Below are 243062 nucleotides of genomic sequence, written 5' to 3' on the forward strand. Positions count from 1 at the left end.
GTTTGATGAACCTTAATCACAGAGGACTTGGAGTGATGAGCAGGGACTGCATAGCTTTGCGTGGCTAACGAAGTTGCAGTGGGGCATTTACCAAGTGATTTTTAAAGTAAACATCATTGATTTCCTTGCTGCGAAATGTAGCACTTAAATGATGAATTCGGAAGTGGCTCAGCTACCCGGTCCCAGGGGAGCAGGGATGCTGAGGACGGTAACCTTGTCAGTCACTTTGAGCATTGCCATCTCTGTTCTCCATCCAGCTGTTGCCCACAGCTGGATTTAAGGACCATTTCGGTGAAGCAAAGCAAGGACTTGAGGATGTCAGTCTTCCCTCCTGGGTGAGTGCTCTGACAGCCAGGCTTTTGAACCTACAAGGGTGCATCTCTTTCATGTTCAGAAGACTCATGCAATGAACCATCCTTAAAAGTTTTAAAGCCAATAGGCTACAAGAAGACATTTTTTCCTCATTTTGAGATGCCAGCATTTTCTAATATATAAAAAAAAAGTAACTGAAAAGTTCACAACCAGCTCCAGTTATTATTCTAAACTATTTATCCTATTCTTCTGGGCACCTTGGGGGAAAGTCATTTCATTGTGTTTTGCAAACATGCTCGAACAAACTTGCTCTACCCTTTTCTTCACTTGGTCGCTCTGCTTTTGTGCGGTCTCCTTAGCCAGCAGCAGCTCAGTTCCTCCACGGCAAAGGAGAGAACTGGCCACAATGCTAACTGTGGGAGGCAACACACACTCCCCTGCCTTGGGAGACCGGGCTGCTCTCGGCGACTGAAGACAGTCTGCAGCTCCCCAGCCACAGTAACTGTTTGCAGCCATTTACAATCTCACTCCCTTTTCCCCAAAGGAAACAAGCTACAGAACTGTTTTTCCCCCGCAACCACCGTGTGGTTCCCAGTCTCCTTACACAACTGGGCAACAAAGGCCAGCCTGCGTAGCAGTTTTTCAGTAGGGATTTCCATTACTTCTGGTCTCACCTGAAATTATTGCAAACTGGTCTCAGCTGAATTCTGTCAGTCACAAATGGGGCCAGTGGAAACAAAGAAACAAACAAGAGCCACACGGAAATCACACCCAAACCAGACCCACATCACAGGCTAAGGTTACAAAAGACAAATTGCTGCAGACCATTAGCTTAAAAACTAGAAGTTGCACAATAACAAAGTCAGTTAAGCCCCCGGAGAGTAAACCCACTGATGGAGAAGACCATAAAACACAGTGCCGAAATCTAACAGCTGCGTGAGCGGGTATTTCAATATATGAATACTCTATAGTATCTCAAAGATTTGTTACTGCTCGTCAGTAACCAACACACATTTAGTAATTGAAGCCAGTGATGCAGTTAGGAACAGGCACACAAGACGACTGTGCTGGCACTGCACAGCTCATTGTTTTAGGTCACAATCGACAAGACTCCACTGATGCAGATTAAATGCAGCTGCAAGACCCAAATGGACAAGATGGACAAAGTGCTGGGGAAAAGAAACAGAAGAATGCAAAACTCAGCAGTCATATGTTATCAATGAAAGGCTATTTAGTGAACATTTCAACATGCGTCTTTGGTTATTAAAGGAAAAACAGAACGTACATCTAAGATTTTAAATAAAAATTCATTAAAAAAATAAAGAAAATTTTGCAAAAGAGCTACTTATCTGCACTAATGGCTACTAAGAGATTCTCTGTATCAAGCGTTTGTATTAAGTAACAGCCGAAGTCATGATACTTTGACAGTAAACAAAGGATCACTGAAAACTCTTTGAGTCGCAGGGCTTCTCCTGGACAGATTTTGGAGTCTGCAGGCATTTATCTCAACTCACTAAAGCAAGTACAACTGTCTTTTGCTATATCAAAAACTGAAAAGCTGCCAGCAACACTTATGCACACTACAGAAAACATTCTGCATGACTTCCATCTGGTATTCATCAATCTAAGTGGATGTAAGGATGGCATATGTTAGTGTTCTCCCACAGCCTAGAGAAAGTAATCATCTTGCCCTCCTTGATGCAAACTTCACATTTTTTCTGCATCAAACAGATAGAAGTGTTTGGAGCATGTTAAAAACTACTAAATAAAACTATCTAGGAGAAGGCCGCCTGGGCATTCCCACTGGAAGCACCAGACCACTGGATGGTGTTATGTCTATTTTTTCCAAAGCAGAAGTCTATCAATAAGCGAACCAAAGAATCAGGCTATGAGAAAGCTCCAGGTGGTTTGCACCACTGAAGACATGTGGGGCTGTCACTTTGCCCACAGAATAGAAGTCCCCCTCTATCTGAACGAAAACCAAAATTCAAACACACTGTTTTCCATCATTAGTAATGTTAGATTTGCTGCAAGTCTTAAAACCACATGGACAAGCTAAATTTTTCCAAGATTAAGGTAATAAAATCCCAAACAGATTTTTATTTCTCATTGTTAACCAATATTTTCTACCATTACTGATAGTGCAGACCTTCCCGCCAGCTTTGTTACAGAAGGAAAATAGCTGTGTGAACTATGTGAAGTTAACGGCAGAGATGCGTGTGTTCGCTAAAATATGGACTGACGGTTTAAAGAATTAACACGGTTGCATTTCTAAGTGCAAAGCAAATGGATGAGATAGATGCAGTCTTAAAAAATAAAAAAATAATAATAATCCCACAAGAGTTCAAATTTCTGACTGATAAACCAGTGCTACAGACTCGGTGTGAAGTGAAGCCCAGTGAACTCATGGCAAGATTCTCTTCCACAGAAATGGAGAGCAGATCAGGTTCCAGGCTTGGAGGGTGAACACGGAGCCTGCTCGGGTTTCAGCCAGCAGATGTGTAGCAGAGCTCTCTCTGCCAAGGAGGCACAAGCTCGGGTTGGGGGGTTTGGTTTTTCTCATTTCTTATTGATTTTAAAACTATTGCTATTAAGTAAATTAAACAACAAGAAACCCCAGATAATGTTGGGGGAATAGACAAAGGAATTCATCAACTATTAAAAACCAAAACCAGCAAAAAGCTTCTCAGTATTTTAGATTCTATTGAAAACAGCCTTTTTTTTTTTTTCCTCTCGCTACTATTTGCTTTGAATCTAATGTCCCAATCCCGCTCTCCACATTCCATGGTATTAAACTCCTTGAAAATGAATGAGAAACACACAAACCCGAACAGCAAGCTGGCAGCAAAATTCTACCAACTACAGGGAAATATAATAAAGCTTTCAACATTGCCAGCCAAGAACAATCCAGTAAGGATTACTTCTAGTGCTTTGCATTTCACAAGGAAGAATAATTTTTGGCCAGCGTGGCCAGAAAGCCTGGTGTGGAGGGGTCACCAGTGTGGAAAACCTGATCCAGGTAGGCTTTTCTGGCCTTTCCTGCTTTCCCAGAGTTAGCAGTCTATTTATCACTGTAGGAGATGCTTCAGATGTTTAAACACAAATATTTGGTTTTGAGAAATACGGACTCTGCTGAGAGACTAGACTGGCGAGATAGAAAGCAATTTATCTCAGAGTATGCTTGCAGAGCATGAGGAAGGGACACAGAGCAGCCACCTGAGCTACCTCATCCTGTCTCTTGTTACCAGCTCTTCTTTCCCACATCACTCCTGCAGCCCTTCTCCCCCAGTCCCAGTGTGAATTCATCTGTCTCAAATGGCAGCTCAATTTTCTGACTACATTTTAGATAAAGTCCTGCCAACACAATGGACAATAGCGTTGTTACGACTGATCTTTGTCCAAGTTCTAAATAACATACAGGGAAAATGTCCCTTGAAAAGACTCTGACACTTAACTATACAATTGTTTAACAGAAAGTTCTCTTAACAGAAGAGGGAAGTTGCAGTCACCTCACTGTCGCGTTTGGACCGAACGAGCCTGCTATTGCCAGATGAAGGTGCAAGGGCCTCCCAGGAAGGAAAAGCAGAGAAAATTACCTTCAGGTTCCCACCCTCCAATCTACTCCTTGCTGAAAGCATTACGGTAACAGGAAAAAAAAAAAGTAGAGAGTCAGATTTTAAGGACATGAGAGAACATAAAGTCTTATCACTTAAAGCATGACACAGCTCCAGCGCTGTATTCCTGCATCAGGAGCATAATTCCTGGTTGAGCGTGACTATTTCTTTTAGAAATAAAACAGCTTAAACTCCTCAGTGAAGAATCCCTCTTGTCTAGAGGGACGCCACATTAACTACTTTCAGTGATGAAATTTCATACCGAATTCATAGTTTCAGTACAGTACGTTTCAGACTCTATGTCACGGAAAAACACAGACCAATGATAACAAGGTAACAGTGAAAGCCATTTTAGGGGCAGAACCATGGCCATATTTATTACCAGCACCCATATTTCCCTAGGAGGTTTTTTTGGTGTTTTTTGTTTTGTGGTGGTGTTTGTTATTTTTTAACAACAACAAAATCTTCAACCATGACAAGCATCTTCAAAAAATCAGTTATCACATCGCCGGTTCAGCTCAAAGCAATGCCTCTGAGGGAGGAACACAACCACCCACAGAGGTGGGGCTGCGCTGCTCGGGTCCAGAACATGGGCCATGCAGGTCCTCGCTCCTCACCTCTCTCAGGTCCCCAAGTTTTCCTACACATCCTCCTTTTCCACACTCTTAAAGACTTACATGCATATGAACTGGAGTCCATGTGAACCTGCTGGAGTCAAGTTCTGAAGAGAAAGATCTGGGGGTCCTGGTAGACAGAAAAATGACAATGAGCAAGCAGTGTGCTCTTGTGGCCAGGAAGGCCAATGGAATCCTGGGCTGCATAGGGAAGAGTGTGGCCAGTAGGTTGAGGGAAGTCATTCTCCCCCTCCACTCTGCACTGGTGAGGCCACAACTGGAATATGGCATCCACTTCTGGGCTCCCCAATTCAAGAGGGATAGGGAACTACTGGAAAGAGTCCAGTGAAGGGCAACGAGGATGATTCAAGGATTGGAGCATCTCCCTTATGAAGAAAGGCTGAGAGAGCTGGGACTCTTTAGCCTGGAGAAGAGAAGGCTGAGGGGAGACCTTATCAATGCTTCTAAGTATCTGAAGGGTGGGTTGAAGGAGGAGGGAGCCAGACTCTTTTCAGTGGTTGCCAGTGAGAGGACGAGGGGCAACGGGCACAAGCTGGAACATGGGAAGTCCCATTCAAATATGAGAAAAAACTTCTTTCCGGTGAGGGTGCCAGAGCCCTGGAACAGGCTGCCCAGGGAGGGTGTGGAGTCCCCGTCTCTGGAGATTTTCAAGACCCGCCTGGATGCAGTCCTGAGTAACATGCTCTGACATGCTCTGGGCAATCCTGCTTCGGCAGGGGAGTTGGACTAGATGATCTTTATGGTCCCTTCCAACTCTAAAAATTCAGTGAAATTCAGTGAACTTGAGAGGAGTCAAAAGGTAATTTTAATACAAAGGTGGGAGTCTTTCATACACAGATATCTTCTATAACCAACTTCTCTCCAAATTCTGAGAGGAAATCTATATTGCCTATGTTTAGTTTTACCATATTAATGCTTTGGAACAGAAGGAACAATAGCTATTGATTTCAGTTATAGCTGCCCATTATTCTGTTTTCAGCAGGACATAGTTCAGTAAAATGAATAGAAACAGGAGCAATGTTTTACAGCAGTATCATATTAATGATTTGGAGACTAATCATATCTTATCGAGCTGTGAGCATCAGCAAGCCAAAAACACAAAAATGGAAGCTATGTCCTCAAGCTGCATATTCAGTCAATCTATTTAACATGTACTTTATTTTTACATCATAGCACAGTACATGTTCAGTTGTGTACTCTCTAGAAGCAATTAAGTCTTAATAACTTGACACCTCGCCATGACTCTCTCCATTTTTGCCATCTACGTTTTACATCAAGCAAGTAATATAAAAGTGAGTAAAAATCTGTGAAGGTCCTTTTAACCTTGACAGTCTGTCTCATTGTGAAAATCAGAGTAGATCAAGAATTGCTCTTCTTTTTCCAGTCTTGCCTCTCATCCAAACACATGGATTTAAACATTTACATGCCTATTCATAATTTATTGGAGCATTTGCAGCTCATATCATAAATACAGGTCTAGCCTGCAGGAAAAACAATGACTAATAGTTGAAAGAAAGCATTCCAATTAGTCATCGTGAAGTACATCCATGCTCACTGCTTGGTCCTCAGGTACCTGTAAAGTCCAATAGGGAAGTCTGACATCAAATGTGTCATCCAGAAAAAAAATATCCCTTTCAAATAGCAGTTAGATCAGAGACTGTGATTTTTCTCTCCTGGTACGTACCAGTAGGAAGACTTATCTTTAAAGAAGTTCCCAAAGATCTGAACCCCTTAAGGAAGCTGATGGGCAAAAGCTGTGCTCCGAGTTGTGGTCCCACTGCTGGGACATGCTGCATTCTGCTTCAGAGGACCTGTGCCAGATTAGATTTTCTCTTTCCAATTTCAGTCTTAAGCATGGAGACAAACACCAGAGCCAGCAGATGCTGCCTCTCAGAGGAAAGTTGTTACTTATCTACCATCTCTTGCTTGTGTGTAAGATGGGGATCCCGCTCTGGCCGTGTTTGCAACTCAACTGGACATTGTCAGGAGAAGACTCTTTTTCTCTCGGCTATTCCTCCTGTTACCACATGGCAGCCTTGCTAAACGCCATTCAAAATTTGCCTGGGTGCCATCTCTGGCATCCCTGCCACAGAGTGTTGATCCTTAGATTATCAGCCTAGAAAACACAAGCATCTCCTCCCTCAATCAGGAAGCATTTGCATGGCTCCAAATCGGGCTTACTGAAACAGCCTTTTGCTCCAAGAAAGAGCTCCTTTTGCTCTGTTCATCTCCATAGTCCTCCTTCCAAGACATGGTGCACCTCCAGCCTAAATCCAGACTTTGGAGATAAATAAAAGACTACAGTTTGCTTATTCTCTGTAGACTTACAGCAACATAAAGCATTTTGCAAATAAAAAAAACTGAAAGACAAACCACAGTGGATGTAGATTTACCTGTGGGCTACAGGAGCCATGATGTCTTTTCTTTCCACTTTCTCCCCCTTATAACTAACAGCTGACTTAGCATGTGCTACATCCCATGCCACAGCCATGGTGGGAGGCTGTGGGATCACCCTGCTCAGAGGAGGACGGTTCCCAGTTGCACATGGTCACAATTAACAGCTTGCTTTGGAAAGGCACAGGGACCCTGGAAACAGCATGTCTGGAAGGGGTTCCCCATCTGAAACCTTCTTTCTGTTGCGTTGAATGAGTTTGATGGTAAGAGTTTCCAGCGTACTCTCTAATAGTGCAGGTGACATTTTTCTAGGATTTTAATACAGAATGTTTTTACCCTCTTCTGGAGAATCAGGAATTTATGGAATTTGAGAAACAGTCTGGTCAGTTTTTAAGTCAAGTCCCTTCTCTCTGGACAAGTGACTAGGAACGAGGTAAGAGCAGAGAGATTTGACAAATACCAACAGCCACCTCCATTCAAATAAAAAGCATGTTGTCTTCCTGAATACATTATGCTAAATTTGCATGTAAATGAGAAGTATATAAATAGAATTGGGCATTAACTGACATTAGAATTTTTTTTTTAATGGGGAGGAGGCGGGGGATGTTGTTATTAAAGGAGTTAAATTCTAACATCTGTTTTTAATTCTACCAGCTTATTTGTCTGTTTATACCTACAGGCTTTCAAGACATCATTCAACACTGCTAATTAAAGCTGACAAGTTTTGTTCACTGCGATGCTTTCTTGTATCCCTGCAAGCCACTTACTCATGTCAGCACTGTCACTGCAGGTGACACTGCTTCTTGATGGAGAGATGACAAGGGGCCAGAGTGCCCCCACAAGGGATAGGAAGAGGTTCACCTTGTCCCCTGTCAGAGGAGGGAAGAAGTGATGGATGGCAGCGCCCATTGCTCTGTCCTCGAGCCTTTGTCTCATCTCCACGCTGGGTCAGAATCCTCCAGTTTTCTGCCACAGCTGACTTAGAACACAAATCCATGGCAATAATCTCTAGCATATTTCTAAAATGCCACAGAAATGGGACTCCAATTTAATAATATGAAACCAATTATATCTGGAGAAGACACGCCATGTTATAGAGGCACAAACACATTCTGCTTTTTCTTAGCAGTAAGAACCCCATCTGCAGTCATGCCCTAAGGAAACTGCCTATTTATGCTTCAGTAAAAACAGCACAATGCTGATTCAAGAGAGTAGCAGTGCATATGCAAGTAGTCCATGCCTAGGAAAGCATTTGCAGGGTGGCTGATTTGGCTCAGATAAAATGATGCACCTTATGGAAAAAGCCAGAAGGGCAAATGCCAACAAGTTTATTCATTGCTTCATATTCTGGAATTCAGACTTCATAGATCCAGACATACATATTATTAGCTCGCAATCCATTTATATACATTTTTCTTTAAAATAGACCAACCCAATGCCACCGAGAGAATACTGGTGGAAGGTCAAGCAAGCAGGCTAGGGACAACCCATTAGAAAATCCCACCCTCTGAACTCATCATACGTGCTTTTCATCATCCTAAGCCCACTATCACTAACGCAAGAGGCATATGGGTGATGGCTGTGATCCACATCGGCTGAACAGGCTGCGAGACGTGCAAGGAGGAGAAAACCCAGAGAGGTAACGAGTCCACCAGTAGCTGTGCACATTGTGACTCATTCACTTTTTGCCACACAGAGATTTTTCTTATTTTTCCCCCACATAGGAGTTTCACAATGAGAATAGACTTTTTTTTTTTCCTCTCCTTTTTGGAGGAACCAACATGCTTTAAAGTGCATTTTTAAAGCTGTTTCAGTCTGGAAGCAGCCTTTTGTTCCATAGACATAGAGTGTTTAGTACCTGGGGGCCTGGCTCCCTGGGTGAGGTGTCTAGACGTCTCTGCAGTGGAAATAACAACTGCATAGCCCAGCACTGTATTCAATCCACTAGTTTTAGCATTAGGAGTAATTTCGTGCCCCAGGTTGCCATAATCAAACACATCTGTTGCATGAAAATTATCCACCGCCAACAGAAGCGCAAAGCACAATACGCCCAAATTATCTGTGTGCTCGAGATCAACTTTACCTCCTAAAAGACCGCATTAAATACCACACATTGTAACATCAACACTGCTTCAGTCACTCCAAAACACACATGAAATTCAAACAGATCTAAAAATCCACTTTGAGGAGAGATGGACTTAAATCAGGAATGGGAGCTTTGACAAGTAATATCCCAACAACTACTGCACTGGATGTGAGGAATATAAAAATTATGTATTCCTTAAAAAAAAAAAAAAGATTAAAGCACTTCTCTCAATCCTCTAAGAAGCAAAAAAAAAAAGTCAAAAGTCATAGAGAAAACAACTGTTAATTTAAGTCAGTTTTTAGCTTCATTCGTCTACAGCTACACTTTCATAGTTCAATACACAAAAACATTATGACAGATATGCAAATCTGATATTTTCAGGCAGGAAAGGTGAAATCCCTATATATGAAAGGTTGAAGCCTGATCTTTAAAAGCAGCCTGAAGCTGGTTTCTGTCATCTTTCTTTCTCTCCTTGATTCAACAAGCAGACCCACAGCTTAAGGAAAACGATGATTTTGTCCACACAAGGAAAAGAACAACAGACCTCCCCAGACTGAGCCAAGAATTCACCTTTTCTTTGTGGGAAAACACTCTGGCACTTCTCAAAGGGAAAAAAGGAGAAGGGGCGGAAATAAAAATCAGATTCTTCAGGTTTTTAGATAAAAAATTTTGCAAGCAAATGAGGAATAAAAGAAAAAGATTAATCATATACAAGTATTTCCCACTAATTCAAACACATTTCAATTTGTTTCTTGCTTTTTTTTCTCATCTAGTCTAGTACTGGTACTGCTTTCCCATAGTTCCACTGAAGTGGAAGATATTTTTGCAACTGCCACTTTTGCTCTGCAGAATAAAAGTACTTTTTTTTCCCCTCACACTCATAAGATGATTGTTGTGTGACTTTCTCTAGCCTCAGGTCTAAGAGATAACATTTACCTATTAATGCGACATTCTGCAGGGCCGATAGGCTAAAAACACATGAATCTTCCTTTAAAAATTTTTTTTCTTTATTTTTATATATATATATATATATATATATATATATGTATATATAACTCTACTGGTTTGGGATGCTGAGAGCCTCTGAATTACTCTTTCAAAGATAAAACTTTTGATGTCAGGACTCTAATACAATAACCTCTCCGAGCAACACCAACCAGCAGAGCACCATCAGGAAGCAGAAGCATGGACAAGTGCACCCACTAGCTAAATTTAAGCTCTCCAGCAACCTTGGAAACTCAAGTTATGAGGCTTGCACCACAACAAACCCAGATGAACAGGGTTTCAGATGAACCCAGTCCGTAACACAAAACCTCAGGAGCATTGAGAGCTTACACCTCTGCAGGTACACCACACATTCACATAAAAAAACCTCAGAGCAGGTTGCTATGAGTACATCCATTAAAAAGAGCTAACAGTTGCACGAAGTTCCTTAAAGAGATCTTCTTGCACATTTAAAATGCACCAAAATTAACAGTAGCTACATTTTTATCAAAAAAATCCTCGCACACAAAACATTCAGAAGGCAACAGAAAACCAGCAAAGCACTCCTTCATTTCAGCAGTGCTTTGGGGATGCGAATGCTCCGCATTTTCTTTTTAAATGTTGAGTTGCCTAATTGAAATGCAGCTCATACAGCACCCAGGCTTACTTCTGGATCACTAAGAAATTGGTCCGATTTGAAAATGTCAGGATCTGGTTAGCAATTCAAATGACCACAGTGGTAATTACGGCTTTTCATGTTCCAGCATGTTGCACTGCATCAAAACTGACACAAATGCCTGGTTTTATAATATCACAGCATGGAAATAAATGTCCAAAATGATATGAAAATGTACTAGTAAGAGATTAATAACTGTTCTTCTAGGAAGAAAGATGGCTCTTTTCAACCAGTATATTTTAAAAAAACCCTTCTCTGATAGCATCTCTCCTTGAGGGAAACTGAATTATATTATCACTCATAAGCTATAATCATTTCTGTCAGCACCAGTCAGAATATTTGAAGGAAAAGAGGAGGAGAAACAGGGAAGGGGTTGGGGGAAAAATAGTGCAATCTTATAAATAAGTCCAGAGAGATACTACTTAAAGGTTCCCCTCCAGCATTTTGTTCTCTCTCCCACCCAGAAGACTAGAACATATTTCAAATGTTTTATTTTGATCATAAAGTGGAGGAACTATGTGGATAGGGAGCAATGCATCATGAGCGATGCGCTCAGCTCTACAATCTCTGGTACCAATGTGTCATTTTGAAATATGGGCCTAAAGCAATATGCGTAAGGGAAACTTTTTTTTCAGGGAAGAAGGAGGAAGAAAGGTCTTTTGAAGTCTAATGTGCCTCCAGAAGTCTGTTTATGAAATAAAATAAATAAAGCAAGCATGTCTTTAGTAGTGCTCTTGTGCAGCAGCCAAAGCACGTGGCAGAGTCACTCAGCTGCCTTCTAGCTACGGAGCAGTTCAAACAGAGATCCACACTTGGTACTTCTGCCTTGTGCAGGAAGTGCATGGGGTGGAGATACCAGTCAGCACATCCCACCAGCAGCTTCAGTCCTGTTTGTAATCTGACAGATCACACAACACACTCTCTAATCATACCCATGACTGAGAGCGCAATGAAAAGCCTGGTGCAACATTCTCACGGGTCATCTCCAGCCTTAGAGGAAGGCCCGTGCTTTCCTTGAAGTCTCGTGTTTTCTTTCCACCTGGCTGAGAGGTTGGGTGTCCGTATGTCTGTCCATGAAGTGAGATATTCTGTTGGACAACACCCTCACCCTCGTTGCACCAACAGTGTTGCTGTTTGGTGGGGTTTGTTTGTTTTTAGCAGTATCTACAACTTTTCCTGTAATTCAGCAAATAACAGATGAATGATAACAGATCAGATGAAGCAGGAGGGGAGAGCAGGGGAGGCTGGGGGTTTGATCCATTTTTTGCTGTGGCTCGCAGGGGTAGAACACAGCTGGTCCAGGGAAAAGACAAAGCGCTCAGAAGCGGAACGTTTCCTCCAATAAGAGCACTAGCTTAGGCCAGAGTAAAAATGGAACAAAAGTAGTAATTGTTGGTTTGTCTGCTTCAGTCTCATGAGGTATCACAGCCACTTAGAAAAAAAAGCCTTAAACACAGAAGTTTCTGCCTTGCAGAGGGAAGAAACATTCTGCAAGAGATAATCATGTGCCCCATACCATAAGACACACAATCACACACCGATACACTTGGAGCCACAACGAGCATAGGAAAAACTATAAAGGAAAGCTAATGTCTAGGTTCCCACCTTATCATATGAGGCCCTTTAAGCACTGGATGCAGCATCAGAGAGATGTCCTCGCCTCTGCCACTACCTTTTGCACACCCTTTCTCAATTTCCCCAATTTTAAAACAACCGTATGCATACTTTAAGAGAAACAAGTGCCAAGTCTTCTCTTACAACAGCAGACTAAAGTATTTTCTCTATTGATCGCTGTAAAGTATAGCTGCCACTGAGACACAGTAGAAATCAAATGTAGTGGTTTGCCAACACACAGGCAAATCACAGCTAGAGACGCCCCTCCCATGTCACTTCTACTGGGCAAGTGTGCCAAGAACTTGGGTCCTTGGGTGAGCAGACAGGATTTTAACATAGAATCAAGTGACCAACAGATAGGAATGTGCCAGCCCTCCTACATCAGGCTACTGAGTTAATCCTACAACGTCTCATTTCCCTGACTCAAGTACTTCAAGGAATGCAAATTCCACTAAGGAGTTCAAAATTGTATCCTTACAGAAATACGGCTTTTGCTATTGGAGGTGCAATAAACATAAGCTTTCTGCTTAATTAAAGCAATGCATCTTAAGAAAGGTTTTGCAGGAACTAGCACTTCATCTAGCTCCTTTTCTGGTGAAATTTACTAGGCACATCTTAACTTTTAAACACACGTGCAGATTTTATCTGTATTTTCTGTAAAGTTTCACATGCACGTGAGGTGCAAACAATACGCACACTAATGACCTGATCAGAACTCCTGAACCATCGCTCTGTGGTTTGACTGGACCTTTGACTGGACTTCAAAGAGCTCTGAAGACATGAGGAAATGAATGGTATTTGCATGCTGGGGACAGACTGCAGCACATTTACGCAAGCCCAGATGCTAAAGGCTTCCCTGAGCTTCAAGTCCCCTGTCACTAGACGCTACACAAACCCAGCTGGCATCTTTTTTTCCCCTCAAACTTATTTACTGCAAATGCCACATCTTACAGTATTTTGAATCCAACTTCTATATCATTGAAAAAATAACCAAATTCAAACCTCTCATTTACATTTAATGAGAACATTACAAGAAATAAGAAACACCACATACTGAAAGCATTCAAGACCAAGTGCCTTACAAAGCACAAATCAATTTAGAGCAGCAGGAGAAATTGGCCGCCTACCTTGTTTCTCCCCAACTAAAGAGGTGTTAACACTCACTATCACCCCAAGAATGTTTTCCAACATTTCCAGAAGGGAGGTAAATTTTGCAGAGAACTGACTGTTAACTTTACAGCTCCTTCCAGACTTGGGAGGAAGAGAACTACAGCCAAGACTGCAAACTAAAGCCCCAGCCTAGCAAGGCACAGCCTTATTGCTACACTCAGCCAACCCTTTCATACCATCTCAGCGAGAAGATAACGTCTTACTGTGGCATGACACAAACTGCCATGACAACTTAACCTTCTTTGTCACTTAAAAATTCATCAAAAATATACTAACCAGTGACTACACAGGGGAACTAATGAACTATTAGTCCACCAGAATCAAAAAACCCCCCCAAGACATTCATCTATGTAAAAATCCTACCTTATACACCCTGCCAACATATTTCTTAATCTGCAAACAGGCTTTTTCAGTCCAAAAATAAAGTCCTTATTCTACAGCTGGGATATCATAACATACTGATTGAAGACAAAACCAAGGAACTCTGGGGAACCAATGGGACCATGCAGGAGGAGACATGCTCATCCGGCACAAGATTATACAAAGTATTTCTTGTCTTTAGAGCATGGGAAGTAATAAAAAAAAAAAAGCAGAGTCATTTGGAATCCTATCTTAAAAAATAAACAAACTTGTCCCTGCCTAACAGTGACTTAAATAAGTACAGATTTAGTAATGGATCCTTTTGGCTTTGTACGAACCTGAATATACACAGTACTACCTAATATTGTCATTCAGACCAACAAGGATGACATTAATGATTTAATTATGGAAAAAGAAACACATTGCTTATGTGGAAGATTCTCTTTCTATTGCAAAGAGCCAAAATCTGAGCTCCTTCATTCAAGCAAACTGCTACACTCAAGACAGGATCTCAAAGCTGACAGCTTTGTGCAGCAGGTGAACCCAGCACTCCCATTCTAATTCTTACCAATATACTGAGATGGCTGCCACTATTGTTTTGTCAACAGAACAGAAAAACAAAAAAATAAAAATTGTAATTGTAAATAAAAATACAATATCTCCTTTAAAGAAGTTAGTCTTGTGTAAGACAAAACCAAGGGAGAAATCCTGAGGCTTAAACTATAAACTGTTGGAGCAGAGACTTTTTCTGCACAGGTCTCGGCATAAAAAGGGCCCAACCACACGGCACAGGCTCCTAGGTGCGAGTTCCAAATAATAATAGCAGTAGTAATTAAAATAAAAAGAAGGCAAATAAGCAGATTGGATTCCCAGTAGATGAACACAGTCTAACAATTTACAATGAACACATGTTTGAAGTCAACTTCAAGTAATATGCTAACAAGAATTATGTGCATCTGTTTCATGCTCCCTGAGAATAACACCATCAAAACTAAATTCAAATGTTTCAAAGCTACAGAGAGCCTGAGCATGTCTTTGACTAATTAAAATTAACCACGTTACTGAGGTCACAAGCTTACCCCTTTGGACATTAGCAAATTCTGGCTAAGGTCACTTCATCAAGCAAAATAATGAATGTCTGTGTTCAAAAGGCATGAACAATACATTTTTTTTTAATTAACATATTACTGAATTGAGAGAGATTTATGGAGTTATTTGAATTTTGGAAGACCCACAATAGCACTCTTCAGTCATAATACTACAGAGACATAACAATATGCAATAAAATTAAAAAAAAAAAACAGGTCAACATTAGAACATTAGCTGAATTATTAATAAGGCTAAAATAGAGTTTCATATGAAAGCAGCCTATTTTTATTAAAGAGTATCAATTAGCTTTCATTTTCTTTAAAGTTAAAATAAAAAATAAAAAATGTAGATTTAACTCTGATTTGAATACTCAGTAATATACTGAGGCTGTTGCATCTTCCAAATTCCTTACTGATTTATGTAAATTATAGATATTCTTTTCCTAGGTCAAACGTAAAAGGGGAGCAGGGAATCAGAACTGGTCTCTAAACAGAAAGTTCAAGGTACTGCAACAAGTTACAAATTTTCTCCAGTCTTCATTTTTCTATAATACAATATAAAATGGGAAAATTAATATCACAATACAGAAAATAAAGATTAGGATTCTCAGACTGCAGAAAACCAGATTAGCATAGTGATAAGGGATTAAAATTCTGAATCTACCAGTAATGCTGAAGTACCAAACAGGAGGCACTGGGAAAGCTTCGCCAAGGTGTGCAATTATCGTCAATTGTCCCTGCACCAGCAGCACTGCTTCTCAGTGCAATCGGTTCCCTATCAGGAGGGGCCGCTGGGTATCACTGCGATATAAACAAACATTTAGGTGAGAAACTGACAGTTTTAAAGACCATTATTTCCTTTGCAAAGCATGGAAATCCATGCTAAAGCATTCCCCGTGGGATCCGTTCCCGTCTGAACACAGATTTACTCACTGTGTTCCAACTGTCCCACATGACTATAGGCAATTTATTTTTTTTTTTTAGCATATTGGCACTAACAAACTCTGAAACCTACTAAACGAAAATAATCTTCTTATGTCACAAAATAAAAAAGACCCTCATTTTGCCAGACAGTGATCTGATTATTGTATGAATAAAGCTAATCAGTGTAATTACACAGTTTAGAAGTGCGTGCTGTGGACCCACAGATCATCACAGACAATGCTCCTCTAGGTGCCAGCTGGGCTTCAGATTTGCTAAACTAGAGTTTTCTGTAAAGTTCTTTTTAAAAAAACACTCTGGTTTCAAATTATTCTTTCAAATTCAATTATATAAAAAGAATTGGAAGACGTTTCCTACCATTTGCTTTCCAATCAGAACACTTTGTCAAAAGCTTACAATTTTGAAGATGAAGCACAATAATTTCATGCTTCATGGTGCTACGTCAGCAAAGGGCTCCATTTAGAAATCCTGAGTCCTGCTCGACTGCCCTGAGAAAGGCAATCAGCAGTTTACTGGACTCCTACAACATGGACATTATCTCCACCACGTAATATTTTAGCAGTAATAGGTAAGGCTGCCAAAGGAGTTCTAACCACAGAAATACTGTTCAGGTTTTTTTTATAAAAAAAAAGTAACCCATGAGGTACCCAGCAGCTTTATCTAATTAACCAGAAAGAGATCAGGATGTACCACTGTCACTTTATAGAGAGCACTGTAAGAGAGAAAAACTGAAAGGTCAGGGTGATAGCCTTTTCCCTTTTATGCCCTGTGGCAGGCAAAATTTGATCTAAGACTTTCCAGAAACTCACTGGCTGTGATCTGGGAATTCCAGCTTTACCTTTACGCAGTTAATCCAGCTCTGAGCTGTACTATCAATGACATTCTCTCCCACACAGGTTCAGCAGCTCTGGGTTGAAAACCACTTTGACATTTCTGGCTTGGTACCCTGCCCTCAACAAATGCATTCGATGCTCATGTATAGCCTCTTGGCTGCTGGCTTCCTCAGCCATCTGTCCGGATGGCACACTGCCTGCTCGCGAGGTGATGTGCCAGTTTTACTGGGGCAGAGATGCCAAGAAGAGGTGGTTTTAAACGCACAGCCAGCACATTAATTCACTGCCATCTTGTCTTAATACTCCCCCTCCACCATATCAATGAAGGCAAGAGCAGCCATACAAGAAGAGGCCAGAAGTCCATCCAGAGTCCTCTCTGATTCCTGACACAGGTCATTAACACAGGCCTTAAAAAGAAACAAGAGCATCAAGAGCTGAATAATTACAAAATAACCTGCTCATCAAAAGCCTGGAAACATTTCAGTTGAAAACACGCATATGGGCTTCTCTGTAGAAAGTGCCATAAACCCTGGAGTGAACCCTCTCATTTAAAAATGAAAATGCCTCAATGCTGTTTAACATGTAAAGCAAATTAAAGCCACTCCAGCTCTGACACAGTGCCTGTATAGAGAGATTTAACACATTTAATTTAATACACACAGTTGAAATTAATTCGAAACGACTTTTCTGCATTGTCTTCTGTGTTTTCTTATCTTCACAATGGAGACAAGCTTTAAACAAAACTATGTTATTGCCTGAATATGATTAATAGGGATGTAAATACAACTAGTTCTTCTGTAGTGAGAGTTAAAATCCTGGAGAACAAACACTACTGCTTCATTTTCACGCCTCACCCTGTTAAGTCTTTACATGACTCCCTCATCCTAATACAAAACACTGACTAGAGAAACCATCTGCAGGAGTGAAAACTTTGCTAAATGTCATGGGCAGGGAACCTTTTGACACGGGAGGTGACGCAGCCCATGGTGAGGACCGGCACACACTCCCACAGCTCCCCCAGCCCGTGACAGAACTCCATTCCACTTGGTAAGAGGGTAGGTGAATTGGGAAGGACTGTAACTCACTTCCCACTCATGCTTAAGGAATCAGTGATGAATAGAGCAGTGAAGAGGTCACAGACTGTAGGAACTGGAGGAGAAGACTTGCCCTTGTGCCAGGTTCCATCTCACCACTGCAGCTGAAGCAGTGAGCGAGCAGGTAGAGCGTGTTACCCATCGCGCCTGCCCAGCTTAGAGCCCTCTGACAGACAGGCTCTATATTGCTGGCACAGGCAGAGCACATATTAAAAATTAGCCTCAAGGCTAACGGCAACAACACAGGACAGATCAAATCACACAACATTAAAAAGCAAAGCTGATGGAGTTCCAATACACACATGGGGTTCCTCTGAGGAGGTGAGCTCCAGCCAGCACACATAAATAAGACTGACCTTTTTTGGCAGACGAAGAGATTTTTGTAAATACATTTGATTTCCCCAGTTATATGGCACACAAAAGGTGCCAATTTTGAAACACATTTGAACACTGAGTATAAAACAAATGCTTTCCAGGCCTGAATTAGGAGTTCTATCCTATTTGGACAAAGCCCACTTGGAAAAAAAAAAAAAGCACCAAGAAAACAACATTTGGAAAACAAAACAAGAAAACCAAACACCTCATCCTTATTTTGCTCAGACACCAAAATTTCTTACCTTCTCAGCACTTTTCCTTATGACTTCGTCTTTGTTTCTCTCTCTCCAGATCCTTCCTCCACCCTTCCCACCCCAAACTCCTGTCCAGCTCTCAGATAACCTAAGGCCAGAATTCCCAAATACAGTCACTTACATTTGTCAAGTGAGGTAGAGCAAGCTCCCACCCAGACCTCTGTTTGCTGCACCGGAAAGAAATGCTGCTTCAAGCCCAGGAATCAGAGATACCAGCTTAGTACAACTGCACTGACCTCCAGCAAACTCTAAGAGGCTTTACCACGAGAACAGAACAACACTGATTTCCGGCATCTGAGCCCATCTTCTAACAAGAGCGGTTGACATTTCAAATCAGAGGATTTCATGTTAAATAATAAATGCAAATGCTAAGTAGTCAGAATTAGGTGCATTAACAAACTATATGCACAGGAAAATTCCCTGTTTGTTCCATGCAGTAGTTGCCATTACTTTATGGATGCATTTCAGCTCCTTGCTACGTGTAACTGTGCATTATTAACTAACACCACTCAAATGTTTCAATAGAAAGGCAATTCCTATCATAATTTATTTGTGAAAGATATAAGAGCTGTGAAGAATGCCTTTATATTTGTAGTTCTAGTCATGAAAAAACATTTAAAGTCTTGCCACAATTGTTTATGCCTTTGGGCAGCAGGCCAAGTACATGAACTTACACCAGCCACTTTTAACACCCTCACACTTCCATAGCAGCACCAAGACTCTCCCCTTCATGCAGCCAGATGCGGACCCTCCACAAGATGCCTCGCAATCGGCAGAAAAGGGATGTACATGTACCCTTACTGAGCAATTAAGTTCTGGAACAGAGCAGAGGAAGGAGAGGACTCCACAAGGCACGGTAATTCCCTTCACCTGCTTCTGATTGGGGCATTAGAGCAGAGTCCCAGACACCCCAATAACTAACCAGTGCCATTTAGCAGCTAGCTTAAAACCAGTGAGGCTCATCTAATGTGCAGCCAGTACTAAACTGTGCTCCTGAACCCTAGGATAAGGAAAGCAAAACATGGCTTTCCCCCAGCCTTCCCTCTTAGCTCTGCTCCCAGTTGATGGGACAAACAGAGCTGACCTCGACGCACCTCTGACAGTAAAGTCACTCATGGGATCTTCACTCACCTCTTAAAAAGAGGCAGCAAAACTCCAATGCATTCCCTCCAGTGCTGCCTGCTCAGGAGGAACCAGCACACTCTCTGGACCAGGGTACGTTTTTCATTCAGCGTATGTGTTGCTCAATTTGTGCATAGTTTCCTGCAATATCTGTATTTATCTCCCATTTGAAAACTTGCTGCACATTAAGCTAAATTCCTTCCATTCTTGCTATTTCTACACTATAATTACATTACGGATTTCATAAGCTGAAGCTGTGCAAAGCAACAATCCACTCTATTTGAATGGAAGCAGATTACACTTGCTCAAAATTCTATACAATTTGTTTATGTTTGCATGATTTGCAACCCGTTGTGGGGAAAGAGGATTACTGTAACCACCATGTTTGTTTGGTTTTTAAAGTGCTTGTTTTTCCATCACGTAGCAGATAACATCTGTAGTCATCATGCCTTGGTACACAGAGCCTCTAAAATAATTATAGCAGAGACAGACAAGATAAGGCTTGTTGGAATATCTCAGCTGATGCATTCCCCTGCAAGCACAAGAGTCTCCAAAGCTACTGTTTCTTGGTACCATGGCTCAACTTAGTTTCTCAAGTCCCAGAAACACAACCTCCCACTGTTTTCCTTCGAGAGCTTTTAAGTTTTCAGAAAATTCCTCTCCCTGCCCCCCAGCAAAAAAAAAACAAACAAAAAAACAAAACACACAAAAAAAAAACCCCAAAACCAACCACAAACCAAAAGTTTCAATGACACATTCCTTCTTTTATGCCCTTATGAGAAGGAAGCATCCCTATTCCAGGAACAACGGCAGAATCCCAGGTCAGGCAGGGACTGAGTTGTGTGTGTTCCTGAATTCCACTTTCTTGCTTGCTGAGGACTTTACAGTCTTCCTCCACATGAGGGAGATGCTTTTTCCCCGTCACCTGAGGCACAGCGATCTTTAGGTGATCCTCTTACTTTTAAAGAAAAGCTTCAGGAACCCTGCCTGGCATTCTCCCCTCACAGCACCATACCCCGCTGCAGAGCTTGGCAAGGTGGCTGCTAGAAGGCTCTCTCTGAAAACGAAATTATATGCAGGTACTTAGGATGGGAAAAACATCTCAACTCCCAGTAGCACAACCCCTTGCAAAGCACCTGTAATCACGCTACCCAAACTAGAGAGCTAAATGAACATCAACAAAAAAGCCCACCAGGAACAAATTCCAGAATACTGGATCATTTCTAAACACCTGTTTTCTTGTAGGAAAAAAGGTCAGACTTGTTCTGTCTTTCATATCCTTCAAAAGGGTTAGCACTAGGCACACAAAAAAACCCAAGCAACTTTGACAAGCAGAGTTACCAGAACAAAGTCCCAGTGGTGCTGCAAAGTACACAGAGCTGCAAGTCATAGCCTGATGTGACAGCAACCAAACTCAGAGTGCAGAATACTCCACCACGCTACACAAAGCCAGACATTAATCCAGGGTACCCACTAACCACAGAAGGGCGAGAGGAAAAAAGTCACTCAAAAGGATGTATAAAGCTTCTCTGTTCAAAAGGTTTAATAAAGCAATTATTGAAGTATGAACTAAACCCACTGAGTATTAAGGTGGCAAGTGAGTCACTTTAAAAATTACTTGCATTCAGTTAAAAAGCTCTGCAAAGCAGGAGCTGGCTGCAAGAAGCTTATTATTGAGTCTATCTCAGTAAGTCTCTAAACATGACACCCAGCTAAAAAAATGGAACAACAGATTCCTGGTAGTAGTAGAAATGTGTGTTTCATCTCCCTCAAGAAAAAAAAAAAAAAAAAAAAACAACAGAAAAAACTGTAAAAGTGAACAGCTCAGTTGCTGTTGAGACCTGTTTGCAACGGTGTTGCAAATAGGACTGTCAAGAGGCAGTGTGACATAAGGCATTTTGCTGCAGATATGTATTTTGAGATCCCAGAAAGGACCCCAAACCACTGCACTGCGGTGGTGGCTGTCACACAGAGGGGGCAGCGGTTTCCTACCGCCCCTGGAGTACCTGCAGGGCCGTGACCACAGCAAACCCGTGCTAACAACATCTTTTCAGTCAGGTATGAGATTTCTGTCCTCTGCTTTTAAACACCTCTGTTCTTACTTGTACTCCTTAGAAATTAGAAACAACGATTTGCACCTTCCTGGACATAACTGAAAGCATAAAATGTAATAAAAATACAATCAAATCTAAAACTTCCACCCAGCATTAATGGGAGCAGGCCAGGAGAAAGCTCTGTCACTTCGCAGGGTAACCTGCTGCAGCTCCTACCTTTTATTCTGTTTGTGGCTTATTATGATGATTTGGATTTTGCAGTCTTTTCTCCAAGGAAATTCTTAATATGAAGGGTAGAAAGCTAGTGAAAATAAAGATTAATGTATAACACACAGAGAAAGTGTACCTTCTAAGTAATATCTCCGAGGACTACATTTTCACTTAGACACCTCATTCTTTCCTGTAGAGAACCTGAAAACTTTGACTAAATATATCCAACCTCATTGGATACATTTGGGCTTTGAAATATCATTTCAGTAATCGTAAAACCATTAATAGATGAGAAGAACTGGTATTACTACAGTAATACCGTGCTGCCAGAAGTAATTGCACATTAGTTAGCATATAGCCCTTGTAAGAAATGTCCACATTACTGTACAAATTGCCTTTTTAAAATAAAAATTAAGCTTTTATTCCTCTTTCTAATACCAACAGTACAGCTCCTTGGTGCATTTCAAATGGTTTAAAAATCAACTTGAATTTCCCAGAGTTTTGAATTACTTCAAGCTTGACCCAGCAGCAGGGCAAGAAAGTGGAACTTTAGCAGCTATAATTGCAAGCAACTTCGTTAAAACATGTGGCTGGAAAAATCTAGTATCTATTTTACGAAACATCAGCTTAGATGAGTCATTAGTCCAACTGCCCCCAACGCCCAGCAATGGCCAAAAAGGCCAGAATCAAGAGCAATTTATTGCTCTAAAGTATCTCCTAAAAAAAGTAATCCCCAAATCATTCTGCATATAAAAAAAGCAGCACTGGGAAAAAAAACCACAAACCACCACACACCAACAACAAAACAACCATGAATGGATAGGATGAAAATTAGCTTGTTTTCTAAAAAGAAATTAAGGAAGATAGATGACTATTAGGATTGAAGGTAGGACGAAAGTATAATAACTATCACCAAAGGCAGCATATTTTCAAATCATAGCTAATATATAAGCTATTTTGTGGGCAAAAGCAAATGATAAAATACCTATCTAGAACACATTTACTCCCAGATCCAGGTCTGCTACGTCCAAGATAGCCGCTGCTGGACAGGCGTCAACTATGAAAGTAAATATGTTAATTTTTATCACTTCCGTATTCTCAACTCACTTCAAAACAACTTTTCCAAACTACCCAAACATCAATCAGCGCAGAAATGAACAACTCCTTCCATCCGACTGACAGCCAGCCAGCTCTGCCATACAAGTCTGAACTTGTTCCTCTTTCTGCAGTAGTCACGATTTTCAAAATTAAAATCCTGTAAGAAGGAAACGACATTTCTGGTCAACAGAACAAACTAAGGGGATGCAGGGTGGATAAATCCTTAACCAAACAGTGGAAGGTGAGACGGGGAAGGAAGGAAAGCTGGCTGGCTAGGGGGTTGTTTGCACTGTTCTCTTGGTGAAACAAAATGCCAAAAAAAGCCACAATGTTAAGGTGAAAAAAAAAAAATAAATTTCAGGCGCTAGCTTACATTTATAACACACACCTAAATTAGGGCAACATTCAAGATAGAAAAAAGTTTCAATCCTCTTATTCTTTCAGCTGACACAATTCATGGAAGTTGGCACAAATTTTTCCAGACTTTGGTCTAAAGTTATACTATTATGGAAAATAATCTTTGTTCTGCCACTGCTACAGTTTCTTAGCTGTGTAAATATCCTTCCCAACATTACCTCCACTTAAAATACATCCCTTTAACTGGCTTTGTTCCCAAAATGATGACCCAATAGTCGCTAAGAATTCTGAATTAGTGTGACAGGGATTAACACCTACATATGATGAAAATGAATTTGTTTATTCTGTGAGACAGGGCACCAATTTACTGCACACATTGACTTTCTAAATTCAAAGGAAATGTTCTAATTTATATGACAGAAGTAGAAAAACCTATCCAACCAGAAATTACCAGCTGAGTTATCTTAAATAAACAAAATCCCTTACTGTTTCTGCCGTGGCCTCTCTCCAATTGTCCACCAGTTCAGTTTCTTGTTTTAACCAGGCCAGTTTTCAAAGTTGAGGTTTGGGGTGGTGGGGTTTTTTTTGCCCACCTCCATGTTTACCATAAGTAAACTTAATATATGCTACCGGTTAACGACAGCAGCCTCCTCAAATGACAGTCTCATTTATCAATAGAACTCAGGGATCCTTGAATCAATCTGGACAGGATAAATCTTTCCTACTATTTTAGAGTACTTTCCTACTCTAAAGGAGCTAAACAAAGCCATTCTCAGCTCAGAGAACAGGAGCCACCCATGAGGGCTACTGTGGATATTCAGGATGTTGGCAGGAATGGCCCAAAAATTGAGCAGATCTCCAGGTTGCCAGGGTCCGCATCACCGGTTGTGCTGGGGAATCAAAGCCTGTCTCTCATCACAGGAAACACTCAGTGACCCATCAGACACTGGTCGCACATGGTTATAACCTTTTTTGCACACACAGCTCCGTTCCTCATCTTCCTCATTTCTGCATCTCAGACTCTCCTCCTTTAAGGATGTTGAGCTCCTCCAAGTAGAACACGGTTTAGCTCTTTTAAAGCAGGGTGAGTATTTCATACCTATGTACCTGAACAGATTCCTTAATAATTCTGTACAGATAAAGGAAAGTCAAAATGCCAGAAGATATTCAGCATTTGTGACAAAAATTCTCATGCTACATTCAGCCTAACTCATATTGGGGTACAAGCCAGCACATAGAATCATAGAATGGTTAGAGCTGGAAGGGACCTTAAAGATAACTGGCTTTAACGTCTTTTAGTTACAAATCAAACACCACAGCTATTGCAGCAATCCACTACCGAGTTTTCAGGGCTTCGTGCTCAGGCTGCAAAAGTTGCAGAGGGGCAGACAAAGTATAACGATAAAAGCTTTTAATCCAGCTGAACAAACACCAAACCCCACAATCCCCATGGGCTCTTCATATCTAGCATTTCACATAAAAATAGAAATTTAAATATAGAACAAGAACTTTCAACATTATAAAGGTGAGAAAAGTCATTCTTCAAGGAACAAAAATCAGTCCCTAACTGTAAGCAATTAGGGAAATAAATTTATTTTATACCTTAATATTGTAAGGATAGCCACACACTCTTTTGTGAGCAGGCCCCACGTTTGCTCTGGCCATGCTCCAAGCAAGCTGGAAAGCACGTAACAATATTAGCCCAGCACTGGGCACAATCTAATGGTCCTTGTCTTTGAGCGAAAATTATCAGCTCAGTTTCAACGTGAGCTAACTCAGTAAGACAGTTTCCAACTCCAGAGTTCATCCACCTATGGTTGGCCCAGTCTCATCTGTCCCTGGACAGAGCTCTGATCCAGATGACAGGTAGGAATTCCTGGAGAGAATCTTTTGACAGGAGCCAAAATTGCTGCCAACATACATATTGGTGATGGACAGGAATCATCTCAGCAGCTCCAGGTGCCCAGTGCCTACTGCTCGGTGCTGCCAGGATCTAGACATATAGGATAAATGCATTGCAACAGGGGATACTCCTGGATGGCAAATGTCTCCTCAGCCTCTCCAGTAAAAGTATGCCTGAAACATGTAGCCAGGGTAGAAGCCATTAGGAACTGCCCACAGGTCTAATTCTACGGTCACTCCCACTCCCCTTTAAATCTGAACACTCTCTCTCAACTTATACAACAAGATAAAATTGCGAGCTCCAGGAAAGCACATTCCAGACTATTGGCTGCAATGCCAGGAAAGGTCATTCTGCACTTCAGAGAAAGGGCTTGGAGCATTTTGATAGAGTCTCCCACACCCTGCAGGGTGGATAGAAATGAAGGCTGCTCCCTTTTTACAGTTATTTTTTACTCTATTAGGATACCTTCTTGGCACTTTTTTTCTTTTCACATACAGTTTTCTTTTCAGGAAGAAACAGGTACCTGAAAGACACACAAAGGCTCCTAAGTTTAAGGTATCATTCTTTTGTATCCACATCACCACTAAGGCAAGTGGTTTTCTGTACCATAAGCTTCACACCATCAGGAAAGCAGTTATCAGAGATGTCAGTGCAAGGGAACGCCAGCTGGTCTTCATAGCCCGGATACGATGCAATGCATAGTTCAATAGTGTAGTTTAAGAGGCAGGCTCCTGTATTTTGATTAAAAATCATGGATAGTTGACTGACAGACTTAGAAAAAGAATACAGGATGGATTCAAGGTTGAACTCTTCTTCTTGCCAGGGTCATGTAGGGCTTCCACACAACAGCTGAGAATGTGGAAGAGTTGTGAGCTGCACAACACTTCAAGAGAACAATACGGCAATGGAGACACCACCACCTCAGATTCAAAGATATGTCAAAGTGCCCTGTAGAAAACTGGGCAGTTCCTAAAGAGCCCCAACAGGAAACCTGCTGGGAGGACGTACGTTTAACTCCTTCCATGATGCAGATTTTGCAGCCCTAAAAAAACAGTAGGGTTTGCAAATGTACTCCATTCAAACAATTAACAGTAGTCATTTCCGGCATAACATCGTTACTCAAACAACTGAAAGCATGAGCTTGCTAGATGTATTTATTTCCTGAGCTATATGGAAACGCCAATCAAAATTTCTTTCTCCTACCTGCAGCGAGCTGTTATCTATGTTCAGTTATTTTTTTTGCTCATTGGAATAAAAGCCCTGCTTCCAAACCCCAGTTTCTAACAGTTACGCTCACTGTAAGCAACGGTTCCTATCCTCTTAACACCAGGATCGAGACTGAGATAGTGCTAGTCCACACACACAAATGCAGGCAGACTATAAAGGAGCCACACTTACCACTAGCACATGGCAGAGCATGGAAATAGTAAATGACATCAAAGACAGCTTCCCAGCTGTAAAAGATTCTCCTTTTTAATTCATCAGCTCATTCAACTGCCACATTACTTCGTTACAGTTCATATTCAATACAAAGTAATCACCAGTGTTTTACTGAACTAAATATGGAATAATTTGTAGCAATTTGATCCAGAAGACAATAATACAGGCCTTAATATCGCCTTTTCTGTTATTAGAAAGCACTTTTATGATAAAAAAAACAGTTTCTTGACTTTCAGTAATTCACCATTTGGTCCTAATGTACTTAAATGGAAAAAATCCTTAGAGGTTTCAAAAAGCCTAAAATAGAGAAACATCTGCTAAAATTTAGGTGCAGCTGTTTAGTGAAGAGGTCCAATGCTAGAAAAGCCAGTATTTAAAGCTCCCTCTGCAATCAATAAAACTTCCATTAAAAATGTCATGGAATAGGGTGAAGCATTTGACCAGGTTCAAAGTGATATTTGTTTTGGTTTTTTAAAGCACTGACATCTTTCAGTCATCAAAACTTGGAGGGGTTTTTTAATTTAGTGTCACACAGCTGTTCCAGCCAAAGTCCAGCCAGGCCAAATCCCAACCAGGCTGAGGCTCGCTGCTTTTCCAAAGCAGAGTTGTTTTAGTTATAAGAATAAAGATCACCAAAGCAGTTCAATTTTTGGTACAGGAGGCCTGCTGTATTTCCCGCTTAGTAACTGCACGTCAGTGGTGAACAAAATGACTTTGTGTTAAGCCTATTACAAGCTTTAGGCTCTTTTTAATAACTCTACATAGATTTGTGTGCAAAGCATCTTACATGGTATCACGACATTGTTTCCCTAGTTAGGGAAAACCTGAGTGATGTTTATGTAACAGACTAACCCATACGACACCAGCATAATTTTGGGCCAGGGACTGCGTATGTAGACTATTATAATCCTTAGCCATGTTGAAAGGGGTGTTGTCCCTCTAAGTTGATAATTTAATTTTTTAATTCAAATTCAAATGAAAGGGACAGACAAATTCCAGTTTTTCAGCAATAACATTAATCACTAAATCCATACCAGGTAGGTAACATTCCTCTTGAAAAGAACATGGACTGTTAAAATGAGAAAGTTCTATTTGTTACTGTACCCCAGAGCAATCTGAGCATACAAAAAAAAGCAAAACCCACAGTAAAAACAAAATATGACACTCAAACATGAAGCTCACATCTGCCTGCCTAATGCTGTCTAGTGCCTGTGAAAACAAAGCATATGATAAACTACCTTATATAAATTGGAGAATAGAGTTAAAGGGTTGATTTAACAAGGAAAAAGAAGAGATATTACACCCTTTGCCAGTTACCCAAATCAACAGATCTAGAGCAAAGTTAAAGACTGTCACGTTTCAGACACTATAACCTCAGTATTTCCTGTAGAGTTTGTACAGCCCAAAACACTTCATCAACATAATTTAGATAATGACAATAATGCAGTAATACTATTTTTTAAGAACATAATAAAACTTGAGTAGTCCTAAATTTATGTTTCTGCGGGAAGAGGGAACAGGAAGGATTAGAAATGTAATTCACAACCATGATGATGGTACACAGAACCACAAGCTGCTCAAAAGATTTAGGTGGTTCTTGATTCATGATAACTATTGGGTTTGACATCCTGGTTGTATCACATCAAAAAAACCTAAAAAACGTGCTTTCATGCTTCTCAGTTAGGAAACTAGATTCGTGCACAACAAGTCTACTAAGAATAAATAAAATAATGCATAACAAAGCCAGCTGCAAGCTAGCTGTTGAGAAACTGCTTCTGAGTTGACAGTGACTTATATTTTCTGATCAGTCCCTGTGCCTTCCTTGACAGAGGCACGGACACAGCCTCTCTCTTCCGTCTTCTTTGGACATGGGTTAGAAGCAGTTTGTAATATTAAGAAATATTTATGTTGCCTTCCAGTATTTTAGAAAAAACATTGACCAGAGTTAACTGTGCTTAGGGAACAGGCATGTACTTTTTATTGATCCTTCATAAAATATTTGTGCTTCCTATCAGATCCCCTCAAAGAAACTGTTCAAGCATTAAAGAGCTAACTGAACTTTGAAACATGTTCCCTCCCACAAAAAAGACCCAAAACCAAGAACAAATCCCACACTCTGAGCTTTTAGGGAATTTACTAGTGTGTCCGTCAGAGCACAATCAGTTCCTTTGATCAAAATAGATTTTTTCCAAAAGATAAAATGTTTGTCAAAGATGTATAGGTATCAATACCTTTTGTTTTATATAGTCACTTGAAACATAGGCCCTCCTGGTTAATGCTGGTGAAGAACAAGAGTTTTCTCATCTCAAGAGCTATACCCAGCAGTAACAGAGTTAACAGAACAACTTATGCATGAGGAACAACTTAAGCAGATGAGGACCACCTCTGAGATATCAGGGGAGGATGGGAGACTTGAAATCCCATGAGGCATAAAGGGGAGGGTCAGCTCCCATGAATTCCACAGCATAAGAACTAGGAAACATCAGGTGAAACTTCAGGGGAAGCACTAAACACAACACAGAAATGGTAATTAACTACACACATGTAATTGATTTCTAGATCTTATTGCTGCAAGGCCCTGTGGGTGCTTGTAGTTTACATAAATTCAAAAACCAAGTAGATAAATTCATGTGGCTCAGGAAGGCTGCGAGCCACAGCTGATAGCGACGTTCCTCAGAATCCTCTCTGTGTGCTTGCTCTGTCCCTGTGCTCACCCAGGTCTCCATCACTGGCCTGCGCTGGAGACAGCACACAAGCTCAAGGGACCTTTCCTCTCTTCTAGTGCAGTCCCATCCTGATGGTTCTCCTTTAGGGAAAACCAGTGGAAAATGAAGAGAGCTGAAGATATTCAGGATAAAATATGTATTCCTTTGCTGACTATTCAGATTAACAGCAATAGACTGAGGTAACAATTTTATTTTTATTTTATAATTAGTTGGGTCAAAAGAAAATGGCTTGTTACAGTTAACCTTACTACTGCACAATGCATGTCTGCGAGCGCAAACACTACCCAGAATATCCAAGTGACTTTTAAAAGACTTTTATGGATATTCCACTCTCAAAGGATGCTGGACGAGATCAATGGACGCCAACTGAGATCATTATGTATGACTTACCTTGCCCATTTCCTTCCCTTTCTGCCTTTGAGGCTCTTTTAGTGCACTGAATGTCTTTCTGGGGAATTTCATTTAATATCTTGGCAGCATACTCAATTCCTCCTGTCAGATCCTTGAGGCAGTCCTATAAATAAAGGGCAGAATGCTTTATTACTAGAGTCAGCAAAAGAATTGTGCACAATGATGTCCTTACTCATACCACAACGTTATTAAAATGTGCATACTGTTTCTGCAGTTCAGAGGCAAAGGGAGTCAAGCAATTGTAACTGAAGGGCTTCAGTTCCCTCTTCTCCTGGATACATGTGTAACACTTTGTATTTTGAATTCTGCTCCACATGAGCTGCCATCCCTGCCTCCTCTACCTCTGTTCACTCACACTGGCCCACGTCTTGCATGAACACACACTTCATTTGTGTTTAATACAGATACATAATTAGTATCAACTGCAAACCGTGCACTTCAAGTCTGAGCAAGTGGCAGCCTGCTGGGACAGACAGCGCGATGTTGAAGGCTGGAGCTCAGGACTCTTGATCCACCTTTGTATTTCCAGCCACCCCTACCATGCACGAGATGTGCAGGAAGTCACAGTGTCCCCATTCCACATCCACCAAAATTTCTACAGCCTCTTGCTGCAGGACAGTGGCCTCAAAACTTTGATCCAAAGTAGAATGGGAAGCAGCACATTGATAAATATACTAATTTAAAACTATTCTACTTCAAAAAGACTTCAAAGTACTTACTAGTGTTACAGAACAATCCATCCAGGGATGACCTACAAACACACATTGCAGCCAGACTCATGATTTTATCATGACGCTCATCCTATTTGTGTAGCATCCTATTTGCACTGTACTCATGGGCTTACATGACAAGGAAGAGTTTTACTATTTGCTTCTTAAAAAAAGAAGATATTTCTAACATGAGGAAAGCAATGAAATGGGACCAAAACCTACCATTTCACCATTCAGGAGCTGTAATCCTATGGACAGTAACACCATAAACAGCTTTGAAGCGGGCAAAGTTGCTTAATGTATTTGCAGCATGATTCTCCCTGAGTATTATAAGTACTTTCATTTTCCTATTTTAAGTGATTAAATAGTGTTTATTAAAAACATAGTATTTGATGTTGTCTGGTAACAAATCTGCAAGAAAGCGGAGAGTCCAAAAAGTATCAGCAGCATCTTATTTCGGGTGCAGCAGCTTTAAGGCAAACACATTTACCCTATGAGCAGCTCATCACTTTTCCAACATACTGATCTCCCATGGGGAAAAAAAATAGCTAGAAGGAAGAGTATCCTCAATACTCTGGGGAAGGGCATTGAAGTAAGAAATTAATTTCAAAATAGTTTATATTTATTTAAGGCTTATAAAACTTCAGCAAAACATTATGTCTTGACCGCAATACCATGCAGCAAAATGCTCCAGATCCATCATTAGCAGCCTCTTCTGGGAGAGAGAGAAGGAAAGGAGACTTGCTCCACTCCAATGAGATTTTGTGAAGTTAATCCTTGCTACATGCAAGGAATACAGCAACTGTCAAATTTGGTTTATTTTATAACAAACATTTCACCCAAAGTGCAGCCTTTTAGAATGGGCAGAAATTTCACTAGGCCACCTTCTTCTGATGGAAAATACCTACAAAGGAACGAACTATCACTACATACACAGCCTGCATGCACCTCTCCCCTTCTCGCCCATTCCAGTTCCAGTTGCAAGTAAACTGCGTGTCAAGAGTTACTCTTACCCTTGCCTCCTCACTGAAATTGTTAAACCGATGCCCTACAACTGGATTTTGTGGGAGAAAAACCAGATTCAACCGAGAATAATTTCTGATTGTCAACTTGGGCTTCTGCTCACAGTAACTCTTAACCATGGAGCACTGGGAATGCCTGCTGGTGGGGAGGGAAGGGAAAAACAAGTCGTCTTAAAAAAAATATGGACCTTCCAAAAGTCCGAAACCATCTTTTTTTAGAGCTACCCTGCATTACTATAGCAGCATTTCTATTTAAAAGGAAAATGAATGATCTCTCCTCCATTTACACCCAGTGTTTCTCTGGATTTTAGTATAACTGCTCCTCTGAGATGACTCAGTTCCACATACCTTCCACGCAAGGAGGCCATGAAAGACAAAACATTAGTATGACTTTCACTTTGGTCCACCTCCAGCAATAGTACCAGTCAGCTCTTACTGCAAATCTAACAAACAAAACTTATTTCTCAAATCTGATATTAAAGTAGACTTACTGTATTATTAAAATGCTTATGTAAGGAAGAACATAGGTGTCAAGTAGCAAAAATATTGCTGTGCAAGGGTCTAGTGACGCACATCAGTATGACTCCACTAGGCCTTACTCACTGTTTGCTCAAGAAAGCACATCCTGTTCAGATCAGTCATTGATTTTCTCAGTACACACCACAACATTCAAACCCTGAATTTTTAATAGTACATTTCCATGAGGACTGCAGTTTTAATAGAACTTCACTGAAGTGTAGTAACACAGTTTAAGTAGCTTCACTTAGACACAGGGGCAGGTTTTGTCACACAGAGCTACGGGAAACACTAACGTAGTAAGCGCTGTGACCAGTAATACGCTTTCATCACACCAACCTCAGAATCAAAAGAATTCGTGATTATTTTAGGAATGCAAATAGCAGCTGCCATCCATTAACACAAATCAAAATGTGGGAAAATAAAAAGTACCATTACACATGGTTTCTAATTATTACAAGTCACACAGTAAACCTGCATGAAAGTGACATCATTATTTGAACTGCATCCAGATTAGTTTCATGTCTCTTATGTAGCTCTGTGGCAAAAAAAAAAAAAAAGGGGGGGGAATGAACTGTAAACTTCAGAGCAAAAAGAAAGATCTTTTGACTGGCCATCTGTTGATGGCACATAGAAACTCTGATTTCCATTTATCTTGATAACAGCAACAGAAAGAGTGTCTAAGGTCTCAAGAAAAAAAAAGTTTGTAAAATGACTTCTTAGATTTCTCTGAAACGCCAGAAAATAACATAGCTGCATCAAAATAAATTTTGTATCAAAACCAATTCAAAGATTCATTTAGCAACTGACAAATGCAAATGTTAAACATGAAAAAGTAGGGTGTTCACACAGTTCTAATATGTATTTTTTCTTATATACAAACACAATTCATATATAGAGAGAGATATACATTCATAGTGAAGAATTAAACCAGCAGGGTGGGGTGGGCTGCCTTTCAGACATATTAAGTGAAAAAGAAAACCCTTTAAAATCATATGCATGTATTTTTAAACACAAGAATGCAAAATATTCCTCACTGCCTTTGGAACAGGTATCAATGTCAAACTCGGGGCTGGAATGTCATCGCTGCTGGCAGGGCACTACTGCGAGGACACTCATGGATGCAGTGGTCCCACTGACACCGTCAGGTGTTGTTTATGCATGATCCAAGTCTAGATGTCAAGGCAAAACAGAAGGAGCCAGCAGGGAATATACCACAGAAGAAAGCGGTAAGAGGAGAAGGATTAGCTACAGAGATACCAATAAAAAAGAAAAGATTTTTTCCCTTCTCTTTCAAAGGGGAAGTTAATCACAAAACTAGCTCCTATCATAAACAGGAATGATCCTGATATGAAAGAGTTGACATTTAGGCCTTAAACACACTTAAGAGAAACTTAAAATTAGACACACTTTCCTACAATACTCATATTTAGAATCTGAAAAAAAAAATTTAACCCCGGTCTTTAAACCAAATGTTGCTATTTTCTTTTAAAACATGGGCCTTTTTGCAAGAGAAAGCCAACACAAAAAAAATGCATTGAAATAATTCTCATTTTTTAAAAATGAGCTTATCTGCACATTACTTTTACTTTCAAAATTTGTACCTGCTTTTGATTTGAACCAGTTTTCTCCTTAAAGCTGCTCTAACTCATTAAAAAAAGACTAGCTATCTCTGAAACCCTTCTCAGAAAGCATTCCAGTACTTTCCCAGAGGCTTATTCTTTCACCGCACAAAGCACCTAAACCCGCAGTGCCAAAACACTCTCTTGCTTTCTGCACTAGATGCATCAATGTGCAAAGCAGTTCCACTGCTGAGGAATCAGACCACATTTTAGGAGATCTCGATTCCAACCTCTTATTTTCCCTAGACTTGCCCTCCCAAGGGAGCTGCAGTAAATTACTAGATTTCTCCTGGAAAGCTTCCCATGCGTGGATAACAAATGTATTTATTTGCTTCCCTGCTGTACCTGCTGTTTTGGATTTCAAGGTGTGCAGATATTAAAACTACATTTGTGCAGCACTCTCAGATCCGGATCCTGTTTGATTCCCACTTATATATGCTAATAACAAAGTGTGTAAAAAGCCCTATCAGTTAAAAGAAAATTGTGTTAGACACGCATCTGGGTTTACACCTGCAGCAGAACCGTAACTTTTTAGATCCGGATGCAAAACCGGAGCATGGCATGCGATAGCTAAAACAACAGGTCATACCGCAGGCATGGCTTTCCTCTCCTCTGAGTGTGTAGGATATAAAACAAGGAAGCAGAGCGCTGGACCTCTACAAAAAGGTTACAAAATTGTTTAATCCTAAAAGTTATTCTACTAGATTACCCCAAACAATAAATATACATTCACTGGTCTAGTGGAGGACACCACATCACATTTCCATGAAGATTCAAGTCACAAGACTGCTGTAAACATTCTTCACTCTTAGGTAAAACACAGCAATACATTTCACTTGACTAATTTCCACTTACCAAGACCATATTAACCTTCCATAATTATGAAATATACATTGACAAACAGAAGAGACGAAACCAGCCTCAGTGCAGGGCACACGTTCACTGGAATAAAGTACCATCAGCCATTGAATCTGGCCAGAGAACAACTGGTTGAATTATTTGTACAAAACCAGTGCCATCTTGGGACACTTTCAGCTCCCCCTTTGTTAAAATTCACAAGAGTCCTCATTAAAGAGATGAAGGTGCATTAAATGAAGGCAGAAATTAGAGCTAATTTTAAATATGCACCGGTTTAACGGAACCTTGTAATCTGCTCAGGTGCATTACACTTGTGATTTCCTTAATGTTTCTTTAATGATTTTGGAAGGTAATTCTCTGTTGCATTGCAAACCAGTTTTGTTCAGACACATTCAAGTTTTCCCACAGTGGAGTAAGCAAGTTGTCAAGAGAACTAATTAGCTTGACCTTCTGTTTGCCCAGTAATGAGAAATGCATCAAACAGGTCTCTCTTTTCATGTCTGAGTCTGTCAATTAAAGCTCAGGCTTTCTATTCATCGCACTGTCCTCAGGAATATTTACCACAAGCACAGGCAATATAAGCAGTGCCCTTACCCACTCACCTCTTCACACTACCAGGTAATAGCTTTGAGTTTTCTTCAGTGGAGGAAAACAACAGCCATAAATGAAACTTCCTTTGCAAAAGGCAGATAAAATCCTTCTGGAGTCAGAGTTCCTCAGGCAAATTAAAAGCTACAGACTCAGACACTAATGGACCCTACAAGCAAGAACCATTCTCAGAAGACTAACCGTATCTTGATTTTTTTAGGAAATTCAGGAATTGCTACATTCAAATAAACTCTAGCTCCTGATTTCTCTAGCACTCTAATAGCACATTTTTGCACATATAAGCCTTTACATCCAATCTCCTTTCACAAATAAAGGAAGTCAGGAGATAAACCAACAAAACCAAAGGCAAAGACCTGAGGACTTACAGGAGCAGGGACTCCGATGTAAATTATCCCTCAGGTTACTCAGACAAGCTCATAACAGTCAAGGTTACAGGGGAATGACAGAGAACGACTTGAGAAAGGTTATTTTGGAGAGGAAATAAGGTGCTGTCTGCCTTTTTTCTACTTTAGGATAACCCAAAAGTCACATATGTGACATTTCAGCAATTTTCACAAGAACCCTATATGATCACAGAAAATGGATTTTAAGACCTAATATAAGGCCTTAGCTTTCCAATCAACAGCCTCAGATCTATATCTTCATGACATCTTCCAGACATACTTTTGCAAAAAACCCAAAAAGACTTGTAACGTAACAGACCTTGGCAGTTCCTCTGCTTAAGGAGACTTCTAGGTCTGCTGGGTTCAAAATTCTCTTCCCATTTCACACTGGGTATGCAACACACTCCAGTTCCGCAACCCTGATTACTCTCTCCATAAGTGTGCAGTTGAACTGCAGAGAAGCCAAGGACCAGCTCTCCAAAGAGACTGGCTTCTTGCAACGAAGAGCACCACAGACTCCTAACCCATTTTCACCAGTGCCATCCATCGCTGTCAATGAGGCTCACTGAGGGCTCCACGGAGAAAGTCAGCACATCCAAGTGGTGTTGACAACAACCCTCTCGCTGAGCTAAATGCCATCTCAATCCCCTGTTCCAGGAGGTGTATCTTGCTTCTCCTGCAGGGTTCCATCTTCATCTTGATGTTCACACACCTGACAATATATCTGTGAGCTCTCCACTTGAGTATCTTTCTCCTGAAAGCCAGTCAGCTGTCATTTTCTCCTCTGGAACATGGCTGGCATGGGATGTAGTGACACTCCTCTTTCACTCAACGCTCTAGTGATCGGAGTATGCGGTCAAGACATAGGAAGTCCCATTTCAGTTTCCTCCTCTGTTTGAGGGAGGTTCAAACTCACACCTTTCACTGCCCTACCAGCCAGGACACCTCAGAGCCTGGGATCTCAGTCAGTCCCGGGCAGAAAACGATTCCCAGGCAGATTCAAGGTGGAGGCAGGCAGGTGGGGGAAATGAATTTTGGAGTTTTCCATATGCAAGAGATTTCCCTAAATGCCATGCCACACAAAAGACTATCACCCTCTTTTCATCCCTCATTTTTCTACAGTTTTGAGCTGACTTTTGACTGATCTTGTAGTATGCATTAATATGTTTTAAACATGTCCCACGAGATGTCCCGTGGAAATAGAAAGGCTGCAAGCAGCTTAGTGGCAGACTCATGAGGCCGAGAAGAAAGGCACTGTGCTATTCCCAAGGCAGGCCTGAGCACATGCCCAAGCCCCAGATGAGAACAGACGCCCACAGGCTGACAGAGTGGATGTTAAGGACTGCACTTCCAGGCTTAGATACCTGAATTCCGCCTACACTCCAGTGTCAGCACCTTAAAGCTTTTGGGGACCGCTTCTCAAGCCATTTCTAATGTTCTCAGTCCCAACCCTGATCCTATTCTACCTGACAAAACTAGCCCACTTTTATAACTTTGCACTCACTTTACTTCCTGAAAAAAACAAGGTTGATCATAAATCACTTCAGTTCCAAGCAGCTTTTGACGGGAGTCAGTCTTAGCTGATCAGAGATTATTTGCTGAGCAGTAAGAATACACCAGACTTCGGACAGTAACATCAGGCATCAGAATTCAACTGGTGTTCAACCAGCTGAATTAGGAGCGACGCCTTGTGGGTAGAGCACTGCCTGCAAACTGAGTCTCCTTCCTCATTCTGCCTTAGAACATGCTTTTAAACCTCAGGGAGGCCATCAGCTCCTCTATTTGACCATTTCTCCAGCTGATAAATGGAGATAAATATAATCTCTGTTAGAGCATGCTTTGAGAACTACAAAATAGTAAGATTATGTTAGTACTTAGGGGCAATCAGGCATCTCACAGTAGATGACACTCCTTCAAAGCACTGGCAAAGAACCACTGCACTTCAATTTCAAAACAAAACAGTGACAGGTAATTAGCAAAGAGAGTAGCTGCCAGCCAGGCACTTGTTTTCTCAGTCACTTTTATATACCCATCATGAAATCTGTTGGTCCAAGTTCCCTGTTCTCTTAATTTTCAAAATGAGAGCAATCTCTATTGTTTGCTCTCTTGGGCATTGTGCCACCCAAGAGCTGCTGCTGCTGCTCAGGGTCCACAGCAGAACATACTACATAGTCAGAAGCAACCTTGAGCCCTTAAATATACTTTTTTTTTCTCATGTCAAAATATGAAAACCAGAATTCCTTTACCTTACAAAAGAAAAAAAGTCACTAAATGAGGAAAAACACAACTCGGAAGAATGTTCTAGTTTTATAATTAGACTATCTTAGAGAAACATGTTACAAGGGCACCTGTCAACATGAAGCAGCCTTCTCCCTCATGGACATTATCCACATCATCTAATGAGAGCAGACAAGCAGGACGGGTAGGTCAGCAGGGTGGTAGCCGCCGTGTTTGATAGGCAACTGCATTCACGTGGCATCATGCAAGTTAGCGTGAGACAGACCAAAGGGAACTGCGCCTTTCACAGTACTCACCCATTTTAAACTAGAAACTACTTTGCAGTATTTATATGATGTGGAAAGGAAACAAAATAGAAACTGGAAACAATTTTAAGATTATAGTACCCATAACGTTAGCTGCATAATCGAATGGCAAAACTAACTCATTTATTACATCAGTATTTCTTTCTTAGTGCCATAAATTAAGCATATTTTTTGGCAGTTCTCCCTTGCCAGGAACAATTCTTTTATTCATGAACCCACTCATTTTAAGGGCTGAGTCTTTAGAGCCCATTAGAAAAACATCATCAACACATTTGGGTTTTTTTAATGCAAGGAAAGAAACGTTAAGCAAGCTGCCATTCCCATTTTTCAAAATAAATCTGTTCTTCTCTCCCACAGTTATATACCAGTACATAAAACATTGATTTCAGCAGAGTTACTTCTGATTTACATGGCTGTGGAAGCAGAGTCACAAACCACAGCATACGTAAAGATATTTCTGTAGAGCCTCCTTATGCTGCTGAGTCGGCATGCATCTAACCTAGGACAGCAGAGGAATTTAAAATGCTATTATGCTGCTAAAAGAGAACGTGCCTTGCTTCCTAGGCTAAGGATTATTATTCATATTGCCACAGTGCCCCGAGAGCAAGACCTTAGGTGCTAGTTGCTGTACATATCTCAAGACAGAGCATTTTCTGAATATTTACTACCTAAACAGATAACAACAAAACTAGAGCTAGGAAGCTGAGAGAGAAACCTCCACCAGGGTTTCCTCAAGTACCTGTGACAGGCGTAAGTGCAGCTTGGGGCCACCACACCTTATTTCTTCTCCACTTGGACCCCCTCTGAACAGGACAGTGCTTTCTCCTACAACTTGGTATCATCCTTCTGAACTACAACGCTGATACAGCCTTATTTTTTTTAGCATAATACATTAAACATCTCGTATTTTAATCTTTTCACATATTTATGGGGACATGACCTTAATGAAAAAATAGTTCTTTACCTTTGGAAGCACATACATGTGAGTACTTGCTGGTATTTTAGCTCTCTTCTTCTAATACAAACGGGGAAGGGTGGTGGAAATCAAAGACACATGCTATCATTTGAAGGTCTGGATCAAAAAAAAACCCAAAAAGGTGGCTTTCTCCATGGCATTTCACAATCTTTCTGTATGTAAGCAGCTTTCCTGCAAACAGGAATTCTTCATCTGCAAGTCCTTGGGTCAAACGAATTCAATGAGGCATTGCAATTTATCAGATATGTTTAAAAAGCAATTTTCTAGGTATTCGTGGAGCTCCTACCCAAAAAACACACACACTCCAGTTGGTTAGGCACATTATTAAAACATCTAGCTCCAGTGCTTCGCTTAGTTATTGACTTTACACCAACCAAAATTTATTATCACTATTTGTTCATGACTTATGTGTCTTTACCAAAAAAATACAAGCATAAATAATTCAGTTCTCATTTCATGCTAACAGTACATTAGTTTATTCATCAATTAGTCACAGACGAAAAGCAGAAGAAAAATATTCCTTAGCACTCCCAGTGCCAGATTTCAACCTGAAATAAAACAGTTCTCAGACATCTCAGAGGCTACATATTTTAACAGATGCCATCATGTTTGGCAGCAGCCTTAGCATCAAAGGTGGCACTTACATTCACACTATCCAGCACAATCCAAATTTCCACTTCCAATAATACAATAAAGATATACCCTCTCACCTCCTCCTCTCTCCCTCTTTATTGTGCAGGCAGAGTCTGGTTTGTCTTGCATAAAGCTAGGAGCAAAGCGAGTGTGGAAATGCCAGCCGGCTGAGCGCTTGCACCAAGAACACAGGTTGCTTAAAAATAGACCTTCCTTTCAAGTCTAGCAAATACCCAGCATCAGGGCACTGGCAACCTATTGCATTCTCTTTGTATGACAGATTTTTCATGTGTCAATGGCTGTATTAAACACAAATATTTCAATTGGGAGGTAATGCACTCCACCCCGTGAGATGATGGAGTTGGGAGTCTGTGTCCAGCTGGACATTGGACCAGCTACAGGCTCCAGTCCCTTGCTTAGGTTGGACACTGAACTGCAGTTCTTTAGTGGCAGTGGATCTCTGTATGTATTCTGTGCAGTGCCCAGAGCAATGAATGTCCAAGTTCCATTGGAATCTCAAAGTACCAAAAGTACCAGTGTCACACAAATAACAAACTAGACTTTAAGATGGGAACAGTCTACTAAACCATGAATTTTATGTAGCAGTTTGTAGCTCGGAGACTGCCTTTTCTAATACAGTTAGCTGATGTGTAAAACACTTCAGCTTTGTGTTTCACAACTTTTATTCTGGACAAAGGCTATTGTTTCATTATCTCCTGCCTGATTTATGTTTACATATATGTACAACAGAAACCCATGTTACCCTTTTGTAATTAGACACTGTGCAGCCACCTGCCAGATTGTCTGTGCTCCAGCAACTCAGCATGTGCTTGTATAACCAAGGCACAGAAATCACTGGAATGCTGCACGGGGTGACAAACTGCAGTAAATATCTTACAGGGAGGCAGTCTGTTTGCTTACATCTAGGATATAAAACTCTACATGCAACTCAAAAAACAATACCTAGTGGCAGAGAAGAGGAGATGAACAGACGGGCAATGTTCTTCTCCTTCCTTGGTATTTTCCAGACTTGTTTTCTACCATATTTTACCTAGGCTATAACTTCTGAAAAATGTATTTTTCAGTCTGCGGGCACTGTGAATCTATCATCACTCTGTGTGGGTGTTTACATCCATATTTTATAAATAATAAACAGTGAAACCAAATACAATTTTCCAAACTGATCTTTGATATGGAAGTGCTCAGCTTGAGGAGCATTAGAGAGGTCTCATTTTCAGCAGCCCACCTAAATCTCTTATCAGACTAGAGACCATTTAGCTTTAACATTACCACCGTGTTCAAGTAACAGTCACACCCCATATGCAAACACATACTCGCTACACCCCTCCAACTATCGCACTTCCACATGAGGGATCTTATCAGCCCTGTAGCAAAAAGGGCATTGTCCTTTGTCACATCCATTTTTATTATTTATCTATCAATCCATTCAAAGACCGAGTTCCTTTTATAGATGAAAGTAACCCCTTTTTTCTGGCTGAAGAGTGGATGGCCTATCTAGGACACTAACAGAAAAACTTCAACTCATCTATCATACACCAGTGGTTTGTCTTCATACAACAGTCCCAGTGCAATGGATGGCCCCAACATTCATTTTCTCTACCCTGCTTCTAACTAGTCAAGTCAGAGGGTGCAAAGCACATCCGAACATGGCAAGAACAAAGCTCGAAGAGGAGAAGAGGCTAAGACAGACTGCACACTTAAAAGAAAAATAAATACCAAATAGCTATTTACAATACCTCCTGTACAATAATTGCAACTACAGTGCATTGACTAAAAAAGGGAACCTGCAACAACTGCCAGTCACATACACATTCCCTTAAGTAACTGCTGTTTCCCGATGCAGCTTCAACAGCTTTCAGTACTGGCTGGTAAGCCCCTGGCATCTCCCTCCCTAGCTAAGGCAAACCCTAACCCAAATAGCTCTTCAGCTCTTCCGTGTGGATCCAATGATTTCCCCTCATCAACAGTATTTCCATGTTCTTTAGCACAGAAAAATATGGATAAATATTGAACTGGAAAAAAACAGTTCCAGAAAACAGATAGACCTGTATATAACCTCACTGACAAGTGCTTGGATCATACACAGTTTGGAAATGATGTGCCACTCCAACACAGCCTTTGTAATAAAATACATGCAAGACAAAAGCAAAAGCTCTCTCCCGTGACAAGGTTCACGAAGGCTCTCACCCGCCCCTTTGAAAACACAACTAAATAGGCATGGAAGGTGGTGATCAGCACCTCATCCAGCACATGTAAAGACTTGGTTTCTGTATGCTTACATAAACCCTGAAGGACTGCAAGTACAGCCAGTGTCACCACAGGCAACGGAACATTCCCAGGGCTTTAAAAGACAACCAGACAGGCAGGACACCAGTTACAGGGTATTGTTAAAACTTGAGTAATAAGCTCCAGGAAGACGACAAGCTCAAAGGTATTAAGATGACAGTTTTAGACACAGCCATTATTCAAATAGCTTTCTGCCACTGAGGGAAATTTATTAGAACTTCCAGTGTGATGGTAGCAATATGTAAATTGGACTGCTCGAATGAGGATAGACGGTGTCGATGTGCAGTACGAGTCACCAACTGAAAATTGGAAGTAGGGATGAAAAAGTGATGCGATTACTGTGGTCAAGCGATCTGAAGGCCTGAAGGTTTAACAGATTGAGCAAGATGTACTACATCAAAAAAACCCTCTAGAATATAGTTGCTCAATAATAATAATAAAGGGTCTGTCTTAAATACTGAACTATGGAATACAGTACATCAAAACCAGGTTATTATAGAGACAGATACACAAAAAGTCAGGAAAAACAGATGAGTCTTATGGTCAACATAATACAGATTCTGCAAGCAGTAAAACGTAGACAGAAAAATTTATGAAACTATCAGATTCATGTTCCTAAATGGTGACTGTTTCAACAATATTGCTGCTCAAATGTATATAGTCATTAAAAAAGAGCAAGTGATCATTTGAGAAAAACAGGCAGGCGATGTTAGCCAGACATTGAGCTCCTCTTTTAAAATAGCTTTTTTTTTTTAATATTCTATAAGGAAAAAGAGCAGAGTTCTCTTACAAAGCAAGCCCACTTTCATTTTAGTAAGAGTTAAGATCTACAGCGTGGGAAAGCTCTGTTTAATGTCTTTCAAATTTTAATGGGGATGAAATACATGGACTCATACCCATCAGGGACTATCAGATCCTCTCGTGGTATTAGTCAGACACCTTAACAAACCTCTAGTTTCATAAAGCGCCAAAAATTCTTGCCTTCAAAACAGCCTCAAAAATCACCTCTGATATCTTGTCCCTGCATCAGCATCTGACCTCACACACAAGACGAGCACTGACCACCACTGTTATGCCTGTAGGTGAACAGGAATCACACTGAACACAAGCTGCCACGAAGCTACGTGCTGAACTGGGCAGATCCTTAACTGCACAGGTAGTTAAAGACACCCAAGAGCCAGGCAACTGTAACCACAAGGAAAATGCATTGCAATAATTCAGTGGCAGGAGCTAAACAGATATTGTACAGATTACAAAAGACAGTGTCACTTTACCAGCAAAAATAAAACTTAAAGTGGAAGAGGCATGCTATCAAGTCACCTCAGTCAACAAAAGAACCACCAGATTTTAAGGTACAGTGAGAAAATAGACACATCTCAGCAGTTACTCCATGACCATGGCCATTTCTGCTGGACGCTTCTCTTATCCTCTAGGTTACATTTCAGCTGGCCACTTTCAATCCATGTATATGTGTCAACAGCACATGGATCCAGCAAAACAAATGGAGGTTTACAGCATCCAAATACGCTTCTGTTCAGATCACTTGACAGCCTTGAGCAACAGGGATGCCAACACAGGTTTCTATCCCACCACAGGAGAGTCAACCCTCAAGGCAGATGAGCAATCACATAGAAACTTTCAAGTTCTCAAAGAATGAAAAACAGAGACTCTTGAGGGCATCCAACCTATCCTTGCCAGCACCCAACAGACAAATCACTTTCCTGTCACTGGCACCAAGATCAAGGCTGCAGGCTGAGAGTCAGCATGGACACCTGGTCTGTGTCCACAGCAGACACAGGCATATGCACCACAAACCTCCCTGGCATGCTTAGCATCCACCTGGATCCACTACAGGCAGGGAGGAACTTGAATAATATTCCTGCAGTGGTTCACTAAACAGCTAATCATGATAACTGCAGCGACAATGACTGTTGTGTAGTAAATAACATCTTTCCTTAAGATGAGAAGGACAAGATATCTTTTGGAGTAAAGCTGGCGCTGCACTTTAAAATGCTGTGTCCAAACATAGAAAGCTATCGAGACTTTTGAATTATTGTGTCATAAAAAAAAAAATCCTATGTAACAGGGAAGTATTCATTTCAGTCTAACATCGTAAGCTGGAAAATAGGGGATATAGTTATAGCATCTGTGTATTCTTTGAACTGCAACTAGCAAATTCTGAAAGCTGGTACCCAGTTATCTGGTATCTTGCTCCACCTTGCAGTAAGAGCAGAGGGTTTATTCTGGATATATACCAGATTCAGTCCTCAATGGCTTTACACTCACAGAAGCATGAAAGAGCAGTAATAATATGGAAGGACTCCCAAGAAAGACCAGGCAGGATCAGGCCCAGAAAGAGAGAAACTGCTGTCTTGGGAGAAAAAAAAATAAATACCAACACCAGAGTATCTGTTGGTATCCCTACAAAAAGACAAAGACTTCAAGATGTAAAAAAACCACACTTTTGCAAATGGCTTGCAACCCTGTTTTCCTGCCTTAACAAGAACAGGTGTTTTTAAGGTACCTCCCACAAAGCTGACTAAAAGAAAAGAAACTTTGCAGTATCTTCTGCTGAAAACTGAAAGTAGACAAAACGTCCTGGTGACTGGCACAAGCCAGAAAAAAATAAATTGCAGCAGTTAACTACCTTCCAGATCTTCTTCAGACAGGCGTAAGAGAATTTAATTCAGACTAGGATATTGTGATTCAAGAAAGCTATTCCTGGAGTTCGTATTTCATAGTAACATTTGGCACAGTGAACCTCAGCATGATGCAGATCGAGAAAGTAACTTGTTCTGTGGATAGGTTCCTGTGAGGGCCATATTCACACAGCCAAAATTATGCTGAAGTCCCTATACTTTGTATTTTCTAAAAAGCAGACTGTGGTTTAATAACACATCTCAGTCCCATGAGTTGTTCTTATCAGTGGTTGCTCCATCAGTGGCTCTGTCACTACCAACAAAACACAAGGAACTTGAAGTGATTTTAATCCATCTTTTAATGAAGTTACATGATAGGACTTCTGGGATCATCTTCTAAACACAATGGGCAATGACTACTGTATTACTGCCTACCTGCCCTTCTCCAGGCTTCAACAAATGCCTTTTTTTCTTTTTTTAATGATTTCTCTGAATCCCTGTCATCAAAAAAAGAGAAGCATCAATGTATATTCCCTTTAGAGCACAATTAAGCAGAGCCTGTACCCTCCCAATGCTGAGATCTCAGCAGTGAATCTCCAGAAACATCACAGTAGAGTCTTATCTGTTGCATCCCAGGGCTGAATAGGGGAAAAATAGTAATAATAAGCAGCACCTTCAGCTTCAATCAGCAGCACATTCCACGATCGCAAATTGCTACTGTGTACGAAGAAAGATCTGAAATGCAAATGATCAAGAGGCCATTAGAGACATTAAAGATTTAGCAGACGTATGTTCATCCTGTTTTTACTAGGGGGGGGGAAGAGGGGAGGCATTAATTCCAAAGAAATAGATAATGAAATACAGTTACCATATTCAGCCTTTCACAGAATAGTTATGTGTGTCATTAAAAGCACACTGACTGTCCAATCTTTAATGTTTCATGTGGGGAAAAAAATATTTAAAATAAATATTCCCCATTCAGCTGTAATGACTTATTGACATCAATAACATTGCTTATAGGATAGAAAGCTACCCCAGAGCTGTCTCACTGCAGGCTAACCTTCAAATGACCTTCCATTCAATTTGGACCAGCCACACACTCTCCTCAGAGGGAAAGAGCCTCCAAGATTCTTTTGCTGCCTACACTAGCATAGCATCAGGATGGAACAGGTGATCTTGCAATTTGAATTCTCCAAAGCCAAAAAAGGATTTAAACCTATTCTTCTTCAAAGGGCATTCCTGACATTTACTGCTGCAAAGACATAAAAATAATCCTTATTCATAAAGCCATCCAACAAATATCTATTCATATGTGTGAACAACTGGAAGAATTTTCTTGCGATTCCTTTTATTTCCATATCTAGTTATCTTCATCATCAGTGTCATAAAGGTTAAAACCCCTACTTTTCAACTAAAATTGGACCTAGAAGCTTCCATTTTCAGTCTGCAGGCTTTGGGACTGTATTATTGTCACAGTCACATCACGTTATTTCCACCAAAACAGTTGGAGGTTTCCAGTGTAGGAAGCAATTATTATGAAAAGTGTCAATGTGTCATTCTCCCCAAGTCAAATGTTTAACTTCACGTTATAGCATTTGACAAGTATCCAGCTCTTAGTCTCCACCAAGAAAAAGGAAAAAGGAGAGAGAGCACACACACGAGTCACAGGAGAAAAGAACAGTTTACCCACTGCTACGCAAGCAGATTTTGACATTGCTGACTGATGCCACAGTTGTGGTGCGTTTCTAGAATTTAATTGCTTTGGCGGAAGGCAGGCTTAGGTCTGTATGCATGAATGAACACACCGTTTGCCTCGACCCAACAGTGCATATACAAAAGGTGTCAGTCTAAAACAACATGCTAAATAATTACACGGTCAATAAGTGGTGCAAGCATTTTAGGAGGCGATAGTCACAACCGGGAGGAAGGATGGGGGGATGACACACAAGAGAAAGCATCCTGCCTGTCAAATGCACAACAAAAACAGAGTTACTCTGTGATACCTTTCAGGCCTTAAAAAAAAGGCTTAACTTAACCACAGTCCTAGGTACAAAGGACCACACATGCCTGAAGCTTCCTGGCACAGTGTCTTCCCACGGTATGTCCAACGTTGTGGTTGTAACCTCAAGCAGATATCTGTAATAGCATAAGGTTTATCTACTAGCTTGATCCATCCAGTCTTAACAGTTGTATTAGTAAACAATAAAGCACAAAAAGGTAGTAACAAGCCAGCAACCTGGCTACACATTCCCAAGAGCAAGCAGAGGTGCCCTCCTCTCCATTCTCCCTACGTTTGCTGGCTAGTAGGCACCTTCAGCTCCTTGACCCTCCTTCAGAGGCACAGACATAACCCTGGTGGGTTTTCCTCCAGAGAAAGCGGGGCAGCCAGCACTGTGCGACCAGGGAAGCCTTGGCTCATACCGAAGCCAGTACATACCAATGAAGAGTCCTCTGCTTCACAGTCTCAAACTATCGATTCAGCCCTGGCCCAAAACACAAAGCTCTGTGGATGGCCATGCTTTCAGGAACACGCATAAATCACACTGATACCAAAGAACAAAGCCCATAGGTAGAAAAACCACTCCCAACAGCTTGGAGTGCCAGTATCTCTTTCTCATTACGCCTTGGCACCACAAGGATGCTGCTATTAATTTTGAAGCTAACAATTTGTGAAAATGGAGGGGAGGCAAAAAAAAAAAGAAAAAAGAAGGTGTGGGTGGGGAGGAACTTTACCAAAAAGCACTTCAATACTTTTAAGCTGGAGTCAAGACAAGGAAGTGATACAAAACATATGAGATCCCGAATCCCAATTCTGCTCAGAGCGGGAATCTCCTGTTTGTACAGTATATTCTCCAGCTACGCATGGTATATTAAATTAATGGAAACTCTGAGCTTTAGCATATGTTTAATAGCTACAGTCTGCTTTTTTGAGCAATGATACGACTTTCTTACTGTATACAAAAAAACACATATGGATGCATTTATGTATGTCAAAAATACCCACGCAGATTTTGATATTACTCAATACCACATATTGTCCATGGTCAAACAGTGCTTTAGGCTGTATTAAGCAACACAGAAATAAGCTGCTATAAGAAGTGGCCCAGTTTCTAAGAACCTAGCAAAATCTTAAAAAATAAAAAAAAAAATCTCTAGTCAGTCAGGAGAAAGCAAGAGAAAGGTGTTCTTCCACAATCAACCTGAGTCCAATAAGCCTTTGCTCCTCCCACAGTAGGGCCAAAATATCATCTTATAACCCAGACCCCTCACACAGCTCTAAAGGGCTGTGGGACACTGCAGGACAAGGGGCAATTTTTCAGTTGTGTTTCATTCTGCAAACTAAGTGTCACTAACTAGTCTCGGCATGTTTGACTACCCCTTGGTGACAAGACCCAAGGCACAAAACCCAAGGTCTAATCCTCAATATCTGTCACCTAGAAGGATGAGGGTGGCATCATTTTCACATTTGGAAGGTGCTACATATTGAAATACAGCAAGAACTTAATGTTGTTGCCAGTGCACCAAAATAACTGTGGAAATATAACTGCTTACTCAGAAAATTAATCAGACAGATACAGGCAAATCACAGATGCTTTTTAAGCCATGGCATGTTGTTGCATGGACACGGTGTGGGTGCCTCCGAAACAGCTATCTCAGACTGAACTAAATTTGTGTTCCCAAAAGCCGGTAACATTGGGCAGTTACATGTTGCACACACAACCACAGGAACACCATCCTCTTTTCCTCCCGTGACACACGCAGCTGAAGCAAAACCCTGTACCAGAACACAAGGTAGTGTCACAGCAGCATGCACAGGGAAAAGCAGCTCCGCAGACAGAATGGGGGAGTTCTTCAAACACAGCTTTCTCCCGCGAGCCAAGAGTGACATCTGCCGGGACCCGGACTGCTGCACATGGGGCTTTCTTCACCTCAAGGAATGAGATGAGCCCAGTGCAACACCCGATACCACACTGACTGCCAACACACCCAAGGCTTCTATCTGGACAGCCCTTTGTGCAAACGCACAACTAGAAACACTTCAGGGGAATCCACACACACTCAAGAGACTTCTAGAAAAGCTGTTGGCACACCATATCAAAACTGTGCAGCAGAAAAGCAGCAATTATGTGTGTGTCAGGAAGAAAGGATAACTGTGTCCGCTGCAGAGTGGTGAAGGAGACAAAAAGCAGGGACGTGAAATGGCAAAAGGATTCACTGCAATCCTTTCCAACTCTGTTCCACAAGACTTACAGAGACAGTGATACCACCCTAGAAGTGGAACAGAAAACATGGCCACAAGGGGAAAAAACAAAACAAAACCCCCTCAAACCCTAATACCTTCAAACATTGCTATCTTCCCAATGCAGACAAAGAAAGATGCCTCATAGCTGGGCTTTAGACGAATTGGATTGCAGCTTGGAAGGAAAGCAACAGGCAATGTTGTTGCAATCAGATACGTGCCACCTACCTGCCCAAATTTACCAAGAGGACATGAAATTGTCCCAAGATAAGGGCTTGTCCCATAGTGTCTAATGGCTGACTGTGAACAAGTTTCATCACTCTAGTACTTTTTTCCCCCCTTCTGCATATAACACCAGGATATTTTTAAAGTAAGTAATTCCAGATCAACTCACAAAAGGACTGCAAATAGTATCTTTGAATGAATGAAAGCCCAATTTCTGTGAAATTCTAATTTGCAATAGGTATTTTACAATATCGACAAATTCAGGAAGGGAGCCATAATGGAAATAATTGAGTCATTAGCAGGAAAGGCCCACGCAAGTCATCAGGTCAGGAGAGCAACTCCACAATGATACAGATCTGGCATTCACACACCAAACTAAACTTCTGGTCAGCTGAAACGATGGTGTTTATGGCCAGCACAGTGCCACTCGTGAGCAAAGCCTATGAGAGATCAATATCCAGATCTGATCTGAAGATCTCTACAGAGCTCAGCAGAGAAAAACACCTTTTTTTGTTCAGTAAGTAACAGAGAATCAGATCTGGGCCATAGCGTGACTGAGTGTTCCTTGCACCTAGATCTCGGCCTGTGCCACCACTACAGCGCTGCTCCTGTGCAGCTCTACGGGCCCTGTAGGTAGCACAGGTTTCCTAGTGACAGTAGGTAAGCACTTTTTAACTAATTCTAGGAACTCACTCCAAGCCATTTTCCTACAGCATCGACCTCAGGTGGATTCAGTTCTGTGTGCTTTTGAGGAAGAAGGCTCAGGACTGAGACTTGGTTCACATATATCTCCTGCTCAGTCCCACCACCCCCCTGACCTCAGGGAAAAAAAGGAAGAATGAATAGGGTGCCAAAGGGAAGATGAAGTAATCTCCAAGGAAATAAAAATCTCAGCTTTGCATTCTGCAGTTCTAACTGCATGCCTGTTCAACTGCAGGAGGGTGAATGCAAAATAGTAGAGCATTACTGCCACCTCGTGCTACATGAAATCTCTACAACCAAGGCTTTTCTTTTTGCCTTCCTATTTTTTTTAAACCACAAACCCAGAACCAATACTTGTATCAGCCTGTTCATAACAAAGGGTGAGCAGAACCCTCCCATCTCGCCCCACAAAGGGCCTGCCATTGCCTTTCAGCTAAGTGCCCAGGCCAGAGAGCGCAGCTGGCTGTGCTCTCCCCCACAGCCTGGGGCACAGCCTCCCACAGCCCCCCAGCAGCCTCTTCAGCCAAGCAGGGCCACAGACACAGCAGCTCAAGGTGCCAGCTCTCCCCACGCCCCTTTAACCAAAAGGCACCAGTGATTTGGCACCTTTATCATCACTATTCCATGGTGTAAATCCCCCATGCCTTTCATTTATGAAATGAAGCTCCTCACAAATACTTCAAACGTGGCAGGGCTTTCACTGTCCTGCCCGATGGGAGGCAAACAGCCTATATAATCACTTTTCATCGACAGTAATCAGAGGTTTTGATTCCGGCTAAAACTAAACCAACCCACTAAACACCAGAGCTTACTCTACAAGGACTGCTGGTCTGGCAAGGTTTGTGTTTGTTCCCATGCTCAAGCATAGTTTCAATAAAGCCATATTCTTACAGAGGGATTTTTGCTATGCCGATTTCCCAGAAAGGTGTTTAAAGGGGACTGCATGATACGCCAGATCTTTGGCACTCGCATACAGATCCTTTATGGACCAGACGCATACTGCCTATTACAGATGAAACCAAATAGTTTCTTCATAAATGACATACAAAAGCCTGTAAAATGATAATAGAAAATGACAGATATTCTACAGCATCTTTCAACAATCCGTGACAGCTTAAAAGAGGGAGATTTGAAAATTCTGAAGGAGAGAACAGTTTTGCACAAGAATGCAGTCCTGAAGAAAGGATCTCTGAACACTACATTAATGCATTTTAACGGAACCATTTGTCTCACTGATATTTTTGAAAATTTTTAATTTTTTCTTGTTATCTACTTTTATCCCTTGTTTCTGAGCTTAATCTCAACTAAAAATCAGTTTAAAAAATACATAATTGTAATTGTTCTCCCACAGCAGCTTAGCATTAACACAAAAGCTATACCTTCATCCAAAAAAATGCCAAAAAGTTTTCATATATTTTAAATCTTAGTTTAAACAAATGCTATCACAGAGATAGACAGGCAGGCAACTGGTGGACCAGAAAATAAAGGAAACTCTCATAGAGAGATGGACTTTCATTTCTCACGACCATACAGGCCTGCCACAGGAGGGTCTCCAGATTTTCTTGACTCCAAGCAGATATTGGAAAGCACCTTCAAAAGCAAGCTTTATGGCTATCCTCTATGGTTCTGGCATCAGAAAATCTTCCACTATCAGAAAAGAAACCCTGAAGGCTCCTCTGCCCATTGCCACAGGAAGCTTCACAGAATTGGAATTCTCCTCATGTAAGATTCTATTTTTCTTATTGACCAAAGGATTGGCTCTAACCAGATTTGTTCCTTATCCAAACCAGATCCTGGGCTGCTCTGCCACTTCTTCTTTCATAATAATATGAACAAATCCTAAATCTAGAAACTGTTAGAGAATTACTTGTTTGGTGTTTTCCTTCCCTCCATCCCCCTTCCTTGTTCTGTGCTAGACACTGACATTCAGCAAGACTTCATGTATATAACAAAAATCTGTACAAAACAGCAGTTTTACCTCAGTTTTGTTACTTCTAACTTTTCACCTGTTCTTTTAGTTCACCCTGATTTTTAGTATTCCTAGTTGTCCCGCTCCTTCCTGTCTTGCATCAGCACTGTCTTTTTTTCCTCCCCCATATATTGGCTCTATACTTCAGAAAAAGAGCGTTTCAGCACATCGAGTTGAACAAAATGAATTGGGCTGTACTGACCAGGGAGATTCTCATTCCAGCCTCTGCTCAGCCTCAATTGAAGTGATGCAGGATGAGAAAAACTCCATTCTGAATCAGTGAGAACAGTAACTAAACATGGAACATCCCACACCCAAGTCAGTCACACTGTGGCTACAAACTACAAGCAGAGGGACACAAGTGTTCATGCCTCTCTGCCTCTCCCCGCTGCAAATCCATTGTCATAATCTTTTCCAAAGCAGCACAAAAAATGTGAAGCTTCATTCTGCTCCAGCAAGACTCTGTCTCAAGTGACCAAGGTACCCAAAGGCTGTTAAAATGTTTCCAGTCATAGAAAACCTTTAATACTTTGTTAACAAATATAATTCTTTTTTTTTTTAAATCCTAATTGAGACTCGCACTAGGAGAAGGTTAGAGTTCAGGCGAGTTGTGCAAGGTAAGTGCCTAACTGTCGTGCCTTTCTTTTCTCTGTACGATGCTGCAGCTCTGCTGTAGAGAGAGGCAGCCATTTTGCATTCACTTCAATTAAAGGCAGTCACCAGCACGACTCTTCCACAGCACGCTCACTGACAAAGATCCCGCCGCTGTTTCCAATCCAGAAGAAGTAATTCTGACAGAGCCTACAGACAGCCTTTGTGTATGGAGAAAAACACAGCATTACTGTTCATGTCCATCCTCTAGTGAACACGCAAAGCATATGTGTTGTGACAGCCACCCACAACAGGAGCTTGGCTCTTTCGCTGAAGCTGTCGGCGCTCATTGTTTTAGCTCTGGAGTCCTCCAGTTCAGTCCTGGAGCGTGAGCCAAAACTGTGGCTCCGACAGACATTGTGGAAATACCAGCAGACAGTCAATGGTCTGAAAGACTAATGCCTAACTCAGACATATCCAGGGAAGACACAGCGGTTGGATGTCTCCAACATAACACCACAGTGCAACTTTTTTATTACAAATTTACAAAAATTACAAATTACAATTTTATCCCTGCCAGCTGCAGAGGAGCAGCTCTCTAACAAAGTGGTGACACCTCTGACACAGCTGCCTCCTATCTGACACATAATTTCGCTGTATTACAAGCTCCAGCTAATCATTCTCATTATGGACTTCAATTTTATAATGTGACTACATGGGTCCTATTCAGAAAGGTCATTCTCAGCTTAAATAAAACATTTGTCTCCTAAAACAGGATAGGAGTAATGAATATTATTTTAGTTATGGATTAAGTGTGTTAATAGAATACTTCACCCTAATCCTGTTTTTGGAGCACCGTGGCTACTTACAATCTCAAAATGAACTGTGTAATGAGAGCGATTTCATACAGCGTCAGGCTCCTACAGGTTTTATGCAAACGTCACAGATGTTGCGGTTAACATCCACAACTGATGATCTGATTAAGCCTGCAGTGAGCGGTACTGGAACACACTATGAATTCATTACTATCAGAAGGGTGAAGGGTTGAAGGTGGTTAGAATTTAAATTTGCCATGTTTATACAAATGAATCAGAGGTAAACAAATCTATTGAAATAGTTCAGTGTTTAAAAAAAAAAAAAAAAATCGATTTCACTGAATTTTTTAGAGTTGGAAGGGACCATAAAGATCATCTAGTCCAACTCCCCTGCTGAAGCAGGATTGCCCAGAGCATGTCAGAGCATGTTACTCAGGACTGCATCCAGGTGGGGCTTGAAAATCTCCAGAGACGGGGACTCCACACCCTCCCTGGGCAGCCTGTTCCAGGGCTCTGGCACCCTCACCGGAAAGAAGTTTCTTCTCATATTTGAGTGGAACCTCCTATGTTCCAGCTTGTGCCCGTTGCCCCTCGTCCTCTCACTGGCAACCACTGAAAAGAGTCTGGCTCCCTCCTCCTTCAGCCCACCCTTCAGATAATTATAAGCATTGATAAGGTCTCCCCTCAGCCTTCTCTTCTCCAGGCTAAAGAGTCCCAGCTCTCTCAGCCTTTCTTCATAAGGGAGATGCTCCAATCCTTGAATCATCATGATTTGTTTCTGTAGACAAGAAATTAAATTCTGGATACAAAGCAGTAAGCTCTAACATACACGATGCAGATTTTCTTTGCAAGAAAGACAACTTCCACTTTCCAGTTTCAGTTATTGTCATAAATTTATGAACAACTACTTGAATACAATCCTTAACTCCTGATTGGTGGTATTATGGGACACCGGAGCACACCCTGTACCAGTTGGTATTACTGGGTACAACTGGGGAAAGATGCTCAAGTCTGCACAGCCTTTGTTTCTATGAATTGCCCCCAAATGACATGGGTCACACTGTGATCCTTGTAACTGTAGACTCCATTTCTGTCACAGAGAAATGGTGAAAAATTGTTCATCCCAAAGCATATAGAGAAAGAAATGAATAAACTGTAACCTCTTAGGTGACACCAGCTGACATAGAGATTACAGGGTAGTCACACTTGCTCCTGTCAAGCTAGATTCGCTTGAGTTTCAGCCACCGTCACACAATGAAGGTGTGGAGGCAGTTTAGTGTGAGGATGGACCTTAGCCATAGACACTGGAAATCTTCCTGTCACAGGTGAAGAACAGAGTCCAGATTTTCTAACAGAAGTGCATTGAACTAAGAGGCCACCGTGCTTTTCTAGCAAATCTACTTTCTCCCATCATCAAACTTGGAACTGAAAGCCATAGTTTCTTCATGATTCTCTCTCGACCAGGGTATTGCATATTGTAGTTCAGGGAGAAGATCCACCAAGATCTGAGATTAGCCTACACTACACACTGCAACATTGCCTGGGAACCCTAGAGCTAGAACAGGTACTCAGGTCAGGGCAGTCCCGCTCAGATACCAGATCTGCTAAAGCCATTACAATGCGACACAGGACACACGCTGATGCGCTCTGCTTCTGCCCTGGCACCAGCGCAGACACCACCCAGGAACAGCTCTGTGCTGGGCGGGCACGGTGTGGTTGTTGAGAATAATGCAATCACGCGAGAGCTTTTTAGGCAAAATTTTTCTAAGGCATTGCTCGACCCAGACTTCCATCATCCATGCTGTACTCCACTGCAAGTCCCTTGCTATTTAATTCAGAGCAAAGAGAACCAGCTGCAGATAGATAACAACAAGGAATGATTTACTGTTCCCATTTTATATCTGGCCCAAGTTAACAGCAAATACACAAACACAGCAAGACTGTGCACTTAGGTGCCATTCTTCCCTGGACAAACTCTTCATTTCATAACTGAATTAATGTCCCACTGACCTCATCTAAACATGCAGAAACAGCCAGCAAGAGAGCTACAGTTTCCATGCAGTCTCCTAGCCCTACACTGAGGCTATCAAACAATCTGCTGGAAGAGGACAGAACCTGCAGAAAAATAGATTACATTCCAAAAGGAGAAAAACAAATATAACACACTCCGGAGCTGCTCCTTGCAGTACCAGCATGTATTTGCTTCAGCCAGAGCTTAAAAGCCTCACCTCAAAAGCTATTTTCATCTTTCAAAAACCTTATGTTTTTAAAAACCCACTAATAAAGCCTACAGAGCATTGTCCAGCCCTTCATTCCACAGCCCCACAGCTCTATACACAGGCTTAAATCCCTGCTCCCAATCCCACACACTGTCCCACAGCCTGTTTTCCTTTAAACCCCACATTCGTACTTGGCAGGCAGCTCTCTGTCAGCACTTCCACTGCTGTGATAATCCTAGCAATGGCCAAGTTTGCTAAAGCTGTTCCTGAACATAAGCTGCAAACTCCTATTGAAGTACCAGGACACTAAAGGGGTGTCTGCCTGTCACCATCTAAGTTCCTCCCAGTTTTGACTCCTGCAACAAGAACAGCTGCTCCACATGAAGACCCCCATCCCTGCCCCAACCTGCACCACTTGTGGTCACACAGGTGGCATCCACAAATAAAAGCTCAAAACCTTCCATTTCTGACCTACCCTGGAGTCAGACATATACAACAGAATTCCACTTAAGCTTTTCAGCTGCAGCTATCTGAGGAGCAAAGTAGAGCATTAATCTAACAAGTCCAGACCTGCTTTCAAACACATTTTCCTTCACACTTCAGTCCCTACAGCCTTGGCTAATAACACTCCTACACCAGCAATTCTCATCCTGTGGTTCACACTCTTCTGGGGGGCAGGGAGGGGGACCACAAACTATTTGTGAGAGATCCACAAAAGGTATCTAAGAAAATGAGGTTTGTGCACACCATATAGCAACCTGCACATGGACCCACAAAAAATTTCATGCAAGTTCCCTGACATCTGGAGGGGAGGCTTCAAGAGCTGAGACTGAAAACTCCTGTCCACCATGATATTCCAATGTCATTAGAGAAATCACTAATTTAAGACTCAAAAAAAATCCAGGTTCTTTTACCAGCTCTGTCCCTCCAGCGTAGTGATAGACAGGATTTGTCACCGTTCTGTGCCTCAGTTTCTCCACCTGTAAAATAAGGGGGAAATTACTGCATCTCTTTAAGATTTAAGACCTCTCTGGGAATAAAAATTATTTAAAAGGTATGTGTTGCTACTGTTCTGCCTCTTCAGTTCACCTCCATAAACCTCTCCTCAGTATGTCAGGTAGTCACCTTGAATTCCTGAGTCTCCTGTAATCAGACTCTGGGATTCAGCACTGGATGCCACAGACCTATGAACCATCCTGTTTGACTGCATACAAATAATGGTTGTTGAGTTGCTGTAGCGTTTACACATTGGGACACATACACACAATATACTATAAATATTAATGTAACTGGTGACAGTTACACTTTCCAAGTCATGTGTTTGCAAATAATTGACACACAAATCCCAGGAAACGGGATCACATCAAAACAGAACAGGGATAGAACGCAAAAAGCATTGATCGAAGCAGCAGGATAAGCCATGTTACCATTATAACACCATTATGACAAAACCTTCCTAGCAGAACTACCCAGTCAACACAGAGCCAGAAAGAGAAGATTGCATATAACCTGCATGTTAACAAACGCATTTCTGTTTCTCCCAGCTTGGTAATAATCTAAACTCTGCACATCTTCAAGGATGGCCTGATAGTTCAAACTTCGAATGATGTTCTTTCACCAAGTAAATTTGTTAATTTGTTATTAATCATGCACGAGGTCTTGTATAAGGACCAAGGAGTCTTGCGCTAACTGCTGTCCAAATACAAATTTGTTAACATCACCCCTGTTCCAGCAAGAGTACAATCACTGGTTTAATAATTATATGCCTATTTAAGATCTCATACACAATTCTCCCATGTTACATGACCTGACCTTTGCAGGGCTTTGTTTTAAAAACTTCATCTGTATTCCTACTGCTTCCTGGAGGAATCACACGGAAGAGCTTTTGTATATGCTTATCACATTTAAAAATGCATGACTTCATTAGAAGCCATCTCAGTTCTGCATGACCCAAAACCAGTTAAAAAATCAGTGGGAGCTTTCCAGTAGGTAGCCTGGGCCTTGAAAAGCACTTGTGCCTCACTGATGAATCATCTAACCTTCATTATTTTACACACTAATTCATAGAGCAAATGAATCCTGCTACTCTCCATTCCTTGTATTACGTTTCTTCAATTTCTACCTTCCTGGAAGCTTCTGTTGCTTTTAAGATATAAATGTAAAAATCCGTTTTGACCTCATTCTCCCTTGCTATCACAGCCTACCCAGTTTCCTTGATTTCTATCAGCACCAATCAGGACTATGTCCTTCCTCTACCCATTGCCTCAGCTGCTACTTCCCACAGTGCGAGGAGTTCATTCCCAGGCTTGCTCAAACACGCACAGTTTCAACGTAAAAAGTTCTACCTGAGCCTCTCAGAGGAAACAGGACACAGGTCACAAGTTGCCTCAGCTATGAAGAGCCCAACTCACTCACTGTCTGCCCAGGTTTACTGGGTGTATCTGTACACAGAGACAAACCCAGCAGGATTCTTTCAGCCAGAAACATGCATCCTTAGCAAAACACTGACCAGTGGAATAAAAAGAGGAAGCACACCAGGAAAATACTTTTAAAACAGTGAGACTACACTCTCATCCTAAACATGTAGGTTAACTTTGGCATGCTGAGCTATTGAGTAAGATCTAGTGTCCTAGCTTCAGATACAACACAGCTGTGCCACACACTTCCCACAGCTGTGAACAGGGCTAGAAAGGTGCTTACGCTGTTCTAACTAGTCTCTTAAGGGAACCAATTAGGAAAAATTTTACTATTTGAAAAACAGCAGGCCTGTTATACTGTTCCCAGGGAATGTTTGCACTTAAGTCTCACATTTGTTTTCATCCTGCAGCAGAATGGGTTTCAAGCACTTCATTCAGTACAGAAATTAGAAGCCAACTTCTTCCAAATGCATAATAGTCTGAAGGCCTTCACCTGGCTGTGGCACTGCAAAACCTACCGCACAATATAAAACCCACTGAAGCTTTAGGCAAAAGGGCTTGGCACCTGGGCAGCATGGTGCTAACTCAACATTATTTCTCCCACAATGATGTAGCCAGGTTTTCAGGGTCAGTGTATTTGAAACATAAGGTATTAACATCACCCTAGGAAAACTCTGTTCTGTCCCCTCTACCTGAACCAGACCCTTGGAAAGCTATACTGATTCAAGTCAGGAGTTGACCTGCAAGCACATCTCCCTTCTCCTCAGACTACCACCTTCCCAGGAATTCTGTATGCATACTCTACCAACAAATACAAACACCAAGCTAAACTACAGCTCAGTCAACCAGATGGGTCTTCTTGCCATTACTGAGAATTGCTTTCACATACAAATACCCTGAGTGTGAAATCCTAGTGGTAACTTGTGGGTGAAGTAACTACGACAGACTGCTTAGAACCATATACAGATCTTCAATTTAATACTAAAGTGCACAATGTTATCTTTTTGCCTCTGGACAAAGGAAAGAGAAGCAAGAAAGGAGGTGCCAAAATTGCTCCATTTTACTCATTTTGATCATTTGCACTTCATGGTAAATCAATTTGTGCTGCTCCCATAAGGGTTTAGGAGTTCACTTTTCCTTTCATCTAGCAACCAAATTCTTATCTAATTGTCCTGTACTGCCATCTCTCTGTAGCAGTGCTCCTCTGAGAGGGCTTCAGGATTCTGAGGCTGTAACTATCTAGGACAAGAGGTTTGCTTTGGATTTGATTATTTTTAAATGTCTCTTTGAAGGATTAAAGCTGTTTCACACAAAACACTATTATGAATTCTATCTTTAAAATAACCCCAATGAGTTAAACTTGGGCAGCCAAACATTCTTATTCAGCAAGCTTTCACCATGGGTTGGTAGGAAGCCAGAAAGAGGGAATGGATATCTGTGTTAGTAGCAAAATGACAACAATTAGCAGCATCAGCAACACCACACTACCAGTAACATTTACAGGACTGCCAATAGAAAACTTGAGAAGGATTAAAAAAATAGATATATACAGAAAGTGAAAAATGTTTTTAAATACCACATTGTTCTAACTTAATACCAAAAAACACAAGAAAGTGATACTGCTTTGGTTTTGAATTACAGCACAAAGGTCACAAAACAAATATTATGGTAACCTAAGGCTAATGAGGTACTGCCCATACACAGTGCTCCTGCCACACTGATGGTCTTACAAAATATTTCTTGACTCCATACATTTGCTGATCTTGCTGGCGGAAGAGGTATTTTTTTCTCAGAGGTTTCTCTATTGCTCCCCAATTCACTTGCTGTATAGCACATGCTATTCCATTTATAGATACAAGAACATACTGCTTCATTAATGCAGAAAAATCCTTGATCAGGGAAAAAACTTTTAAAGAAAAAAATCAATTCCAACCAGGAAAGCTTAATAAAGCACTGGAAATCTGTCAGATAGGCACAGAAATAAAGGTGAGCTAGGCCTTAAAAGGAATGTAACACTGCGAAATTCAGCACTACTAACTCATACTGTGTGGCAAAGAAATAGCTGTATTTGGGATTTATTTCCCAAACTTGTTCTGATTTCTTTTTAAGTCCCACTCTCCTGCTAAAGGTCATTTTTTTCCATCCACTCTTACTTACCTCAGGTTGAAACCCTTCTTACTTTGGCACAACAGATTGCAGGGAAGTCTCTTAAAACGCAGCAGGAAGTCATTAAAGAGGCTCCCACAGAGATTCCCCAAAGCCAAACCCTCTAAAGGGGTGTCTGGTGATATCCCTCAGGTAAAAGAGCCCCAGCCCTCACCACCTACCTCCTCACAGCCCTAGGAGAGCACCCAGGCTGACGTACCCAGAGGCAGTGCCACTTCTAGCACAGGTATAAGCACACCAGGCTGCCCAAAAGTTGTTCTGATTTAAGAAACAGCAACAAGTATAACAGGATGAAGCTAAAAACACTCAGGCCCCAACTGCACAACACCCCGGAGACTGGTCTCCCTCACGGCCTTTTCAGCAACAGCATCGAGCTCAGCCCTCCTCGCAGGAATCACCTATAACTCCCAGCACCTGAGTCTTCATGAGGTAATTTAACGAGAACTCACTGCAAATACATCTTCTCTGTGTCACATTGTGCATCTCGGCAGGGCAGGGGGGAGCTAGAAGTCATTCCTGCCGGCACCACCCTGCTTCTGATCTAGAGCCTTGGCCCAAGAAGGGAAAACAAAATGGCAGCCCCGGGACATTGGGGTGGGGCCATCGGCCTCATTGCCTGAGGGGAAACAGGGGAGAGAGGCGTGGCCTCAGCTGAGGGACCTGCCTCTTCCTCTCCCCACTAATTAAAACACCAAATCCTTAAAGTGAGTGTTTCTCTCACTTTCAGAAAGTTCCCTAAAGAAGTGGGTTGTATTGTCTTTTTGTGTCCTGTCAGCAGAGGCAGAGCAATAGATGCTGGAATGGCCGGCCTGGCCTGCTTCAGCAGGTGAGTCAGCTTTTAGTACCAACAAGGAAACATGAATCCCTAGCTAGAAAATCATTGTTAGCCCAAGATGATGTTAGCTATATAGATAAGTGTGTTGATTTTTTTTTTTTTTTTTTAATGCTGTAGGTGGCTTTGTGTTAATAAACTCCTAGGTAATCCTGCCTCGATAACCTCAGTAAAACAAAATGGCTGTCAGGGGAGGGAAAAGGTATAAGGCTGCCGTTGTTAGGCAGGAGTTTGCAAACGTTCAGAGATTAAAGCCTCACTCCAATAAGAAGCCTAAGGCAAACAAATTCCTTTGGCTCTGCCCTGCCTGTGCCTAGGCCTGGCTCGTGGGAGCGGGGCTCTGGGGGCTGTAGATAGTAGAGGATGCTGAGTTTGCCACTCGTGATTGGAAATGTTCTGTCCCTAAATCAAAGGGTTTGTGGATAAGGCTAATTTGTGATCGTTTCAGGCCAGATTCATCTAGCCCAAGGGACTTTTAATTTTCTTTTAGTAATTTCAATGAAATAGCACAGGCATTTTCTAAAATAAACAGCTCAGTTTCTTGATACTGCTTAGATGTAAATAAGGAAGAAATGAACTGGGGCTGATATTATTACTGGGTTTTTTCCCTCTCTAATTTTGTTACTTGAAATCCAATTATGTATAAAATTCTCAGCTTGGGGACTTTTTTTAAAAAAAAAAAAAATCAGTATTACAGGCGGTGTATGAAGCCAATCAACACTGTTGCTTATAGTAAAACAATTTTTTTTTCACATGGGACTGCTGCAAGCCCTGATACAACTCATGAGCTGTACAGCGAGCGCTAGTCTGAGGCCTAGAGCTTGCTGAGAAATCCTGCAACACCAATTAGACTGGTGTTCTGGAGGCTAGAAGCTGAAGGTCAGCTGTTCCTTTCATGATGGCCAGTAGTGCTTCTGTTGTGCACAGAGGAAGCATGCTAAATGGTGATGCTATTTTCCTGGCGTTTTTCCGTGGTAAGTACAAGGGAGAAGCAAAACTGAGTGCAGCACCCGGAATTACTCCAGATCTCCAGTGTGATTTTCTTATGTGTATTTTTTTTTGATCTTCTCATGCTGCTGTCTCCTGTGCCAATCATCTGATCTAATTCTATAGGGAAAACATACCTATCAATTTCTGTAATCCTTACTGCCATTAACACAGCCCTGGAGGGGATTTTTTCATTGCCCCTTAGCTATTGTCATATCACCAGGTATTAAACTTACTTTTCTGCTATAAAATACAAAATTAAAGTTAAAAGGTCGGTTTACACTAGTAAACACGACCAAGAAAATGGTTTGGCTAATATTTCAGTTATTTTAGGAACACTTACGTAATAGGGAAGGAGGTGCTGTGAAAATTACCTATTTCTCCAGTTGAGAATTCTGCTCCTACGTAATCTCTCTAATGTGCTGATTTTTTCCATGCCTACCATGACTCCAACAGTCTCTAGGCAGAAAATGCTGAACTGTGAATGACTTTCCGCCCCTTTAGGGATTCTGGCAAGTCTGAGTAATGATCGCTTCCATTCTGAAAACAGCTGCAGCAAAGAATGTATTGGATTGCTAAAGATTTTCCTGACTAATAATCCCTCTGCATTTCTTCTGTGTATGGCAGAGTGATGTTGTCATGTGTATAGTATAAAATGTTCTAGAGCTCGATATTCCAGCGAAGATATAAAGCAGGGTAGACTTTTATTGTCTGCGTATGAAACACCTGTATTTAACTTACAGAATTTAGAAGATAGTCCTGGGATTTCATACTAGCTATTAAAATAATAGCTTTCACTGGGGAAGCAATGTAAATCAATGCTGCTTGCATTGGTTGGCATCCTGCTAATTTGTTCTAAACTGAGCACTAATATTTCACTGTACTTGTGAAGCTCCGTGCAAGTGTCTTTTTAAAGCTGGGAGAAGACTCTGCGCCAGGAGTAGGCCAATCCCCAGTGTGCCTGTCTCTGTAATTAGCTGTCTGTAAACCAGTTAAACTGTGCAGCAGTTTCATAAGGGTGTTGGGAAAGGCTCATGCATTATTTGCTCAGTCTAGGACCAGGATGTTTAACTCCATTTTCAGGCATGCTTTAGAAAGAATTTCCACAGTGCTTATTAATATGACACACACTTCAATGCACAGCATGAGAACAATTCTCCCATTAAGAAATAGGGTAAAAATTCTTTAGTTTAGATTTAAACCTAGAAAAATGTAATGCATAAAGAAATCTCAAACGTATACAGGTTTTAACAGTAAAGCTTGCTCCCCTGTTGTTTTTCTATATTAGTAGAGAAGATTGTTCATCTCTTCCAATAAATTCTGCTAAATAAAACTGTCAGCATAATTCACCTATCTGAGAGTAATTCACCTTTCTCCCACAGACATAGTACGAACCACTGAGGTGACCTTTTATGAACATTATATACCTCTGATTGTATACCTTTAGGTAATCTTCATGTGTCTAAGAGCAGCTATCATGTTTTAAATTGTTGAATTGAAACTCCCATCCCTAAAGCCAGATGGCTGAATATGGTAAAATTTTTTGGTGGCCTAGTACAAAATGTTGGTCACTTTAGCGTAATACACCTTGAAAAAATTTCTGAATGCCTCCTCAGTGTCATTTCCAGGCAACATTAACTCATTTCATTGATTTGATGCTTGCTTTTTCCTTCATCAATTAGGAAGGCATTCTAGCTCCTTCTTTCCATAGACATAGCAGTGCCAGTCAAGAAGCTTTAAACTTGCTCTCCTTTACTAAAAGGATTTTGCATTGGGTTATTTTGTTTTCAGAGTGCAAGTGATACTTGTATAAAATTGCCGTGAGTCATGTTTTGTCATCGTTAAACAGGCTAGGGTGATACTGTTCCCCAGGAACAATCCTGATGGCATGTGAAATGCTGATTACCTTGATTATCAATAGAGGAATCTGAACTTTTGTTTGAGCTGAGTGTTCTACTCTTCATCCATGTTGAGTAGTAAAACTTTAGTCTTATTTTCCATGCATTATGTAGCCATTGAAAATTAGAAGTAGCATATATCAAGCCTAGGAAAGAGCTTGCAGGGTTACCTGATCTGTCATCTTCCAGAGAAGAATCATTGCTGCTCTAATCGCAAAACATGGAACATGGTCCAGGCTCTGCAAATACCTTCTACAGTCTGGATATCTATCAGAGACAGTTCTCTGAGATGGTTGTGGTATTTCTAGGTATGAATTCTCAGTTTGTTTTGCCCCAGTTTATTGTCACATATACTATGGCAATTGCTTCATGTTTCTTAAGATAAGTGTCTCTGCTATTCTGAGGCAAAGCTGTGAATCCTCTGGCAAGCAGTTACCCACTGACTCAGTGAACTGAAAGTAAGGAGCCTGCTTGCCAGCGTGAGTAGAGGGTTTGCAGTCTGGACATTTTATGAGTTGCACTGTTTGACCTTCCGTTTGGGTGGTCTGACCAATCTGCCTGACTCCTGTTTAGCGTGGGGGCTTTGTGCAGCACAGGATTATGCGTGTGTTTATCCCTGAAACCAAGGGAGTGCATTAGTGAAACTGCCTGCACAGCGTTGGCTAATAATGCCACTTCTGCTGGTGATGGAGTCAATGACTCGAAAGGGATTGTGTTTGTTGACAGAGAGCACATCTGGCTGCCATACAGCTGTGCACTCCAGAGGTCTCATTCTGTCCTGATTTACTCCCCATCTGGTTCATGGCTGTAACTCTTCCAAATGTGCCACATGTTGATAAATATAATTCTTTTATCAGTGACTAACTTGGGACACAGCTTGGTCATCTGTTTGTGTCTGTAGATTCTAATTTTAGTGATACATTTGGATTTAGGGGGCTGAATATAAGCAATTGCCGTATGCCTAGATCTCTAATGTCAGTGCTTCTGGACCAGAATACCTAACTGTTGGAATAAAGCTCTCCAAGTCCCTTGCTTTATTTAAAGGAGTGTTTTTCTCTTTTAAAAGTTTAAATTAAAGGATAGAACAGTCGCGCTGCAAAAATAAGTTTGTATGTCTATGTAAAGAATGATAATAGTGATAACCTTTTGGCCACTCAAAAACTTCATGGTTTTCCCCAGTGTTGAATGTCAGGATTTCTCAGTTTTGCAACGAGAACAGAACCAGAGTTTGGAACTTTCTCTTTTGTAGACAGGGTTTTTTGGAAGATTTTCCAGTATCTGTACTTATTCTTAGGAGTGATGCGACCCATTTGGGATTTGCTTATGCATATGATAGAGGGCAGCAGCATAAACTGTACTTAAAAAAAAAAAAAAGTAAATCATGGTGTGATAGCTTTAATAAACATGCATAAAATCCCTTTTTCTACCCTTAATGGTTCAGATTAGTATGGGCAGTTCTAGTACTAGAATTCTAATTAAAATAATCTGTCATCATTCATTCTATTTTTTATGATTACTTAAGTTGTTTCTTCTTTTTATGGGTGCTTGTCCAAGATAAAGAAGGAAATGTATCTAGCACATATTAAAGGAGCTACAACTAAAGTTGCACATCTACTTTTTACCACATTATGACTAATTTCTCTGCGCGTACTTAGTCACTTTTTTCTCAAGAAATCTTTTATAAGATCTTTTTTTTGCATATATGAACTCACAGCTTCTATCCCACCACTGTTACTCAGGAAGTCAGGTGAAAATCAGATGGAATTCTTCCAGGACAGCTTACAGCTAGATGCAGAAAATCTACTGGCTGTTGAATTTAGGAAAAATATTTACGTAAATGTATTATACCTACATATTTTCTATGGCAATGCTACTTTTGCACCCTTTTTGGCCCTCTGGTGAAGTAGAGAAGCTATCCCTTTTGCACGTGGGGAAGGTATTTATGACAAACTGGTGGATTTAGTCAATTGATCAGGCTTCCCTGCTCCCAGATGTACTTTTAATCTTTCATATTGTATTTTGATGGAATTCCTATTTATTTCACTTTAGTAACCACAGTGTGCTTTGTGTACTAACTGTACACAGTTAAGTAGCTTGTGTGCTTGCTGCCCTTCTCTGTGTGTGTCATGAGTGGAGAATAAATTTAATGGAACTGATCTAGTAAGCATGATCCAAAGGAATGAGGATGAAACTCGGAGTCATATACATCTGAGTTTATATTTAGGTGATGACAACGATTAACTTTCATATTCCTTTCCTGCCTGTAAAACGGGGATGGTTGTGTTTATACCTTTCTAACAAAAGCTTTGAGTTGCTTAATTACTACATTGAACATGACAGCTGCTAATATGGGTGTTTCATCATTAATTCTTTAATTGCAGCTTTCTTTAGAATTTCACAGGAATCCCAAATTTGATAAATCACCTTTTTGTTTCTTGTGGGGAAATATACCAGTAGGTCTGCAACGTTTGCTTTCCCTTTCTTTTTTGTTTGGTGTTTTTTTTAATGTCAGCAATTTACAAGTATGTTGTAGCTAATTTCTCCACTGTAATTTCCTTATGCTGAACAGACTCATTCTTCAAATACCAGACTAGGCTAACTCATGAAGTAGTTTAAAATACATAGTTTGCTACTTTGAATGAAACACAGTTTCTGGGTGTCTTAAGAAAAATAATAAAGACACATTGAAAGACTCTGAACTTGTTCTTTTACTTACTTTTTCCAGTGGCATTTTTGTGCCCTTTGTTGGTTTTCTCCCTTTAACCATCTTGTCATGCACACATCCTACTTTCTGAAGTCACGTAGGGAGGAAAAGGATAGTGACACATACCATAACAACACTGAGCAACCAAGGAGCACGCAAACCGAGTTCTGTTGCAGAAGACACAAGGACATTCACTGGCGGTACTTGAGATCATCCACTTTTTGCTCAGCCACACACCGGCAAACTCTCTGTTTAAAGAAAGTATAGCATGAAGATCTTGATTCAAATGAGAACCTAATGCCTTCAAAGATCTTTCTCATCAGTAAGTTGTAAAGGTATGAGCTATAGATGAGTGGTCAGATTGCTGCTCAAAACTATGAAGACAGTGGATCTAAATTTCCTTCCCACTACTCAATTGTTTTAACTCCCCTGACCTTGCTGGAGCTAACTGTGTGTGAAGTATTGTGATGCAGTAGAGAATCCTGTCGACACAAATTCTGCAGAAGTCTAAATGATGCTTAATTAAATGATAGCTGTGGGGTTCCCCAATAAGTGTATCAGATATTGGGTAATCCTATTCATCTTAACTTGGGTAATTAGAAATCTAACCAACCTTGTTTATTTGTAGAGTCATAATTCTGGTCATAATGACCAGAAACTCTTTCCATGCATACTGTGCTGAGCTTCTTTCAGCTGCCACCATTTCAAGTTCTCCCTTTGCTTCTCCACATACTTAATCAATACTGTGTTCGTGGAATCATGGAATTGTCAGAGTTGGAAGGGACCTCTAGAGATCATCTAGTCCAACTCCCCTGCTGAAGCAGGGTCGCGCAGAGCTCATTACTCAGGACTGCATCCAGGCGGGTCTTGAAAATCTCCAGAGAAGGGGACTCCACGACCTCCCTGGGCAGCCTGTTCCAGGGCTCTGTCACCCTCACCCTAAAGAAGTTTCTCCTCATGTTTTGTCCCGGTTTGAAGTAAAACCAAACCAATTTTCTGTTCTGTAACTTTACATCCTAGCTAGGCCTCCTCTAACTCTCTGAAATTAACAGCATATTGTGGAGAAAACTGCTCATTCTCAGAATGATAAGACCAATGTTTGTGCTCCATGCCAAGGAACTTCCTATGTTCCAGCTTGTGCGCCTCATCCTATCACTGGAAACCACTGAAAAGAGTCCAGCTCCATCATCCTTCAACCCACCCCTTAGGTACTTGTAAACATAGATGAGCTCTCCCCTTAGCCTTCTCTTCTCCAGGCTAAAGAGCCCCAGCTCTTTGAGCCTTTCCTCGTAAGGGAGGTGTTCCCTGTCTGATTCTTAGACATACATTTCACTTAACTGTTTTTTTCTTAACAAGCTGTCCCCTGCCATAAGCCATGATGCATTTTACAAGAGTAGATGTACTCAGGGTTACCAGAAAGGATAAGATCCTCTTTTTGCTTTGAGATTAGAATCTCCTTAAGAAATAGTACTATTTCCTACAGCTACCTATTGCGATAGGCCACAGCTGTATCTCTTCAAGGACAGAAGAGATTAAGAGGTTCCTTTCCTGTTCTGCTCTGACCTGCTCGTTTCCTTCCAGTGGTTAATAGTTTCTTAGATCTGAGAACTCCTTTGGAAAAATCAAAATGAATGGGGTAAATAGTTTAAATACTTGATTTCTAATGTCTTGGTTCATCTTGATCAAAAGTGCAGCCCCACCCAATATTTATGTGCTAATATAGTCTGTGTGGTTTTTTGGTTTTTGCAAAATACTAGTTAAATATAGTTATGATTATCTCTTTATTTGTGTTACTTATTGTATCCTCATGAAATAATACAGACGAATATACCTAATAAAAATTTAGTTGTAAAGAATTTGGTTGGTCACAGTCATACTGTTCAAAGAGACGATCATTTGGGCTTCTCTGTGTTTACAATGAGGATGAGCAACTTTCTTTCACGGATGCTATTTTGATCTGATCATTTTAATCTCTGAGGACAGCAGTGAACTGTGCTACTTTAGTTTGTGCAGGTCAAACTCGGAGCTAAGTTCTGGTTGCTGGATACTTTCTATCATTTTTAATAGACAAAAGACCATTACGCTTAGAGTAAGTGTATGCTCTCTGTAATGCATCTTTTGCCAGGAAATAATATGTTTGCAAGCGTCTTGTGTAATGAAAGTGACAGGTTGCTTTCAAGTAGGGCAGTTGGTAGGGGCTCATCAGCTCAGGGCAGTGCAGAAGGTGGTGTATTTTCTGCACAGATAACTAGAGAGGAGAATTGGCTGGGTGCACTGCAGTATGGATCTTTGCTTCCCTGCTTAGAGCAAAGATAAGTCTCCTGGCCTCTGCTGTGCCCAAATAAGCTGACAAACCTGATGAATGGCAAAGCCTGTATCTCAGAGTCATGAAAAGCACAGAGGTGAATTCAGCAAATGTTCTGTTCTGAATGCACTTGAATTATCAGCTGTAGCCTAACAGCAGCTGAGCAAATGGCTCACCCATCAGAATACAGCCTTCTGAATCACAGCCAATGATGTAGATGTGGATCTGTCACTCAGATGGGTTATCTTGCCTTAGAAAAGGGTTGTCCGTGGCAGGATGTATTTATGATACTTTGGGTTTGCATCTGTTTTTAAGGAGGAATGCAGCAAATGTCCGGCTCTAGCCCTGTTCTCATGAGAAGAATTAAACAACAGTGATTCTCCTCAAAGTAACTATACATTCTAGAAGAGCAACCTTGCTGAGTGTTGGTGTTTCTGCCAGCTTTCGTGTTCTCAGGTGCGCCGCTGGTTACTGCTCATGCAGAAGCAGTAATCTGGGGAGAAAATAGCAACGGGAGAAGAACTTGGAACTGCAAAATGCTCTCCCCACTTGCTCCACAGGATCCTCCAACAGGAAGTAGGAGAGAGAAGCTTGTGACGAGGAGTCAGAGTTACAGAGCTGACCATCAGAGATGCACATAAGGCCTCAAGGTTAAATATCTTTGTGTGTGCAGTGTTACAGGTCACCCATGACTCTTCTCCAGAAAGGGTAGGGGAAGGAAATATACCAGTAATTCCTGGGCTTTGCTGTATTTTTAGGGTTGTAACCTGGTGTAACTCTGGAATTTTTTCAACCTGAAAGCTAGAAGGTGGAGGGGGTTGGCTGATTTAATGCTACCGTTAAGAAATTAATAGCTGGGTTAAAGACCTTCGTAACTTTTATTTCAGGGTCTGTGTATGGTAAAATAGCCTGAAGCCTTTAAAGAGGACCTGAAAGAATGAGCCCTGTGTGAGTTCTGCAAAGACTGCAGAAGAAAGATGACATACTGTGCACGATTAGCTCCAAGGCTCACAGCTCTGCTACTTCAGGGGAATTGTGTCCGTGAAACCAAGGTATTGCATTTCATATCCAGCTGATCAGTATGTTGCATCGAATCCCTTGTCTGCTTTTTTCTACTCATAAATCTTACCTTCTGAACACATGTGAGTAATCCTTAAAATATTTAGAGCCATGTTAGTGTTCCCTTTATGGTTTTCTCATCCCTTTCCCTATCCCACTTTAAACACTTCCCTGTTCACATCTCACTGAAGTGTATGCTCTACTGTCCCGTTTCACTTACTTTGCACAGCCTTCTGCCCGTGGCCCCTGCATTAAGCCTGGTTACTCCTTGCAGTGGTGATAGTGTGAGGTGTTATTCCAAATGTGGAAGTGGGAGGATAAAACCGGGAGCTAGAGTTCGGCTTTGTGTTTCTGGCTATGCTGCTAACTGGCAGGTAGACTTCAATGTAATCACTTAACTCAAGAATACCGAAGCAAAGAGGGGTAAGCTCTTGAGTGGCTTCACCTCTCTCTGCTTCAACATTGCAATCTTTTTAAGGGAGGTGATTATTTTGTAGTTGTTCAGCCTTGTACAAACAAACTGGAGAAGACTGGAGGTCAGTTCATTTTGACTGATTAAAACTTACAGGTGGGAGAGGTCAAGCTGTTCTCTGAGATGGAGAGAGATGCTTTTTTGACCTTCTTGATTTCAGCTGCATTTGGCAAGAGAAGCTGGCTGATAACACAGGTGCCCAAGAGCATGCCTCTCTCAAAATGAGGATCTTCCTCTCGGTGAGATTGTCTTCATTTAGTAAATTAAAACCTACCATCCACAACCCAGGGCACGGGAGGAGATGGTCTCTTCTGTTAATGATTTTGTTGATTACAAGAACTTGTATTTAATTGCAATGTACATGACTGGTATGTTGTGGGGAAAGAGAGTTGTTTGTTCTGCCAATAGGTCAGGCATTTTTTCTTCATTCCTCCATGTGATCTGTTTTGGGTGTTCTATATGCATGCACATTAATCAATGTAGGCAGTCTGTAATTATAAGTAAATGGTACTTACTGCTTCCCAAATCAATGTGTCTTCTAAAGTAGGTGCCTGCATACAAGAAAAAAATCTATGAGCAAAATTGAAAAGTTCTGCTTTGCACTAGAAGTCATCTTCACTATCTGGCAAAGTTTCACCTGATCTTTCAAACAAGTAGCCTTCAAAGGAAAGAAAAAAATGTTCTCCTAACTCTGTAAAACAAAGAACTGATTACAGCCAAATGCTTTTTTTTTTTTTTTTAATTGGAGGAGACAAGTACCAAATATGTCATTGAAGTGTCTTTCAGAGGAGGGTTTTCAATATGCGTGTTCAGTGAATGCAATTAATTGTATTGCGCTTTGGCCAAATTCCTTTAACACTGGCTGTATGTCTGTGCAGAGGATCTGTAAGTGGGGGCTTGCACAATGGGGGTTCCTGGCTCTTCGTTCCACTGCTGTGCTTTTGGCTGCCCTGCAGCATCTGACTGTGGTCATGTAAAATAGTGTTAGTCTGGTGCAGCTCTCCCAGTTCTGGGCAAAGCTTGGTGCATTGAGGGGTATAGGATGTTAAAGTTGTGTGTGGATGCATCCTACATTATTTAAATGGAAAATTACACCCTAATCACCCTGAAAGAATTAAGTTTGGGCTGTAGCAAGGTCAGAAAGCAAAGTATAGGTAACGTGTGTTAATTAATATACAGTCTGCTATTTATAAATATGAAGGGGTGTGAGGGTTTTTTGGGGGATGTTATGGACGCTCTTTCTAAGTTCTTATTCCATGGGAATCCTTTCCCAAGAGCTGATAACTATTTTAAAATTCAGAGATGGCTTTCAATGGCTGAGATGTTTACTTTAGGTGAATGTTTCCTCTGTACATTGGAGTGTGAGCCTTAACAAATGAAATGCTCATTCTGAAAGCACAGATGTTTTCCAGTCTAGGTTTCCCACAGTGCTGTGTATAGGATGCTCTGCAACATGAAGATAAACACAGTGATAGTTTTGAATATACATCAAAATATGTCTAAGCTTGCCTGATATTTTTCACTTAAAAACTGGCATAGTTCAATATGGAAGTTTTTTGCAAAGAGATGGGAGAAAAAATGTCTTATCTGTATGTCTGGTTTTAAAAACTCTGAAATATGAGTAAGAAATTAATCCCAGCTTATTTAAACTCTATATTCCTCCTTTCAAATATTAGATGATTTTTAAGACGTGACTTCTGAATAAACCAGCTAGGTTTAAAAACAAACAAAAATAATGGGGGGGAGGAGGGGAAGAGAAGGTTGCCAGCAAATAAAATCCTTATCTGTTCTAGCTTTTAGTTTGTTATTCTGCTTTCAGCAATATCCAAAATTTAATTGAAACCTAGTTGTGTCCCCTGTTTAGGCTCAGTGCAGCATATGGGTGGTTTGTACTTAAAATCGGTAGTCCAGTTTCCTGTTCCTTTGCACTTTGGGCACTAATGTTTACCTAAAGAACTAATAGGTAAGATTTTGCCTTGCCAGGTCAATAGTGTCAGATCCCTTTATTGCGTTTCCCCTTGCACTGGGGAACAGACAGAGATAAAGGGTTTTGTTTGTCTTCTGGTGATACCCAATTGGCTGTATTCTCTTCATTGTGTATGATTCTACAGTGTTTTCTTGTTCTAGACCAGCTTCTCCAAAATAATGCTGGTTTCAAAGTATCATGTGAAATTGCCTAGATTATTAAAGGGCACATTGTGCAGACATAATTGCATAACCTCTTTCCAAAAATTAATTTATCTCCCTGCATTTTTCCTGACCAGCACTTCTTAAGAGCATAGAGTGGCAGTTGCATGTGAGGCTTTCTCTCCTCCAAAACACTCAGGGCAGCTGCAAAGAGTTAAATTACATGACAAAATACATATTTAATAGTGTGTTGTATGTGTGCATATATATGCATGTATATAAACAAAATACAGGCATGGGGAAAAAAAGGGGAGAAAGTGCTGAGGTTTTATGACCAAGACGAGAGGACGATGTTAACTGTTCTCCATTGTCCCCAGTGGCTGTAACATCCTCCCACTCTGCACTGCACGTATATTACACGTGGTGGGGGGTATCAGATACAGCTCTACACTTTTGTCCCTGTTCATCATGTCTGAGTCTAGCCCCAAGTTCTCTTCCTTCAGAGGAAGTTCTCTTCCTTTGGAATTAAAGCTCCTGAAATGCTTTACCTGGCACAACATAGGGCTGTAGTGCTGCCATCAAAATGATGGTAAGCGAGCAGGTAAGGTAACTTGCAGTGATGTTTTGCTGTGCTGACAGCTGATACGGCAATAAAAACACACTTTAGAAGTGTACTTAATCCTAGCAGAGAAGTATGTTGGGACAGCTCAGCTCAAACATTAAAAATGAGTACTTGTGGATTGTAGCGGCGGTGTGTTTTAAGGTTAGTGGTATGATTTTCGGGTGAGTAGTAAGAGGCCTTAATGTATGCAAGGAATCTGGCAAGCAGGCAAAAGGCAGAAAGGTGATTAAGTCATCCTCCCTGTAAGAAACACTAGCTGACCCCACTAATTGGATCCCAGATGCAGATTGACACAGCTAGATGTAAACGTTAGAGATTTCAGGAAAATCTTTGTCTTTTGTACAATGAGAGTTGAGCATTTCTCGAAGTCGGTCGTTAAATCACTTGATGCACAACTCAGGGGGATTTGGGTTGTACCTTTGAAAACATATGACCGTGTTCTGGACTGGCCTACCAGACAATGTTTTAGGCACGAAAACTGCAGGACTTGGCACTGAATAGACCTTTATCTATGTGCCAAACTTCTTCCTGCTGCTCTAGAATACTGTAGAGGGATTGGGATCTCTGGTCGAGCAGTTGTTTACAGCCATTTGTTCCTGCTACATTGTGGTTTAGTTCACTAGCAGGAGTTCATGATTCATATTAATGTGAACTACGTGCCTGCTAATGTAAGTCATCTAACTTGTACCAAACACGGGGTCAATACCATGACCATTATCGCTAATGCAATGAGGGAAAATGCTGCTAATGTGAATAATCTTATAATAAATAGTCTTTTTAATAGCCGCTGGTTCTGTATCTCATCCAAAAGGAAAGCACGTTCTGATAAATTAAAGGACTGCTTAGCTCTTGTGAAGGATGCATCACAGAAGCTTGTAAATTGCATATCCAACATTAAGCAGGCTTCCTTAAAAATTCTAGGTTAGTAGCCTTTGCTTTTGCATCTTCTGACACTAATCTGACTGCACAGGGCATTCTTTACTACTGCATCACTCATCTGTGATGTGGTGGTCATGATCTTTGTCACTGAAAGATCTGTAGAATTAAGAGCAAGAACCTTTATAGTTTGAAATGAAATAACATGTTCCCTAGCTGGAAGCTAACATGCATTCACATCGTCTGTGAATCAAGCACAGAGGGAGGCAGCAGTGCATCCTGAATCATGGGTTATATTGCTGCCCTCTCTTTAAAGCATTGAGAAAGTAGACATTTAAGCTAAAGAAAGTACGATGTGCCTTATTGCAAATTTTCTAGATAATGCTATGTTTGTATTTGATGAATTTGCTTATTAGCTTGCTTACAAAACTACTATACATTGATTATTCTGAGAAAGTCCCTCCAGATAAACTGAGAATTAATCTGCTACAGATACAATTTGGGCTGTTGCTGTTTTATGGTAATTTGCATCTAAAACATACTTTAAAAGTTTTTAATGTGTCTCTTAATAATAAAAATAATAGTAATAATAGGGTGTTAGAATCACTTTCTGGATTTTGCTCCTGGCTGGGTAACAGAAGTGAATTTGAGGTTTAAGGCTGGAATTTATCTGTCCTTTGGTATTTTCTGGGATTGGAACGACCTCCTCACATGAAGGTTATAGAGAAGAAGAAAAAAAAAAAAAAGTTGATCAGTGGCAGGAAGGGACTCATGAGTGAGATTGGCAATTTAAATAGAAGAGCTTCAGGTCTGTTTGTCTGCCTTTGTGAACCAACATTTTGCTGCATTAGTGCCACTGGACTTCATCTTCCCCCCTCTACAGAGAGATTCTGCTAGGCTTGGTTCTGGAATTCAGGACAAATATCAATGCATCACCCTCAGGCAGAGAGAAGATCTTCTCCAGGTTCCAGGAAGAAGTGAACAAAAACTTTACAAAACAAATTATTTACAGGAATTGTTCCTTAACAGGAAATGAGGCAAGTCCTGCTCTGAACTTTTTAACTTAATAAACCTTAAAGCAAGCAGCCAGGATGTTGTGGGCAGAAAAACACACGGCTTACCAAGAAAAACTTAGTGAGAAACACTAATCAAGAGTTATTCAAAATGTTAGTTTAGGAAGTTCCCTCAGCTGCAGGTCCCTGAAGGCTGGAATGATACTGGGGATAAACACTTAGGTTTCCCCTCTTCCTATGTTTCCCAGGCTACTGTCTGTGTCAGGGTCCCAGGACAGTCATAGAGGTTTTCAGAAGAGGTGTGATAGGTAGATGTAAAATCTCTACTCAAAATATTGTCTGACCTATATTGCCTAGCTTCACGTCAACCTATACAAGCTTGTACCTTTCCCTTGATGTTAGAACGTGCCAGTGTTTTTACAAGTTGGGTAACTTCTTGTCCGGGTGGATTTTTTTTCTCAGTTCTTTCAGAATCTGTAAAAGAGCCAAAGGAAACTTCACATCTTGCTGTCTGCCCCAGTAGGTCTATTGTTATGTTATTTAGAAATGAGACTAATTGAAATCTATGTCAATTTAGTTCTTAATGAGATGCCCTGTGTGACTGATTATTTTTAATAGTTGTTTTATGATCTTCTGGGAAAATTTAGTATCTTAACTACATTTATAGGAAAACATTTTCATGTGAGTACCAAGAATTTGTAGGATTTGAATCTTAGATCTGAAAATTAATTTTTTTAAACTAAAGTAATTTTATTATGGTGGTGATCTCATAGTTAATCTTAGTGGTTGTCTTCTGAACCCATAACAGTGTTTTTCTAAGATTCTGAGGTGGGTCTTGCTAAACACTAATCATTACGCAGCCTCTTTCCTTTCTGTTAGTGCCAAACAAAACCTAGCTCTGAGCTGGAGAGACTCATGGAATCGTCACTGCCTGGGCAGAGAGGCAATCGGTTTTTACCTTCTGCTCTGTGTATTTCTTAATGTCTGCACAAGCTTTGGCAAGCTAATTTGCCATGGGAGTTTTCATCTGAATTTACCTGAGGATCTCGCTGAAGTAGAACCAAAGTAGTGGGAACCAGGTGTATATCCAAGGGAGAAGTGCTAACAAATACACAGCACCTCAATTCAGCAAACCAACGCGGCTAGAAAACAATTTTCCCCTCACCCGTGAGATTATGCGTGTACCCCGTATCAAAATGGTAGCAGAGGCTGCCACGGCAATCTTACTATAGAATCAGAGTGGATGTAGAACAATATCCAACTCTTTTTCTGCTCAGTTAAGAAGGATTATGGACTAGGTTTGGATATTTTCCAGATCCCTTGAACTCTACCTTATTTTGTCAAGAGTCTCATTGATTTGAAGGCAAAGAGATTATTCCACATAATCCCTATGAAATGTGTTCTTTCACCCAAACAGCACATTCCTAGAGAAAGTTCAAGGGGTTCCTTTTTGGGCTAGTTTGCATGACACAGGAAACACATAAAATCTGCATAGGTGTGCTTAATGAATCATGATGTTTTGCATGTCAGCAGTAAAATAATGGGTAATAGCCATAATCTTTGCACATCATCAGAATCTCCGTGTCAGGATGGTTGTCAGGACTCTAGGATACCAATCCAGGATTTCCTCCTGCCTGCCATGGTAGTATGGCAGTAATTTACACGCTCCTGCGGAATTGACATAGAAGCACAGGAAACTTACCTTCTCCTTCACCCGGCCTTGCAGCTTGAGACAGTGTGAAACCCCTCCCTGACACGTGGATGTGGGGTGAGCACACCCTGACCTCTGTGCTTTGCGGGGCTCCTCTGCACACACCATTTTGTAAGATCTATCCTCAATTCCAAAGTTTAACACAGGCTTTAGCGCTTAGAAAAGACATACAAGAAAGTACTTGCTTGATTGGCAAATGTGCAAGGATTGGGAACAGCTTCCAATGGAAACTTTGTTATATGGAGAAAACCTATACCTACCTCTCTTTTTTTTTTTCATGCAACTTAGCAAAAAATATTTGCATCTACAGCAAATGTCTGTGCACTCAAGACACATGGCCAAGGTAGATTTTTTTTTTTCACTGTTATCATGCATGGGGGTAGATCTTGATCTAGATTCTGCTTTACCTCATCAACAGAAAATTCATTTTCTCAATAAAGAAGCATGTCTATATGAAACCATTCTTTGCACACTCTTGTCTTTCTGCAGATACGGCTTTTTTATTGTTGTTTTGCCTAATTAGTCATCTCTGAGGTTTTTTAAATAAAAAGAAAAATCTTGATTTGGTGCAAAATTTAATTGGTGAGCTGTTCAGTGACTGGTCTGTGTTTGTAAATTGTGTTGTCGTAGTATCTATTGATCCATTTTGCTTGGACACATGATGTTTATATTCCTGATTAAATTAAGAACAGGAATGACGGAAGGATGACTTCAGCTATTCTCTAAGGAAAAAGCCTGGTTTTGAGTTTATATTTGTTAGTGCACTGGTGTTCCATAAAATACACACTTTGTGTGACATATTTCAGGGCAGGGAAAAAAAGTGAAAAAGAAAATAGGGTTTGGGTTTTGTTTTGGGTTTTGTCCTGCAATCCATTGTTGTCCAGGACCATGAGATCCATGTGAAGTTTCATACATCATGTTTCTTGGAAGTTTATTTCCCTTTCAGAGTTAGAGCTGAAATTCAATTGACTTTCTGTGCATGTTGTTTACTGAGGATTTTAAGTGGTCACAGGTTGAACATGGTCGATGCTGCATGTGCAGGTTGTGTTTTTTTCAATAACGACCACTGTGGCGACCTTTATCTCTTTCTAAGCGATGTATGAGCTCTTTTTTGACAAACATTTTATACCAATTGGAGAAAGGGAAGCACTATCTCAGGGTTGAATATTGTCCAAAGTATTTTTGTAGCCTGTCCTTTCCATTAAGTGAAAAGGTATTGAAGGACTGTATTGCCCTTTTTTTGGAGTATGAATTAATCAAATTTCCTGTATGTGTGTATTCTGGCAAGATAACAATTTAAACGTGACGGTTTAGGCAAGTTTGTTCTCAGCTGGTTCTTGATTTGTTGGCCTCGTACAAGCAGGTGGGGAACTGGAGCTTGGCTTGGTTGAGTTGCATGTTTATACACAGCCGTGCTGCTTTTTGCTTTCTGATGCAGCACCAGCAGCAGCTTCCCTATCATCCTATTGCTGTCTGTAAGCACCTGATAAGGAGGAGGAAGCACTAGCAGATAAGAAGATGGAAGCTGCCACAGTTTTCAGCCTTGAGCATTTGAAGGGGCAGGCTGAAAATTGAGTGCTATTTTCTTGTAATATGCTTTTGGAGAGGGAGAGCCTTGGGAACATAACGCTTCTCTACTCTTCAGTACAAAATTCTAAAGTTAAAGTCTTGAGCCTTGTTAAATGTTATACTTAGGCCTCTTATGAACCAATTTATTGACTGAACACAATATAGTTTCATATAATTTCCTAAGAGATGAGGTTGTCTGTGTATTTAGCTTGCTAAAATTATTTTTAGAATAAGAGAGCACTTGGCCAAGTGGCAAGCAAATGGACAGTTTCCCAATAAAGTTTTGCTGTGTACAGTCAGGAATAGCAGATTTGGGCCCTGAAGCCCCAGTGTCTGCTTTGCTGTTAGCATTTCCTCACCACCAGAAGGAAGGTGTCAGGGCAGACCCTGGTTAAACAAGGTCCAGTGCAATGGACACACACACACACACACACACTGTGCTCCTGTGTATTGAAAGACAAAGAGCAAAGGAAAGTCAATAAGCAATCTGTCCTCTTGCTGTTTGCCAAATTCAGGAGAAATTGTTTGTTTTCCTTTTACATTCAGTCTATTAAGGGATATCCAATTAAACTTGGTGGAAGCTACAAGGCCCAAGTTCAGTATAACAAAATATTAAAATATCAGTGAGGACTGTGAACCTTCTCAGAAATGTCTGCTGATGTTCTTATTTGTAAGCTTCAAAAAAATTGTTAGGTCAGCAGATGTTGGTTGTATAGCCTGATTTTTTTTTTACTGCCAGCACTTACTAGAAGTCTGTCAATATGGATATGATCTAGTACCCCTGTACCAGCTCTGGGGTAATTGTTCTTCACGTCCCTGAGATGAACCATCAAACAAGTTGTTCTACTGCATAGCGCAAATACAAGATACTGAACATTCTTAATTCTTCCTTCTGTTTCCTCTGTGTTGTCTCCAACCCTCCAGTGGAGGAAGTAGAAGTGTAGGCCTTTCTCAGCTTGGACCAAGCGCTGCCAGTGTAAGACAAGCATTGCAGATAGCAAAAATAGTCTCAGGCTTCTGGAACTATGCCCGAGCTCTGATCGGCGTGGACAGGCGGTGATGTGTCTGGTTGGTACTTCTGGGATAGTCCCTGAGCTGAATAAATTTTCATCAATACACTGATTTCTTTACTCATGTCATGAAGAGAACATTTATCTGAGCTTCTGCTGCGGTTCGCTTAAACTGATGCAAGTGCCCATTTACTGTTTTTAAATTAAACAAATTAAAAATAAATTGAGGACAGGCCCATCAGAGGATGTTGAGGCTGTTTGTGTCCAGAAGCTGAGATAGTAGCGCTCCATTGCTTTATTGCATTGAAGTGTGAGAACAGGATTTCTCCTTCCCCTCATTTTGGACAGTATCGTGGTTTTGGCTGGGATGGAGTTGACTTTTTTACTAGCAGCTGGTATAATGCTGTGGTTTGGGTTTGGGATGGGAATACTGTTGATGGCACACTGATGTTTTAGGTTCTTGCTAAGCAGTCAAGCCCTTTTCTGCTCCTCACACCACCCCACCAGCGAGTAGGCAGAGAGTATACAAAAGGTTGGGAGGAGACACAGCTGGGGCAGCTGAAGCCAAGTGACCAAAGGGGTATTCCATACCATATGATGTCACAGTCGGTATATAAAGCTGGGGGAAGAAGGGAGGGGAGGACATTTGTAGTGACGGCATTTTTGTCTTCCCAAGTAACTGTTACATGTGATGGAGCGCAGCTTTCCTGGGGATGGCTGAACACCTGCCTACGATGGGCAGTAGTGAATCACGTAAGGGTAGGGGTTGGAAGGGACCTTTGGAGATCATCTAGTCCAACCCCCTACCAAAGCAGGGTCACCCAGAGCAGGTTGACAGGACTGTTTCCAGGCGTATTTGGAATATCTCCAGAGGAGACTCCACACCCTCTCTGGGCAGCCTGTTCCAGTGCTCCAGCACCCTCAAAGTAAAGTTTTTCCTCGTGTTGAGACAGAAATAACTGGAAACTGCTCTGTAAGTGCCTTACACTCTCTGAGTTTACTTGGAGAAGAAAGTGCAACACTAGTGTCAAAGATAAATAGTTATATCAAATGGTATAGAAAGCAATGAAGAAAAGAAGTAATTACTGTTTTGTCCCCGAAGCCAAGAGTAGTTTGGCAGATTCAAGGTCAGGCAGGAGTGCTGGCTGGAAGATGAGTGACTTGGTCAGTTGGGAAGAGGACATTTGCGCAGTGCCCAAGTTCTGACCATGTAGTTGGAGTCATCTGTCTTTTGGAGGCCTGCTGAACTGCCATAGTGACGCCAAGGTCACTGAAAACTGCTTGGATAATAGATGTTTTCCCCATAGTAAAGGGCAGGGAATTGCTGCATAAGACAATTAATGGACACTATTTGGGAGCAGGAAAGTGAGAGGGAAGGGTCAGGTGAGCTTTTCTCAACAGAAAGTTTAGCAGTGTCCTTTCACAGCACCTTTCAGCAATGCTGAACGGTACGGGGTACAGAAAGGAAAAAAAGTCTTTCAGACTAAACCAGGTGCATCAGACTAGGTGCAAATCTTCTGATACGTTGGCCGTGTGTGCTACATTTTTTCAGCCAGCCAGACTGGGAAACCACAAGTTCCATTGAAGCTGACATATGCTAGATGTATCTGATAAATTTTGAAAATCAAGCTAACACCTTCAAAAACAAACATAACTACTAACTTAGCTTCTGTGCAATAGGAAACAAACAATGAGGGTAGTTTCTGTGCCTACTTGTAATTACTACTGTCTTTAACTTCTAATTTATTCCATTTTTTAAATGTATTACCTTGAATATCTGCTATAAAGAAATTTGGGGTTTCCAAATAACAGAAACAAATGAGATCACAGGATGAAAACCTCCTTTAAAGAAAATGTTCATTACTGCATGATCACACAAAGTCTAATTTCTAAGAATTACAAAAACACTCAAATGAAACTGAGAATCCCAAATTTTCTGGGCATTGTGGAAAATATTATGGTTATTGCTTTGCTGAAGCCTGGTTCTTCAGTCCCAATATGCATCTGAAGGTTCGTGCAATGAAATCCTTGGAAGAGAGAGTGTAAAATACATCCTTGCTCTTCCCTAACATTGATTTTTGTGGCCATTTCACAACTGTTCCCTTAAAAAGTGAAGTTACAAAAATGGGTATACTTCTCTGCCAGGGAAAATTCTTTGTGGGTTAGCTGCTATTGCAGCATAGCTCTCCCATTTTCACTCCTTAATCTAAAATTTAAGTGACTTTTATTTTTGCAGGAGTATCTCTGGAGCTGCTCTGAATAACCGAGCACTGAAAGGAGTGTTGTGAAATAGTTATTTTCTAGTAACTATTATGTAGCTCAGTTTCCCCTAGGTATAGAAGGGCCTTAGTGCCTTCAGCATCGAAGGAGCTCTTTAAATAAATCAACATATTTCATTTTTGAAATTCTGCAAAACTGAATTTGAAAATCCAGCTGAGTTATGTATGTAAGTGTCGTGGTTTTGACCAGATTAACCAATCAGAGCGACAGATGGCCCCTCCCCCCCCCTCTAAGGAAAAGAGAGGAGAGGAAGAGATAAAAAAAAAAAATTATGAGTTTAGAAAAAACTAAACTACTTTAATGAAAATATTAATAAATAATGAAATAATAAATAATAAAAAAAAAAAAAGAAAAGAAAAAAAAAATATATATACAGTATATACAAAACCGTATCAAGCTCCCAGGGTGATGATCACGTCACCGGCAGGCACAAGGGAAAAGTCCCAGGCTGGACTCGGTGATGGACAGGAGCTGGATTCCGGATCTGGAGTCAGGATTGCTCGGATCGGGATCAAAGGCAGACGAACAGACAGGGTCCTCCTCAGATGTCGGCCATTGAAGGAAGAGAGATGACCCTTTGATCCCTCAGCTTTTATACTGAGCATGATGCAGATGGGATGGAATACCCTGTTGGTCAGTTTTGGGTCACCTGTCCTGTCCGCTCCTCCCTACAGGTGTGACCCCTCTACGCTTTTCCGCTTCCGACCCTCCAACGGGGCAAATAACAAATTTACCTGACCTTGGTTGTTATAGCAATAAGTATAAGCAAGGGCCTCTCTGCATACCATTCCTGGGTATTATCAGGTCTTACCACTATGAGAGCGAGCAGTTTCTGAACAATATGCCGTTAATTTCAGAGTTTAGTTAGTTAGAAGAGGCCCAGCTAACAAGGAAAAATTACTGAACAGAAAATTAGTTCTGTTTTACCTCAAACCAGGACAGTAAGAAATATTTTCCACCCTTAAGGAACTTAAATTAAGAAAAGACATATTAAAAAAACATTAACATAGGGGAAATTATAAGCAAACATTGAACAAAAATAAAAAGCCAAACAGTGATGAAGCATGCAATATAGAAATATTTTGTATTGGATACCAGAAAATACTCTTTAAGTTCTACAAACCCCTTTGCCATCTTTCCTTCCCAGCATGTACACACACTGATTTCTAATGAAATATGATCCCAGTAAATCCTGGGTTTATGGTATGTTGACAGTGACCCCAAGCATCCTATTTTTGAGGGTTTTATGTTAAGCCTTCTGGAAGGTATTTGTTGTCTTTCTTGCTGCCTTCAGAAATAACTTTTCAATCTATTGAGGCTGCATTTCGTCTGACCGCTTTTAAGCACATGCTTCAGTTCATGTGTTCAGCAGAGCCTTCAAGCACATGCCAAGCCCCTCTAATAGCAGGGAGACTTTAAGGAAGGGGTTAATGGTAAGCATATGCTTAAGCTCTCTGGTTGGTGAGCACGGATGACTCTTACTGTCACGGTTTGGGACATCACCTCTCTTAGCTGTATGGACCACTTCTTGGCCAGAAGCTTCTGCTAAATCCATTAGAATGGCAGGAGAACCGCTTGTGGCTCAGTCCTGAAGCCATAGCAAGGAACTAAGCAGTTTGTAACACCGGTGTGAGCTAAGATGTGGAGATGTGCAGCTGCTCCAGAGCAAGCACAGGGGGAATACCCCTGGCAAAGCTCCAGGGAGGACAGCAGGGTCACTCCCATCTTCCCTGGCCTTGGGCTGAGGGGCATTGCTCGCCCGCCCAAGCTCTTTGCACTTCTCGGCTTGTGCCTCTGGTGTCTCCTTGCTATTGTCTGCAGGAGAGCACAGGGTGAAGCTTGATGCCTGTGGTGTTGGTTTTGCTACGTTTGGGGAAGCTCATCCTACATGGAAAAAACCTGTTTGTTTAAAAGGGTCTGTAATGAAAGATGACTGCAATAATTGCAGGCTATTAAATTTGCACATTTGAAGGTTAATTCATGTACTGCACTCAGACACAGCCAAATATCCAGGACAGATGATTCTGTTTTTAAAAATAGGCTGGTTATTACAAAACAAACAAGTGAATAGAGATGAAACAGCATAAGTCCACCTGATTCCAGTACTATGAAAATGTCAATGACATACAGTAGGGAACCTCGTGCCAATTTAACTATTGCTCATGTAGAAAGTGACAGAAACAAGTGTGTGCAGCATAAGGCTTAAGACGAACAGCGTGCCAACACTAAAACAGGGGTCCAAGTCAGCTCCCTGTTTCTGAGGCCTCTTTTTTCTGGGTGTGAAATGTGTGTGTCAAAGCTTGATACAGTAGAATATGGACAAGTCAAACAATTATATCCGTGTCCGCGATGGTTGTTCCAACTGTACTTTCTCAATCAGAAAAGAGAGGGCTGCATGTACCAAACAACATGTAGCGCACCAGAGGGAGGGAACAAATTTCTTGCAAATGTATACACGTGTGTGTATATGCAGAACATATCTGTGAAATGCTGACCTTTACATTCCCCCTCCAAAGTACTGGCAGTACTAGCCTCTTCCATTTCCTTTCTCACTGTTGGCTGTGGGAGCTGCAGCAGTGTGGCCTGGCTGCTGCTTTGTAGTTTATGCTCTGAGCGCCAAATATTGGTCCCAGGGAAATTAAATGAGCTCTGCCCTGCGAGGGAGGGGTAACCTCACTGAGGAAGATTGCAACTTGGCCTTGATAGTACCCAGTAGATTTAGCCAGCAACATAAATATTGTGCCAGAGCTCTGTATTTCCTTCTAAATGCGGCTCTTGTGAGGATTAGTTGGTGTGACATGCATTTGGTTTTACGTTTCTTAGATTTCTATAATCTTGACAGAGGTTTTTTTTAAAACCAGATACTGCATTTAAACAGATCTTGTGTACATCATTTATAAAGATTGTATTACCCTTTGCAGCCAGCTGAAGTTGAGTGCAGAGATAAGGATGTGACCTGGCTGGCTCTTCACTGAGCAGAGTGTTTCCCTATGAATATTGGCTGTGGTCAACACTGGTTTCTGTTGATAGGAGTATGTGTGGGGGTATGTGATTTCTGCAGCAAGGAAAAGGAAGGGTATTTGGTCTGAGCTTTCCAATTAACTGTGTTTCTTTGTGTGTGATTTTTATTGTCTGTGTGTGTGTTACCCCCATGGTCTTTTCAACAGTAGAATTCACTCCCTTTGTCTCGATCTAGATTATTGCTCTTTTGTGTTTGATGAAAGGAGCCTCAGGCCCCAGGCAAATGAGGGAAGAGGCAAGATTGGACGCAGTGGATGAGTAATTAGTAAGTAGTCGTGGATTTATTGGGTCCAATCTTGCTTTATCTTTCTTGGAAGTATTCAGCAGCTTCTACTGAGCTTGGAGAAAAGTGCAGTGACTCTCTGTGGGCAAATGCTGTCCATCTGTCTTGGAAGAGAGATATTTATGCACAACTTTTAATACCAAAAAGACACCTAACCTGCGGTTCTTAGTCTTGGCAAAGTCCTCCAATGCTGCTAACATCTCTTAGAACAAGGCTGAGTGTTTGCTTTGCGTGGCATCTCCGCTGACCCTTCTGCATCTCTACTCACATCTTTCCAAAAGGGATCCACTTCATGGAGTGGTATGTTTGGACACAAAATAGTGATCTGCATTAATAGAAAAAACCATGCATGGTTATGCAGGAAAACACCTGCTTTTAACTTTTAACAGTATCTTGTACTGTTAGTTTGTTTTAGAAATCCCCACAAAGTTGAGTTTTGTTTAGGTTTTTGTTGGGTTTTGCCCAATAATTTTTTGGGGGGGGGGAAGGGGATCTGACATGCTCCGATTTGAGTGGTCTTAGAAACAGTGATTTCTTTTACTGTGGTTGGAGAAAGTAAATAGCTGTTTTTTCCATTGCTGCTTTATAAATTATATTGTCTTCAAGCCCTGACCCTAAGGAATGCTAAACTTCTGCATTCAATGTGAGTAGGCAAGTGACATTTTCTTAATAGTGTATTCCTAATGTGTTTTTTAGGACAAAACATAAGCAGATCACGGAAGCAAATGTATTCCTGCTGTTGTCTGTGGCCTTAGGTGTCTAATCTGTCCATTGTATGCACTCATGCATGCCTTCTTTTCTGCCCTTATCTTTTTAATGAACAGTAGCACAGCAGAATATAATGTGTAGCTCCTTGTCTGTTCTGAGGTATAGAGCTGAAAAGAATCTTATTAACAAGGTGTGCTGTCTGAGGAAGAGAGGAGAAAGATGCCTCTTCAGAGATGAATGAAGGTTATAAATACAAGGTTTGAAAGGTATCCTTGATGATACTTTTGACTGAATTATATCAGAGAAACTTTTAAATATGGTCAACTCATTGTCATCTGACTGTACAAACTTCTGTTCAACAGTGAGCTGCAGAGGTGACCCTTTGGAACCTATGTTCATATTCATCTGGCAAAGTTTTGGAATTTGGTAATCATGTAGTTGTTATCAACATGTTTTTCTTTCCCTTCTTTACTCGTATTTTAATGGCATTTGTATTCTGTGAAGATTTTTCAATATTATTTGCTTCTGCATAATAAGAAATGATAGAAGTCAGCAAGCCTGTCTTGAGAGAGAGAGTTTAAGCCATGCAGAGAGACTTCTGTCCACCTGCTTGGAGAAGGAACATCCGAGTGCAGGAGTGAGTAACAAGTTCTGTAATTGGGTCCTGGTTGCAGCATTGTTTCTTGTGGACTTGAAATTTGCAGGGGTGGGAAGGGAAGAAACTAAACAGCAGTGCTTATACTTGGAGGCTGCAATTAGGTCTGGCTTATTCTCTTGTACAAAATTTTACTATTTTACAATTTTCCAAGTCATTGGCATAAGCATGGAAAATAGAGAGTATAATGTATTGTTAAATCAGCTTTAGTGGAAACTTCTCATCATGAAAATGTAATTGAAGCTATCGTTTTCATGGCAGCTTAGTGTTATAATAGCAGCATACTCCAGTGATGAGTGGAATCTCAAGATTCAGAACATGCTCCGTGCTCACATCCTTGGGAAGAGAACATAATTTCAGATACAGCCATGCTCTAAAGAATGAATTTAACTCACTCAGCATATATTGTCAATACAGATGCAGAACAGGATAATGTGGAATGGGTAAAGCCACTTAATGCACTCCTCTTGTCTTCCTTGTTGAAGAGCGTGCAAAAGGATATTGGAGTGACAAGTGAAAATAAAGCAACCTACTTTGGCCTGATTCGTCAAGGGCATGGTGACAGCATTGTTCTGTCGCCGTTTGGAGAGGAACGCTTTCTCTCTGCTTCCTTTGAGGTTACCAGAGTGAGTCACCAAGGAGAAGTACCCAGGTGGCTTTGAGCACATACCTGCCTCTAGCACTCTTCAGCACACTTGCACAGTAATTCCAGGCTCGTAGATAGTAAAAGGATGTTCCTTCTTGAGAGGTTATTGGAGGGAATTAATCATGAATTTCTTATTGAAATGTCTGTGTTGTAAAACGATTATTCATTAAAATCAAATGGGTTTTTTCAGGAGAGGGCTTGTTCTGAGACTATCCCATCACATTTTGTCTTTTAAAATCATTTTTACAGGAAAGGTTTTGACATTGTTGAAACATCTGTTTTGAACAATTTCTTTCATAAACTGTTCTGTTTGAAACACATAAATGGAAGTTTAAATTGAAAAAGATAAGACAAAATTAATAGTTTCAATGAAAAAAAATGAAGCTGACTTTTTCATTCTAATTTAAATGAGGATAATATTTTAAAAACATCACATTCATATTGGCTGGAAGGGTGTTTCTCATTCTATTCTAGAAAATTAAGGGATGGGAAAATATCTAGTTGAGAATAAGTGAACAGTGCAAAACAACAGTTAATTTCTGCTCTTTGTAGAAGGACTTTTAACTTCTGGTATCCTAATGTTAGTGTATGATGTTATAGTTTACCATTCCTGGAGTACGCTGAGGAACACTAGAGTCCCTACTAGCATTTGCCCTCACTGTATTTCTTTTCATGTACGACCTTTAAAAGTGAATTCTGCATACCTCAGTGTTGAACAACGGTGTAATACCCTTCTTGCCTATTAGATGAAGTGTTCTGTGATCAGCCGTTTGATGCATATCTTCTAATTTGTCATGGATATTTCTGTGTTTTCAAGGAAATATTTACGCTGAAGGTTGGGAAGAAACAGACTTAAAAGGTGGTAAATATGCGTCAATGGAAAAGTGTACCAAAATCTGATTTTGAAGTGTGACTGAATAGAGGATTACGGGATTATGTATTGTATATTTCTCCTACCGTTAGTCAACAAGCTATAGCCAAGCCATACCTTCCTACAAAGCTTGGAAGTATTTCAACTGTGTTATCTAAGCAAGTGAGACGTGTTTATGAAACAAAAGGAAAAAAAAGTAATAAATCAGTGATTAGCATAAATCAGATACTCAATGTCTACATTTTAGGAACATAACGTTTTAATGGTATTTGGGGTGATAGATTTGTTATTCCTTATCTTGATGTAGCTTATGTCCATGATAGTACTAAAGGTGTAGGGATTGCTAATTGAATCGTGGCTGCCTTGTCAGTCAGATGCAGTTATGTGGGTGCTAGAAGTCAATATCCAAACAGGAGTTGTGACATGGGGGTAATCTTTGTATTACTGGATTGGTCACCACAGATTTCCATTGACCCATGCTTTGGCAAAGAGCCTCTCCCTCTCACCAAGTGGCTCTTGAATTTTCTTGGCCTTTTGTAACGCTTTAGTTTTACAGCTCAAAAACCCGATGGGCAAACACAGCCTGGGACCAAAGTGTCTCTGCTACCTTTTCTTTTGGTGATTGCTTGGGAAGGTTTGATGGCACAGCAGCATGCTTTAGCTCTTCTCAACCCTCTCGATGTGGCTAATGCATGGGTCATTGTTGCCTTCTCCCCGGGCAGTGCCCTCTGGAGTAGCTTATGGATCAGCAAACCCTGAAGTGCAAGGCATTATCACTTGTTGCTACAACAGTGATTGTCTACAGCAAATAAGGGACATAAAAATGTCGGTCGCTAATACTGATCCACAAATAAAGCTTCTTTTGGACCAGCAAAGAGACTTAAGATGTGATAATGCCATGGTTTTTGAACCATGTGTGTGTTCAGCTGTGGTTCAACTTTAATCCTAACTGCAGACTTGTTTTCATCCTGTTTTCATGGCTTGTGGCCTCAAAAAAAAAACAACAACAAAAAAAACCCCAAACTCAAAAACATTTTTAAATGGCATATAAATATTTCCAGAAGGTAATTCTTTCATTTGTTTTTGTCCAGGTTCGATAGTGACTTGCAGCTAGTTGATGACGCTGCCTTGGAAACACAGAATCAGGAGGAGGCACAATTCTCTTTGGACATCTTCAGAGAAACATGCACCACCTGCCTTTAGCAGAGACACCCCAGAGCAGCACACACCAAGCTCCTCAACCCTGAGCACATGCAGCAACAGTCCTTGTGCAGCCACCAGCACGGACAGACACACACCCAGGTTGAGCTAACCAAGAATTTGCCAAGTAGTTTAGCTGTTTTAAAAGTCCTTGGCATATATGGGCCCTGAAGTGTTTGGGAAGGGAGTTAAACAATGCAGTTGCTCGTGATAGCATAGAATGAGATTCAAGAACCAGAAAGAGCCTTTCTGTTTTCCATCTGAGCTGAAAAAACCCAACTTCCTGCAGTTTGATTCTTTCAAACAAAATCTTGCTGCAGCCGCATCATTTAAACAGAGGATCTGGCATTTTTGGACAGATTTTTAGGGCTTTTAAACATCATCAGGCTAAAGGGTAGAGAGCAAGGCAGGATTTCTTTAAGTTTAAGTCTTATGCTTAATCTTTCTAAATGTAGTGCTATCACATAGAGTTACAAGGTTTTGTTCTTGTTTGTTTAGTTTTCTCCAGCCAAAATAATTATCAAGTCCCTAGTGTGAGTGCAATGATATCATTTATGTTAAAACTAGAGAGTGGGAACAGAGTGCTGTTTCATGGAAAGTTTAATGGTTTTGTCTTTTTGTTTGTTCTCTTGAAAATGAAAACCAAAGGGCCTAAGCCTGTCTTTTAAAGAAAGACACTGAGACAGGAACCAGCCCCCTTCCCATATGGTAGTAGCCCAGTGGGAAAGGCCAGGTTCAAACCTCTCTTCTAAATCTGGCCTTCCACACTAAAGAGCTTGCCCTTTCTGGTTTGTGTTTGTATGTCTGTCTGCTCGTCTGTCTGACCCTGCAGTACACGGAAAATGCAGGAGAGCCCCAGAAGGAACGCCGTATCTGCCTAGTCTTGCCGAGCAAATGCACTGTGAGCACAAGAGCCTCATCTCAGATAATATTTCATTGAAGCTGATGTTTTTCCACAGAAAGCTTTGGTTTCAACAAATCAGCACTTTCGAACAGAGAAGTCTTTCGCCAAAGAAATTCCCCAAATACTTAGTTGTGGTTGTGGTAGCTCCTCAGTAGGGGGAGTTCTGGTATGCTTAGTTATAGGTTCATGTCCAAGAATTTGGAGAACAAAGTTAAGTGCTTCCATGAGTGTGGTTGGTATATGAGGAAGGAATAAAAGCCTCGAGGACTTCTGCTCATACTTAGGCTGCATTATCTCTTGCCCTTTTTTTTTTCCTTTTTTTTGGCATGTTCCTAAGTGAAACAGATACTGTATACTATTTTATTCCATTATCATTTTCCCTTGGGACAAATTATTCCATTGCAGACACCTTTCTGTCATTCAACCTGCTGGAGCAAAAGCAGTGAAACATCCTGGTGAATATATTGGCTTACCTTCAACTCATCTATTTGTTCTGCAAACATGTGGACACATTTAGTGTTATCTCTGCCTCAGAATTTGATCCCATTTGTAGCGCTGTCCAAGAAGCAGATCACAAAAGCACTGCCTATTCACTCCACTTAGAGTAAGAAGAGCAGAAATGAATTTGAGTTACGTGGGAAGAGAGGTAAAGTAGACTCCAGTTAAAGCCAGGAACTGAGAAGGCTTAGTCTTCAGGTAACAAGAAGATTAGGAAGCAGGTCTGGAGTCTCTCTTCTTGGTATAACTCCATTTTTTATTTTCCTTTTCTGTTTTTTGCTCGTCATGAATAGAAATTCCAAAAATCTAGGAGCAATTTACTGCAGGATTCTTTCTCTAGGACTACATTTCCGCCCTTGTAGAAACAGGCCACTACAAAAATATCAGCTGGCAGTTCAGAAAATGGCTTTCACTCTCCATCCACCTGATTGCCAGATCTTGCTCTCCCCTCTCAGCCAGAGCTGTCCTCCTGTTTGTTTGTCAGGCCTCATGTATAGTAAGAAGCATTGGTTTTCTGTGCGCGGAGTTTCCTGCATCTCCACTTCTCCCCACCCATCCCCCTCCGCACTCTCTACCCTCCCTCCTTGTTAGACATGATTACATGTTGTTTGGCCTCATTCCATTTAGGTTACTTTGCTGTATCATCCTGAATTTGCGTGTAGCATAACAGCTCCGAAGATCTCCTAGTTCGAACGAAATGATAGAGTAGGCAGAGTTCATTAAAATAAATAACAGCATAGTGTGAAACACAGCCCTGAAGTAATCAAAACTGAAATTTGAAAAAGTGACTCCGAGTGTAAAGAAGTCTGTTACATGCTGTCTGATACAGGCAGAAATGGGGTCTTGAAAACAGCCAGTTTTATATGCTCTATTTAAACCTGTCAGCTCTCCAGACAAAGACATGGGTGGTTATAACAGGGGGGGAGAGAAAGCGGTTAGGAGGGTATGTGTGACCATATTATAGAACTTGGTGCCTGAATTTCTCCCTTGATCCCCAAAGCTGGAACATTGTTCATGTTGTTGTTATTTGTTTTTTTTTATTGGGGCTGGTGGCAGAGGAAAGCTATGATTTAAGCCTAGAAGTGGAAATGTTTTATATAAAACAAACTTTCTGTGTGGTTAAATGCAGTTGACTCTCCTTCCTTCCACTTGCTCCCCTGTGTGTCTTGCTGTCCCATTTCTTTAGTCTGCTTGTTTTCAATGTTTGTAATGTTCCATTTTAAAATATCTCAGTGCTTTTTCCCCTGCTGTCTTAAAGACTCTTTGTTCCTCAATTCAGCTTTAGTTCCTCAGGGCACTCAGATTATTACAACTAAAATTTTGCTCTTAAAATAAAGGTTCAAGGTTTACAGAGTGGCTTAGAAGAATGTGAGTTTTTGTACCTGTTAGACACTAGACAGGGTGCAGCAGAAGAGGCTACAAAAATGTCTTATTCTTACATTCTGCCGCCAGCATTTGCTCCTGTCAGAAACAGGATTGAAGGCAAGATGGTCCAGTTCTGCAGCTCATTATGTTCATCACTGAATTTGTTTCAGCAACTCCTCCCTTGCAGCCTCTGAATCTACAAATATGGTGTATAAACCAAGTAAAAAGTATACCCTGGTCACCGTGGTGGAACACACAATCTGAAGATGTGAAAACACGTTTCTAGTTCTCTGCAGACGTGTACTGTTGATAGATACAACATTTCCATGATTTTTGCACTTGCAAATTGGAGCCTGAAGCAATTATACATGACTCCCAAGTGTTAGAGAAGCAGGCCTGATGTAGGCAAATGTGTGTACATTTCCTAACTGTGCAGTTATTTTTGTGTCTCTTTAGTACATCCTTCATTTTGGTTTTGCTCTATCTCTAGTATTAAACTCTCTGGAGTGCATGAGAGTAGCTGTTGTACATGCTGCTGTATCCTGTTTTCAAAGGATAACAATGGGTTAAAAGTCTTATCCTGGTATGAGAGGCAGGAGGAGGAGAGTATTTTCAAGTATTTGCTGGAATGTGCTGTCTGGAATCAAAAGGGCTGAGATACTTGAAGGAAGACCCCATGTTAGAGACTATGAGAACAACTGAGCTTTAGCTTCTAAATCACTCCAGGAGGGCTCATTTGTATCAAAGTAATCATGTAAAAAAAGACGCTTCTGAAGAAGACAAACAGGAGGGAATGGATGCTGACAATGTGCTGGAGGAAATGGAGGCTGTCAGAGAGACCAGCCTGCTTCCTTGTTGGAGCTCCTGCCAAGAGAGACCTGGACATGCCGGCTCAGGCCCTCCACCTCTTACAGACAAATGACCAACAGGCCCTGCTTTGTCTCAGCAGAGCCGCCTTGCCGAGCTGGGATTCCTGCCAGCTTGCCTCAGCTTCTCTTAAAGGGAGCAGGCGTTAGAGTGGATTTAAAATATTCACTGTTTCCTCTTCTTTGCTGAATTTCTGTCAGAGGAGCTCCCTGTCAGTCCTGTAGCTAGACAAAAGCTTTGACTAGCACAGCAAATGTGTAGGAATTAGTCCCTTAGGGCAGGCTGCAGCTTGAACAGCAATAAATGCGTTGCCACAGCCAAAAACTCCCTAGCATGGGAAAAGCATGGCGTTCACAGGCCCACGAAGTCAAAAAAGGCCCAGGACTTCTCCAGAGGTTATACTGACCAAGAGATTCCAGGGGTTCTCGAGTGGAAATGAAAAAGCCCCGTGAGCCCAACTTAGCTCCACCAGTTGTAAGAGAAGCATAGCGTGGTCAGAAGTGTACTGCCTTCTGTGTGCGTAAGGTTACTCTATAAAACATGGACAAAGAAGGCCTTCTCACCGTCAAGATACGGGATGTCATTTATTGAGAATGTGAGGGGTGATGCACAGGGAATTTTTTCATTTCATCTGAAGTTAAATCTTGTGAATACCTGAATCCTGTGGTCCAGCAGAGCATACAGGTGTTTGTCCTGTACAGGTGGAGCTTTCCAGTGTGTAGAAGACTGTTCTGGAAAATACGAATAGCTTATACTTTGCCCTGGTCTTTAGGAGTCCTTGGATTGCTGCAGAGTGCTGCCTAGTATTCCATGTACCCGGGAAGGACTGTGTGAGAGATGTGTTACATTCTTCAGTTGGAGGTGTGGCAAAGGACATTCAACAAAATACTGATCTATGCTTTCTAATGAAATCTTGTCGCCACCAGCAGGTGTCTTCATGCAGAAAACGCACTGTCTGCTGCCTCCTGCGCCATCAGGAACCAGCCTCTTTTATTGCACTGGGTTTCTAGTTTGTTTCACTCTAGTTTGTTTGATTCAGTGCAAAACGGTGAGGTTGAGGGGGAACTGTGGATAAATTTCACCTGAGTTTCTGATCCTTAATTTGCGGATCATTAACTTTGCACCGTAACCTTTGGGAGACAAGGTCACCTGCTTCATGGGCTTGGAAGGTGCTTTTGCAAATAAGGGTGTTTGTTCAACACTGCTGATCCCCGCTGATCCGTTATAAAAGCCACATTAGTTATTGTATCCCCACGTTATGTACAGTCATGTGATGCTTGAGGCCTGAAATACATTTAGCAAGTCAGAAGAGATAAGGCAGGCTACAATCTGGCTTTCTTCCCTTAGGTTTGCAGAATGTGTTTGCAGATGTGTTGATCTTTAGGAGGCTGGCGGGAGGAGGGGCAATATTTTCTTCAATTGCCTATTTCAGTATGAGAAGTAAATGAGAAGATGAGGTCATCTTTAACACCTCCTAGAAGCTGTGAAGACATCCTTCCCACATCCTGAGCCATACTGTCTCAGTTTTGCATCAACAATGATTTTGAGCCTTCATGAAGTGGCCGTGACTAGTTATTCCACCTGGCTTTGTGTAGAGCTAATGGGATGAACTGGGTCTGTTTCAATAATGCTTATTGCAACAAAAAGGTTCAAGTACCTCACTTGATCAGCAAACCAGTGTGATCAGCATCTTGGCTAGGAAACTTTCAGCTTCTATCTTGTGGTGTTTTCGTTCAGCAACACATGCACTACTTTCCTCTTCTTGTTAATAATAATTTTCACTCCCAGACTTCGATTGTTTCCAGTAAAGTCATAGGTGCAACTTAATATGCATCTAGGTGTTACTGAGAATGAGGGATTCACAGGAGTGGCCATAGCCTTTGGATCTCCAAGGTTGTGGACAAGCTTCGCCAGCCACTAGCTGAGAGAACAAGGAATTGGAGCAAAATACCAAAACCAAATATTTATGCTTGGCTCCTCACAGGCCAAGGTTGAGCAAATTTTGCTCACCTTAGATGGGGACGGTATTAGCCTGCCGCTGTGTGGTGTACTGAGATTTGGTGGGTTACTTGCAGATGGCTGACACTGCAGTTGGTAGTTGTTATGTCCAGCTGTACGTGACAGGTACATGATATTTCATCTCTTCTGGCCAGAGGCTCTGTAACATTGATAACAAGTGCTAAAGCTTCCTTTCCTCATCAGAGCCCTGAGAGTCCCATTGTTTTCTGTTCTTCTAGAACACTAGCTGTTTGGTGTCACCAAAGCATAGAACGTGGGGAACCAAGCAGGGAGGTTTTGTCCTTCCTGACCAAGGTATTCAGTTGTACCGTCTCCGTTTACAAGCTGGCTTGTGAATGTTTAATTGGAGCTCTTTGCTGCTATCCACGTTAAGGGTAACCTGGCTTACCCAGAGTGGGAGCTGCCTCTGCACATCCTCTTACTGGTTTGCCTCCCCCTCCCCAGCTCTCCTGCAGGACATCTGGGCCTCTCCGAGGAGCTGATACAACAGCAAAGTCTCATCCGCACCTCTGCTGCTCTGGGAGCATGAGATGTCCGACCTGCTCAGCCCACTCTGTACTTCAACACTAAATTAAAGGTCTTCATTAGCTTATTTGATAGTTGAATAAAATGCTTTGAAACACTGGCACATTAACTGCAATCAAGTTTTGAAAGGTCTCTGGTTGCTAGAAGGAAATTAGCCTGATAAATCGCTCTTTTCAATTAAACAAATGGGTAATTTTTCATAAGCAAGCCCAAAGCTATCATTTGGGAAGCTTTTTTTTCCTTTTTTTTTTATATATATTTTACACATGATTATTCTTAAAGAACTGGGTTTTTTTAGAAGAGATTTAATTGTCACTGAAGTGTTAAGATAGCAGCTTGTAAACCCATCCTCTCTGCCTCAGACAACTTCATAGAGGTCTCATGATCAAGCAGTGGCCTGTGAATTGTACTTCCAAAAATGATAATAACTGATGGTGTGACCTTGGTTCATTGCCTGCCTTTCTGTGCCTTTGTTTACCTGTTTGTCTAAAGAAGCATTACCCTCCCTGGGTCAAAAAGGCCTGTTTAACTTAAGCAAGGAGTTCCAGGATAATTATAGTTACTTAGTAACTTTCATCTCAGAATAAACTGGTTAAGGCTGTTAAGAAATGTGATGGCCTCACTTTTGGTCAAAACCAGTGACTGACCTGAAGATACCTCCAGTCCTCAAAGCTTTAAACACAGTCTGTGTTCAAAAAGTACTCTCTGAGCTTAGAAGCTGGAACAGATTGCTGTGTCCCTTGTGTACGGTGTCTGAAAGGGACCCCAGAAATGCACACTGACCCTGGTTTCACACAAGAGCTATAGACGTGCTAAGAACTTCATATGCTCTGTCTACTGCAGAAAAGCAAATGCTAGTATAAACAACTGCGACACTGGATTCATCTTGCCTTGGGCATATTTATCCAGGGTATTGCCATTACATCATTCACATTAGGACTTGTACTATCTGCTTTTTTAAATCTTAGAAGCTGCTACGAGCCCTGGTCAGAGGTCAAGATACTGTTGAACTTCAGATGTTTCTGAAAGAAGAACGTAGTTCTGCCAAAAGCAGAGCAATGTTAAATTTGCAGCAGTGCAATGTCATACAAATCACGTGAGAGAATTTAATCTAATTTTTTTTTTTTTTTGAAAATTAGGTTTTATCGCCAAAAATGTAGATACTGCATGTTAAAATCCATCAGTATAAGGCTACCATAGCTTCATCTTTGAGAACTAAACAGGGTAATTTGGGGCTTTTTTTATGGTGTCAGAAGAGACCACAAACGATTTAAGAATTTCCTTCCACCATCTAAATAAAATAATGCTTAAATATCCTGCTGTAGGTTGGAGTAACTGCATAAAACATGATGACTCACGTGATTAGAAATTCTCCTTTATTTTTCCTCTGTGTACAGTGGTGAACTTCATGAACTGTTCGTCACGGTGCGTAATTACATTTCTTTCACTTAAACCGTTTCTACATTTTTTTAAAAGTTCTTTTTCCTGAAACGCTGATTGTTGTTGAGTCTTTCGGTTTGGTTTGGAAGCAATCTGTACGCAGAGACTTGGACGTTGTGTGCTTTATGAGAAATTTTGCATTCAGACAAAATTCAGACTTAGAAGAGCTAGAGTTTCCCGAAGGACTGCTGGTGACCTGGACTTGGCTCTACCGTGATTGCTGCCGAGATAAATGTTCAAGGCAAAAATACACACCGTCGTCTTGAACTCAGGGTTTTTTCATAAACCGCTGCATTCCTTCTGAGGACCTCACTTCCAAACAGTGCCCCAGGGCAAACGGGAGATGGCTCTTGCCCTGCTTTGCCAGTATGAAGATCCTTGTGATCACGAGCAGAAGCTGAGGTACATGAAAACTGCCCATCAGTCCGTGGTGTTCTACTGGGGAAACCCCATGACCTCAAGGCTTCAAAATGCAAGTTCTGCTGAGCGTTATGGGTGGTATCTGACCCACAGCACTTAGAAATCTCATCTACTTGTGATGGTTCATAAGTGCTCTGCTCTCTGTCCAGGCAGGAGATGACTCATGGTGCCTGGTCCTCTTACTGAGATTTGTTTTGCTGCTATCTCATCTTCCTGTGTTCTTGTCCGTTCTCCCCGTTTCTTTGTTGTCTGCCCAGCATGTGCTGCGGTAACTGACACTGGAAGCTGTGTGGGCAGGGAATGGCTTTTGGTTTTAATAAAAAAATGTGGTTACATCATCTTGCACAACAGGTCCCTGCTCTGTGGCTGGGCCAAGCGAGTCCTTTCGAGCTGCAAAAATATGGAAAACTTGGAATTGCAATAGTCAAAAGATACTATAGCATGTTATATATAATAACAACACATTCTAGGCTGTTGTCTGCATGGAATCTCCCAGGTATACCTGGCAACAAGGGAGAGAGAGATGTGAATACTAATGACAGCTGGAGGAGGGGGCACTTAATAGTATTTTGGCTAATTGCCAGGTTTCCTGCTCTTGAAAAATTTGCCTGTGCTGAGCTAGGCATATTTTTCATGTGTAGAAAATTGGTCGGGTGTTGGTAGGGCTTTATATTTTCCTAATGCTTCCTACAGTCGACTATGTGAAGGTTCATGTAGCCATGAGGTCTGTGTTTCCAGCTCAGAGAGGCCTTCGGGCCTTCTTTGAAAGTCTTGGAAAACCATAGCAGCTGATCAGACCCAGGAAAGAAATTGCAATTTTGGAGAGCACCAGATGTAAACTTACAAAACTAAGAAATATTTTTGTGTTTTGTGGGTTTGGGGCGATTTTTTTTTTTTGCTTGTTTGCTCGATTCTTCTTTTTTTAGTAAATCCAGATGACTAACTCGGGGCCTCTTTTCTCCTTCCCTGCAGGCAGAACAAAGTCTCTCATGATTTGCTTGCTTCAAAAGGTCCCCGCTGATTTTACCTTTGGGTCTGTTCTACCATCTCTCATTGTTTCATGTAAGCATTTTCTGTGGTAATTAGACTGGTAATAGCATAATCCCTGGTGGCCTTCCTGGAGTGTCTGCCCTCTCTGGGTTGAGAAAGCTCTGCTTGGGGGCACCACATTTTTTCTCTAAGTGGGAAGGGGAAGAGTTGATGTTGTGAACGTTGCTGTGATTATGATGGGAAAATCTTTTAAAAGAGGAAAGTTTTGCAGCATTTCCTAGAAGTGATTCAGGCTACATTTGTCTGATTTCCTCTGGAAGCTCACAGCAACCTTGACGGTGCGTGTTTTGTCCCTGGCTGCTTCCTTCTGGACTCTGCGGTCTGCATTGTCCCAGAGGAACACAGATATCTCTGTGATTTGTAGATGCAGGTGCAGGCACTTTTTGTAGCCGGGCGCAGATGCTTTCAGAGCTTTGAAGACCAAGACCTTGAACTGGCAGTGGAAGCAGATTAAAAACTCTCTTCAGCTTCCTAGAATGCAACGCCTACAGTCGTCTGAACTTCTGTGTGAGGCAACGAAGGAAAACAACTCCTCAGGCTTTAAAGGCTTTTAAAAAATTGAGTAGAGAATTGGCATTTTTATCTTTGTTCCCTTCTTCCGAATGATTTTGACTAACTTGATATGAGTGCTTCTAATTTCAAGTTTTTCCTTTTGGGATATAACAAAAATAAGACAGCCTTTCAGAAGTATGGCCACAGGCAGAGGAAGAACAGACACATCCAGGGGAGAAATACAGCCATCCAGTGGGAGCTCACAGAACAGAAAGAGTTTGTAAATGCTAGTTTTGGAAGCTTGTCTCTGGAGCTGGGTTCAAGGATTTCTGCCACAAGAACACAGGCCTTAAAAGCTTAATGTACAACTGCAGGAGCTCTTCCTTCTCTGCAGGGAAGAGGAATGGCCTGGGGTGGGGGTTGGCTAACTGAGCTCGGATCTTGCACCCTTGGACACATCCTGTGCCTCAGTTTCCCCGTGTGTAGGACAGAAGGGTTGCTATTGATGGTCTTTATAAAGCTTATTTGAGATCTATTAATGGAAAGTGCCACAGTGATCTAGGTCATATTTTTGTTGTTGATGGCAGAAGCAGCGTAGTCTGAAGTCAGAGGGAGCCCTGCATAGAAGCTAAAATCAGATTTATGGCTCAAGTCCTGTTTTAAGAATACCCCAAGCCTGAATTTAATTCTTGTTTCAGTCGGCGTGGTGTCAGTGGGGCTCTGTGCAGAGGAGCTGGTGCTCACAAACAGCGTGGCTGGGGTCAGTGTCTTGATGCCAGCCCAGTGGCACCCCGGGGGGCAGAGCAGCTCCCATTTCCGGGGTGCTGGTTTGAAGGTCTGTCGGTTCCAACCTCCCTTCAACCTCCTTGTTGAGGAGTGGGGTTGAGGACTGGAACTCTGAGCAGCCTGCTCTAGTGGGAGTTGTCCCTGCCCATGACGGGGGGTTGGAATGAGATGATCTTTAAGGTCCCTTCCAACCCAAACCATTCTGTGAGCAGGCCATTCACCCTTCAAACATCATATGTGTGAGGCTGTTTTTATGTTTGTAACAACTGAGATTTTACTTCTGTAATACTTTCATGCAAATTGTTTTTGTTTTTGTTTTTCTACATTTTGCTGCACAGGGAAATAAATGAGGACTCCCATCTGCCACATAGGGTAAGGTTTGAGTATTTCCCTATTGTTAATGACAACTTCTGAAGTTCTATCTGCTGTTTTTTTGGGGGGTGAAGGATTTGCAGGTGCCTTGTGTGCTTCCCCGGAACGAGTCCAATGATAGGTGCAATGAGAATCATGGAATCATGGAATTGTCAGAGTTGGAAGGGCCTCTAGAGATCATCTAGTCCAACTCCCCTGCTGAAGCAGGGTTGCCCAGAGCACATCACTCAGGACTGCATCCAGGTGGGGCTTGAAAATCTCCAGAGAAGGGGCCTCCACGACCTCCCTGGGCAGCCTGTTCCAGGGCTCTGGCACCCTCACCGTGAAGAAGTTTATTTTCATATCTGAATGGAACTTCCTGTGTTCCAGCTTGTGCCCGTTGCCCCTCGTCCTGTCACTGGGAACCTCTGAGAAGGGTCCGGCTCCATCATCCTTCAACCCACCCTTTAGGTACTTGTAAGCATTAATAAGGTCTCTCCTCAGCCTTCTCTTCTCCAGGCTAAAGAGCCCCAGCTCTCTCAGCCTTTCCTCATCAGGGAGACGCTCCAATGCCTCCATCATCTTAGCTGCCCTACGTTGGACTCTCTCCAGCAGTTCCCTGTCTCTCTTGAACTGGGGAGCCCAGAACTGGACACAATATTCCAGTTGTGGCCTCACCAGTGCAGAGCAGAGGGGGAGAATGACCTCCTTCCACCTACTGGCCACACTCTTCCCTACGCAGCCCAGGATTCCATTGGCCCTCTTGGCCACAAGGGCACATTGCTGGCTCCTGGAGAATTTACTATCTACCGGGACCCCCACATCCTTCTCCTCACAACTGCTTTCGGGTAGGGCTGCCCTTAATGTGTATTAAACAAAAAAACACCAAAAAACAAACAAACAAACAAAAAAAAAAAGAGAGAAAAAAAAAAAGGCAAAAAAGGCTGGTCGCTTACAAGTATTTGTAATAAATTGCCTTTTCATTTTTTTAAGTGACCGGTCCAAATCGCACCTGGAGGCTGGAGGGGGGGGTGTGTGTGTGAGCCCGGTCTCTCTCCCCCAGGGCTCCGTCCCGTCCCGCCCCGTCCCGTCCCGTCCCGCGGACTCCAAGGCCCGGCATGCGGCGGGGCTCCGCGCATGCGCGCCGGGCCGGGGTTGAGTGGCAAGTTGTTTGTTCCAGCGAGCACCAGCTGCTCGCCACTCCGGGCTCCGCTGCCTCCCTGCCCGGCGCCGCTCGCCGCCCCGCCGGCCTCCCCCGCCGCTACAACTTCTGCACCCTCTGCTCCTTCATCCTTCCCCCCCCGCCCGCCCCCGGAGCCGGGAAAGGGGAGAAGGAGGCAAGGGATTAAAAAAAAAATTAAAAAAAAAAAAAAAGGAAGAAAAAAAAAAAAAAGGCACCGACAATAACAGCCCCCCTCCCCCTCCCCATTCAAAAACCACAAAATAAACCCCAGGGATAGATGAACTACAAATGAGAAAGAGGAAAAGATGGAACTGCACATCCTAGAGCACAGGCTCAGAGTGGCCAGCATAGCCAAGGAGAGCATCCAGTTGTTTACCTATGGATTAATCAAACTTGCTTTCCTGTCCTCCAAGACGAGGTAGGTGCTGGGGATGGGGCAGCGGGGCTGGGGGCGCCCCGCTTGCGAGGGGACGGGGTGTTGGGGAGGGGGGGGCACCCTGCTTGCGAGGGGACGGGGTGTTTGGGGGGCACCCTGCTTGCGAGGGGACGGGGTGTTGGGGGCGTATCCTCCTTGGTAGAAGGGGGCCGGGTGCTTGGGAGGGCACCCTCCTTCCTGCGGAGGGGCAGGGTGCCGGAGCGGGGGGTACCCTCTGTCCCTGCGGAGGGGCTGGGGTGGGGGGTACCTCCCTGGCAAGGGGGCAGGGCAGCCTCCTTCTTGCAAAGGGGTGGGTGGGGGGCGCCCTCCTTGGAAAAAAAGCAGGGTCCTGGGATGGAGGACACCTCTCCTTGCGAGGGGGGGAGGGTCCCGCGGTGAGGGGCACCCTCCTTGCAAGGGGGTAGGGTGTTGGGGTGGGGGGCACCCTCTTTGCCGAGGGGGTAGGGTAACCCCCTTCCTACGGAGGGTCAGGGTGCTGGACCGGGGGGGACACCCTCCTTGTAAAGGGGCAGGGTGCTGGCGTCGGGGGGACACCCTCCTTGCAAGAAGTCAGGGTGCTGGAGTGAGGGGGGGCACCCTCCTCGCCAGAGGACGGGGGCTTTTGGGAGGTGAGAGGGGACACCTGGGTCTTCCCTACGCACACCCGCACCCCCCATCCCAAGCCTGGGAGACGGTGATGGGGCTCAGCGCTGGAGTTTGGGGGTCCCCCCGTGCGGCGCCCGCCTCCCGCTGCCCTTCCCGGGCCACCTCGCCCGGGAGCCGCGCTCCGCGCCGGGCGGATGAATGAAAACAGGTGGGGGCCGGGGGGGCCCGGCCGGGGCCGGCTGCAGGCTCGGGGCGACCGCCGGACAACAAAGGCAACAACAGCAACCAGAGGAGAAGGAGGAGGAGGAGTGGTTTTTTTTTTTTTTTTTTTTTTTCTCCTCTCGCTCTTTTTTCCCCCCCCGGTTGTTGTTCCTTGCAGCACTTACTGGGAGAGCGGCTCGTCCACACGCGTGTTTGTTTTAAAAGGTGCTTTTTTTTCAGCGCTGCCAAATTGGAGGAGGAGGAGGAGGAGGAGGGGGGCGGCAGTGCATGCCTCGCACTTGGCTCTCTTTAAAAACTGTGGTATTGAGTAATATGGATTGTGATAGCTTTCGGGGAAAAAGAAAAAAAAAAAAGAAAAAGAAAAACATAGTGGAAAGCTCTGTGAGAAATTTTTTTATTTTTTTTATTTTTTAGGGAGAGGAAAAAAATACTCTGGCCGGTTTGTGGAATGTGTGTAAGCTGCCTAGGCCTTTCGCAGCAAAACAACTTGAATTGCAATTGCATATTCTTGTGTCTTCACTTAGCTTGTTGACTTTGTTGCTCTATTCAGAAAGAGGAATGGGAATGTAAATAACACAACTCAAACTCTTCTTGTTTTTCCAGCCTGATAATTAGTATTTCAGTTTTCTCTCCAGATTCATCTCGGATAGCGTTCTTGTATGAAGGTGGGAAACTTTCTTTGGCAGTAGGAAAACAATAAATAGATAATAAATCTGCATTTTATTTCTTAAATTGTTTTTATTCCAAGCTGTAATTCAATCCTCTCTCCGCGATAATGCTTACGGATGAATGGACCTATTTGTGGTGTAATTTGATTACAGTCCCTTATCTTACAGTTAAACTTCATGCATTGAAATTTCACTCTGATTTGGGGCTCATTCCATTTGGCTCACCACTAACGTTGTTTGCAGTGTAAAGTATATCAGCACCTTGTTTACTGCTGTCCCTGAATACTCAACAGGGCATTAAAGGCTCTTCAGTCTTAAATTTCTGTTTTTAATGTGTTGTTTCATTATAATTGGAAGTGGTTGCTGATTTTTTTTGAAGGAGTTGTTGCTCCCCCTCCCATGCTTAAAATGTCACTGTTAACGTCAACAGTGAAATCTTTAAATCTGTCACGCCTAATGCATAGACTGGGTTTTGGTGGGGGTTTTTTTATTTATTTATTTTATTTTTTCTTTTTTTAAGTTCAGGGGTGGTCCCATTGTCTTTTTGTTTCCCACTACGCTTCATATCTTCAACATTAGAGACCCGGGAAAGGGTTAGAACAGTCAGATAAGCCCTTTGGGGTGTGATACCTTGTCCTGCGTTTGGGTGTAGCGCTTGACAGTTTGCTGTTACCTCTGGTTCCTGTGGTGTCTGGCCCTTCCTGTGCAGAGTGAGTATCAATAATCTTTCCCTAGCTTTCATGGAATCTCACTGGTCAGGAACAAAAAACTGTTTGTGGAAAGGTTTGTTGGCATGGGCAACTTCTATTTATTTCCCTTTTGTTTGTTTTGTTGTTTTTGCAGACAGTAGAGATGCAGGGGAGAGAAGGGGGAGCTTGTTTGTGTCATTCTTAAGATGACTGGCAGTACTGAAACATTGCTGCTTTCTCCTGTGTGGTTTTCACATGCCCTGAGCAAACAAGGTCCCTGCCCCGCTGACCTTCTGCTCTGATGAACACCGTGTGTATGAGGAAGGTGAGGGTCTCTGGGAGATCTGACTCCATAAATTGTTGGTCCCACTGTTTCTTTTTCCTCCTCCTTTAAGAAGTGAGTGTGCCCTGGGGATGACAGCTTGTTATATGGGTGCAAGACAAATCTCCCCTCCCAACCACCCCAACTGAAAAGCACCACTTGGGGGATGAAAGGGGAAGGTGGCCTACATCCCTGCTCATCTTTTCTGAGGAGATAGCGGAATCCAGTTACTCGTAGATAGAGATGCCAGTTACTTATGCCACCTACGTTTTTACCAGTGAGACCTTAAGCAGAGTTTTTACCTGTGCTGCAAGGCTGCCAGTAAGAAATAATGATTTGTGGGACAGATGTGATCCAAAGAGGTGGCAATGACATCATCAGTATCCTTATGTTAGTCATGCAAGAAACTCTAGTTTTTACACAGCCTCTTCTGAGAAGTGATCTGGAGGGAGTATTGGAGTTTCTTTGTCTTCTCGTACACCAGGAAAAAGGGCTGGAACAATTTTTTTAAATCTTGTACATTTTTCTTAATCCTCTTGGGAAGGAAAAGTAACAAATCTCCCTCTTTTTATTTGGCCTTTCGCCACTTTCAGTCTGCCCTTGTTCATGACATGAGTCTTTTAATTTAGCTTCTGTTACAATAGCAGTATTTTTTTGAACAAAGAACAGCAATTTTGGAACTATTCCAACGGCCAGAAGCAAGAAAGCAGTTAAAGAGGTGAAGAGGTGAGACCAGTAGTGAATAAAACGGTGGGCTGAACTGAGCTGAAAGGAAAATGCTATTAATCATAACTTTAAGTTAGGCATGAGGTATTTTACGTAAAGTTGCATTAGGACAGGTAGTCCAGAAATAAATAATAGTGAAACTCCTAAGCAGTCACACTGACCAATGTGCGCTTGATGCTCTGCTTGTGTAAGTGCAGAGCTATTGATTTCAGCTGAGCTGGGCCAGGCACCCTACTGGAGGATCAGATCTGTGTCATTTTTAGTTGCACGCTGAAGATTTGCACGTGTCTGATCTTTTTGCTATTGCCGTCATCATCATCCCTGTGTTTTACTGATTGCGGTGTGTCCGTGTTTGGCTTGAGAGCTCTTTGGTGCCAAGGATCTTCACCTATTCAGAAGGTGTGCTGCATTTTTATGTATGTAACATACTGTACATACATATGTTATGTACATACATACTGTTACATACATATGTATGTAACAACTGTGCCTGGTTTTAACGTTGCGTCCTTTTTCTCTTGTACGTGCCTCTGTAAATGTTAGTTCTGTGGGGCAGAGAACGGTGCTCATCTGTAAACTCCCACCTTCAGCTCCCTTTGTGCTGCAAAAAGAACAGCTTCCCTCCCACCCAAATGAAGCGTCTCTGCTTCCTTGGTCAGAGTTAAACCACCTCATGCTATTGGGTGCCGTACCACAGGTAACCTGCTTGAGGTCTTGATAGATGTGCTAATGGGCTGCTACGTTCCTGGCTTGATTTATTTTTTTTTTTTTCCTAATTGCAAAATATTTTTTAACTGCATCTCCTTTTACTGCATAGGAATTAAACCTGAATAGAGGGGGAGAAAGGACAGTCTTGAATAATGCTTGCACTGAGCCACCAGTGCATGCAATAGGGAGAAGGAAGGTGAGCCTGACCTTGTCTTTTGAGTGTATATAGAAATATATAGAGAGTTTAAGTCCTGGAGAATAAAGTGGGGTCAGGGTTCTTCCAAGCACTGTGTCTGTATAATATAATTAGCCTGATTTCTGGGGAATGCTTTTGTGGACCCTTGAACATCTGGAGTCAATGAGTTAACAAGTAGCCTTTCCTCTCTCTGTTCCGGTACCTAATATAAAGATTTGGTGGTGAACAGTGAAATAAAGTAGTTGAGGGAGAAAGGTATTACTTAAATTCTAATGCTGTGAAGTTATAACCAGGATGAAGTTGAGAGGTTAGTTTGTTCACAGGACTGGGTGGTTAAAATAATTGTAGAACGTGTGTCTAGCATCACAAATTTTAAAATCTCTGAGAGTTTTCTGATACTATTTAGTTTGAGATGGTCACTATTCCAGCGTGCTGAAAAGAAGGAACAAGTTCTGCATGTGTAAAGGATGAGACCTTGCTCACAGAAGTGTTTAAAGCAGCCATTTCAAAAGCATCTTTCAGTCTAGTTTCTTTTCCAAAAAGCTTCTTCTAGAGGTGCAGTTTGTGTGTACTGGTGACTTGAAGCAGAATTGCAGGCACTTTGCAAGCTTGCAGATTTGGCACTAAATACAGCAGAGCTGGCCGTGCGAGTGCGGTGCTTCCCGGAGACGCCGGGTCGGGTGGAAGAGCCAGGCTGGGCTCTGCCCCATCTTCCACCCTGCTTGTCATGAGCCTCTACCGTGGGATACTCGGGGGCAGGAGGTATTCTTAGTGTGGAGAGGTACTTAAAAATACTCATTCTAATAAAAATATAGCAAGAAGTAAACAATGATAAACTGTACGGAATAAGCTGGATTTTCTTTGGTCGTTGAGCAACAAATGGGACTAGGTTTGTTGTCTTTGTTAAGTTCATGGTGATATTTTTGGTAATCTATCCCTTTCGCTTAGTAATAATTGACACCTCTACTCAGGAACAGTGTGTTGTTGCTATTAATATAAGTGTTTTTCATTCCCTGATCACTTGTTTACTGTCTAGGTGTCCTGAAATTGGAGATACTGTAGTAAAAGGTCTATTTTGGATTTCAGAGCATAATAGGACAAACAAGGGCTTAAAATGTTTTCTGTGCATCATTTGAGGACATTCAGGAGTTCAGCAGTCTGTTTCCCTTGCTATGAGCTCAGACAAACAAATGTCATTTGTCCCTTTCCATGAAATACAGATTGGTCTGCAACATTGGGTGATCATCTGGCAAAGGCGAGTTACTCCTGTTGTTAAAACCTTCCTCCCCCCTCCTCCTCCCCCCCCCCCCCCCGCCTTGGCTTCTGCCATCCTGTATGTCCTGGGAAGATCACTGAATAAAAGGCTTTTGCAAGTACTAAGCCAGTGTTTCCTCATCTAAAATCGGTTGCCAGGTTGCTTGTGTTTTCTTTTGGTGTGTCAAAGACTCCCAAAGGTCTTATTTTTTTTATTTTTTTATTAATTTTTTTTTTTCCTGGGTATGTATGTGTGTGTGATACCTGAGGTTTGGGGACTCCTTTTTCAGTCTGACTTGGTGACCATCTGTTACAGAAGGACCAAGTGCTGGTGTCCAGACACCACAGGAGGCTGGAGTGATGGGAAGCCTCATAGCTAAAGCCTCCTGCCTGCCCTTCCCCAAAGCACTTTGCCTTCTGGTTTCCATCACCACGTGCGTGTATGGTGCTGAACTCACTGGTGGATATTCAGGATGAGTAAGAGCTAGTGAGAATCGGAGAAATGAGGAGGAGAGTGAATAGAAGTTACTTGTTTGGGCAAACGAAGGACATCAGCTCTTTAATTGTGAATGTCATCAATGTGAGTTCAGGGCTGCTGGGTGTTCAGCTGCTGCTGAGCTGTGAGAACATTCTGCAGTGTTTTAATACATTAAACCTTGGAAAGAGCAGGTTTCCTTCCTCATGGTCTCTTGTTGTTTATCTACAAACGTTGTTATTATTTCCCTTTCTTTTTTGCTTCTGGCACAGGGGCTGACCAGTGGGGCACCGTCTTATTTTCTGTCTTTGCCTGGCAGTCCTGTCGTGCGGCCCTCAACCTGCCATGGGGTCCCATCAGGCTAAGGCTGATGCCAAGTCAGATGCTGACAGGAGTGCTTAGAAACTAAATGAGATTCAAAAGGTGGAACAGAAGTACTAGATCAAACCCACGGTGTAATGCTGGGGAGCACGATGTGCTGGAGAAATGTTGGTTTAGATATTGGACGTTTTAACAGGGCCGTTCATTTTCTTTTAAGATTTGTTTTTCCTTCCTCTTGTCTGAACTTGGACATTTGCCTTTTAAATAAATAAATACCTGGCTGTAGTTTATAGTGGGCTGGTTGTTTTTCCTTATTTCCCGTGCTAAAGTGCTTCCATCCATTGGCAGAGCTGTTGCATAGATGTAATGCATCGTCTGGGGATAAGGTACAACATCAGTGATGTAAAGGAAACAACACTGGTGCCCACTGATGTTGAGCTGAGAAATAAAAAAGAGGGAAAATATTTATCTTTTGCCATGTCACTCATTAAAGATCCGTTCTGCTGAATATTTGTTTATTACTTTCAGATGAAAGTCAATATTTAAATGAAAAACGTGGCTTTTGTTAGCTCTAGATGGCTCTTCCCACAAGCTGGCTGCTCTCAGGCTTCGGCAGTAGAGCACGTGTATCGCAGGTCTGTTAAGGAAAAGTATGACTATTGTGCCTTCGTCATCAAGAAGTAACAGCTTAGTTGTTCATTAACACAATAGTTTGAATCCACGGGCTACTCCTTCCACCCAGTTATAACTTAAATTAGGCTCCATTTGATTGCTGCAACTATTTGACAATGCCTTGTTTGTGCTCCATAAATATGTAAATCTTTCCACTTAATTCTTCTCTTTTTTTTTTTTTAATCTGTTGAGCACACTACCTCATTTATCGAACACACAACTCCTTAATCGTCCTGCATGTTTCAATGTTTTAATATATTTGGACAAGGGCTACAATTTCTTTTTTCAGAGGAAACAGTGCAGATTTGTTCTTTTGTTTACTGCCAACTCCAGAGTAAACTCCGGCTCTGATCTGCTGATAGCTGAAGGCTGGTAAAGGAAGAATTATACAACAGGAATGTGAGGAAATAACTCCATTCATTGCAGTTCAGAATCAACAGAGCAAAGCCTGTAAGTTGCAGTTATCATTTCAAAATAAAAAGATCTCTCCTCCCCCTGAGCTCAGCTTGGTTTTGTGTAGCTAACTGGAAGATGTAGTTGTTAAGAGAGAAAACAACAGACAAAAATGTTTTATTATGGCTCAAAAGAAATAAAGATGGATTAAGCCTGTTTCATGGCTATGCAATCCCTTGTTAGTATCAGACGTACTGCACAAAGTTTTACTGTGCTGACCACGGAAACAGAGAATCTGATCTCATTTTTGTGGTCCGATGTATAATAAACATTTTGTACTGGTTGGTAAAGTTTTATTTTCACATCCAAAGAAAAGCAGTGAATGGCTAAACTTCCTCACCAGCCAGAACTGACTTCCGTACTTTGGTCTGTTAAATGTCCTTTACTAGAGATTAAAATAAAAAGCCTCCTTCTGAACTGCAGCCTGCTTTAGAAGGCTCACAGTGGTAATGCTGAGGTATCAGAGCTGCTCTTTAGCACGGAGTTGGCACATGGGAAGGAGAAGTGGGGAGTTTGCTTGGTGGCAGCAAACCCTTTGTTAATCTTTTGGGGACTTCTGAGGTACTTATTGGCCAGTAATTGTAGGGAGATGTTGGCTGCTATTGGTGGTAGGAAGGAGGAATAGGGAGGAGTAACCCCCTGCACCAGTACAGGTTGGGGCCTGACCTGCTGGAGAGCAGCTCTGAGGAAAAAGACCTGGGAATCCTGGTGGACAATAGGATGACCGTGAGCCAGCAATGTGTCCTTGTGGCCAAGAAGGCCAATGGCATCCTGGGGTGCATCAGGAAGAGTGTGACCAGCAGGTCGAGAGAGGTCATCCTCCCCCTCTACTCTGTCCTGGGGAGGCCCCATCTGGAGCACTGTGTCCAGTTCTGGGCTCCCCAGTTCAAGAAGGACAGGGAACTGCTGGAGAGGGTACAGCAGAGGGCTACAAAGATGATTAAGGGCCTGGAGCATCTCTCTTAACGAGGAAAGGCTGAGGGACTTGGGTCTTTGCAGTCTGGAGAAGAGAAGACTGAGGGGGGATCTGATCAACGCCTATAAATACTTAAAGGGAGGGTGTCAGGAGGATGGGGCCAGTCTTTTTTCAGTGGTGCCCAGTGACAGGACAAGAGGAAATGGGCACAAACTTGTACATAGGAAGTTCCACCTAAATATGAGGAGGAACTTCTTTCCTTTGAGGGTGGCAGAGCCCTGGAAGAGGCTGCCCGGAGAGGTGGTGGAGTCTCCTTCTCTGGAGACATTCAAATTTCGCCTGGACACGTTCCTGTGCCACCTGCTCTGGGTGGGCCTGCTTTGGCAGGGGGTTGGACTAGATGATCTCCAGAGGTCCCTTCCAACCCCATATCATTCTGTGATTCTGTAGGCTGTCCTTGACCCAAATTTGTTCAATATAAATTGTTTATAAAGTAGAAACCCAACCTTCTTGTAAGTGTGAATGTATTTGATCAAGATGTAACTGTAAAGGAAAAGTTGATTTTCTTTGCCTGCAAAGTTTTAGTGTCCTGGTTACAGAGGATAATAGAGATGTCATATTAAAAAAAAAGTTGATACTGGGGAAATTTTAAAGCTGGGAGGGGAAAATTTACACGTTTTGACATGGGTAGAACAGTTAAAATGTAGGTGTGACTCTCCCTGTCTTTTTGTGTTCAGGCTTTTTAGAAATGTTATGTGTCAGAGAATCCAGGTAATGATACGCACTGGTTTTAGTGATACCTGAATATTTATCCCAGTTCTGCGGTTAAAAAAAATCAGTATTCAGTCCTTTATTATGCCACACGTATCCTGTTTTACAGGGTGAGTTGGTTGAAGTTGACAAGTCAGAGACCTTGATTGAAATGGCCCATGTTAATCTTGTTTAACATTTGTAGCTTTTATTTCTTTTCCTAAAGAAAGATTGACTCTTCTCTCGATAACCTCTAAGGCACTCGCTTGCAAATAAATGTAGTCTTGGCAAAATGAAAAAAGGTTGTTCTTAATAATGAGAAGGATATACTCTGTATGCATCTAAGCAACTGTATACATTTACATAGATTTACTTAGTCTTTATTTTTATGCTTTTTTTGAAAATGATGGATGACTTATTACGTGATTAATCTTTCAGTTGTGATCTTTTTCAAGCTGCTTTTGGGTGGAAATTGGAGTTTGATTGTAACATGGAAAACAAACGTTTTCATTTGCTGTTTTTAAACTAATAAGCAATATTAAATGTGCTGAGTATTTAGGAAAAAAAAAATAAAATCTCAATTATAACCGAGCGGTGTAATGTGACCTGTGCTAAACAAATGAACGTGATGGTGAGTTGAGCCTGTGCTTGTCAAGCCATCGGAGCCAGTAGGTCTCAGCCTCCCACTCCTACTTCGTGTTTGCAGACTGGAAAGAAAAAAAAAAAAAAAAACAAGTTTACTTGCTTTTTCAGTTCCTAATTTGTTTCTCACCCTGGAACTAAACTGAGTAATTTGAAATGAGGAAAATATTCTCCTTTCTTGCAGAAGATGCTGTTGCTGTCAAAATCTGGCTTATTGCGTAAATGGACTGGTTCCAGTTGCTTTGTCACTGATTTCTCCTCAATTGACTTGTTTAATTTGCTTTGGAGTTTCAGCAGCGAATGTACTTCTTTTGATAGTTGTTGTTCAAATTATCTTATTTACACCTAGGATGCCATCAGTCCGAAAATGATTTCAGATATCTTTAAATGAGATTAGCTAATGTTAAAATAAAGTTGTGCTTTTAATTGTTTTCACGTTCACGCTACTTGGTTGCAAAAGGAGAAAGTTAGAATTAACCTGTCTCTCGCTGCTGTGGGGATAAACGTAGGGCAGCTTCTGATGTACTGAGATTAGGTGTTTTGAGTTGCATGTTATTGCCCATTTGGCATTTTCATAAGCCGAGCAGAGTTTTAATGCGTGTGGCTTGTTTGCATCTGCTGAGCTTGCAAGGTGTGAAACCAGACACTTGTGGCTCCTTCTCTCCGGAGCTCACCGCGGGTTTCAGACTGGCTGGTGAAGGGTTTTCTGCAGTGAATGAGGGGACTGTGTGCTTTGCAATATTTCCCTTTTACAGACTAAGGGGACACAGATTTAGATAGATTGTTGTTTTTGTTAAGACGTCTTTTTTTCAGGCAAAACTCAGCAGTGTAGACAATCTATAGCAATTTCTGTGTAAATGAAATTAATACATTATTCTGGGAAATGAAATGGGTTTGAGTTACCTGCGTTGGAGGCGAGGTAATGGTAGTTACAAACATACAAATGACTGGATTCCTAAAGAACATAATTTTTGACATAGAAAATTTTTTTAAATGGTTGCTTTCTTTTCAATGTTCCTGGCATACAGGTGTAGCTGTATTTTGATGACTGCCAGGAGCCACTTTGCTAGACCAGTCTAATTTTGGCTAAGCACAGAGGAGGTTAGCAAGAATTCAGCTCGACCAAAGAAGGCTCTATGGTTTTCTGGAGGGGGAGAGGAAGAGAAACAGAAGATGATGAAGCACAGGGTTGGCGTGGTGAATGAGCGTGGACATCTCATAATGACGTGGGAGCCTCGCGCAGGACTTGGACAGTTGATGCCATAGTGGAGCCTTAACCTCTTTGTGTTGTTTTCAGTTTAAGCCTGGTACCGTGCTGTCCTCGCAAAATTAGAAAACAGCAAACCCTCAGAGAACAGTTGAGGTCGAGAAGGATCTCTGAAGACCGTGTAGCCCAACCACCCGGCTCAAGGCGGAGTCAACGAGAGCGGGTTGCTCAGGATTTTGTCCAGTTGGATCTTGTACTTGGAGCCCTGCAGGGAGCTTTGCTCTCTTCTGTGTTAACATGTTGTTGACCTTGTTGACATTGTAACGCTTTGCTCCATTTGGCGTTACTTTCCGCATAGGGTTGTAATGTGTGATTTAATGTCTCATTTAAACAGGACAAAGTATTTTTTGGACTTTTAAGAGTGAGATTGTACAACCTCTCAGTTTTGGAGGGAGCCGTTGGTATGGAGGAGAAGCTGTCTACTACAGTAATCTATTGATCCTTTATGCTTCTTTGTGAGCAATTCGTGTGAAACTGCTTGTTGGCTGTAAACTGTGAAAAACTAGCTGAAGTTAGAGCAGCCTCGAGGCTGCTCTAACTTAAACAAACTAGAAGCCAAAAAAATCCGTACCTGGGTAAGAGCAAAGCTTGCCTTGGGAAAGGTCATGTACTCACTTCTGTACCAGTGCAGACAGCTGAGTTACAATTTGTAACGGTGTTGGATGGATGTACACGACTAACAAAGCTACTTCTACCCAAACCCTCTACACGGGAGCTTTATGTATGTCCTTGACGTAAGTAAGGGAAAGTATTAGAACGGCATGAAGTCCAAATATTACTTGGTTTGACTTTAATGTACAGTATTGTGTGGCAGATGCCCTGCGGTACAAGTTGTGCTTTGGTTATTGTACAGTTTCTGAAATCCTAGTGTGATAGTGGTCATGCGATGAAACCACACTGTCTGAGAGAGTTTTCTCTGTAGTCTCCGTATTGGTATCGAGCTACTCCAAGGCCCTGCATTTCTGGGTGGTTCTCATCATTCCTGTAGGTACAGTCATTTCGTTGGCTTTGTGCCTTGTCACATTATGGCTGGAGAGCAGCCCTGAGGACAAGGACTTGGGAGTGCTCGTGGATGAGAAGCTCAACATGAGCCGGCAGTGTGCGCTGGCAGCCCAGAAAGCCAACCACATCCTGGGCTGCATCAAGAGCAGTGTGGCCAGCAGACCGTGGGAGGTGATTCTGCCCCTCTACTCTGCGCTTGTGAGACCCCACCTGGAGCACTGTGTCCAGCTTTGGAGTCCTCAACACAGGAAGGACATGGACCTGTTGGAACGGGTCCAGCGGAGGGCCATGAAGATGATCAGAGGGATGGAGCACCTCCCCTATGAAGACAGGCTGAGAGAGCTGGGGTTGTTCAGCCTGGAGAAGAGAAGGCTCCGGGGAGACCTCATGGCAGCCTTCCAATATCTGAAGGGAGCCTACAGGAGAGCTGGAGAGGGACTCTTTGTCAGGAAGTGTAGTGACAGGACAAGGGTTAATGGTTTTAAATTGGAAGAGGGGAGATTTAGATTAGATATTAGGAGGAAATTCTTTACTGTGAGGGTGGTGAAGCACTGGAACAGGTTGCCCAGGGAAGTTGTGGCTGCCCCATCCCTGGAAGTGTTCAAGGCCAGGCTGGATGGGGCTTTGAGCAACCTGCTCTAGTGGAGGTGTCCCTGCCCATGGCAGGGGGGTTGGAACTCGATGATCTTTAAGGTCCTTTCCAACTCTAACCATTCTATGATTCTATGATTACCCATGGGCAGTGCTGCCATCAGGGGCTGCTGAGGCTTGACCCCAGGACAAGCGCTCTGGGTTGGTGTGTAGGGAAAGCCTTGTGTCCGAGGCGGGCTCAAAGTCTCCAAGGGAAGGGCTAGTGCTGAATCACTGGGCTGTTCCCTGGTAGCTCTTCTGCTGTGACAGGCCAGAAATACTTTTCATTTGCACAGGAGTGTGAAATCAGCCTGGAATGACTAATGTAAAAGGACTTTGTGTGTCCTGTACCCATTTGAATGGCTTTGTTCATTCAGATGGTGGTTGAATTTTAATCTTGGGCAATGATTTAAATATGAAATAGTCCCAAAACAATATGCTTATCTATTAGCTTTTAATGATCTTGTGAAGCAGTGTATTTTGAATGGGTATCTCATTGTAAAGGTGATAATGACCTAGTTATCGGTGGAAAAAAAATAAAACAGGAAAACAGTCAGAAATGACAAATAGTATGTGCGTGTATGTGTAAAATGCTTCATGTAAGATTTTTGTCCTTTTGAGATGTACATGAGCATATGCTTTAAATACATTTTCTTCTGTGTTTGTAGTATATCACTGAGGTTTTACACTGGTACGTCCTTGGCTGTTAATCCATGTTTGATAGCCTTCCGTGGCACGTTATTGCTGTTTATCTCCTTTTGAGTTCCCGCTGACTGGAACATAACCATTTCTCTTGGGGATTTGTAGATGGCCAGAGTTCTTAGACAGACACTGGCTCTGTCTTTAGGTGCAGTCTCCATTGGCTGGATAACTGAGGGTGTAGTTGGGGGATCATAGCAAAGCAGCTGATGGAATTCCCAGCCCCGATCCACATTTGGGAGGAGGACGGGAATCAAACAAAACCCCAGCCCCAAAACCTCACACCTGAAGCCAAATCCTTTTGGTTATGTTTACAGCACGGGCTCGGAGACAGTTGCAGTGGTGCAACTATGGGATGGTAATTTCAGAGTTGGAATAGAAATGCTTGACTTTTTAACCTTTCTTTACTGCCCAGGAGAATGGTCAGATGATCAGATCTTGTTGTAGGAATAGAAATAATTTATATGTAAAGGTATGAGGTGTTTGTGAATAGCAATGGTGTTAACTTTTTTTTCAAAACTGCAGGGAAGGCTTATCCTCTCTGTATTCCTAGTATCACGTTTTGAGTATTATGTTTGCTCATTTTGTGTTTTTAATTCCAACAGTAACAGGTTTTCCCTTTTACTTTGGTTTGAAAAAACTCAGTGACGGGAATAGAACAGTTCCTAGATTCAAAATAGAGTAGTACTTTTTCCTTGGCTTGTTTAAACATATTACTGATTATATATTCCTTGCAGGATCAGCACAGAGAAAAGGACAATGAAAGAATTTCATGGTGCTCCTTAAATGAGTCTTATATAAAACAAAGTTTAAAATGAATTAGGACCTAGCTTTTAAGCACTTGTCAAATGTTCTCAGTGTCAGGTTTTCTTCCCACTTAATGTTCACTTTATATCAAATCTAATGTGAGGTACATGATAATATTTTCAGAATCACCTAAGTCCCATTTAAATAAAAACTACTTAAGCACTTGGCACCCCAAGGCTCATTGGAAGCCAATGGGGCTTACACTCTGAAATGTCTGGTGCTCTCGGAGGCAAAGACACATAGGGGTTTTTAAAATTTTCCCTCCCGGACAGATGGGCTGACGGCATTCAGGACAAGAGCATGGTAAAAACGCACCAAAGGGAGGGGAGGCTTAGCCTGACTGTTGATGCAGGCGAGTGTGAAGATACATTTCTGATAATTAGTTTAGGGAATCAGAATGGGGGGTCTCTTTGTTCTCTCTCCACGTAACCAGGTGGGTCAGGGCTTTACGCCGTCTCTCCAGCAGTGCGGCATCGGGCCCCTGCTCTGCCCCGCTGTGCGGCAGGGGTCCCTGCACTCGCCAGCCCCGAGCGCTCGGGGGGTTCACCCAGTACAGGGGGTGCTGGCTGCACTGAGGGGTGGGGAGATGCTGCCTACTTGCTTTGCAGAGGAAGAAACTGAGGCACGTAGGAGGGCGAGTGGCTTATCCGTCCCACAAAGCAGGTCTGCAGTAGGACCTGGCTGTGTTTTTTTCAGGCCCTGCTTCTCTCTATCGCTAGAACTGCCTCTTTTCAGTAGGACAGACGAGGGCCCTGGTTTCAGTCCATGTTTGTATTAGCCACTTGAAATCCTTGTCGTCCAGCTGCTGCCTTCTTTTTCTTTTGCCTTTTCTGTTTGTAGTTTTTGTAGGTTTGTTAGTGGAGGTGTGCTCTGTCACCTTTGCTTATACCTTGAGAGAGAAATGTGAGGTGAAAGATGTCCATTTGAGCTTCCAGTAATAACATCCGTCTTCCTGAGGGTCATAAAGAGAGCAACCAGGAACGTACTTGTATGTATGTGTGGCTTTTTAATACACATCAACACACACATATATATATATGCATGTATATAATATATATGTAGGTATATATGTCATTCCAAAGTCAGAGCACTCTTGAAATGGAAATTGCCTCAGCTAGAAATGAGAGGTAGCTCGTGCTGACAAACAAAACCAGATGTTTTTAGGGGCTCTAATAGCTGTGCTTCAGGACAGAGAATGTCTCTCTTCCCGGTATCCTTCAGATGACAGCTGCCACAACGGAGGCTGAATATGAAGAATACATTTTCACGCGGCTGTATCCTGGGCACGGGGAAGCCTCCAGAGCTCAGAACAATAGCAGAATACGGAGCTGCCAGCAGGGAGTCTGAGTGGACAAGTATAATCATGCACTGCTCAGCTTTCAAGGAAATTACAGTTGGTGCACTGACTTGCTCATAATAGTGATGCATTGTTTAGCTTAATAACTTACCAGCTCTCCAGGAACCAGCTAGTGATCACTGTCATCATACACTGCTAATCATTCTGTTCCCAAATTGTCCCGAGATGAACTAAGGACCTGTCACATCACCTATTAAACTGGCAAACTGAGTGCACTATAATTTTATTTTTTTTTTTTTTAAGCTAGAAGGAACAATATTGCCCACCTTTTCTGTTCTCTTGTTTTGTCATTATCTTTATCATACATAATTGTGCATGTAGTTGTTTTAAGTGTCAGGTTGAAAGGACATTGTCAAATTGTGTTGGGATTTTTATTTTTTTTTTTTTTACATTTGTAGAGGTTTTGTTAAATTGCTGTTCTTTGTGATCACTACTAGGGAACTGAACCTGAAACCTGCTTTTTAAGGAACATTTGTTTTTCATACGGCGTTTGGGGTAGAGGGGTGATTTTTTTGGTGGTGCCTGTCTGTAGTACCCAGGCTCCTGTCAGTCACTAGTTAATGTAGCCTGACAATGGCCCTCTGTAGTAGCGAAGAGTGATTATCCCTCTTATACAAATGTGGAATTTAGGCACAGGAAGATTGAGTGATTTACCCACAGGCAGGCAGGGAGCTGTGGAAGGACAAGAAGGAGAAGCAAGCTGGTTTGAGTCCTGATCCCGCTAGGCCGTATATCCTTGCTGAATGCGTGCTGGCTGCTTGTCAAAGGGTTATTTGTGAGCTCTGAGCTGCTAGCGCTGAAGCAGCCCTGGAGCATTTCTTCTGAAGGAAAAAGCGGCCACTGATACACAGATTTTACTAGATAATATATCTGTATCTGTTCATTAAGAGGTAACATTTTAAACTCTTCTGACTCTTGCTGCTGCCATTGCTTAATTTTTCCTTACCAGCTGGAGAACCTGGGGACCAGGCATTGGGATCTTATTTTGGGCTTTGTTAGGTGCCTAATTTTGTGGCTGTGGCTGGAAAGGTAAAACTTCCTACCTTAAGACCAATCCACACAGCAGTAACATATCTATAGCTTTAAACTAGCTAGCGTGGATAAATCTGGTGCTGTGACTGGTAAAAGTCAGAACTTGGCATGGACTAAGTGACCAAGTGTTTACTCTGTCTTTAGATGGATTTTTATATAGTCTGTGCTGCTACATACATGAGAGCCCGTTCTTCATGTCTTGACAGCAACAATAGCCTGATTCCAAATAAAAACCATTCTTGTGGAGTACTGCAAAAGCAGCTTTGTTTGCTGACGTTTAGATGAAAGTTCCTAGAATAGTGCAAAGTACCAAAGCTGTAGGAACATCTTTTCCTGGCCAGTAGTGCAGAGGTACCCACGTCGCAGTGGGGAGATCTCCGTGCTTGGGGATGAAATGATGCGTCTATTAAAAGGGGAGGGGGAAACAGATGGATGTGCCCGACTGAAATAAGCCTCCTTGCTGTTCTGAATAGTGCAGGCAGCTGCAGGATAGTATCTACTGATCTTGGGAATTGTGCAAACAGTGGGGTGAGCTATTTTTATTAGACCAGAACGAGTATGCCAGGATTTAAATGAAAACCTGAGCATTTCTGTGTTTTTTCAGTTGTTAAAGGTGTTTGTTTTGGTTCTACCTCTCCTGTGTGTCTTGAGAAAGACAATTGTATCTCTCGATCGGTGACGACTTAAATTAAAATAGGAAGGAGCCTTCTGCTGCAAGATTTATTGCCTGGCACATCTACATTGTCTGATGAAGTGTCATCTTGCGTTATGTTTTGAGAAGATGCTGCCTGACTGTGATATCTCTGAACCGCAAGAGAAAACATTTGGCCGCACCTATTCTTGTCAATTATGGCAGTATTCTTCTAGCTCAAATTATATAGGCCTTTGTGTATAGCATTGAAAAATTTAGGTCCAGCCTCTGCTGATAAACAGAAGAAAACAGGTTATTGCAAAATTGTGGTCTCTACAGAGACTTAGCTTTGCGTATGCTTCAAATACATCACCTATTTCTGGCAGCAAGAAGTGAGAAAAATGCTGAGTAAATGTGTCTTGTCCCCTAGATCAATTTTCATAGTAAGGAAATACCTGAAGCTTACAGGTGTGTCTTTATCTTTTCCATGGGAATGTTTCCCATTTTTCCAGGAGTTTGCTGTCTTCCGTTGAAAACAATTGTTCAGGTGGTTTCCTGCTACAAATAAGCCCTGTTTTACTGGCTCCAGTTGCTGTAGGGCCAACACATGGCATCCAGCCCGAACTCCAACGTTGTACCAATTTGCTGTATTTTGCATTGTACTAAGTTGAAAAGCATTGCCAGGTGAAAAAAAAATAGAATAGAATTGAATTGGAAGGCATCAAACCTGATATGAAATAATGCCAATGTGTACTTTAATACAGCATAACCGCTGCGTAATGATTTACCTTACGGTTTGTATTGAAATACAGCTGACTTGGTAGTTAATGCTTGACCAGAGCTTCTTCTTTTGAGAAGTATTTCTTTCTTTACCGTGCCTACAGATACAAGAGTGGAAATGTCAATATTCAAGCCACTGATTTTGTTACAAATGTGCTTGGGATGCCCTGATAGCCCAGTCCTACACCGGGCAAAGTCAACAAGTTTCTCTTCATCCATGTCAGCAAGTTGGAGCCCAGTCTGAAAAATTCATGTGAGAGGGAATGTGTCTGCCATATCCCGTTCATGCAAATTGGACATCAGTACGCTTGAGGTTTCTGGGAAAATAACCCTTTTTGCTGGATGCAGCATGGATCAGGATACTTGGATTAATTCATGTTATATTAAAGCCATCTCTTGAGTATCTCTGGATGAATTGTGTAAATGGTGAAGCTCCTGTACTAAGGGGACAAAACATCCTGTCTGGATCTGGCTGAGCAGACCTGCAGGCAGCATGGCCTTTTGTTGTTGATTTCCCAGCTCGGGCAAACTCAGCAGGTGGCAGGGTTGCTGACGGTTCTTTTCCCAGTATCCCACTCCAGACTGATTTGTATGATTTCTGCTACTTAAAATTTTATTTTGCCAAGTCTCTCCTATCCCTTTGTTCTCCTGGATAACTGATGTTTACAGTGCTCCCATCCTGTTGCTCAGCAGCTCCACCACGGTTTGAAGCCATTGTGTGTTGTGGTGAGCATGAAGACTCAGATCCTCTGTGTGATGGTTGCCCAAGCCTTGCTCTTTTATCTCTTCCCCTTTTATTGCTGCCGTTGTGGCTGTGAGATTCTGTTCAATGCTAGTTTGTTGAAGAAAAAAATCTGTGGTGGCTCTGTGCCATCATTTCAAAGAATGGCTATTCACCAGGCTCTTGATGGAGAGGTTTAAGAAGAAATTATTTTGCTCCTTGGGCATGGAAATGCTGGTTAAGAGTGTGACTGGCACAGGACCACCTTTGCCTGGGAGTCTGGCCAGATAGATATTTTTTATTTCCACTTAAGACATGGGTCTGCACCCTCAGTAGTCTTTTTTGTAGATGTTTTGTTTACAGCTGTCAGTGCTGCTGTGGAGCAAGATGCGATGCTTCGCACTGAGAATAGCCCATGATGCCTCAGAACGTCTCTCAAACTGCTGGGCAGTGGTGGGCTGCCGTGGTGGGAGAGGGAGGATGCAGGGAAGAAAGGCTGTTAGACTTAATCAGGGGTCTAGGAAAACTTGCATGTGAGTTTCGGGGTTTTGTGTTGAGCTTTGTTTTTGAAATTGAGGGGAACATCTTCTCTACAGACCTATTGTGTAAGCTCAGGTGAAGAGACTCATCCGTTGGGTACAGGTCACAGTAGCGCTGACATCTTTACACCACCTTTGTTGAGATCAGGAAAGACTGAATTTTGCTAGTGCTCAAATAATTGCAGTAAAAACATCCAATCATTCTATCTTTGCCAAATCTTTGTCTGTATAATTTTGGAGCCTCATTTTGTCCTTTTTTTTCAGGTACCTTGTATGGCTGTATTACAGCTGGCAGTGATACAGGCTCGTTTCAGTGAGGGCAATACTCTCATTCGAGGAAGAAGTTAACAGGAACACGGCTCACCATTGTCTGGTTTTTGGTAGACAATGAGCAAACTAAGCCTGTGTAACAGGAGAAATCTGTATTTGATTGAAAGCAGTGGTCATACTGACATTAATATAATTGGAAGGGACAGAGTTTTTCCTTATCTGTGGATACATTTGAGTGTTACTTTCTTTTTCCAGCATACTTATGTTCAGTTCTTCGTGGTTCTTAAGTCAGAAATGCTGCCCGCTGCTCACACAGCTCTAGAATGAAGCCTTATGCGCCAACTAAAACTCCAGAGCGATTGTAGCTTTGCTTATTGCAGCCTCAGATGAAACTGAAGGTTATTTTACAGAAATCCAGTGAATTACGCTTCAGCTTTTCTTTGGAGAGGTGAGCGGTGACTGGCTCGGAAACCCTGATATGCTGTTGGTTTTCTGTTGTGGAGAAAGCTTGTCTGCAATTTGATCTAAAAGATTTCCCCCTGTCCCTCGTTTATTCATCTGAGCACAAAATTATTACTTTGACATTGTGTGAGCTGATTCCCATGAAGATAACTCCCTTCCCTGCAGAGAGAGTGACCTGGCACTGTGGCTTCCCAGGAAATCTATCAAAACTGCTTCACCTTGTCCTATGTACCTTCACTACCTGTAGCATTGCTATTAAAGTAGTAGTAGACTTCAGTACAGGCTTCCACACGGGCAGATTTGAAGCGACAAGCTCTTTAAAGCCATTTTTAGTATATTTTCCCATGCATTTGTATGGCCACATGGAACCTCCTCCTGAAATGTTTGCGTCTATGGAGGAGCCTTCCCGTTCTGCCGATGACAGGCTGGGAGCATGTTTCCTTCTTGATGCCATGTAGAAAATCAGCGTCATGTAGTTACGTGTCACCAAACTAGTGAATGTCACGGCTGCATCCAGAGTTGGGAAGTATCACTGTGGGAGACTGGCTTGAGTGGAATTATCTGGCTTTCTGGTTAGCTGCTTCATTGCTGGCTTTCTCAAAATCCCGTAATATGTTCCCTGGTCATTTTCTTCCATAATTAACCTGTTTTTCTTGGTCTGGATTGTTGGTCCTTAAATAATGACATCCCTCATGAAGACGGTTTTTCTGCTTTAGAAAAGATGCAGAGACTTTTATTCCCCGTGGGCGCGTATCAGGATTTATTCTCTTGGATTGTGCTTGTGTCTTAATAAGAGTCCGGAGTGCTTGGAGATTCAGGGACTGTGTTTATTCATTTTCAGAGAAGGATTTTGGTCCCCTCGCTGATGGTTTGTCTCCAGCTTGCCGCCTTTTGAAACCGTCTACAAATTCCGCGCTGACAATCCGTCAGTCTGTCACGCGAGGCGAGGAATGAGTGACACTGCTTGTTTCAACATATCATAACTGTTGTGCTTGTTCCCTCAAGTCCTGTAAAGTCTTGTTATGTCAGGGTGTGCGGGAGAGGGTTGTATATAGTTTGGTTGTTGGGGGATCTCTTTTTGAGTCCTTTATCTTCTACGTCTCAGGCCTTAGAGAGGTGTTTGGTTCTGCCCAAAATGTGCTGTTTGGAAGAAATGCCACTTGCTAAAGCCTTTGCTGCTGGAGCAGGGGGGTTTGTCTGATGCAGCACAGTGGGTTTCTTGGGGCAGGGACTGTACGAGCGAGAGGCCTCAATGCAGGCTGGAGGCTGTCGCAATACGTCGTGGGCAGGATGGATGCCACACGGAAGGCTTAGACAGAAGTTACGGGCTTGATACAGGAATTACTGAATCAGGTTTTTTCAGCCTGTGTTTTTCAGAAGGTTAGGCTATATAATTACAAAGCCTTTCATCCTCTCTCTCTCTCACACACACAAAACCATCTTTTCCCTTTACGTTTTTCATTCTTCTTTCTCTGGAGTCTTGCAGAAAGCAAATTCCTGCAGAATTCCTGGCATAAAGATGGAGACAGATAACCCTGGTGGTGTGTGATACTGAAGCAGGAGCTGAAGCTACAGCTGTTTCATAGTTTCCAGCACAGGGCTCTGGCGATGTAGCTGATGGAAGATTCCTGAGTGAAGCCTCGCAAGGGCACTGTATCCTCTTGCTACATCAAAGTCCGGTTGTGCGCCCGAGTGCCCGGCTTGGGAGACGGCAGCGGTTATAGAGGCTGAGCAGACGGCACTTGTGTGGTGAGTCCGGATCTATGGACCGGGATTCCCAGCTTCTATTCTTAGCTCAGGAACCAATTCATTGCAAAGCCTTTTGCCAATCGTTCAGGCCTCATCCTGCACATACAGGCAGCCCCCACTGAAGTCCTTTCAGTTTCTCACTGAGGACATAGGATCAGCTTCTTAACTGCTGTTTTTCTCTCAGACAGTAGGACTGGGGAAATAAAAACCAACATCTTTCTGCAGAAAGTGTGATAATTTGTTAATGTTTGCGAAGCAGTAACGTGGGCGTCACTGTGTGACGTGTGTGACTTGGCAACCATAAAGGGGGGTTGATTGGTTGCTGTTATCAGCTGGATCTTTGGAGCATGGGATTTTTGGCCTCTCTCATCAGAATACAATTTTACATCATTACAGAGGATAACGCTGGAAATGCCTCTGCACTGGGCTTGCCACATGTCCAGATGGCAAGGTCAATGTAGCGTGGACCTTGCTCAATTGCTTTGTATGCCAGGATAAGTGCTGCTGCTGCTTTCTCTCTTTATGCTACTGGCTCAGCTAGAAATTGAGGAGTTCTACGGCAGTCAATAAATTCAGAGAGTTGGAAATTAATACCTGCAGTGAATTCAGCTTTTATTGGCCTTAAATTAATTTCCCACCCTTTTGCAAAGGTGAATGGGAATGCTCATTTTTGTATGGTACTTTTGCTTTAAGATAATCTGAGCTGCAATCTTAAAATGAAATGGAGTTAAAAATGTTCTGGGCTAGAAGTTAATTTCTGGAGTATCTTGTAAGGTAAAAGGGCACAACAAAAAGGATACTATAATGTGCAAACCCCTTCTTTTTACCTTTGGCTGTGCTGCATTTTGTAGCATGTGCAGTTCTGGTATCTGCCGAGTGCAGCATCTTGCTCTGCTGGTTTGTGTGAGGCTTTATTTTCCTGGTGCAGGGACAGAGGTGGATTAATCTACAGATCTGCTGGCAAAAATCTGTTAGCAGGCTTTTCAGTGGGAGATCAGCTGGAAAAAAACATGTGATTTTTGTGTCAGTTGAGTTTTTGATAAGTGGTGGAGAAAGTATGATCTCGTTGTAAACTTAGTTCTGAAAACACGGAGCCTGATAGTGGATTTTTAATTTTTTTTTCTTTTAGGAAACGTTTGTTAGTCTAGTGGTGGCACTTCATGCTCTTGCCTGCAAAGGAGCAGGTCTGTCCCAGTGCTTACATATATTTGACTAACAGGGCTTCAAAGTGAGAAGGCCTTGCTGAATAAATTATTTAAGTAAAGAAAGAGGCAGAGGAGCAGAATTATTACAGAATCACAGAATCTTCATGGTTGGAAGGGACCTTTGAGATCATAGAGTCCAACCACAAAAAAAAAAAAACCCCGACAAAAAAAACCCACCCCACAAACAGACACAACCCAACAATCTCGGGCACTAGAGCATGCCCTGAAGGGCCATGTCTACACGTTTCTTAAATACCTCCAGGGATGGCGACTCCACCACCTCCCTGGGCAGGCTGTTCCAGTACCTGACCACTCTCTCAGTAAAGTAATTCTTCCTAATATCTAATCTAAACCTCCCCTGCCGCAACTTCAGACCATTTCCTCTGGTCCTGTCAGTATTCCCTTGGGAGAAGAGGCCAACACCCACCCCTCTACACCCTCCTTTCAGGTAGTTGTAGAGGGCAATGAGGTCCCCCCTCAGCCTCCTCTTCTCCAAACTAAACATGCCCAGTTCCCTCAGCCTCTCCTCCTATGACTTGTTCTCTAGACCCCTCACCAGCTTGGTGGCTCTCCTCTGGACACGCTCCAGCAGCTCAATGTCCTTCCTGTAGTGAGGGGCCCAGAACTGGACACAGCCCTCGAGGTGAGGCCTCACCAGTGCCCAGTGCAGAGGCACCATCACTGCCCTGCTCCTGCTGGCCACGCTGTTCCTGATACAGGCCAGGATGCCGCTGGCCTTCGTGGCCACCTGGGCACACTGCTGGCTCATGTTCAGCCGGCTGTCCACCAACACCCCCAGGTCCTTTTCTGCTGGGCAGCTTTCCAGCCGCTCTGCCCCAACCCTGTAGCGTTGCCTGGGGTTGTTGTGACCGAAATGCAGGACCCGGCACTTGGCCTTATTAAACCTCATCCCATTGGCCTTGGCCCATTGATCCAACCTGTCCAGATCCCTCTGTAGAGCCTTCCGACCCTCCAGCAGATCAACACTCCCACCTAGCTTGGTGTCATCTGCAAACTTACTGAGGGTGCACTCAATCCCCTTATCCAGATCATCAATAAAGATATTAAACAAGACTGGCCCCAAAACTGAGCCCTGAGGGACACCACTGGTGACCGGCCACCAACTGGATTTCACCCCATTAACTACAACTCTCTGGGCACAGCCATCCAGCCAGTTTTTTACCCAGTGGAGAGTGCACTTGTCCATGCCATGATTTGCCAGCTTCTCCAGGAGAACGCTGTGGGGGATGGTGTCAAAGGCCTTACCAAAGTCCAGGTAGACAATGTCCACAGCCTTCCCCGCATCAAAAAGGTGGGTCACATGGTCATAGAAAGAGATCAAGTTGGTTAAGCAGGACTTCCTTTTCATAAACCCATGCTGGCTGGGTTTATTATTATTACCTCCTGTGTGCCTCAGGCTGGGCCAGCATCTTCCCTTCCTCTCTGCCCAGTGAATGAAAATATTGTCCTGACTTGTACAGCGAGCCATTCCTGGGAGCCTGGGGGGGCAATGTTGCAAAGAGCACTGGTAGCCCATAGTCAGAAGCTTGAAGATGACTTTTAGTTTATTGGGAGCTACGTGTCTATACCTTTAAATACACATATAAATCTATTGGTGTCTCTCCAGCTTTACAGTTTATTTAATTTGTCTCTGACTGCATATAAAACCATGGACTGGACCTGCCACCAGAGCTGGTGACTCCTGGTCCTCGTGGTGTGTCCCTGAGTGCAGCTCCTACCAGTGCCCATGTCCTACCCCAGTGCTGGGGAAGCAGTCCGTATCCACAGAGAGCCTCTGAGATTGATGCACTAGGGCTGGATCTGTCCCCCCCAAATAATGATGATGATGATGATAATAATAATGTATGTCATACTGCTCCTGGCAGTCACCTTGCAGTTGTGCTTTGGAGCCCTTAAGTGTGCAGCAGCTCCCGTTCTTTAATGAGGTTCCCCTCATTTTATTCTAATGCTTATCTGAACGTATTTTCTCATCCTCAAGGTGCTGGAGTCTCTTACTTTCCTGGCTGCTCTCTCTCCTTCTATCAGTTGCTAGATCCCTCCTGCCTTGAAGGGGAAGGCTCTGAGAAGGAGTCCGTTTGCTGCTGTTCTGCCTGAGGGCACCAGTAGCCCCTGCGGGTAAAGCATGGGATGTTTTGGGGTAAGTTGGCTGGTTTGCTTGTCTCAAGAGGACTCAGAAGTAGATGTGAGCTTCCAGTATTCTTCCTCCCCACTTTGTAGAAAGGGTGGCAGCCCTGAGTGCTTCTCACCCCGGAAGAGCAGGAGGAATCGTCCCCAACAGAAAAAGGGCCAGGGAAAAACCCTTTGCTTCTCCAAGTGCTGCACTAGACAAGCACCTTAAGATGCACTTAAATGTAGCTCAGTGTTGACTAAGTTGTGCATTTGACGCTTTTAGTGTTTTGACTAAAGCCTACCCAAAAACTGACAGGGGCCCTTGGGCTCCTTTGTGCACTGATAATTTTTTTTCCATGATTTTTACTGTGTTTTCAGCCATAAAGTAATTTTTTTTTTTTCATTTTGTGTTCATTTCCTTTTGCTGACACTAGAGCATCATATGATTTAGGGCTTTGTTTTCAAGCTTGATATGAAGGCTAATTACTTCCTTCTTGCATCTGCTCAGTAAGAAAACATGGGACTTAATCTTTCACAAAAGAGAAAAGAGAGGAAAAATTTTTAAGTGCTTGGAAGTCTTTGGTAAGTCCCTGGATTTGAATTTATTTTTCATAGTATAATGACAACAAAACATTCGGAGCTAAGCTCCAAACTCCATACCTCTATCTGTGTGGACACAGTTTTCGGTTTGGTTGTTTGTCTTCACTGGGTCTAATTATGCAGTTACAATTCAGCCTGCAGCTGAGTACTTTTAGTAATTAGAGGTACACTGTGGATATTTATTGTTTATATAAAAGTCAGTGTATGTATTTGTCCTGTTTCAGCCCTGTGACTTGCTTTGATTATCCATAGTCTTCTAGGTAATTAAACTGTGTGGTTTTCTCCCTGTCGCTTTCTTCATATTCTCTCTTGCCTTAATTTGATAAGAGAGGGAGAAACTACATCGGGAAACTTGAGAGCATCAGTAAATTGTTTGAGTTGGGATGTGTGTGAGAGATGCCAACATGAGGGCAACCTGCTGTCTGGGCTCTTTGGGAAGAAAAAAGGTTATTGCTTCCTCATCAAGTGTTACTTTAATACAAGCAAGGGACCGCCAGCTCTTGGGATTGCTCGTGTAACGCACGATCAACAAAAGCTGACAGGAATCATATTTCACTTCTGATCAAAGTAGTTGTTGTTAAACTTTTACCTAAAATTTCTGTTAATGGACTAACCAGGAATGACTGAAGGCGTGCGTTAGAAAATGCTTATAAATACTTAAAGGGAGGGTGTCAAGAGGATGGGGCTGGTCTTTTTTCAGTGGTGGGCCTGCTTAGGCAGGGGGTTGGACTAGATGATCTCCAGAGGTCCCTTCCAACCCCATATCATTCCGTGATTCTCTGAAAATGCAGTGCTCCACAGTGCACCATAAATACCAGATAGTTGAGGGATGCCTCTCTGAAAGTGATGGCCTTAATAGGAAGGTGTGCTTTTATAAAAACTTGTTTTATATCAAATGGGTTGTTTTTTCTCCAGGGTCAGAATGCGTGGTTCCCAGTGTCCCTGGTTCATCAGGCTGCCTTAGGGCATGCTGAACTTCAAGCGCATGAATCACTCCATTTAAAATTTATTAGCTAGGTATGTGATTAAGTAACTTGATAAATTGGGAATGCAAGTTTTAAGTAGGGATTGGGGGACTGCTCCCCAACACTCGTCTGGCCGTAACCCCTCCTGTGGTGGTGTAATTGCAAGGTTTGTTTGCTTCCAAGATTTACTAATTAATGAACTTTTTTCAAAGTTTGGCAGAAGAAAAGTCAAGTGGTTCTTTTGAAGACAGGCTTGTGGGATTCAAAGGTGATAAACCCAGAAAACTTATTTTAAAAGCAAGTAAGTTCTGTAGATTATTGTTAAGAATAACTTTTTGTCCATGGCTGGCTGAACCATTTTAAGCATTTGATATAGAGGGATTACAATTCCTTAAATGCTTTACAGGACATACTAACTTTCTGTAAGTGCTTATGATAGTCTTCAAGATTTTTTAACAAGATACATAAAGGATATATTAAAAAATAATAAAACCAGTAATACTGTCTGCCCGCAAGCTCTGTAGCAAGGAGTTTTTACAACCTGCTCATGTCTGTGGCTGTTTTCATTGTTGGATTCTAGAGTTAAAAAAATGCACGATAGATGCGTATCACGACAGGATAGATGCCCGTCGTGAGAGGACGAGGGACAACGGGCACAAGTTGGAACATAGGAGGTTCCACTCCAATATGAGAAGAAACTTCTTTCTGGTGAGGGTGCCAGAGCCCTGGAACAGGCTGCCCAGGGAGGGTGTGGAGTCCCCGTCTCTGGAGATTTTCAAGACCCGCCTGGATGCAGTCCTGAGTAACATGCTCTGACATGCTCTGGGCAATCCTGCTTCGGCAGGGGAGTTGGACTAGATGATCTTTATGGTCCCTTCCAACTCTAAAAATTCAGTGAAATTCAGATGGCTTTAAACATTTTTCACTCATCAACTATACATACATTGTCAAAACAATGGAATTAATTTCAAACTCTTGATTTTTATTTCTTTTTAATAAAAATAGAGCTATTCTTACTTATGCTCTACTTGGAGCCTCTTTAGCTACACATGCATCATGTTTACCTTTCTCTTTCTGTTCAGGTGCCTAAAATACATATCCTCAAGCTTCACAGGATTTATTTTTATAAGCTGGAGTTTTAAGAAAAGCTCGTATCATGGGATCTGTGACAGTAAAACAGATCAGCAATGCTGAATTTTATTCCAAGTGGAATCCCAAATAGTGTCATAAATGTTTGACAGTTGAAAGTTGCAAAGCTGAAGAACAGATACAGAAATTATTATTTTTGTAAAGCTTGATGAGTGTCTAATTGTATCCTCAGCTGAAGAATAGGCTCAGATCTGACTTAGAGTGATTGAGCCTATTTAGGGCTTCTCAGGTGACTCTCAGCCAAGGTTTTGGGGTTGAGTTGTAGTTCAGAAGAGCGAGTCTGTCCACACATTGCCAGTAAAGGGCAGCTTTGTTCAACATCACCTCTTAGCACCGTTCTAACAGTGATACTGACTTGACACGTATAATTGTATAGTGTCAGTTGTGTTGGAGACAACATTTAAATGTAGGCTTGTGCTTAGGGATGTGGATGGGAAACTGCTCTGGTTTAATGTTCAGCCATCGTTTGCCATCAGGTGAACATTCTGGTTGTAAAAGCTGGTTTGTTCTTTTAAGCAGAAGAAGGGTGGAATAAGTAGAAAAAAACCAGCACAGCACAACGTGGACAAGTGCTGATGGCATCTGTTCAAACAGGCAGAGACTTGCCAGAGGCCAAATGGAAAGAATGTGATGTAGTGGGCTTGTTGGATTTGCTTCTCCAGGTTGCTACGGTAAAGGATCTTTTTTTGATTATTGCTGTGTGGAATACGAGCATAAGAGATGTGCAGAAAGCTGACTCTGCTGGCTGGGCTCTGCTGGCTTCTGCTTGGTTGCTTCTAGCCTGGGTGTGCAAGGTGAGTGCTGCACAGCAGCCGGGCAGAATCGGAGAAAACACTGCTCGGAGACCTCTTGTAGCTGGCCAGCTATTTTAGGAGTGGCGTTACCACAAACTCTGAATAGAAATAGCTGTCAAAGGACCAGCAGCATTTCATTAAGAGTGGTTAAGCCACAGAACACCTGCGTGAGGTTAGGTGTAGGCTGGACATTCCATTTTCAGCACTGACATACTCAGATATCCAAAAACCCCAGGAGGTTGGGCCCCAAGAAGTAGGAACACTGGCTTTAAAAGGTGAGTTTTATTTAAAAGTATTCAATGCGTGTGTGTTTCTCTGATTAGTAGCCAGGCTTTCAGTTTAGTTTTTTCTGCAAACAAACCTGAATCTATTTATTTATCTTTTTTTTATGTTTGGTCTTGCATCATCACGTCATTCTAGGTAGAGATTTGGAGAAAAGATACCTGCTTTCTTAACCGTGTTGCAATAAATGATGGCCCAGTGTTATGCAGGAGGCTAAAGGAGGGGAGTGTTTTGCTCCAGAGCTGCGGTAGCGCAGAGTTCCTGATCTCTCTAGGTTTATGGAGATCATTCATCTGAACGTGAGCCCATGCCTTTGACGAAGAAAAATCTCCCTTGTCTCAAGCTGCGTCCTACTCCCTTCCCCGCTGCCCCGAAGACCTTGATGTAAACTCTGGGTGGGAATATATTTCTAAAGAAAACTGATAGGGAGGCTTTGGATCCCAGAGGAGGATTGATTAATTGACTTGGAGATAGGAATAATGAACATGTGGCTCTCATGTGATAGGGATTTGAACGAAATACCCGTGGCTGTATAAATGATAGTGCTCGGAAGACTTATGTGACATCTGAACATGAAGAGCTTTTATTTCTTGTCTCCAGCCAAGTTTTGACAAAGCCTGGAATTTCCTGCAGGGGGGACTGCAGGGATGTGGCTTCTTGGTATGGGGTCAACATGTTGAGCAATAATGAGATCCAGTAACGAAGGGCATCTATTGGGAACTCTTCCTGGAAGAACATCAACCCTGGTTGATGAGCAGAAGGAACTAAAACTAGGAAGTAAATGGAGGAGAGAGGAGGTTCCTTTTTCCTCTTTTGCCTTTGAAATAGCCATCCTTGCAAGTTTTGAGCCTGTGCGGTTGAAGGATAATAAGTGCTCCCGTTGTATTGGCTGGTGCTTGCACGGATAAATGGCTGCACACCTCTGGATTGTGAACGATCAACAGTGTTCTCAACGAGTAACTTCCATGAAGTCCCTGTTTGAGGAGCTCCCAAGCGGAGCCTTGCAGGTGAACTTTGAGCGTGGCGGACAGGGTTGCCCGGTGCTCCTCTTCTGTAAGAACCATGTGCTGGGCTGGCTCCTCTGCTCTTCTGGCCAGCACCAGGGTCTTGCCTAGCCAGTGGGCATGTGCATCCGTGATACGTGTGCAGGTTTTTTTCAGGGAGCCTTTGGAGCTGCTGGGGGAACCTTCTCCCTTTTCCAACACTTACTTTCTTCTTCCTGACCTTGATCTTTACATTTCCTTCTTTCAGGAGGTTTCGTGCTGCAGTCACGGGAGGCTTGTCCTGCCTCAGCATCGGGAGAGCTGTAATTTGCATCTCTTTGTAGCGGAGTGACTGATCTTTTCACCATGCCTTCCTCCTCCAAGCTGCGGTGCCGCTGTGTTACAGCGCTACGAAGCTTGTGTTTGCCAGGGGGGGTGTGAGGAAATAGTGAGCAGGGGAAAAAATAGAACCGAAGAGCTGCAGGAGTCAGGGTGGTACTGAGATAAAATAAGCCATGTTATCTAACTTAATACTTGGGGATGTGGGGGGGCAGAATGTGGGCCATCCTTGTGTGCCGGTAGTGTTTGATCATTCATGAGGGTTCACTTCGTGGCCAAGTATTACTTGAGCAGACCCCCTGTGGCCAGGGAAAGCAGAGGGTGCATCTCAGCGTGAGGGCGGCTGATGGATGGCTGCGTGGCCAGGGCGGGCAGGATGGCTGGTTGATGAAGGCATTTTGTTTTGCAGTTGTTTTCCTTGTGACAGGCATTTATTTTAAAGTCGCACTCAATCCTTTTGGCAGCTTTGGCGTCACAGCCCAGACTTGTTGGCCAGCCAGCACGCAGGACCTGACTCCTCTCCCTTGTACCTCAGGGTCGTTTGGTTCCTCTTACAGGTGGGAAGCTCAAGACCCTGCCCCAGTATGACTGTAGGTCCCGCGTTTTCCATGTGATGCCTAGCTGAAACATAGTTTGGATATTAGAATGGCTGCCTGCCACAGTTTCACACCCTGTGGGAGAGATTTAAAATTGATTTGAATTTTTACTATGTTATTTGTGAGCATATAAGCCAAATATTTCTTCTTTCCCATATCCTGCACTGTACAAACTTCTTGTTGACCTGTCTGAGGCAGCTTTGTGGTGATGCCAGGGACTGAAAGTCCTTGTTTTCTGACGTCAGATATTTAAAAAATTCTGCATAGGTACAGAGAGCAGCTCTCATGTCTCAAAAACAGACTGTTGTGTGCATGCCCTCTTAGCCGTCAAACCCTGTGTACTGAAGCGGTGGCCCTGTAGCAAAGAACTGGGCTGTTTACTGAACTGTTCCAGTGTTTAATCAGCTTTCTATTTTGATGAGTATCTCATTGGCTCGTAAGATACCTTCTTTCCAGACACTTGCACTTGTGTGTTTTTGTTGTACCGCCCTCAAGTGTGATAAGGAACTTCCCAGACCTGTGTTGGGAGAGATGGTCCCAGCCCTAAGGTGCTTACACAGATCGCTGAGACCTGTCTTAGCATGCAGTTCTGATGCGGAGATAAATGTTATTTGGAAAGGCAGTTTCCAAGAAAGTCATATTTCCCAGAAAGTGTATTTGGACTGGTTTTGTGGCATGGGCAGATTTTGAGGAAAAATTGTTATTCCTCAAGCTTGTTCTGAGTTTTCCCTTGTTGGCTTATGCAAACAGGCCAGCGCAGAGAGAGGAATAGAATCATCGTTGCCCTTTACCTTGCTGAGCTGAGCTACAAAAAGGAGCTTAAAGAGCATTTTCATGTGCAATAATTTTCTTGTCCTTAATGTCTCAAGTAAGTTAAGCCCTCAGTTCCTGACAGAAGCACTTCTGACTTCCTGCGTTTGTTAGAACGGCTCCGCTGCGGGTGCAGGCAGGTACAGGCACCCGGCGAGTCAGGGCAGCAGAGCCACATCCTGCTCTCCGGTGGCTTCCCAGGGGCTGTGTCTGCACCTTCAGCAGCGTGAGTTTGCAGTTGGAAAAACCTGCAGATAAATGGCTGGTAAAATCCAGCAAAGCTGCAGGAAATCCACTGGCAAGTGAGCTTAAACAGAGCTGAACTTCTGCTTTGTTCCTGTCCTGAAAGCTGTACAGACAGTTTCCTACCAAAGCGCTTCCCAGGGCATATTGCATACGTAGATACATTAAGCAAATCCCCTAAGTTTTCAGCATTTTCAGAGTCGTGGAAGTCTGTTCTCAGCTTTCAGCAAGCTTTCTCACAGCTCAGGGTGGTGGCTCGGATAAGGAGTGGGGTTAACACCGGAATGTCCTTCCCCGTCCTGCAGCCCCGTGGTGGTCACTCGGCGCTTCAGCATGGTCCTCTGCTGCCTGGCTCCGTCCAGGCGGGGGCTGTTACTCTCATGAGCTGGTATCTGGGGACGAGGGTGGACTTTACAAGCAGAAGGCCCTGAGAAGTTCCCTCAAGCATCCCTGCAGCACAGGAGGGCTGGGGCCTCCGGTGGGTCAGGTCTCTGCTGTGCTTTACCGTGGACCTGTGCTGGTTTTGGCAGAGGGGGTGGGAATTTGTCAGTTCTTTTCTTTTTCTCCACCTTGTCAAATCAGAAGAGCTTTGACACCTACAAACCCTTCACAAAAGGACAGTTTTTAATCAATAAACTTAAGGACCTCTCCTCTCCAAAATAATTTTTGGCCAAGGAATTTCCTGCCTGCTGTAGTTTCTTTGAAGGCCCGATGTCAGTGTGATTCCTCACTCGTCAAGTCTACAGTCAGCCCAGCCTTCAGCGGGAGAACCAGGCGGAAAACTCTCTTGTTACCCGGTAGAACTAATCGATTAATTAACAGGGGACGAAGTGCACCAAACAATCTGTTATGCCAGATGGATGCTTCAGTGTTAATTTATGTTCTCAAAATAACTGGACATAGATATGCTCGGCACCGCAGCCCAGATCCTGCTTTCGTTGCATTCAGTGGTGAAAATGTTGTTGGCTTTAGTGATCCGAGTACATAATTCTTCAGGAAGAATGTATTTTGGCACCAAGCGGTAACAGTAAAAATGAAATGAATAAAAGCTGTCCAGAGCAATGGGCTTTACCTTCTTAAACAGAGAGACATTAGTGCAAAAACTGAAACTTTGCTTTTATCTCCCTAGAGCATTCCTATTATCTGAATGCCAAGAAATGAGTAATTTGGGGTTTTTTGCTTTTTCATTCTTTTAAATAACTTTTGATGTATTTTCCAAAGGAAGTGTGAACTGAAGCGTAGTGCTGGAAAAGTTAAGATGTACGTTGCTTTCCCTTTGAAGGCACCGTGAAGGAGATTGAAAGAAAAAAAACAATTAAGTTAAAAAAAGTCGTGGTGGTGACTTATACTACACACAATGAAGGAGGCTTGTTGCAAGTTTCCTTCCATATTTTTCTTCCTTTCTTTCTTTTGTATTTTTTTTTCCCCCTGCAGCTTTTCGTAGCCAAAAGTTGGTGTGCCAGAGAGATCCGTTTCTTATGAACTCCCTGTTGGAAAACCACAGAAATCACTGACAATCTGTGGTCAGACTTCGGTGGGAAACTGCAGGGTCTTACTGCTCACTGGGGGGAGAACATGCCCCACCACCTCTGTGACGCGGGGAGAGGCTGCAAGTTGGAGTTTAGAGGAGCTCTGTGTTGTATCGATAGTTCATCTGTGTTTTGTAAATGGCGGTGGATTTGTTCTGTCTTGCTCATGCAAGGAGCCAGGTATCTACTTAGGGTGTTATTTGTAAAGCTGGAGAAAAGACAGGCCCTGGAGCAGGGAAGAAATTTGAATTTTTCTGGGGTTTTGTGTTGGTTTTTTTTAAAATTGAAATTCAAAGTATTGATGATGCATCTTACCAATTTTTAACGTTGAAGAAAACCCACCTCTTTCTATCATGATCTTCACCTATGTCCAGATGCTGTTTGATAGTTATTTAGAGGATAAGTTGTGTGATTAAGAAGCCAATTCAAATCACTTTTCCTTTAGCTCCATTAGTATGCTTTAAAAATAAAGCACTACTTGGTATGCACAGAGTGATCTCACAGACTTAGGTTCTGTTTTCAGTGTTTAACCAAAACATTGAATTACTTTTACCTTTGTGATACTGTTAGGATTATTTTTAATTAAGTGAAGTGTTTTAACATGCTCTAATTTGTTTTTCAGCAAATGTGTCTAACACTTGATAGAGAGGGGCTGGTTCTGGGAACCAGACGTGCTCTGTCTTGCCTCATTTACCTGAGAGTTGGGTAAATACTCCTTGAGGACCTGGGAAGGAGAGGTTATTGATGAATTACCTCCTGTTATAGACGTGTACAGATCCCAGAATACTTGTGTGTGGACTGCAGGGAGGAGAGGATATGTACAGGTTAAATGCTCTGATACCGAGTTGTGCTGTAGGAGCAGCTTATTCCCTCAATAAACAGCGCAAAAAGCAGAGGCTGAATCTGAGCAAATCATTAGCTCAACTCATTCTTACTCCCTGATGTACTCCCAGCCTACTTTTAAGGTTATACTCAAGCCTGAATATATATTTCCCTGGAAAAACATCCCATAAATAATAAACTATTTCTTCACCAAAACAACATTGCACAAGCAGTTCTGTCCTTCTTAAAACAAGGCAACCGGTGAACTCGTGAGGGGTCAAATCCACTGCAGAACAACCTGTACCTGGCTCTTTCCGCCAGGCTTGTGAAGGCTGGCGTGGCACAGAAGACTGGCCCGGGCCATACGGTGACCAAGCACCCTAAACGGGGTAACGTTCCAGCGTAAGGATGTCAAACCAGAGAAACAGGACTTGGCCCTTTCATTAGCGTGAAGAGTGCATGTGACCCCATAGGGTGGGGAAGAATCATCAGATTTCTTAGGAAAATGAAGCTTTAGGGAGCTTTAAAGGGGCATCCATGACATTGTCTTGGCCTCTTGGCCCGAGTGTAGAAGATGGAGTAAAACTGTCTGCAGAGAGGCTTAATCTGAGGAGGTTTGAAGGTGCTGGAAAAAAATAAGTTACACAGAAATGGACAGAAGTGTGGCAAAATATGGGAAACTGCAACTGGACGTGTTACCCTAATCATAGAATCATAGAATTGTCTGGGTTGGAAGGACCTGTAAGATCATCGAGTCCAACCATCAACTTCACTGATAAAAACCGTCACTAAACCATGTCACTAAGCACTGTGTTAACCTGTCTTTTGAACACCTCCAGGGATGGTGCCTCAACCACTGCCCTGGGCAGCCCATTCCAAGGCTTAATAACCCTTTCAGTGTAAACATTTTTCCTAATCTCTAATCTGAACCTCCCCTGGTGCAACTTGAGGCCATTTCCTCTTGTCCCATCGCCTGTGACTTGGGAGAAGAGACCGACCCCCCCTGGCTACACCCTCCTTTCAGGGAGTTGTAGAGAGCGAGAAGGTCTCCCCTCAGCCTCCTTTTCTCCAGGCTGAACACCCCCAGCTCCCTCAGCCTGTGCCATTTATATAGCCTGTGGCATGATCTGTGCCATTGCAATGGGATTTCCTTCCCCTTCAGAGTGAGAGTTAAGATTTGCATCTGGAGCAGAGCTGAGCCGTAGCGAGACCCCTCGGTGCTGAGACTTTACTCTTTCTTCATTACTCTCAAACACCAGAGTTGGCTTTAGGTTAATCCTACCCCGTCTCCTGCTTGCTGCAGGGCTCGCCTTTTCTCCTGTCCTTGTTCCTGTTGGCTTTTAGTCCGTTGGCTGGTCCCATGGCGGTAAGGTATGGCTGAGATGTGCCTACCATTCTTGCATCCCTTGCATCACTACAGACGGGTGAGAATTGCTAAAATGGAAGCGGCGCATGATGATGGGTTTTCTAAAATAGATGCCCTCAGTTGTCTAGTTTACAAGCAACGTTTCAGGGGATGGGGAAAAGGGATAAGATCTGTCTCTGAACCAGAACTTGCCTTGTTGATCTGCTCCCACTTTGGTTGCAAGTAGGAATTTTACCCTTATTTACTTAAGCTGCGTTCAGGCACCCCTGAATGTGACTCCTCTCCCTCCATGTCAGCCAAAGGTATTTAAGCAGAGTACACAACTAGGTGGTATCTTAATTTTATGCTTGGTAGCTTCCAAAAACTCAAAAGGGGCTAAAGAAAGTTTGTGTTTGTTGTTTGTTTTGGAGGGCGGGGTGAAGGGTAGATGAGAGATGTTGACCTTGTAAGTAATATTTAGAGAGGTAGGGTTACAATTCATGTTTATAGCTACCCAATGCCAGCTTGCTCAATAAAAACCCTGTTAGGTTTCCAAAAGTATCAGGAAACCCAAGGTAGTGTTGGGAGAGGGAAGGGAAGCCGGCTGCTTTTTATAGATCAGGTTGCAAGCAAACTTGTGTTACCGTGCAGTTGTCTTTATTACTGGGGGACAGCGGGGGGGTGTCAGGTGTAAGCAGACCCATGCGTCGCGGATGATAGCTGGAAGTCTCCTCTAGTATGTGGGCTAAATGGATGAGTGGCAGCTTGATCATTTTAAGAAATGATCGCTTCCCTTTGCTATGGTGTTATGTTCTCTCTCCCCCAGCCCAAGCAGTCCATGGCACTTACTTCTAGCACTTACTTCTAGCAATGCCTGATGTGCAAAGCTTCAAAACAGCTCGTAGCCACCCCATCTGCTGCAATGCAAGACCCACGGGCTGCTCGGGATGAAAGCTGTCTGTGTCCATAAGGTCACAGAATAGTTTATGGTGTCCCTATCAGGGTATATTAGAGTGCAACTTCTGGAACTGCACCAATAAATACAAATACTGTATTTGAGCCGCAATTACTGCGCCGTAGCAGCACTGCTTAAATGTGTAACAACACATCTGTGGGGGGGAGCGTAGAATTACACAGTTCATTCACTACACAGGTAGGAAAAATTGCTCTCCTTGTGCGTCTCCTCTATGGCTCAGCTGGGATTTATTGTCATAACTAAATAATTTTGTACCAACAAGTAGCCATTTTCTCCCATTGTAACTTTAAACACTGATTTGGAGGTGGAAAGGCACCGAGATTCCTGTGGCTGTTTCTTGCCCATGTTTCCGTCCAGTGCAGCAGGCAGATTCCCCGGTGTAGTCTGGAATGCCGAGTCCCCTCTGCTCCCAGCAGCAGCCCAGGGGATGGTGGCAGCCTCCATCGCTGCTCTCCGAGACCTGCCCACCAGCAGACAGTGAGAAACTTCTCCTTTTCCCTGGGATGGGAACTTTGTCTCCTGCTATCTCCCTGTTTTCATTTTTCCTTCCACAATAGTAGATGTCCTTTGTGGAAACAAATCTGTGAGGGGTTGGAGGCATCTCGGCAGCCTTCCTGGAGGGAGCAGCCTTCTTGGCACAAAGAACGTGTCAGGACTGAATGGAGACGTAGCTGGTGCTGGCAGGAGCTGGGCTTTCTCCTTGGGCTACAAACAGGGACTTGCAAGTGCTTCTGTAGGCTGTAAAGGGAGGGCTTGGGTTAGTCTTTGGGCTGGGACTTGGGCTCTGCCGTTCAGTTTTGGTACTGCCACTGCAGCTGCTTCACGGCTTTCAAGAGCAACAGCCCACTTTTGGGCAGCAAAAAGCTTCTTGAAGCCAAGTATTGGCATTTCTTGCCTTAATTTCTCCGTCTCCTTTCCCTATCTGCAAAGCAGGACAAATGTCCTTCTGTCTTCACCCTTTCCTGCCGTGTCTGTCTGGTTGAGGAGATTGCTCGTGGGACACTCGTAGCTTTGTCCAGGGGACACGTGGGACGCATCCCCCGTTTTGCCAGGTTGTCATCCTCCAGCGCGGCTTCAGGGCATCACCGGCGAGCCAAGAACGCAGCTGACTTCAGGAGGGGGTTCTCGCAGCGCTGCTGTTGTCGCCCGGTCGGTTAGATTTGTTTGTGTGTTTTCCCCTTCTTTCTAATTATGCTGATATTTACTACTCAACAGCTGTAGTCTGGGAAGGAGAGTGGTGAGCGCCGGCTCTGCAGCTGACAACCGCCTTGTGCCTTGGCTGCTTGTCAGCAAAGGGCTGGTGCTGGCTGGGGTTGAGCCGTGCAGCCGTTGCCTCCAGTTGACCAAAAGGTTGTTTGGAGTTACCCACTGGATAGCCCCCTAAAAAAAAAAAAAATAAAATAAAATAAATGTATTTTCCTGGTTTCAGTAGCAGGAACTATCTGGCAAACAACTGAGAATTTGTGAGAAGGACTTCTCTGAGGAGTGAATGGGATCTGCTGTAGCGGCAACACTCCCCCCAGATGAACACTTAGGCAGTTTTTGGGTAGGTGATGCTATCCTGACTCCTGCTCCTGGATTGCCTCTTGTCTGTCGGTCTGTGTTCCATTGTTTTCGTACATCTGTTTCTGAGGATTCTGGATGTGCTGGTTTCACAGCAACCTTCCTGCCACGGGCCCAGTCTGGGGGAGCATCAGAAAATGGTCCTGGAAACATTTATTTTCCAGAGTCCTTCATCCTCCATTGCCTGAAGCCCAGCTCCGGTGTGATACTGGCACTAAAAAAGGCCTGGGTTGAGTGATGAAACAGTCTTTTGGGCCTTAAACTATAAATTTCAGAGTTCAATTAATGATTTGCTGCTCTTCTGATTCTGCAGTAAAGCCTGTTTTATCTTTTATAGCAGATCCATGCTCTCCTGACTCTGTTTTCAGGGGTCACTGTCCTAATTCAGGAGCTCTTAAATGTGCCTGATAGCTGCTTCCTATTTCCATTTCCAGCAGTGCAGAGGGATGGCAGGAGCATTGCACTCCCTACGGAGCGGATATGGGAGCGAAGGGGTGGGATGCCTGAGCTGAGCACAGACGTGGCATCTCGATTAATGTTAAACTTGGCTTTGGAAGTTGGTTTTATCCCTGCTCCCATGTGTGAAGATGAAAGTGATGAAGTTAATGACAATTTACACCTGTTTGCTTCAGGGAGATGTGAAGATCTATTTGTAAAAATACGTTTGCAGGCACCGCGTGTCCTGAATTGCTAAGTGTCGGGCAGTAATGTGGAACAGGCTGTTGAAAAACCCGGTGAGTGATGCTGGATGCTGCGTTGTTCCCGTGTGGGTGTTTGAGGTGTCAGCCTTCAGAGCCCCATTTTTCACTGGCAGCTTTAGACACAAATTATCCCCTGCTCTGGTGATTTCGGGCTATTTGCCAGCATAGAGCTTTGTACCGAAATCTTTGGGCCGGCATACAGTAATTGGTTGTTTTTTAATTTCTTCCTTTTCTTTAAACAGGACTTCAAATGCTGCAGCTTTGCCACAGGGGTATAATTACATAAGCCATAGAAATGTGCTTCAGTGACCAGTCAAATGACTTTGTTTTTGCCAGTAGTTTAAGCTTGCCATTTATTAAGCCGTTGAAGGAATATAATTGAAATTCATTGGGGAGTTTAATTTTATCAAGCCTTCTATAACTGCATGCTTTTGCTGTGTGTCTGTGTGCATTTGGGTTGCCTATAAATGGCTTGTTTGCTTTCATAAAGGAATTAGCACAAAAGCGCAGCTGTGTAAGGAACCAGCCCCTGATCTCTGCCCCGCGCTGGTTAGGGAGCAAAAGTATTGACATAAACACATGCAGAAGCGGCCTCGTTGGTAGAAGAGTTTTACATTGTTATTAATTTTGCTGCAGTCCTTTGCTTTATTCTATTTTTGAGCACGGAAAGACACTGGAGGTCTAACATAGTCAAGGTTTTAATGGCTGCTCTGGGGATGCTCCTGTGGCCCTGGCTGCTGGGTGGTGTTTGCTGCCCTGTGGCACTGTGCTACAGCCCCATCAGGCCTTATGGTCAGCAAGAAAATCTCTCGCTTGGGCTCCCTTTAGGAGTTTTTAGCTCTGTTCTGCACAGTTCCCAGACGAGGAGCTTTGCCTACTGGCTGTGCAGGGTGTCAGATTCTTCTGGGGGCTGCCCCCAGTTTGGTGCAGTGGGGCTCAGCAGAAAATCAGTGCTTTGCACTGCAGGGAGTCCTCTGCAATCGGTGCGTGGTCCCCCCACTGCAACCCCCTTTCCCGCAGCATCCTGTGTGTTCGTGTCTGCCCTGAGACCCTACGCCGTGTGTCCCCAGCCCCTGTTCTTCCCACATGTAAGTGGTGAGGTCCGATGCTGCTTTCTGGCACTCCAAAATTGGGAGGGAGGAGTCGTGGGACTTGCGCTTCTTTGGATGTGGCAGGCCTCCTCCGCCGGGATTTCTATAACGAGCAAATCCGGGGAGGAGTTAAAGCATCACTTGTCTGATCTCAAGACATGAAATAGCAGGAACCTTCTCTACCAGCTCCCGCTCTGCAGAAAATACTGCCTCAACATTAAAGCCTGAATGGAAATCTGCCGTCTGTCATTTTGTGGCTGTCCCAGCTTTTAGGTGTTGTGGCTGTTCTGCCGTCCAGGAAATTGGTGTGCTGATCATGCATGCTGCTTATCTGACTGCCGCTAAATACGTAATCACCGCCATCCCCATGGAAACGCATGAACTCATTTTTTTTTTCTGTGCATGATAGTGCTTAGTCTGGATTTTGATGCTTTTGGCACTGTTATTCCTTAAACCAGTGACTTTAGCTGTGAAAGGTGAGCATGTGGGCAAGTGCCTGGTTACGGAGACGTGGGCAGCAGCTCTTGCTTTGGGTTCTTTTGCTAATGGGGTGCAGATACTCAGTTTTCACCCCGCTCCCTTGCCAGCGGGGAGGGCAGAAGGATGAACACTGTGCGATGGGTTCAGTTCTGCTCCACAGCGGGAGTCGCGGGCTGGGGGAAGGGTTGCTGTGTTTCCACGTTAGGTTTTTTGCTTAAGTTGGACTTTTGAGCAATTATAAAGATTTTTCCCTGGTCTGACTGAATTGGTTCTTGCTGCTCTCCTCATCTGTCTGGCATCCCTGCAATTCTTCACTTGGAAAAACCAGGCTGATAAGGGGCTGTTAACATGGGCTGAGCCCAGCAGTACATATGTGCTTCTCTGTAGTGTGGTCTCCCTGCCTTTGATTTTAATCAAACTTCAGTGTCTTCTAATTGCTTTGTAGTGATTGTGCTCCACTCTGTTGACTCCGTCCTTGAAAGGGCTCAGCCCACTGAGTTTGCACCAGAGCTCCTGGGCTTTTTGGCAGTGTCGCAATGCCAGACTTTCTCAAACTTTTATTCTGAGGTAGATGTGAAAGGGAGCTCACAGAGCACAGAGACTGGCCTAAGAGCACATAAGAAACCCAGAATGGTAGCGCAGGCAGCTTTGAATTCTCAAATTTGATCTGTAAAACATGGGGGGTGTGAAATTCCCTTACTTCAGTCTTGTTAAGGGTAAATGCATCAAGGACCGTTCAGAAAATAAGAAACTACAGTTCTGATGACCATATAAATACATTGTATTTCAGGCTTGGGGTTGCTGCTGTAAGAGAAACAGGCTCCCTGGATCCTTGTCACCTCAAAACATCCAAATGTTGTGTGTCGACTGTAGCTGCGGTTACAGGGAGTAAGGTTGGTTTTTATGAATGCCTTTTGTTTGAGAATAGTGCCGTAAGCACACTAGAAAAACTGTCTTCTGAGCGCAGAGCAAAGAGGAAATTTGGGGGGGGAATATGCCATACCTTGAAGTTTTCTGCTTACTTAGTAACTATAGTTTGATTTCCACATCTGAGATGTTGAAAAACACGGAGTGCGATACTCGGATGTAATTGGGGGCGGAGGGGGGAGGGCTTGTTAAGCAGCCCTTTCCTCTGTAAAGCATCAGTTATAGGGGGATCTATTGCACTGGGTAGAACAGTGCTACCACTAAATCATGCTTATAAGAAGCTTTGGAAGGCCAGGAGCGTGAACACAGTTAGTGTAATTGTTAATCTGTTCTGTTCTATGTACAGGGGTATTTGGGAACATTGATAACCAAGGGGATCCCTGGCCACCCGTGGCTGGTTTTGCAATGGCCGTGTGCTCTTTCACCTTTACTTACTGGGATGTTTAAAGTCGGGAACAAAATTTTCACATGGGAGTGTTCAAATCTGCACTTAAAACACTGAGTAGGTTGTTCCCTACAGAGGTGCTGAGCCACTGCAGCTCCAGCTGATGGCAAATTATCGGTAGCTGAGCACTTCGGAAGCTGCTGAAGGACTTGCAGGCAGATGTAGGTGCCTGCCTCTAGGCAGTGAAGTTGAAAATGCCGGCCTGAGTTCCCGTGGCAGAGGAACATGAATCAAGCAAGAAATCAAGCAGGGCAGAGAGGGGAAGAAGTTCCTGATAGATGTAAATTTTATGGGAAATTAACACTTTCTCCATAGCTGTTCTTAGGGTGGCAAGTCAGCAGATGTGAGCTCCTGTGGCGTTAAACCAGTAATGGTGATTTGATGCTCAGGAGTTAAGAGCGTGGCTGGCTCGTAGCTGGGCACTGCATTGATCTTATTTGATGGGCTTGTTCCAGCCCAGTGGATCACAAGCTTTTGCTTCTGCTTTCCCCCCACCTCCACAATGGCCTAATCCTCCTCTCATTTAAGTTGGTGACAAAACTCTTGCTCTCTTTGTGCACAGTAAAATTACTGAAGATGTACCCTTTCCTACCATCGTGTTATCCTGCCAGGACTGTTCTGATTGAGTTTGCAACAGGGGACAGGGAGAGACTCCAACTTTTGCTTCCTGTTGAATCACCTGCAGCACAAATCTGCGGAAAAACTCTTGTTAACCAGGAACGGAGCAGTTACGGTCTTGCAGGAGAGTGAACCTTTCTCACTGTTTCATCAAACAAAAAGTGTGCCTAAAAAGGAGCAAAGTTCCTTACACCGAGGCTGCCTTGATGCTGCCCTGCTGGGACTGCCACGTCTGCCAGCACGGTGACAAATGCTGGTGAGATGGGGCCACCAGGAAATGCTGAATTGCGGAGACCTGCAAGTCTGTCTTATCCGGTAGCAGGAGAGATCTCTGAGAGAGAAAGTGTATAGGTGAGCACTTGATAATGTAATAGGCTTTGTGAAGCAGCAGGATCCTCGGAAATGGCCTGGTACATGCCTTCATTAGTTCCCTCCTTTGTAAACTAGGAGGTGAACAGTGGGATGTATTGGGAGCACAAGGTGTTGGTGCTTAGCGTGGGGGCTAAGTCCGGCACTACTCTGAAGTAGAATACAGCATTATTATTTCTATGCAAAAATATGCAGTAGTTAAATTTTAAAGCCATAACTGAATGTACTTGGAAATCCTTATTCCATCTATTGCTTCTTCCTCTTCTCCCTGTCTTGTTTATTTTTTGCCAGTTGCTCTCCTCTATGCGTACAGCTGCTTAATTCTCTCTACAGGCTTCTCTTCAGCACATATCTCTCTTGACATCAGACTTCTCTTACTTAGGGAAATACTTTGGCTCATGAAGATCTGTTGCTCCCATCAATATAGTCTCCCTCTTCAAACATCCTCAGGTTGTTTAAAAGGAAGAGATATCTTCAAGTGCTTTTCCAAGTCTCCACTGCTGATTGAATACTCACTCAAGGAATTACTTGGTAAATGAAAAAAGCAGTGCTGTGGGCTGGTCGGGCACAGGGAATGGGTTAGTTGTTCTGTGGGGACAGGGTAGTGTTTGCTCTCTTCCCTCCTTGCTCTTCTGTGTGAGATGAGAATTAAAGCTGTTCAGCTACAGACTTGAATCGTGTTGAACATGAACAAGAAACAATTACTGACGGAAGATAAGCATTTTGATGTGTTTGATATGTTCCAATGATACTGTTCCTCTGTAGCTGACCTTTAACTCCATTAGTAGTTTTGGATGTTCCCTGGATATCGGTCCAGTTATATGCCTTTTTTTTTTTTTTTTTTGTTGCTGATATCCGACTTCTTACCTGGAAATCTGTGAATTTATGCTAATGTCAACCTGCAGCATTCGAGGTGCATCAAATCTCCACATGCGCATGTAATTTGGCATCCTGATTTTGAGCTGTGGGTTGATGCTCCAGGACCTCTCTCCACACCTGTGAAGTCTAGCTTAGCTGCTTCATTTTAAAGGGGCTTATTTTTTTTTTTTTTTTTTTTTTGAAATGGCATGTGATTACATGAAAATTTCATCTGTTTCTAGATATATCAGCAACAAGGCAGTCATAAGGTTTGACAATCAAAAAACCATGCAAATTTGATAGCATGGTGCAACAACAAATTGCTGCAGTTTGGTAAAAGTATTGCGGGGAGCGTTGCTTTCTCTGATTTTTCCCTCGCTTTTATGCCGGGGTGTCAGCAATTTCTGAGTTTCTGGTACAAGATGGAGACTGTCTGGACACACAGGGACAATAAAGTACCAGCAGTCTCTGGGATTAACTGGATTTCTTTGTACTTGGTTCTCGTTTAGTAATACACCAAGGCTTTGCTTCTCTTGCCTCCATGCTTGTTGAAATTGTCTGATGCCTAAAATATGACCCTTTATGTGTAATCCTGCCTTTGGTTTTGTAACAAAAGGAGTTAACCTGGTGACTTGGTCCAAACTGTGGACTTCTGACCTACGTCTCACCTTTTATTTTTTTTTTTCTCGCAGCAAAGGCAGCTGATATTATTTAAGTTGGTAATCATATCTGAAGCATGCCTGGAAATATCTGATAAGTCGCTTCATTCTTTTGATAAGGGAGCGAGGCAGAGAAAAACAGAGCTTAGTGTAAAGTTTATTAAATGGCAGAGCACGTTTAATCTTCCCACCCCACACATTCAAGCCAGAATTCAGCATTTGTCATCAACAGTGTCCCCGGCAGCATTTCTAAAAACTGATTTGTCTTTGCCACAGCAGGTTGTTTTTTTCTTTCTCAGATGGACACAATGGGTTGTTTGTTCTTGCTCCTTGGGCAGCTGAATAATACGTGCACAAACCCACCTACCTCTGTGCTTCAAAATCGGGAAAATCAGCAAGTTTTACAGCTCCCCGTTTTGACAGTATGGTAGCGTGCTGTCAGCGCTAATATTCATTAATATGCATTGGCAACTGCTTGTGTTTTGAAATGAAGTATTGTACAATTCCCAATAAAATGACAGCTGAACGTAAAGAAGTTGCATCTTGAGGGACAGGTATATGAACACTTAGAGCATGTACGTAAGCTCTCATATGCCCACTGTCGAATACTTCTCTCCTTATCTCTTCCCCGTGCTTTGGCACTTCAGTGCACTTTATTTAAATGAATTTTAAGCATGATTGCAAACTTCATGAGAGCTGAATTAAAGTCCTGAATAGATAGGTTGTCATAAACCCCTACCCAAGTTGCAGTAGCAGTAGCAGAAGCCATAATGTGTTACCCCCAACTGCATACATTTAATATTTTCTGGCTTTTCTCCATGATTTTAGTGTTTTACCACATCTACTGAAACTGTCTCATGAAAAGTAAAATAAATTGGCTCCTTTACCGATGCTGAGTGAAAGACTTGCCTATGAAATGTAGTGTTTCACCACAGCTGGTAATGGCAGAGGATACCCGAGAGGTTGGTGTGATTTTTTTTATTTTTTTATTTTTTTTTTTTTCTACTCTGGTTTTCACTGGAAAAAATTTGGAAGAGGATTTTTCAGCAGCCAGCCCAAAATACTGCAGTGAATTTGTGTTGAAGCCGTGAGCTGTACCTGAGAGCCCCAAGTCCCAGTGCTGCCACTTCCACTGGATTTCTTCCCTGTTACTTGCAGGTAAAGATCCAGGCTCATCCTGGCAGCTGGAACAACCGTGTGCACTCACATACGCATTTCTACTCGTGGGGCTGTTTCAGTTTTCACTCCTGCTTTCTCGGACGTGTTCTTTTTATCTAGGCAGAAATTGAAGGCAGTAATTTTCCTGCTCCTGTGCTTGAGAGAAAAAAGCCTTTTCAGTCGCAGACATAAAGCCAGGGAGGAATGCAGGAGTGAGTGCTGCATTCTTATTTTGCAGGGACGTTTTCTTAGAGTAGAGGAGCTGGCCTTTTCCCAAGGGAACAAGGCTGCCCTTCGCATTCACCCCTTGAGAACAAGAGCTCTCACACACACCAAAGCATCTTAAAATGGAAAAATATCTTTTTTGGCTTTCTTTTCTTTACTAAAACCACAGGACTTTGTTCCAGAGAGCTCAGCACCTGTATGTGCAGTTGTTTTTCCCACACTCGAGGTTCTGCTTTATATGCAAGTTTTGGACTTGATGTCAAAATCTGGGGCGTGTGCTGGGACAAAGGTCGGTCAGGACAATGGCTTCTTTTGGCCCTCAAAACCCATCTTTGGAGGGCTGGTGTTCGTGAAACTGTGTTGTGAGGCTGGTTTTGGCTTTGAGGTGCGTAGCTTGGAAGATAAAGCCACCCTAAGTGAAACCCAGAATAAATCTGCTTCGTTGCATCAGGTACCAGGAGTTAGATGCTGGCTTGTGTTAAACAAAGCAGATTATTCTTGTAGCACCTGCGTGAAGCATGTCCCACACTAAGCAAAAATATTTTCTGTTGTTCCCTGGAGTTTCCTTGTCTCCGGTGAGCACTCCTTTTATTGCGGTGTTTTTCTCTACAAAAGGGGTATCTTTGTATGCCCTAAGCAGAATAAGTTCTGTCTTCCCCAAATCCAGCGGAGTAAAGATAAGCTAGCAGGGCTGATTTGGCTGATTCCTCATCATCAATTGCACAAGTAATTCTATAGGCTTGAATTTGCACTACTGCCCATGAGCGGGTGAGAGGAGAGTGCACTTTCTTGGGAACGGAGTTTTCTGGGTTTTACTAAAGGGCTGATTGGATCCACAGATTGTTAGACTAGTAAAAACAGAGAAAGATTATAAATCCTTTCTGTATTCATTAGCATGACTGCTATATTTATGTGTAGTGATGCAGATGTGAATTTATATAGGAGGATGTAAACGGTATCTGAGGTAGAAGTAACTTCTTATGAAGATGAGTGAAATTTCCCTTCTCTCTCTTACCTGCTGTGGAGGGGAATTTCTCATGACGAACACGGGTGCTGACAGAAAACTAGCAATACTAGATTCAGTCATGTCTTTTATTTAAAGACAAAAATAAAGCTGTCAGTCAGCTCCACAGCTTATATTTAGCATGTCCATTTAAAGATCTGCAGCTCGAGTGTATCTGAAACCGATGCAGAGGAATGAATAAGAAACCATAGCACAAATTAGTGCAGGATGACATTCTGTTCCATGTGTAGCATGAAAGCGTTTGGCACCACGAGCTCGTTTTGATCTCACTTGTTGTGTCTTCTGCCTCCTACCAGCCTGGGAGAGAGCTGGAGCTGTGCCGTCGCCAGATTAACTCAACATGAATGATCTCTGGTTTCCTGGGAGTTGATCTAACTTAGTTAACTTTTGTGACAGCAAGGATTGCTTAGATGGGGTTTCCCCCAGCCTGCTGTCAGTGCTCAGTGATTCACAGGGTCTAGAAATGATCACAGCTCCCGGTGGGTGAAGTCACTTCTCATCTTACTGGGAAGGAGACCCTATGGTAGAGCAGCACCTGGGGTGGGAAGTGGAGGTTCCCCACATTTACAGGGTGAGACTCGGTACCGCGTCTGCAAAGGGATTACACGTTGAGATGTGGTTACTCATATGGGTTTTCAGAGATACTGAAGCGACTGACTCCTTTTCCATGGCTCCTGAAGGGGCGGATGCTTTGGAAACCTCACTGTTAGCAACCCTGCCTACCTTTGAAAGCCTGGCTGCTGGGTCTTAGTTTGGAAGTTGGCTGGCTGGCAAGTAACTGTGGAAAAGTGCTGCTGTCAGTGAGGCAGAAGCGGCTCAAGGTTGATTTTCCCCTTGTATCAATGACTAAACCAGACCTTCCCCCAGTGTAATTTCTGGGAGGTTCTCCTCAAGCCTTGTTTGCTCGGTGGCTTATGGCTAATACACAACGCTGAAACCTGAAGTCAATTCAACCGTGTCAGGGCAAACAGATGGCAATTTCCAAGTAGAAGATACTTAGCACTCTGCACAGGTTTTGCAGCACGGCGAAAATCCAGGTAACGGAAACAGCCAAAAGTGAAGGCTGAATTACATTGGATTCCTGAGTCATCAGCTATTGATGCAGAAGATCCTGCTACCTACGCTTTTGTGGCGATGCTGCTAAGTAGCATTTCCAGCCCTCTGGGCAATGACATCAAAGGATAGCGAAGATAAAAACAGACCACTGTTGACTTTGAGAGAAATGTTATATTTATACAGGCAGATGTTGAGGTAACTGAAAACTTCAAGACTGCTTTAATGAAAGTTTGCCAATCCTCAATCTTCAAAAACTCATACTCAGTCTTGCCTTCTCTCCTCCAAAATCACAGAGGTTTCTTTGGGTACTCCTGCTTCTTAGCAGAGGAGAGCTTCTTCCAAACTGGATGAGGAGCTCCAGGAGGGAAGCAAGGCCTGCTGTGACCTGGCAGGACAGGAGGCTTGGCCGAGCTCTGTCCTTTGCCAGAGGTGCCCCTCAGTCATGGCAACCTCCCCAGAGCAAGCACAGAGATAGACCCTATTTCTTACGTGGACATCCAGGTGTATAGGCAGCCGGGTTTGGGTGAGCTCTGGTGCCATCTGGGGTGGTGGCATTACTGTATTTGGGTCCCCAGCTCAGGCACTGGAACAGCTCTCTCCCACCACTGCAGCAATCCGTGTGCTTGTCCCTCAGCTGGAGATACCACTGTGTTTTCCAGCCCCTTCAGGCGCTTGGTGTGAAGAAACACCACAGCTTTATGGGGGGTTTCTAAAACGACTAGGACTCTGCCTCGCAAAGCATGCCCGGGCTGCACATCGCTGATGAAAACAAGCAACCAGACTAGCAAAGCTGGTTTCCTCTTGCTTTCTCTTGCAGCGAGACTCCCCGGAGTCTAGCATGGAGTGAGCTCTGGGGTTTCCTGTGGTCGGGACATACCCCTTGTGGATTCTTTGCTGTCTAATAAGGTTTGCGCTTGCGGTACGGCTTTTCCCTCAGTGCTGCTGCAGACAGTCTTTCCTCTTCTATCTAACACCCATTTTAATGAAACATATATCAATTTAGTACCTTTGAAATCTCCAACTCTGACATGTAACAGAAATTAGCCAATAGGTCAAGAACTTACGTGGAGGGGACAAGTAGCATAGTGTGTTTGCATTAAAACTGCCTTTCTCTTTAAAAGATAGGGGATCTATCAGTGCTTCTTTCCCAGATCTTCCCTGCCCTGTCTCTGGGAAGAGAGCGATCACTCCTTCCATGCTCCAGTGGTTGCTGAGCAATTGAACAGCGAGGGCAAAAAAGCAGAACTTCTCATCTTAATAAGATCTTAGTTCCTTCAGTAGGTCCCCGCTCCCCTTCCGTGCCGGGCAACTTCAGCGACTCATGGCTTGGCCCCGTCTACCTGCACGGCAGCTCCCTGGCCCGCGGCCAGGTCACCGCTCTCGGCGGCTGCCACGGAACTGGAGGAACCATCAAGGTGCGTGACCCTGGATCATGCTTCATCTGCCAGAGCGCATGCACAATTTCTCCAAACACCTCCTGGGCATCTCAACCCTCCACTGAGGTTAAGCAGTGAAATGTAGTTATAGGGAAGGCGGCAATTGAACATGCACGTTGGTGTGCCGGATCTGCAGGAGACAGCAGTGCACAGACGTTCCTACCAGCCTTCTCACAGCTCCATCGTGGTCCAGACTCTTGATCCCACACTACCAGTGACTAGCACCTAAATCCACGGGTGAAATTGCTGTTTATGGTGCAAAATGCTCTTGGGACTCCTTGATGTGATAGGAATTGACTGCTTTGTATGTCAGAGGGTCATTCTGCCATTCATGGAAGCACTCATTTTAGCAGAGGAGCAAAAGACAAAATGGCAAAGAACTTGCTGGCAAATAAATGAATGGTAACTTCCCCCTGTTGGATTTATTCAGTTCTTTGAGATATAAATGTATTCTTGATGGCCAGCGAGATCAGTCATTCTGCATTAGGAAACTTGATTGATGTCTTTAGCAGGCCTCTATGAAGGGCTGTGTAAGTGGATCTGAAATAACCTACAAGGAAAAATATGATGTGGTCTAGTTCATTTAATACACAGGTACTCAATTACAGTTTTGTTAGTTTTTCTTTTGTTGCTACTTAAGGAAATTTTAATTGTACAGATACATGAAAATAAGTTACTCCATCCCTCCAAAACACCCCTTGTGTGACATTCCTCCCCCCCAAACTACTGTGACTTGCACCACATCTGAATTTTAATCATTGTATTGTTATGTTTCAAGTTGATATCTCTCTTACTGTGACAAGATCAGATGTGTTTAATTATGGAACGGGATCCTGCTGAGGTTTAGAGATAGTGCTTGCCCCAGGGACATTGCCTCTGAAGTGCGTGGCTGCTCATCTTCCTTAGCAGCCTCCATCCCCATGATGAAGGTGGTGGGGAAGGAAGGGCTGCTCAGGGCTTAAGCAGTGGGAGAGGATACATCAGGATGGGGCGGAATAGACCAGAATTGTGTATTGAGATATTCCTGATTGAGAATAGTAGCAAAAGCTCTAGATCTGGACTAACATGGAGATAATGGAGTCTGAGGTCTTATCTATGGTAATGTAGGTACATTAACAGTATCTTGAACTGGAATAACAAAGAAGACTCTCAGCTTGGCAACTGGACACGCTGTCATAGCCGTGGAGGAGGCTGTTTTGTTCCTAACCTTCCAGTGGGATTTGAATCTTGGCACTGAGTGAGGAAAAGCTTGTGCAATAACCAGTGGGTTTCCTAGCACCTTCTCTGTTGCTCCCCCTCTTGATTTATAACAGCCTCTAAGATCAGAGGTTTATTTATGATTGTTTTCTGTTCTTTGAGCAGCTTCCACCCCCTCACTCTTTGTCTGATCAAAAACCCCATGTTGTTTACTTACTGACATAGGTCAACGACAGCAGGAAAAAAAATGGTGACTAAGCCAATTAATTGCTGCCAGAACAAAGCCTGCAGAGACTGTATCTCAAAGTATGAGCTTGACAGTAAAGCCTTGGGCTCAGCAAAACAGAAGTTGTCCATATTGAAAGAGAGATCTACCCTTCCCAGACTGTCCTGCACCCTCTCTTCCCCCCAGCAGTGAAGTCCTGGTTTCAGACAGTTTTCTTATAAATCCTCCAAGTGGTGTCTGGGACAGGAGCACAGGCAGCCTGTGTTCACAGAAACCTCCTGAAACTACTGCTGGAGACATCTGGTTACTGGAGGCCAGATCCTCCTGGAGACCTGTGCATCACGTCAGAGCAAACCAAGTGTAGATCCCTAGCCGTGCTCAAAAAAAATCTTACTCCTATTCATCCTCTGCGCAGGACCAAGTTCTATTTTTCAGGTCATGACTTCCTTTTGCAGGTTTTATGCCATTGCTTGGATTAATCTGTGGGTGAGAGGAAGTCAGGGTGCTGGTGGTTTGGTCAGATCCTGCTGTCCTGTGGGATCAGGCTTGTTTTCTCACCTCCTCGCTGCTTTCTCGCTGCGTGGAGCGTGCAGGCAGCGATACCTGGTGGCTTTGTTCCTGGTTCTTTCTGCTGTGAAAAAAAGCAAAGTCTTGGCTTGAAAACAAAGTCTTGTATATTGCCAAAGGCCACGCTCCCTTTATCCTCAGCATAGGTTAAAAATGTTCTTTAAGCGTTACGAACTGTTTATTCTTCTGGAGGACTTGCTGGAAGAACACTAAATGTTCAGACCTGTCCGGGCTGTGTGAGGCCAGAAAGAATTAGTACTTTTGTGCTTTGTCCTGTGAAGCTGAGATGCAATAAAACCTGATATTGATACCGACTTTCTTTAGGAGGTGCTTTGAGATCTACTTGTGAAAAGCAGCAAAACGGAGCCAGGTGGAATTGTGCCTTTCTAAGAGTCTTTTCTTCTTTTGTGTCCCGAGAACAGTAATTTAGCGAGTCCCTATCGGGTCCACTCACAGCCTAGCAATGACGTGTGCTCTCTAGTTCTTATTCCACCTGTGAATGTCTTAGTTCAACATTGTACTTAGTTCTGTATCTTCTTCAAGGATATTCAAGTGTTTTCTGTGACCTGAATTTCTTTTTGAGAGGGACCTTTCTGATGGTGCTAATCACAGGTGTTTGCTGGCTCTGGGGGAGGGAGAATTGTATTACGTGAGTCAGGCTATAAGCTTTCATTGATATCTTTACATCTTGCGTTATACTATCTGGAGTCCAGGGCTGCATCTCACCTGAATGTTTTGTCATTTATCCTGATTTTGGTTCCCCGGTAGAATAAACTTTTCATCGAACTCTTCAGGAAGCATTAAGCAAAATTTAACTTATTCACCCAGATGATTCAATAAGCCTTTGTCTTATCATCGTGCTTGGAAGTGTTTTGAAATACCGTTGGCAGAATGTATTCATGCTGGTGACAAATGAGAAGCCTTATCTATATCTGTAAAGTGTGTTTTAAATCCTGATTTTAGTGTAAAGGGATTGTTAACATACCTCAAGCATATCCTTTCGTTCACAGGACTGGGATTTCCCTTAGATCTATAGATACTTATGTTCTACACAGGTCTGTTATCCTGGAATCTTACATTGCTGAAGTACTCAAGGTAAAAAGTAAGTACAGAACTGAGGTGGCAGAAGAGCCTTTTATATTGAAGGCTTCACTTACTGAGATTTTGACTTGCTTCCTTTCTGATTTGGACACTGTTGGTCTTGCAGACTTGAGCTCTCGGGCACCTGAGCCCGTTGCCTTTGAAGCTGTTCAGCCCGGCCAGTGTGGTATGAGCACGCCGGTGTCACAGGTGCCCGGGGTGTCTCATCTTCCCTTCTTGAGTCATCTGATCATTTAAATTGCTTTATTGATGAAAACGAAAAGCAACATCCGAGCAACAGTATTTTCTGTTATGTCCACTTGACCACTTACTGCTTGGAAGGAAGAATGAAGTCTGGAGCGTTCCCAGGCAGTTGCCAAGGATGGAGGGGGTGTTGGTATTGCCCGGCTTTATCCTTGTTGGGTTTTGGTGTGCCTCAACACAACCACACACAGGGGAAGATCCAAGACTGTTACTCATTAAGTTCTCATACTTTGGAGGTGTCTTTTGATGATGCAGCCTAGTATTGTTCTGAGAGTATTTATTCTTCCCCAAACCCTTACAAGAGGAAGATTGTGTAGTTTTGTTATGTTTTTGTTGTTTTTTTTTAATTCCAGCTAGCGATTTCACAATTTTAATTTTCTGTAAATCTTTGACAGCTGTTATTTTGTTGCCTTAATTTTTTCAATCTATTTTAATACTTATCCTGCACTGCACTTGGTGAGGACAGGACGCAAATAGATGGTTACAGCCTGTTGGGTCTTCATAAGGCCTGGCCATTTTGCAATCTTTGGCTTCCAGAGAACATGTTTATGGCTGTTTATGGATGCTGTCGGTTACTGAAACATCTCGTCTTCTCTTGTTTTCCTCCTCTTCTTCTCTGTGGGGAAGCAGGGAGTGAACAATGCAGTAAAACGTAAACTGAAATGGTGATTAGAATTTCATATGAAGTGGTATTTAAAATGCTTCTGCACTTGATTCATCTACATTTTAAAGCAAAGAGGGTAGGGCAGGGGAAAATCTGTTAGTTAAAGTATTAAAACCTGCCAGGGGCACAGCATTTCCCTTCACTTCCAAAATACCTATCCAGTCTGAGACAATTGGAAATGGAAAGATGTTGTCTGTGCCCTCAGGCTCTCACTTAGAACTACCTTAACTTCTTGTTACTTGCTTCTGCTTGTGGAAAGGTTTTCCCAGCATGTTAAATGCAGCGTATTTGTTCCCATAGACTTTAAATGCCTCTTTAAAACATAGACAGACCACTGCCATTTAGATGCTTTTTAATTTGACTAAGATGACATCTAACACCAATCTCTGGCAGTTGAAACCTCTAAACCATTATTAAAATGCTGACTTTTTTCCGAGTACGGTTCTGTCCTATCCCCCTTTCCCAGCACTTTTCGCCTTGTCTGAAAAAAACTTTACAAATTTAGTAACTGAGAGAGCTGTGCCAGAAGAGGGTATGTCTTGATAAGAGGCTTTACCTGGCTTTTTGGCTCACACTTCCCTTTTCCCCATCCTGACATATGGGCTCGGAAGGATGAATTTGAGAATTGGGATTCAAAAAGTGGATTTGTCTGTGATTGTATCTGCGGCGGTGGGCTCTGATTTACCTTAGTCAGCTCAGCTTAGTGCTGGGAGTTCTTTCTTCCCCACCCTGGGAAAGGGCTGACAAATTTCTCCCAAGGTGGCAACTTGGCATGAATAGTCCCTCTAGGATACGTGGCTAGAAGGTCCAGTGACACAGAGGGGGCTTTGTTTGGGGCCGTTTGAACATCAGGCCAGTCACCTGAAGAGTAGTAGGTGGTCAGAGTTTGCTAGAGTTGCACAAGTTCCCTAAGGAAGGGACTGGGGGTAGATCGAGACCTGCACAGGTTTATTTCATGCTGTATCTTCCTGTCTTACCCTTGCTTTGAGCCCTGCTGGCCCTTGGAATACAAGGCTGGTCAAAGCAAAGGGCCGTCTCGCCCAGCTCTGTGTCTCCCCAGCACTGATTGTGCTGCTCAGGGAAGTGAAACGGGGCCTTTGTACATACCCTGAAGCATCCACCCAGGGCCAGAAGTGTCAGAGATGTCCTAAGGGAAAGATTTCTTCAGGGCACTATGTTCACAAGTGAACTCTTCTTCCTTGAACCCATGTCTCCCCTGCGTGTATTGGCTTTGGTGCTACTATCTCACCATCCCTCTCTCTGTACATAATCACACAGGTTTTTAAATGGAAAACTTTGTGCTCTCAGATCAGTTCATTGCATGCCCCACTTTCACACGTTGTGAGACAGTGAATTATTCTTCTTTAATCACCTTTCTGTAATAACTTATCCCATAATCCCACACCAAACCATCTCTTCTGCAGTTGAGCGGTTCTCACCTGTTGTTTTCCACACCTTGGATCACCCTTGGTCCCTTCTCTGCGTCTCTTCCAAATGAATTCCGACCCATTTGGTAGCCTTGGGATGGTTTGATCATGAAGTACTTGGCAGCTGGGCTTGTGCTGGATTTGTGCTTTGGGGTAATGAGTTGTTCTTGCCTCCCTGCCCAGTTACTCCTGTTCTCTCAGCTTCTTTGAAAGCCTTGACCCTTTCGGAGAACAGCCCATGGTGATTCCGAAATCTCTTTCCTGAGTGGTAATAGCTCATTTATAGCCTGTCATTCTTCATTCAGAATTGAAATTATTTTCCCCCAGTATGCATTAATTTCCATTTATTGACTTTGTATTTCACCTGCCATCTTATTACTCAGTCACCAGGCATTATGAGATCTTTAGGTGGAAATTGAGTTTATGAATCCTTGGCTCTAAGCAGCTGTTTTCTCATCACCCAGAAAACTCAACAGCCTTCCAAAACAATATTTCTAATGCACGCTTTTGTGTCACAGGCTCTCTAGAAATGTCTGAGCCTCATTGTGCTAGGTGCTGTACAGGCAGCAATGAGGGTTCTTGTGCTGAAACTTTGAAAGGATCAAAATCCAAATAGGATGGCACCGTAGGTACGGCGCATATCCAAAGCCTCAGAACACAGTGAGGGAATTAGTAACTCCATTAATTTCTGGAGACTTTTGGAGCATTGACTTGAGGCCGTGATTTGAGCTGCTTTTGAGCTTGTTTAACACCTCTCACACTGGTGGCCCTATGGAGTGGCTGTGGTGTTCCTTCAGAGTGACCAAGCGACAAGAAATGTCTATGGGACTGTGGAAGACTGGCCCTGACCCTGTTTTTGACCCAAATGGTGACTCACTCTGCATTATCAGTACCCCGGCTTCTCCAGGAGCTCTGGCTTTTGTTTTGGGTGTTGGATCTGGCAGCTTGATTTCAGGGACAATATTTAGAAACTAGAGGGTTCAATCTGAGCCATGTAATGCTCATGTGCTAAATAATTTCTCTTGGTTTTCTTTGGTCTGGTAGGCCTGGGAAGAAGTTTGATGCTTCTACCTTTACCGTGGGCTTTTTCTTTTCAGCGTGAAGAGACCAATTTAGACAGAGTGTTTTGGAAGAGCATTGTTAAAAATAATACTGGCTGGCATTTTCAAGGCTGAAACTCTGTGGGTTGTCAGTATTGACTTACTTTAAAAAAAAATAAAATTCTTGAAATGCATTTTCCCCTTTGATTATGTGTATAGGGAACTTTATCCAAAAAAACAGGGAATTGGCACAAGAGCCACTTCCTTTTGTTTCATTAGTGAAGGAAGTAAATGAAGCTTCCTTTCAGTCCCTCTGAGTGTGGTAGATTTGGTAAACACCTTAACTACAGCTTTTTGGAAAGTTGGCTACAGGTACATCTACAACGCTATTTTGCTCATAATTTCAGCTAGAATGTGCAGAAATATTGTTTTTCATGCTCATCGCTGGGCTAGTTAATAGTCGTGTTGGGTAGAACCCAAAAGCAGAGCCTGGGAGAATGAGAAGAGTCAAAGGTAGCTTTTCCTGTAAAAGTATCCTTAATTCATACAAAAAACTAAACCCACTCTCTGTGCTTAAGGGAAAGTTGATGAAAGTTTTTTGTTTCGTGGGGTTTGTTTTTGGTTTTGTTTTTTTTTATTCAGGCTCAACAATGGCTCTTAAATTGTTAGTGTGCATTAAGTTTGGGGTTGACGTGCAGACTCACAGGCAGCGTTCCCCCTCGGATGGAGTTACAGCGCGGGGTTTTGGACCCGCTCGCAACTGGAAGGTCTTTGAAAATGCTGAGGGCTGAAATGTGTTTCTCCTGCCGCTGTGTTTCGATGGAGTTCGGCTCACTCTCCTCCTCCCCCTCAATCCCCCTGCCACACATGTTCTCAATTACTGCCTGCATTGAAGCTGCAAACATTTCTTGTGCATCTAGCTTTCTATATTGAGCGCTGGAAATATATTTTAGTAATTTGTGGGAGAACTATTATGTCCCATGCTGGGAAAATTGTGTTTATGGTTCCTGCAGGGAAACAAGTTCATCAATTCCAGTCCACAACAGTTTTGCCGTTTCTTCCTCCTTCCTTTGTATCTTGGAGCAATATTGTAAGAACCTCTTGCCCCCGTTGGGTTGAGCCTGGGCTTCTCCTGTCTTTGAAATAAAAAGCATATGCTCTGCAGGCTGTGTTTTTCAGTGTTGTCCACAAAATAATCATTGGGTTTTGGCTGAACACAATAATAGCTACTATGTACCCCAAATATTTGGGTTTGGATGTGCAGGAGCACTGCGCTTAGGAAAACTCGATTGTATTTTATTGTTGGTGGGATTTCAAAGTCAATATTCTGTAGCAGAGAGCATTAAAGGAATAATATAAGAGAGAATCCAACTTGCCAGTACTGATGTATCGTGCTTGATTTGGAAGGGGAGAGGAAACAGAGCTTACTCTTTTTCTCAGCATTTGCATTGTCTTAATAGGATAATCCTTCTGGACCCAGTTGGTAAAATGCACTCACAAGCCTTTGTTGTACATTAAATCATGCTTTGTTTTCAACTGTAAACCCTGGGTCCCACACCCACATCTGTAACGTGTTTCTCAGTTCAGTTTCTGATTTGTAGAAGATAATTTTGTGGTTAAGGAGAATTCTGTGTTGTACTCCACCTCTCTCTTGTGCTGAAAGTAAGTTCAGCTCTGACAGTGATCAGGGGATACTGTTACTGCTCTAAAGAAAGTGTTTTTAAAGCACAGTTACCTTCTGCTTAAATAAATGATGGGCTATTTCAAATGGAAAGAATTGCTTTTGCATCTCCGGTGTGGATAAGTTGGCTCACAATAGACGGGCTTTTAAGAGTGCTGGCAGGCTGGGCCAGCAAAGAGAGAAGGGGAAAAGGTGTGTCTGGATCAATTAGTTAACTGTTAGATAATAAATGAATCCTTTTCCAATGCACACAAACTAAGCTTCCTTTTCATTTACTGCTCCAACTTCCCCTTTGGAGATTTGGTTACAGCATTCCCTCCCAAAGCAAAGAGCTCTTGCTCTTTGGATGTAAATGTTCATTGACCCTCTATGGAGATTTGAAAAATTACTTTCCTGTCTTTAACAATGATAAAACTGTAAACAGTATTGTTAAAGATGCTTTGGGGGGGCATCAAACCACAAGGAACAAACTGAAGGACTTGAATAATAAGTGAGGTGTGCTTTTGCCATCATCCTTGGAGAAGAAAATTAGTACGGCACTGCACTATGCAACAGATAGTATTTTCATCTTTGCAAATAATTTTATGATTTTTGCAAGTTTGGGGACTCAGATGTTTTTTCTGTTGCTCTATTGCTTTGTTTCTGATATGTTGGTTAAAAAAAAAAAAGTAGCTGGAGGAAGAACAGCAATAAAACATGAGCAAAGTGATGCCTGAGTTGCTCATTTAGTTCCCATTAGCACGATAAATGAGAATATGATGAGGTTTGGTTTGGTTTTATATCCCCATACTTCTCAACAGGGATGGTTTCAGACCTGTATCACAAATACAAGCCGAGTCATAAGCTGGCCCATAGGACCAGTACGGAGCAAGGTGTTAGATTAGAGTCTCTGGAGCTCCTAACATAACTCTGGCAGTTTTGGTGTGGGTTGTTTTTTGTTGGTCTGTTGTTTTTTTTTAAAGGCGGTAAGAGTCTTGTGTCATTTTCCTATTTGTAAATCCAAAGGCGTCACAACCTAAATTGGTGGACTGATATAATTCTTTATGTAATTGATGGGTTAGCCCAACGGGGAGAGATCTGAAGATCTCTGAAGATGCAGGTCAGTGACAATGGCCACAGCCTCCCCTGCTCACCTCCTGGCACGTGGAAAAGGCGCCTACAGCCTTTAGGGGGCTGGATGCTGTGACCCAGGAGGTGTGTTACTGCCTTCGCCCTGGGAAAGAGCCGCTTCATCCCACCAGGCACGGGGCTGGATGCGTAACCAGTCTTGGGGTGCTTTCACTTCTAAAACGGGATCTGGCTTAGCGATTACAGCCTGTTTTGTGACCGTCCTCACGTAGTTGGCTGTAATGACTGGAGGAACGCGTTATCTAAGGCTACTTTATCTATTGAATATTTCTATTATCGCTGCTGTCACGTCTCTTGGGTCCGAGGGCTGTGACACCACTCACGCTGCCCGGGTCTGAGCCCCTTCTCACAGTTGTTCCTAAAAAAATGTTTTGGGAGGGACAGAAGGGGAAAAAAGCTGTTTAAATACAGGTTTTAGGTTAACAGAGGAGAATGTGCACAGAGGCCCTGCAGGCAGTTTTCTGTTCTCCCTAAAGTGCTCTGGGCTGAGAGCACGAGTCCTTGCGCTCCCTGCATGTTAATGGTTATTATGGTTCCCACTAATGATTATCATAGGTCAGCATAGCCTAGACAGCACCTCGCCAGTGCTTAGTACGGTCATGGCTGGTCCATATTCAAGGCTCTCGATATCACTAGTGCGGGTGGTGCCGAGCTGCTTTGGCTCCTGGAGAGACCTGCTTCCTCCCATGGGCAGAGACGTGGGTCTGGTGTTTTCACTTGTGCTGTGGCTCAGCTTCTGCTCAGCATGACTTTCACTCGTTTTATCTAGTGCCAGGCCTCCAAGTATTTCTCGTTGACATAGAGTGGCCAGTAATTTATTTTTTTTTTACCAGTCTCCCGGCTCTTCAGCTCTGCACCCCCCAGCAGGAGCTACAGAAACATGCCAGAGCCCATGGGGAAAAGCTGGATACAGACAGAGCAACACAATCCAAACTGGAGTCTTGTGTGATGCAGAGACACATCACTGCTGATATTTCAGATGATAGTGTCACAGGCAATTTCTATAAAGCAAAACACCCTCTGCTTTTGCCCTTTCCCTGTTTTGCTTTGAGTGAAGCTGGCGTTGGGTTTGATGAAAGTCGGAAGAGTTGGGCAGAGGCTCAGTGCAGACGACTAACTGGGTTACGTTCAGTGAATTGCATGGATAAAAAACATGTCTATGGCTTCCTTTTAATTCAGAAAACCATGTTAATAAATCCTGGGCTCTTTTGGGTTGTATTTCTGTGAGCGTGACAAGTTTGTTGTTGTTTTGTTTTGTTTTCCTCCCAAATTCATACTTGCATTAGATGCCTTTCCCTGAAAGTTCGCTTTTTCAAGTTGAGTTTCTATAATATGATACAGGTCAATCGACAGTGACGGCTGGAGAAAGATTTATTCACCCGTGTTTTCAGTGTTCAGAACAAAAATCTGCTTTCTTTATGCACTTTGCCTTTTGGGGAATGTAGAGTCTTTAGTGACCCAAAATCAACTCTACTCTACTCAAGACCCATTCCTACAACTGGGTTTAACTTATATATCCCAATAACCAGAAAGACATGAACTCATGAAGACAGGATTCATTAAACTTCTTGGCTTAAATTCACTTAATTTCATCCTATATTGTAAGTAGAACTCCTTAAGTTGCAAGCAGGGCTGTAGTCAAGCTGATGGAGGCTCCTTCTAGTGAAAAGCTCAACATCAGCCCTGACTTGTGTCAACAGTTGGGAGGGAAAAAGCAGATCGTAGGGGCACTTGTGATCTGGCAGGATGGTCCATTGGATCAGGGGTAGCAGCCTTTGTTGCAAACGTGCCTCAGTGCTTCTCCTGCAACGCAAAGAGATTGTCACCCCATCGGTGTTTACTCAGAGCTATAAGAGACCATCGAAATCAGTAAAAATTTATGCAGCATTTAGTAAAAAGGGGCAGCACAGGATGAATGCTGACTTGGGAAGGGTTGAGCGTGTAAGCTGGTCTCACACCCTGTGACTCGGGCAGCGAGTGCTCGGTGAGCCGGACATTGCTCCACGCCTGCCCCGTGTTGTGGGACTCCTCGGCCAGGGAGGCTCCAGTGACTCTGCAAGTCCTGTTTCTTAAATTCTCCTCAGAGGCTTGACAGCAAGTCTTTTAAAGCTGGTTTTAGTGTCAAGAAATGGAGCTGTGCTCAGTTTGCCTTGAGCTCTGTAGAACCAGAGTTACAAAAAGGCTTTTGCCTTAATAACCTCTGCTGACCCCCAGTAGGTGCCCAGTGCTCACCCCCCAGACGCCAGACAGCTCCCAGTGCACACCAGTATGTTCCTGGGGTGAAGAGCAGGTGTCCCACCAAAGACCCTGCAAAGTTATTGCCTGTAGCTGTAGCCAGGCACCCAGTTGCCACCGCCTTGTACCATGCACTGAGAAATCCCAAGGTGTGAGGGAAGCTGCGGCTTTAACTTTGCCTAATGCCTGCCCTTACCAGAGCCACCTAGTGGGTTTGACTCCTAGACACGTAGGCAAAATCAGCCAAAATTACTATTCTCACAGAACTTGGAAGTTGCCGAATTTGTGTTATGAGAAAAATAGGAAATAGTTTTGAGTGAGAAGGAGCACCCATTATTGCCTTTATGGCTGTGCTTCCCTACAAACAAGCGTGCTGAGGTTTTCCGTGCAGTCAAGGGACTCTAGGATATATAGTTTGCTCTGTGTTCACCCATATGCTGATGAATTTGGGCTCAGAATTACTGTGTGATGACAGGAAAGAAAACTAGTACCTGGCAGGCAATATTAAGCAGCAGCTATCAAAGTTTGTGGGAATAACAGAAGATGAACGACCTCATAACTGTCCTCTGTTTTCTGTCTCTAGTGGTTAGAACATGGAGAGATCTCTGCTTTCAAGCAGAAAAGCAGCTAGTTCCATCAGTAGCCTGACACCTGACTTTTTTGCCCATAATGAATCTAGAAATTTCAAATAGTATTTGGGAAAGTTAAACCTAACTGAATGCATTTCTTTCCTCTCGTTTCTCCTCTCCTCCCCAAATCCTGATGAGCACCGGTATCCAGTACTGCTCAATGTCCAGTGAGAACGCTAAAACCTGAAGAATGACGCCCTGTGGTTGTGTGAAGGGAGGTGCAGCCCGGGTGCAGATCTGCTGCCGGCTCCCGTCCTTGTGCTTTGCACCCTGGAGCACCCTTATCGTGAGGATGCTTACATGGAGTCCCAAAGGGCGAGTGAGTCGTTTGGAGGGAACTGGGTGACTTTTCCCAGCGGGTGGAAGGAAGGACTCCTGCCAAGCACCTGGCACTCGCATCATCTGGGCACCGGCCAGAGCAGTAAAGTTCAGATCCAGGTTTTTGATTCAGCCCCATTCACTAATATAGGTGGTGAGTGGTGTCGTTCCAAGTTAAAATTGCACAGCAGAGCTCGCTTGAAATAATTTATGACCCAGGAAGAAAAATCTGTGCTAAGAATAACTTTTAATTACATCAGGTCAGTAAATTATTCTACAGATTCGTGCCCAGGACAGGTCTCGGGTATAGAAGATATGTTAACTTCAGTATGTCGACACCTAAAGTCATTGGTTTGTGCATTGTTCTCTTTGAGAACACAAAAAAAATCTCTGTATTTAGCTCATTCAATGGACAAGTAACAGATGAGCACAGTAACACTTGCATGGTCTTAAACTGCATTTATATTTCCTGCAGTACGTCTCTGCTAAGCACCACAGACCCTTTGCCTGCTGGCAGTTGTGCTGGGATGGGAACCCAGCGCCGGTCACGTTCATCAGCTGGAGTGGCTTAATGAGGGACCTGCACTTGGGTGGACTCAGACCTTTTCATCTCTGATATAGTTTCCTCCAGTAAGCTGGGCTTTCCTCTCCATTCCAGCACGTAACATGCCTTCGTTTCTTCACATGGGGTATTTTCTTACTACTACTTCAGTGTAGTTTTGGCTTCTCTCTTCATATTTGGCAAGAATTTATTTCTACACAGAAGTCGAGATGAAACAGATTTTCTTAAAGAATCTTCCTAAATACGCTGGTGGAAGTCTGCTGAAGGAGGAAAAATAAACCAGCCAAGTTGCATGTTGATTTCTAATTGGTTTTTTTAGGAAGTATTAAAAAAAATGCTGTCATGACAAATGAAGGAAAGATGTTTTAGTATCCCAAGTAACAGGTTTAGAATGCAGTACTTGCAAGTGCTCTGCTTTGACTAGTGAAAGCATCATGACTTGGGCTTTGCTAGTCATACAAAATAAACTCCAAATGTGTTTATAGAACAAAAAAAAAAAAAAATCTCCTGTCGTTATATTGCAGGATAACTCTTGAATATCGTAGCTTTGTTTAATCCGTAGCTTGGGAAGTCTGGACTGACCTAGTCTGACTCCAGAAAAATAGAAGTCATATCAGAATTACTAGTTGGTGTTGTTTCAAGCTACTGCTGATCTTTCGTTTGCAGCAGTAATTTGATTTGCATGGGCTCTCGTACCACATGGAACTGTTCTGATGAAGACTTTGACCCCAGTTTGATACTGGTTTAATGAAGGCAAATACAGTAGACACCCAGCTGAAATTTTTTTGAATAATCCTTGTTTATTTTTGCCCTGTGTCCTGGCTTTATCAGTAAGCTGTACTTAAGATCAGTATCTTCTTCAGCACATCCACATCTATTTCTTTACTTATTTTATTTTCTGTATTGCAGGTCGTCCTTTTTGTGTTCTGTCTCGATTTCTGTTCCTGCAGGGTGCTGATCATTTTTCTATTATTCTGTTCCCTGTTGTCTCAAAGTCCAAGTAAAGGCTTAGATAACTTCCCCAGCTACACAAAAGTAGCGAGGAGAGGGCTTGACTGGGTTAACTTTACACAATGTAATCTGGAGTTTAAACTGTCATTATTATTATTATTATTATGGATTAGAAAAGACCATCATGGTTATCGTGTTAGAAGTTTTGGCATAGCACAGGCTGTAGGACTTCCCTGAATTTATGTCTGTTCGTGAATACTTGCTTTCCTTGGCCACAACTCTGTTAGTTTTGTTCTGTGTTGTTTTTGAAAATGATTAACTTTCTGTAATGAACCAAACTCTGCTATCACAGTGACTCTTTAGGCCGTCCCTGATTGTATTTGCTAATGTCTCCGTCCCAGGTCTGAGCACAACTAATGACTGGAAGGAATGTTACCGCTGTCCTTCCACCCTTTCTAACAGTGCTGGGACATCTTCAGAGTTTCCCTTGGCAGGGACAGTGGTGCGGGGCTTGTTTCAGCAGCTCGTATGAACAGTAACGCTCCTTTTAACGGGGCAGCAGCCTTCTAATACCAGGCTGCAGAATTAAGTTAGTGTAAGAAAGGTGACCCCACCACCTTCTGATCTGAGCGTTGAGCAGAAAGTCAACTGACACCTATTGCAAGGGGCTTGGTTTTGTCTCTGGGGTTCAGCTAAGCTGTGTTTTGTCAGCCTCGCCACAAAGATGGCAAAGTGTTTTGGCTAACAAACAAATATGCTGTTTAGAAAACACCAGCCATTTCACTGTTTGCAATTTTCAGTGCCATTTGACTGTATAGTCTTGTAATTAGATGGTGTAAAGTACTTAACATGTTACACAAATATGTCAAAACGCATTAACAGCACAAGTGTTCTTTACTGCTTTCCTAAATACATTTCACAATATGTCGTACTAGAATCCACCTCTTGTCATTATTTATAAAACTGCAAAGAAGTTAAGATCACCAAGAATTAGATGATTAGCATGAGACTGTCTTTCTGTACTAAGAATACACATTGTCATGATAATGTACAGAGTGAAGCACACAAATCCCTTCTCATCTGAAACGAGAAGACAGCCTGGAATAAAACCCAACAAAATATGTTTTTCATATTCACTCAGATCAACTTTCTGCTGCTTCCTCCTAATTCCCATTCAGTTCAACTGCTTCTTTGCAAACTTTTGGGTTACCTCCAGACTTTGCATGTGAATGCCTTTTAGGCATTATTTTGCTTTTGAATGGCGTTCAGCTGTGGTTTCTGACATGTGGGTATTCCAGCTGCCCACCTGCTCTGGGAAGGATCTTTTCCACAGAAGAAACAGCTCTGCAATGCTTTACCCTGCCTCGGCAACAATTAATGAAGTAGTTTCCTTGTAAATGAGAAGATAGGACTTGTGGCTTCCTTAAAGACCATGGTCTGTGCTGAACTTTCAGATGACCCATAGCAGTATTCCCACACAGGTGTGCTGTGTGCGTGACCCAGAGCCAATGGAAGTCGTGTCCATTGTGGTATTATCACTCTTGGGATCTAGGCAGGCCTGGGGACCAAATGTTTTGAGAAGACACTTCTGGTGTGGACCTTCAAGGGAGGGCAACCCCTCCACTTCCCTGCCTGCCGCTTCTCCTGGGGAGACTGGAATGCTGTTTGCAAACTGAAGTGATGCTGTTGCTGCATCCTACACATGCTTTCCTGCTCTCTGCGAGCCTGGGTATTACTTCCATCCACAGCGTAAGCTTTGCCGTTTCAAAGATCTAATCTAATAATAGATTGGTCTACATTTGCTGCGTTGCCAGAAAAAGACATATGTTGTCAGGCAGTCGAAGTCAGCAACAGTGCTGAAGTGGAAATGTGCTGAAACACGAAGGCGGCAGAAATCCAGAAGAATCTATCCGAGGTTTGGCGATGAGGAAGCTGAAAATATTGTCTTCTTACATATATGCTTTCCTCATGTGCTTAGAGAAATACTGTTTGTCTGAAGTCTCCAAATGATTAAAGGGCGATTCTTTTCCTTTCTTGGCTTTCGTGTGATAATAGAAGACGCTGTTGGCATTCAGCTTATTGAGAACTGGTGTAAGAGGAAAAAGAAATGATGGGAATAACTTGAATGGAAGAGGCATGTGTAGGGCAGTGCAGGAGAGAAATATGACATTGAGTTCCTCCTGTCATTGATGATTCAAGACAGTTTTTGAGCTGCACTCACAGAGGAACATATCGATGCTGAGGCACAGGTTTTAGCGTGAGGACTTGAGTTTTGGCAGCGTGTGATGGTAAGAAAATTTTCCGTGTCGTATTTTATCACACAGTGTTTGCAATTCCAAGTGTTAATTTTTAGCTTTCCCCTGGGAAAAAGAACGTATCTTTGGCTTGAACAAAGTGAACGTGTACCACAAGAACCACCGGTCTTCTCTGTGCCGGTGGAAAGACTTTGCTTTTAAATTCAGATGGCTCTATGCTGCTGAGCTGTTACAGGGTTGCAGTGAGGTGAGGATTGGGCTTTGAGCTGGGGTATGAAGACGTGAGGTTTTGACATGTGTTCTGAACCAGCAGTTATGGGATTTCATGATGTCATCTGTACACATCCCTTGAATTTCATCACTTCTAGGTGTGTGCTAAGAAAATGGCATCTGTCACAATCATGCTTTTTCTGCTGGGGTCAATGTCTGCACACAGACTTGTATTACTGCTCTGGAACAAAATTTCTTCATAAATTCCATCACAGATCAGGAAAGGTTTGTATTTTTTTTTAATATTAATGTTTCCTCCTATAAGACAACTAGCTTCTCCCTACTCAGCGTGCATGTGGCTCCGTGGGCTATAAGTAGCAAAGAATTTTATTTCAGTGACTTCTCCAGGGAATTCATCCACTAAATAGTAAATACTTGTATCTCCCGGGAGCCGCCTGGAGCAGGATCCCAGAAGTCCTTTTTGAATCACTTGGGTCACCCCCTGCTCAGGTAGCATCCTTGTGCGGTTACGAAATGGACTAAACAATTTGGGCTGCTACTGTTTTCTGCTTCTTTTGGCACTATTCCTGGAGAGAGTTGAGTTAGTAAATGTGGCTGTCACAGTAGCTATTACCAGTGACACAAAATAATTAAGTTGTGGTTTCTGTTGTGGTGGGGCCACTTCTGTATTTCATGGTGATACGTCTGTGCTAGGAGAGAGAGTGTCATACTTGATTGTTGTGACGGACGCTTCCAGGAAAACAGGACGAGTCTCTAAAGGCAGGTTGTCTAATACTTTCCATGTACATGAAATCCTGGTGGTTACATGGCAGATCTCTAACAGAGCTGCACGTTGTTTCTTCTCGGTTTTCTGATGGGGTGAGGGGCAGGGCAGCAGCCATCTCCTTTTTCTCCCTGTTGTTTTTTTGGAAGGGATAGCTGCAATCTCTGTTCTTTTCAGCCAGTCAAAAGAACCCTCAAGCCAGTTTTTAAGTCTGATTCTCTAATCAAGTGAATGCTTCCATTTTTCGGTGTCTTGAGCCACCAGTGTGGAGTTCCCAGCTGTCAGAAGTCCTGGAGAGTTTGGGACACAGATGCTCAGCAGTGCTAAGAAGCCCTGGTAGTCCCTGGTTGCTGAGTCCTGCTGGACTATGCTCCATGTGGAAATTATACTGTGAATACGCTGTGAAATTTGGGTGTCTTAAGAATAATTTTTCTTTTTCCAGTATGGAAAATATTTTCTGTAGGTTGCCTCAGATAAATCTGATAGAATTGCAGCGTAACTGCAAAATCCTGCTTTGTGGTCCTTACAGACACAGGCTCTTCCTCTTGCACCCAGTTTGGCTTCCTAGAGGGAAAAATTTCTCATGTGGCTTGGGCAGCAACCCCAGTCCGTGTGCTCTGGCATGTTCCTGGAGGGGCCAGGAGCCCTGCGTGGGTTGGGGGGGGTTGGCCAGCTCTTGACAAGGGCGTGCTCTGCTGAAGGTGAACGTGAGCTTGCCAAATATTGTGCAAACCTTCCTGCTGTTGCTGGGGACCAACTGGATAGAAGATGGAAAAAGGTTTTTTTGGTTTGGTTTTTTTTAGTAGATGTTATGTATGTTGGTGTGTCAGAGAAAAAAAAAAAACAACTTTTCAACTATATGTGGTGTTAAACCTTAAGGCTGAGGCTTTTTTTGTTTGTGTGTCTACAGTGGAAGAATCCCATGTCACATTTGTTTTGTGTCTCGTGTTAGAGGTGACATTGTGCTCGGTGCTGAATGAGATGGAGAGGCTGTGCTGCTCATGGCCTGCGGTGTCAAAAGATGAGCACGGAGCAGAACAGCGGCAACAGGAGATTGAGAGGGGGGAGCTTGACCTTGTGCTCACGTGCTTGATGGATGCCACTCTTCACCTGGAGCTCCCCAGGGAAGGGAGGCATCTACTGAGGGAAGAGGCAAGGACTAGCAGGGAAGATTGGGATGCTCTCTGCTGGTGGGAAAAGCCTCTGAAGCAGCAAGAAGAGATACTGGGGCTTGGTAGATAGATTAAATGTCAAACCTTGACAAGGCAAGAAACTTGAGTGGGCAAATAGGGAAGAGGGGTGCGTGTGTGAACCATGGGAAGGCTTTTGGAGGGCGTTGGAGTGATAAGTTGCTGAGCAAAGCCTTGTGCTCCGTGTCAGTGCAATACAGCAGGTCCTGGGCTGTCATGGGAAGCCTTAAGGGATATGGTAATTAAGAAAAGTAACTAAGAACTAAGTCATAAAAATAATAAGTGTTTTACCAGCTCTGTTGTGCATAGGCAGGCAGCAGGGAATGTGGGTCGCACAGTGTGAGTGGCTGAGCCAGGAATAAGATCCAGGTCTGTTAATGCCTGGGGCCTGTCCATAAACACCAGACCATGACTCTTTCCTCCGGCACAGCTTGGGTGGGAAAGGACCTCCGTTTTAGGTAGAGGACCAGGCTTTGCTCAGTCCAGTGGTTAACCATGTTCTCCTGTTTCCCTTTCCCAGGTGCAAGTTCTTCAGCCTCACGGAAACCCCAGAGGACTACACCATCATTGTGGATGAAGAGGGCTTCCTAGGTAAGTGTTGGCGTGTGCCTCTTCGGTATCCAGCCTGGAGGTGGAGGAGGAAAACATGTCATCTCTCACTGAGATTATAAGCAAAGCGTTTGTAAAACAGGTCTGTTTGTCAGCGTTAGTAGTGCAGCTATGAAAGGTGCTTTGATCACTTAAGCACACTGTCTCTGCTGCTGTGCTGTACAAGGCATTTCACACATGGAATATGTATATATTTTAATGCCGGGAGAAGAGCACACGCAAGTCTTAAAGAGCAGCTTAAGCGTATTTGGAAAAGCAAAACTGTCTGCATATTATCGTATTAAAATGAGCTGGGCTTTGTCCCCAAACCTCCACAAGCGCATCACATCTTGCATTTCCAGCTTGTTTATCCAACCTCTCTCTTTAAAAGGAGCCCATGGAGGTGAGTAGTTTGTGTCATCCCCACAACCCTCACAATGCTGTGGAGATGCGAATCAGCTCCTTTAGCTCACGACTGAAAGCTGTGATTTATCCCCCTTTCTTACACCTTGCTCTCTCCCTAATAAATGTGCCGTCTTTGCCCGTGGTGACCGAAGGTCTCTGTCTGCCCATGTCAAAGATGGAGCTGGCTGTGTGTCAGAGAAGGTGGTTGGCATGTGCTTGGGAGCTGCAGATGCTTGGCATTGGGCGAGCGCTGATGGAGAGAACGGTTTTGGCTTTGTGGATGGAAATAGTTTGTAATAACATTTATCATGTGGGGAGGTTTTGTTTGTAACCGTGTTATTGAGGTGATGGAATGAGGAAGTGTTGTGCAGCTATTATTATTTTTGTTCAATCCCTGCTTTCTGTGGTTGGAATTAATAGCCTACACATTTTACCAGTTTGGAGAAAATTCATTAAAACATGAAAAAAGAGGATTTCATTCCTGAATAGGAATTAACTGTCGGGTAGCTTCTTATGACACTGTAATATTCAATAGTTTTGTAATATCCAAACCCTAAGGAGAAAATTAGAGACTATATCATCTTTATTTAGTGCAAAGTTTTATAATCAGTAGCATTGCTGAATTATTCCCCTTTCAGTTTCAGAAGTACTCATAAACTTAGAATAGAATAAATTATTACATTTTAGAACACTACAATGGTGGCTAGACATTTTCATAAAATAATCACTAGGTTGAGAATAGGTGGCTGTGATGTGGGAGTGGTGGGGTTTGATTGAAAGCATATGTCACGTGTTCTGGTTTTGCTCCCAAAAGAGGAGGTGACATACAATTCTGCTGCCAGAATGTCCCTTCTTGCATTTTTTTTCAAGGGGTATCTGGATGAACTTTTTCTTACTACTATTGGTAGTATCAGCTTTTTTATTATTGGTGGTAGCTGGGGGAAATCGATCCAAAATTGGTTTCGCCATAACAGTAGGATGCAAAGCCTCCCTCTAAGAGCTTCATTTTAAGACAGAAGTCACCAAAAGAGGAGAAAAGGTTTTATTCCAAGGGACACAGCACGTGGCTGAGCAATCAACCTGGAGATTCCCGTTCTGAGGAGGGAGTCTGTGTCACCGAACCGTGCTGTCCCTGCAGATGTGCCACGCGAGGGCCATGCTCATCTCCAGCATCACATCTGTGCCTGCGATATCCATGGCACTCATTTCTCTGCCCGGTTGGCACAGGGCAGATTCCTCAATTCAATCACTGGCAGCAAGTCTGGGTTGCAACCACCCCATAGAGCCTCTAGCAGCCGCGCTGCTATTTATCTCCCTGAAAATTATTCCAGCTTGAAACAAAGGTAGGCTCAAGCAGTGGTTTCGCTCATCGTGGTGGGGGGTTGTGTTGCACTGTGTGCACCACTGGTTGTACTTGGAGCAGATCCCAGCTCTAGCCAGAGCAGCGTCCTCGAGGAGCTGTGTGTCCAGGTTATCTCTGTGAACCAGACAGTGGGGCTGCACTTCAAAGCATCAGTCCTCTCTCCTTGGACCCTTTTGACTTTGTTACCTTGGCTCTCACATGCACATGGATTTACTGCTGATAGTTACAGTACCCATGTAGCTTCTGTGGGGCTATGGTTTTGGCAGCATATAACATCCCTTTTTTTCAAATACACCAGGGTGTTAAAGCAGAGCTTTGCAGGAGAAGAGATCACCTTCCAGGCAATGCAGAGGAAGGAAGGAAGGAAGGAGCATGCTAAGGGCATCCTCTACTACCACATGGCATGGAAGCCAGGCGTGAAACCCAGCAGGGGTAGTAGTGTCACAGAGCTGGCAGCTTCATCACCTTTTCTTTGCTCTTTGCTAGTAAGTGATGATCTGCTGGCAAGACTTCTGCGTCCTGCTCACTCTCCTAACCATGCCTTTGGGTGTGTGTCCAGCCCATGCTCTTCTTTCTGGATTGCCACCACCACATCCAAAGCTTCCTCTCAGGGTTAGCACAGTCTCCTGACCACAGTCTCCACTGTTGCTCCATCCCTGTTCCTCATTTCCATATGCCGTAAGTTTTCATGGTCTGGAGGAACTCAGGGTCTATCATCTAGGGTGCCTTGTAACAGTGAAAGGGCTCTGCTTCACTCCGTGCTTCCCCTCACAGGCTGGCTCTAAGTGTCTCAGGAGGAGGAATCTCATTTGGCCCCTGTATAGGTTATAGTCAGCCCGTGCACTGGAACAGGATCAACATCTCTATGAACTGCAGCATCCCACCTTCTTGCAAAACATCACCAGTCACGTCTGCCTCAAGTGGATCAGCTGCTTCTTGACCTGAATAGCCAGATTCAGCTCAAGGATTTCCATCTTTGATGAGCGGTTCAGGTAGCACGTCCACCAGCCAGAAGTGACTTTTTTTTTTTTCCTCTCCAGGTAACTTTTGTTCTGCCAGTGCTTAACAAACTAGATGTAAGTCTCTGAAAGGCAGGCTTTTCTCTGTGGAAAATTAGGACCTTTCATTCTCAGGCAGCTATGTGAATTTTTGCTGTAGCAGCAGTGAGGGGGTTGCCCTGTTAGCTGGCATCTCAAGTTAGCCAGGCCCCTTCCCCTGCGTATCACAAACAGCACTGAGGGGAAAAAGAATGAGCTGGAGAAGTGCTGGCACTTCCAGCAATCCTTGAGGTTAACACTTCAAACACACTGACATGCAGTAATCATTCTTAACTGTTTTGTCAAAAAATAATCCTCAGGCTCGTTTCCCTGAGAGCAGCAAGTGTGTCGGGCTGGTAAAGAAGTCATTATTTCTTCTCTCCAGCAAACGTCTGCAGTGCAAAGCCGTAACCTGCTTAAGCATTCATCGTGCTGGAAGGGAACGGCTACAGCCTAATTCTTTGCTTTAATTCCCCGGCGGTGAGGTGGGGATTATATCTGCACAGAACCTTGTTTGTTCCAGTGGCCGTTTCTTGGGCTTTGGCCTGTTAATGAGGGAGAATTTTATTCAGCAAATAACACAGGGGGACAGTGCACAGAAAGCTCTTTTCCTGGCTGATACTGAGATGAATTAGCAGAAGGAGCTTGGCCATGGGCCCTCCTGCGTGAAGACAAGTGTCTCAGCTACTGGGGTGCTTGGACAGCCACGTAAAATCCCTGCGTTTATCACCTGCTGGGCAGCCAGCACATGGCAGAAAAGTCGAGTGGCTGCTGCTCCCTGAAATATAGGAATATTTGTTTGAGTTCAGGTTGTTTTTTTCCCCAAGGTTTGGCTGAAAGCAGGAGCTGCCTGTGTGTGGTGCAGATACATCACAGCCCCTCTGCTCTCTGGGTAGCCTGTCTGTTTTTGGAAGGGCAGCAGGGACAGAGTCCCTCCGTCCCTGGGCAGCAGCACCAGCAGAGCTTTCAGCCTGTGGTCTCACTGGTCCTAGTAGTCTCCATTCATCAGAGGTTTTACCTTTCACAGATTGAAAGGAAAGCACACATCAGCACACCTGGAGATGGCCATTCCCTATGGAACCCCCTGTATGTGCACCAGGAAGCAGCTGCTGACATTGCATTCCGGTGCTGGAGATGCCATCTGAATGAAATAATGGAGTTAGGAGAAACATGGGGTAGCAACATTCCTCCAGTGGCACTCCCAACGCCTGTCACATCGCAGGGTCTGTACCATATGTCCAGAGAATCTTTTATTGGAGGTAAAGGAGAATTTGGGGTGTTTGTTTTGATTGTCCCTTTTCTGTTCCTGGTTTATCCAGCTGCTTTGTTTATTCATCCTTTTTTCTCTTGGAAGTCCACTACTCGGTTTCTGCTCGGGTGGCTTTCAATGCAGCACTGTCCATCTAGCCCCCCATTTTACAGCACTTCTCTAATTGCACAACACAGTGTGAAATGAAGAACAAACGCTCTCCCTCAACCGCCTTCATTCTCTACAAACCTAATGAAGGAAGAGCCCATCCAGTGTCATCTATATAAGTTGGTCCAATTGCACAGAGGTGAGAGATGGCTAGAGTTTACCCTCAGCTATTTCTTTGTTTCAGTATCTCTTGCATCCACTTGAAACAAAGCTGGTGTTTGACAAGAACCTTCCCAGAATCACCACCGCTGGGACCGGGCTCTGTGCTACGGGAAAAGGAGCTCCTTTGTACTGTCATTGCTATGGCAAGGCAGTCTCTTTGCACCTAGAACCCACCAAGTTCTGCTTTTTGAGTTTCTGCCCTATTTATGATGGAAAGAGGAGTCTCCCTTTTTGAGACCTCTTGCAGGGCAGTCAGTGGAGTTGGAAGGCTTCTTTCTCTGTTGGGGGAACAACCCCTAGCCTGCTGCTGGCCTGACCTAGTCTCCTCTGTGACTTTGGCGGCTGTTGAGCTGCTCCATGAGCGTCTGCATAAATGGGGTCTGTGACAGTCTGTCACCTGGGCAAAGTTGTCTGGAAGGTGGAAAATTGTAAAGCAACATGTTGCTACCATTTTTGAGGTGAGATCGCTGCCTTCCCAGCCTTGGCACGTGGTTGGTTGCGTTGCAGCCTTTCTCTGTAGGCAGTGAACTTAAAGGTACCAGAGAAGGGGAAAAGAAATCAAATGCTGGACTCAAGGGAGCAGTGAATCCTTGGGATTTCCAAGTCGGTAAATGTGCATATTCCAGTTACAGGGGAATTGGGGATGAGAAGGGAGAACACACCACCTTCATGTAGTCTGGTCTTCTTTCTGCTAGAACTGGCAAACCCGTTTCATGTAGGTCAGTGCAGTCAGCAGACCTTAGGTCCTGGCTGACCTCTTCTGGATTTGAACCAGAGGGGAAAGGCAATTCAGTTCTGAAGCAGTGGTGGGAAACATCTCTTCCTTTGGTGCAGATGCCCTGTGTGAACGTAGAGCAAGACTCTCAGTCTCCCCACAGTGAGGTTCAGCTGCAGGACGGAGGTGACAGTCCTTCCTTTAACCTTCTTTAGCTGCCTGATACAGCCAGTGTCTTCTCTAAGGCCAGAAATCCATGCATTTACAGAGTTTCCAGAATGAGGAGGCTCCTAATCTCAGTTCATACCTCACCATAAATTGCCCAGTACATTAAGAATAATGGAACTATTTGAAAAATCTCAACTAGTTAGGGTGGCAGAGAGATTTTTTCAGAATTCATGAAATGTTGACCTCATTCTAATAAAAAGAAAGGATAAAAAGAAAAAAAGCCCTCCTGCTGGCAGTGCTTTTTTTGATAACCATCATCCTCAGACAACCTGTTCCCTATCTGACCTTGGATTCGGGACCATCATCTGCTTTAGTACCACATTGAGTCCCTTTTACAATAACATCAAAATGGTAAATTGCTTTCAGTGTCCTCTCTCTCATCCTGTATATAAAATGGGCAAGAAATCAGCTTATAAATAAGTGCAAGCGCAGAACCCATCTAGCTGGGAACAATCTGTAACTTTATTTAAAGATACAGAGGGAAGCAAGCTAATAGATGCATCTGGGGTGGTGGTTTTTTTTTTTTAATATTTTTTCTACAACTATTTCTCCTTTAATTTTTTATTGCCCGGTGACTAGGCCTTTGTATCTCAGGCACGGTAGCTTAATTTGCTTGCTGACATTTATAGCGCTGAATTCCTTCCCCTGGACCGCCAGGAGAGCCTGCTGGTTGCTAGGCAGAAGATGTTTTTCTCTATTAAACACGTGCACAATCGCTCTCTTTTGGATCTCCGTATTGGGCAGACTGGGCTGTGTCTGTGGTTTTCAGGGTTTTTTTAAGTAATGTGGTATTAATGACCTAAATTCAAATTAAAAACGTGGGGATTTGACTAGTGGATAATTAGAAAGATGTGCTTGGCTGGGAAGGTTTTTCCTGCAATGCATATATGCTGATATAGATCAATAAACGTGTTGGGGGGCTGTGATTACATGGGATTTCTGCCCTCTCCCGAGAGGCAGTAGGGTTTGGTAGTTAAAGCTTTTGGGGGAAGGGAAGGAAGGATGAAAAATGTGTACTATTCCAAGGTCTGGTTTGTGTCACCTGGGGAAAGGAGCACTTTAGCTTCTCCTCAGAGCTCATATGTGAGTGGGTTTGCAAATCTTGGTAGCGCATATTATTTCTTATGTTTGTAACCTGCCACATAAAGTCTTTTGGTCCAGTTTCTCTGCTTGCTCCTATTTAAAGAAATACTGCATAAATAATACATATTTTTCACTGTTTCCTCCAGCAGATGGGTGTGTATCGATATCTATTTTTGTTTCGCAGCCTGTGGTGAGAAAGCCCAGACATCTCTTCCTGAACCACTTGACTGGCCATGATTTCCTTCTTTAAATTTATTACGTCTTGGCTGCTTCCTAGCACTTTCCAAAGTCTGAGATAGATGAGCAGATAGATACCATGGCTCACTCTTATCAACCCGCTGTCATAAATGTAGGACCTAAAAAAGCTTTTCTGGCTGAAAGGATGGAATGATTCACTTGAAATTTTCGGTCGGTCTCTGAAAGCAAGATGCAGCTCAACAGAGAAGGAGCAGCAGCCCTGCTTATTTGTTTCACCAGACGGCATTTGACCCTCTGCCTGCTGTTCCACTGATAGGTTTGGGTTTGTTTTGGGGTTTTTTTTCAGGCAGGACTTAGGGGGATTTGGTGTCTTTCACTGTTTGCCTGTATCTGGAGCTACCCAGTCTGCCAGGGTGGCAAACGGTGCACCCCATGGTGAGGAAGGGACAAGGCTGAATATACTCTGTAAGACTTCTTGAAGCATTTGTATATTTTAAGTGCTGGTAGGACTGTAATTTGTGATCGTTCCCTGCTTTTTAAGTGAATTTTTTATGGAGCACCCTGTGAGAGATGAGGAAGTGCTGTTACCCCCTGGCACAGGTCGGGAACTGAAGCACGGGGAGAGCTGAGGGATCAGTGACAGCAGAGGAATGAACCCCTTTTCCCAAGGTTGAAAGCATTCAGCTCTCACTTCCCAAACTTTGCTGCTTTTAAGTTTCAAGCCATATTTTTTCAAGTTCGTGACCTGATGAGGACGTAGATTTCCTCCACCTTGGCATCTCGTAAATGCTGTGACCTCAGTCTAGAAATGATGAGACTACAGTAACTTTCCAAAAAAACAGTCTGTCATCACCCTGCAAACAGAGAAAACATTTCATTTATGGTAATCCCTTGCAAATTGCCAGCACACAGCACTCCCTAGGGTTGGTCTCTGAGCAGATGTGCTGGATTTTCTCTTCGGTGCAGGAGATGGAGGCCCCCATGCCTCAGGTTTCCCGAGGGTCAGCAGTCATTCGTCAAGGTGAGGAAATTCCTGTCCCTGGCAGGCTCGGAGGATCCTCCTGGTCAAGTGAGGAGGGAAAGCCAAATTTAAAGTCCTGTCTGTACCTAGACAGAGGTAGAGGAGGTGGGGAGGCTTTCTGCCCTAACACTTCACCAAATTTGTTTTCTACTGATCAGTTCTTTTCAGCTTTCTGCCAGCCTTGGTAAGAAGTCTCCAGAGCTAAGGGTGGATCAAGGGTAGCTCTCACAATCCCAGTGCAATGGGTCTAGCTGTTTGGGGTTTACCAGAATCAGTTTAATTCCTTGGGTCTAAATCTGGAAATGCAGAATGATGCCTAATAGTTCTCTTCTGAGGGGAACGAGGGGAGGCTTGACGCTTTGAGCTAATTCTTGTGCGGTTAAAACAAAGAGGGGATGTTCTTTCCTTTGTGTGGAGTATTGAGCTGATGGTGACACACTGGCCAACCATCATCTTCAGAGTTTTGGCCTGAGAGTCACAGAAAGCCTCTTTGGGGTTTGTGGCAGGGCTGCTGTTGGGCAAACGAGCCTTTCTGGAGTGAGCAGGGTGAAGGGACGTGGAGTCAGCAGCGGGATGCAGTTCCCAGGTCTGCTGCAGGCTTTTCTGTTTGCCCTTGGACAAGTCTCTCATTGTGTCTCAGTTTCCTCGTCTGAAAAATAGGGATAATCCTATTAAATCACCTCGTAACAGGCCTTATAAAGATTAATTAATAAACATGTGGAAATGCTTTGATAATGTAACAGGCGAGGGCCGTGATAAATAATAATTGAGGTAGCTTCTGTCCCACAGGATTCACTGTTACAATGGGTACACTTGCAGACCCACTGAATAAATCATCTCTACAGAGGAACGGATTGGAGATTATGGTGGGGAAAAAAATACCCTTTTATGAAAAAAGTTGCGTAATCTTTTTAAAATCTCGTATCTTAGTATTTAATCTTGCACAGGATTAAGTCTCACAACCTCAAGGTTACAGTCATACAACGGTTAGGAATTTAGTGGCTCCATCTTCAAGTGTTGTTTGAAAGGTAATTATTTGCTCTGCTCTGTCAGTGCAGTGAAATACTGTCTGAAATACGATTTCCAAAAAAAAAAAAAAAAAGAAAAAGATTCCTGTTTTATTTTATTTGAAAATACAGAAGGAATTGGAAATGTGAGTCCAACTGCATGGGTTTCTTTTTTGATCTTCTTTTATTTCTGGGGTTTTTTCATTATTCAGTGAAACACACAGTCTGCGTCCCCTGGCCGGCAGTAACTGGAGCCGGCGGCGTTGCCTTCAGCTGCCTGGGCTGGGTCCTTCCACCTCCCGGCTTGCACACTCTGCGAGCGAAGCCTTTGCCAAGAGTTTTTGAAACACAGGGAAAGTTTTTGTCAGGAAGTGGGAAATCTGCTGACTTCTGCAGTTCCTGTCCCCTGATTATCAGAGAGAAAGGCCTCGGTTCTTTGGGACTGCGGAGCCCGTTCGCTCGTGGGTGAGGAGAGGCTGCCCCTGAGCGATGGCTGGGAGCAAAAAGCCGTGGTCAACAGGTTGGGAAGGACCCAGCTCTTGATCCTGGCACAGAGAGGGCATCAAAGTCAGGGCACTTGGGAGGTGATCCTGTGCAGAAGGACGGATACACCCACATCCATGCTCCGAACACGTCTGGAGCCAAACTTTTGATCTTTGTGGCTTATCACTCAAAACAAAACAAAACAAAAAAAGGCCAATTTCTGCTCCCTTCTTCCTTCTCATGAGCAAACACTAGCTTTGGGAGCTTGGTTCTGGTTTTGATTTTTCCAGGTTTGCTCATTATTAGTGGCGCGTTATCCCGTGAAGGGGTAGGAAGAGAGCAGCCTGATTTCCTGCGAGCAGACTGGAGCCTAACCTGGATTTGTCTTCCTAACCCGGTTCTCCAGTGAGAGTGGGAATCGTGATTATTTTTGGAATCTACCTTACCGTGTTCCACATTTTTAGCCAAACACAATAATGATGCTTTGTTTTTGGAGTGTATTCATACTTCCTGTCTTATGATACCCCTGTGAGGTAAGAATTAATTTTTTTTTTCTCCCACATATGAGGCAACTGATAAAAAGGAGACCGAAATGGCTTGTTTCGAGTCACATACACACTTTGTGGGACGGACCAAGTTTTGCCTTAACTACAAGCCCAAATCACCGTCTGCTTCAAAACCGGACTTTATTTAGCGCTGTGTTTCAAAGACTTGAGTATCTGTTCTAAGACACTGCTGTAAAAGCAGAGTTTTCTAGTGATCCTCCCCACAGTCTGTAGTGAGTCACTTCCCCCCCTGCGCTCGCAGCCAGGTGGGAAGTGCGCTATCGCATTTTAACAACTACATTACGACTTGACTTTCTTGTGCAATGCCATTTGTTGCTAAATCAGTGTCTGGCCTGGCAAGAACTTGCTTCCTCGCTCTTAGACTCCGACTAGTGCTATTAGTCTGAGTTTTTTGTTTCTCACAGCAGAGATCACACGTAGGAAGCTAGGAACGGAGGCCACCATAAGCGTATTTTCTAAATGGATATTTTTGTGCGTTTCGCATGACTGCGCCAATCTCACTGGAAATGCGCTCCTCCTTTTTGTTTAATTTTTTAAAAGTCACGGTAAAAGTATAACCAGCTTCGTTTTTAGATTGCTGTCAAAGTTTAAACTTACAAGGATGGCAAGAGGAGAAGTAATTGATTGAAAAAGAGACGAAAGCAGGGATTTCTGTATAAGCGTTTCCTTTTATCAGTCCTTGATTGCTCTCTTAGTGGACACTTGTACTGAAGGTCTTTCCTCAGGAGGTGCTGATTATTTAAGTGGAGAGAAAGCAGTGCCTGTGCATACATATGGGTTTGCAAGTTCCCGGTCTCTAAAGGGCTACCACGTCAGCCGCTCGGGAAGGACCGGTATCGTGCTATCCTATGGCTTGATGGATAAGGATGGATGGTTGCATGCCCTGGTTAGATGCTTAGTCCCTTGGAAAGCAGAGGAGCTACTTGTCAGAGTCAGGATTTCAGAGCTGGGCTATGTGTTTGTACAGCTTCATTTAATTCCAAGTTACCCTTGGGTTATTTAATTTCCTGACAGCTGCAAAAACAGTGTTCTCAGATAACAATGGCCTCTAATTAGGCAATGTGCCTAAAATGGTAGAATGTTTTATTTGACCATGGCACTAATATTTTGCATGCAGCTTACAGATGAGAAAGTCGAGCGAGCTGCATTTCCAGCTTCCCTTGGCAGAGCTGTGTCTGTCTTGTGATCCTCAGTGCATAATGCTAAAGGCATGCCCGCTCTCCTGCCCCTGTGGTTAAAACGCTTCTCATCCCTTTGGACTGTGTCATCAGTAAATCTGTCTTTCAGCTGTAACCACCTTCCAGAAATATGTTTTATCAGCACAGCAAGAATAACAGGACTTGCACAGCTGAGGCTCTGCCTTTTAGAGACACGCGGGCGGCGAGAAAGGGTATGAGACTTACCTGTAGCTGAGGGTTGTAGCTTCTTGGGGGTTCCATTACACTGCGGAGCTGCCCATATGTTGCTTTTATGGCTCATGCACTTAGTACACAATCAGGCAGTGATAGAAATAAACGTGCAAGTCAACTATTCTTCCAAATCATTTATTCAATTTGGAAAGGGTGTTAGCATCAGGTTATGTTAATTAGATCCCGACTCATGATTTGTGCTTATGGAAGCTTTATGCATTGGGCTGTACAAATTGATGATTTCTGAATTCCCTCCTGTGGCAGCAGAGAGAGGCTGTTCACGAATCCTTCCTCTCTTTTAATTCTTAGACTTCCCTTGAAGACTTGAATCTAAAAGAAAACAGATTATTTTTTCCTTTTTCACTCTTTTACCCCCTGTTCTAATTCCTTTCCAGACCTCACGATTCTGACAATTCCCTGACCAAGTCCTCATCATTGCAGAGCTTTAGGCTCTTTCTTTAAGGTCCTGTTTATGTAACCAGGATGCAAAATCGCAGTTCTGATATATCGGATGCCTACTTAGAAGTCTTGCAACCTTAATTAGGTGCTTGCTAATCTGCAGTCAGCTTTTACCACTGCCTTTCGATTGAGCAGCCTTTACATGCATGTCCTGTACCACTGACCAGAGGGCTCTTCTGAAGGTTTCTGGCGTGGGTTCTCTATATCCATTCGCTTTTAGGTGACTGATACCCTGCTCAGACAGGGTAATACGATGAAAGAGAGATTACTGCATCAACTTCAGTGTATAATAACAGTGAAAACTTATTGTCTGCATTAATCTGGATTTATCCAGTTCTGTTGAGATGCTGATCTGTTCGGAAAAAATGGGGCTGTCAGCTCAGATTGGCTTGTGGCTACGTGAGCAATGCCCATGGGTTGTCCTCTGCGTAGGATCTGCAAGGGTAGGAGATGAGCAAGAAAGTTTGTATTCTTCCTTCCCCACTGCAGTCCCCCACCAGTCAACAACCAAGGGATTCCTAAATTACAGGTTGAATCCACATTGCCATATTTAGTGTTATCAATATACCAATCCACCGCAAAGTTGTCTAAACCCTTTTTGAAGCCCCGTCGTTCTTTCAGTCTCCGTGGCATCCTGTGTCAGTGCGTGCAGCAGTGGGTGCTCTCTATGAATTCGTACTTCACATCTTCTAAACCTGCTCTTGGATGATTTCACGGGGTTTTGGGTATTGTTTGTTTGTACCACAGTGTGCTGATGCCTATTGGCTTATTCACAGTTCTCCTCCCAACAGTTCGTAAAGATCTTTGAACATTGACTTGATGTTTCTCAAAGAACTATCCACAGTTTCTCCAAGACTCTTAGGAAAGGGGATGAACAGAGCCTTAATAAAAATGTAAAATAATATAGGTCTTGCAAGGGGCCCCTGTTGGTTTGTCCTGCAAACATTCCTCCATTAAGAACTGACTGTTTATTGCTGATTTTCTTAACAGTCCATCAGAGGATCTTCGCTCTCGTTCTGTTCTACTTAGGGAAGTAGTGAGAAAGTTTGTAAGACAAATTCTGCCTTTTGATAAGTTGTTTCACAATATATCTTCCCTTAAAATCCCATCTCTGAGAACTATGTTATAGCTATAGGACTTTTTTTTTAAAACAGAAAAAAATCCAGTTGGTTTTCTCATGATAGAGAAGAATAAAATTCTAAACTACAAACACTTCATCCCCAGAAGACAAAAGGAAAGAATCACAAGATATTTGGGTTCGTATCTCCCTCTCTCTTTCTCTCCTCCCCCTCCCTCTCTGAATATACATATCAATGTGAATCACATAATTTTTAAATCCTAAATCCTAACTCTAGGAAGCTACTTTAGGAGTAAGATATGATTTCCAGTGGTTAGCTTCCTTCAGAGTAGCATAAAGTTTATTTTCTTCCATATTCCCTCTCCAAGCTTTCATCTAGGCACTCCATCTAGGCACAAAGTGGTAAACACGTCCCCAGCTTCGTTTTGCATGAGTTTCGTCCATTTTCTTTTGGGTTTGCTCTTTCTGGGATTTGCATTGCCCTGTTCTACCGAAACATCCTCATGTTTATTTTACAAGACTTCCCCATCTCTCTTCGGTTCCGACTTCCCTACTTCTGCATTTATTGAATTTTTGAAGTTGAAATGAAGCGTATCTCTGCAGTCAGAGTCTGCATTTATTGTTTGAGTTGGTTTTGGAGTACCTGAAATTGAAGAGTTTCCTAAGATGCGAGAGGCGAGTTGTCCGGGGCCAGAGGTGTCGGCAGCGCTGGGCTTGTGGCTGGTGTGCCCTTGGAGGGTCCCAAAAAACCTGGTTTCTCTATGGTTGTGTCTTGCATTTTGCTGAGCAGATTGTAAGTGCTAAATAAATGGTAATCTCTGGAGTCCTGCTGAAGTAACTGTGTCTGCGAGGTATTTATTTCACAATTGTTTTTCTTTTCTGCTTCCCCGGGCTTGGGTAAGATGTTTATTTACTGAAACATTTTGAGCTGAACTTGTGTAATTAAGAGTTGCCAATTTATATATATAGGTATAATGCCTGTGTGTATATGTGTCTATATACCTATATTTGTATATGTATATATTTACTCAGGGGTGTAGAAGGGGATTAAGTGAAAGCATTTTTAGCTGTTCTCTTTCAGAAGTTTGTCCTTAAGCTCTAGTTTTAAACCGAAAAATATATTGCATTTTCAAGCTTTACTACGTCTAGTGAGAGAACCTGCCAGGACTCGGTGGTCCAGGACCAAACCAAGGTTTTCTTTAGTGGGTGAATTAAACAGGCAGCTCCCACACAGACACGAACATCCCTAACTGAGGGCAGTCCAACAGAGGAGGGTTTCCTCGGGAGCCAGATGGCAGGTTGTGTCCTGATCTCTGAGTGCTGCTGAAACCCTCAGTGATACCAGGTTATAGGTTTGGTGAATTAAGTTGGGGTTTTTTTAAGGGGGGAAAAAAGAAAAAAAAAGTTAGAATTGAGTCTTTGGAGATGTGGGATGAGGATTTATGTGCGTCGTCGTGTGGATGAGCCCCTGGTGGATGGCTGTTTTGGCATTTCAACCAGTGAACAAAAAATAAACCAGCCTCTTGAACAAGCTCTCTGCTGTTTGCAGCAGACAGGAGTGCCTGCTCTGATGGATGTTTACCTTGTCTCTTCATGCTCTAAACAGAGAAGAGATCATTTTCCCCCCAGACAAATTCATTTTTAGAATTTGTATAAACAAATTCTTGACCTAGATGAATACTCCAACATGCCACAATGTGCCTGGTTTTAGTGGCTTGTATGTACCTTTACAAGGAAATGTATTTATGTGTCCAAGAATCAAGGACAATCCATGCCAGCTTCTCAGATTGCCTCCCAGTTGGATGAAAGGAAACCACAAACTGAAACCAGTTTGCTTTCACAAGTACAACCTGTGTCTCGTAACATGAAGTTCAAAGGAACTGCAGTGTGCACTTCACCAGCTCCAAAGAAAAACACTCTAAAAAACAGGAGGTTTAATAGCAACCCTTTTTGTGGAGCAATGGCTGCACCTTTAATGCAGATGCACCTGCTTAATTTTAAGCGTATTAAGCCGGGGCTCAGAGAGCCACTCGTGTGCTGAATGTGGCTTAACTATCCAAAAGAACAGGACTCCTCCATGTAGCGTCCCATAGAAGAAGTGAGGGTAGGCAAGAAGAGCCTGGCTCTTCACAGTGGGAAGGAGGAGACCATCAGCAGAGGTTTTACTCGCATAAAAGCCTCGTTACGTGGATGTATCTGACTTGGGTTATGTGACACGGGGAGCTGATGGTCTGTTGGCAGTGCCAAACACTGGATTTTGAGCAGGGCTCTTTAGTACAGCAGACAAGGCACATGCTGGAGCCCTTGCTGCGGGGCAGCCCTGATGGACCCCACAATATTTCAGATTGTCTTTGTCACTGGTTCTCAGTCCTTCCTCTACTGCTTTAAAAATTCTCTCCAGTTGAAAAGTTTCTGGAGGGAAATTTAGTATGGAAAGAAAATAGTCTATTCTATAGAGATTCCTGTGGTTGAGTTCGGTATGTTTTTGATGGGTTGCTCTAGGTGGGGACACTTTTGTTGTTGGTTTGGATTAACTGGGCTACTGACGTAGGACACAGCCTGCTTCCCTGTTTGAAAAGGGAAAGATGATGCTTAAAAAGCACTCGGTGGAAAATTGGGAAAAGGGAAAGAATTAGATACTGCTTTTCATCTGCTGCTTTTCATGCTTTTGAATGTTTCTGATTTTTTAATATTTTTTTTCCCTTCCAGTAAGCTGGAGGCAGCTGGCCTCTGGTCCATGACCAGGTCTCTTAGCCTCTGCTGCGGCATAAATAATAATAGTAATGTGGTCCAGGGAGCAAAAAAACCTGAAAGACTCCTGTGTGCTTGGCAAGTACTTTTTTTCCGAGCAGCCACTGCAGCTAGAAGGTTCAAGGTGGCAAGAAAGGTTTTAAATCAAGCACAGAATATACTTATTTCCAAGGTGAGCAGAAGGCAAAGAGGCTTAATGTGAAAAATTTGCCATCTAGAAAAGAGCTGCCTTAATGAACTGTATGTTAGTAAGTGGACAGTGTCTCTGTTGTCAAATAGTGACAACACATATAATTTCTACAGCGCGTGGATGTGCAATAATCTATTGTTGTTTTTCTCCCAGCTTCTTTCTTCAATTCTTTAACAATTTGGCTACCAGGAGGGACTCGTGGAGTAGAGAGTGAGATTGATTTGGCCTTTTTCCATTGAGGCAAGTGAAACAAGGCAGCTCCTTGTCAATATAAGTCTAATTTGACCTGATCTTTTCCGGTTTGGTGAAGTAGTGGAATAAGAGCTGGAGTCGCTGATGCACGTTGGGTGGGTGGCTGGCGTGACTACCGAAAACGCATGGCGCTTAGCGGGGTGGGGAGCACTTGATAGAGAGAAGGCCCTTGTACTCAGAAATGCCAGGGAGAAATTGTGTGGAAAATTCTTTCAACTAATGGTCTGAAAAATATTCTGCAAAGGCTATTTTCTACCCTTACTTCTAATTACATCTTAAACATTAATAGCCTGAGCAACTGGAGAATCACACACACTAATGTCACAGTTCACTTGGAGCAATTTGTTTTGTAAGATAATGAACTGTGTCAGCAAAAGTTTAAAACTTGTTATAGGTGGGGCTGGTAGCAGAGCCTTCTGTTAACTTTGCCCAGGGTTTCCCATTAAAGTGCCCTGGGCCGTTGCCTTATTCTCTGCTAGATTTGGTAACCTGGGGTGAGATTATCTATGCCAACCTGACTTTTCAAATTTTTTTTTATTTAAGCCATTCTCAGGAGCAGCTTAGAAGGAAATACTGCAAAATAAAGACAGTTTTTTCTTTAAGGAGGTCTAGTCCTCCTGTGCTTTGGCAGGGGAGGTGTCTGCAAGAGAATCATAGAATCATCTAGGTTGGAAGGGACCTTCAAGATCATCTAGTCCAACCATCAACCTAACTCAACCCCCCCCCCAAAAAACCATCACTAAACCATGTCCCCCAGCACCACATAAACCCGTCTTTTCAACACCTCCAGGGATGGTGCCTCAACCACTTCCCAGGGCAGCCCATTCCAAGGCTTAATAACTCTTTCAGTGTAAAATTTTTTCCTAATATCCAATCTGAACCTCCCCTGGTGCAACTTGAGGCTGTTTCCTCTTGTCCCATTGCCTGTGACTTGGGAGAAGAGACCGACCCCCCCTGGCTACACCCTCCTTTCAGGGAGTTGTAGAGAGCGAGAAGGTCTCCCCTCAGCCTCCTTTTCTCCAGGCTGAACACCCCCAGCTCCCTCAGCCTCTCCTCACAAGACTTGTGCTCCAGACCCCTCACCGGCTCCGTTGCCCTTCTCTGGACCCTCTCCAGCCCCTCAATGTCTTTTTTTGTGGTGAGAGGCCCAAAACTGGACACAGCCCTTGATGTGGAGCCTCACCAGTGCCCAGTACAGGGGGACGATCACCTCATGAGTCCTACTCGCCACGCTGTTCCTGATCCAGGCCAGGATGCTGTTGGCCTTCTTGGCCACCTGGGCACACTGCTGGTTCATGTTCAGCCCACAGTTGACCAACATCCCCAGGTCCTTTTCCTTGGGGCAGCTCCAGCCACTCTGCCCAAGGCCTGTAGCACTGCATGGGGTTGGTGTGACCAAAGTGCAGGACCCAGAACTTTGCCTTATTGAACCTCATCCCATTGGTCTCAGCCCATCCATCCAACCTGTCCAGATCCCTCTGCAAAGCCTTTCCACCTTCCAGCAGGTCGACACTCCCACCCAACTTGGTGTCGTCTGCGAAGTTACTGAGGGTGCACTCAATCCCCTCATCCAGATCGTTGATAAAGATGTTAAAGAGAACCGGCCCCAGTACGGAGCCCTGTGGGACCTTCGCCTTCTTAAAACCATCCAGCCCAGGTGTAGGTTTGTGGCACCCCAGAGCTTTTCAGCCAAAGTGTCAGAAGTGACATTGAGTCCGTTGTGGTTTTTCACAGTCCGTATCGCAGCTCCTGCTGGCAGAGTGTGCCGTGCCCCAGAGCGTGGGTGAGGCATGAGAAAAACCAGCTTTGGAACAACAGCCTCGGTGCTGCGGTGGGGAGCGGGGACCCTCGAGGGTCTGCAGGAGCAAGGGAGGTTTCTGGTCCAGCTCTTACCAACATAACGCAGAGAAAGAAACAGAACAAAGGTACGAATACAAAGTCTGAGATTGGAGGAGAGAAATCTGAGAGCAGCAGTGATGGAGATGAGGACAGGCTGGTGGGGTTGGGGGGATGGATGTAGTGTCAGGGAGAAGATAGGGCACAGGACCAGTGGGGAGGACAAGAGGAGACAAAAAAGAGTAAACTGGGTGTATGAACAAAGGGAACGGAAGGGGATGATGAGTATTGAGTGCTGTTGGTGAGGATGACCAGGGCGGGAGGAGGGAAGAGAAGAAAGGGGAAGAGGCTGGTGGGTGTTGAGTTTGTGGATGAGCAGAAATGGGCCACCCTCTGTCCTCCCGCTGCCCCCATGGCAGCAGGTACCTGTCGCACTCACCAGCAAGGGGTGTTGTTCGTTCCACACCAGCCCTGGGCAGTGAAGAAGGCCAACCACAACTGCGGTGTGTACAGCAGCAGGTCTGAATGGGGTGGCTCTAAAACAGGAGCATGTGCAGGACACGACGGAGCTCTGGTGCAATTGCAGTTTTTCAGCAGCTTTCGGTGCCCAAGCTGGTAGCCGCACTGGGATTTTTTCTGAGCATTTTGTTTTAACTATTACTGAAAGCGCCTGGGGTTATTAGAAAGGCTGATGCCAAAACTCAGTTTGCCTGCGATAATTTACCTCCTCCTGTGTCTGCTTCATGACGCAGACGTTCAGTTGCATCATTGCAGGCTACTGCTTTGAGACCCATCAACTGAGCACCCACAGCTCCCGCGTTGGGGTGGCATCTGGCTGGGGTGGTAGATGCGGCTGGGGGCTGCAGGCAGCTGCATCCTTCCCGCCGTTGGAAGCTGGAGACTAAATAAAGCAAACGGCAGGAAAAGAGAGATTGGTTTCATGGTAAATAGGATTGTGTCCCTGTCTGTGACAACCTCACTTTGGCAGCTTCCTACCTTCAGAGCACTCAGTATTGCACCACTTTAAACAACAATTTTATGCGTGAGAGAAATCCTCAGGAACTGTGCTGGAGTGGTTGCTGTAAAACAGGTTCCAGGATGCTGGTTTGTGAGAAGTTGTTTGCAAGGAAGCCACCGTTTCCAGCTCCGGGTACTGAATGGATGTTTAACCTCCACTGAGATGAGTGGGACCTGGGCACGTGCATTAGTGCTTTACTTGATGTGTCCCCCCAGTGGGGACTGGCCGGTGCTGTGGGGCATGGTCCCTCCCCACTGATGAACGTATTGCTTGCCAAGCATAGGTAGTAGCCCCCAAATTCCAGGCCATCATGGGATCTGGAGTAAATTGTCCCTATGGGAAACTCTGCAGATAATGTCCAGCTATGTTGAGAAGAAGGAACACCCTTTTCATTAAGGGCAGATGTACAAGGAAGGTATAAAAGGTTAATAAATGATAAATAAGTAGTTAATCACTAATTAATTTGAGTCCAGCAGGTCAAGAAGATTGCTTTTACCAGTGTGAAGGGCCATCCATGCCACACGTGGGAGAGATGGTGCTGCAGCAACCCAGCATTTAGGGTTTTCTTGCTCTCTTTCATCTTCGGGATCAGTTGGGAGTCCTGGGACTGGATAGTCATCTCCGACTGTGTCTGGTTCAGAAGAAGTCCGCATTTGTTTACCCTAAGGAAGAGGTCATGCGAGTCCAGCACAGACACAATGGCTTTGTTCTGCAGGATGCTTCGCTTCTATGCTTTCTTTCATACCGTGCTGTCCCGTGGCGTTCCGCAACAACAACAGGGCACAGTAGAGCTGAAAAAGTTAGCTGTCCTTTTACTTATATTTTTCGGACCCAAGATTGGTAGGTCCAATTCTAGTTCTTACAAATTGGAGTTTAGCTGGGTCAAGGAAGCACTTTGGAAATAGAGTTGGAGAAGGAGCCTGAAGGCAAGAGTCTAAGCTGAAGAGCATCTCAGCAGTGAGGTGGCCGATAGGGCTGTGTGTCCGTCTCCCCACAGACTGACCAGCTCAGGAGCAGAGGGTAAAGCTGTGGAGCAGTGTCTCAGTCTGCATCGCTTTGTAACCCTCCTTCTCTGAGACATCCATCATCGCTCTCAATCAGTTCTTTCAGAACTTGTGTTTATATGAAGACGCCTGTTTTATTTCTTTGCTCAAGAGCTTGCGCTGAGCTTCTGCTAAGCCCTGTCTTGGGACTTTGCTTTTGCTTTTGATTCCCTGCAACACACAGAGAAGTTCCACTTCGCACTTCTTGGATTATGTCTGCAGAAATGAATTTAAACTCTTCTGTACTTATCTTCTTTACTCTCCTATGTTTCTCATGCTGTGAAAGCAGCCAGAATGCATTTTTGCTTACGTCCATTGTCTCTCTGTATTAGGTTGAAATGTAAACTCATGGGGGCAAGAAACATCTTTTTTAAACAAGTGCAGGGCCCTTCAGAGTACCTCTGTCTCTGCTCTGTTTGTTGCAAGTAAAGTCATCAGTAAAACCTTATATTAAAAACTTACGTGGTACAAGCATTTAAAACAAAACTGCGTGTTGAATCAAATCACTCCCAGCTGGTGGGACGCCCTGAAGATGCTGATGGCTGCTTTCTTTTCTATTTGCTCTGTTCTTTTTCTTTTTCTTTTTTTTTTTTTTAATTAGCACCTCACTTTCCTACGCAGGGTTTCCCTTTCCCCAGCTGCTGTGTCCCGCAGGTAGAAGCCCAGCCGCAGTGGTGCTGGCTACTGAGGAATCTGCCCTCATAGCCACCTTTTGACTCTGTACCTTGGTTTGCTTGAGAATCTCCAGAAGCCACAAAAGCGACTGTGATTTTGAACCCCCACCATCGATTTCAGAGAGGGAAGGGGTGGCTCTGACCAGGACAGAAGAGGGAACGTGCCGACTGTGTCCAGCCGAGCGGTGGTTTGCTGTGCCGCAGCCGGACCCGGACACTCCGGTGGCGCTGATGCTGGGCAGATGGCTCACCCTGTGCCCACCACTGCTCCTCAGGTCTTTTGCACCCTTTTAAATGGTTAGTGCTTTGGCAGAGTTTAGACTATATGGCACTATTTATTTAGAATTTTATTTATTTATTTATTTATTATTTATTTAGAATAGCACTATTCACCCATTTTTTTCCACGCAGACCAATCTGAAAACCTTTTAACCGGCATTGTTTTTCAAACTCTCCTCTTTTTCTCCCTCTTTTTAAACATGTGCTTGTCTGTTGATGGGGATTTGCAGTTTTGCAAGTATCTCTTGCTGCATCTCAGGAGAGAGTAAAACACTCCGGGGGAAGTTCTTTTTTTATAAGTAATCTTTTTCAACCCCCCCTAATTTGAATGGAAAGCAGCACTTTCCTAATCTTTTAAAACTGTCACCTTAATTCTGTGTTTGCTACCAGCATAACCTCTTGTCTCTGTCGCGTTCTGGGTGCTTTGCAAACCGAGAGAAGCTAATAGATGTTTTGCTGAGCACAAGTCGGCAGGGGCCACTCGCTTGACGAAACGTCAGCTCTCCTGACCCAGCCCGGGCAGGTTTCGGCGTACCTGGAGGTGCAGGGGATGTTAATGCAGTCTGAGAGATGCTTCTAGTAGTTTGTGTCACGGGCTGTGGCAATACATTTAATCAATAGGCTATTAAAGAGGCAGCAGGCTCTCTATCGCTGGGTGGTTTCAAGTAATGCATTAAATAGAATTGGGAATGATCTAGGGCTAACCGGCCCTGCCATAGACTGGCTGTGTTATGCCTGAAGATCCTTCAACCCTGTTTTTATTGTCTCCATGGTGTATATTACAGGTGGTCACAGGTCTCCTCACCGACCAGGGACAGAGTTGCAATCGCATACTGCGTAAATGTAGGAAGAGGGGGTCTGTGCCCTGCAGGTTTAGTTGTAAAAGCTGGGCAGGAACGAGGAGCGGGGCGCATTATCCCAATCTTCGAGAGGGAGAACTGAGAAAACAGAGAGATGCAGCCCCCAAAGCTGCCCCAAACGGCCTCCTCTTTGCTGGAGCTGGTTTAAAAATACATGTCAGTGAAACAAAGCTCGCAGGCCTCTTTGGCTGAGTGCCCATAGCTAATCACCAGAGATTTCACAGCGAAGTCTTTCAGAGCGTCTATTTGATTAATGGCTCATATTTTGCAGATCTGAGGCTTTTTATTGTATTTTATTCTTAAATTTATTACGTATCACTTGTACGAGTTAAGTATGTTTTAATTCCCTCTTAAATACAGCGGAGCAATCTTTACAGCAAAGTTGGCTTTTTTTTTTTTTAACCCAGCAGCAGCATGTTTGCAGAGGCTCGCGCTTGGCGAGGTAGGATACTTCGCAGTCCCGTGCTTCCCCAAAAGTCTTGTAAAAGAAACCGAGGAGCTTTGAAACCACCATCGAACTGACCCTCTGTGCGTTACGCCTCAAAGTGCCGAGGGATAACGGTGCTGTTCTCCCAGGAGAGAGGTTTGGTACGTCAGGGTGTTGCGAAGGCATGGGCAGAGAGGCTGGGGTGGGAATGGGAATGGGAATGGGGGGCATATTTGGGTCCGCTGAGATGTGGAGACCAAGTGGGGCAAGGGAAAGAGTGAGCTACTTGTCTGTGTCACCTCCTGGACACCGGTCTGGCAGGGTGGGTGGTTTGGTTTGGTGCACGTGGGACCCTCCTGTAGCAGCTCTTTGCCCTCCCTGCTGGCTGAGACTGACGGGGACCTGGAGAGAGGAAGCTCCTGATGGAGGAGGGCTGTGCTCTGCATAGAGTTCAGCTGGTTTTCTTTGGCCAGGCATTGAGTATGTCAGAGTGAAACCTGATTTTTACAAGTTCACACAGTCTGTGCGCTGCTCCCTTCCTTTTAAGTTAAACATCCTTTTCTTCCTCCTCCCTCCCCCCCCCCCCCCCGCCCCCAGCAGGAAGACCCCCAGGTGCGCTCCCATTGTGGCCGCGCCGTTTGCGGCCGGGCTGTTTGCTGCGACTCGGACATGAGCGCTGTGACAGCCACTGCCACCCTCCCCGTGATAAACACTGCCCCGCTGCATGGTCAGCTGCTGATTCCTGAGGACGGCGGGCTTTTCCCCCCGCCCCCATTTGCATACATGCACGAACAAGCTCCCTATATATACATATACTATGTGTATACATTTACAGCCACGTGGAGGGGTTCATTAACAAGGGGTTTCGCCGTTGGGCTGTGTTTTGCCTTCAGAGCTTTGATCTTGAGAAGGGCACTCGATGGCAGGAACAGCACCGCGTCCCGTCCCGTATCAAACGCCTTTATCCTGAGCACCTGGGGCTGGGGGCTCAGCAGGGCCGGGGAGCTTTGAAATGAATTAGGAGCGTTTCTCCTGAGAACCGTGAACGTTTGTCTCAGTTAAGCTTGGTTTTGCTATTTCCCAGGGCTGCGAGTGATCGGTTATTGTAAAATCCCTCAATGGCTTGTATAGAGGAGAAAACCATGACAAATGCAAGTAAACTTACTGCTTTTGCTTGTTTTGACACTTGTTTCTCTTAATATTTTCAGTCCCAAATGACAAATGGCTGTATTCTTTGTGGTTAGCATGGGCCACTCGCAGAGCAGGACTCTCATGCGTTGGTATCTTCACAGCTCGAACAACTTCTGAGCCTTTCCAGCAAATCACTTTTTTCTCAACTTAAATTATTGAAGATTGTAATAGAGAGGTGTCAGAAATCCACAAAGCAGAGCAGGGCAGCATTCCCCGTTTAATAATAATAATAATAATAAACCTCAGTGCATTTGATAAGTTTTTGTAAGCTATTCCTTCTCCCCCCATCTGCACTCCTTTAGCCCAAACCTAGCACCGGCATGCCAGCCAATTCATTTTTATCCCTTCTGCTCCCTCTTTTGTCCTGTTTTCTTGGGTTTTTTGCTCATGTTGCACGTGACCGGCCCTGCTGGGCTGCAATCACTGCCCTCGGAGCCGCTCCCAGGAGTGGGGTCTGCCTTGTGCCGCGGCAGCTTTAAAAGCCAAAAACCCTCTCTCTGAATTGACTTAGTGCTCTCCAGGCAGCTGCATTCGTCATTTCTCCTTCTCCGCTCTCTCAGGGTTGTTTTTGTTCCCGTGTGTGACACCCAGCGACGCGCTCAGCACGATGCCTTCCCATGGAGGTGGCTGAGGGTTTGGTTTATTTATAAACCTCGTGCGAGTCAGGAGAGCATCGGTGGCATTACCGGCTTTGGGAGAGCGAAACGGCAAAAGGGGGAGCAGCTTGTGAGGGAAAAAAAAAAAAAAAAAAGTGATTATTTGCAGATGATGTCTTTTGCTCTTTCTGGAATCAGCTCATTTGTTTCAAAGAGGACCAGCCCGGAAAAGGCGGAATTACCGAGAGCGCTGTGTTTGTCGGAGGGGCTCTGTGCTGGGATAACAAAAGCAAAGTCAGCCCTTGCCTAAGCCCGGAGGGCGGCGTGATGCGGGAGCTCGTGGTGTGCCACTGAACTGATTTTTATTTTTGCATTCAGAGGCAGAGTGCCTGCTTCGGCTCTCTTTAGGTTCAGAGATACGAAATAAAGGAAAGGAAATATTTCTACCTTTTGGAAACTTTCCTCTTTTTTTTTTTTTTCTTTTTTTTTTTTTCCCTGCAGCACCTAGTTTGGAAGCGGGAGTCTCCATTGCTCTGCCAGTATGGCTGTTAGGAAGAAAAGATAAAAAATATGCCAAGGGAAAATTTTAAAGGAGCACCAATGGGCAATGATCTTTGTGGCAGATAAAGAAAATCTCCTTCAGTTTTTCCTCACCATCTCTCACATAGTGCTCCCCCCCCCGCCTTTATTTTTGTCTTCCTAGCTATCATCACTATGAGATAAAAAAACCCTCCAGTATTGAGAAATGTAATGTCTGCACAGAATCACAGCCTGTCCCTTTAAACTACAGATAAGCCTTAGTGGAATTTCTATTCTGGGAATAGTTAATTCTGTTTGAGGTTGGGCAAGAGAGAAGCGCTCACAGGCTTAGTAACAATATTTTTACTCCATTTGATTTTTTTTTCCTCCTAAGGATTTGCCTCTCTCATTTGATGGAAAGTGCAATTATTGATCAATCCCCCACTAAGGAGATGACTGGGGGGGGAGGGAGGAAGAAAGAGAGAGAAAGGAAAAAAAGCGTACAAAAAGCCCCAAAGAGGGTGTTTGTGGCCGTAGTGCCGTTATATAATGGCCATTATGTAATGCCTGTTGGTGCCAACTAAAAATACACGGGAAGAAAACTTCCAATTCATTGAAGCATTTAACTAGCGTCGGCCCGGGGTTTCTCGCTCCGGATCCAAACCCTCCTACAGATGTTGAGAAGAGCTTACAAGTCCCCTAGACCCCACAGCGACCTGTTTCGGTCTCTTAACCTTCTTTTTTTTTTTTTTTTCTCCAATCTTGGTGTTGTGTTGGGTTTTTTTTTCTCTTCTACCCAGAGTTTTACAAACACTAAAACGCCTCTTCAAGTCACCTCTTTGCACACCCCACCGGCCACGCAGCCCCTTTCCTAATGCTTTGTTCAGCTGAGCTTTTGATGTCCGTGGTAGACGCTGGGTTTTCGGGAGGAGGGGAGCGGAAAGCATGGCGGGGAATAGATTCTGCAATTCCTCACGCAGCAGCCATCGAAAACTCGACAGCTTCATAGGCAGTGTTTTATAGGCAGCTCTTCTCCTGCCGCTGAGCTGCGGCTAAAAGGATGTTGCCTTTTCTATCCTTAAGCCCCCCTTGAAGTGCCAGCAGGACCCGATGTCCGTGCCCAAATGCTCAGTCCAGCTGCAACTGCAGAGATGGAGTAAACCCCCAGGGTGCTCTTACCCATCGCTGGAGAGGTGTGATACGGACCGTGTTTTGCCCTTATTTTCTGTAGCAAAATGTTGATCTGGCTGTGCAGGGCCTGGAGCACCGTTCCCAGAGGCACAGCATCAGCTGTGGTCCCCTGGCCAGGGCTGGGGGACACGGGGATGTGACAGGCTGCTGGAGATGACCCAAGAGGAGCTGCAGGGAGGTGACAGAGGCAGCAGCAGTGAGCTGCACCGCTGCTGGGCACCCCGCAAGGTGTGTTGTTTTGACAAGAAAAGATCAAATAGTCCTGGCTGAAAAACCATGAGCAAAAGCCCCTTTACATCCACATATCCAGGATTTCAGTCTGTGTAGAGCCTTGTAAATAACACTGTGTATCGCAGAATTATAGGAGTGCTTTAATTAAAGCCTCATAGTAGTACCGAGAGAGGGTAACTAGACCTCTTACCACCGGTGGTAGAACTGAGCCATGGTTGAAGCAACTTCAGTTGTATCACATATTCACACGTAGGGATTCGGAAAGCAGGTTTGGACCCCCATCTTTTGCTGTAGTTGATGCATGGCATTGCCATTTCTGTTCCTCATCACTGAAAACAGTCATTGTGCTGTTCTGTACCCAAGCACTAAGACCAGAATGTCATATCCATGGCATAAATCTGTATGCAGGTTTCTTACTCTAGTAGGTGCATCCAGTTGATGAGCTGTGGCATCTCTGTGGTCAAGGAGACTGATGCTTGCACTGCAGGAGTCACAGGTGGTATTTTAGGTGACCAGAGATCGTATCGAACAGTCCAAGCCCTCCAGCATCACTGGTTGAGATCCCAGTGGGATCAGCGGGGGATCAGTAGGAAAAACAAAATCAGTGGGACTTTGTTTTTCGAAAGAGCAAAGGTTGAGTCTATCTTCAAGACTTACAGAGCCTTTGTTTTGCATGATTTTACCCGAGAAGCGTCTTGATTGCATCACAGCCGGCATCGCATACGTCGCGTTTTGCTCGTGAAGGTGCAGTAGAAGTCATTAGTACCCATAGTAATTCTTGTTGTTGCTACTGCTTTATTACAGCAATATAATGAAGTATGAATGCAGATAACTCCCCGTTAAACTCAATTTCCTCTGCGGGAACGGAAACGTTGACAAACTAATGAAGGGAACCAGGGGCGCTCTGCGCTCGAGCTGGCTCCGTGTCAGCCACCACGGCAAGTGCAGTTACGGTGCCTCCGGTTTGAAGGAGGGGGAAATCCTGATAAGTAGAACTAGGATTTTACCAAACAAGAATTTTTCTCTGCTTGCTTTTAACTAAGGCTGCCTACGTTCCGCCACATGAATGTGCTTCGTGTCCCAGCTCTGGGTGGGATGAAAGAAGTCTTTCTCCTGGAAGATGCCTGTGTAGGAAGGGCAGTGGGTTAAGGCGGTGGATCAGGACATGGAAATCAGATCTGTGTGATCAAATGGCTTAACCTGGTTGGGTGCTGATGCTTGTCTCTGGTAGTTGCTGAGTAGAGCGATGTGAACGCTTACTCAAAACCACAACAAATTAGCTGAGTGATAATTGTTCAGCACTGTGGGATAAAGATTTAGGACTCTACAGCCTCAGGCCAGCGCGGTTTGCTTTCTGTGGGATAAGACACTGTCTACAGCACTTACTGCTTTATTTGTATAAAGAGGGAGAGAGCGCCTATGTGAAGGGGTTTTTGCTGATGCGTGTGTTAGCAGAAGCCTCTCTCCATTTCCTTGTGCTTATGTGTGTTGAATGCCAGGTGGCAGGGGGTTGGAGAGGAGAAAACGTAAAAGCTGTGGAAAAAAAGAGCCAATGGCTTTAGCGCTGCCTCGTCGGTCCAGCCGGGCGCAGTTATAGCAATAGACTTACTTTGGCGCTCTTCCCTCGGTGACGTCATCGGCGTATTAACTGAAGATGTGGCCATGAATTTTTTACTGCCAGCAGAGAGCTGAGAGTCTGAAGCACTGAATAGGTAACGAGAGCCGCTGTCCTGCGCCTGCTGCCCCGGGGGAAGGCGACGCGGGGCAGATGCTCTGCCCATCGGCCGTCCTGGTGAAGCTGGAAGCCCTGGCACCGGCAGGTCCTCGGTCTGCATCCTCTGTGGGGCCGATGGGGGGAGACCTGGCTGTGCCACACCATGGTTTTGCACGCTTGTGGGCAAAGATGTGTGGAGAAGAGCAGTCATTACGTTCTGAATAGGCACAAATAAACCAGGCAGTACTGTATCAGCGATATTGTTGTGCGGAATTGTTATTTAAAACAGCGTTTCATCTGGAAGCTTTGGCCAGCTCTTTGACTGGAAATCAGCTGGGTTTGTTATTGTGCCTGGGTTTAAATTGTGCTTTCCTTTTAATCTCTTTAGTCCACGTCTTGCATTAAAAATCCACTTAATTTTATGACCAGAAGACGCCCTGGCTGCTCCTTCTGTAACAACTGCTTCACCACCAGATATGCCATAGCCATTAAATCGACCCCTGTGGTGACCTGCATATCTTTAAGCATTTAAATGAGTTCTACAAATTAGGCTTTTAGGATTAGTCATCGTAGATTTGCAGCATCATTGGTGTGTTGCCAAGGACCCCAGTTTTGTCACCATGACTACTACCGCAGGGTTACCGAGAAACACAAACTGCAGGAAAGTTTATTAAACAGCAAATTCACGTGCCAGAACGTGAGTGGGTGAGCGGTGAGGATGCACCCGCCGCGGCCAGGGGAGCACCTGGGTGCTGGTGTGCCACGCAGCCCAGAGGTGGGCCTCCAGAGGAGAGAAGGTGCTGTTATCCACCCAGGGAAAATCACCATCGTATGTATTTCTTATATCGTCACTCGTGCCTGTGCAATGAATAGTGTGTTTTGAGAAGGTGGGGAGGCAGTGGGAATGTGTGCTTAGTCCACGGAATGCTCTAATCCTGCGGGGATTGTTTCTTCCCAGGAAAGACTGTCCCCACCGTGGGGCATGAAGCTGCAGGAGGGGTGATCCTATGATGAAGCATTTGTAATGATAAAATCCCTTGGTACTGTCTTCTGAGATCAATGGACATGAACTGTCAAGTTTGGGGGATTTTTTTAAACCTGAGCACTGAAAAACAGGATGCTGTGGTTTGTCTCCAGCAGGTAATACACAACCCAACTCTACTGTTGCTTCGTTAAATATCTGCCTGCCTTGTGCGAGGGGAAGCTCCCGACCCCTATATTCACCTTTTCTAGACCTTCTTCAGACGTGTGGGAATTTAGGCCTTTAGAAATAGGACTGCTGGAAACTCTTAGGTGTCATCCATTCAAGATTTGTGCTCTTCTATCATGTGAAAACTTAACCCCATAGCTCTTCCCCCTGCCCCAACCCCAGTGTCTTCTCCTAGGACATCTAACATGTATACGCATGAGTTTACTTGGGAACTCATGAAGAGAACGTGTGTATTTGGTAGTCTCACTCTGGCATGTTTTTCCCCTCCCTGTTGATATTCATGGCTCTTTCTCATGTAGTCATTTCCTGTTCCTCAGCCTCATCTGACTGTTTCACAGGGGCTCAGGACCAAAGTCGTTCTCCTGGCTGAACCTCCTCTCCTCTCTGGCACATGTCCTGGACTCTCCTATTGAATCCTTCAACCAGACAGTCCCAGAAATCATTAGGAGACGTTCACTGGCACCTAATGGAAGCAGGGTCTAAGTCATGAAATGTCTTTGGAGGGAGAAGGAAGTCCAGGGAATGGTTCTTAGCTCCTCGTTAGCTCTGCAGGCTCTTTCTCCTGCCCTGGGCAACGCTGATAAACCAGCTGCCCAACAGCTTGCTTGGTGCTGAGCAGGAGCAGGGCCTGTTCTCAGAGGGTGTTTCTCCTCCTGCATGAATCTGCTTTTTCCACCTTCCACCTTCTTGTCTGTTCCTTCCCTCTCCCCAGGACCTTCTCACAGGTCTCCTGACCGAGCGTCTCTGTAAGGTTGTCAGCCCCGTCTGAACGTGGGATGCTCCCTGTGCTATTCCACCAGCTCTGGGCCGCCAGCTTGCCATCTTGGCGTGGAGGCCTGAGTGGGGCTTTTGTTTTTGAAAGAGATTCTTTGAATTCAAAACACAGCAAATTCCTGATGGAGGCAGCTGACAAATCGTGCTCTGCAAGGGCTCCCTGCCTGGGACTTGCTCTTCTGTGGTCCTTCCCTGACCTTCCAGCAGCGGTGCCAGAAACCTCTGTCCTGGGTTACAGATCAAAAATATATAAATAGAATGAACCAACACGCTGGGGTCAAAAAGGGGACAAATGCTCCTGGTGCCAGCTCACATGTGTGGCCTGAAGACAAATTGCCTGTCCAAGAAGCCTGATACTGAGAACGGGGCTGGTCGGGAGGGGAGAGCGTCGCTGTGTGTGCAGAAGCCAGCGTATTTATGTGTTATATATAGGAGCGTGTATATAGATGCACATAAGCACATTATATGTTTACGTGCTCGCAGGCCGCCTCAGCCCAATGGCTTCCTCAGTTTGGAGGTTTCCCACTTAAACCATTCTGGTTTCCCTCGTATGTTTTGTTTTTACCTCTAATTTCCCACAAATGAGCGGTCAGGGAGTTCTCCTACCACTCTCCTAAAGGTTTCCTTCCTCTGAACCAAACTGCTTTTGGAGGGGATTTTCACTTAGGCAGTAAAGTGCTTGTTAGAGGTCTGTGTGGGTGACTAAATGCTGTTTGCTTTCCAGTGTCAGTCCTGTTCCGTATTTGTATTTGTCTTGAATGTTCTGGAGAAATAGAGGAAAGATACGTTTTAGCTTCAGACCCGTCTCACCGTAAGTGAATTCTGTGCCTATTTCTTCCGAGGCCGCCTGCATTGATCTCGTGGTTTAAGGGAGTGGAAATAAAGAAGTAAAATCCTGAGCTATCGTAATCCTGTTTGGGTGAACTGGCTGCCTCCAAAATATACAGCCTGGTGTGGAAAGGATCTCATTTTTTTAATTACTGCTAACGCTGCTGTTTCGGTGGCAGTTAGCGCTGGATTACCCGAAAGCCTGACTGTCTCGGGAACACCAATGTTCTCCGTAAGAAAGTGAGATTTGCACATATGCGGGGAATGAGTCTCTCTGCTTGGCTGCTTTCACCCAAATTTGCTGGAGGCGGAGGAAAAGCTCTCAAGGATCTCAGATTCCTGCAGTTATTGTGCAAATGGGTGAGTGGGAAACAGGAGGGGTATTGTGTCCCTGCTCACCCTTTCCTGCTCCAGGGAAAGGTCCCATATTACACGTCAAGGGGACCAGGCTGCCTCCCGTGTGCTGCTCCCATTGCATCGTGCTCCAGCCAGCAAGATGCCAAGGAAAGGAGAGCCAGTGGTGGGAGAGTGGCTATTCCTGCCTCATCCCATCACTGTGAGCCCCTCCTGGAGCCTCTCTTCCCCTTCTCTTCAACCCATTAATCTCTCTCTTTTTTTTTTTTTTCCACTGGCAATTACCATAGTAATAATAATAGAATCAAATGATGAAGAAGAGTTGAAAATGCCATAGCATCTCTCACAACATACAGAATCATAGAGTGGTTTGGGTTGGAAGGGACCTTAAAGACCATCCAGTTCCACCCCCCTGCCCTGGGCAGGGACACCTCCCACCAGACCAGGTTGCTCAAAGCCCCATCCAACCTGGCCTTGAACCCCTCCAGGGATGGGGCAGCCACAGCTTCTCTGGGCAAACTGGGCATTGGACCTAGTCCCTCGAGCAGGAATTACTGGGAGATTTTGGGTGCTCCCTTGTAGCATGATGTTGTAATCTGTCAGTGTGTACTCTTGAACTGTCTTGTTCTTTGTCGCTCAGGGTAATAATTACCCAGACCATTTTACCTTCCAAATGCTTTGCAGCTATTAATCACTCATCAGCATTCCTGAAACGACAGGGTTTGCAGCTCCATTATATAAATAAGGAAAGCGAGATGAAGAAAGTAGCAACAGAACTTCATGGGAAGTGTCTTCTGCTGCTCCGGGGTGGGTCTGCTTTGGGAGTTGGATTTGCAGCCTGATATTTCTGAGGTGCCGAATCCCAGAGCAGCCCTTGTGCAAAATCAGGCTCTGCGTGTCCCGGGGGGGGGGGAGAGGCTTTTGAAAAATTGCCCCTAAATTAGAAAGTTGATTTAGGAGTTGGGCCTTAGATCAGCTTTCTTCCAACTGTGAGGCTTGTTTTTCTGGAGGACCCTGCGGGGAGACGGGAGGCGAGTTCCCAGCGAAGCCGGCGCGGCGGGAGGATGGGCAGCAGTTTGCAGCCTTCCTGCATCGTTTCCACAAAGCATGAAGCTAAAGTGTGACCAGCAACCTGGAATGTAGAGAGGGCTCAGGTTTTGCCAACCAACCAAGCATGCAGAGGCAAAGAAAAAAAAAACCCCGCTGCCTCCTGTTTGCTCCGTTTGCAGCTAACCCTTCTATCCCGGCTGGTTTTATTCCTGGTTTCTAGCCTGCCTTCCTCCGGCATCTCTCTCTATCCTGGCGAAGGAAGTGCTGTGATCAAATGTTAATGCTCAGGAAAATCTAGCTGTGAGCAGCAGCGCTCGTGTCCTGCTGTTTAATTTTCCTTGTCGTGGGCCGCAGCCATCAGTGGTTGGGGCTGGCTGTCCTCCCTGTGCCGGCTTCTCCCGCGCGGGGCTGCGGGGAGCCCTGCGAGCCATCGCTGCCTCCCTCCCTCCGAGCGCTAAATATGTGGTGTGCCCTATCTCCAACGCTCCTTATCGGGGCCCGGCTTTGTTTACTTGCATAATTCCCTCAGTGCCTTATCAGATTAGCATGATTTCAAAGTGTTAAGAGCATCAGTGCCTGAAAGAATTCTGCACTGGGCTTGCCTTGGCCTCCCCGTGTTCAGATGAGTTGCAAACACATCCGTGATAATAGAAAACTGTTTGGACAGAGGTGGTTTTCTTTTCATCCTAGATTAGTAATAGAAGCATGGAGACCCCTTAGAAAAGGAGCGAGGCTTCCTCCTGTAGTTGCTTTAATCCTCGTTATGTCTTTGGTATCTGGGGGTTTCGTGGGCTGGTGTTCAGGAGCGGTGGAGAAGGTCCCCGTGTCCCACAGTGAAGGCCACATGGGCTTCCCTGGGTCACGGGGAGAGGGAGTGATTCCTCTTGGTCCTCATGGGTGGGGGAACAAGGCCCGTCTGAGCAAATGTCTCATTTCTCCTGGGTGAGTTTGGAGGTTTGATTTGTAAGAGGTTACGCTGGAGCCAGCCACTGTCATCCCTTCTTCCCACCCTCCTCTTCCTCTGACAGCAAGAGTAAAGCACGTTACGTGTATGTGAGCGTTATGTCAGCACACAGGAGATAATGAGATCTTCCTGTTCCTAACAGTGGCAGGAATAATCGGGCCAGTATCTTCATAACATGCAGAACAAGGAAGGATTTTGGGGTGTGTGCTGCCGAGGAGCAGGGTTGGGGAGGGCCACCCAGCCCCCGCGAGGATGCTTCTCTGAAGGGAACTGGGCAGAGCCCTATCGAAGCTGATACCTGCTGGAAGTGTTCGCCTTGTGGCCAGTTGGCCCATCCACATCCCTAGCACAGCTGGGATCTGTTTACAGAGTAGTTTTGCCTTGCATGGAGTGCTGGGTACAGCAGAAAATAGGCTTGTGGTGTAACTGGGCAGGTGTCTTTAGTCCCGGCCGGAATAAATGTGCTCTGCTGTCCCTGTCCATACCATTATATCCATGCGGTGTCAGCAGCCCCTCCAGCTCCTCCCTGTCCCCCTTTTGCTGGTTGCAAAAGCATCCACCATCCCCATTCCTGTTGTAGCTTGGGCTCAGCCCCAGCCAATCCTTGACTTTTGTATCCAGAAAGGTCTATTGTTATTCCTGCTCGCTTTCACCCTTCCCTCACCACCTTTCCCTCAAATTCCCACCCCTCCGCTTGCTGAATAATTTCAGGGTGCTAATTGCCCCGCTCGGCAGCTGATCCATTGATCTGGAACACAAACAGTCTCGAGGTAATTTTCTGTCTGAGCCAGTCTGGGGCTTACGCAAGTGCTGGTGTTTGTTTCCTTGTTTTTAATTTCCTGCAAAGAAAAGCTTTTGTGTTGCTCCCGACAAGATGCCTGTGCCTGTGTCTCAGTCGGTGGCTGCTCCGTCAGGCCACGTGGGTCTCGAGGAAAATTGACACTAACAATACCCGTTTCTTGTGTAATTGAAGTCTGTGGGTGGGAATTGAAAGTCCTGCTCAGTCATGTCCCTCTAGCAAAACTGTTCAGTCTGCTCTTTGAGGTATCGGGTGGATTCTCTTGCCCATCTTTAGTCCTCCATTTGGGACAGACTGGGAGCAACTCAGACTCTCTGTCCTGTTAGCTAAATACTTGTTCTATTAGATAAATACTTGGAGGCAGAGGCCGCTGGGGTTGCTCATCTCTGAGGGTTCAGACATCCCTTTCTGTAACAGCTAACCACAAAATACCCCAGCGCTGGGCAACTACCGGCCACTGCAGAGTGCCGCATGCGTCCTGCCCAGCAAAGAGTTAATTTTCCCCTGGCTATTGCTTCCAGCAGCCGTCAGCAGAAGCCTTGTGCCTTTGCGGGGCTGGATCTGGAGGGGCGGGGGTGTTCAGATGATGTAATGTCAGCAACTCCCCGCGCTGGGCTAGTAGGAGGCTATGCAAAAATAAACTCATCTGCATTCACTGCTCTCCCCAGCCTGCGTGCGCGGGGTTGCTTTACCTGGAGGACTCGCTTCGTACCTTTTAAACAGAATCAGGAGTTGTTTTGCTAACCAGGACCCGGGGCAAGGCTGGTGGGGCAGCTACAGGGTGATGTGGGGCAGCTGCGGGCTGATGTGGGGCAGCTGCGGGGTGAGGCAGGGCTGCACAGGGTGATGTGGGGCAGCTGCGGGGTGAGGCAGGGCTGCACAGGGTGATGTGGGGCAGCTGTGGGCTGATGTGGGGCAGCTGCGGGGTAATGCAGGGCTGCACAGGGTGATGTGGGGCAGCTGCGGGGTGATGTGGGGCAGCTGCGGGGTGAGGCAGGGCTGCACAGGGTGATGTGGGGCAGCTGCGGGCTGATGTGGGGCAGCTGCGGGGTGAGGCAGGGCTGCACAGGGTGATGTGGGGCAGCTGCGGGGTGAGGCAGGGCTGCACAGGGTGATGTGGGGCAGCTGCGGGGTGATGTGGGGCTGCACAGGGTGATGTGGGGCAGCTGCGGGGTGATGTGGGGCTGTGCAGGGGGGTGCACCCCCTCTGGGACGGCAGCCGCGGGGAATAAAGCGCAGAATGAGCTTTGCATCCCATTTCTGGGAGCAGCCTGGTCCCCAGGTGCTGTGAGCGTATCAGCAGCAATGAGTAGCGCTTGTCTTTCCCCCCGAATCATAAGCAGATTTTGAAAAGTGAAATATAGTCTAACATCCATCTCCCTCCGGAAGAGCAGCCGCTTCTTTACAGGGTCAGAGATGGTGCCTGTGGTTCAGAACCTTTTTTACGGAAGGAGTGGAGGGCAGCTCTAAGGCTCGTGTGTAAGCAGGTAGGAGAGGGGGAGATGTTGGCACCATTCGCAGTCCTGGGCTGGCCAGTAAATCCCGTCCCTCTGGCAGATCTGGCAGGAGAGGAGGTTTGCTCTCCTCTGTACCTCCCACCATGCCTTTGCAGGGATGCTGGCTCAGGCACACTAAGCCATATCTTTAAGGACTTAATCTGTAGAAAAGGTACCATTTCTTGTGCTGCTGTTTCCAAAGCATCTGCCTGAGTGAGTGTGTGCAGCCCTCGCACCTGCGTACTTGGCTTTCCAGAAATGGTGAAGATTGGTGACGCCTCTGGAATAGTTCAGCGCCTCCCAGCCGAGGAAAGATTTTCCCAGTTCAGTCAAAGTACTGAAATATCCCCTCTCTCTGTCCACAAGTTCACAGATAAAGTAGGAAAGGGGAGGTAGAAAGAAAGAAACATCTCACAAACTGGAAACGGAGCTGCTGTGAACCCTTTTCCCAGCACCATCCTGTGTCTCCTGCGTGGCTGGTACTGGCAGGAGACAGGGACAGAGCAGAGCTCAGCTGATCTGAGTGGCTGGCAGCTGGGAAGCGTCTTTGCTTTTTATGATCATAGGCTGAGATGACAAGTGGCAAACGGGTATCATCCTCATGATGATGGGTTTGGTAGCCAGCACTCCCAGGTTTCTCTCTGGTTTGCCCGCAGATATGTCTGCACTGCCTTAAAAGTCCCTTTTAAAGTGATGTAATTGTTTGGGCGGTGCTTTGGGTCCATTCTGTCGTCTCAGAGTGAGATGGGAGTACCCGAAAAATGAACCTGTGTGATCGTCTGTCATTGGACACTATTGAAACTGCCCCTGGTCTGACTCTGCGGTGTGTATCCGGAACATCTCCAAGAAAGAAATCTTCTCCTCCACATCTTTTAACTGGAACAAGGGGAGAGGGGCATTTCGAAAAACAACTTCAAAAGTTGGAGGGCTTGACGTTTTCATGTAAAGGTATTTGCCTTGCAGAGCCCCGCTCTAGCACTGGACATCAGAGACCCACTCGAATGTTAAAAATGGCCTTTCTCATTCATTTCCCTGCCATACTCACGTCTGTGGCTCTGGACAGGACCCGGGATGGAGACAAGACTCACCGTGGGAGAACACACAGCAGCACTTCCAGGAACAACGATGTCATGTACCTGCTAGGGGCACAGCTTCACTGAGCTTTTCTTCTTGCCACAACCTTCATCTCCGGCGCAGGTGAAGGGCCACAGTCAGTCTGGGGGCTCCCACGAGGCCAGGGAGAAATGATCGTAGCAGCAAAACCCCTGCAAAGCCCAGTGCATACACTCATGGGACACTAAATACTGAGCTGGGGAGAGGGACCGGCACGTGAGTTCACGTGGGTCTTTAGAGATTTGTGCTGGGTGCCTCTGGTGAAGCAGCTCGGGCTGCAGCAGGTCTGGTAGATGTGCAGCAGAACCTGTCACTGCTGGGGTACGTGGTTAGTGTGGGACAAGCAGAGACTCCAGGTAGCGTTTCTGGCCTTTGCCCGCAGCTCCCGGAAAGCTGCAGGGGCAGCACTTAGTGGATGTGGAGTTCAGCTCTCTGTCGGGTCGACACAGGGATGCTAACGCGTTGCTTGAAGATGGGGGAGCTGAGACTGGGAGGAATGTTTGCTGATTTTCAAGGAAATACATTGTGCTTCACGTGGCTGAAGATCTCTCTCCTGCAAAGGGAACTTGCATTGCAAACGCATTCTTTTCCCACTGGGAAATCCTGGCCATTCATTAATGCAAGGGGATCCAGCTGCTCTCCAGATGCAGACCAAAGGAGTCACTTGTTTGGGTTGTAGGTTGGAGTCTAATGGAGGGAAAAGAAAGCAACTGCTTGGATTTCTGCAGCTGTTGCTGGTTTTCCTACTTCAGAAGGAAAGAGGAGGCATGGAGACCCCTCACCTTAGTGGCACAGGCACTGCTGGGGGTGGCTCCGGGTGCCACGGTGCTGCGAACACAGGTGGCTTTGGGAAAACTGCATGAAATGAAAATACCAGGAGACAAATGAAGGGGAGCTGCTTCTTTAAGTGCGCCGGGATGGGTGGCCAAGTCACATCTCCTGAGCTTATTTTTGGTGCTATTACTGTAACACCCAGGAACCACAATGCTCTGTGATGCCAGCATTTCACAAATGTATTGCAAGAGAGGAGGGCTTTAGCAACCACTAATGTGGAAGGGAGACACAGGTGGGGGAGAGGACGTGATGTGCTCAAGGTCACCTCACCAGCTAGTGGCAGAGCGAGGCAGGTGAGCCATGTCTGCTGGGGCTGTGATGGACTCACAGCATCCATCCGCAACGCTACAACCCTTGCCACTGCCCCAGCATCCCTGCACGTGGTCTGTCTGTCTGTCTGTCTGACAGGGCTGGGGCACCTGTGAAACAGCCTGCAGCTCTACTTACCCCTAAAGCCAGCAGCCAGCTGGGCAAGGAGTATAAAAAAGTCTGGAAGAGAGAGAGAGATGCTGTTGCTACAGCCAGAAGAGAATTCATCCTGAGAACTGACTGCTCCCGGAAATACCAGTGCTAAAATGCTGGGGGAAATCAGCAAACGGTTTCATGTTTTCCAACCTGTAGTCGATATATACTCCAATTCCCCCTTATTTAACAGAGAAATACGCAGTGGGAATAAGAAGAAACATATTTCACTTCTTTTTCTGAATATTGATGAAAGTTAGCATTATGTGGGCTCCCCAGCACCTCAGCACTATTTTCAATTACAAAAATCTCCCTACCTGCAGCACACGGTATTCGTCTTTTAAATATCATTGCTCCTTTCTTCCATAAAAAGCTTCCGAGAACTTGTGCAAATATTTGCTTGCTGTTTTGGGTAGTTACCAAATCCAGGAGCGCGGTTCTGCAGGCGAGCTGTGTTCTGCTGGAGGACTCCAGCTCCCGCCAGAACTGGGTGCAGACACCTTGGCCCAGGGTGCTGCAAGGAGGAAGGGACCCACGTCTCCAACTTGGGAGGGCAGCTGGCAACATCCAGATCGCTTAGGTCAAAACCAGCAAGGCAGAGTGGAGGGGGAGAACTTTGTCTGCTGTGCTTTCTCTTCACCACCTCGGCGGTCAGCTGCTCTTGAATTCCGGCTCTGCTCTCTGGATCTCCATGCTGAGCACGTGGCAGAAACGTAACCCGTGCCGACAGAGGCCTGGGGTGTAGAGACACAGCCCCATCCCTGCAAGAGAAGAGCAAAGTGTTAAAATCACTCTCACAGCCACTGGTGTTCCAGTGACCAGGACCAGCTGGGGAGCCAGCAGAAGTCCCAAGGTGCTGATACCCTCAGCAAAAGCACATCTTCTAGAAGCTTTCTATTCCCTATCTGCAGTGATTATCTTCGAATTACATCATTTACAAGCTCTCAGCCATGCCTTCTCTTTTAACAGGTGCAAGTCTTTGCAAATATAATGGTATTTCCGTTATGATGGGAGGAAATAAGGGAGGCCTACAGGAGAGATGGGGAGGGATTCTTTACCAGGGATCGGAGCCATAGGTCGAGGGGGAATGGTTTTAAACTGGAAGAGGGGAGACTTAGATGAGACCTCGGGAAGAAATTCTTTGCTGTGAGGGTGGTGAGACCCTGGCCCAGGTTGCCCAGAGAAGCTGTGGCTGCCCCATCCCTGGAAGGGTTCAAGGCCAGGTTGGATGGGGCTTGGAGCAACCTGGTCTGGTGGGAGGTGTCCCTGCCCAGGGCAGGGGGGTTGGAACTCGATGATCTTTAAGGTTCCTTCCAACCCAAACCATTCTATGATCCTATGAAATGGGCTTGTGGTGGCTGGGGCTGTGTGGAGCTGTGAGCATTGCTGGGCTCTGGAGCACACAGTTCTGGCCAAGCCTGAATTAAGCAGCAGTGCTGGGTCGGACATGGTGTGTGCTCCGGTGTGTGCGCGTCGTGGGCTGTCCAACCTGGTGCTTCCAGAAACATGGAACGTGCCCAGGCCAGAGAGCCCCAGGCTGCATGCTTCTTGGTTCTTAAAGTCAGAAAAAGCAGCAGACAGTTTTAACCTGGCTTTTGCGGGCTTTTTGCATTCACAACAGGCTCCAGCAACAACATTCACTTTATTTTAGCTCTTCCCTGAAAATGGGCTTTTCAGGTTCCTCTGCTTGCCTCTTTTCAGGCAATAGAGAGATCCTGAACAGTTTATGTTGGGAAAAAGTCACTGGTTTTTCTCCTGAGTCCCAGTGGTGTGCCAGGGGTATTTGATTGCTGGAACTAGCCCAAATTTCTGTCTGCACCCTTAATTGGGAAGCAGGGGTGGGGATGAGCAGGGGACTCCAGAGGTGTAAATAGATCAGTCAGCCACATGGCGTCATCTCTGCTCTGTACAAATGCAGTTGAGGACGTGCTGAGCAGAAAGAATAATTTTAATTAGCACATACTCCTTCCCAAGCTCTGGAACTAGTGGAAATACATTGCCACTTCTGCTGCTTTTAACAGACCCACTAGTAAACTTTCCAGGAAGGTGCCACCCCTCAGCCTCTGCCTCATTTTATTCCTTAAAATCCACGGCAGCTGCTGTGTCCGTGTCAGCAGAGGAGAGGATCCCTTTGGCCTCTCCTGAGAAAGGGATGTGTTCCTGGGTAGGCAAAGAGACGCAGCCACAAGCTGTCCTCCTCCATCCTCCCGGCGCAGGGACGGTGTGTGCCTGGGGTGTCTTTTCTAACTGTACCCTAAATGGTAAAAATACACTGACTTCTCCATCTTTGAGCGTGACATCTCCAGCGCTGTCAGAAAGACTTTCCTGCTTCGTGTGGGTTCGTGGGCAGACGTATAACAGTGGAGAAGGTGCGCAGCTCCGTACCCTCCCTTCCCTGAAAACTTCTTGTAAAGGCCTTTCTAGAAGCTGCTTGGTTGTAGCACCTGCAGAAACGGTTCTGTTGTACGGGAGAGAGGATGGGGCTGGCTTGAAAAAGTAGGTACTTAATGTAAAAGATTTCCAGCTGTTTTGAAAATTCAAAATACTCAAGCACCCCTGCAAATTGTTTGTGGGGCCAGTGAAACTTCGGTGGGTCTGGCTGAGCTGCCACAGTCTCTCTCCGGTAGCTCCTGAAATGACTGGAAATACTCAGTATCAAATCACTTGATGTCGCTGCTTAGGAGCTATTTCTCGCTCTTTGACAATGAGGCCAGAAGAAAAGGCCCAGCTGACCTCGGTGCTCTTGGAGGCAGGTTTTTGAGTCTCCCAATTTTTATAAAATAAAGGTGGGATGAATGTATTTATAATTTCTTTTCAGTAAAGGGCTTGGAGAATTCCCTTGCTTGTGAGTAATAACAGTAGTTTCCATCAGATGGACATGGGACCTGGGGTCACTGTGTGTAATTCCCTGTGTATGCAATTTGGCCTATTCACATGAATAGTTTGAAATTCAAACTGGTTATTACGCTGGATAGAGTTTGAATTGAATTGTCAGGAAAACATGAGAAAATTGCACTGGGTATGTTCACCCATTCTAATGTAAACCCATAAATAGCCTTTAGATTTAGTTAATCTGTAATTGAAAGAAAATCTGTAACAGCAGACAAGGACCAGTGTAAGATAAATTTGCTATGAGGAACGAGGGAAGATGGCTGCATGGCTTTGGGAGCACTCTGAAGAGGTGCAGATTTGGGAAGAGCTGGTCCGTCCTGGTGCTGCCCAGAGGTCAGGGAGTGAGACTTTGACAGACTCTGGGTGCTTGTTTCTCCTTAGGGTGCTTTCTTGATTGCTTCCTTCTTCTTTTCTTTTTCTTTCTTTCTTTCCCTCTGTCTATCTGTTTGTCTTTTATGGTCTCGATAGCGGAAAGTGAGAGACCTTTGCCTTTCAAACCTACCTTAGTATCCCTAGAGTAGCTCCAGCACCAACAGCTTCCTCCCTCATCAGGGAAGGAAAGATGCTCAAAGAGGCCAGAGCAAAACTTCCCAGTTCCTTCCATTCTCACCCTGTTTTCAGACACTTAAATCTTTGCCACACTCCCTCTTAGGGCAGAAATTTTCCATGCCGCTTGGCTGCCTAGTGCTGATTTTTGCATTAACTGAAGTGCTTCAGTTGTGAAATGTATATAAACCTCAGCTAAACAGGTCAGCTGTTTCTTGAGAGCAAGATTTAGAAGAAATAGGGTTCTTTATACCCACTTTATAGGTAGGAAACTGAGGCACAGAAACATTGAGGTTAAATATATAAAATGTCAAGCTGTCATTTCCTCACTGCAGAGTGTTTATGATCCTAACAATGTTCTTTTGACAGTTTTGTGAGTGGGATAATACCTAAATAGGAAAATGAGATGACAGGTTTCACAGCTTCCCTGTTGAGGGAGTTTGGAATAAAAAACCTCAGTTTTGCATGCTCTGTTAGGAGAAAAATGTCAAAAACACAGAAGCAGGCAGTTAGAGATGGTGAGGTTCCCTGGCTGTGGATCCAGCCCTAGAGAGGTGCCTGGGCATCCCATCAGGAGAAAATTTGGGATGCATAAAGAAGAGCAATAAAAGAGACAAAAATTGAAGTTTGATGGTCCACTGTGATCCTAGAGAAACCTGCCATCCCATTTGCTGGTAGTGCTTGGTATCTAGTAAACGTATGGAGCTTCCAGCGCTTTAAAAATTCCTGATGTGCCGCTGGGTGAGATGTCTCACTGCCGGCTCGTGCCTCTGAGACTGAGCCAGAGCGCAGAGGTGTGATGCTGGAGGGAGACACTGCGTTCCTCGCGTCATGACTTGTGCTCGCAGGGCTGTCTTCTGTGCCCGCCTTTAGCACAGGTTGCCCAGAGAGGTGGTGGATGCCCCATCCCTGGAAATATTCACGGTCAGGCTGGATGGGGCTCTGAGCAACCTGATGTAGTTGAAGATGTACCTGCTCATTGCAGGGGGATTGAACGAAATGGCTTTTAAAGGTCATCCCACCCAAACTATTATAGAATCAAAGAATGGTTTGGGTTGGAAGGGACCTTAAAGATCATCGAGTTCCAACCCCCTGCCCTGGGCAGGGACACCTCCCACCAGACCAGGTTGCTCAAAGCCCCGTCCAATCTGGCCTTGAACCCCTCCAGGGATGGGGCAGCCACAGCTTCTCTGGGCAACCTGGGCCAGGGTCTCACCACCCTCACAGCAAAGAATTTCTTCCTGAGATCTCATCTAAGTCTCCCCTCTTCCAGTTTAAATGCGTTCCCCCTCGTCCTATGGCTCCACTCCCTGGTAAAGAGTCCATCCTCATTTCTCCTGGAGCCCCTTTAGGGACTGGAAGGGGCTCTAAGGTCTCCCCAGAGCCTTCTCTTCTCCAGGCTGAACCCCCCCAACTCTCTCAGCCTGTCCTCACAGCAGAGGGGCTCCAGCCCTCCCAGCATCTCCGTGGCCTCCTCTGCACCCTCTCCAACAGGTCCACGTCCTATTCTATGATCGCCTCCAGTATTGCCCTCTGAAGAGGGTGGCAGCTGACCAAACCATTAACATAAATGGAAAAAATTGCAAAAGCTGCTTGGATATGAGCACGACGAGCTCGAGCTCGTTGGCATGTGAGACAATTTCAGCTGAATCAAGAGCTGTGAAATTTTCTTCCTTCTCTTGTGCACAAAAGCATTAACTTTTTGGACCTAATCATCGTGTTTCCCAACGGGAAGCCAGGCGGTGTGCTTTCATCTCGCCTGGCCATTGGGCTTAGATAAGTCCCTTGGTGTGGGAGTGCTCTGTGTGGGGCTCTGGAATTGAAGTGACACCGAGGACTTTCTGCCTGGCAGCCGCGCTGCAAACTGCCAGCGGGGCTTGTTTAGAACTTGTGCGGCAGCAACAGTGTTTGCTCCCAGTTATTAAGTGTGAATCTGGCAGCGTGTTTTGAGGCGAAAAGAAAGGGTATTTGCGTCCTCTGAAAGGTTATGATTTGCATTCTAACATCCCCGAGGTGTTTTTGCTGCCCTGCTGGGGTCCCCGTGGGAGAAGCACGGTGGTGGATGGCTTCGGCTTGTCCTTGCGGCAGAGCAAAGAGAGAAATGGGGCATCCCGCAGGAATAACCCTCGTGCTTCAGAGCAGAGAGGACTGGGGGACACAAAGCTGGGCGTTCAGAGCTCCTTCTGGATTTTAGCAGGCTATAGGAGCTGATAAATGACATCTTTACCCTGCTTTTTCCCCTTTTGCACGGCTTTCTGAAAGTGAGAGAAACAGAGTGCTCCATTTCCTGACATTAAAGGAATATTTATTTAGCCTAATTTTGCAAGAGATAAGGCTCAGGCGGTTATCCTCCTCCCACTCTCGTTCCCCCAGGATTTTGATGTGGCCAGTTTCCGTGGTGCCCTCAAGGATAAAAAATTCCTAAAAAGTTTTCTGAGCAGAGGCATCCAGTTCAAACACACGCACTTCATTAGATGTCGGGGAAACCACACCAGTGGGTGCTGGAAACCTACCTTGGGCATCCCAGCTCCCCGTGGGCACGTTGACGCTTTGGCTATCTCATGTTCTTCTCGACATCACCCATCTGCGGCCCCCAGTGGCCTCTCCAGCCCCTCCCCAGTGGCTGCACGGTAAAGCCAACAGAGAAATCGGAAAGATGCCTGGGCTTTGGGTCAGGCTTTACGACCTGAGATAATCCCTCACTTCATTATAGGATGGGATTTTAAAACTGCAGAGCAATGAAAAGCTTCCACTGGGCAGTAGGAAGAGAACCCTTTAATAAACATAAAAATCCTATTAAAAATATATGTACATAAACTGTGCTGCCACATAGAGGCATTGGCGACAGCTCTCCCAATTTATCATGAAATATGCAGTTGGCAGCGCTTTTATTTTTAATGCCTGACCATTGGAGTCCTGCTATCGCAGGAGCCTTTTTCTCTATTTTTTTTTTAATTCAAGCAAGAGTCTAGCTGTCATTTTTGCAGAGGGAGGCTATAAAAGCTGAAATAAGTACAGTGTAAGGGATCTAAAGCCAGAAGGCTGGTCAAAAATCTACACTATTTTTAAATTTCATTATTTTTTTAACATTTGGAGTTAGCTGTGGCTGCAAACATAGTCCTGTAATGATGAGTTGAAGTCCTATAATGAGCAATTGGTTCATTCAGAGTACCAGAACAAATCAAGGAGTAGCACATCACCCAGAGTACTCTGCTATAATGCAAAAATGTGTGTACTGAGTGAAGATAAGCGCTTAGGAGATGATCCGACATACCACAGCAAAGAAACAAACCAGCTGAGCGCCTTCATTTCTCTTCATGCACTACAGCAAATCCATCACATACCTACAGTTTCACTTGAATTCACCCGTGTTAGCTTGAAAGCTGATGGGTGTCCTCAAGTGGGTACCTGATTGCCATTAAGTTGGAGCGAGGGCCCCAGAAAACAGCTCAGAGGGTATCGTTCTGGAGGAAGGGAATAAGTCTCAGGTTGGCAGGGCTTTGTGCAGCACTGATCCAGGTACCAGTGCGGGCAGGTGAGGTGCGTTTCTGCTGTGGAACTGTGGATTTTCTAGTTATCCCCCCCTTTAACTGTAACCTCTTACGAGAAATTAGAACCCATTTAAATTAGGTACAGGAAGGAGGAAAAAGCTCTGGTGGCATTACACTTCCTCACACACGTTTTCCAGTGCTCCTCCAGAGCAGGAGGACTCTCTCCCAGTGCTTTCCCTCCAGCCATACAGGGTGCATGAGGCTGAGGGGTCCCCAGGGTCTAAAACGGAGGCAGAAAAATGTTTCTGGTTTTCCCACCGTTACACAGACCCACGCCGTCCATCTGCCTCTTTGGTCAGGGCTGTAAACCAGGAGAATTTCCTTCCGTGCTTGATGTGGCCACCTTGGCTGCTTGCAAAGACCCATCATCTGGCCAGCATCCTCCCGAAGGTATTTTTAGAGTGCGGCGTGGAGCACCAGCTCGCAGTGCTTACAGCGTTCTGTAGCGCTCCGGCAGCAGCAATTCAATCCCTGTTTGGGTTTTGGCCAACGTTTGTTGTCCTCACTGGAAATGGTATTGATTACTTGAACTCGGAAGCCAATTATGGCCAATATGATACTCACCACCTCGCATCCCAGAATGACGTGTGCCATGGAGGCTGCTTTGCTTCATCTCTACCTACCAAATGGGCCAGTGAGGCTCCAGACGGACCTCTGGCCTTTTAAACCACCCATGGTGTGAATAAGCCATTTAATTCATGCCCTAAACCTAATTTGACACGTGTTTGTTGGATTTGGTTTGAGCAGGGATTGGCATTTATTTAGTGTCTCCCTTGGAGGAGCTGTGTCCCGCCCAGCATCTGTCTGTCTGCTTGGTGGCACTGCAGATTCCATGCTGTGGGGAGAATTTCAGATGAGAGAAGCTGCTGTGCCCACGGAGAGTGCTACCATGGGCTGTTGGAGCCCACCAGCCACTGGTACCTAGTGCTACACTGCCAGGAAAACATACATCATACATGAGATGAGGGCTGTCCTTGGGATGTCAGGATGATCACAACTTGTTGATGGGGTTCCATGCCAGCTAGGGAGTCTGTGACCCTCCTCTGCTTCTCAGTGATGGTTGTGGTGATGGCTACGGAGCCTGCAAGAAGCTGAACCACTCCTGGGTGCTTGCTCCTGGCATCAGATCTGCAAATGTTAAACAGCAAAACCACAAAAATTGGGGCTTCACCCCAATGCAAACTCAAAACAAAGTCCCTGATTCTAATAAAGAAAGCCCAAGTCTCTCTCCTCTTAGAGGTCCTTCTCAGCTGGAGATGAGGTGTCCACTGTGATCAGAAGTGGGAATGACCTGCACACTGATAAACCAGTTGCGAGAGGATGTTGAGAGGCCAACAGAGAGATTTCTGTGCCAATCTCGCAGTGCGAGGAGGGGGCATGCTGCGGTGGTGAAGCTGCGGGGCGTCAGGAGCTCTGTTCTTCTGGGGCGGCAAGTGGTGGAGATGGTGGGTTTGATGGGTTGGTGCTGAAACATGGGCGATTCCTCATTTTGCTCTTGATTTATTACCTTATTCAGCCTCACTGAGTCTGCGTTAATGTTAACGTCTGGTGTTTTCAGCTCTCCTTGGGTTTACTGCGTTTAACGGCTTCCTGGGCAAAGCACCTTCCCACGTGGCTTATTTGGTGCTATTTCACTGAATTTGTTGAGCCTCTAGCCTGGGTTTGTTTCATTAAAATTTGGACTGTACTTTTCCATCTGGCTGCCTAGTGGAAACGGCGTCCAAAATCAGTATTTCAGTCACTTTCTGTATATTTTTTGCAAAGTTAATTGAATTATGAGAGGCAGGTTACTTAAGCAAAGGCAATGGCCCCTGTGACACTTCATAGGGCCTGTTAAACACGTGAAACCAAACGTGATCAAGGCTTCGCGGTAATTAGAAATACAACCAGCAAATCGGCCTTCCTGCCCCTTGAGGAAGAGGTTGACGAGGTCTTCTTGGGGGGAGTGGAATGTGATAATGCCTCCATCCACCCTGAAATACGGCAACTTCCATCACATCCCTGACCCAAAATAGGATTTAAACCGGTATTTAATGAACTGCAGCCAGGCCCCCGTCACCCCTACAGAGCAGGAATATCGTCTGCTCTATTTATGGAGAGGGAAATGAGTTGTGATCTCGCTGCTGGTAACGAGTCATTAGTGGACTCGGGCACGTGTGGGGCTGCGGGTGGGACCGGCCGATGAGCACAGGACCCCGGAGCCGCTCGTCCATCGCTACCGGGGCAGCCAGGCTGCCAGAAGCTCTGGGGGATGAGTTTGCAGAGAGGAAAGGTGTCACTTGACCTTTCTGTGATTTAGTTGCCTGGCTGCTTTAATGGCTTCGGGATGCGGGAGATGGAAGTGTAAATACCGATGACGTGCAGGTGGCCTCGCCTGCGCCTGCCCGCTCTGTGCTGCCAGGGAGCAAATACATGTCCAAACAAGGAACACATCTTTTTTTCTTTTTTTTTTTTTTTTTCCTCCTTCTTTTCCTTATTTATTTCACAGGCAAGGAGGAGAGGTGGGAATAAAGGAAAAAAAGACGTCAGCTGCTTATTAGATCAGCAGCAGTTGTTTTGAGCCCTGGCTTCTCCATGCCAGTCGATGGAGTCAGCTTTGCTTTGGGGGTGCTTTTCTGATGATGCAAAGGGCTGTCTGATTAGAAAATGGTGTTTTGCTGCAATAATTTTCTGCAAGAAACTTGCACTGGTCTCTCTGAGGTAACATGCTGTTGATTAATGCACAAACTTACCCGCTCTCCCCGGCGCCTAGTTTTCATTCCGTGTAAGCTCTGATTATTCAGTAAAAAAGAAACATTGGCCTATGAAGCTAAACATCAAAATGCAGCAGCAGAACTCTCAGTGTCCCCACTGTTTGCAGGGTGTTTGCTGAGGGTTATTTTCATGCCACACACAATTGAGGTTATTGAGGAGAGCAAAACGAACAGTATTTGTTATTCAGTTCATTTTGGGTTTCCAGCACTGCCGTTGTCTCGCAGCAGCGGTGCCTGGGGAGCCGGGGGGTGTGAGGTTATGGATTTATTACACGGTGTCTGGAGCTGCACAGAAACGGCTCCCGAAGGTCTCGCTGAAGGAGAAGGAAAGGATATGTATGGGGGAGCCAGCAGTTGGTGGACAGAGTAGGAAACGTGGGTATGGAGACATGATGTGGCTTGTCCACGGTGCCAGGGCTGACTGCTAGAGCAGCGGTACTGGGATTTATATTTTCAGATTGCTGGGCTGCTTCTAACCTCTAAGCAAAGTGTGTAGGTTTCCGCTGGGACCTCCGCTGTGTCTTTGCCGGCTGGATCTGCATCTGAGGTCGGGTTCCTTATGCCAAGTGGATTTAACTGGGATTATGCATTTGTAAGTCTGGATCTGGATCTGAACTGTTTGTTTCTGTAATTTGCCAAACCAAAATCCAAAGTCCAGAGAATCTTGGAGAAGTTTATGCCTTCATTCCAGAGTCTGTGTCTGGTTTTACGGGATGTTAATACATCAAGGTTTCTTTAAAGCAGTTAATAATTTGTATTAAATGGTTTAGCTGCAGATTTTTAACTACTTAATGACAATAGACTAGAAGCAAACGGAATGGAACTGGGGTTATTCTTAAAAAGATTTCCATTATCTTGGTATGTGATCAGCTTGCAATCTCTAGTGTATACCTTACACCATCCATCCCTTACAGAGCTGTGCGGCTCTTGTCTTCTAGAATTGGAGGCAGCAGCCCACGGATCCATAGCGTACCTGCTCTGCACCACCCAAGTCTTGGGCCTCGTGCCCAGGCTGCTCTGTCAAACTCCATCCCAAGTCCAGGAGAACAAAATTTGGGTTTAGGGCAGGAAAAATTAAACAAAAGAGACCAGAAAAGCTCAAGCGTTTGGAGACATTGTGTGTTCGAGGAGATTCAAGTTCAGTCAAAGACCTCAGGCTGTTTCCCCAGGGGGAAGTCAGCAGGGCTGGTCACCAGCATCCAAGTGAATGGCTGAGGCTGGTGTAATTCCCTGTGTTGTCCTTGAAAACCTGTATGAATCCTGCGGTGGAAGTGGATGCAATCACTATATCTAAAAAGCAGCACAGCACCAACCTGTGAAGCAGTGTGAGGGGCCCAGGAGGTTGGCTGGATAAGTGGGCTCACCTCATTCCTTGCACTGAGGTCTGTGCTAACCACACAGGGACCAGATGGTGGACCTGGCTTCCTCTGCCTCTAAAACAAACCTCTGTCCTCCCCTTCTGTCTCTTTGCAGAGCTCCCTTCCTCGGAACACTTGAGTGTGGCTGATGCGACATGGCTTGCCCTCAACGTGGTGTCTGGTGGAGGTGGCTTCTCCGGCTCCCAGCCCATCGGAGTGACCAAAATTGCCAAGTCAGTAATAGCACCCCTAGCTGACCAAAACATCTCAGTGTTCATGCTCTCCACCTATCAGACGGACTTCATCCTGGTAAGAGGACACGAGAAGACCAGGCAGAATCATCTGCCACAAGATGAATGCTCAGTTGGGTGGTTTTAATGACATTTCTGGGAACAAGTTGTTTGAGGAGCAGCAGAAGTACCAAAGTCCGCTTTCCCCAGAGCTTTGTGCCTTCTAGTTGGGCTTTCTGACATGTTGGGAGCTTTTCCCATGGGATGAGGTGTTTGTTGGCAGGGGTTATCTGGTGTCTAACGGGAGTGCTGAGCCCGCACTGCAGTCTCTCCCGTAACGGAGGCACTGGCAGCATTTCCCACCGTCACTCAGACATTGGTTTTCTGAGAGTTAGAGGAAAATGGTGTCTGCTGTCAGGTTGGTCAGTGATGGCCAAGAGGCTTCAAAGTTGTTTTGCGGATAGACACACAGACTTTCTTTTTATCTCAAACACCTGTGTGTGCACTCATCCAGGGCACGACCACATAAGCTTTATTTCCTTAGGAAACAAGGCTGAAGAAGAGGGAGTGCTGAGTTCTTGAAGGGGTGCTGGAAGAGAGGTGAAACATCTCCCTCTTAGAAATCTCCACGCTCTTTCCACAGTCTTAAAAGCACTGTGATGCTTAATCCTACTGATAGTTGCAGTGGTATCACCAAATGTGCTTCTCCAGACACACATCCAGATGATGATTAGCCTTACGCACCTGCTGGCTCCAGCAGGAGTGATGTGTCTGCTTTTCTGTGCCCTGAGAGTACGTGACCTCCACTGCAGTGTATTCTCACTCCTGGTGCATACCATCACGAGCTAATCCTGTTGTCAACCTCAGGTACGTGAGCGAGACCTGCCCTTCGTGATGCACACGCTGGCTGCTGAGTTCACCATCCTCAGAGTAGTGAACGGGGAGACGGTGGCTGCTGATGACCTTGGGATAACAAATGGATTTGTCAAACCAAAACTGGGTAAGGACCAGCATGGGCTCAGCTTGCCAGGGAGCTGGTCTCCATGACACATGGGGGTGCAAATCTGCCTCCTACCTTCCTTCAACGTTTTGGTGAATGTCCTGTTGTAAGGTGAAGAACTATCTCAGCACATGCCTGAGTCTATCCCAGTTCAACCAAGGATTTGAGTAGGTGCTTAACTTTCTGAGCAGTGCTGATGAGCTTTGCTGAATTTGAGCCTTTTAATGCTAGTTTCACATCTATAGGGGAAACATGCCTTTTGTAGAACAGAAGGTCCTACAATTCATTTCAGTTGCAGAAACAGCATTATCTGTAGCCCGTACTTCCAGGTTTCAACATTTCAAAGGAAAATGCCTTATGTAAAAGCTTGTTTAAGTATTTCAGTGATTGATGCACAGAGAATATTGTTGTTCAACTTTCACACTTCGGTACCATCAGGATCAAGGCCGCTGTCAGCCCAGGGCTGTACGGAGCCCCGGGATGTTTCCAGGCTAGAGGAACAGGCATCAAGCAAAGGGCATAATCGGGAAAAGGAACTACTTAAATACATGTGTTTACCTACACACCCATGTGTAATTTTGTGCCCATAACCAAACAAAGCAGAGATCAGTTATTATGAAGTGCCACTCAGCCTCATCACTCGGTAGCTATAAATCATCTTGTTTAGGAAAACAAGCCTTATACAAAAAGCGTGAAGGAAGGACACAATGAAACGCACCTTGATTATGCACAGGGATGCAATTTGCTGTTGTGTGCATGCCTAAATACCGGCTGTTTCTCAGCTACGGGCTGCAAACATGTTTGCCGAGCTGCTGCATGTCAGCTGGTTTTTAATTTTTGTAGATATTATGGCAAAATAGACCCCCAGAAAGGAGGGAAAAGAGGGTGTACTGCCAGCAACCACAGCCGGAGAAATGTCTTCCATAGCCCTGGCTTTTAAATGGTGGGAACCTGAATTTATTTCTACTTTTCAGTTTGTGTTGCCAGCTCCTTTAGCTTGACCCTTGTCTCACGTGGATGCACCCAATGTCCTGAAGGCCCCTGGGAGCAGCGAGGTGACCAGTGCCCTGTGCAGGGCAGAGTACTGGGGATGATCTCACCCTCTACCCCAGAGAGGATGTCACAAGAGCAGGTTGTCCCCAGGCTCCTCGTCCCTGTCTGAGAACCAGCAGGGCTTCAGGAATGAGGAACTTTCTTACACTGTCATTTTTCTCTGCGGCTGTTGCCGGTGCGTGGATAACATATCTGGTGGGACATGAACCTGCTGCAGAGGTGGCTTCATAGTTGTGTGTGTCTGTGTGTGTCTCTTTCAGTTCAGAGGCCTGTCATTCATCCCCTTTCCAGTCCCAGTAATATGTTCTGTGTCACCAGCCTGGATCCAGATACCCTTCCCACTGTTGCTACACTCCTAATGGATGTCATGTTTTACTCCAATGGGTAGGTCCTGACGGGGAGACGGGCTCCTGGGGGAGGTGTGGCTGGCGTCTGGAGGCACAAATTCACATTGCTCCTCCAAGATGCCCAGGGATTTGCTGTGGCCTTATGCTGCTGTGGTGCTCTGCGCTTGGGGATGGAGGTTTCACAAGCTCAAGAGGGTTGTCCTGGGAGGTGGAAGCCAAGTAGGAGATGGAGCGTGCCCAAAGACATCCGTTGGCTTCGGAAAGCTGTGCCTTTTCAGATTTGAGCTAAGAGGAGCAATGTCATCGATGTGCTGCATATCTACATATGACCGGAGGATGTGCGGCTGCCCATTGGTGCCTGCAGCTCCTGGCCCACAGCCTCTTGTGAGAGAACCTTGGGGCAGGGATGGGAGAGTTTTGTCCATTGTGGGGACTGGCATTTTTTGCCCCTTCAAAATCAAAAAAATGAAAAGCAGTATAACATGACAGGACTCAGTGTGACTTCTCTAAGTCAGTGTATGAACATATCTCATTTCACTGGCTATATCTGCTTTAAAAGCCTTCCTTTGTTCTTCTAACCACAGTTAATGCTGTTCTCTTCTGTTTCTTCAGAGTAAAAGACTCAGTGGTGGGCAACGAAGACTCGGGACATATTCGCTTTTTCTCCTTTTCTCTCATTGAGGGTTACATCTCCTTGGTCATGGATGTCCAGACACAGCAGAGGTGAGCTTTGGTCTTAGGGTCTCCTGGCCCCAAAAAAAGCCTCTGGGATGTTCTCAAGGGAGCAGGGAGCAGCCTAATCTCCTCCATGTTAATTCTTGGGAGCCTCATTGTGTGGGTGTCATGTGCCTGTACACCCTGCTGCTTTTCCGAGTCAAGCCTTGAGTGTTAGTTCCAGCTCCTGAATTTTGGGCTTGTCTGTCCAAGCCCTCAGTGAAATCACAAGCCAATGTAGGGTTATCTCCCTTCTGAAAGAGAGACACTGGATTAAAGTGATTCTGACATTTTTATTCCACTGTTCATTAGTTGTGTTTTTAAGAGCAAAGCCCAAAAAAATCTGGTGTATGTGGTTGAGGTTTTACTGCTAAAGGCCAAAAGTAGGGTGGGGATGTCAGTGATGCTGCCCTCCCGCTTTGCTTTTACACATGGCTGGGCTTGGTGCAGAGTCTCGTTGTGATGATAATGTACTGAGTCATGCCTGTGCAGCGGGAGCCCATGACTCGTTTGTTCTGGCAGGGAGAAAGTCAGCCAGGGAGCAAATCTCAGCCTGTTTGTATGTGTGTACTTCTGCAGCCTCGCGTCGCAGAAGTCTCTGAGGTCTGGAGGTGAGACAGGATGCTTAGATTTGCTTCTGACACACCGTGCAGTGTTTGGGTTTGATTCTTGCCTGCTCCAGGGACTTGTTTTGTGAACTATTAATTGCCCTCTTGAAAGTTTCTTCGACCTTAATTGGAGTAAACCTGTCTGCCTTCAAGAGAGGCTGGAGGGCTGGAGCAGCAGCCTGGTGCTTGGGGAACCCGGGTGACCAATTCCATCTCTCATGGGCTGCCTGCGCGACCCTGGGCAAGTCTCTTACCCACTGCTCTTCTTCCCCTCCTAAGAAATGGAGATCTCTGCGGGGATCCCAGGGACCTCCCAGGGAAGGTATGGAAAAAAGCACTGGTGGTGCTCAGACACAAAACCAGTGGTTCACATGCCTAAGAGAGTAGGCGTGGAACATATTCTGTTCCTCGCTGTTTCTAAATGCATCTTAAATCAAACCATCAGATTAACAGTCTCGACGCCTGTAAAGCTGGGCCATGGCCTGTTTCTTAGGAATCTTTTTCCATGCCTCTGCGAGTGCCTGTGCACACCTCCCGCATCAGACACTGATTTCCCATGGACATCTGGAGGGACCGGCAGGTCCATCCATCCCGCCTGCCTGGAGTTTTCTTAGCATCACCGAGCTGCTGCCGCTGAAGCTATTGCTGACTTCAAGCAGCGCAGGGATACAGGAGCAGCAGCATCCCCACAGGCAGAATCTGACACGCTGCTGTGTTTTAATTGCCACGTTTGGTGTTCCTTTTCTTTTACAGATTTCCTAATAATTTGTTGTTTACAAGTGCATCTGGCGAACTCTGGAAGATGGTGCGGATTGGTGGGCAGCCTCTTGGCTTCGGTAGGTAAACATTTGGGGGATCAGTTGGTGCGCAGGTAGTTACTTGCCTCAGGGCCTTCAAGCATGATGGAAAAATCCATCCGAGGCTTTTTAAGAGCCAGCAGCAGCTTAACATGACTTTGCAAGCTGAGATTTTCCAACAGGAGGAGCCTGACTCCTGCCTAATAAGTCAGGCTTCTAAATATACTTTTAAAAGTGCTGCGTGTTTGACAGCTCCATCTAAATTGCGTTCATCTGCTGGACTTTGGAGGTAGCTACAGCTGGGTCTCTGTTTAAAAAGTGGACAAGGAGATGGCATGGGAATGCACTGTAGATCGCTGAACTCAGTGGTTGGAAAGCACTGTCATACTCCAGTGCAGTCCTTGGGCAGCTCTCTGGCTTTAGTAGATTTAATACAGTTTTATAGCAGCCCAAGTGGGAGACCTATTCATAGACCTGTTTCACATCCAGTGCTGCAAATATTTTCTCCACTCAAAAGAATATTGGACCTAAGTAACACAGAGTAAATGCTTCACATCTGCAGAAGTGTTCTTGTTATTTTTATATCCCCTGTAATTTTAAGGAGTCAGATGTCAATGCCTCCACAAAGGCCTGATTTTCAGAAAACACTGGGGCTCCTTCCCATGGTCTCTGAAACAGTTGCAAAACACAGGCTTCAAGAATATTTTTGAAAAATATTTGGCCAATTTTTTTCTATTTCATTGCTACTTCTATGCCAGGCAAACAAAAGTAGCAAGAGGGAGATTTTCGTGCACCGTCTCTTTATGCATTAGAGGCAAAATATGTGGAAATGGCATGGTACATGTCATTGATGGGATATCAGGACACCTGCCAGTCCCCTAAATATGCAGTGTTTAAATTTGTTAGCTTAGAATCAAGTTGAAATGTTCAATTTGGATCAGGGAAACTCAGATTTCATCTGGAAACAATGTGCAGTTGATCTGCAATGAACAGGACAGATGAACCTTTTTAAAGTGGTGTGAAATCCTGTCCCGGGGGCCGTGGTGGGCTGTGGTCTGGGAACCAACCGTGTCCAGGCCAACCAGTAGGTAAGCATCTCCACTCTCAGAGATCCAGGGCAAAGTGCTTAGTAGCAACAATTAAAGAGAAAAATAAGAGGTTAGGGGTATATGAGACTGTCTTTCGTGCTTCCTTCCTGAATATCATTAATTGCCTTTCTTTGGACCTCTGAAAATCATTCCAGTTCTGATGTTTTGTGCCTTTGGGGGATTTACATTTCTCTGTAACAAAAAGAAGGCAAACGTAAAATCAAATGTGCAATCTGTCGTCGTGGCCCAGAGAGTCTGATTCTGTGAGAAAGAACACGTTTTACCACAGAGCTCCCTTCTGATTGGGGTTTGTGAAGACAAACTCCTTCCCGTACATGCACGGAGCTGGCGAGACCCAGGAGTTTTGCAAGACTGATGGGTGCCCTTCAGACAGTGACTGAGTTTTTATCTCCCCCGCAGATGAATGTGGAATTGTCGCTCAGATTTCTGAGCCTTTGGCCGCAGCCGACATCCCAGCCTACTACATCAGTACTTTTAAGTTTGATCACGCGTTGGTGAGTATCAAGACAGCTTCTTTGAAATAGGGGAGATCTTTTCCCTGGGAGAAAACTCACGATGAGAGCATCATTTCCCATCTGGAGAGCTTCTTGGGGTGCCTTGGCTCTGACGTAGCCTAGCAGATACCTCACTCAGACCTCTTGGCTGTCCCTGCCCTGGGTCAGAGGCTCCTGAACCAAGCCCAGCCCTACCCCAAGGCAAAACAGCATTAGGGAGTGTCATTCTTGCAGAGGGCTGGTCTCGGTCCTTAAAGACCTGTGGCGATGGAGACTTCATACCTCCCCGAGCAGTCTTTTCCACTGCATCACTGTCTTTTATTAGAAACAGCCACAAACCCTCTCTGTTTTCCTGCAAGCGTAGTCGGAGGCTCCAGGCTCTAAGGAGGGTGCCTTTGTGTGTGGGAACTATTTTGGAGAGTCTCCCAATACCAGAGCCCTGCCTTCATCTCCTGGTACCCACACGGCCCTTACCATTGTGTTTTGAGACCCATCTGTGAGTCCTGATCAGCTCTGCATCATCCTCCTCATGGTGTAGGCCTTTGATAAAATAGCAATAACTGGCAGCACGGCGAGGGAGGGTGATTTTGAAGCAGAGGAGGGTTTGTTTCCGTGAGTACCCGTAGCAGTTGCAGCGCAGTCATCAGCATGAGGGGCTTGCCCTTCGTACAGAGCTCCTCTCTTCTCCTTTATACTGGAGGATATTTTACCTTCTGGGCACTAAGCCTACCTCCGCTCCTCCCTGGCTGTGTAGGACACCCTCAAAAATGAGGAATTTCCCTGAAAAGGGAAAATTATGACGTCTGGAGCCACAAACAGGATGGCATTTGACTTGGAGCCGTTCCCCAAGTCCTGAGCGAGGGAGTCAGTAGCCCATGTGCTAACAAAGCTAACAAAACTCAGCTGCTTTCTGTTTTGGGTTGTTTTTTTCTTAAACGTGCCCTTTATTGCATTCTACTTCTCCTTTCATCACTGTAAATTCACTTCCCAGGGCCTGCTTTTCACCTGTAAAAGCTCCAATGAGTTCAAGGCGGGTTTTTTTCAGCTAATTACTTTGGGTTTTCACAGTTGGTGTGAACCATTTGCAGCGTGTAGGCCATGTGTGTAAAGAGTAAAAGCAAATATTTTTCCAGATAGCAAAGGTCAAAGTGTTTTATGTGTTTGTCTTATTTTCTTGAATATTAACTGCGCTGATAAGATAAGCTAATAAAACACCATTTTAAAATCAATACTGTTAGCTTTGCCTCGCATTCCTGCCTGTTGTTGTGGGCCCAGGTGCATGCTTTCTGTGCCGAGCGCAAGGTGCAGAGTGCTTCTAATTGTCTGGAGAGCTCAGCCCTGTCAGTTAAAATGGGCATTTCACTTAAAACTTGTGCCGTACGATTGTGATGACTCTGCAGGCAGCTCCGCCTTTTGAAAGTGTCTCATCCGGCTGTATCTGAGCCCGGCAGATCCCTGCCTCCCCGCAGCTGGCAGGGTGTTATTTGGGCCACGCATTAAAATCTGCGGATCTTCCTTCCTCAAATCAGTATTTCAGCATTTTCCTTGCTACTTGCTGTTTTTTCTTTTCTTACAGTTTTAAAAGCTCTTTTATCTGGACGGTGTCAAATCCTTCCCCCACGTGGAAGGTGCATTTCAAGCCCTGCTTTGCCTGACTTTGCTGCGGGAGGGGTGGCTGGGCTCTGTGCTTGCTGGCTCCAGCTTGGTTTTGTTGGCTAAGACCCTGACCTAGACGTTGTCATAGAATCATAGAATGGTTAGAGTTGGAAGGGACCTTAAAGATCATCTGGTTCCAACCCCCCTGCCCTGGGCAAGGACACCTCCACTAGAGCAGGTTGCTCAAAGCCCCATCCAGCCTGGCCCTGAACACTTCCAGGGATGGGGCAGCCACAGCTTCCCTGGGCAACCTGTTCCAGTGCTTCACCACCCTCACAGTAAAGAATTTCCTCCTAGTATCTAATCTAAATCTCCCCTCTTCCAATTTAAAACCGTTACCCCTTGTCCTGTCACTACACTTCCTGACAAAGAGTCCCTCTCCGGCTCTCCTGTAGGCTCCCTTCAGATATTGGAAGGCTGCTATGAGGTCTCCCCGGAGCCTTCTCTTCTCCAGGCTGAACAATGTTTTCCTCAACTTCGCTACCCAGAAACCTTGACTTCTAGTGACATTTCTCAAGGTCTAAGTGCATCTTGAATCCTTTCTCTACATCCTCCCTTTCTTTATTAAGGTTGTTCAGTACTTGTTGTCAACAATTTAGAGTGCTTTATAAAAGCTTGTTGTTTCCCTTGACCTGATCTTCTTTCTCCTCTGCATCTTAGAGTGTTTTTGTTGCTTAATTTTTTATTTGACCTGGGTCTTAATACTCAGATCTTACTGCAGTGCTGTAGCTGTAGAAGTTTGCCCTGGAAATCAGGACCTGTGCTTGAGAAGAAATCACTTTGGGAGACAATGCTGAGATGGGAACCTTCAGGTCTCTGGTGGCATCCCCTGAGTGACATAAGGTTGGGCTGGAGAGAGTGGAGGTTTCCAGCTCCCTCTAGAGAGAGCAAGAGAGAAGAGTCCCTTTTCCAGGTGCTCTGCTCTCGCTGCCTCATGCTCAGAGGTATCGTCTTCTTCTTCACCAGCATTTTGCATCTAATGAGGCCAAAGCTATGCCTAGGACGTGGTTTGGAGCTTTACTTTTCCCTTCATGATAGATGCTTTGATCTCCCCTCTAGCTGACCAGTGAACGTGTTGCACCAGCTGCCCAGGGATAGGGCTCTTTTGTATGGGGCAGAGAGAGGTAGGACTTCTCCACTGATGGCAAACTAGAACATGCCCTACAAATCAAAACTGCACATCTGTCCTGGAGAAAATCTGGCCCAAACATTTGCGGTATGATTGATACCATTTCCTTGACGTTAAGGAAGTCAGGGATTTTGTGTTTAAGTCAGGAGGTGGGTCCGTGCAGGTCAAAACACTGGCTCCTGCTTCTGTACTGCACTGAAGTGGAGATATGGAGAGACCTGCTCTTCATTCGCTGGGGCTGGCGAAGAAAATGTGTTTTGCAAAATTCGTTCCTATGCCTTTTCTCATTATCTTCTGGAGAGGCAAAGAGTCATACAGCTTCTTCCACTGCAGTGTTCAACGTAGTGGGAAAAATGGTGGAGGGGAGGCAGTGGAGAGTCCTGTCTCAAAGTCCTATTTCCTGCGGTGGAGGTTTGCTGGGGTTTTCTTCCTAACCCAGACGAATTTGCTGTATGTTTTAAGATGATTTTCTTCCTTTCCCAGCTGACTTTTGTTCACACATCATCACAGTTTGCCACTCCTATTCCATCTTCCCATTGGAAAATTGAATGTTTTTCTTGTTATTTCTCGTGGGTTTTTTTCCTCAGTTTTGTTAAAAGCTCTGCAGAAAATCACAGTCCAGTTGTATTTCCACTGTCTGAGCTCTGGAGGGTGTCCAGTGAATCCAGGTATTGTGCTCCTGGCCAAGGACTCAAATACCTCACAGAGGAGATGGTCCCTTCTTCAACTTCGACACGAATTATTTTGGCTTCTTGCAGCAGCTCACAGATAATTTATTTTTCCCCCAGTCCCCTTTCCACTTTCCAAGAGCTGTGAGCTGCCCGTCCCCTGAGTGTCATCTCTGAGTTTATGTAAGGGTCAGACGCCTCTTTTCTGTCTGATGTAACTTTGCTTGTGGTATTCTTTTCTACTGGTGACAGTTGCCCTGAAATCTTTTGCATCTTCTGTTACAAGGGGGTTTTCTTGCAGTGAGCGTGAAAAGACACCCACTAATAATTTTGTGTATGGACTTCATAGAATCCTAGAATGCTTTTGAAGGGACCTTAAAGATCTTCTAATTCCACCCCCTGCCCTGGGCAGGGACACCTCCCACCAGACCAGGTTGCTCAAAGCCCCGTCCAATCTGGCCTTGAACCCCTCCAGGGATGGGGCAGCCACAGCTTCTCTGGGCAACCTGGGCCAGGGTCTCACCACCCTCACAGCAAAGAATTTCTTCCCGAGATCTCATCTAAATCTCCCCTCTTCCAGTTTAAAACCGTTCCCCCTCATCCTATGGCTCCCCTCCCTGATCAAGAGTCCCTCCCCAGCTTTTCTGGAGCCCCTTTAGGGACTGGAAGGGGCTCTAAGGTCTCCCCAGAGCCTTCTCTTCTCCAGGCTGAACCCCCCAACTCTCTCAGCCTGTCCTCACAGCAGAGGGGGCTCCAGCCCTCCCAGCATCTCTGTGGCCTCCTCTGCACCCTCTCCAACAGGTCCATGTCCTTCTTATGTCTGGGGCTCCAGAGCTGGACACAGTATTCCTGGTGAGGTCTCAAACCTGTAGGATGCACTGGAGAGCCTCATGGGGCCCTTAGGCAGCCACATAAATCCATCAGCACGGGCACTTTGCATGGGTGAGCTCCTGGCGTAGAAATGCTTTACCAACAGAAGGGAGAGAAAGGAGTGGAGAGGAAGAGGAGAAGGAAAGGAAAACCCCAAAGCAGTTGCCTCCCCACCAGCAGGCACCATATGGACAGCAAACCAGGCAGATCCCACAATGCTTGCTCCTGGGGCTACCATGGGTTAATGCTTTTGAACCGGAGGGTGTCTCTTGTAGATGGAGTCCTTTCTCAGGGGAGCTCAGGTGTCCAACAGCAAAGTACCTGGCTCCTTGGGACTGTTCTGGCTTCGTCTCCTGCTTCTCCTTTCCTTGTCGTCCCTCCCCTGCTTTTGCTGACCATGACCTTTCTTTTTGTTTTCTTGCAGGTACCTGAAGAAAATATAAACGGTGTGGTCAATGCACTCCAAGTCAGTCAAGCTGAAAAGCATTAGAAATCTTCTGAGCTGGTTCCAGATGCTTTTTATTATTATAATTATTATTATTATTATAATTATTATTATTATTATTCTTTTTTTCTCACAGTATTTCTTGAAAAATCTGATTCCAGAGAGTGACATGAAAAGAGACTGTGGAAAGTTGAGCAGAAACAGCTCCAATAAGCCTTTGTTTTAATTATTATTATTATTATTATTGTTATTTTATTAAATTTATGAGTGAGGGGCAGGAGGCAAAGGAGTTCAGGCGGTTTCCTGACGTTCAGCTCCGAAGCGAAGTGTAACCTGCCCGCGTTCTCGGTGTGGAAGGAGCTGCCCAGGGACACCGGTCTCTCCCCGGAGCGCGGACGGGCGCGGGATCCCTGCTGAGAGCTTGGCGGCGCGGCTGGGATGGACGGGGATGTGTGCTCAGAGAGAGCCCCGAGAACCCTAAACAAAATGAAATGTGGAATTAAACAGAAAAGACGTCGCATAGTGCTGGCTTGTCTCCCTCGCATCAGACTTCCTGAGGACTGTCCGTCGTTGCGTATGTTGAGATAGGATGGGAATTGGGTTCTGTTTTCCCTGACAAAACTGTTTGGCATTGAAAAAAGCGGGGGGAATATCCGGTGGTTTGAGTTTTCCCCTTTTCCCTTTCTCCCTGCAGTCGAAGCCTGGCTGCTCTGGGAAAGCCTGGGCAGGGGAGCGTTGCTCTGGCCCACCTCCTGGCAGGTGGTGTCACCAAGACTTCTGTCTGCATTGAAATTTTGCCATTTTAGCTCAGTTTTCCCCAGTCACCCTCCCACTGCCCCCAGTGTCCTCCTGCCGTGTCCCCTGTTCCAGGGCCGCTGCTGTCCCCTCACCCCCACATCAGAGCCATCCCCAAGCCCTTGTCCCCCAGGGCCAGCAGGAGGAGGGAGGCACCTTTTCTCTCGTCCCCGCCGGCTTTTTCCCATCCTCTTTGTACACGTTCACAGGGACACAAAGGATTGCTCGGGGTCCCTGGGTATCCGCTCCTGCAGGTCCCAGGCCACCTTGGCCAAGAGCAGTTGTCCCCACCATGGCCAGGAGAGTGCCCAAGCCCTGCTGGGTCCCTCCTGCAGTTTTTCATCAGCTCCTTCATCACCAGGATGGAAATCACTGCCGGATGCCGGGGTTTTCCTGTCGGGTTCAGTGGGCAGCCCTTCAAAAGCAGAACGGTGCTGAAAATGCATAAAACCCGAGGTGTTTCCTTCTGGTCCCGTTGCGGGAAGGTGACGTGGGCTTGTCCCGTGGGGCAGCAGGAGTGTGTTCGCTCCTGGCGGGAGCCAAAGCTGCGTGCCCGTGACCTCTCCCAGCACCGTGGAGGACGGCAGGGACCGGTGTCACCCAAGACGTAGGTACCAGTGACCTGCACCGTGCTGTGGCCGCGCAGTGAGGGGTGGTGAAAAGGAGACGCCGTTCGCAGAGGACTCTGCTTTTGTGTTCAGGAGCCCAAGTATATCTTGCATTTCTAGGTTTCTTCCCATTTCATTTTTGACACGAAGAAATTGCAGGTCTTAGGGTTTTAATGAGGACTTTCCAGCTTTGCTTCAGAGACAGCCTCCAGCACGGTGTTCCTGGGGCTGTGCCTGGCGGGTTTGAGCCAGGGGTTTGGATTAATCTGGAAGCAGGAAGCAACCGCCTGAGATCATGCCACAGGCGTGGTTTATACTGGTGTGTGGGACACGCAAACAGGTTTATACTGGTGTGTGGGACGTGCAGACACACACACGTTGGTTACCGCTTGCTCTTCAGTTCTCCATTCACGGTGCTGGGGGGGGCTGAGCTTAACGTTTGTGGTTTCTCGTGCTGCTGGACCCAGGCATTAAGTTCCAAATCTTTCTGATTTTTCGTGGGTGGGATGTTGTGTGGCAGCTACACAGGGAATCAGAGCATCCCTGGGAAGAGCGTGGGTATCTTCCCTTTGTGGGCCCTCACTCCGAGCATCCCTCCTGAGAAACGCTTCGGCACGTGTTTAACACTTTACCCAACGGTATGTTTTGCTGTTCCTTTACGTGGGTTTTCAGAATTGCCCCATGATACATATTTCCTCCAGATTTCTGGAGTAAAGGTTTATTCCGGGTGCGGCACCGTGCGTCTCGGGGTGGGTGCTCGCAAAGCTGCTGTGGTCTCCTGCCTCCTGCCGTGCGGGTGCGGGCACGGGCTGCGCGGGGCTGTATTTAAAAGCATTTTATGGGAACCTGCAGGGCGGTGTTGGCGGTGCGCCGAGCTAAGGATGCAACAGAGTGTTTGGTAGCTTTCTACCACTTAATTGTTGAAAATTGTTGAAGGGTTTCTCCTTGGAACGGCGGACGGGGGTGTTTGTCGGACTGCGCGGGATTTTTTCGGAGAGGGACACCGGCACTCTGGTTGCCAGCTACTGAGGTGATCGGCCAGGCTTGTGATCGGCTGAGGTGAGCCCGAGCTTTCCCTGTGTGCGTGGACAGTGTCACCGGGACGGGGTCTTCCTTGTGCTCCGGGGTTTTGTTGGCCATTGGAAAATGATGATTTAGCCACTTTCCACATCGGAGAGCAGCGTGCGTTGCTCTCTGCCTGTGCTAGTGCTGCTTGCTAAGGACCGTGGCGTGTACGGTAAGGAATTACTTGAAACGAGCATCAACTTACTGAGCCTTAAGAGAAAGAGAAAAAAAATGTGTTTTAATTATTTTTATTTTTTTTTAACTTTGCACTCAGGCTATTTTAGAGGTTGATTTTTTTAACTTAAATTTTCCACTTTTTTCCACGAGGGAATCAGCCTTTAATTTGTGAAATCTGTAGACATTTTTGGGGTGTTTCAAAACTTCACAAAGGAGGTTGGTGTCCCGGCGTGAGAAGGTTAGCCTGAAAAATTCACAAGGTGTAAAATGCCATTGAGGGACTCTCTGTCTCTGCCATCATCCTCGGCTTCACCTTTTTAATCCCTCTCTCGTTTTGTCCTGAGAACCAAGAAGGTTGTTTCAGACAGCTTGGGGTAGTTTGATGCTTTTCCTTTAGCGTTCGCCACGTCTTTTTGCTGGTGGGACCTGAGATACTCTTGAGTTTAACCAGAATCGGTTGAACCTTGCAGCAGAGCCCTGGGGAGGGATGCGGGCGGGATGAGTGGAAGCTTGTGCAGTGGTGTTGCTCGTGAGCCCTTCACTGGATAAGGCAGGAAGGGGTCTGTAGGGGCTTTGTTAAAAAAAAAAATTAATAGTAATAATAATAATAATATAACACCCCAGTGTTTAATGAGCCCAAGCCGTGGCTCTTGAAGCCGCTCAACAGCTCCCGCCCTCCCGGCACCTGGCCTTTGGGGTGGGGAAAAAATTGAAGGGTTTTTTTCTTTCTTTTTTTTTAAATGCCTTATGATACTCGTGTCCCTGAGCATCCCTGGCATTGTGCTGTTTGACGCTGTGTGGATAAAAGGAGGAACGTGTTTTAGTGGGACGCCCTTCGGCCGGGCATCTGCATCGCGGGAAGCCCGGGGTACTTGTGGGCCCCCCCACGCGTCCCCGCTGGGCTCTCGGCAGTGTCACCGTCCCGCGGCTGCCACTCAGCAGGGGTCACCCGAACGCTGCCGGACCCTCCCCGTGCCCCCACGGTTCCCCTCCTGGCACAAAAACTCACCAAACAGCCAAATGCAAAAAGTGTTTCCAGCCCCGCAGGGGAGGAGAACGCAGCCCTCCTGTGCCCTCCTTGTTTCTCCGAGGCCTTTGTTTTCTTAGAAACATCAACCTTTCTCACGTTGAGTGTGTTAGGACGTAGATTTTTGTCTTTTTTCCCCCCGCCCCAATTAGATTTTGGCTGCAAATTCCTTTCTACTGTGCAAGTGTGTGCGTGTGTTCATATAATTGTATAGTGTTTATATAGAAATACTTAGTGTGTCTCTATTGTACACTTATATATATAAATACCTGTGTTTTATGTTTGTATGGCTATATACTGTACATAGCATATATACTTGAGCAATATAGGTTAATATATACTGCGTGAGTACATGTGTGTATACTTTAGGCATATATATATATGTAGTAAGTGCTGTATACACACATTTATTCACCATATATTTTTAATTCAAGTATATAGGCAATATGAATACTTAGTTATGCTCTCGGGATTTCTCTCCCTTTTTTTAGCGAAGAGCAGCAGCGAGGGTGACCTGGAGCAAAGCTGTGGCTCCTCCACGTGCTGTGAGTGGGCAGAGACCCGCGCCGGGTTTTCCTGCCTCCTTCCGAACCCCCCCCTTCCTCTTCAGTTTGGTGCCTCAAGCACCGAGACTGTAGGAAAACTGCTCCTTTTCCTTCGTAACTATTTTAGTTGCTGCCCTGAGTTGCTTCAGACCATCGTTTGCAAAGTGCCTGCCCAGACCCTGGCTGGGGGGTTTGCAATGGGGCTTCCAGTTCCCGCAGGCACCGAGCCGGTGGCCGTGGTGGCCGCCATCCCCCGGCGAGGCTGGGTGCGGGCACGGCCACGGGGAGCACCTCCTGAGCCTCCTGCCCGCCATGTCTTTGGGACAGCCTGGGTTTGTCACCGCTTTTCCTCCAGAAAAGCTGATGATGGCCTTGCCCAGCGTCTCCACGTGAGAATGTGGGTGCGAGGTTTCCCGGTAGATGTGGCTGTTGGTGGCTCGGTGGCCAGATGGCAACCTAGAGCTCCGGTATTTACTGGGGAATGCACATCTGTTGGCCTGTGAGGAGCTTTACATCAGTGGGTTACTTTTAAATAGGTGGAAAATTTTGGAGGGCCTTTTCCCATTAAAAGTGAGAGCGACTGTTTGAACTCGGTCACTGAAGCGTGTGGTCTCGCGGTCAGGGCTGCCTGCAGACCAGCAGAGCTGGTTCCTAGGGTCCGGGTGGGAAAAGGCTTTTACCCAAAACATCCCTTAGTTTGATGTTTCGGTTACGCTTCACGCAGAGGGGGGTGCTGCCTTGCACCTCACCTTGAGGCTCTCTCAAGTTCCTGATTTTCAGTCTGTCCCATGGATGCGCCCTGGCGTGGGCTCGTGCAGCTCCCTCTCATCGGACGCTGAGCTGGGTTTGCTTTGCAGTTAGTTGTTAGAGTTTCCGAAATACTGTGCTCTAAGCGGCGTGCGATAATCCCTCTTGTATAGAGAGGCCTTAATGGAAGTATTTGGGTTTGACTGGAGCGCAGAGATGGTGGCACCTGCAGCGGGTGACGTTAGTATTAAGACTTACTTAACGACGATGCCATTTAGAAAGAGTATTCTTCATATAAACGTCGTGGGGCTGCTTCCAAATGTGTTTTTAACTCCAGGCTCAGTGTTGCCACTGCCAGGGGCACAGGTAGGGAACGCTGTTGGTCAGAGATGAATCGTAGAGTCATAGAATCACAGAATTGCCTAAGTTGGAAGGGACCTTGCAGATCGGCTGGTCCAACCGTCAAATCAGTTCTCACCTCTAACGAAAACCTTGTTGGTGTCAGACCCTGCTTGTGGGGTTGCAGGTGGCACCAAGCAGTGATTTAGTCTTTTAAGACGAGCCGTGCAGAGCAGGCCTGGGGATTTTCAGGACTGACACTTGAAGGAAAATGCTTCTGGAAGGTCATGATTGCTTTAGCCAAGAAAAGCATCCAGCAGAAGTTTATCAGGTTTAATTTTTCTCAGTTATGAAGTTTTGTCCTGCAGATGCCGGGAGGGAGACAAGGCAGTGCCATGCGGGGAGCGCATACAGGAGGTCGCTCAGGCTCCGGCGTAGCTCCGTGAGCACCCAGTTGTTTTCCTGACACACTTGATGCTCTCGGCAGCGTGCAGAGCCCCGGGAGGGAAGGCAGAAAGCAGCTCTGCTCAGAGACCACGCTGGTGTCTGCGATGGATTCGCAGGGGCAGGAGCTCCCAGCACGTTCCCACCCTGGCTGCCCTGCGCGGGGACCTGTTGTCTCACCCTGTGTCCTGGGGATGAGGTTTGAGTAGCGTGACTCTGACATCCCATGACGGTGGGGAAGCTGTTTGGGATGTCAGAGGCACGTGTTTGATCAGAGTCTGGCTCTGAAAGATGCCGTTTCCTGTCTTTTCTTAGCTTTGCTGTACAGTGCTTGAATTTTCTTCTGTTCAGGGGGGACAGCCTCCCTGGTGTCAGCTGATGGGGCCGTTACTGCCCCGGCTGCAGAAGGGCCAGGGCTTTGGTCCGTGCTGGCTCGCAGCACCCGTGCTGTCAGCCCCGGCTTCTCTGTTCCCGTGGGCATCCCTGTTCCTGCCCTGGCAGTTCCCACACGTCTCCGTGGGCAGCGTGTGAGGGGTGGCAATAGGGGGCTCTGCAGGGGTCCCTGTCAATAGCCAGACGTGCAAAAACTAGGGTTGAGGAGGGGGTAGCTGCACTACTGAGGGATGCAGCAGAATTTTTCTTTCTTTTTCAGTTGTGCAAATATGACTGTATGCAGGTTTGCTCGTTGTTGTTGTGAACACAAAAGCATTTTCATTCTTTTTCAGATCTCCTCTCCCTGCCTGGCCCGGTGACCCCCTGGGGGTGCATTTGTCCCGGTAGCACCATCCCAGCAGGGGTGGCACGAGCCCTCCCAGACCCCCGGTATCGAGAAAATCTTTCGATGCTCAATCTCTCCTTGGGGGAAAGCCTCCATGTCCGGCCGTGTGTTTTGAGGTGACGGTGGTGTTGGGCACTGTGGTCAGAGGGTTAGTCACATCCTTGTGGGTTTTCCCATCCATGTACCCACGCGTACTGTTCAAGAGCACCGGGGCATTCAAACTCCCTACTTTAGAGGTCAGTGACCTGAGTAGAAGGTGCCGGGTCCTGTGTCGGCGCAGCCAGTGCTCAGCGAGAGCAAATGTTCCTGTCTTGGCACTGGATAATTGGTATTTTCTGCTAACGACAAGGGAGAAATTCTTCCTTCAGCCCAAGCCTGAGCGTCGGCTCCCGAGCGAAGGTGTCTCACAGCAGCGTTCGGTGATGGACAAGAAATCATTTTCTGATGAGGTTTTTTTTTCTGTCTGTTACTATGGCTGTTGTGGACATCTCCAGTAAGCAGCTTAAGGCATCTCACTTACCTGTTCCACTCCTGCCTGCAAACATCGGATTGGATTAAACTTCTGTTACCTGCTAGAGAGTAAAACCCAGTAATCCCTCGCCAAATAGTATTTATGTTTTATAGCATGTGCTGGGGTGTGTTTACACTGGCCGAGATGCGCAGAGCTGCCTCCAGGTTTAGATGCCTTCTCCCCATGAGCACGTCCGTCTGTCTGTCTGTCCGTACCCCACGTGGGCCGTATGTGTCGGGGGCCAGCACTGTCCCTCGGGTGTCCTCGAGCTCCGAGCCGGTACCGAAACGCTCTGTGGGGGTTGTGGAACCTTCCCAGGACACTTGGGAGGGAAACGCTCGACTGTGAATCAATCCTGAGTTATTGCACTGTCTTCAGCCCCCCCTTTGCCATCCCTCGGCCTCCTTCTTTATTTAACCTTCGGGAAGCACAGCGCGGCTGAAACACCAGCTCTAATTAGCACGGGTGGAGGAAAGGACTGGGTTCTGCAACACGGGCTGTGCACTGGAGGCTGAGCAGCAAATCCGTGCTGTAGCAGCAGTAGCCCCTGCAGAAGCTCTGGTGAGCGTGGAGCGATGCACAGACCCTGTTTGAAGCAGGGGAAATAAATGAAGCGTGTCTCAAACAAAGTAGATTTACTTTTAGGGTGTGAACGTGCAGAGAAACATACCTCTTTGGAACATGTATATAGCCAAGATGTCCCTTTCTTGGTCTCTCTAGACAGCACCAGCCATTTCTCCTGCAGGTTGGGAAGATAATTTGTAAACCCAAGCCTAGGACTGAATGTTGTAATTGCAGCTACATCTAAATGCTTCTCCCCGCTCTGTAATTCCCTGGCGGAGATTGCCTGTGCCGCTGCCTGCCATGGGTTTGGTGAGAGCCCGACCGTGAGGAAACACGAACCCCAGACAGCCCGTCCCAGCTGAGAGCCCAGAAGGTTTGCAGCCGAGATGGGACGGTGGCCCCTCACCTCCTGCCCTGGCCACCCGGCTTGAGCGTGGCACGGCCACCCCAGCCCAGATGGGCCAGTGCTGGTGTGGTTGCAAAGCAGCGGCTTAATTGCCTGGGCTCCCTTGGCTTTTGGGGGTTTTTTCATCCTTTTTTAGCTTTCTGCAGAATTTTGTAAATGAAATGTGGTGGATTTTTGGCTGGAGATGGACAGAGTTGCCCAGCAGGAATCTGGGAGGATTGAAATTCTGGAATATCTGCAAGAGTGGAGCGGGAGCACTTTGCTCCCCTCTGCCTTAGCTCCGTCCTGTACCATGGGAAAGCCCATCGGCTGCCGAGTCTCCCTCTCCAGGCACACCCACCAGCTCTACCCGTGTCCTCCCAACCCTAAAAAATGATGCCAAAAAAAAAAAAGAAAAAAAAGGTCTCTTTTTGACCTTCATTTTGGAGAGCTGGTTGCTTTTTTCCTCCCTGTGTGGACGTGGCAGAGGCAGTGTCTCTCTTGCACGCTGTGTTTGGGAAGATGCCCTCGGAGGCTGGCTGTAGTTTGGGGTCCCCCTGCTCCACCCAGCTTTCTGCTGCTATTCAGCATCTTCAGGATTTGTAACCAGCTTCCTGCAATTACAGGAATAAGCTTTTTCTTTTTTTTTCCCCAAAGATTCCTACCAGCTCTTTTGTAACTTGAAAAATGCAGTTTTGCAGGTACCTGATTCCCTGGCCCCTGTGGGAATGCCGCTGGAAGCACCCCGCTTGCCGGGATGGCTCCTTCGAGCCCCAAAAGAGGAGTTCAGCCCCGTTCACCTGCTGAAACACACTGAAGCAGCCCCCAGGCTCGGGCTGGCAGGAGGCTGCACTGGGGGACAGGTCGCACACAGAGATACAGCCCCATCAAATGGAGCCCCCTCGCCCTCCGTGTCCTCGCTGCCCACCCGGAGTCACCCCCGTCAGCTGGAAGAGGACGCAGAGGGAATTTCCCTTCTGCTGAAGAAAACCAGCAGCCTCCTGTTCGGGTTTGTGGTCGGTGGGAAGAGCTAAAGAGCATTTGTGTCGTGGTTTAACCCCAGCCGGCAACCAGAACCACGCAGCCGCTTGCTCACTTCACCCCCTCCCCAGTGGGATGGAGAGAAGAATCGGAAAAATAAGAATAACTTGTGGGTTGAGGTAGAGGAAGGTTAATAAGTGAAGCAGAAGCTGTGCACACAAGCAAAGCAAAACAAGGAATTCATTCCCTGCTTCCCATCGTGGGCAGATGCTCAGCCATCTCCAGGAAAGCCGGGCCCCATCACACCTAACGGTGACTTGAGAAGACAAACACCATCACTCTGAACGTGCCCCCGCTTCCTCCTTCTTCCCCAGCCTTATATACTGACCATGGCGTCATACGGTATAGAATGTCCCTGTGGTCAGCTGGGGTCAGCTGTCCCAGCTGTGTCCCCTCCCAGCTCCTTGTGCCCCCAAAGCCCATCGCTGGTGGGGTGGGGTGAGGAGCAGAAAAGGCCTGGGCTGCTCAGCAGCAACCGAACCCGTCACCGTTCTCGTCCCACACCCAAAGCACTACTCCAGCCGCCAGTAAGAAAGTCAACTCCATCCCAGATGAAACCGTGACCATTTGCCATGTGGGAAGCAGAAGGAAGGGGCGAGGGGGTTGTGTGCACAGGGCAAAGGAGAAAAAAAAACCCACAGCCTTTTGTTGTAGTTATTTCCTGTAATTATTTTTAAGGCAAGTTTTGTGATTTTTTTTTTTTTTATTTATTTTTTATTTTTGAGGTCACTGAAATTACCTAAAGAGCTGGCTCTGCTGCTACAAGTGTGGGAAGTGCAAACCCTCCTGGGGTGGTGTTGCCCCGGGGTGGGATGAGCAGGGACCCTTCCCACGGCGGCTCAGCCCCGGGCACGGGGCGTTGCGGGCTCTCCCATCCAGCCACGCCGTTCATCTGCTGCAACAGGAGTGGGCTCTATTCAACTAGTCCCGTTCTTGAAGAAATGGCTGAATTTTGACCGTCTCCTTTCTGGGAGCAAAGCTCTGTGTTCTTCTTGGTGGGGTGCGGGGGTCGGTGCTGTTTTGGGGGGGGGCCAGCCCTGCGCCGGGGCGGGCAGGACCGTGCTGGGTTGGGAGGTTCAGTGTAATAAAAGGCCGGTTCTGCAGTAGGAGCGCCCCGATTTTCCTTTCACCGTTGGGAACAGACACTGTCTGCTCCAGCTCGATGACCTCGGACTTGTTTTAGTTTTATCATTAGAATTAAAAAAAAAAATGAATCGTGCCCTCGTTCTCCTCCAGACCCTGCCCGCCGGGGTCCCTTCTCCCAGCTCCGCGGGGCCCGAGCCACGCTGTCTCCGTTTGTCCTTCCTCCAGGTTTTTCTTTGCTCTGCATGAGCATTTCTTTGAGCCGCTCTGATGGTGTAGGGGAACGGAGGAGCACGTCTGTATCCCTGGGGCTGGGGTCCTTTACAGCTTCCCAGAGACACAGGAGGAGTCTTTTCCCGGTATTCCTGGCTGGGCTGGGGCTGGGACTGGGGCTGTCCTCGCCTCTCACCCAAAAACCTGCTGCTGCTGCTAAAACTAGTGACGCCGATCCGATGGCTGTTGATACTGGGGTGTGAGAGCTGCGTTTGGGTGCTGTTGGTGTCGGGATCAGGGCGACGCGGAGGGTGGTGACACTCGCCCACTTCTCGCCAGCCCGGGGCTGTGCTCAGTGTCACAGCAGGGTCCCGTCCCCTTGTCCCCGCTGCCTGTGGCTGGGTCATCCCTCCCCTGTGCGTGGGCTGCAAGCTGGGACTTGGGGTTCGTGAGATGTGAAGTTGAGGAGTGGCTATTTGTTTTAGCACCGTGGCAGCCGTGTTTTCTGCCAGCGCATCCTCCTCCTCCGCGCTGCCTCTGCAGCAGGCGGGGACGGCAGTGACAGGGAGGGGACACTCGTCCTGTTGTCCCAAGCGGTCAGATGGCCACGGCTCTTGGGACAAGCAGGGGAGAAGGAGGCTGCTGGACCGGATCCAGCTCTGGATGCTCCGATGCAGCCTCTGGAAGAGCCTGTCTCCCTCCCTCTCTCCATTAACTCCCCAGGTTGCCTGCTCTCCTCTTGTTTTCCCTAAAAGTAGGGAGGGGATGACGTCAGTTTGGTGAACACGCTCACCTGCTCCCACCCCTGAGCCGTGCCAGCATGTCCTGGTGGTGCTGGGATCTGGGGTGTTCTCGGTGCCACAGTGCCCGGGGACCACGCTCTGCATCCTCAGCATCACCTCCCAGATCTCCTGCTCTTTGGGCACCGTAAGGCACCCGGGAGGGTTAATGTGGAGGGGGCGTTCAGGGAGGGAGCCTCATCGTCTTTATCGGGGGACACTTGGGGGCAGATGGTTTGGTTCCTCTGGGCTGGATGCAGCGAGTTGTTGCCCTGCGGGGTCACGGTACAGGTTTACCCCATAACTCCCCTATGTTGGGCACACTCAGAGCTGGATGGGTGGGGGTCAGCCCCTCCACGGCCATAGTGCATCGCCGCTCCATTAGTGTCTCAACTGGCTTCAACGAGACAAAGCATTTCTCTCTTTCTCCCCTTTTTTTTGGACTTACGGAGCCCAAATTTTCCCCAGGTGTCCAGGATGGCCGTAACATTAACCTGAATTTCTAGATCTGCCAAGAGAGCAGAGAGACTGCCCGGGGCTCAGACCAGGGTCTGCCCCTCTGCTGCTGGCTGCTTGGAACGGCCCTGCTGGGGAACTGGGGAGAAAACACAGATCTTTAGGACCTTCTTAAAAAAAAAACCACGTTATTTATAGAGATACCACTTCCGGCCTCAGCTACCCACCAAACCATCTGAGGTTGGGCTGGGGACACTGGCAGCCTGCTCTCCTGCAGCCTCTCCTCTCCACGGGAATCTTTCCTTTGCAGGGGGAGCAAAAAAAAATGCACATTTCCCACCCCCCCAATCCCCCCCCCACTTAGACCAGACTAATGCAAACTGACTGGCTGACTGGGGAGGGGGGCGTCCATCCCGTGCTGCACCCCCTGCTCCGGGCTGATGCTGTGGGGAGGCTGCTGGTGGGGCAGTGCCGGCTGCGCTCGGAGGGGTACAGGGGACACCGCGTGTCGGTGGCCTTCGTGCCAGCCTCTGGGCGAGGGGGACTGTGAGAGCGCAGGGCAGAGGGAGCAGTGGCAGCCGCTGAGGGTTGTGCTCTGGGCACAAAGCGCGGAGCTGAGAAGTGGAGGCTTTGCTTTCCCAGCGAGTGCACATGCTTGTTTTCTTTGCTGGTCTTATGCTGAAAAGCTGAGATTTCTGTACTGTATGGGGGAAAAAGAAAAAAAAGAAAAAGAAAAAAAAAAACCCAAACAGAAAAAAAAAGAAAAAAACCCTAATGTTCCAAAATAAATGACAGTATATTTTGTACTTTGTAAAGTGTTAATTAAAATGAAAAAGAATAAAAAGTGAAACATAGGCTGTCTGCTTTTGTACTGATCAAACTGATGAAAATAAAGCAGAGCTTGGCATTGTCTATAAGATGTAGCTCTCTCATTTTTTTGACCAACAGCCACTCTGGGCTTTATTCCCCCCAGTGCCCTTTGCCCACGTACACCCACATCAGCAGACATCCCCGAGGCTCTCCGGTGTCCCGGACCTGTCACCGGGTGTGTTGTATCCCCCCCCACCATCATCTCCATCCTGCAGCTGGTCTCTGGGAGCCACCAGACCTGCCCCATCCTGTTCCCTTAAAACAAGAAGCCAGTGGGATGCTGCTAGTGCATCTGCAAGGCTTAATTTTCACTGCTCACAGAAGGGTGCAGACAACCAGAAGCCTGGCGAGCCCCAGCAGAGACTCCAGCAGGGCATCACCGGCATCCCAAGAGGGTCAGGGGACAACTGTCATCCCCTGTGGGCTATCTCGGGGCAGTCGCTGCTGGCCAAGGCTTGGGAAGCAATGTGGATGTGCAGTGCCATTGCCACGCACTCTTCGGCAAGGAGGAGCTGAGGAACCTAGCTGAGGTGCACAAGGGGAAAAAAAAAAAAAAAACAAAAACCCACAAAACCCCACCATGGTGAAATTAGCTGTATCATCAGCCCATCACAGTTGTCACAATTTATAATGGATGTTTAAAGGGCAGCAGCTCGTCTACATAAACCATGGTCAAGAAAAGGATCTTCTTTTTAGCATATTGTAACCCATTTTTGACTCTGCTGGTCAAGTGTAAGAGCAGCCAGGTAAGACTTTGGCTTGGGACTGCAAATCTGGGATGCTGCGTTAATGCAGAATGTTGCCTCCAGGGTTTAATCCATTAAAAAAAAAATAAATAAACAAATTAAAAGCAACACACTCACTGCCGCAGAAGCTCAGCTCTGCCCGCAGCTACCCCCAAAAGCAACTGGTATCTTAGGGTAAATACTCAGGACTTGGGCTGTTAAACTGGCACTAAACTCAAACCACTGCGCACACTGAGAGGTTTTTATCATTATTTTATCATTTTATCATTAATTATAATCATTATTATTTATCATGTTTGTTTTTTTTTTAACTACCTGCCCAAGCTCATGCCTTTGTGAAGGAGGGGCTGGGGAGAGGCTCCAGCCCCTTGCAAGAAAAACCCCACTACAGAAATAGATCCTGATAACTCATGACGAAGTAACATCATTTCAGGAGTATTTTGAATGCTTCAGGCTAATTATTAGTTCTCTGAGTCATTTGTTTTTGAAGGCTCCTGTAGAGAAAAGAGTTTGGTGTAATGTAGCAGGTGCCTAAAATAGTCTGGTTTATGGGCTTCCGTCTGCTCTGTTCCCAGTTTGCCGACGGAAGAGCCCAGTCTCTGGAGCCCAGTGGCTGCAGGGAGTTGCGGGCAGCCTCTTGGCACAGGGGAATTTGGGCACGGACCTCCCACCCTTCCCTCCCGCAGCCCCCCCCCCCCCCCCCCAGGTGCTGGTAAGGTGTCTGAGCCCTGTTCCGAAGCACTCGGAGCTCTACGCGAGCGGCTCGGCCTGGAGCACTTTCAGGCTATTTTTAAGCCAAAGCCGACAGCGCGGTGGCGTTTGGAGGGCAAATTACTTTTGCTAATCAATGCGAAATCAAGTAGGTTATTTTAGTTCTAATCTGAGCTGCTCCCCGTGTGCATCCCCGGCCTGCACCCCTCCTCCCCCTCCCTGCAGGTATATTTAGGGATGCAGGTATATTTTGGGCTGGCTGATTTGCTGTACTTTGAAGGACAAAATGATGCAAAGTTGCCTTCCAGCGTGTACCTGTAATGACCTGGGCAGGGCTCTTGCACCATCCTGGCCCATTGGTCGCAGGGGACCACAACCTTGGTTGATAGGTAAGAGATGGCAGGGGAAAGAAGGTATTTATTTTTCTATTTATTTTCTGAGCCTTTTTTCCTTAAAGAAAACAATTGTCTTAGTTATTTCCTAGATACAGAGCAGTAAGGGGAAGGGCGATGCCACAGGAATGCTGTTAGTTAGGGCCTGGCCCAGACACTTTCAGCCACATTCTCAGGTTTTCTTATATCCAAAAGCCCCATCACCAATCTGCAAATATGTTTGGACCCAGCTCATTCCTTGTCTCTGTGTTTCCTGATTTC

The 243062-nt window shown here is 44.6% G+C and overlaps 1 protein-coding gene across 1 annotated transcript; it reads left to right on the forward strand.

Annotated features, from left to right (window-relative positions):
- The first annotated feature begins 100968 nt into the window (after positions 1–100968).
- On the forward strand, positions 100969–228570 carry CASTOR2 (cytosolic arginine sensor for mTORC1 subunit 2). Its single transcript, XM_074160716.1, has 9 exons — positions 100969–101081; positions 168951–169021; positions 217521–217714; positions 218503–218635; positions 219949–220072; positions 220648–220758; positions 222111–222193; positions 223663–223757; positions 228505–228570. The coding sequence occupies exons 1-9, from the start codon at positions 100969–100971 to the stop codon at positions 228568–228570; spliced, it is 990 nt and encodes a 329-aa protein (XP_074016817.1).
- Positions 228571–243062: the final 14492 nt, after the last annotated feature.

The sequence above is a fragment of the Numenius arquata genome, chromosome 18 (genome assembly GCF_964106895.1).
Source record: "Numenius arquata chromosome 18, bNumArq3.hap1.1, whole genome shotgun sequence".
NCBI lineage: Eukaryota > Metazoa > Chordata > Aves > Charadriiformes > Scolopacidae > Numenius > Numenius arquata.

Bases quoted from the DNA above. Each gene is read 5' to 3' on its own strand.
- CASTOR2 (XM_074160716.1), top strand. From the start codon at position 100,969: ATGGAACTGCACATCCTAGAGCACAGGCTCAGAGTGGCCAGCATAGCC. The intron at 169,022-217,520 runs GTAAGTGTTGGC...GTCTCTTTGCAG, and splicing joins GGATGAAGAGGGCTTCCTAG to AGCTCCCTTCCTCGGAACAC. The intron at 223,758-228,504 runs GTGAGTATCAAG...GTTTTCTTGCAG, and splicing joins TTAAGTTTGATCACGCGTTG to GTACCTGAAGAAAATATAAA.